The sequence below is a fragment of the Bos grunniens genome, chromosome 10 (assembly GCF_055505025.1).
Source record: "Bos grunniens cultivar Pamir isolate PY7600 chromosome 10, Bosgru_T2T1.0, whole genome shotgun sequence".
NCBI lineage: Eukaryota > Metazoa > Chordata > Mammalia > Artiodactyla > Bovidae > Bos > Bos grunniens.
In genome coordinates, this window is record NC_141174.1 from 90539680 (window position 1) to 90775801 (window position 236122).

Sequence of the window (236122 nt, forward strand, 5' to 3'; positions counted from 1 at the left end):
CCTGGAAAAATTACTGTAGGAAATGACTCTGGCCCTAGAGAGTTTCTAATTCATTATAATTTCCAGGATAAAACATTCACCTACAACTTTTAAATCCTCAGAGGGTTTAATCTACTTAAGCTAATGCAAGCAAACAGACTGGCAGAAAGGGACTATTACTCTAAAATAATTGTAACTATCTTTTCAGGAAGACCATGGGGCTTTGCACTCAACCCATCATTGATGTTTTAATTTTTCCCTTTCATTAAAATAGAAATATTTAAAGTTTACTTTTTCACTCTTAGAGGGGAAAATCACCTAATAAGCTTGTAACTTAAATCTATAACCTATGATCCAGAGTTCAAGCTCATTAGTTTAACATCAGTTTGTAGTACCTGGCTCCTGTTCCTCTCTGGCCTCCTGGACTCCGTTTCACCAAATACCTTTCTCTCTGTATGGAATTCCTTCTCTTGTTTCATGCACCAGTTGTATAATGAGCTGGCTTATGCTGAAATGACCTGGTGTGTGCAGCAGAAAAAATACCATGGACATCCTGTCATCACATGCTCTTTCATCTCCTTGGAAATTCCCTTAGCAACTTCTACTTATACTCAAAATTCAGCCCAAGTATCATCTCCCCTAGAAAGCTGTCTGGCCCTTAGCTTGTTTAGCTGCCCTGGATCCCCTGGGATTCCCTATCATCCTAGGCACCCCTCGGCCCTAGCACTCATAAGGCAACAGGCGAAAATGGTTTCCATATCTCCCGCACACACTGGATGCTAAGGTCGTTCAGGTAAAGGACAATGCCTGATTTCACTTTATATCCATAGTATTTGGCTTAGGGTCTGGCACTTATGGGCACCACAGATGGTTGAATGAATGAATAACGTGATCTAAAGATATGTTGCATGAAACTTCAGAATCAATTATGCCATGTGCAAGTGTTGCAATTACTGCATATTTTCTAATTTTTTGTGTAGCCAGCTTTTCTTTTTTTTAGGTGGGAGGAGGTGAACTCCACTTCTCTGATAAGCAAGTAGTCAGTCCAGTCACCTTGGATGATATTCCTTGTTCTTCAGAGAGTCATTTGAATGCTTCTTACTTGTTAAGCAAGTGTAAGCCAGGATCCTCTGGCTACAGAAAAGAGCACATGAAGTCCGCTCCCCCTGGGTAGGCAAAATTCAAGAAAGGGTGGACTTATTTGCATAAGGATATCTTATGCAGATAAGACTCTGAGAGGTCTTCCCAGTGGGCCAGAGTGACCCTCAACCATGCTCAGGAGCAGGGAAGATGGGAAGGAAGAGTCCCCAAAACAAACCTTTGAGGGTAGAAAGTTATGATAATTTTTGACTGAATGCATGACTGAACTGATAGAGAACAGCAACAAAGAGCCTGAGTCTCAAGAGATGGCAGATGTCAGAACTGCCTCAACCCTGCCTCAGGGGGCACTGGCACCCTGGGCAGGTAGCTATGTATGAACCAAGGGAGCTGGTCATTAAGAGATGCAACAACTGGGGGGATCCAGGCCTTCCCTGGAGAAGGCAATGGCACCCCACCCCAGTGTTCTTGCCTGGAGAATCCCAGGGACGGCGGAGCCTGGTGGGCTGTCTATGGGGTCGCACAGAGTCGGACACGACTGAAGCGACTTAGCAGCAGCCGCAGCAGGCCTTCCCTTGGCATGGAGCTTCTCATTGGAGAGCTTGTGAGTCATCTTCACTGCTATGACTCGGGTGTGTCTTCAGACCAGCACTAAGAAGAAAAAAAGCAGCAGACCAGTTATAATCCACCCCCTCATCTCCCACTTTTCCTCCTTGTGCCAGAGACTATGAGTTGGTTGCATTATTTTCCATTGCTGTTTCCCAATAAGAGATTGGGAAACCAAATACATGACTTACTTCCCAGCTCTTTTGTAGGTAGGAGTAGTTCTGGTCCAAGCATGATACACAAACAGAAGTCTCCCAGGACTTCTGATTACCCTTTTGGTTTTCCATATAAAATGGGGAAAGACCCATCTGGCACCACCCTCCCTCCTTTTTTACTGCCTTAAATACATTGCTGGACACTTGAGCCTCAGCAAGTGCCTTGCAGAGAAGGGGAAACAAGCCATTACAATATGGATGGCAAAGCAAAAAACAGAACCTAGTGCTACCATGGAACTGCTGTATCTGCAGACTTCTCATCAGGTGAAACAAAACCCTACATATTTAAGCTACTGTCAGGTTATCTGTTACGTGCAGTTAAAGCATTCTTAGTTGATATGACACTCACACCCCCAGTAGTATTCATCAGACACTAGCACAAGCGATACCTAGATATACGGGGGATGCTGCCCTTAACAGGACATCTGGATGTGTGCTACTCAGTTCAGAATGATGCTCTTAGGCCTTGTACTCTGGGATGCCTGGGGAGACACTGTAGGTATAATTATGCTAATTTTTAAAGTTTAGGTTGGAAGAGCAAACTCCAATTCTAAGGCAAATATGGAGTATATTTATGATCAAATGATTCTTCTACAACCTCTATTTCCAGACGTCTGTGTGAACACTAAATATAGATTTAACCAGAGAGTGAAAGAAACATTTTTCTAATGTTATATATGGAAAGGAAAAGTAAATTGAATGAGAAGCATGTTCCAACATAGGCATCTCAAACTCTAAAAATGAGAAGTGAAATATTTAGGTCAAATACAAACCAAATTATTAGTAGTGGTTAACACTTGGTTCTGTAATTAGAGTCAGAGAGAAGTGAGACAACTATTGTGCTTTTTTAGATTTCCTTATTCTTTGAATTTTTGTTACAAGAATGTATTACTTTGCTAATAGGAAAAAGTTTCTGATAAATAAAACCACCTCTAAGAAGGTTTTTATCAAATGCTCTCTATGCATTCTCCGATTTAATCCACAACACTATGTGATGAGCAGTATGTTCAATAAAGAAACTAAGACGTAAAAACTTCAAGTAACTTCACAACACCATACAGCTAGCTATTGAAAGAATAAGGACTTGAAGACTCTTCAGTCCAAATCAGCCCATACTCTAAGTACAGGGCAATACCGCCTCTCCCAGATGTTTCTGGATATGTAGATATTTTTAACTCTTTTTACCAAACCTGAATAAGAAACATGTTCTAACATAGGCATCTCAAAAACTAAAAATAAGAAGTGAAATATTTCGGTCAAATACAAAACAAATTGTTAGTAATAACAACTGAATGATGCTTTCCTTAGACTCTTTTTAAGGAAACTCTTCCAATAACTTCCTCCCCTCTCCCCTCTCTCCTTCCCTCGAGTACAATTATCTTTAGAAACAAGAATGATCCTATCTTGTTTCAGTGTCTCACTAGGAATTACTTACTATTCACACTTGTCAAGACCATGTAAAGCTGATGCATCCTTAGAGTTCCACTCTGGTAAGTTTGGGGAAGGGATTTAAATGCATTGGTTACTCTTAGTATAAGAAACCATGCACTCAGGAGGAGTTTCATGGCACAAAGAACTGGTAGCAGGTTGTGTTGTTTCTCTAGCCAGGAAATATGTTTAGGTGAGAGTAAAATTAGTTTTTCAGAAACAGACTTTGTAACTATTATAAACTATCTACGTAAGAAACAGAAAATTAGGACTGCGCCTAAGGTCAGAGGAAATGAGTACTTTATTTGGTTAAAAGGCTGACGTGAAATTTCACCTACTATAAGTCAGAACGGCTGTCTGGAGTATTTCGCAAGACTCCAGATTCTCATCTGTTTTTTTAATAGCTCTTGAGGTCTATACAAGAACTTGGCCCTGGCTTATCCAAACTAAGTCTTGGATGATCTTAGTTAAAAAAAAAAAAAAAAAAGGCGTATTTTAAAAGACTATGAAATTACAACCTACAACCATAAAGTGTGAGAACATGAAACAACTCTAAGTGGGAGAGATGTTCGAATTCTCTGCTTATTCAATAATCCAGCAATAGGCCATTTTAGTATTATTTTTACGTATTATATGTACTGACTTTTCAGTCCAAAAAGAAGTATTGCAGTATTTTTTCAGTGCAAAAAAAAAAAAAAAAAGACAGAAAAGCCTTTATATGGTATCATGCCACTAAATGAATATTAAAAAAGACTCAGATTTAACTCCAAGTCTTGCCATTAATAAACTGTATGACTCCCAGATTTTCATCTAAAGCTTAGACTTGCATACTCATCCCCTTAACTCTACATACCCTAGTTATCATTTGGTCTTTCTTTTCCCCCTAGATTAATTGCACTGGAGGGCATGTTCTGTATGATTTTAGTCCTTTAACAATTATTGAGACTTGCTTTATGGCTCAGCACATGTCAGTTTTTATAAATGTTCCATGTATGCACAAAAAGAATGAATATTCTGTGGTCAAGCAAAGTAAGATTATTAAATGAAACTCGATAATTTGTGAACTATTAACCTTGTGTCATATAGTTTAAAACTGCTATTCAGTTCAGTTCAGTCACTCAGTCGTGTCCGACTCTTTGCGACCCGATGGAATGGCAATAAACACTCCAGTGTTCTTGCCTGGAGAATCCCAGGGACCTGGAAGCCTGGTGGGCTGCCGTCTATAGGATCGCACAGAGTTGGACACGACTGAAGCGACTTAGCAGCAGCAGCAGGACTGCAGCACACTAGGCCTCCCTGCCCATCACCAACTCCTGAAGCTTGCTCAAACCCATGTCCATTGAGTCAGTGATGCCATCCAACCATCTCATCCTCTGTCATCCCCATCCCCTCTTGCCTTCAATCTTTCCCAGCATCAGGGTCTTTTCCAATGAGTCAGCTCTTCACATCAGGTGGCCAGAGTATTGGAGTTTCAGGTTCACCCTCAGTCTTTCCAATGAATATTCAGGACTTGCTTCCTTTAGGATGGACTGATTTGATCTCCTTGCAGTCCAAGGGACTCTTAAGAGTCTTTTCCAACACCGCAGTTCAAAAGCATCAATTCTTCGGCGCTCAGCTCTCACATCCATACATGACTACTGGAAAAACCATAGCTTTGACTAGATGGACCTTTGTTGGCAAAGTAATGTCTCTGTGTTTTAATATGCTGTCTAGCTTGGTCATAGCTTTTCTTCCAAGGAGCAAGGGTCTTTTAATTTCATGACTGCAGTCACCATCTGCAGTGATTTTGGAGCCCAAGAAAATAAAGTCTCTCACCGTTTCCTTTGTTTCCCCATCTATTTGCCATGAAGTGATGGGACCAGATGCCATGATCTTCGTTTTCTGAATGTTGAGTTTTAAGCCAACTTTTTCACTGTCCTCTTTCACTTTCATCAAGAGGCTCTTTAGTTCTTCTTTGCTTTCTGCCATAAAGTGTGTCATTCATGTATCTGAGGTTATTGATATTTCTCCCAGCAATCTTCCTTCCAGCTGTGCTTCATCCAGCCCGGCATTTCACATGATGTACTCTGCATATAAGTTAAATAAGCACGGTGACAATAGACAGCCTGCCATACTCCTTTCCTGATTTGGAACCAGTCTGTTGTTAGATGTCCAGTTCTATGCTTCCTGACCTGCATCCAGATTTCTCAGGAGGCAGGTCAGGTAGTCTGGTATTCCCATCTCTTTCAGAACTTTCCACAGTTTCTTGTGATCCACACAGTCAAAGGCTTTGGTGTAGTCAATAAACCCGGGAATCTGGCAAAGGGACTGAGAACCCCCAGGGAATTTGACTTTGGAGGCCAGTGGGAATTGATTACAGAACTTACACAGGCCTGGGGAAAGAGTTTTGGAAGGCACAAACAAAACCTTGTGCACACCAGGACCGAGGAGAAAGAAGCAGTGACCCCACAAGAGACTGACTCAGACTTGCCCGTGAGTGTCCAGGAGTCTCTGGTGGAGGCGTAGGTCGGCAGTGGCCTGCTACAGGGTCGGGGGCACTGATTGCAGCAATGGGTGCATGGGATCTTTTGAAGGAGGTCACCACTATCTTCATTACCTCCACCATAGTTTGGTCTCAGGTCAAACAAGAGGGAGAGAACACAGCCCTGCCCAACAACAGAAAATTGGATTAAAGATTTACTGAGCATGGCCCTGCCTATAAGAATAAGACCCAGTTTCCCTCACAGTCAGTCTCTCCTACCTGGAAGCTTCCATAAGCCTCTTATCCTTATTAGTCATTGGGCAGACAGAATGAAAACCATAGTCACAGAAAACTAATCAAACTGATCACATGGACCACAGTTTTGTCTAACTAAATGAAACTATGAGCCATGCCCTATAGGGTCACCCAAGATGGATGGGTCACATTGGAGAGTTCTGAAAAAACGTGGTCCACTGGAGAAGGCACTGGCAAACCACTTCCGTATTCTTGCCTTGAGAACCCCATGAACGGTATGAAAACTGTTATTAGGTGATCACGAATTTACAAGTGTTACAAATTGAACATTTTATTATTATGAAGTGATTCTTTATCTTCAATAATGCTTTTTGCCTTAATGTCTTTCTTATCTGATATTAAGGCTGTCTAATCTGACCAACTTTTTCTTACCTAGAAACTGAATGGCATTTCTTTTTCTGTCCTTTTACCTTTAACCTTTCTGTATATTTAACGTGTCTTTTATAAACTCTGTGTAGTTGACTTTTTGATCCCACCTGATGCTCTTTTAATTGGAATATTTGACCCATTTGCACTTGTTTACTAGCAGTTCTGTTTAAATTGCTGTCTTATTTTGTGCTATTTATCCCACCTGTTCTATGTTTCATTTATTTTCCTTTCTTGCTGTTGATTATTTTTGATACCTTCATTTTTTCCCTCTCACTGTGTGAAAGTTTTCTATCCTTTTAGTGGATACCCTAAAAATTACAAAATGCATACTTACTGCCTGTCATAAGCTAAGATTAATCAATAACCATCTCCATTTCCCAGGGAACTTAAGAGTACATTATCTCTATTGACTCCTTTCCCTACTTATACATTGTTGTTGTTAATATGTTAATTCCATCATGTTTTCTTTTAAGTTTTGCATTTATGAGTGTTTCATGCTCTCATTCAGATTCACCCATGTATTTATCACTTTGCTCCTTTATGTCTTTTGTCTTCTCTGCCCTCCCATCTGGGATCTCTTTCCTTCCACATGAAATAAATATCCGGAATCTCCTTATTTTTCTTGATGGCCACTCAGTTCTGAACTGTGTTTATCTTATCCTTTTTTCAAAAAAAAAAATTTCACTGGATATAAATTCTGGGTTAGAAAATATTTTTCTTGCAACCTTTTGAAAATATCCTGCCACAGCCTTTGATTCAGCTGTTGTCCAGCTTCCAATAGTATGGATGTAATTGGTCTTTTTCTTTGACATCTTTTAAGATTCTCTTTGCCTTCGATCTGTAGTTTCACTGTGTGTCTAGTGTGGATTTCTTTTTATTTAATCCACTTAGAAATTTATAAACTTCTGAATTTGTGAATTGGTATCTTTCATCATTCTGGAAAATCCTCAGTAATTGTCTCCATATTTGGTATCTCTGCCCCCATTCTCCCTCTTCTTGTGGAATACCTATTAGTTATTAACAGATGTTAATCTTTCTCTCTCCATCATCCTGGACTTTTAATCTCTTTTCTGTATGTTTCATCTTTTTATCTTTCTGTGGTATATTTTGGATAATTTTTATCATCTGTCTTCTAGTTATCGCTTTCTTTTCAGCTGTGTCTAATTTAAATTTTTAATCTTAGTTATTGCAATCTTATTTATAAAAGTTCTCTGTTGGTTCTTTTTCAAGTCCACTTTGGTGACTTTATTGTTGCCTGTTTTCTGCAGATATGCTCAAGTTTACCTTTTGTTTTTCCAGTAAATCCTTTAACACATTCATCATGTTAAAAGTCTCTGCCTCACAATTTCCAATATCTGGGTCATTTCTGAGTTTAGTTGTGTCATTTGTTTCATCTCTTGACTATGAATTGTTTTACTTTTTTTTTAAGTCTTAGAATTTTTGAATGCCACACATCTTGTGAAGAACAGTTGAGAAAGATAAATAATATTTATACATGGCCACTAGTGTGAGGGACTGAATGAATCAAGTCAGTGAAAACAGGCTTGGCTTTTATTATTTTTACCTTTGGTGTAATACAGTCTGTGTACCTTCAGGGATGGGCTGAAGTCATCTTGCACTTGGGTCAGACCTGGGTGCCAGAGGATCTGTTCTCCTTCTCCACCCTCAGCTTTGAGCCAGTCCTGCTTACCTGCATCACCCCACAGTCTCAAGCTCCCCCAGTGGTGAACTGCACTTCTCCCATAGAGAGCAGATCTCCGCTTGGTGTTGGTACAGTATCCTGGGCGCAAGAGGTTTTCTACCTCTCCCCAGGGGCCAAAGGTTTTTGCATTTACTCCTTCCCCAGAGGCAGTTGGTCTGTGCCTGGGCCCTGGAGGCAGGAAGTTATGCTCTCTCCAGCAGTGGTTAATGTTTTTCACTCAAAATAAAGAAAGTCTGAGGAAGTGGTCAGTTTCACTTCTGTCACCCGAGAACATCAGATCAACCACTAACTGCATGCCTGTTGTCTTTGAGGGATATCTTCTCACCACACTCCTGCCCCAATAGTTCTCATAGCACCCAGTAGAAGCTGGTGGAAAGGAGCTCCAAGGAGAATGTGAACTGTCGTGTCAAAGCTCCCACTTCAGTTCAGTCGCTCAGTTGTGTCCGACTCTTCACAACCCCATGGACCTCAGCACGCCAGGCCTCCCTGTCCATCACCAACTCCCAGGGCTTGCTCAAGCTCATCTCCATTGAGTCGGTGATGCCATCTAACCATCTTATCCTCTGTTGTCCCCTTCTCCTCCTGCCTCCAATCTTTCCCAGCATCAGGGTCTTTTCCAATGAGTCAACTCTTCACATCAGGTGGCCAAAGTATTGGAGTTTCAGCCTCAACATCAGTTCTTCCAATGAACACTCAGGACTGATCTCCTTTAGGATGGACTGGTTGGATCTCCTTGCAGTCCAAGGGACTCTCAAGAGTCTTCTCCAACACCACAGTTCAAAAGCATCAATGCTTCAACGCTCAGCTTTCTTTATAGTCCAACTCTCACATCCATACATGACTGCTGGAAAAACCATAGCCTTGACTAGACAGACCTTTGTTGGCAAAGTAATGTCTCTGCTTTTTAATATGCCTCTAGGTTGGTCATAACTTTCCTTCCAGGGAGTAAGAATCTCTTAATTTCATGGCTTCAGTCACCATCTGCAGTAATCCTGGAGCCCCCAAAAATAAAGTCTGTCACTGTTTCCATTGTTTCCCCATCCATTTGCCATGAAGTGATGCGACGGGATGCCCATGATCTTAGTTTTCTGAATGTCGAGCTTTAAGCCAACTTTTTCACTCTCCCCTTTCACTTTCATCAAGAGGCTCTTTAGTTCTTCTTCACTTTTTGCCATAAGGGTGGTGTCATCTGCATATCTGAGGTTATTGATATTTCTCCCAGCAATCTTGATTTCAGGTTGCGCTTCCTCCAGCCCAGTGTTTCTCATGATGTACTCTGTATATAAGTTAAATAAGCAGGGTGACAATATACAGCCTTGACATACTCCTTTTCCTATTTGGAACCAGTCTGTTGTTCCATGTCCAGTTCTAACTGTTGCTTCCTGACCTGCATACAGGTTTCTCAAGAGGCAGGTCAGGTGGTCTCATATTCCCACCTCTTTCAGAATTTTCCACAGTTTATTGTGATCCACACAAAGGCTTTGGCATATAATAAATAAATAGTCTATATATATATATAAATATATATATATATATAAATATAAATATATAGTCTCTCTCTCTCTCTCTCTCTATATATATATATGTATATATACATATAGAGTCAATAAAGCAGAAATAGATGTTTTTCTGGAACTCTCTTGCTTTTTTGATGATCCAGCAGATGTTGGCAATTTGATCTCTGGTTCCTCTGCCTTTTCTAAATCCAGCTTGAACATCTGGAAGTTCACAGCTCACATATTTATTGCTGAAGCCTGGCTTAGAGAATTTTCAGCATTACTTTACTAGCATGTGAGATGAGTACAATTGTGCGGTAGTTTGAACATTCTTTGGCATTGCCTTTCTTTGGGATTGGAATGAAAACTGACTTCTCCCACTCCTGTGGCCACTGCTGAGTTTTCCAATTTGCTGGCATATTGAGTGCAGCACTTTCACAGCATTATCTTTTAGGATTTGAAATAGCTCAACTGGAATTCCATCACCTCCACTAACTTTGTTTGTAGTGATGCTTCCTAAGGCCCACTTGACTTCACATTCCAGGATGTCTGGCTCTAGGTAAGTTATCATACCTTGATTATCTTGGTCATGAAGATCTTTTTTGTATAGTTCTTCTGTGTATTCTTGCCACCTCTTCTTAATATCTTCTGCTTCTGTTAGGTCCATACCATTTTTGTCTTTTATCGAGCCCATCTTTGCATGATGTTCCCTTGGTATCTGTAATTTCTTGAAGAGATCTCTAGTCTTTCCCATTCTATTGTTTTCCTCTATTTCTTTGCAGTGATCACTGAGGAAGGCTTTCTTATCCCCAAGAAAAAGAAATGCAAAAAAAGCAAAATGGCTGTCTGAGGAGGCCTTAAAAATAGCTGTGAACAGAAGAGAAGTGGAAAGCAAAGGAGAAAAGGAAAGATATAAGCATCTGAATGCAGAGTTCCAAAGAATAGCAAGGGGAGATAAGCTCCCACTTACTCTAAGCTAATATTCAGTCCATACTTGCCCCTAAATTCTTCAAAAGTTTAGCTGATTTTTGTTGGGAGATACTTTTTCATGGGTCTCTCATGTTTGTGCATGATCTATGGAGAGGCACTGACTGCCTCTGTTCTGTCTCAACCACCTTCTCAGCTGGAGTAAAAAGAGATAGCATCTTCCTTGGGAAGAGACACATTTGATTACTGTCTACTGTAATGAAGATGTCTCCCTCCAGAGCAAAGGACCAGCATGCTTAACAGTCATTATAAAATATTTAGGTTCCTGGAGCTCAGAGTACCTCCCTGAAATGCAACCCACTGCATGTATAGGTGTCACCTGGCCCTTTTCTCATTGCCCTATGGGACTGGGGATCAGGGAACCAGCACAGATACTGACACTGATTGACACTACTAGGTTCAGTAATGAAGTCCCTTGTCTCTGATACAAGAAACTGTGGCAAGCTAACTTATAAGTTGCAGGCAGGGACACATCTTAGATCTTTCCAAGTGTCTTTACTGGCAGCCTCCTATTCTCTGCCAAAGGTGAAACAGTTCGTGTATTCTAAGAGGCCTGTCATTCTGGAATTCAGTTCCTTTGGCTGCCTTCTCTGATGTGTAATAGAAAAGTTTTCATTTTTGTTTTCTTATTAAGATGGGAGGAACATTCTCTTGCAGCTTTCGACATCTTAAATGGAAGCACAACTCCCAAGGTATACCTATTTGATTATTTTCTATTACCAATGATAGACACTTACAGATCTTTGAATATAATGTTCTGCCTAGGCATGTTTAGTTAGTTTTTAAAAGAAGCATAAGTTTGGGTAATGAACTCCAGGAAATGTGAAATGAATGAAATATTTCATCATAAGGGCTGGACCAAGGATGTTTCTTCCAGCATAGGTGAGTCAGGAGACGGTAAAATAATTTGATTCATGAGGAATGAAATGTTTCTCAGAAAGTACATATGCACTGGCCAACTCTTACAGAGATTCAGGGAGACACATAGGAAAACTTCAACACTTGAAGGTAGAGAGAGAACGTCTGAAACTCTTACAGATCGACAGGAGGCTGTGACAGAAACTCCTGAAAAGAATAAAAGGCTAGGTAGGAGCACAGCAAGTGGTGTTTTGAGGATTCACAGATTTTCTCTTTGCTGTTTTTTTTTTTCCCTCTCCACACCCACGCTCCCTTTTCTTAGCAAACAGAATCTAGATTTCTTCTGTAAGGCTCACCTCTTCTGTATTGTGGAAATCTGGTTAGGGCTGCCAGTTAGTCTTCCCCTAACCAACATTCCCAGGAGTCCCTGAGACATGAAAGACAGAAAAACAGCTGGAGAGAAAGACAGAAAAATTACTGAGCTGGTTGGTTCCTGCTATACAAATCCCCAAACAGCTTTTGTTTGTATTTTTTCAAAGCATAGCTTAACTCTATGAATTACCAATATTCTTACTTTGCTTAAGTTAATCAAAGCTAAATTTCTGTTGCTTGCAACCAAAGAAATGCTACTGATACAGGGAAAGTGGTCCAACAGACAGCATGACAGAGGCCACAGGAAGCTTTTAAAGGTAGCCTGAAATCCAGATACTTTATTTAAAATTATTTTAAAAACACATATTAATAACTGTCAAAATTTCTGGCTATGGTACAATGACTAATTGATTTCAAGTTTTTATGTGCTTGCAGTTAATGGTTAGGCTGGTGACATTTTACTATACAAGCTATATTTGGAGTTCACTCTCATATCTCCCATGTAAGAAATAAAAAACAAATGAGAATGAACTGAAATAATACAGATTACATGTCATAACAAAAACATCTAGGAAAGGTGCTGGGAGGAGCAAATGATCTATGTTACAATGAAATATACAGTTGACCCTTGAATAATGTGGGGTTTAGGGGAGCCAACCCCCAAACAAACAGCAATTTTACAGTTAGCCCTCCATATCCATGGTTCCACATCTGCAGAGTCAATCAACCACGGACGCGATAGTACTGTAGAAAGTATTCAGTGAAGGAAATCTACATGTAAGTAGAATGGTGCAGTTCACATCTGGGTTGGTCTAAGGGGCAACTGTATATATATGAGAATTATATATATATTATATGTAATATATATTATTATATATAAGAGAATCATTATATAACATATATAACATAATATATATTATATATATCTTACTCTGCATTCTTTTTAGGGTTATTTCATTACTTTAAAAATATAAGGGAATTTAACAGTTTGCCCAGATTAGTTTAACTCAAACTTGGGATTATTGACAATTAGGCAGGATAATTCTTTGTTTGGGGCGGGAGGAGCTGTCCAATGTGTTGTAAGATGCTTATTAGCATCCCTGGCTTCTACTTAGCCCCACTATACACCAGTAATGCCCCTAGTAATGATGATCAAAAATGCCTCTTGACATTATCAAATGCCCCCTCTGGGGGCAAAACTCTCCCCTGATTAAGAAACACTGGTTTTATAGAAAGAGACTCACAGACTTAGAGAATGAACTTATGGTTGTTAGGGAGTTTGGGATGGACATGTACACATTGCTATGTTTAAAATAAATAACCAAGAAAGACCAACTGTATAGCACAAGGAACTCTGCTCCATATTGTGTGGCAGACTGGATGGGAGTGGAGTTTACATGAATATGTATGGCTTCACTTGTGTCACCAGACATATGTGGCTACTGAGCACTTGAAACGTAGCTACTCTGAAGTGAGATGTGTAGTAAGCGTAAAATATGCACTGGATTTTGAAGACTTGATACAAAAAAAGAATGTAAAATAACTCACAATTTTTATGTTAACTGAACTATTTTGGGGTGGTATACTTAAATTGGGTGAAATAAAATTAATTACACCTGCTCAGTTTTATATTAATGTGGCTACAGAAAATTCTAAATTACATATATTGCACATTATATTTCATTGAACAGCCCTGATCTAGAAACTTGAAATGATTCAGTATTACTTTTTAGTGAAATAAATTCTCAAGTCTATCAAACGAGCCAAAAAGACTTTGGGAAGCTTTTCACAGCCCCATAAAATTAGCTCACTTTTGAGTATCATAATTCTTGATTATCATGCCTGAGCGGTTTTTTGATTTCTTCAAGCCAACTACTTCTGCTCGAATGCTTCATTTTCGATGTTCCAATCGATTCCTCTGTGATGGCAGATTTATCGTCAGGCTGTTCTTTATCACTTTCATGCATGTCAGTTTCTTTTATACACTCGGGAACTTTCCTAGCAAGATGCTCAGATGCTGCCGCATCCATCATACTTAGAAAATCATAAGCAGGCAGAGGAGGTTTCCATTCCTGAGCAGGTAAAACTTCTGCAAGGAAGGTAGAATCAAGGATTAAAGAGGAACAGATATAAAATCCCATCACATGAATATACTAGAAAATGTTTTCTTTTGAAAAATATATTTACAGGAGTGAAGGCCTTATTGGTTTTCTTTATCTATGGGAAAGCTACATTTTATTATCATCGTCTAAGAAACTTGATACATTTGTCAGTACCAGACATTTTCATTTATAGGCTGTGCTATTTTAAATAAAGACAGGTATTAATAGGCAAAAAACATAAAGGTTCATAATCTCGCTGCCTGTTAACCCTTACTGAGGGTTAAAAAATAGCAATATGTGTAATGAGATTACATACAGCCAGGGACAAGTTAAAATGAAGAAGTCTCTTGCTTCCCTCCTTCCTCCTGTCTTTATCCCCAAAGTACTGTAACTACAAATCATTCCAGATAAAAATTTTGGACTATATATATATATATATATTTTATATACATTGAAATTTAGAAAAGCTTTGGACCACATATATATATATAATTTAGAAAAATATCTTATATTTTAAAGCATTTTCTGTTTTGGAAGATTGCTATGGAATCAACTGTACTATAAACAGGCAGTGATTAGAAGCACTTAGGAGGGCTTCATGGCAGTGAGTCTTAACATTATTTTAAAATATTGGTCATTAAAAGAAGAAAAAGGATTTAAGCTGATAACATATATATGGGATAAATAGACTAGCTTTACTCCATTTAGTAAACAGATTTCACACAATTTCAGAGTTTAGATGCCTATTCAAAATACTACTTGAGAAATTACATAAGGAAAGGTGCAAACTAAACATTTAAAAATTAAATTCCAATGAAAGAATCTATATACTGTTATATGAAAAGAAAGTAAAGCTCATAAAGTAAAAACTCAAGCATCTCTCATAAATCAAATAAAAGCTTAGGACATTCATACAAACTCTAATTTGGGATTAAAACACAAACAAAAACCTGCATCAGTACATATGTATGTCTATACTCATTGATATGATTTCTTCACTCAGGCTCAAGAATATGAAATCCGTGGTACATCAGCAAGGTACTACATTTAAGTTACCCCTGTAACTGATGTTTCAAATTACAGTGTTGCCCAGATAACAGACTCAAATATAGTCTGCTGTCAGTGTCAACAGTGACAAATGGATAAAATAGTTTCTTGAATATAATGAATAGGTAAGAAGTAAAATAACTGTACTGTGCAATATGCAGATGAAGTATCTTTAAGAGAAGTCCAATTTAAAGCACAGCAAAGATTTAGCAATGTTTATTTTCATGGTAAGCACTGCAGCCTAGTCGGAGAAGGCAATGGCACCCCACTCCAGTACTTCTGCCTGGAAAATCCCATGGATGGAGGAGCCTGGTGGGCTGCAGTCCATGGGGTTGCTAGAGTCAGACACGACTGAGCGACTTCCCTTTCACTTTTCTCTTTCATGCATTGGAGAAGGAAATGGCAACCCACCCCAGTGTTCTTGCCTGGAGAATCCCAGGGATGGCGGAGCCGGTGGGCTGCCGTCTATGGGGTTGCACAGAGTCGGACACGACTGAAGCGACTTAGCAGCAGCAGCCTAGTGGTCTGAGACAATGACAAAATGCCTGAAACTGGACATTCTAATTCTGCTCAATATTTCCTCAGGAATGCCACAAAGATCTTAAATAAAACTGTACTCTCCTCACATATGGACAAGAAAGACGCTATTATCAAATTAATAATGATAATAATAATAATGACTAACACTGACTGAGGCTTTACTATGTATCAGGAATTATGTATTCAATCCTTACAACCTCATGAGGTAAGTACAATTATTATCCCAACTTTATATATGAGAAAACCAAGTCCTAGAAAGGTCAGAGAACTTGACCAAAATTAAGTATAAATGTCAAATAAGAACAGCCAGTGGTCACAATTTCACAGAAATTAAGATGTGCAGCAAGCAAGGTGAGGCGGAGACCAGTGGCACCGTGTTACAGACGCGGGCTTTCCTAAGGGTAGCTACAACATTCGTGTCTCAGATCTGCCTCCCAGGATGTAGTGAGAGCAGGTCCTGGCAGCACGGAGGACGGGCCGCCAGACAGAAAGGTCCTGTGTGGACCTTGGCTTCTTCCCTGCTGCAGAGGCTGCAGGAATAACTTAAGATCAGGAGCAGTGATACAAAGAAATAATGGAAACCAGAGACATCACCATCATTGCAATGGAAGAAATACTAATCTCTCAGGAAACTCAGATAATTCTGATCCTTGGTAATGGTTTGAGTTGAGAAATCAAAGCCCCTAAGGAGGCCCCTTGTAGGAAAGGATCTTTATACAAAGAATAATAAATACTGTAGGTTTTACACTTTAAACGTATGTCTTTGCACACTTAATTTTAATTTTTGAAATAACTGTAACATAGAGTAGGGACTATCGGGAGGAAATAAGGGGAAAAAAAAACACAGTTAGTAGTCAAGGAAGCTGGGTCAGAAGTTCAGGTTTATCTCTAAACATCACATGACCTTTTTAAAAACTGTTCAGTGGAGAGGTACTCTGGCCTGACTTACATATCCTGTCTGATGTAGTCAGAGTCCATAAGGCCTCTGTGTCACAGCAACTGCAAAATGACAGCACTCAGATGCTTCTAAAAAAAGCAATGCGGACAGAGAATGCAGCCTATCTGAAGAGTTCAAGAGCTGTGCCTGAAAGGACCCCTCTGCTGTGTGGTTAGAATGAAGAGGCCATCAGTGAGTGATGACAACCACAGAGAGGCTTCTTTCAGATTATGACAAACCAAATAGTCAATTTAGTTACTTTTTTACATTTCTAAATGCTAAAACTAATACACTGTCTCAGAAAACTAAGACTTAAAAATACCATTCAAGAGGACCCAGAATAGCCAAAATAATCTTGCATACAAAGAACAAGGTTGGAGGATTCAAATTTCCCAATTTGAAAACCTATTTCAAAGATGTTGTATTCAAGACAGTGGGATAACTGGCATAAGACATCTGTACAGTTAATAGAAAAACATGTACATGAATGTTCATAGCAGCATTACTTATAATAGCAAGAAATGGAGGCAGTATAAATGTACATCAGCTGATAATGGGATATATCCATTCAATGGAATATCCATAAAAAGGAATGAACCACTGATTCATGCTACAACACTGATGATCCTTAAAAACCTACACAAGAAGCCAGACACAAAAAGCCACATGTTGTATGACTCCTTTTATATAAAATGGACAATGTGGAAGAAATGGACAAATTCTTAGAAAAGTGCAACTTTCCAAAACTGAACCAGGAAGAAATAGAAATCTTAACAGACCCATCACAAGCACAGAATTGAAACTGTAATCAGAAATCTTCCAGCAAACAAAAGCCCAGGTCCAGACGGCTTCACAGCTGAATTCTACCAAAAATTTAGAGAAGAGCTAACACCTATCCTACTCAAACTCTTCCAGAAAATTGCAGAGGAAGGTAAACTTCCAAACTCATTCTATGAGGCCACCATCACCCTAATACCAAAACCTGACAAAGATCCCACAAAAAAAGAAAATCACAGGCCAATGTCACTGATGAACATAGATGCAAAAATCCTTAACAAAATTCTAGCAATCAGAATCCAACAACACATAAAAAGATCATTCACCATGACCAAGTGGGCTTTATTCCAGGGATGCAAGGATTCCTCAATATCTGCAAATCAATCAATGTAATACACCACATTAACAAATTGAAAAATAAAAGCCATATGATTATCTTAATAGATGCGGAGAAAGCCTTTGACAAAATGCAACATCCATTTATGATAAAAACTCTCCAGAAAGCAGGAATAGAAGGAACATACCTCAACATAATAAAAGCTACATATGACAAACCCACAGCAAACATTATCCTAAATGGTGAAAAACTGAAAGCATTTCCCCTAAAGTCAGGAACAAGACAAAGATGCCCACTTTCACCATTACTATTCAATGTAGTTTTGGAAGTTTTGGCCACAGCAATCAGAGCAGAAAAAGAAATAAAAGGAATCCAAATTGGAAAAGAAGAAGTAAAACTCTCACTGTTTGCAGATGACATGATCCTCTACATAGAAAACCCTAAAGACTCCACCAGAAAATTACTAGAGCTAATCAATGAATATAGTAAAGTTGCAGGATATAAAATCAACACACAGAAATCCCTTGCATTCCTATACACTAATAATGAGAAAATAGAAAGAGAAATTACAGAAACAATTCCATTCACCATTGCAACGAAAAGAATAAAATACCTAGGAATATATCTACCTAAAGAAACTGAAGACCTATATATAGAAAACTGTAAAACACTGGTGAAAGAAATCAAAGAGGACACTAATAGATGGAGAAATATACCATGTTCATGTATCAGAAGAATCAATATAGTGAAAATGAGTATACTACCCAAAGCAATCTATAGATTCAATGCAATCCCTATCAAGCTACCAACGGTATTTTTCACAGAGCTAGAACAAATAATTTCACAATTTGTATGGAAATACAAAAAACCTCGAATAGCCAAAGCAATCTTGAGAAAGAAGAATGGAACTGGAGGAATCAACCTGCCTGACTTCAGGCTCTACTACAAAGCCACAGTCATCAAGACAGTATGGTACTCGCACAAAGACAGAAATATAGATCAATGGAACAAAATAGAAAGCCCAGAGATAAATCCACGCACATATGGACACCTTATCTTTGACAAAGGAGGAAAGAATATACAATGGATTAAAGACAATCTCTTTAACAAGTGGTGCTGGGAAAACTGGTCAACCACTTATAAAAGAATGAAACTAGAACACTTTCTAACACTATTCACAAAAATAAACTCAAAATGGATTAAAGATCTAAATGTAAGACCAGAAACTATAAAACTCCTAGAGGAGAACATAGGCAAAACACTCTCCGACATACATCACAGCAGGATCCTCTATGACCCACCTCCCAGAATATTGGAAATAAAAGCAAAAATAAACAAATGGGACCTAATTAAACTTAAAAGCTTCTGCACAACAAAGGAAACTATAAGCAAGGTGAAAAGACAGCCTTCAGAATGGGAGAAAATAATAGCAAATGAAGCAACTGACAAACAACTAATCTCAAAAATATACAATCAACTCCTACAGCTCAATTCCAGAAAAATAAATGACCCAATCAAAAAATGGGCCAAAGAACTAAATAGACATTTCTCCAAAGAGGACATACAGATGGCTAACAAACACATGAAAAGATGCTCAACATCACACATTATCAGAGAAAAGCAAATCAAAACCACAATGAGGTACCATTTCATGCCAGTCAGAATGGCTGCGATCCAAAAGTCTACAAGCAATAAATGCTGGAGAGGGTGTGGAGAAAAGGGAACTCTCTTACACTGTTGGTGGGAATGCAAACTAGTACAGCCACTATGGAGAACAGTGTGGAGATTCCTTAAAAAATTGGAAATAGAACTGCCTTATGACCCAGCAATCCCACTGCTGGGCATACACACCAAGGAAATCAGAATTGAAAGAGACACGTGTACCCCAATGTTCATCGCAGCACTGTTTATAATAGCCAGGACATTGAAGCAACCTAGATGTCCATCAGCAGATGAATAGATAAGAAAGCTGTGGTACATATACACAATGGAGTATTACTCAGCCATTAAAATAATACATTTGAATCAGTTCTAATGAGGTGGATGAAACTGGAGCCTATTATACAGACTGAAGTTAAGCCAGAATGAAAAACACCAATACAGTATACTAATGCATATATATGGAATTTAGAAAGATGGCAACAATAACCCTGTATATGAGACAGCAAAAGAGACACAGATGTATAGAATAGTCTTTTGGACTCTGTGGGAGAGGGAGAGGGTAGGATGATTTGGGAGAATGGCATTGAAACATGTACAATATCATATATGAAACGAATCGCCAGTCTAGGTTCAATGCAGAATACAGGATGCTTGGGGCTGGTGCACTGGGACGACCCAGAGGGATGGTATGGGGAGGGAGGAGGGAGGGGGGTTCGGGATTGGGAACACATGTACACCTGTGGCGGATTCATGTTGAAGTATGGCAAAACCAATACAATATTGTAAAGTAATTAACCTCCAATTAAAATAAATAAATTTATATTAAAAAAAAAAAGATATGTCTAGACTAGACAAATCCAGAAAGACAGAAGATAAATCAGGGGTTAGGGAATGAAAAGAGGGGATAATGGAGAGTGACTGTGAATGGGTACAGAGTTTCTTTAGGCGGTGATGAAAATATTTTAAAATTCAGTAGTGGTAATGGTTGTGAATGGTACAATCTTGCGAATATAACAACAACAACAACAAAAACCCCAAAACACATTGAATAGTACACTTTAAAAGAGTGTACTTTATGGTATGTGAATTGTATTTCAATATCTAAATATCTATAGACTATTTAGACATAAGAATTTAGTTAAAACTGCCTAATTTAACAAAAATGAAATGGATAGACCTCCTGGGAAGAAAAAGAATGTTGCAACCATTGACACTTAAATAAATTCAAGAATATGATTAAATATGCATAAACATACATAGTGATAGATTCACAAAATGCAAGCTGAGAGACAGAGAAACACTGAATTGGAGTTTATACACCAGAATTGTGTGTGTGCATGTACACATATATTCACATGTGTTCACATACACACATACACAAACTTATTGCAGAACTCAGTCATGAACAGCATTATATGTTATTATAAAATAGTTCATTTGCTTTCCAATAACAAAACCTTTACAAGTGCCTTAGGAAACTTCATAACATCACTATTTCCTCAACAGACTAATGATGTAGGTTATTACATGTTAATTAAATTATAGCAACAGGCTTGTTGCCACAACTGTACATAAACTAACAAACACATCTATGCCACAAGTACAAACCCACAGTGGTTTTAGAAAAATAGCAACTATGGCATGTCATGTCTTGGGCTTCCCTTGTGGCTCGGACGGTAAAAAATCTGCCTGCAATGCAAGAGACCCAGGTTTGATCTCTGGGTCGGGAAGATCCCCTGGAGAAGAAAATGGCAATCCACTCCAGTATTCTTGCCTAGAGAATTCCATAGACAGAGGATCCTGGTGGGCTACAGTCCATGGGGTTGCAAAGAGTTGGATACCACTGAACAACTACACTTTCACTTTCATGGCATGTCATAAAACCAGCATTGTGAATTCTGGGCCAAGATCTATTTTCTTGTGGTTCAAAATTCTGGCTCTGGAGTACAACAGAGCCATGTTGAAATCCAAGTTTCCTCATTTACTGGTTAATTATATGACTTTGAACTAGTTATTTAGCTCTTCTACAGGTATGTCCTATGACTCCTGTGAGAATAAACGAGATAATACATGTGAAGCATGTAACTTTGTGCATGATACCTACTGAGCATTCAATAAATGTTTAGCTATTATTAAGTTTAATATAACAGCACTCACTTTCTGTGGGTAAGAATATCCACCATAGAGCAGACTGTATGGACAATGCTATCAGCATATTAATACTTAGAATATTTACAAACATTACAATTCAATTAATTCTAGCATTCATCAGCTATAATTCGAGTTTAAAAATCCATGAAACAAAATGTAAAATTGTACACATTAAAACAGGAAACTTACTGATAGGACTTTCTAGTCCTGCTTCTAATTTCTTCAGCCACAATAAAAGGTTCTGTTTAGTGACAGCCTGGTCTGAAGGAAATGCAAACACGTGGCCACCTGAATGCAGATTCACCACAACAAGAAGAGGAAGGGGAGGCAGGGTACCAAAATATGCCTGTAAGACTCCTCTCCCCACTGGCGTCTTCTTCCTAGAAAAGAGAGCAACTGAACATGTTAATGAATATTTCTTTCTATAGCAAAATAACAAGAACAACTGTTTGTAAAACATTCACCTTTAAATACAGCACCATACCAGGAAGTTTATTTTACGGAATAAGTCCTAAAAATCAAGAGGTCTATAACTACGTTACTAGTAATCAGAGTCGTAAAACGTTTCTTTTAACATGAGGTATGTACTGTATATCTCTTAGGAGAAAAATGGCAGCATGAGAGTTTTAATAAAAAAACAGACACAGTCCACAGGATCATCAATTTTGTCCCGATATAATCAATATATACTTATTTCAAAGTATAGTCAAGTATCTGATCATGTCAGCTCAAAATTAAATGGCTGTCAGTTCAGTTCAGTCACTCAGTTGTGTCCGACTCTTTGCAACCCCATGAATCACAGCACGCCAGGCCTCCCTGTCCATCACCAACTCCTGGAGTTCACTCAGACTCACGTCCATCAAGTCGGTGATGCAATCCAGCCATCTCATCCTCTGTCGTCCCCTTCTCCTCCTGCCCCCAATCCCTCCCAGCATCAGAGTCTTTTCCAATGAGTCAACTCTTCGCCTGAGGTGGCCAAAGTATTGGAGTTTCAGCTTTAGCATCAACCCTTCCAAAGAACACCCAGGACTGATCTCCTTCAGAATGGACTGGTTGGATCTCCTTGCAGTCCAAGGGACTCTCAAGAGTTTCACAGTTCAAAAGCATCAATTCTTTGGCGCTCAGCTTTCTTCACAGTCCAACTCTCACATCCATACATGACCACTGGAAAAACCATAGCCTTGACTAGACAGACCTTTGTTGGCAAAGTAATATCTTTGCTTTTTAATGTACTATCTAGGTTGGTCATAACTTTCCTTCCAAGGAGTAAGCGTCTTTTAATTTCATGGCTGCAGTCACCATCTGCAGTGATTTTGGAGCCCCCCAAAATAAAGTTTGACACTGTTTCCCCATCTATTTGCCATGAAGTCATGGGACTGGATGCCATGATCTTAGTTTCTGAATGTTGAGTTTTAAGTCAACTTTTTCACTCTCCTCTTTGACTTTCATCAAGAGGCTTTTTAGCTCCTCTTCACTTTCTGCCACAGGGGTGGTGTCATCTGCATATCTGAGGTTATTGATATTTCTCCTGGCAATCTTGATTCCAGCTTGTGCTTCTTCCAGCCCAGCGTTGGGCTGGGAGTTCTCATGATATACTCTGCATAGAAGTTAAATAAGCAGGGTGACAATATACAGCCTTGATGTACTCCTTTTCCTATCTGGAACCAGTTTGTTGTTCCATGTCCAGTTCTAACTGTTGCTTCCTGACCTGCATACAGATTTCTCAAGAGGCAGGTCAGGTGGTCTGGTATTCCCATCTCTTTCAGAATTTTCCACAGTTTCTTGTGATCCACACACTCAAAGGCTTTGGCATAGTCAATAAAGCAGAAGTAGATGTTTTTCTGGAACTCTCTTGCTTTTTCCATGATCCAGCAGATGTTGGCAATTTGATCTCTGGTTCCTCTGCCTTTTCTAAAACCAGCTTGAACATCAGGAAGTTCACAGTTCACGTATTGCTGAAGGCTGGCTTGGAGAATTTTGAGCATTACTTTACTAGCATGTGAGATGAGTGCAATTTTGCGGTAGTTTGAGCATTCTTTGGCATTGCCTTTCTTTGGGATTGGAATGAAAACTGACCTTTTCCAGTCCTGTGGCCACTGCTGAGTTTTCCAAATTTGCTGGCATATTGAGTGCAGCACTTTCACAGCATCATCTTTCAGGATTTGGAATAGCTCAACTGGAATTCCATCACCTCCACTAACTTTGTTTGTAGTGATGCTTTCTAAGGCCCACTTGACTTCACATTCCAGGATGTCTGGCTCTAGGTCAGTGATCACACCATCGTGATTATCTTGGTCATGAAGATCTTTTTTGTAGAGTTCTTCTGTGTATTCTTGCACCTCTTCTTAATATCTTCTGCTTCTGTTAGGTCCATCCCATTTCTGTCCTTTATCGAGCCCATCTTTGCATGAAATGTTCCCTTGGTATCTCTAATTTTCTTGAAGAGATCTCTAGTCTTTCTCATTCTGTTGTTTTCCTCTATTTCTTTGCAATGATTGCTGAGGAAGACTTTCTTATCTTTCCTTGCTATTCTTTGGAACTCTGCATTCAGATGTGTGTATCCTTCCTTTTCTCCTTTGCTTTTTGCTTCTCTTCTTTTCACAGCTATTTGTAAGGCCTCCTCAGACAGCCATTTTGCTTTTGTGCATTTCTTTTCTATGGGGATGGTCTTGATCCCTGTCTCCTGTACAATGTCACGAACCTCATTCCATAGTTCATCAGGCACTCTACAAACTATAAATGGCTACAAACTATAAAATAAGAAGATACTTAAAGAGACAGACAGAGAAAGACAAATGCTACACAGCAGTAACACTAATATGTGGAATCCTAAAAAAAAAAGTCAAACTCAGAAACAGAATAGAAAAGTTGCCAGGGACTGCAGGGTGGGGTAAAGAAGGTGAGACTGGTAAAAGGAAACAGACTTCTCAGTTGCAAGATGAATAAGATCTAAGGATTTAATGTATAACACAGTGACTATAGTTGATAATACTGTGCTGTATCATTGAAATTTGCTACATGAGTAGAACTTAAATGTTCTCACTCCACCCCATCCCAAAATTTACATTTATAAAACAAATATATGAGGTGATGGATGTGTTAATTAACTAGATGAAGAGTTTTTTCACAATGCATACATGTATGCATTGTGTTTAAATTATCTCAATGTGCATTTTAAATATCTTACAAATTTATTTGTCAGTTATGCTTGAATAAAGCTGAAAAAAAACTCACAGCAAAAAAAAAGAATTTATTGTAAAACAGAATTCAATCTAAAACAAGATCATCTCAGACCATCTGAGGCGGGTTAATTACTAAAATGATGACTTTTATATTGGTTTAATAACATTAACTCCAAAGGTAGTTTCATTCCCTAATGAAAACTTAATAATATTTATTACTTTCTTTACTTTTTACATATTAAAAAATAAAAATATACCTACAGATTTAACCAACAAGGGGTAACTGAATCCAAGTATTTCTTTCTTGCCAGCCTCAGTATTGTTTTTTCATGCTGAAGATCTATGCCACCATCACTAAATAAAATAAGTAATGGTTTCTGAAGTCGTAAGTAAGTGGGAAGATTTTCCACAGTGATCTCTGGCTGTTTAAAAACAAAACAAATCAAGAAAAAATGGGAAGTTATAATACATAAAATAGAAAATAATGTTCAAATCACTCATGCATGTTAGTTTTTAAAATGTATTTCAAACAAATTTTCATTTAAGTGGAGATTTTACTATATTGATTAACAAGTATGAATCTCAAGAGTGTTTTTTATTTAAACTCATCTTATTTCAATAATGAATTAGTTATTTCAAAATAAAACTACTAATAGAATTTGAAAATAAAGGAGCTCCTTGTTTTTTAAGCATGTAGCATTTCTAGTAATTTATGTTAAAATCTGGATCAAACTAGTCAACACACATATGACAAGTATTTTTCCTCTAGCATAAAATTTAAACAAATATATAAGCTAAGCTTTAAAGATATAATCTTTTAACATCTATGATTACTTAAAAATTAATAAGTCTTACTTTGTTTCAAAACTGAGTTTTTAGCATAATTAAAGTAATCCAATAATATGCTAAAACAAATTTTAAAGGATCTTATTTTGGGGTGGTTTAAAATAAAGAAAAAGTAGTAAGAATAAGAAATCTTACTCTTTTTATTAATTAAAAGAGAACATTTTTTAAAAATATATTTGTAGAAGACAATTTGTTTAGGCTGTTATTAACAAGAATTGGAAAGAGTAAGAAACAAAATTAAAAGACTTAGGATTAAAAACAGCAGTGACTTAAGAGTATTAAAGGCTTCTACCATTTTCCATTTTTAGTATCACATCTATTAATTCATCTTCTGGATATACTTGTGAGCTGGATTAAATCTTCCTACATCAGAAAACAAATCCCCAGCTGACAGATGAGGAAACCAAGGATGAGAAGTTGACTTGCTGAAGTCACACAGCTAAGTAGGAGGAAGAGTTAAATGAAACTAGCACCCAGGGGTTTTGTTTACCAGTATGCCATTTCACTGGATCACACTAGAAATCCAAATGAACAATTTTTTTATGGTGCCAATCACCTCCAATTCACCCTCAAACACCGAACTCTGGCACATACTTCTCCCTACTTAGTTCTCAAAGCCACTTTCCTCTGCCAGTTTTCATTTTTCTTTGAATTCTTTCCCTTTGACCACTCAAAATCCTCTTCTCACACCTTCCTCTTTCATGATTTAAATCTTAGATCCCCTTTTCTCCAAACTCCCCCATGTTGTCTTATGTTAACTATCGTCATTTCTCTTCTACATGAGTTATGTCCCCTTCCTAAAACTGACAGTTCTTATCAAACCAGCAGAACAGATTTGATGGATATGGTGTGATGGAGCCATCACAGCTCAATTCAAAAATTTATTGAGAATTTTAAGATCTTATGCTGGGTGGGTGCATGAGTGTGTGCTCAGTCTCTTGGTTGTTTCCGACTCTTTGTGACCCCATGGACCATAGCCTGTCAGGCTCCTCTGTCCATGGGATTTTCTGGGCAAGAATACTGGAGCAGACTGCCAGAGGGGATCTTCCTGACACAAGGATCAAATCCGTGTCTCCTATATCGACAGGCAGATTCTTTACCAGTGCACCACCTAGGAAGCCCCTTATGCTGAGTACTGAATCAAAAAGAAGTAAGATGCTTAATCTGCCCTCAAAGAGTTCATAGTTTAGAGGAGGAGACAAGTGTGCAAACTGCTGTGATCCAAGAAAAAATTTTAATGTACGACAATAAGAAGACCCCAGTGGTTCAGTGGTAAAGAATCAGCCTGAAATGCAGGAGACACAGTTTGATCCCTGGGTTGGGAAGTTCCCCCAAAGGAGGGCATGGCAACCCACTCCAGTATTCTTGCCTAGAAAATCCCATGGACAGAGGAGCCTGGTGGGCTACAGCCCATAGGGTTGTAAAGAGTCCAACATGACTGAAGTGACTGAGCATAAATAAGGAAGCCTATTGCCTCTAAATTAAAACTAAAAAACAAGGTAGGGGAGCTCATGGGTGATTTTAGGAAGTGATATTTGACCTGGGCCTTGGATAAGGAAAAAGACCTTTACAGACTGAAGTGTGTGCTAGAGTGGGGATTCCAGATACAGGGAACAGAGAGGTGAATGAGAGTGCAGACAGGTGTTAGGCATACAGAGTATCTGGGGAACAGTGATAGTGAAGTGTACCAGACTCAGGCAGGCAGAAGCAAATATGGCTGTGGGAAAATGACTAGAGAGCTTCTTTCTAGCTCCCAGAAATACTGAGAAGATTTTGTACCAAATAAGTCACACGGTCAGGCCTGTTTTAGATGACTAACTAGAGTATGAATTTGTGGAAAGACAGGCCAGTAGTGGCAGGCATTGCTCTTTCCTGTCAGGAAAGAAAGACTAAGAGTTATCCGAGTTTAGTTAAGATTAGAAACTCAAAAGTTAGGATTCATCAGCTGGTATAATGACCCATATAAGTTATGGGTATAGATACTAAGTCTCCCAAAGAATGAATGTAGCAAAAGAAGAAAAAATGGTTGAAGATGTAATTCTAGAGTGGCAAGACGGTTGAAGGTGTACCTGGAGAGGACGGAACTGCAAAAGCCAAAAAAAGAGAGAATCTTAAAAAGGAAAAGCACAATCAAGGGTTTTGATTGCTACTCAAGAGGCTACTCAGAGAAGAAAAGGTCATCAAATGTGGTTACTGGAAGATGAGTGTTGGCTATTTGAGTATATAAGAGACTATAATTATGTGTGTTCCCATATTCTTATTTATAATAAAAGCACAAAAATGAACTCAATGTATTTGAGAAAAATGCTAAACATATTACCCAACAAATAGTTCTAAGTGTGACAGCCTTAAATATACTATTGCTTAATTGGAATAACTACATAGTTAATTAGCATGTAATTAGCTATGATCTGGGGCTTCCCTGATGATTCTGATGATAAAGAATCTACCTTCAATACAGGAAACCCAGGTTCAATCCCTGGGTTGAGAAGATCCCCTGAAGAAAGGAATGGTTACCCACTCCAGTGTTCTTGCCTAGAGAGTTCCAATATTCTTGCCTGAAAAACTCTACAGAGGAGCCTGGCGGGGGGGTCATGAAGAGTCAGACACAACTGAGCGACTACCACTTTCACTTTCAAAGACATTCAAGACAAACTGTCAAGTAGACAACTGTATATAGGAGCCTGGAGAGCAGGCCCAAGGTCTGTGTTGGCCATATGAATTTGTGAGCCATTACATAGATGGTATACATGTCATTCTCCGGGCTTCCCAGGTGGCGCTAGTGGTAAAGAACCTGCCTGCCTATGCAGAAGACATAAGAGATGCAGGTTCAATCCCTGCAAGGGAATTGAATCCCAGGGAAGATCCCCTGGAGGAGGGCATGGCAATCCAGTCCAGTATTCTTGCCTGCAAAATTCCATGGACAGAGGAACCTGGTGGGCTACATACAATCCATGAGGTCATAAAGAGCTGGACAAGACTGAGCAACTAACATTTAACTAACTATGAGCATTATTTACCTGGACTAATTTGTCATCAGGTTCATTAAAATAAAAGTTTGATGTTATATAAAAAATGTTTACCATCTGGCCATCCACTGCTCTTTCCTATCCAGAGGGAGTCTTTCTAGTACCTAAGGGCAGGCCAGAAGATAGCTTACTCCTAGCTAGCTACTGTATACAGTCACTGATGCTCTCGACTTAAAAGCTCTAACACAAAGCAGCATTAGGAAATTTAACAACAGCACTCATGGAATTTTTTTAAGTTTGGGAAAATCTATCCCTAAATTTAAGCTTGGTTAAAGAAGTTATGATTTATTCTAATTTTCTTCTTTATAGTTTTCTGTATTATCTGGGGAAAAAAGCTAACATCTTATAAAAATTCCAAAAATATTAACACTATGGATGTGCTAAAGAGACAGTCATTTAATAAAGTCATTAAAAACAAAAATGTTACTTTAATAAATAATTTAGAAAACCGCATCCTAAAAATTTTAATGACTTGATTAATTATAAACCGTAACTTTAATTAGGGAAGGGGAGTTAGTGGGACTGAGGCCAAAAAATGACTTAACACATTCTTTAGCCTAAAATGTAATATTGTTTAGATCATCATGACAAAAGACAACAACAAGAGGATATTCATTCAGTATTTATAGTTGATAATACTGCTCCCATGTCACTTTAGAAATGTAGAAAAGTATCAATTTATAATAGTCTAGCTCTGTTTAATATTAATGCAAAACAATCAAAATCAAGAAATGCAGGTTACATCTGTTGTGCCTTTAAATCCACTATTATACAAAGTAGGCATCAGAAAAGGACTTTGATAAAACATATTTTTCTCTACAACAATGTAAGCAATACTAGCTAACATTTTCTGAGTGTTTACCAGGCTAAACACTGTACACAGAGCACTGAACACCCATTCTCATTTAGTCCTTACAATAACCATTTTACACATGTGGAGAGACGCTGACATACAGCCAGTAAGGAGGCAAGCAAGGATTGGAAGCCTAGCATGCCGCTCTCTGGAATCCAAACTTGCTTCTTGCCAAGTTTCAGCCCAGATGGAGTACTTCAACCAGCCATCAGCCACAAGCATCTCAGCAAGAAAAATAATCCAAAGACATGTAGACTTTTGGCAGTGGATTAAAGAAGCTATACGCATGATGGGTGAATAATAAAACCGAGCAACCCAATGAATCTAGAGCTCACCAAACATCAAGCCCTGTGCCAACAAAAGATGGAAAACCATGTATTAAAACACGCAAAGTTCTTTACACTACCTTTAACTGCTCTAGATTCTATTTCAAACATCCTTATTATATACTCACAAATGTTTCCAGTGATGCATTTGTTATTATTTGAACTATGTCGTGCACATGGACGTTAACTAATGGAATGCTCTCTATTTTGCCTTCTTTGTGTCTGGCAAGCAGCAGGGCTGGAAGAGTTACGGTATATTTACTTGACCTGTGGAGAAACGGAGTATTAAAATTCCCAACCAAAATACAGCAAGTCATCGAAAACATGAACAGTTAGGCAAAGAAGTCACAATGGAAGCAGCAAACGGGAAGCCCTACTAAGAAAAAAGAAAAAAAAAAAACGTTTCCAGGCAAACTTAGCTCTTATGTGAGGCTATCTGAGCAAGTTCAAGAGCCTTGACAACCTCGATTAGAAGAAAACAACAGATACTAATCTAGCCAGGTTTTTCTTTTCCTAGACAAGTTACTCATCAAGAAAATGTCTAAACAGGATTAGGAACACACTGAATGGTTCTTAACTTTATGGACTGCTCACCAAACTGCTGAGCAAGGAGATAGGCATTTATGAGAATAGGCCTGTATTTGCCAGGCACTATACCAGGTGCTTCTAGTTACATTTTTATTTAACCCTCAGAATGGCCCTATAATCCTCATTTTACAGATGATGAAAGAGTGATAAATAGCAGAGACAGAATTCACACTGAGGTATTCCAGATACAGAGTCTGAGCTCTCTCCATTGAAAGAGAACCTGAAATCCGCTTTCTCCTACCACTACTTTTGCTAACTAAACCTAAAAGAAAATCACTAAACAGGAAAAATGACTGTGTGAAATTACCAGTGATATGGTAACATTTATATCATGCAAAAACGTAATTCATGCTAAAAACAAAGTATAAATCTGAAGACTGGGCTTTCTACTGCCCAGTCTTCAGATTACCTGGAAGGTGCTCTTAGTTATAAACAAAACATACTCTGAAAACTACTGGTCTAGAAGACAGTGGGTGATTAGCCATGTGTCAGTTGAATAGCCATGTGTCAGTGAATAGCCATGTGTCATATTCCCTAAAAGTCTAGAGTTCGGTATTCACTTTTCAAAAGTCACTGATTTCTTGGATAGAACAGGAGCTCAATCATCAAATGCGTCACCAGTGTTCAGGATGAAAGATTTAATTAAGCTCAGAAATCACAATTGGAAATAATATAGTCAGAGGGTAAGAAACACAAACAACTCCACGTGCATCTGAAGATGAGTCGTTAGTGTAGAATGTGATGTGTATTAATAACGTCTAAATTTTCAGTTCATTCATTCTGCAGCAATTGAAACATTTGATAGTTTACAGGAGCCCCAAATTCTACAAATAAAGCAACTTAAGTGGCTATAAAAAGCACTGCTTACGTGTACGTCTGCAATAACAAAAGTAAGTAAAACTATCGGTTCATCACCTAAAACTCTGGGAGAAATATGTAAAAACTCTGATTTTTATGCATACCTTGATGGCAAATCAAAACCCAGACACTCAAGATGTAAAATTCCTCAAAAAACTATAACTGCAAAGAATTTAAACTGCAGGTAACAGAATCCAAAGAGGAAAAATTTTATAGGAAGATGAAGCGGTATGAATCCAATGTTGCCTCATGGAGGGCTCTAGCCTCAAGAAGAATTTTGAGTATGTAAAAATTCTAAATAGCCAGATAGTACTTTACAGATTTTCCCAGGATGAAATTAAAAATTTAGGTATGTTGCTGCCCTATTTTCCTTAAAAAGAATCATGTGAAGACAGGTAATACATTATTTTGCAAACTTCCTCCTCCCTAAAATTATAATACACTTACAGTCTCAAAACATCTTCTTCAGAATAAATTCCTGTGGTAACATATCCTTTTAGGTAGCTTCCTGCTTCAGTGAACTCTTCTTTGGCTATAAATATACAAACAAGATAAAAATCTGAAACCTTTAAAGTTATATGTGCTATTCAACTGATGAACAGATTTATAGATGATAGTGCTTTATTATTAATTATAAATATATTCCAGTATAGACCCTGGAGCTTCCCTGGTGGTTCAGTGGTAAAGAATCCACCTGCCAAAGCAGGAGAAGTGGGTTCAATTCCTGGGTCAGGAAGGTTCCCTGGAGAAGGAAATGGCAACCCATGGCAGTAGTCTTGCCTGGAGAAGTCCATGGACAGAGAAGCCTGGCGGGAAACAGTCCATGGGGTCACAAAGAGCTGGACATGACTGAGTGACTAAACAAGTGCAGACCTTACATACCTTGTTGGTTCTAAAATAAACCTGTGTTATCATGACATTTGATTATTATAAAAATGTACGTTAATATAATGCAACATAGATAATGTACATATCGTAATGTTCTGAAAATAAATGTACTCTAAATGTACAGTTGACCCTTGAACAACATTGAGTTTGAATTCACAAGTCCACTTAAACATGAATTTTTTTCAATAAATAGAGTACCTGTATTTTCATTTTATAGACATTTAAACTAGGTGTGAGGAAAGGTTTATGTTCTCCATAAACTCAGAGATGGGGAGTTCATAATGGGGAGATGGGGAGATCTCAATCAGAGATGACAAATATGTGGAACCAAAAGAAAGAGGCTTTGAGTCCTAATTCTACCCAAACTGAGCTTCCTGCCATTGGGTAGATCATTTATCAAACCAATTGTTTTTAAGGCAGAGACAGCAGAATGGAGATTTTTCACTGCACAGGGGGTCAGCAACCCAAACCCCTTCGTCTTCAAAGGGTCAACTGTAATTTATAAGATTTATAGGGTTCTGATCATACAAATTTGTTAAATAAATATTTGTTGCCTTTTAATCTACTCCTGCTGCTGCTGCTACGTTGCTTCAGTTGTGTCCGACTCTGTGCGACCCCACAGACGGCAGCCCACCAGGCTCCCCCATCCCTGGGATTCTCCAGGCAAGAACACTGGAGTGGGTTGCCATTGCCTTCTCCAATGCATGAAAGTGAAAAGTGAAAGTGCAGTCACTCAGTTGTGTCCAACTCTTAGTGACCCCATGGACTGTAGCCCACCAGGCTCCTCCGCCCATGGGATTTTCCAGGCAAGAGTACTGGAGTGGGGTGCCATTGCCTTCTCCGTAATCTACTCCTAAGGCAAGGTAAATGGAGACAGCTGTGCTATATGGAGCCTGGAAAGACAGCAGGTATGTGAAACGATGCACACCTTATACCACAAAACCTAAAAGGACCTATATGCATAGAAAAAGACAGAAGACTGGAAATTCTAGTCCTCTGACACTGTCTGTGTTAGGGTTCTACAATTACGAGGGATTTGCATCTTCTTTTTTCATTTCCTGTATTTTTCTGTAAGGTGTTTTCGTTACTTTTGAACTTTGATTACTTTGTGTATTAGTCTTGTCCCATTTGTTATGATATGCATATTCAAAACAAGAACTATTATCTCTAGGTTTTGTGAATACATTTTCATAAATAATAGCATATTCTGGATCTTACAACCCAGAAGCAAGTCTGAATTAAACAGCTATAGACTAATGAGCAAAGAGCAGAGATGGACTTTTGTAAATGATGTATTCTTGCCAACTGAAGGTCAGATGATACCTCGGCTGGCTGCATGAAAGGTTCACAGCAGTTCAAACAGAAACACAACGATGGAAGAGCCGAATCATAAAGCACCTAGAGGTCTGGGCGTGCTGAACCCAGAAGACCTGTCGCTTAGCAGTCAGTACTATGTCTGTGATGTGAGCACCAACACCATTAACACTGGGTAATCACCAGATTGTCTTTAAAAATGAGGCATGCTTTCCACAAGACTGAGAGACACTGTAGTAAAGCCACTTACTAGGGTGGCAAGATCCAGCTGCAAGCAGCACTGAGAGCTCATTTATGATCATCAAGTTAGTGAGACATGAGTAATCCATGAAAACATTTTCCTTAGCCTGTGCTATACCAAGCTAGAAAAGATACGTAAGAAAACAAGGCAACCAGAAGGAACTGAGTGCCTACACTCTCATTTCTAAGAGAAATTTCCCTAAATTCTGATCCATAATTGATGACTGTTACCTAAAGCAGTGACATAGTGGAATCTGTTTTAGCATCTTCTTTTTTAAATAAAAAACAGCAGGGAAAGACACTAACATTCCATATAATTTGCTCATTCATAAGATTCTAAACTCATGAATATGTTTCTTGGAAGGCTCTTCATGAGTCTACTTGTTCATAAATCCAAGAGTTCCTTGGGGAATGGGAGTATTTAAGACTGTAGACCTCAGATCTATATCCGTTTCCACTAAATCAAAGTGTAAATTCCCCTTTGAATGTTTGAAACCAGGCACATTCTCCTTTTTGGTGAAAACTGCCATGTATGTCAGAATATATGCCAACCCAAATATAAGGAAATGATCAGTTATCTAAATAAAAAGTTTTTTAACCACTATAAATATACTTGAAACGTAATATTAATAGTGACTTACAATATTTAGTTGTTTTAACTTTAAGCATATTTAACTGCATAAAATAAATATATTAATTTAACAATACTGCTTCTTTCCACTGTTACATTTTATTACATAGTTATATTTATACACACACATATGTAGATTCATCTGTATTTTAGCTCTGTTAGCAAGAGGCAAGAACACCCCAGTAATTAAAAGCATTCCTAACCCCTAGATCTCAGCTTTTAGATTCAATGTCTCACTAAAGGAAACTGGATTCCCTGGAGAACTAGCTGATTCTAGGAACGGGGCTGGGAACATTCTGTGGCAAAAGGACATTCAAAAAACAATGGAGACATATCAAAAGGTCACAGGTACCAGGGATGATGGGGAAAAAAGTATAATAGGATGAAAGGGATCCTAGGACAACCTGAGCAAATTAATGATAGCGGCTGATTATAATCCATTGAATAAAATAAGAACTCAGCTAACCATACTGATAAACAAACGAGTAGTATGCCAACTAATAAAGGTAGAAGGAATAATGGAATTGGAAAGTGCCCACTTGGCAACTATCATAGTAATGCCTCTTTCAGGCAGTGAGTGGATTCTAAAACCAGTATGCAAAGTAAGATGAGAAACAGGACATGTGCTACTGCTGCTGCTAAGTCGCTTCAGTCGTGTCGGACTCTGTGTGACCCCATAGACGGCAGCCCACCAGGCTCCCCCGTCCCTGGGATTCTCCAGGCAAGAACACTGGAGTGGGTTGCCATTGCCTTCTCCAATGCAGGAAAGTGAAAAGTGAAAGTGAAGTCGCTCAGTCATGTCCGACTCTTAGCGATTCCATGGACTACAGCCTACCAGGCTCCTCCATCCATGGGATTTTCCAGGCAAGAGTACTGGAGTGGGGTGCCATCGCCTTCTCCAAACAGGACATTTACAGAGTTTTAAATTATATTCCCACAAAGTATTTATTAACTATAAGGGGAAAAGTAGTAACTTTCTAGTGGAGGGGCCTGAAAAATAAACCAGCAGATAAAAGAGACATTTCAGCTTTCACGGGACTCACATTAGTCTTCAAACCATTAGAATCTACATGAATAACAATTAGTATCTCATACAAAAAGTGCTCAGCAAATGCTGGTAGTTAGCATTTGTGAATATAATCAAAATGAACATAAAAATTTTATGATTCATAAGAGCCCTTTATTGTTTTATGTTTTCTCATTCAGTAGACGCTGAAAGTCCAACAACTATCCCATGATAGTTTTTGCAAACAAAAACAAACAAAAAAGAAGAGGAACTAATACCTGACTTAAAAGGCTTAAAAGCAACCAAGCCAGTAAAAAAAAGCATCATACCCAGACTACACCATTCTGGTACACCAGAACCACCTTTATGTATCAATACTTCAGCATTATGCTTTTCAAGTATGTTGAGAGGTAATTATATGTAAATTTTATCATCATTTGTATAGAAATATGGTCAAGTACAGTGTTTCTGGGGGTCATGCAAGTGCCTAAGTGGTAAAGAATCTGCCTGACAATGCAGGAGATGTGGGTCCAATACCTGGGTCAGGAAGGTCCCCTGGAGAAGGAAATGGAAACCCACTCCAGTATTCTTGCCTGGGAAATCCCATGGACAGAGGAGGCTGGCAGGCTACGGTTTATGGGCTCACAGAAGAGTTGGATACAACTTGGCGACTAAACAACACACTGTTCCTATGTCGATCTCTAAATAAAATACATATGTATATACACACATATATGAAAAATTCCCCTCAGCATGTACAATTAGAGAAATATTTTCTCTATGGGTGACTCAGCACCCTAACTAGTATTTTGCCATTTATTATATAATGATGATAATTGGCAAAAATTTCATCTTTGTTTCTATTTGCTACCAGATTGCTCAGGGTTAAGTTTTACGATCACTGCATTGTTTCTAGGTATTCTACCTAATTATCTCCTACTTTTATTGCTTGACTCTTATCCTTGTTTTAATGATTTTATTGTATTTGTGCTTTTTATTATCTAAAGACTAATTCTTTTCAGAAGGAGGCCCAGTGTAAATAATAAACAAGAACTTCAGGACACCAGGCACCTGAGGTAGGCAGAAAACAAGGTCAATGTGGGTGAAAAAACATGAGAAAGGGAAAAAGGAGTAAAACATAGAGGCATTTACTTCATGATTTTTCATAGAATAGAAATTAAAAAGTTACGCCTTCTGGATTTTGCTTTCTAAGATGGTAAGCCACATGGCACACATTAACAGTCTTATTCTTCTTTCTAGTGAGTTCTTTTTTTTTTTTTAATTTTGAAGACAAAGTAGAAAGCAAAAATTACTAGACAGCAATTTTTAGAAAGCAAAATTTAATAAGAATCAATAGTTAATAGTATCACCTATATACAATTATAATGCTGGACATTGGGGATCTTCTTCCCATACAAACACTCTTAAAATATTTCATTCAGACTTTGAAATTCATCTTAAATAAAAGAAAAACGAAAGAGGAAGTTTGCTACATAAATGGAAACAGCATGAGAATGCCAACTAAACATTGTTACTTGCCATCTGCCTCTGTAAGGATAAGGCAACCAACCATTTTAGTTGTGTTCAGTTGAACACACCCTGAAAGGAGTTCAGGGTGGAAATCAGGAATGAGGCACTCTGCACTCTGGGCAAAACTGGCAGAACAAGCCTTCAGATAGATATTTTCAAAAGATTTTATGGACCCAATTTCTTATATCTTTTCGTATCTAGAAAAGCAGCACTAAAATCATTAACAGAGACATCTGCTCATTGTGACTAGCAGCAGTCTTCTATTAAAACGTGTGCTTGACCGCAGGTAATCCTCTTCACCACAATTACATATATATTGCCTCCCCGCTCAGCTCTTCAGAGCAGATCCCCAAAACTATCGGAGAGGTTGGCTCCAGGCTATAATCTTCATTTTGCCCCCCAATAAAACTTAACTCACAACTCTCACATTGTGCTTTTTTTTCCCTCAGTTGACATGATGAAAAAAACACTTTTTGCTACCCAGTCAAGAGGCCATCCATCTCCAAAGCCAAGAAAATAACATTCTAAGCAACACCATTGGTTGGAATAAATGTCCTGTGGACTCTCTCTTTAAAACTTATTGAAAGACACAGTCCTTTGAAGGACAAAAAAAGTAAAGAGAGGCAGTTTAAGTATAGAGAGGTTTTAATATTCAAAGAACACTATAGCCAACAGTGTAGAGAGAGTTCTAATTGCTCAGTTGTGTCCGACTCTTTGCGACCCCATGGACTATAACCTGCCAAGCTCCTCTATCCATGAATTCTCCTGGTAGGAATACTAGAGTGGGTATTCCACTCTCCAGGGAATCTTCCCAACCCAGGGATTGAACCCGGGGCTCCTGCCTTGCAGGCAGATTCTTTACCATCTCAGCCATCAGGGAAGCCCACTGGTAGGCTTATGATACTACGGAAAACCAATGATACTATGTAAAACAAACAAATTAAACTTCTTAGTATAAGCATTGTATCAAAGCTGAAGGCAAAAGCATTAATTTGAAATGCATCAAAAATAAGATGAATTAGTTTTCTTAGGTTAGTCTCCCAAGGAAATAGAAATAAAAGCAAAAATAAATATGACCTAATGAAGCTTACAAGCTTCTGTATAGAAAAGGAAACCAAAAATAAAACAAAAAAATAACCTATGAACTGGGAAAAAACATCTTCAAAGGATGCAACCAATAAAGGCTTAATTTCCAAAATATACAAACAGCTCACACAATTCAATAACAAAAAAACAAACAACCCAATTGAAAAAATGGGCAGAAGGTCTAAACAGACATTTCTTCAAAGAAGACATACAGGGGCCAACAGGCACATGAAAAGATGCTCATCATCATTAATTATTAGAGAAATGCAAATCAAAACTACAATGAGGTACCATCTCACACCAGTCAGAATGGCCATCATTAAAAAGTCTACAAATAATAAATGTTGGAAAGGGTGTGAAGAAAAAGGTACTCTGTTATACTGTTGGTGGGAATATAAAATGGTGCAGCCACTATAGGAAAACAGTATATGAAAGTTACTCAAAAACCCAAAAATAGAGTTGCCATATGATTCTGTAATTCCACTCCTAGGCATAAAACTAGACAAAACTAAAATTTGAAGGGTCGTAAGCACCCCTGTGTTCACAGAAGCACTATTCACAATAGCCAAGACACAAACAACTCAAATGTCCATCAACAGATAAACAGATAAAGAAGATGGGGTACATACATATATAATGGAATACTACTCAGCCATGAAAAAGAGTGAAATAATGCCATCTGCAGCAACATGGATGGACCTAGAGATTATCAGACAGTGAAGTAAGTCAGAAAGAGAAAGACAAATACCATATGACATCACTTATATGTGGAATCTAAAATACAACATAAATGAAATATCTATGAAACAGAAACAGCCTCACAAACCAGAACAGACTAGTGGTTGACAAGGAGGGAAGTGTGAGGGAAGGAAGAATTGGGAGTTTGGGATTAACATATACAAACTTTTATATATATATAAAAAGTTCTATATATATATAGAACAAGGTTCTACTGTATAGCACAGGGAAATATTACAGTATCCTATGATAAACCATAATGGAAAAGAATATTAAAAAAATATATGTGTATAACTGAGTCACTCAGAGGTACAGTTGAAATTAATACATTATAAATCAACTATCCTTCAGTAAATTAAAAAAAATAAAACAAAATTAAAAAAAAAAAAGAAATACCAAGGAAGCATAAAACAAGCAACAAAAATTTGAATAAGTTTAGACAATATGTGTAAATGGCTGAAGTTCACTTAGAAGAGTCAATAGGCAAAAAAGATAAGAAGTTGTCAAAAAGAAAAAGAGACAACCCAATCATATTCAACATGCTTTATAAAATAAATAGACTAAGTATCAATAGGTAAAGTGAATAAAATAGAAAACATTAAAAAAGATATGTGTATATACATTAGCTATTCAGAAAAAGACAAACACTACATGATCTGGCTTTCATGAGGTACTAGAGTAGTCAAATTCATAGAAATGGACAGGAAAATGGTGTTTGCCAAGCGCTAGGGAAACAGGGAAAGGGAGTTAGAGAAGGAAATGGCAGCCCACTCTAGTGTTCTTGCCTGGAGAATACCAGAGATGGGGGAGACTGGTGGGCTGCCGTCCATGGGGTCGCACAGAGTGGGACACGACTAAAGCGACTTAGCAGCAGCAGGGAAACAGGGAAAGGGAGTTGCTCTTTAACGTGTAAAGAGTTTCAATTTTGTAAGATGAAAAAGTTCTGGAAATCAGAATTTGCACACAATAGAAATACAGTTAACACTAGTTAACTATACACTTATAAATGATTAAGAGGCTAAGTTTCATGTTATCTATGTCTTATCACTCACAAATTTTAAAAAAGAATATTCAAAACAAGACAATATAGCATAAGAAAATATTATAAAGCAACAAGAAGAGACAGGTAACTATTAACTAATCAAAATGATAAGGATTTTCTATAGCTAAAGCAATAGAAGAAATCTCAAAATGAATAAATTTGAAAAAAATTTTAACTATTACATATAAAATTACTAGGCAAAGCTAAAAAGCAAACAACAAGCTGGGGGAAATAATTGGAATATTAATCAAATGACAAAAGCTTAATATCTTTAGTATATAATAATCTCATAGTAATTCCTTAGACAAATGCTAAAACCTTTTTAAAAAAAAAATGAATAACACATATACAGTTTACAGAAGACAAAGTTATTCACCTACTGGGAATCCATAGCTATTAAATAGTCTAAAACCTACACAAAGACTCATAAATAAAAATACTCTTTACAATACAAAGCAAAAAGGAAATAAAAGAAATTATTTGTTGGTAAACAGTTAAATAAATTATGGTATATTCATCCAATCAAATATTATACAGCCATGATGTTTTTGAAGAATATTAATCACATGGAAAAATGCACCCACTTAATGTTAATAAAAACAGCAGATACTAACCTAAATACACAGTACTAGCCCAATTACATTAAAATGTATATTAATATTTAAGACATAAGTTCACAAGAAAACAGGGAAGAAATTACCTTAAAATTTAACAACTCGAAAGATTTTTATTTTTCTTCAAACTTCTTTGTATTTTCAAAATTCTCTACAATTGAGTTCTCTTTAAAAGATATTAATTCTTTAAAAAGAAAACAAGTAAACAAGCCTTCAACTGTACATTATATAATTTAAATGTTCAGTTCCACTTACCTCTTGTCATGGTTGGACTAAACAGTCCCAGTACTGACATGCTAGAATAGGAAATTAGGTCTTTATATAATTCCCCATTTAAATATTCTTCTGCTTCTTGGACAGACATAATGTTCACTGGGCATGAAATCCTGTTGCTGGATGAATATTTATAGTCAAAATTAATTTTAAAAAATACTTCTCAGCTTATAAAATATATATATATATATATGTATACTGAACTTAGTATATTCCATAGGATAAACATCTGACAAAATAAAGACAACACTATTCAAAACAAAACAAAAAAAAATCAGTCTCATTAAATAAAATTTCTATCTCCCCAAAAGTGATAAAAAGTAATAGACAGGTTCTTCTCATCAGTGTTCATACTTCCTTAACCTATCCAAGGTGTGTCAAATAAGTAAGGGAATTAGGAGTTGAATAGATCTAAAACTTAAAAAATCTTAGGGTGAAGCTGAATACTTACAGTTGAATAAATTTTAAGAGATCTTCAGTTCCCAGCATACCAGTGTAAGATACCGGGTTCTGGCCTTCCTTGTACATCTTTACAACAGGAAATTCGGTAACATTTTGCTCGGTACACACATGAGACCAGTCTGCGCAGTTTACTCTAGCAAGCAGCATAGTGGATGTGCCTAAATAAAAAGAAAACGCACATTTTTATAAATGTTAATGCAGAAAACTCAGTTGTTGAGAACTGTTGATGTCTTTATATCCCGTTCTTATTTCAACTTCTCAGCAGCATGACGTACTCCTGGCGGACTCTCTCCCCTTGGTTCTTTGCAGCACCTCCTCCCATCGGCTCCAACCTCTCCCCAGCTGCCTCCTTTTGTTCCGTTTTGCAGGCTCTTTGGCCAGTGGAGTCGGGAGTCCCCTCAAGGCTCAGTTTAAGTTGCTTTCTCTTCTTTCTTCACTCTCTTTTAGACAATCTCAATAATCAACAACAACCTAATAAATCCTAAATTTATAGCTTTGGCCCAGGATCGTCAAAGTTCCAGATCCATGTATCCATACTGCCTTCTCTAGGTCCCTTTGAACAGAAACATCCTCAAACTCAAGACGTCTAAAACCAAACATGGTTTCTTTCCTCTGAACAGTAGTGAACGTTGCCATCCTGAGCAACTCTGAAAGCAAAGTATCACCTTTCACACCTCTTCATTCCTAAACTCCGCAGGTCTTACATTATCAATCCGCACGCCTTCCAATTTTACCACCTAAATTTTGAGTACCTCTTGCATCTGTCCCTTTCTCTTTACTGCCACCATTCTAGTCATCACTTCTAATTCATCTCCCAGAATTTAGTATGTCTCTACGCTGAAGCTAGAGATATCTTTTCAAAACTCAAATCTATTTTGGTATCAGCCCACCTCTACCAATTTTACCAGTCAGGTCTTTCTCACCCTTCAGATCTCTGCATGTGTGACCATTTCAGAGAAGCCTCCACTGACACCCTGATCTACATCTGATTCTTATACTCCTAAAGGACCATGCTCTTTTCCCTACCTCATCATGGAATTATGTACTCATTTGTGTTGTATGATTTGAGCTTCCTGAGAGCAGGGACTGTGTCTGGTTTCCTCATCACTGAGTTTCCAGAATCTAGAGCAGTCCTCGTACATGAAATACCTTAAATATGTGTGTGAATATACTATCTAGGGCCTCCATGATATTTACCTAGGGCTTCTCCGATAGCTCAGACTTCCCTAATGGCTCAGACGGTAAAGTGTCTGCCTACAACGTGGGAGACCTGGGTTCGATCCCTGGATAGGAAAGATCCCCTGGAGAAGGAAATGGCAACCCACTCCAGTACTCTTGCTTGGAAAATCCCATGGACAGAGGAGCCTGGTAGGCTACAGTCCACAGGGTTGCAAAGAGTTGGACATGACTGAGCAACTTCACTTCACTTCACTTCTCTTCTCTGATAGCTCAGTTGGTAAAGAATGTGCCTGCAATGCAGGAGACCCCAGTTTGATTCCTGGGTTGGGAAGATCCCCTGGAGAAGGGATAGGTTACCCACTCCAGTATTCTTGGGTTTCCCTTGTGGCTCAGCTGGTAAACAACCCGCCTGCAATGTGGGAGACCTGTGTTCTATCCCTGGGTTGGGAAGATCCTCTGGAGAAGGGAAAGGCTACCCACTCCAGTATTCTGGCCTGGAGAATTCCACAGACTGTATATTCCATGGGGTCACAAAGAGTCGGACACGACTGAGCGACTTTCACTTTTCACTTCCACATACCCAACCTGTCTCAACAGTATAATTTCATACATATTTACTTAATCTAAATAATTTCTTTTCAGCCTGAGAAAACACATAGCAGAACCTCAAAGAGAAATTCCTACTTGTTCTGTACTAATACAATTGACCCTTGGAAAGCATTGTGCAGTTCCACTTACAGATCTGTTTCAATAGTCAATGCTACAGTCCCACATGACCCAAGGTTGGATATATCCATGGATGTGGAAACTTGGATACAGAGCAGACGTGTATGCTGCTGCTGCTGCTAAGTCACTTCAGTTGTGTCCAACTCTATGTGACCCCACAGACAGCAGCCCACCAGGCTCCCCCGTCCCTGGGGTTCTCCAGGCAAGAACACTGGAGTGGGTTGCCATTTCCTTCTCCAATGCATGAAAGTGAAAAGTGAAAGTGAAGTCGCTCAGTCATGTCCGACTCTTCAGCGATCCCATGGACTGCAGCCTACCAGGCCTCTCTGTCCATGGGATTCTCCAGGCAAGAGTACTGGAGTGGGGTGCCATTGCCTTCTCCAGCAAACGTGTACACGGAGGGCCAAGCCTGTTATACTTGGATTTTCTCCTGCACGGAAAGTCAACGCCCCTAATCCCTGCATTGTCTAAGTCAACTGTATATGCAAAGTTCTCCAGTTCTCCAAAATATATAGTTAGGTGCAGAGATATCAAAAACCAAATAACAAAGTACCATAAAACTCAGCTAATGAAAGAGAGGAAGAAAATCTAATAAAAGGAAATTTTAATATAGTATTAGATCAAAGAAGGAATCTTTGTATATCAATTTAATCCTAAATTCTAAATTAGGATGTAACCTACCCATAAGACTAAAATTGCAAAATGCAATATTTTAATATTTTATCTTCAAAAGTTTTAATACTAAAAATCCATCTTTACATTATGATCCTAGATTCTATCTCACAGGGTCTAGTCTGTCTTATAAACCTGCTACCTAGAACAATGTCTATTACCTATTATGTATCCAGTAAAAATTTGTGAAATGTACCCTGATATTTCTTCATGAACAAATTTTCAGTGTTTACATTGAAGTATGTTAATACCTGAATATTATATGACATACAAAGATAAACCTTTATTCCTTCTAAGCTTGGATCTATAAAGTTCTCTTCTCCTTTATGTTAGTCATTTAGTCAGTAAATGTGTAGTGGTGCATGTGCTGGTGCTTGCTCAAATGGAGTATGATACTATGCACTGCCACCAAAGGATGGAACATGGTGTCATAATAAATGTAGTTCTCTCCCTTCAATAGGCATCCTCAGTGGGTCTAGCACTGTTTAAAATGTCCCAGCAGTCCAAGCTGAAAACTTTGATGTTATCTTTAAAACTGAAATAAAGAATATTGATATATATTATTAAAAAATGATAAGGCTACTTATACTGAAGTCATCACATTTTAATTTTCTTTGCTGTAAAATGGTTTCAATACTTAATCATGTTTCAAGTGGAATAGTCTAATGTTCTAAGATTACTGTAGTATTACACTCCACGTACTTTAACAACACAGCAATTTCAAATAAGGATCCTAATTTAAAAGAAAAACAAAAACAGACATTTGCTGCCACCTTGTGACTAAGTATAAAATATTCTTCATCCTCTTGGACTAAGATTAAATAAGTGGCTTTTTCCCAAAACAACATGAAAGATTATACAACCCCCAAAGTATTACAATATTGTCCTAGTTTATAAAATTATAGTATAGGCTTCACCACAGACATAAAACATTATTGTTACCTATAGTATGCATTTCTATATGAAGCCCCATGAACTTCCAAAATAATCCACCTGATATCTAATTACTAAAAGAATTGTTATTCATAAAGAACATACTAATTGAAAAAAGAAATCAAGTCTTTAGGTTGGTGGTTAATCTTCATTTTTTATTCTACAAACACATACAACTCAGAGTCCTTGCATTGAGGGGTCAGGTCTTTATGTGGTCATTAACAGAGAAGAAAGTAAGAGAACCTCCTTCCATTTTCATTTGGTATCTAGCCAAATGGGCTGGGGAGGGGGGATAATTCTAGTATTCAGGGACATTATCCAATTACTATTTTATTATGGTTTATATTTTCCTACTTTTATATATATATAAATGGTTATATTTTATTTATATTTATATTTTATATTTATATATATGGTTATTTTTTTATATTTTCCTACTTTTTCTTTCTTCTAGTAAGGCTGGAAAACCTAAGAGAAGAAACTTAAATCAGTCTATAGATTGCAATCATAAAGGAGAACTAGAGAGTGACAGGATTTGCTTTAAAAAAAATATTAGGGATCATATTATGTACAGACTTAATCATCCCTTCACTTGGGGAATGAAATAATCAAACGATAGATCAAATGTAGTTTGGAATTGAATGGAAGAGAAATGGATCAACAATGATTTTTTTATATCTCTGATGCTTTAATTATTATAGAACATATTGTATTTAGGGTTGACTTTCTGGAATCAACTTCTTGAATTCACAAAAGCCCCATATATATATATATATATATATATATATATATATATATATACACACACATATATATATACACACATATATATATACATACATACACACACACACACACGTTGTATACCAGTACACCTTTTCCACAAAATAAAATTTTGTGAGAATAAAATAAAATTTATGAAACTCTACTATATTGCTAATTTATTTACTCAACAATTATTAAACACAAGATATTCTGTAGTGTAAGACAATGCACCAAGTCCAATGAACTGAGTATAAGGCATACTTTCTTCCCATAAGGAACTTACTAAATAATAAAAGAGGCTGTAAGCCAATGTCCTAAAAAAACTAAATGGTAGATGCATTTCTGGAGTAGCCAAGAAAAAGCCCATTTAGCCATAACAGCTTTTATTAACAAGAAAAACAGAGTAAGAAGAAATAATATTAAAGATACAAAGCATGATATGGACTGTCTTATTCGAATGATTAAAAAGTATTATACTTACCTAATCCATTACTCTCTCTCTCTTACTAACACTAACAGGCCTCCCCACTCCTCCTTTTCTTTGCTGGGACAGTGGCATAGACATTTTGAGTTCATTGCTTGGATTACTGTTTGTCTACCACTGAATCAGGTTTCATAGAATAGTTAAAATAAAAAGATTCTGGCTATTAAGAAATTCCCTACCCATGAAAAGCTAACTGTATAGCTTCAAGAACACTGGGATCTTAGAGCCTTCATTAGACTGTGAGATATAGGTTTATCTATCAAATTTTTATTTAATAATATTTAGTATATATTTAATAATATTTAACAGTAACTGGCACATAGTAGGCACTCAATAAATGTTTGCTGAATGACTGAATTCAGTCAAAAAGTTTACTGGATTAAGTATAAAGCTATAAGACAGTTTAATGAAGAGAATCAAAGGGAATGCTCCTAACAGTTTTGAAACTCATGGTTCCTTAACTTATTAACTGTGGAGTATTAACTTATACTGAAGTTATCACTTTTTAATTTTCTTTGCTGTAAAATGGTTTCAATACTTAATCATGTTTCAAGTGGAATAGTCTAACGTTCAGTATTAACTTATGTTTGTTGTGGAGACACAAACGTAATAATCTGAAATTTTATGTGGTTTTCTACACCTTTAGCGAGACACAATTTTACAAATAGCTATAGCTCAGAACCAGGAAAATAAACATGCCTACAACAGTGTAATACCTTTCAGTTTAATTGCCACATCGATATAGGACTGCAGAAATGCCATGGATACTGCTTGCCCTACATTAAAAAAAAAAAAAAAAGATATTACAACATACATATTTCTAAAGCATCCATACTTATACATAACAAACATATAGATTAATGGGGTATCTTAAAATTATTTTATACTAAGAAATATTCTAATATGCAGCACTCAGTATTGTCCACACATTCAAGATAGTTCCAAATACAACTAATTTTCTACATTCATATGGCAAGGAGTATAGTTGAATGGCTATTGTTTGAAGATAAAAGCAATATAATGCCTATAAACCTCCAATAACTGTTAATCTATTAAAATCATTAGCTTGATTAACAACAATTTTCCAAATTAGTAAGCTTAACATCTAGTTTAATCATAATCTTCAATTTATAATCAACTATATAATCAGGGCTTCTCTGGTGGCTCACATGGTAAAGAATCTGCCTGCAATGCACGAGGCTCAGATCCCCTGGAGAAGGGAATGGCAACCCACTCCAGTATTCTTGCCTGGAGAATCCCACAGGCAGAAGTGCCTGGCGGGCTACAGTCTATGGGATTGCAAAGAGTCAGATATGACTGAGCAACTACCACTTAGACTATACTATATATAATCAGTTTTACAACCCTAGAAACAGCTTCGAAGTAAATTGTTTAAAAGTGTGGGACATATGAAAGCTATGTCATTTTACAATGTGTAATAACAGAATGCAAAAGTAAAATCTGCCTACTTTAAATGTCCTAATGTGCAGTACAGCAGTCACCTCTAAAGGTTCATAATACTCACAGCCAGCATAGAAAAGCACTATGCTGTCAGAAGCTATCACTGTCGCATGAAATGTCTCTTCCGTTAATTCCAGAGTGAGTTCCAAAGGTAACTGTCTCTTTCTGTCTCTGTAAACAGTTTCTTCCACTTCATCATCTTGAATTTCTGAAATGTTTGAAGAGAAATTAATGTAAACATAAATGTACAATTTAAAATATTTAAGCTCTTCTCCCAGGCAAGCATATGAAAATTTGGCACTTCATAGAAACTCATGAATTCATACTATCTTAATATTTTAAATGCATGATATTTAGAAAACTTTCCAGTTGTCTGGCTTCCTATCTTAAATGACTCTCAGATGCTTCCTGACCTAGAAATGATCAAGTTTTAGTTAATTCCAAAAGGAATTACTTACACTTGTCAAGAAATAATATAATAAATATAAATATAAAAATAATAAACTTGTCAACAAATAACATTCGTTTCTAATCAGTATATTAGTTTATAACCTAAAAAAGTCCTACCACACACGTTTGACAGTATTTCTTTTGCTTCTACTACACGGCAAGCACTGGGATGGACACTAAGGAAAGCAGTGAGCAAAGCAGACGTAGTCCCTGATCACACGGTTTCTATCTATGGAAAAATCAGTCGATAAACTCATCACTAAATAAATATGTAACTATAAACGTGATCAGTTTAAGAAGAAAGGCAAAAGATACACTGAGAGATTTTAACAGGGAGATTTAAATTGGGCAATCCAAAGTCTACCGGATAATCAAGAAAAGAACGTTTTAGACAAAGAGAACAACATAGCAAAGACTCGGAGACATAAAAGAGCTCAGCATACTCTAGGCACTGAGGGAAGGCACATTTGACTAAAGCGAAATAGACTGAAGGAATGACGTGAGAAAACTCTAGGGTTTCTAGATCATGTGTGGATCAGTCACTCAGTTGTGTTCAATTCTTTGCGACCCCATGGACTGTATGTATGTAGCCTGCCAGGCTCCTCTGTCTATGGGACTCTCCAGGCAAGAAAACAGGAGTGGGTTGCCATTTCCTCCTCCAGGGGATCTTCCGGATCTGGGATTGAACCTGCATCTCTTATGTCTCCTTCTCTTGCATTGGCAAGCAGCTTCTTTACCACTAGTACCACATGGAAAGCCATAAGAGGTCATATAAACCAAGAAACTTTTATTTTATTCTATGTGTATTAAGTCATGGGTAGATTCTGAATATGTAAAAATCGTTTCATTAACCACAATATACAGAAATATTGAATCATTATGGTATACAACTAAAACTAATATAATGTTACATATCAATTAAATCTAAAAAAAAACTTCAGTAAGACAGACAGACCCACCCACCCATTCATTCATTCATCTATCCATTCAAATATGTAGTAAACACACATACACACACATATTCTGAATTCACAAATGTCCTGTTGGAAGTCTGTACAGATCATATGGTAACATTGGAGGCACATCCAACTTGATTAGAGACAATTAAAGCTTCCTAGAAGTTGACACTAGCTGAACATTATTAAAAGAAAAATGAAACTTAAGGAGGCAGTAGAGGCATATGAGTAAAACGAACAGCATGTACAAAGCAACAGTGGCATGAAGAAGCATGATGAAGCTGGAAATCTGCATGTCGACTAAGCATCTGATATTAACAATTCTTAACCATGTAGATGAAATAATAGCATTATGTTAATTTTAAAAGAATCCTTACATGTCTGAAATACAGAGAAATATTTATGGATGAATTTATATGTTTGGAATTAGGTGCAAAATAATAAGTAAAGGGCTATGAATGTAACAGGATTAGCCACTGACTGATGGTAGTTGAGTGAGGCCAGGAAATGGTTATCTGGAGGTTTGTTCTATTATCCTATTTTATGATACATTTATAATTCTCTGTAATAACATATTAAAAAGAAAGGAAGTGAGAAAGACAATGCATTCAGAAAACTAAATTATTATTTTCCATATGATTTCCAATACCATAAAAGACTATATCTAGATTTTAGTATCACATCAGCAATTTTTAGCTGTGTGACTCTAGTAAATTACATAACTCTAGGAATTTCAGTGTTCAAACCTGTGAACCATAAGACTTACACTATTAATTTTAAGATACTTTAAAATATCACATTCTATGACACTAAAAGTTATGCCCTCAATATCAAAATTAATGAAGGCCAATTTTCTCATTTACAGTATTTTCTTATTATTCACATATTTTCATTTTCCTGCCAGTCCATTCTTATTTCCTAATCCATCCTTTCTTCTCTTACCTTGTTCTAACACCTTTCTGCTTTCCCATTCTCTTAATAAGCCACTTAAGTTTATAAATATATTCACTCCTCAGCTCTACATTTCACCTACTTATCAACATGTATATATATTCTTTTTAGTCACATAAGTGTTTTTCATACTCTTTTTGTAGAACCCAGTTCATTTAATTCTGACTCACTGTGTGTTCATTTCCTCTGAAGAGCATTTTTCTTTATATTTCACTTTTTCATGGTAACAAACTCTTTCCAAACCTCATCTATTTTTCCTAATTAATGAGAAGGAATGAAAATAAGAGGGCAATTGTGTATTTGGGCACAACATCATACTATATTACAAGTCAATATGGATTACAAACATAGGAAATTAAGACCAAACACCCCCACCCCCAAAACACAAGAACTGGGCTGAGGAGCAAAGACAGGAGAGAGAAAAAACGAGAAGGCAGCACCAGAGGGCAAGCTATCTTGAAGCCAGAGTCACTAAGTAAAACGAGACATGGCAACAAAATTTTGAAAAAGGCAACTTCCGCTGAGGACAGGAATCCTGTTAAAACTGACACCTGGATGGTTCCTGTAACTTTGAAAGTTTGAATATATGAACGATGATAGGAACAAAGCAAGGACCAAGAGACCAGAACACAGACCTGCCTGTATAATGATGATGCTATGGAGAAGAACTCCGGCTTAAATCATCAGCAGTTCTAACCTCTGTATACCAGAAAACTAGAGCAGTGCTCAAACCATGAGGCTGGTCATGTACCAGTTAAAGCTCAGAGGCCTTACTAAATTTATAATACAGATTTTGATCATCATAATAAACTGATCTCATGAAAAGAATATGCAAATTCCTTCCTTCCTGGGACTCATAACAACAGGACTACATAAAAAGTATTTACTCAACGGGACTCATGATAAAAATTCAATAATTTACTAAACGGGATGCATTTAGTAAATGCACAAGACATAATCCCTGCCTTAGAAGTTTATAATAGACCAGTACAGAAGGGAGAAAAGCAAATGAGCAATTTCAGAATAGGATATGTTATAAAGAAGTATCAGGAATGATAATGGTCACAAATGAAATTTCAAGTCAGAATGCTCCACATGCCATTTGTGACTTTGTGCAGATCATTTAACTCTGCCAAAACACAGATTTTTCATCTACAATGAAGGTGACCTCAACTAACTCAGAGGAAAACAATCAAAGTAAATAATGTGTGGGAAATAGCCTTGAAAACTATAGAATACTTCAAAACATAGGTGATAGAACAATAAAAAGAAAAACAAAATTGGCAAAATTCTGTTAAAATTAATTTAAATTATTTTGACATTATGGTAAAATTAATTTAACATTAAAATACTAATGTTAAATGTTTAAATGTTAAAACAATAATTATTTTTAACGTTATTAAAAATAACGTTAAAAATAAGTATAAAAGTGTTATCAAAGTTTACTCCTTTTACTGTTAACAACTGGATTCATTTACAACTACAAATATAACTATATTCATCAGAATTTCATACCCTAATAGGAATAACAAAAATAAATATCATATTGTGGCTCCTCGGTCCTTTTTAAACATGGAATAGACCAGTAGCACTGAAGGAACTGATCTGGAGGATAAAGGCACAGGTGGAAAGAGAGAAGCCTGATATATAACAATGAAAGGTATCACACTAAGCAAAATAGAGCATCCTTGTATCTTTTCACCTAATCAACTTGCTAAAATGTGATTCCAAATTTCTTCAGGTCTCTTCATATTCTTGAATGTGAAAGTTAATTCACTGAAATTTCACTGACCTTAAGGATGCTGGGCAGAAATGGGAGGGGAACATGAGCATCAAAAAACACATTACCTATGTTTAGCTCTGCCATGTCTTCATATTTGACCATTTCCTCAACGTTCATGGTACTTTCCAGATGGAATACTATTAAATCAATATGACTTAACGCCAAAAATTCCACTTGCGTGTCCTAGAAATACATTGATTTTAAAAGATATGACTAGAATATAATGAACCATTTTAATATATTTTACTTGTTTGACACTAAAATGAAACTAAACTTGTGAATTTCAATTTTAATATTTAAAAATAAAAATGGGAAATTAACTCCAAAATATTCAAAGTATCTAAGCATTACAGAAAGATAGTGCATACTACTAGAAAAGAAGGCAAAACATGGAACTGCAAAGCCTCATTTGCTTCTTGTCACAGTTACACTCTGCTGAAATCTGAAGTATTTTACATGTAACAGTAAGTCCTACCTCAATACAAGATACAAATATATGCAATTTTATTGCAAACAGCACCAAAATTCTTTTGATATTTTACATGACTTAGTGACCAAATCACTACCACCACTCAAAATAATACTTAATCTAAAATAAGTCCACTAGAGAGGCCCCTGGTGGCCTAGCAGTTAGGATTGGGGCTTTCACTGCCCTGGCCTGGGTTCAATCCCTGGTTGGGGAATTTAGATCTCACAAGTTGTGCGGCATGGCCAAAAAGAAGGGGGAAAAAGTAATTTAATATAAATAAATAAATAAATAATTCCACTATAAAGTTCAATTGACTGTTTAGCCATAAACATAAAAATAATACCTGGCTCCAGGTATTTTAACAATACCAAATTATATTCCATTGAAATTATTCTATTAAAATTTCTTACACTAAGGCTCAACCAAAACTTTTTTAAAACATGAAATTTTAGGCCACTAGATTATTTCAGTAATCATCCCTGCTGCAATCTCACAATCAAACTTGCACGGATGAGGAGTTGTTTCTTATGGATGAGCAAAGAAAATGGTTTCTGGAGATGGAATCTACTTCTGGTGAAGCAGTTCTAAAGATCATTGATATGAGAACAAAAGATTGAGAATCTTACAAAAACTTAGTTGATAGAGCAGCAGCAGAGTCTGAGGGGATTGACTCCAATTTTGAAAGAAGTTCTACTATGGGTAAAATTCTACCTAGTAGCATTGCATACTACAGAGAAATCATTTGTGAAAGGAAGAGTCAATCAATGTGGCAAGCTTCATTGTTATCTTATTTTAAGAAATTGCCACAGCTACCCCAACCTTCAGCAACTACTGCCTTGATCACTCAGCAGCCATCAGCATCAAGGCAGGGCCCTCCATGAGTAAAAAGATTACAACTCACTAGAGGCTCAGATGATGGTTAGCATTTTTTAGCAGTAACTATTTTTTAACTAAAGCTACATACATTGATTTTTCTAGACATAACGCTATTGCACACTTAACAGACTACAGTATAGTATAAACATAACTTTCATATGTACTGGGAAAATAGCATGAACTTTAATTCTTCTATAAAACCTTTTTCCCAATAACAAAGTAATGTCCTATTTTGGAATCCTTTATCTAATAGTAAAAAAAAAAAAAAAAAAATAGTTTCAGTAAGTATTCTTTCCATTACCTAGTCTAAAAGCAAAGCATAATGACCTCACAATACACATATTTGAACAATATTACAGTTCTCAAAGTATTTTCCTATTTGGTCTTATAAAATTTCTTATAAGTTAGAAGGAGAGGTTTTATAACTATTTCACAAATGAGAAAACTGAGCTGGAAGAAGTTAATTCAGTTATCTGGGCCCAGAACTAGCAGCAATGGAGTCAAGTCTTCTGACTTTTTAACTCAGTATTCATCAGTCACTTCAGTTCAGTTGTTCAGTCGTGTCCGACTCTTCGCAACCGCATGGACTGCAGCATGCCAGGCTTCCCTGTCCATCACCAACTCCCAGAGTTTACTCAAACTCATGTCCATCGAGTTGGTGATGCCATCCAACCATCTCATCCTCTGTTGTCCCCTTCTCCTCCTGCCTTCAATCTTTCCCAGCATCAGGGTCTTTTCCAATGAGTCAGTTCTTTGCATCAGGTGGCCAAATATTGGAGTTTCAGCTCAGCATCAGTCCTTCCAATGAATATTCAGGACTGATTTCCTTTAGGATTGACTGGTTGGATCTCCTTGCAGTCCAAGGGACTCAAGAGTCTTCTCCAACACCACAGTTCAAAAGCATCAATTCTTCGGCGCTCAGCTTTCTTTATAGTCCAACTCCCACATCCATACATGACTACTGGGAAAACCATAGCTTTGACTAGATGGACCTTTGTCAGCAAAGTAATGTCTCTGCTTTCTAATATGCTATCTAGGTTGGTCATAACTTTTCTTCCAAGGAGCAAGCGTCTTTTTATTTCATGGCTGCAGTCAGCATCTGCAGTGATTTTGGAGCCCCCCAAAATAAAGTCTCTCGCTGTTTCCATTGTTTCCCCATCTATTTGCCATGGAGTGATGGGACCAGATACCATGATCTTAGTTTTTTGAATGTTGAGTTTTAAGCCCACTTTTTCACTCTCCTCTTTCACTTTCATCAAGAGGCTCTTTTTTAGTTCCTCTTCACTTTCTGCCATAAGGGTGGTGTCATCTGCATATCTGAGGTCATTGATATTTCTCCCAGCAATCTTGATAACTGAATCCAGTAGTCATACCATAGACTTATGCAAGAGAATTTAAGTTTAAACTATCTGACCATTTGTAAACATATCAACAATTTTTTAGCATATGTTTAAAATATTTAGAAGATATTCCAAAGAGTTCTTAATTAAGAAAAATTTTGGGAAATTTTTAAGAATTTAAAAAATTCAAAAATTTAAGAAATTTACAAAGGAAATACAGGTGATCTCACTAGTCAAAGTTATCAAAGACATGCAAATTAATATGGAAAGTTTTTTTGTGTATAGAAATAATTTTTTTTAAAGATTACTACTCAGTACTGGCAAAGATATATAAAGAACAAGGAATTCTAAATCCTTCTGGTAAAATAATATTTCTGGAAGGAAATTTGACTGTGTATTTTAAAAGTCTTTAAAATTCCCATTAACATGTACACACTGCTATATTTAAAATAAAATGCCTTTCCATGGGAGAAAAGAAAGAAAAATCACATTCAGAAAAAAAAATATGAAAGTCAATTAACTTCACACATGAAAAGTAAATCAGTAGAATCCAAAGAAAACAAAAACCCTAATCTGAAAAGATACATGCACTCCAGGCTTCATAGTAGCATTATTTACAGTAGCCGATATGGAAGCAACCTAAGTGCCTATGAACAGACAAGTGGGTAAAGATGTGGCATACATATGCAATGAAATATCGCTCTGCCATAAAAAACGAATGAAATTTTGTCATTTCCAATAACATAGATGGACCTGGATGATATCATGCTCAACGAAATAAGTCAGGCAGAAAAAGACAAATGCTGTACGTTATCACTTATATGTGGAATTTAAACCATAAAACAAATTAATGAATATAACAAAACAGAAACAGACTCACAGACATAGAGTACAAACCAATGGTTACCAGTAGAAAGAGGGAATGGGGGAGGGGATTAAGAGGTAAAAACTATCATGAATAAAATAAATAATTCACAAGGATATATTGTACAGCATAAGGAATACAGCCAATAGTTTATAGTAAGTTTAAATGAAATATAATCTATAAAATTTTTAAATCACAAAAAAGATTAATTAAAGTGGTTAAGGCCCGAGCTCTGAAAAAAGAAAAATCTCATTTAACAAAATTTACTTCCAGAAATTTAGCAAAGGGAAATAAATCAGTGATGTCCAAAACAGTGTTTAAAGGCAGGCATCACAGCACAATACCAAGTAATGAAATACAACTGTATGTGAAAGGTGGGATGAATACAGCATGAACCTAAATTTCTTTTAAAATATGCATATGTGGATATACATATTGGAGAAGGCAATGGCACCCCACGCCAGTACTCTTGCCTGGCAAATCCCATGGACGGAGGAGCCTGGTGGGCTGCAGTCCATGGGGTTGCTAAGAGTCAGACACAACTGAGCGACTTCACTTTCACTTTTCACTTTCATGTATTGGAGAAGGAAACAGCAACACACTCCAGTGTTCTTGCCTGGAGAATCCCAGGATGGGGGAGCCTGGTGGGCTGCCATCTCTGGAGTCGCACAGAGTCAGACACGACTGAAGTGACTTAGCGCAGCAGCAGCATCAGATACACATATATTTATATAAATATACAAACACACACGGAAAAAGAGATTAACAAATGAAAATAACACACAACAGTTGAAAATGTTAACAGTTATCTCTGAATAGTGCCAATTCATAGAATTTTCCTGTAATAAGCATATGTTACTTTAGGACCATGTGTATTAACCTCTTTTAAATAAGCACACGTTATCGACCAATATAGAAAATGACCAACCTCTTCTGCTCTTCTGATGATAACATTAGTATCGTGAGGAATGTCCACTTCCAAAGAGTCCCTTTATCAAAATGGAAATAAATGTTATATGTTGCCAATCTCAGGAATAATATCCAGGAGGTCAATCTAAAATTGAACTGAAAATTTTATACTAAAAATGTTTATGAAAAAAGATTACAATTTAGTGAGTCTGAGAAATTTTTCATGTAAATACAGACCAGGTTTTCTATACTCTATCTTAATCTACAACTTCATTTAGTAAAGTTTAAAGGTCTAAATATTAATCAAGCTGATAATTAAAGACTTCAACTCAGCAACTGGCTCTAACTATATTAGAATCTATTAGAGATTTGAATTTATTTACCAGTGAACACATTACCAAGAAAAATACTAGTGTCCTGCTAAAGAGAGAACAGTTACTATTCCATGTTTAAAATACCTTAACAAAAGTAGAACTCCAGCTTTTCCCAGAAGACGCCAAGCAACCCATTCTGCAGTTGTTCTATCAGCTTCATAAGTAGCTTGTTGACCAACAATAAAAACCAGTGGTAATCCTAGTTGTAGATGAACAGTTGAAACTTGTGTAGGATCTCCAGCAACTTCAGTCTTCATTTAGAAAAAGAACAAAACGTCTTCACTATGTGATAATAACGTTCCAACATTTGGATTTAAACCCTGCTAATAATAAGTGAAAAAACAAGTCTGTGAAATAAATCCACAATTTACAAAAACGGTCTCATGGTTTTCTAAGTTTCATGCTCCCATGAACCTATATAATTTAAACTAACATATGAAACTAACAAATTCTACAAGTAGTTATACAGATATTTACAACCAAAAAGAATAAGGATATCATAGAGAAACCAAAAAAAGCAATAAATAAAACTGTGGTGCTGCTGAATAAAGAGAAAGAGATTTGAAACAAAAACGAAACACATAACAAATTCTTCCATATAAGAATTTAACATATATAATGACATCTTACAGAACAATGAGGAACATCTGAGCTGACAGCAGCTTGAACACACATCTAACTTCACTCCTTTCAGAAATCCCAGGACAACTTCAGCAGTAGGATTTTTCAAAACAGATGAACATACACACGTGAAGAAGGGAAAAGAGTAAAGGCAGCAAAGTCTTAGAAGCTAGAGAACAACAAAATCCTAAGCCGTGAGAGGAAAGGGTAAGAAACAATTTCACTTTAACTGCAGAATCCTAAAACTGCTCAGGAACTGTCAGTGCCTGGAGCCTCTGGAACAGGGAAAGAAGGAGCAGAAGGGGAATGATGGCAAGAAGGCTCTAGAGTAAGAAAGAACAGACAAAACCTTTGGAGAAGCAGCTAGATCTCTAGATCCTCTTCCCTCACTCCATGAGCTTAGGCAACTACCCCTGCATCACACCAGAAGAAATCTGGGGGGACTGCAGGAACAGCTGAGTGTGAATACCATGCTCAAAGCAGAGGGACTGAGCAACCAAATGCTGAGACTCATTCTGTCCCCTCCCCACTCAGTTTCTGGTAGCTAGAAGCTAGACTTCTGTATTTCAGCAGAAAACTGGAAGATCTTTCTCTGGGGATCTTGAACAACCACAAGTTAAAGCCTAAAGCTACTGACATTGTGGTTCACCAAAACGCTGCCCAGGTCCAACCACCCTATGGAGCCCAAAGTTAACAAGTCTGATCCATAGTCTCAGAATTTCCAGCCAACTTCTTTAGTTTCATATTCTAAATCACAAACAAGGAGTAATAAGCATTTGAGGAAAGCCTCCAACATGAAAGACCAGAACAAACAGAAAAACAAGTAACATGGAGGAAACAGATTATTCAGGAAGAAGAAAGGTTCAGAAAACCACCACCGATAAGCTCAAAAAGATGAGAAGATACTATATCCACAAAAAATGAAAACTAAAGTTGAATAAATCTGCCAGAAAGTATGGCAAAGACAGCTGGAAAATAGAAAAGATAATAAAATTGAGGGACTAGTTCAAGAGACTCAACATTCAAACAGGAGTCCCAGAAAGAGAGAAGGGAGAAAACAGAAGAGAATAAAACATCACTGAAATAAACACAGAAATTTCCCACAACTAAAGGAGCACAAGCTGCCAGATTGAAAGAGCCCACTGAGTAAAACCAGCATAGGGGATAAAAGCAGATACACAGAAAGATGCTTTCTTGCAAATTGTCTAATAATAGAAAATCATTTTTCTAATCTTTAAATTTTCCAGAGAGAAATCTGTATTTAGCTACGGTAGACATAATTCTAAAATGACTCCCAAAATTCCCGGTGTACACATTTTGTATAATCCTAATTCCTTGAGCCGGGGTGGTACTCACAGCATAGTCATTCCCTTGATTAGATTATACCATGTAAGACTGTCACAGCACAATGGAGCAAGATTGTCTGCTGGCTTTGAAGGAGAAACTTCCAATGTTTTTTGAGAGGGCCACGTGGCCAGAATCTGAGAACAGACCATAGGAGCTAAGAGCAACACCAGCCATAAGCTAGTGAGAAGGTAGAAACCTCAGCCTCACAACCACACAGAACTGAATTGTCAAGACCTGGATGGGTATAACAGCCTGAAGGAACAGAAAAGCCTGGTTTCTTCTTTGAGTATTTGGAGAACCATAAGCAATTCAATATTAAAAAGTAAAAACGGGAACAGACAAGTAAGGCTGGAGAATTGGCAAAGGACCAGATCATTAAAAACCATGTATATCCTCCTAAGAAAGTAGGCCTTCATTCTGTAAATAATTGAAGCCATTTAGGAACTGCAAAAATTACCAGAACAAGATCATATATGTGTGTTTAAAATATATTACTATGCAAGCAACAGGGAGTATGAACTTAAAGAGAGGGAAATATAGGAATATAGACCAGGTCAATTCTTATTACTAAAGTAGTACACAAGAGAGAGGAAGGTAATAAAATTGAGGGACTAGTTCAAGAGACTCAACATTCAAACCTGGATTGTTTGAACCTGGATTAAAGCACTGGCTGTTAGAATGAAGAATTCAAGAAGATATTTCAGATCTAAAATCAGATGCAGAGAGATGCAGGAATTGAGAATGATTTTCTAGGCTTCTGCCATGAGTGACTGGACAGTAAATTAACCAAGATAATGGAGCAAGAACAGATGATAAAAGACAACACGTTAATGTCAGACACATAGAGCTTAGGAGAGAGACATCTAATTAGTAGTTAAATATAAGGGACAGGAACTTCAAAGAAAAATCTGACCTGAAAATTCAGATTTAAAAATTAAGAGTAGTTAACGCCATAGAAACAGATTGAGGGTGTGTTCTGAGCCTCTATCATTGTGTATGTAGCAAAGCACCCCAAAACTTAATGGCTTAAAATAAAAGAATCATTTCTGTTGTCCGTATGTCTACAAACTCATCTCTGGCCCACGTTGCATTTGTGGGGCATTTTGACTGGGGGGTGAAGGTTCCACTTTAAAAATGGCTCATTTACTAGTTAGCAAGCTATTGTTGACCAGTATGAGCTCAGTCAGAGCTGTGGGCTGCTGCTGCTGCTGCTGCTAAGTCGCATCAGTCGTGTCCGACTCTGTGCGACCCCATAGACAGCAGCCCACCAGGCTCCCCCGTCCCTGGGATTCTCCAGGCAAGAACACTGGAGTGGGTTGCCATTTCCTTCTCCAATGCATGAAAGTGAAAAGTGAAAGTGAAGTCACTCAGTCGTGTCTGACTCTTAGCAACCCCATGGACCTAGCCCACCAGGCTCCTCCGTCCATGGGATTTTCCAGACAAGAGTACTGGAGTAGGGTGCCATCGCCTTCTCCGGAGCTGTGGGCTAGGGGCCTCAATTTCTTTTCACATGATTTATCCTCAGGCTTAATGTCACAGCCAAGTTGCTGGGTTTCGACAATGAGCCTGTCATGATAATAAGATGCAGCTGTGCTATGTATCTACAACAGTTAAATGTCCAGGAACCCTATCTGCTTAACACACAAACACAGATTCTCCAACCTGCATCTATTTTCATATGTTTAGAAGTGAAACAATGCATATAATTGCAATGATCATGCATCCGAAGTTTATCAAAAACTCTGAATCCCAGCTTCCATTTTTATTAATGTTTATAGATAACGTTGACTGGTGAGTAGACAAATCCTGAGAATTCTTAATATCCCAACACTGGAAGAAAAGGAAATGAGGATGGAGAGAAATGATGAAGAATTGTACAATGAACTTTTGAGGGCTTTGTGGGGAGGTGGAAGATCAAACCAAAATCAGAGGATCTTCTCCCAAAGGACCTAAGATAGATATTTCCCTCTCCCATGTGAACAGAAAGGAAAAAGACCTATATACTGTTTTGTTTTTTCTTAGTTGCTTGAAGTCAAAATCTAACCCAATAACAACTGACCAGAATAAAGAACTCAGGAATGAAGCCAGTAGAACTGGGACTGATGAGCTCTGAATCTATTTAAATATGAAAGCAGGGCTATAGAACACAATATAAATATTATAACCTTTACAATGTAAAATAACACAAAACAAAAATCTGGAGGGTAAAGAGAAACTGAGATGGAAATAAATATATGAAGTTAATATTCTCATCTTTTACACCGAGGAGTAAATCAATATTATCTAAAATGAAAACAAGCAGTTTTCTTAAAATAATAATTTTCACTTCTCAGTGTTTTCCATAATCGTTTCAACATTTAAGACAGTATTTCCTAAACAGCCTTCTAATGATGAAACAATTTCTCAAAAGTTCCATAATTCCTCTAGTTTCTTATCAGTTTCTTTTTCTTCTAGTAAATTCAAATAAGGTTAAATCTGATGCTTCTTACTATAAAGCGCCCATGAATCCATTCATCCCTCTGTCTGTGTGTATCTATGTGGATGCAGAGATGACTGGTTGCAGCTAACAGTTCATTTCTGAATGACGGGAATTGGTGGCTTTAAAATTTTTCATTTTTTATACTTTGCTGCACTGTTTGAATTATTTATAGCACATATGCACAACTTTTATGTAAAAAGGATATGATGAGTGAGAAGGCCTATTGAAGGTTTTACATATGCTCAGGACAACCCTTTAAACTTCCAGAGAGAAGTCAGTTGATCAGCTACTGAGTCTAAGAGTCTTTCAGTCTGACACTAAGGAAAGTGAGACACCAAAAATTCTATAATGCAAATATTTATAAACTTTTAAAACAGGAATCAAAACATTCACAAAAGAGGTCTTTTCTTAGCCCATGATGTAATCTTTGTGATCTTAGAATGGTCACAGTTCATTATAACTACCACAGAATAATTCCACAGTTTATTATAACTATCATTATAATTACACAATGCTATATTGGGTTGTTCAAAACAATAACACTTCAAGGCATTAAAATACCATTTTATGAATACACAGTTTATCCTCTAATCTACCTGTAATAAGGTACTACTCCTAAATCTGCCTACATGAAATAAATACGTTCAAGGGGAAAAGATATAGCTCATTTAAGTTAAATGCATATCTATGAATCAAAACAATAAATTTTACATACGAATTATCTAACGTATTTAAATAAGACACATACCAGCAGAGGTGCTTCCATTGTCTTAATAAATCGATGAATGTTCAGTGTAGTCAGTGACTGTTTCATCAGTATTCTCCTACATGGCTGGGTCAAGTCCAAGACTTGTTTACAGTAAAAAAAGTAGAGATGTGGATATTCTATATCCTCAGGGCTGCAAATTAAAAATGAGAGACAGACCAACTTGAAGTTCAATGTGTGATTCTTCTACTATGCAGAAAGACATAATAAATCTCTTTGTCCTAAGTCTCATGCTATTGGATTACTGTTTTGGTAAAAGCCTAAAACAGTATAACAAAATTAAGTGGACCAAAGCAAAAAAAGAGAATAAAAGGAATTTTTGAGATGTATAAACAATTTTTTTTCCTGAACTGTTTCATATGGTAACTTTTAAATTAGGTTAGAGACAGGTCTATACAATTATTTTTAAATAAAAGACTGTCACCTTGAGGACAATGAGATTACCTTAAAATATAGTTTCTTTTCTACAGCTATGCTAAATAAAGCTTTGTAACACAAATCTTCTAGGTTTAAACCCAAATCTGTTTTGAATAAACTTCAGCCAAAACATGCCTTAAGATAGACACCATGTGACACTTTCTGAGAGTTAGTGAGTTTGTGTCTGAAATATTAGAAAACCCAGCAAATGCGGCTTATAATTTGAGTTTTGGCATTCCCTTCAAAATGAAAATTCAAAGATAAACTTATAGTAAGTAAGGTTTGCCAAAATTAAAATAACATTTTATAAATCTCCATATGGCATTAGTACAGTCTGGCAAAATACTGCAAATTTTTATTTCTACAATGTTATTTTAATTATTGACACATGTTTCAACTGAGTGCCAAGATTCACTGACTTTAAATTTCATTACAAAGCAATATCTAATAGATTCAATGAATAAAGAAATGATCACTCAAAGATTACTTAATGCCTACTATGTTAGGCCCTGTGCTAAATATAAAAGACTAAGATGAATAAGATATTTCAAATCCTTGAGGGGCAAGGGCTAAAGGACATATATTTAGTTAAAAAAAAAAAAAAACGTGGTTCATAAGTACTATAATATACAGGGTGCTATGAGAAACAAAGAAACATTTCATTCTGCTCAAGCCAGGGAAGAGAAGGAAGCAAAGGGAAAGGAAGATCATCATAGAGATTAAAAACAGTAAGAGAATGACTTCTCCAAGAAGATAAGACTAAGGAGTATTTCAGACAACAGGAACAATATAGCCAAGGCCCCAATCAAAGTACATAACTTTTTGGAGGGAAACCATAAACAGTCACATATTACTGAATGGGAAGTGTTGAGAGCAAGATGACCCAGCTAGGCTGGACTACATACCATAATTTATGAAATAATAAAATTATGTTAGAAAGTTATCTAATCAGAGATCATCTGGTTGTAGGTAACAGAAACCAAAAAAGTGGGGGTAGGGGGAACTTACTAGTTTAGAAGGGTATCTCACAGAATACAAGGAAAATTCAAGTAATTAGATCAGAGAACAAATGCACAGATCTGAACAGCAAGAGTTCAGGGTCCTTCATTTTGCGTTAACACTTTTTAGCTCCCCACTCTTTCTGCTTTACTTCTACATGGGCAAAACATTCAGTAAGTGCCGGGAGCCGGCATATTGCATATTGAGTGCATATTGCATATTGAGTGCAGCACTTTCCACAGCATCATCTTTCAGGATCTGGAATAGCTCAACTGGAATTCTATCACTGCCGGGAGCCAGCGTGAGGAACTCTGCCCATGACAAAGGTCATGAGAAAGGAGGCTCGGCATACGCAAAGGCGGGATCGGATCGAGCCTCAGGAGTCCTCCATCTACCCCCAAAACCAGAGTCTGCCTACTTTCTGCTTTGTGCTTTCACCTACACCTCTGACTTTACAGGGGGCTGTCCCCCACTACCTCTTTGAAAAAAGAGTTAGCTTACAGCTCCAGTTAATAATTCCTGGGTGTGACAGTGTTTCAACCTACAAACTCCTTTAGAAATCCTCTAGCCTGCCTGAATAGGTTTTTCTAGCCACATGTGATTGTTCAGAGCCTCCCAACTGTGAGAGGCAGGAGATGTTCTAAACTGTCTAAACACAGATTCTTTTGAGTAGTTAAAAGATTGATTAGAAATTGTATTGGTGAAGGGATTTTCACTTGTTAGGCCAATGTTTGCTGCTAAGTTTCCATATCCCTTACCTGCTGTGTCCCTGGCAGTGTATTGATTAATATAATTGGTGTAAGTAGTAGCTTTAATGTTTGTAACCTGGGACCCTTGAGTTAATTCTTTTTCTTGTTATAGCCCACCACACCTTTGCTCTGTAAGAATGCAACTTTATCTAATGCTTTTTGGAGGCTGGCGCCTGACTTTAGAATAATCACCTTTAGAGAAAAATAAGTTTCTTAAAATGTTAACAGGCCTCTGGGCCAGAAGATGATGCAAATCACCTAAGCTTTTGCATATGATAAGTTTGCAGGAAGAAAGCCTGGCTTACTGCAGGACTCTACCCCTTCCCCCATTATCCTCTATGCATAACTTAAGGTATAAAAACTACTTTGGAAAATAAAGTGCGGGCCTTGTTCACTGAAACTTGGTCTCCCCATGTCGTTCTTTCTCTTACCTTCTGGCTGAATTATTCAGCCTCTTTTCTTCACTGAATTTTCCTACTGAGCTATCCTTATTTCAGCCTCTTTTCTTCACTGAATTTCTTCGCTGAGCTATCTTTATTTCTCCACTCTTTATATCCTTAATAAACGTTTAATTAAGCAGTTGTTTCCTGATCCTCGCCAACGCCGTCCCCGCTTCGAATTCCCTGGATCAGCCGGGGCTGGTCCCCGGCAAGTAAGCAAGACAGTTAAAGTGCTGTATAATCCAGTTTCTCCCATGTTCAATTCCAAGTTCCTAGAAGAAGACATCTCTTTTGCTCAGGTAAGCCCATGGATTGGTTGACTCTAGGTCAGGTGGCCACCTCTAACTTAACAGACTGTGATAAGTATGAAGTAGGGGTAACACCCTTCTTGGCCTATACACAGATACTTTAAGAAGGGAATATGGGGAGGTAGCAGAAAGTACATGTGTCTCTACAGAATGCTACCTCTTTTACTACCCATCATATATACCCTTTTCTTTTCTTACCATTAAAAAAAAATTGTTATTGGAGTTTTGTTGACTTACAATGTTGTGTTAGTTTCAGGTGTACAGCAAAGTGTATCAGTTATACATAAACATACATCCTCTTCTTTTCTCACATAGGTCATTCCAGAGCACACATACCCTTCTTAACCATTTCAAACATACTCAGGTCCAACATAACTATTAATATACAAGATTATCCAAAGTTATCACCCTGCAAGAAGAACAGTACCTAGAACATAGACAGCATTCAATAGATAATTGTTGAATGAGAGAATGAACAAAGCAAAGAAGAAATAAAAAAAACAGATGGAAGAAAACATACATTCATCTCTCCTCCATTAAGTGGTGGGGCTTCCCTGGTGGCTCAGATGGTAAAGAATCCGCCTGCAATGCAGGAGACCTAGGTTCGATCACTGGGTTGGGAAGATTCCTGGAGAAAGGAATGGTAACCTATTCCAGTATTCTTGTCTGGGAAAACCCATGGGCAGAGGAGCCAGCAGGCTACAGTCCATGGGTTCACAAAGATTTGGAAATGACTTAGTGACTAACACTTCTCCTCCATTAGGTGACAACTCAAAGTCAGTTAACTACTTCATCTAGAAGTGATGTCATATGCTTAGTTGCTCAGCCGTGTCCGAGTCTTTGTGAACCCATGGACTGTAGCCCACCAAGCTCCTCTGTTCATGAGGATTCTTCAGGCAAGAATACTGGAGTGGGTTGCCATGCTCTCCTCCAGAGGATCTTCCCAACCCAGGAATTGAACCAAGGTCTCCCGCATTGCAGGCAAATTCTTTACCATCTGAGCCACTGACTACATATTCTGAATCCACAGTCCTTCCTTACCACATCGGGGCCAAGTATGACTCCTCACCACTTTGTTAGCCATGAATAAACCTCTCCAATGTGTCATATACTAACAAATTTATGAAAAACAGAATAACTGTGTTTTTAATTCTCATTTTAAAAATGGAGACAAGCAAAAATCTTTCCAGAACACTACCATGTTTAGTCATTGATCATCATATAGTCTGGTCTTGCTGAACAGATTTGTAAGACAAATGAGAGGACCCATACCTTGCCAGTAAATATCCAACGCTCTATATTTGAAGCATGTCACTGTTATTAGCAATTATTCATTAGCAGAAAAATAAAGAAGATGATAACAGAAGAGAAAGTACAAACAATCCTCAGAGAAACTGTGGGGCTACCCCAGAATCACCATGGGACTGAGAACAGCCGGGTTCCCCCATCCCAAGATGGAAATCTGGCAGTCTACTCTGGCAGTAGCAAAGAGGCTGTCTAAACTACTGCTCATTGTATCTTGAGATGCAGTGACTACATATCATAGAGCTTTATACTGCCAGCATGTTTCTCAAATTGTTAAGAATATTAATTCTTATACAAATAGTAAACATGCATCGAAGTTTTCTTTAACTCAATGAGGGAACTAGCAGAATGGCAGTTGAATACAAAGAAGAGGGGAAAAGGAATGTTGGTTGATATTGTACAGAGCAATAAATTTTCTTTGCAAGTACTACATTCTTTGCCTATGCACTCCCAACAACCCCCCCCCAAAAAAATCATTTCACTTTATCAGTTTTCTATGCACTAACATCCAAATTTACCAAACTGTAAAATATCTGGGATTTAATTGTGTATAGTTTAACAAATAGTCACTATTTTCTGAGCGGTGAGCAAGAGGACTCATTAAAAACTCTTGCATGGTTTTAAAAGGGTCACACAATCACCCTTTTGCCTTGCTTTGGATTAATTTTCTTGAATAATATCTTGAAGCCGAACTTAAAAGTCATTCAAATGCACTGGTGTTCCTATATACTAAATGGAAGAAAAACTTTACCCCTAGGTTGCCCAGCCAAAAAGAGTCCAAAGAAGGTCTCTACCTACAACTATAAGCTAGAAACTAGACAAGAAAATTAAACATTTAGAAAACATCTGTTCAAAATTGTACTCAAATATATTTAAGATTTTTCTGGTATAGTAACTGATGGAACTCTCAAAGAATCTCTAGAGCTTAGTCATAAAAGCTGTTATTTGATCCCCTAGCTGATTACTGGGGTAGATATATTTCTAAACACATGACCACTCAAGGGATCACATCTGTGGCTTATCCATATTGTCTTGGTTCACCTTAGTTTAACATCACTTCTGTATCTTCAAGCTCATTTTAGTACAGCCCTTGTGGGTCAGCTGGTAAAGAAACTGCCTGCAATGCAGGAGACCTGGGTTCAATCCCTGGGTTGGGAAGATCCCCTGGAGAAGGGAAAGGCTACCCACTTCAGTATTCTGGCCTAGAGAAGTCCATGGACTGTATAGTCCATGGGGTCACAAAGTGTCGGACACAACTGAGAAACTTTCACTTTCACATGATAGTAATGAAGAAGATTTCAGGTTTCATTTATATATTCACATCTGCTTACGATTCCTGTCAGATTAGTCCACGCTGTGAGAGTACGACAGAAATGCTGAAAACGTAATGTGAAATAGGTGAAACTTAAAATAGTTTACTTATGTGTCTTATACATACCCAATACTTTCCAAAACGGCAATTTCCGTGGTTAAGACAAATTGGTATGTGGTCCCATATACAAAAGCAGCTTCCATGACAGCTCTGTGCTCTAAAAAAGAGAGGGGAGGTGAGAGGGAGGAGAGGTTAGTTTGTGTGATTCTATTTGAATACTTTCCTACACCCTTTTATGCTCTACTATGTTTAAAGAAAAATCTTTTGTAGGGATCCCAGTTGGGAAAATGCAGGCAGTTAAAGAAGTTATAAAAAGTCTGTTCTAGTCAAGTCAAGGTAAGAGCAGAACTAAGAGGGAGTTAAAAATGAGTTATACTTGAAGATATACAACAAATATGTGATATTTTTTTCCCAGTAGTAGGGCAGAGAGTATGAATTCACCACACAACTTTTATATGTTATATTTTATATATGAATATGTCTGTATGCTATTTATGGCTTATTTTTTTAATCAAACTTATTCTTATCTAAAAAGAGACAATTCTATAAGGTATATTTTTAAAATTAACAGTTCCTCTACCCTTGACCCCATTTCCAATTTCCAAGGGACAACTACTTCCAACTTTCTCACTCTTTCTTTAGGTATTTACCTCCAAATCCCTAAATGACACTCTTACACTCTTATTTCCTGTTTATTTGTGTGTGTTAGTATTATCTACTGACTTCCCACTATGAAAGATGATAAATAGCTCTCTTTTCTGAAACCTCATTCCACAAATGTACACAATTCTATCCCCTCAATTTGCCCAATATAGTTCTGGTTTTTATTAGATCAATAGTCAGTTTTCATATTGTTCAGTTCAGTTCAGTTGCTCAGTCGTGTCTGACTCTTTGTGACTCCATGGATTGCAGCACACCAGGCTTCCCTGTCCATCACCAACTCCTGGAGCTTGCTCAAAATCATGTCCCTCGAGTCGGTGATGCCATCCAACCATCTCATCCTCTGTCGTCCCCTTCTCCTCCTGCCTTCAATCTTTCCCAGCAGCAAGGTCTTTTCCAATGAGTTAGTTCTTCACATCAAGTGGCCAAAGTATTGGAGTTTCAGCTTCAGCATCAGTCCTTCCAATGAATATTCAGGACTGATTTCCTTTAGGATTGACTGGTTGGATTTCCTTGCAGACCAAGAGACTTGCAAGAGTCTTCTCCAACACCACAGTTCAAAAATATCAATTCTTTGGCACTCAGCTTTCTTTATAGTCCAACTCACATCCATACATGACTACTGGAAAAAACTATAGCTTTGACTAGATGGACCTTTGTCAGCAAAGTAACGCTTTCTAATATGCTATCTAGGTTGGTCATAGTTTTTCTTCCAAGGAGCAAGCGTCTTTGAATTTCATGGCTGCAGTCACCATCTGCAGTGATTTTGGAGCCCCAAAAAATAAAGTCTCTCACTGTTTCCACTGTTTCCCCATCTATTTGCAATGAAGTGGTGGGACCAGATGCCATGATCTTCATTTTTCAAATGTTCTCTCCTCTTTCACTTTCATCATGAGGCCCTTTAGTTCTTCCTCGCTTCTGCCATAAGGATGGTGTCATCTGCTGGGATTCAGTGAACCCTTGTAATTTGGAGGCTCAAATCCCTCAGTTCGGGGAAATTTTCTTAAAGCATTCCTTTGACAACTTCTTCATTTCCATATCTTATTTTCCCTTTTTTTTCTCACTGCCATTTCCAGGTAGTTATCTTCCCCTCCCTGACCTAATCTTCTATCACTGGAATCACATTTCATCAGATTATTCCACTCACCACTCTGCCTTGTTGTAGTCATCTACTACCCCACCCAGGGTTAATCCCCTCATCTCATGAAAAATTTAGCTTCTGTCACACTGTCAGGCTCTCCTTGCAAAATCCTAGCCTTTCAGTCCTTGGTCTTATCTGGAAACTCCAGTGATTTCTCTTCAGCCCTGCCTTAACCACTCAGAGCCACTGTCCCACTTCAGGCTTGTAATCATCAATCTGCAAATCCTCCAAATTTTCAATGTCTAGCACATCCCCCCAAAAATAAACACACACACACACACACACACCCTTCCATCTCTGGGTCACTCATCTAGTACATAACCTTAACCTTCCTGAATTTACAGTCTTACCATTTTCACTGTCCTTCACCCACCTCAGGTCCTCTCATCCCTCCTAGTCCAGCTTAAATTCCATGGTCAGTCTTTATAATCACTTACCCGCCTGTCTAGCCAAAACACAGTCCAAGTTAAATCAAACAATTTGCCCATTCTGCACTTACACCCATAAAAATGAATATGACTGGGGGAAGAAAACAAGAACCTGCCAGCATAACCACGCCCATGGTCTCACTTCAGATTACTGACATCAACTACCACTGCTGCGTAACAGCCATTCTTTGTTTTCAGGCCTTCTAAAACAACTGGTTCATCTCTTCTTTCCTCACACTATCTGATCACTTTATTTCTATTTTATTAAGAAAATGAATCAATTAAGTAAAACCAAAAGTTCCCAGCATCGTATGTATCTGCCCCCTTAACTAAATTGAAGCCAATATTCTGTCTTCTCTCCTAATACCATAGGTGAATTTTCCACTCTCCCAGCAAAGAGCCACCCCTTCCCCCATTCACTAGATTTCATCTACCCTAGTCTACTCAAAGATGTTGTTCCAATAATTTTTCCTTCCTTTTTCTCCATAATGTATTTTCCTTTTTCCACAAGATCTTTCGTGTCAACATACAAATACGCTTCTTAAAAAATTCATCACTCAACCCCACATACTGCTCCAGCCACTGCCTCGTATCCTCCTTCCCTTAATAGCAAAATCTTGTATGAGACTCCATAGTCACATTCTCCAGTTGCTCTCTGCCTATTCTCTTATACCCTAGTCAGGCATTTATCCCTACCACTCTACAAAAAATCATGTATATCAAGGGCATGGGTAACTTCATATTGCTAAGCATAATGGCCAACTGGTAGTTCTTATCCTAATTAATCTTTCAGCATCCTTTGATACAATTGCTACTATCTCTTCACTAAAACTCTATCTTCACTTCATTACACACAGGTCATTCCTTCCACCTCCTCCACTGACCTGTGAATGATGAAGTATCTAATGAGTTCAGTCTCTTTTCCATCTAGCCTCACTCCCTTCATGGTCTCCTCTGGTCTCACAACTTTATGTCATAAATGTATATCCCTAGTCTGTATTCCACCATCAAATGCAGACTAGTAATATCCAACTACAACTACCTTGTTGATATCTCTACTTGCCTGTCTAACAGGTATTTCACAAGTATGGTGTCCGAAAGTTGATTGCAGAGCTTTCTTCTCCAAACTATTTCCAGTATGCCCCACCTTAGTTATTAGCAATTTCACCATTCAGGGAGGGAACTCGGGCCAAAATCCTAGAGCCTTGTCTCTGCTATCTCTCTCAATCTATATCCAATATGTCAGAAAATTCAGTACCTCTTACAATTTTAGCAAACTACTGCTAAAATTCGAATGTATTTCCACTGCCACTGCTGCTGATACCCTGGTCCAAACCACCCACCACCATCTCCTGCCTGCATTATTGTGATAACTTCCTGATTTTCTCCCTTATTCTACTATTGCTCCTTCTACTCTATTCCAAACCCAGAAGTCAGACTGATCCTGTTAAAATATAAATCATGGATTTCTGGCTCCACTATGGCAGTGTAAGTCCCTGTATAGTTCATTCCTCTTACTGACTTTAATTACAGACTGTGGACAAAATACAATAACCTGAGGGGCCCTGAAAAGGAAACAATTAATAGGCTGATTGTGGGGTATTATTTTACATGTACATTAAGTTTAAACTATGTAGCCATCAAGCTTTATGTCTGTAAAAATAGAATTTTCCAATAAATGATTTTATTTCATAGAGCATATACAATTTTAAATGTTTTTAACAACATTTTATACTAACATGTCCAAGTTATAACCATTAACATAAAAATCATGAAAGCATAATTACTATTTGTTTATAAAACATTTATAAATTTCTTTATGACAAAATTACCTATTAAGGCTAAGGTGATGTCAAAACTTTTTAAAAGTCAAGAAAAATATGTCATAAACAGCAAACACCAAAATAAAAATGGAAGCCAAGTCAGTCAACAACATTTACCAAATACTATAAACTACTGAATACTAAATCAGGTACCATGAGGACTGTTAGGAAATAAAAACAGTAATAGCAGACACAGAGCACCTACTGTATGACAGCAACCTTTTTATTTTTTCAAATTCACTTGGTTCTCACAATAACACTAAGAAGTCGGCACAATTATTTTCACCATCTTAGTGACCAAGAAACAGGTTAAATAAATCAGTTGTCCAAGGTCATGTGCTTGCTTTGGCAGCTCAGACACTAAAATTAGAATGATACAGAGAAGATTAACATGGTCCCTGCACAAGGATGACACACAAATGTGTGAAGCATTCTGTATTTTTTGGGCTTCCCAGGTGGCGCTAATGGTAAGGAACCCGCCTGCCAATGCAAGAGACATGGAAGACATGGGTTCGATCCCTGGGTTGGGAAGATTCCCTGAAGGAGAGAATGGCAACCCACTCCAGTATTCTTGCCTGGAGAATTCCATGGACAGAGAAGCCTGGCGGCCTACAGTCCATGGGGTCACAAAGAGCTGGACATGATTGAAGCAACTGAGCATGCCAAGGTCATACTGTAAGTGGGTGGTGGAACAGGGAGTCTAACCTAGGTGTCTGGCTCCAGAGTTCTTATTCAATCACTATACTATGCTGCATACTTGAAGAAAGAAAATGTAATGGTAAAAGATCCTTTAAATTTATTTTAAAACATTAAGATGGTAGTTAAAATACATTGTGTTAAGTCCTTCAACATAGATGCACAGCAAAGATTAAAGCAAAAGTCGATGAATACCTGGTGTTCCAATGGCTCTGACATATGAGAATGCAATGTTTCTTTTCCCTTTTAGAGCATTTTCTATGTTCTGAAGGTCTCCCAGGGTGGTAATATATTTTACTTCATTAAAAAGAAGAGCACTAAAAAAAAAAAAAAGAAGAAGAGCACTGAAACAAACATATATAACTGGTAGAAAAATCTGATAGGCACTTAGTTATTTAATACATATTTTGAGTAAGTTAAAGAACCTAATCAAAAAAGAAATTTAATCTTCTGAACAAACTCTCAGTAGTAAGAACCTAAGAATTTCAATACTGAATTAAAATCACTCTCGAAATCATTATTCTGTCACTGAGAACATCAACCAGGGACAGTTATGAGAAATAACTGCTTATCCTCTATCACAACTACCTCAATATAAACTATACTTACTAACATTCTCTTCTGGCCAAATAATCCCTTACAAACCTCTCAGCCATAGACACGTTTGAGCTCTTCACACGTCTAAACTAAAGCCTTCTTTCCATTGCCTATAAGGCCCTGCATGGCCTACATCTTGCCTACTTCTCCAACATCATTTTGTTCTACCATTCCTCATGTCTACCCTACTTTCGGCAACACCTCAGGGTCTTTGCACACACCATTCTCTTTGCAGAAAGCTATTCCCTCTGCTCCTTCTCATATATACCGCCTCAGCTTAAAAATCATTGACTTAGAGAAGCCTCTCTTGTATAAGTAGGTCTGCATCATTTTCCTCTTCAATTTCATAATATTTGCTCCTTTGTAGTTCTTATCACAATTTATAATTATTCATATATATTTTTTTACTTGTTTATCCCTGCCTCTCTCATTAAACTGTTACCTTCTTGAGGCGAGGACTTTGTCTATTTTGTCAGTATTTCCATAAAAACTTAGAATAGAACCTGGCACATTTAATGTATAGATCAGAATAACTGATCACATTAGTTCATTGAAAAGAATCTCCTTTTAAAAACTTCTACTTCTATATAAATTATCTGTAACTAACAACAAATTCCACTTAATCTCTACATGCATATCTCTGTCTGTATGTGTATTTTTGTTAAGCTAGACTTTATGAATTTTGAAAGTTGTTCCGAGTCCACTTACTTAGTAAGCAAAAATGTTAGTCACTCAGTCATGTCCAACTCTTTGTGACCCCATGGACTACAGCCTGCCAGGTTCCTGTGTCCACGGAATTCTCTAGGCAAGAATATTGGAGTGGGTAGCCACTCCTTTCTTCAGGGGAGCTTCCCGTTGAGGGATTGAACCTCATTGCAGGTGGATTTTTTACTGTCTGAGCTACCAAGGAAGCCCAAGGTTCATTCCAATAAATTAGTCAATCATAGTTTCCTCTTATTGAAAAACATAGCACTTTCCATTAATATAACAATTCTCAAATTTTCTGGTCTCAGAATCTCTTTATACCCTTAAAAATTACTGAGCTCTTCAATGGGTTTGCATTTATGTAGGTTTCATCTATCAATAGTTGCCAAAACAGAAATTAAAACAGCAATTTAAAATGTTAATTCTTTAAAAAATAAAAATAAACACCATTGCACATTAACACTTTTTATTAAAAATAACTAAAATTTTCAAAATGAAAGAAAAGTCTAATAAAAAGAGTGGCATTACTTTACACTTTTGTAAATCTCTGTAACACTGAACTAAATAGAAGACAGGTAGATTCTCATATTTGCTTCTTTGTTCAGTCTGTTGTGACACCACACACACGTCATCTTTAGAAAGTGCATTCATAAAAAAATGAAAGTGAAAAAGGCAAACATCTCAATATTATAAAAATATCATAACTTCAGGGGCACCCTAAAATGGCTGCCCTAAGTTACACTGCTTAAATATTTACCTACACATTACAGATTTCTTCCACTTTTTAAAAGAAATGTGAAACTTAAATTTCTGTAATTCCCAGGGCTCTTGTTTTATTTTTAAAAGAAATATTTACTGAGAAGTACTCACTATTTCCTAGATATTTTCACACGTTTTCATTTAAATCTTCAGGTGGCACTAGTGGTAAAGAACCCACCTGCCAATGCAGAAGATGTCAGAAATGCAGGTTAGATCCCTGGGTGGGGAAGATCCCCTGGAGGAGGGCATGACAACCCACTCCAATATTCTTGCTTGGAGAATCCCATGGACAGAGGAACCTGGCAGGCTATGGTCCACAGGGTCACAAAGAGTCAGACATGACTGAAGTGACTTAGCACATTTCTTTTTATTTATTTATTTTTTTAATTTTATTTTATTTTTAAACTTTACATAATTGTATTAGTTTTGCCAAATATCAAAATGAATCCATCACAGGTGACTTAGCACATTTAAATTCTCAATAATATTCTTGGGAAATTTCTTATTACACAAACACACACACACACACAGAGGAACACATATACAGACACACAGAGGAAAGAATCTCAGAGGTTAAGTAACATGCTCCAAGACATACCAGGAGTCACTGGTAGAGATTTTCAAACCCAGGTTTTCTGACACTTTGCCTGTAACTTTCTAAACTGTTATTACTGACCCCTCATAAATGGTAGGACTTCCCTGGTGGCTCAGATGGTAAAGCGTCTGCCTACAATGAGGGAGACCCGGGTTCAATCCCTGGGCCGGGAAGATCTCCTGGAGAAGGAAATGGCAACCCACTCCAGTATTCTTGCCTGGAAAATCCCATGGATGGAGGAACCTGGTAGGTTACAGTCCAGGGGGTCGAAAAAAGTCAGACATGACTGAGAGACTTCACTTTCACTTTTCATAAATGGTAAGCCAGGTAAAAAGAGAGGCAATTAATAAATAGCAAGAAAGTCTCAGTGGCAATCTGGGTTACTGGCTGCTTATACATTTTGGCTAGCAAGACCAGAATTACCCTCAAGTTACTTCAAAATCACTGAGAGGCACCATCTAGTGAACGTAATCGGACTGCCATGTAAATTCTTCTTGGGAATTACATCCATCCATTTACCTTTACTGCTCTAGAAGCAATTTTTTTTTTTTTTTTTTGCTTCAAAAACCAAACCCAGGAGTAGAAATCTAACCTTTTCCTCAAAAACTGTAAAGTATAAATTAATAAAAGCCAGTGTTTGGGGGGACACTTCCCACATGTCAGGCATAGTACTAAGTATATTATAAGTAGTGGCAATTTATCAGTTTGGGACTGACTGACGCTCTTGCTTCAGAAATTCCCAGTTTTCTGTCTTCATGGTGAGCAAAGTCCAAGTCCCCTCATACAAGCTGATCATTTTGTAAATTTGCCTTTCCAGGTTCTCTGCTGCTAGGCTGTATGGCCCAGAATCACTTGTCTGACATCCTAAACTGGGAGCCAGTGATGTAAAGAATCAGGGACGGTGCAGAATTATTTCCAGAAGCAGTGGCAGCAAGAGTCAGCTTCAAAGGCAGGAATGACAACACTGCTAACGACAGCCGCAGTGCCAGCAATGCAAAGCTGTGGCATTTGATGGCCAGCAGAGATGTAGCAGTCCTCCCGAGACTAGCTCTGTGTCATGACCATGACTAATTCAAAGCCACATAAATCTGAGTCCAGCTCTCCAACCCTTCTAGTGAGACTGAGAATCCCTATATCCTCTCCAAATTCTTTTCTGCTTAAGCCAGTCAGACCCAGATTTGGGGGTTTATAACTAAGAACACCCAGGTACGCTCTTAGTCTTGCTTAATTTTCATGGCAACCATCTGAGATCAGTACTATCATTAACTCCATTATGTAGAAAAGGTCATGGGACTTAAAGAGGTCATCTTGTCTAAAGTCCCAAAGCTTATTATTATTAAAGAGTCATTATTCACAAGGTAGGAGGAGGAGAAAGGGAGGACAGAGGATGAGATGGTTGGATGGCATCACCAACTCTATGGACATGAGTAAGCTCTAGGAGTTGGTGATGGACAGGGAAGCCTAGTGTGCTGCAGTCCATCAGGTCACAAAGAGCAAGCGAGTGATCCACGAGGTAATAACAACCTAGTTTTGGTTATGACATTCATATTCTCATGATCTCTGGGATTATTCCCAATGGCTTCCTAACTTTAATATATTTTTAAATGTTAATTTCCAGAATATACGGACACTTAGGGATCTCTAGGATCCATTCCACGAGCCAGTGCTCCTTTACTCCAGTTCCAAGGAGGAGAAATGGGTTAAAGGAAAAATCTGTCTTAGGATTTTCCTGCTCCAAAGATGCGATAAAAACACGTGAGCCTGTTCTGACCTGGGGGCTCTTCCTGCCCCAGAAAGGCCTTCCTTTCCCTTGGCATACTCTTGCTGAGACTCTCCTAATACAACCACTAGGCACATAAAATATATGGTCAAGACTTCAGTGGGTGTCAGAAAAAAAAAGGCGTTGGTGGGGGCAGGGGGACTCAGGAGTCTACTCTACCCTGCTTTTAGAGCAGCAGGTTGCTTAGCCTTTTTTTCAGGAAAAAACCCCACTTTTTATTATGTTCTGTCACTATTCAAATTCTAAAAAAATTCAATAAAAAGGAACAGTTACCTTCTATTTTACCAAAACCCTTAGGGCAAAATGAAAAAGAGGGAGTAGGGAAAAGAGGGAAACAGCACGGGGAGACAGACAAATTACTTTATCTAAATTAATTACAGTTGGCCAGTGGGTTCTGCATTCACAGATTCAGCCAACTGTGAATGGAAAGTATTCCAAAAAAATAATTCCAGGAAGTTCTAAAAAGCAAAACTTGAATTTGCCATATAATAATACCTATTTACACAGCATTCACACTGTATTAGGCTAAGTAATCTAGAGATGATTTAAAGTTTACAGGAAGGTGTGCATAGGTTGTATGCTAATATGTAAGGGACTTGAGTATCTGAGGATGCTGGTATGGGGGAGAGGGGGTCAGAAAGGGAGGGGGGTTAGGGGGTGCTGAAACTAGTCCCCCTCAAATACTGAGGGATGACTGTATATTACACAAGGCAGATCCATGTATAAAATGAAATATCCCAAATACTTCAACATTTTCTAAATAATACAATTTAAAAAAAAACTGAAGCCAGTGAAACGTGAATTGAGAAAACAAGTAATAAAGTTCAAAAACATCAGGAAGGGAGCAGCCTGGCTCAGGAGTTTTAGAGGAAGATATTTCCAGTAGGATCTTTCTCCAAAGCATCAGTCTTGGTCTTTTTGTCATATGTTATACATTCTCCTCTCGGAGAAGGCAATGGCACCCCACTCCAGTGCTCTTGCCTGGAAAATCCCATGGATGGAGGAGCCTGGTAGGCTGCAGTCCATGGGGTCGCTAAGAGTCGGACACGACTGAGTGACTTACACTTTCACTTTTCATTTTCATGCATTGGAGGAGGAAATGGCAACCCACTCCAGTACTCTTGCCTGGAGAATCTCAGGGACGGCGGGGCCTGGTGGGCTACCATCTATGGGGTCGCACAGAGTCAGACACGACTGAAGCGACTTAGCAGCAGCAGCAGCAGCAGCAGCAGCAGCAGCATACATTCTCCTACTGGCTTACCACTTAAAAAATTCTTATCACCAGAAATAATCTTACAGGCTTGTAACATAAGATTTCTGCTCCTCTAATTTTTAACAACCAAAAAGTGAAGCTTCCCATTTCATTCTTCCACCAATCCGATATTTTCTGAACACATAACACATGTCACACACGATGCCATGCTCTGGTAGAAGGATTGTGTATAAGAGGGCACACTCTGAGGATACAACCATTACTACCAAAACAGGATGCTTGTGGTGATAGAGGTGGATGTGTGTTTATAATATTAGTTACTACCAAATTAACAAAGAGCTGTGAGGAATTCAAATCTAAGACAAGTAATTATTTTATTACAGTTTCTCCCAGTATGTCACTATCAAACAGGAACCCAGGTGACAATACTGGGTAGGAACAAATCTGATAGAGATAAAGGATTTAACAATAGCTCACAACCTATCAGAAGGGACCAGCCTGGGCACAGCTCAGGAGTTTTAGAGGAAGACACCTCCAGTAGGATCTTTCCCCAGAGGCTCTATAGCAACATCACCTAAAGTCGCAGTACCCAGGCTCTGCAGTAATGCATTAAAAATAAACTGTTAGCAGAAATTATGATAGTTGAAAATAATTCCCATAATATCTGTATGATTGTCAGGAATATATTAACCTTAAGAGGAAAGAAACCTTCCATTTGACTAAATATTGCCACAAGAATATCAATTAGCACACCTTAATAAAGAGTTAATGAGATTTAAGTGTTTCTCTGCAGCACTAGACAATCTTTCCTTTTTGGATCATTTGATAAATTTCTAGACATCAATAATGACTAGTAGGGGAAATGGCCTTTATTGGCATTTAGACTGTTTACCATCTGAGCCACCAGGGAAGCCCACCTTTGAGATTACAGTGCCTCAGTCTCCTATATCTCTATCTGACTTGCCTCAGGAGTGTTACATAAGGTTTTCTCAATCAACAAATAAAGATTAATTGTTACTTAGTGAAGTAACACTAAATATTATCTTTTTCTAAATATTACCTTTCTTAATGCCATCTTAAAGCTGGGAAGTGAAATTTTCCTTACAGTTACCAAACTTTTTGACTGTATATATTTTAGAAAATAGAGCTAAGAATTCTTAGACTCTAAACCTATAATCTTACCTCTATTTTAAATTTTATTTATTTTGCACATTTTAACACTTTGTAGGACTCAAAAAGTATCTGCAAAGTTGAAGAGTGAAAAGTCTACCTCCAATTCTCTCTTCCCATCCTAGCTTTCCCATTCCATTTCCATAAACCAATCATCAGTTTCTTGTGAAACTTTGAAATATTTATACTAAATACATACAAGAACTGAAGAGCCTCTTGATGAAAGTGAAAGAGGAGAGTGAAAAAGCTGGCTTAAAACTCAACATTCAAAAAATGAAGATCATGGCATTTGGTCCCACCACTTCATGGCAAATAGATGGGGAAACAATGGAAACAGTGAGAGACTTTATTTTCTTGGGCTCCAAAATCACTGCAGATGGTGACTGCAGCCGTGAAATAAAAAGACGCTTGCTTCTTGGAAGAAAAGCTATGACCAACTTAGACAGCATATTAAAAAGAAGAGACATTACATTGCCAACAAAGGTCCATCTAGTCAAAGCTATGGTTTTTCCAATAGTCATGTATGGATGTGAGAGCTGGACTATAAAGAAAGCTGAGTTCCAAAGAATTAATGCTTATGAACTGTAATGTTGAAGACTCTTGAGAGTCCCCTGGACTGCAAGGAGATCCAACCAGTCAATCCTAAAGGAAATCAGTCCTGAATATTCATTGGAAGGACTGATGCTGAAGCTGAAACTCCAATACTTTGGCCACCTGATGCAAAGAACTGACTCAGTGGAAAAGACCCTAATGCTGGCAAAGACTAAAGGCAGAAGGAGAAGGGGACGACAGAGGATGAGACAGCTGGATGGCATCACCGACTCAATGGACATGAGTTTGAGCAAGTTCCGGGAGTGGGTGATAGACAGGGAAGCCTGGCATGCTGCAGTCCATGGGGTCTCAAAGAGTCAGACACAACTGAGCAACTGAACTGAACTGAAATGCATACATGCTATAAATATATATTATATATGCCTCTGTTAGAAGACTATTTCTCCTAGATATCTCAGTGTTCCTGTACAGTCCAGCTCTCCTGAAGATGAAAACTGATAGGATACAAAGATGGAAAATGTCTCCTCTTAATCTTGTCTTCTTTTCTCTGGAGCCATCTGCTTCCATTCAAAGGTAATAAAATCTTTCTTATCTCCCCTGGAGCTACACTCTTATATTTAGGGACAGAAACCTTTATCTCCCACCCCAAGCTATTTACTTAAATTCCAGAGAAAAAGATAAGTGCTTTATCTCTAGAAGGAAAAAGTAGATATGCCAGCTCCTATATAAACTCAGAGATTCATAATTTAAGCTCTTCTCCAGACCTTGCTGTAAATACAGATGTTAAGAATACAGTGTTCACCTTGCAGCTCTGTGGAGAACTGGATAAAGCAATCCAGTACTATCACGTTACTCTGACTGCTGTTATTGCTGTGTGTGATCGCCGATTCCAAGACTTGGCATTTCTACATGTATATACGTAAGGAGGGTAACATCGAAGACCCTTCAGAGTTTTAGACTCTAACACTTCCTTTCTTATACACACAGAACTCTGCTATACTCTAAACACTTGGTTTATGTCATTAATATATCCTGAAAAATCAATGTGTGAAAAATCTTAATAGACCATTAAGTCAACATACTTTTAATCACTGATGTTTTAGGAATATTTTAAATGTCCTACCAAAAAAAAAAAACTCCATGATTTAACTGGCCATTATGGTTCAAAAATACGCAGTTCTATAACTATTTAGTGTAGGATTACCTTAGTTTACACTTTTTATTCTAAGATTTTACTAACTCAATTCTTTCTCTAATTTCTGAGACTAAGAAATTGTCTAAAACCTTAATCTTTTCTATTTCAAGTATAAATAACTGTAGATTACTAATCACATACAAATGTATCAGTATGTGTGTATTAGGGATAATGGAAGAAAAGAACCCATTTACAACAGGAATAGAAGACATAAAAAATGCCTAGTAATAAATTTTACTGTCCAAGCATACACAAAGAAAAAATTAAAACACTACTTAGAGGATACACAACTTGAATAAATGGAAAGACATCTGGTTATGGGATGGGAAGATTCATTCAAAGATGCCAAGTATCCCTAAAATAACTTATAAATTTAATGCCAGTAGGATTTAGTCAGGGAGAAGAAGAAATTGGACAATCCAATTTTAAATGTCACATGTAAATAGAATAAAAATGTAATTCTAGAAAAAGAAACATGAAGGGACCTGGATCTTTCGGATATGCTGTGTTGTGCTGTGCTTAGTTGCTCAGTCGTGTCCAGGATCTTTCAGACAGTATATTATAAAGCCTCAGTAATTAAGATAACAGTAAAAAAAGAAAAAAAAACAAGACAGATTAATGAAACAGAAAGTCCAAAGTAGGCCCAAATATGTATGAGCGTTTAGTATAAAAAATGGCATCTTGAAAACTGAGATTAATCTCAGTTCTGTTGGGATAACTATTTAACCACCTGATTACTATATAGCTAAGTTCATTGCTCATACCATTCACCTAAATTCCAAACAAAGCCAAGATTTAAATGTAAAAATGAACCAGTAAGACATTAAGAGAAGAAATACACCCACATAAATAGAATCTGATCTTTGACAAAGGAGCAAAAGCAATTTAGTGGAGAAAGGCTAGACTTCAAAAAAGGGTGCTAAAGCCACTGGATATCCACATGCCAATAAGTGCACCCAGACACTGACTATACACCTTTCACAAAAAATAACTCAAAATGGAGCAGAGACCTAAATGTTAAGACATGGAAGAAAATCTTGGTGACCTTGGATTTGGCAATGAAGTTTTAGATACAACCTAAAACATGATCCATTAAAAAAATTATAGAGTTGGATTTCATTACTATTAAAAATTTCTGCTCTACAAAAGACACTGTTAAGAGAATGACGAACAAGCCACAGACTGGAAGAAAATATTTGCAAAACATATATATCTGATAAAGGGCTTGTATCCAAAATATATAAAAGAACTCTTAAAGGGAGTGTATCCAAAATATATAAAAGAACTCTTAAACTCAACAATGAGAAAAAAAGAGAAAAAAAAACATTTACAATATGGGCAAAAGATCTGAGCAGATACCCCACCAAAGAAAATATACAGATGCCAAATAAGCATATTAAAAGATACTCAATATCATATGTCCTTAGGAAGTTGCAAATTAAAACGAAATACCACTACACACCTAACAGAATAGCTACAGTTAAAAAAAGAAAGAAGAAAATTAGCAATACCAAATGTTGGTGGGGATGTGTAGCAGCAGGAACTCATTCGACGTAGGTGGTAATGCAAAATGATACAGTTTGGAGACGGTTTGGCAGTTTTTTACAAACCGAATCAGTCTTAAAATATGATTGAGAAATCATACCCCGAAGATTTAACCCAAATGAGTTGAAAAACCACATCAATAGAGAAAACCTACACACGAGCTTTATAGCAACTTTAATGATAACTGCCAAAACTTGGAAGCAAGCAAGATGTCCTTCAACAGGTGAAGAGATAAACAGTGGTATATCCATACAATGGAATATTACTCAGCAATAAAAAAGAAATGAGCTACCAAGCCATGAAAAGACATGCAAGAATCTTAAAACATACTGCTAATTTTATGCAGCAGCCAATCTGAAAAGGGTACATGCTGTATGATTCTGAAACTGAGCCCCCTCTAAAATCAAGTCCCCCTGACAACTTTATGATTAACTTCTATATCCAAAACTGTATTCCCTTTCTTGTGCCCTCTGACCTCAACTCTGTGCTAACTGAACAGTAATCAACAGTCAGATGACTAAAGTTGCTGTTGCCTATAACACTGTTAACATACTAAAATTGCTGTCATGGATAACTTATCATTAACTTACAGACTCAGGTTTTTTCTCCAGGGCAGGATGAGCTATCAGACCTCCCCACCTCCCCAACACCACCTCCTGGGGTCATGGTCCACCCAACCAGATGTTAGTAAAATGTAGGTATCCTGACTTCTGAAACTACAAGTAAGAAATGTCACAGAAATGTCACTAGACAATGAATAACCCCAGCTTCTCTGTTCTTCTCCCCCAGCTCCTAACTCAGAGACCAAATTGGAGTGGACCTGAGGTTTGTCTCCCACTCACTTGCTCAGCAGCCTGCAATAAATCCTTACCTTGCTGCAGTCACTGTCAGAGCTTGGCTTTCTGTGAAACTCTGACACATGAGCCCTTTTTCTGGGTTACAGTTCTATCTATATGACCCTCAAAAAGGTAAAACTATACAGTAAAAAGATCAGAGGTTGGGGAGTGGCAGAGAAGGATAACTAAGAGGAGTGCAGGGGATTTTTAGGGCTGTGAAACTTTCTGTTTGATAAATAACGATGGATACATGTCATCATACATTTGTCAAAACTCATAGAACTACACAACAAAGAGTGAATCCTACTAAAAAGTATGCACTTTGGTTAATAATAATGTGCCAATATGAATTCATCAACTGTGACAAAGGTGCCACACCAATGTAATACGGTAACAGAGGACACTGAGTACAGAGGAGAAATGAGGAATTCTCTGCGTTGTCTGTTCAACTTTCTGTAATCCTAAACCTGCTCTAAAAAACATCTGTTAAGTTTTTAAGTGAATTCCTTTGTAACAAAAGCAAAAGGGAGACCTTGGTACAACTTAAAATCCAGAAGTTAAAAGAGAAAAGATAAATTTGACCTGATAATATTTTTTTTTTAAATAGGGAAATTCAAAAGATAAATCACAAACAGGAAAATGTACAGTTTCTATCTCCTTTATATACAGAAAGTACTTTGCAATTAATAAGAAAGTTCAAAATGTGATAGAAAAAAGGGCAAAAAATATCCAGCAACAAGTTCAGTTTCATTTCTATGAATAGTATGCAACTGAAAAGAGTACAAGAGAGAAACTGCTTGCCAGGAACTGGGTATTTCAAACTGATGCTCTTAGCACAAACAAGTAGGATGATGGCTTAAGAGGCATTCTCTTTCTTCGTGGAGGAAAAAAAAAGTACAGCTCTGATATTGCATACTATTTATTTAGCACAGTTCTTCAAGATCCTACATATCATTACTGAAAATTTTTGTAAATTACTGTATTCCACAAGTCATTTTTCTTATGCTTTAAACAAAAATGAGGACATTGCCTCTTTAGAATTCTACTTTCCTGATATTTCTTTTTTTTTCTGCCCAGTTTCTTCTTCCTCTATATGTTTGTACTGTCCTAGAATGCTCCCTAGATGACCTACATGTTGACAACACTCCTTAGGAATGCAAATTCCTACAACTGCCTACTGGAGACTCAGATAAGATGAGCATCTGACTTATTAAACTAGACTTATTTTTTCCTGTAACCTTGCCCTTCTTCCTTTGCCTATCTCAGATGGTGATCAGATCAGCATCTGATGGGGTAGAGTGAGGAGGGAAGGAAGGAAAAGAAGAGATCAGGGATTATTCAAATTAATCGCTACCAAATTCAGTTAATTTCACCTCTTAGAGGGCTTTTCTGAGAAGGCAATGGCAACTCACTCCAGTCCTCTTGCCTAGAAAATCCCATGGACCGAGGAGCCTGGTAGGCTACAGTCCATGGGGTCGCAAAGAGTCAGACACAAGCCACTTCACTTTCACTTTTCACTTTCATGCATTGGAGAAGGAAATGGCAACCCACTTCAGTGTTCTTGCCTGTAGAATCCCAGGGACGGGGGAGCCTGGTGGGCTGCTGTCTATGGGGTCGCACAGAGTTGGACATGACTGAAGCAACTTAGCAGCAGCAGCAGCAGAGGGCTTTCCTGGTGGCCTGGTGATTAAGAATTTGCCTCTCAATGCAGAGGACGTGGATTTGATCCCTCACTGGGGAACTAAGAGTCCCATAGGCCACGGGGCAACTAAGCCGATGGCCTCAAGCCCGCACACTCTGGAGCCTCTTTTCCACAACTAGAAAGTCTGTGCACCCCAACAAAAGATCCCACGGGACACAACAAAGACTCCTTGTGCCACAAGTAAGACCCAACACAACCAAAAAATAAGTATTTCTTAAAAATTTCACCTCCTCACCATTAAAAAGAAACCTCCTCTTTGCTATCTTTATTTCCCTAGATTCTACAATGGCCACACAATGGTGTCTACATGTGTGTGGATCCCATGGACTTGTCTCTCACCCACCAGAAGGAGCTCTTAAGTGCTAATCCGATCACATCTCTTACTGCCTACAACCTTCTGCTGAACAATCAGGTCAATTAGGACAAAGAGTAAAAGTCACAACCAAGCCTTTATTTACTCACTGCGACAGTGCTAGAGGCAAAAGGGGAGGAGAGACACCAACTCCACAAGCTCCATTCCCTTCCCCAACCACAGAACAGCTCCAGGCCAGAGCCACTGGGCACAGGAGTCATCTCATTCCAAGGAGCCCCAAAGAGCTGGCTCCTATCTCTGATGTGAGCGGGCACCTTCCCTCTATGAGGCCTGCCAGACAAAGCCTGCAGCTGCCTGTGGTTGGGCCTGGAAGATCCATAAGGACTGTGGCCCAGAGCCGGCCTCCTCACCCTTCACTGGCTACCCCAAAGCCTCAATTCCTTCTCATGGTAAACAAAGATCCCCTCCGCTGACCCCATGCCAAGTTCTCTGCTCTCACCTCCTGCTTTACATACATTTGAAACGCCAGTAAAAACTACCCTCTCCAAACTGTCTTGACCTCCCTGCCTGGGCTCATAGTTCCTTCTGCTTCTTCCACCTTTCATTTCTTCACTGAGCAAACCCCTATTTATCCCTTAAGACACACCCCAAATGCTACCTGCCTTCAGGAAGGCTTCTTACCAAATATCCACCCTCATTCTAGACCCAAGGAAATATTCTCTACCCTGTTGACACTTAAGCCCTTTTGAAGCTCTATTTCACTTACTATATAATATTTTCTGTTTATCATATCTGTCTTTGCAACAAAATGCTAAATTCTTAGAGGACAGAACTGTATCTTATTCTGTTTTGCATCTCCAATGCCTTACAAGTATCTGGTATATAGGAGGACCCTGGGGAATATTCTATTTGTGGTATTAGTGTTCTATAAATCAGCCTTTGTACAGCAAAGGAACAGGACACCACAGAAGGACTGAATGACATAAGCCCCACAGGCTACCCAGTTCAGGTATCAGGGTCTCCAGCTCGGGCAGCCTCTCTACATCTACTGCCCAATAGTTTCAAAACCACCTTTGTCATGGAGCTAGCGTGAACCTGCTGCTCCAGAATTTGCTGTCAAACTTGTCAAAGACAACCTTAGTATCCCCTCCCCCATCCCTTAAAGAACCTTTCTCTGATTCGTCACCCTTACTTCTGGGTCAAAGATAGTCAATGGGTGTCCACTGTAAAAAGAGCATAAATGAGTAAGCTTCTTGAGAACTAATATATCTATGACTCAAATTTTTTGCTAAGCTTTTTATCACTCCCACTATCAAGATAGCCATCCCTTCTTTATTCTGGGACAGCCCAGGAGCTCTTTAGAATTCCTTCTTCAAAAGACCATCTCTTATCACTTACAACTGGCTGTTCAGGCCACAGGCCTCAGGGTTCACGGTTAGCAGAGATTTCTAAAGACTATTCACTAATATTAGTACTGGAACATGTGATAACCACAACTTTTCACCTTTGAAGTTGAGAATGTCCTGTAACTTAAATTTCACCCAGGGCTTCCCTCATGGCTCAGCGGGTAAAGAATCTGCTTGCAGTGCAGGAGACACAGGAGATGTAAATTTGATTCCTGGGTTGGGAAGATCCCCTGGAGAAGGCAATGGCAACCCACTCCTGTATTCTTGCCTGGAAAATCCCATGGACAGCAGAGTTTGGTGGGCTACAGTCCATAGTGTCACAAAAAGTCAGACATGACTGAGTGACTAACACTAACTTTCACCCAAAGTCTCATTTTTGTGAGAATCAGGTAGAAGAGAAGGAAGATGGGAGCCACACAGAAAATAAGATACTCAATTTCAGAAAAGGTCTCAGTGGCAAAAGAACCACAGTAAATGTTAAATTGAAAAAGTCCATGCAAAGTCATGTCCTGAAAAGTTGTAGCTGTTAGCTCTGTCACCAAAGATATTACTGCTTCATTTGAGGAGGAATGGACTCCAGGTGAGTCTGAATCCCAGGCCTAATGATTCCGCGCTAGGAGAGTTAAATTAGATTCACTCCCTCAATAAACATTCAATATGTGCTGAGGATATCTGAAATGTTTCTGTACTTACTGAGCAGGCACAGAGCTACAGACTCCAGAAAAAAATCAGGCAGAGGTGAAAAGGAGGCTAGACACTTCAAAAACCCTAGTGGGAATAGCAAAAATGAGCTTCTGACCTGGTAAAATCCTCACTCCACAGACAGAATCAAAGGCAAGAGCAATAGTATGACCCAGGTGGCCATGTTGAACCACTTCCTACTTTTATGCAGAATATTTCCATGTTTCTGTATACTTTGCCATTCAAGAAATTATAGATACCCTACATGGAAAAACAGGCTTCCCTTGTGGCTCAGCTGGTAAAGAATCTGCCTGCAATGTGGGAGTCCTGGGCTTAATCCCTGGGTTGGGAAGATCCCCTGGAGAAGGGAAAGGCTACCAACTCCAGTATCCTTGCCTGGAGAATTCCATGGACTTTTTAGTCCATGGGGTCGCCAGGAGTCAGACAAGACTGAGCAACTTTCACTTCACTACGTGGGAAAACAGACAAGCAATATGTATAAAACTGATGCTTACAAATATAATGTTAAGGCCCTGAAGTATTACAATGGATTGCGATTGTCTAAAATGAAATCAATAGATAAATAACAAATGAGTAAGTAAACAAGTGCCCCCTGAACTTACAAGAGCACATGAGCAACGATAGCATCCACGTCAAACAAGGTATCCGTTGGGAATTCTCTCAGTGGTATGTTGCCCCTGTAAAGCATTACAGAAAGATTTCCTTAGCATTCAATTCACTTGTGGCTCTAACACACTGACTGGAAGTTCTTTGATGTTAGAACCTGTGTCTCATCCACTATCCGATGCACCTACCAGAGCACTGGTCATAACACACACTGAAATACTTACTATACACACCTCATAGACAGGCTCACTTTGAAAAGCTCTGTGGTTGGCAAAAAGACTGGGAAAAAACATGAGTCCCAACAGGGCTTCCTCCTGCCTCCCTTTCTCATAGCATACACAGATGCCCCAAACGGGCTGGGAAGGAGACAAGCAGAAGAGATAAAGAAGGGTCCTTAGCAGTAGGTCCCGGAGGATAAAGGACCTGTCCCTACTTCCTAGGCCAAATCCCAAGAGTTTGCTGACTCAGATTAGAAGACCCCAGTATGGAGAAATCTATAACCTGGAAACCTGTAGACCCCTCAAAAATAAAGTAGTAAGACATTTATTTCACACCTGACCTGACATACCTACTTAGAACATGACATATACTAAGTGCTTACTTACCAGGCATTTGCAGTCAAAGCTTACATAAGATTCTCATATAATATCCAAAACAACCCTGACAGTTAAGTATCATTCTCCTCAATCTATAGATTAGGAAGCCAAAGTGGAGGTAACAAATCTATTACTTAGACTTTTTTGCTAAGCTTCATATGATCCCCATTACACAGAGCTTCCTTCTGGCTTCGTGACATTTCGTATACTTGAATATTTTAGAGGCATAGCTTTATATTTATCCATCCCAGTGAAAAAAAAAAACTAGTTTACCTGAATAAATATGCTTTTATCAAATCCTTTTCACTTCCACAGTATCTCGATGTTTCTTCTGTGACACAATTAACCTTTAAAAGATTATATTTAACGCTTAAGAGTGTAGAGCAAATGGCAGAGTTTCTTGGTTAGGGAAACACAAAGGAAAGTTAAATAGTGCAGTGTATCTCCAGATCACATTTCTTATTTTACTTTTTTTCTGACTTATATGCTATAACTGCTCACTTATACCAAAGAGTTATATTTAATCACGCACAATTCAATTCAATCTTATGAAGGAAGTAGGAGATAATGACGTAGAAAAGGAAGGAAACAATAAAAGCAAGACAAAAAAATCATGGGCAAAAGCCAGGAAACAGAGAAGTGAATGGTAAGTTGGAACCACAGAAGCACCTCAGTAGCTGGAACACAGGTATGACAGATACTGCTGGTTCCCCACCCCAAATCCATCCCACTCTCTTTGCTTCACTAACAGAATGTCACTAATAGCAAGTTCCCCCATTAAAAGACTTTTCCAGACTCCCCCAAAAGCTAAGGATAGGTACATAATGTGCGGAGAAGTCACAGGTTTGGCATTCCTAGAAGGGTCTTAAAGGAGGTTGTCTGATACTCATGCTCTTCCCACTCCTTGATGACAAAGAAAAAAACCTAACAAGACAGGTAGGCACCAGCAGTCATCATGGGCCATAAGGCATCCTTAAAGGAGAAACCCTTGCTAAGGATGGTGCAAAAGAAAGAACGAGTCTGAGTCCCTGATGATTTTAGAGCAGCCACAACACTCTTGATAGTTTACAATGAAGACTCTGTGAAAAATATGAGGACGATCCTGGCAGCAACATGCAGATGAAATGGAAGGTATAGCACAAAGGCAAGGAAGCCAGATGACAGAATATCACATCAGTACAGGTCAAAGCTTCCCTCATAGCTCAGTTGGTAAAGAATCTGCCTGCAATGCAGGAGACCTGGGTTCGATTCCTGGTCAGGAAGATCCTCTGGAGAAGGAAATGGCAACCACTCCAGTATTCTTGCCTGGAGAATTCCACAGAGGAGCCTGGCGGGCTACAGTCCATGGGGTTGCAAGAGTCAAATATGACTTAGCAACTAAACCACCACCACCACAGGTCAAGAAGGGTTTCCCTGGTGACTCAGACTGTAAAGAATTCACCTGCAATGTGGGAGACTAGGTTGGATCCCTGGGTCAGGAAGATCCCCTAGAGGAGGGCATGGCAACCCACTCCAGTATTCATGTCTGCAGAATCCTATGGACAGAGGAGCCTGGCAGGCTCCAGTCTATAGGGTTGCAAGGAGTGGGACACCACTGAGCAACTAACACTTTCACTTTCACAGGTCAAGGCTGACAAGGGCCTGAAGTAAAGCAGAAAAGGACAGAAGAGATTCAAGAGACTTTTCACAAATACAGAAAGTAAAACTAAGAAGACTGAGCGTATAATATGCACCACGGGACATAGAGGGGAAGGAAAGAGAGAGAATGAAGAGGCTGTCAGACAGGGCAAGTGGGTTGCCTGAAACATAACTTACCAAAACTAAGATAGGAAGAACAGTTAGTATTTTGTTTTGGATTTTGTTAAATTTGCATTTGTTAATGGGTTTTTTTTGTTTTGTTTTTGGTTTTTGTTTTCAGGTTAACTTTAATGGAGTTTGAGGAAGCACAGTGACAAGTGGAAAAGCTACATTTGTTTTATTTTTCAAACAGCTACTAAAAGAGAACTGATACCCAGAAAGGTTATGAGGAATAGAGAACCAGAATTAAAAGTCAGAGTATAGTCATAACCAAAAGCCATGAATTTTACTATAATTAAAAAAAAAATTTTTTTTAAAGTCAGAGCATAGGGGATGGTTGATATTATGATAACAGATTTGTCCATTCATTCACTCAAAACACATTTGAACACCTATCGTATGTTAGTCACTATTCTCTTCACTGGGAGCACAGTTAGGTTCCAAATTAAAATCTTTCTCTTTAGAACTCATATTCTAAAAGCAGAGATAGACCATTTAAAAACTAAATAATATGTAATGTTAAGCACTATGAAGGAAAAAAAACTTACTATGGGGATAGTGTATGACAGGACATTTTAGGTAAGAAGGCTTACCTAAAGAAGGCTTATCTTCATCAAAGAAGGATTCTCTGAGGAGGTAACATGTGAACAAAGAACTGAAGTAACGGAATGATGCGTGCAAATATATAAATATGTGGAAGAGATGAGTGGGAAATACCTGCAAAGGCCCTATGGAAAATCTAGCAGGTTCAAGTAACACAAAGACAACTAGCAAGTGCCAGGAACAAACTGAGGAAGGTGGAGGAACAGAAAGTGAGATAAGAGGAAGGCAGTATCCAAAGAGGAGTTTCGATTTTAACACAACTCTAATGGGAAGCCTTTCTGAGATCTGATACATTTGCTTATGTGTGGAGAAGGGTTTGGTGAGACAAAAGTGAAAGGAAAAAGGCCAAATAGGCAGCTGTTGTGGTTTCCCAGAGGAGAAGTGAGGATGTTTGGACAAGATACTGGAAATGAAGATACCGGAAGTGGTCAAGTATGCATGGTTTTGATAGTAGAACCTGAGAGAAAGTGAAAGTCACTCAGTTGTGTCCAACTCTTTGCAACCCTATGGACTGTACAGTCCATGGAATTCTCCAGCCCTGAATACTGGAGTGGGCAGCCTTTCCCTTCTCCAGGGGATTTTCCCAACCCAGGGATTGAACCCAGGTCTCTCGCATTGCGGGCAGATTCTTTACCAGCTGAGCCACAAGGGAAGCCTAAGAATACAGGAGTGGATAGCCTATCCCTTGTCCAGCGGATCTTCCTGACCCAGGAATTGAACTGGGGTCTCCTGATTACAGGCGGATTCTTAACCAGTTGAGCTACCAGGGAAGTAGAACCTGAAGGACTTATTAATGGATTGGTTATGATAGAAAAAAGATGACCCAAAGGTTTTTTGCTTTTAAATCTACATTGATAAAGTAATATAGTCACACCAGCTTTCTTTTGGTTATTATTTGCATGATATATTATTTTTCCTTCATTTACTTTGAGAGTTTCTAAAGTCTTGAAGATGCATTTCTAAATATCTTACAACTGGATTTGGTTGATCATAGAAAAAGCAAGAGAGTTCCAGAAAAACATCTACTTCTGCTTTATTGACTATGCCAAAGCCTTTGACTGTGTGGATCACAATAAACTGCGGAAATTTTTGAAACAGATGGGAATACCAGACCTCCTGATCTGCCTCTTGAGAAATTTGTATGCAGGTCAGGAAGCAACAGTTAGAACTGGACATGGAACAGACTGGTTCCAAATAGGAAAAGGAGTTCATCAAGGCTGTATATTGTCACCCTGTTTATTTAACTTCTATGCAGAGTACATCATGAGAAACGCTGGACTGGAAGAAACACAAGCTGGAATCAAGATTGCCGGGAGAAATATCAATAACCTCAGATATGCGGATGACACCACCCTTATGGCAGAAAGTGAAGAGGAACTCAAAAGCCTCTTGATGAAAGTGAAAGTGGAGAGTGAAAAAGTTGGCTTAAAGCTCAACATTCAGAAAATGAAAATCATGGCATCTGGTCCCACCACTTCATGGGAAATAGATGGGGAAACAGTGGAAACAGTGTCAGACTTTATTTTTCTGGGCTCCAAAATCACTACAGATGGTGACTGCAGCCATGAAATTAGAAGACGCTTACTCCTTGGAAGGAAAGTTATGACCAACCTAGATAGCATATTCAAAAGCAAAGACATTACTTTGCCAACAAAGGTTCGTCTAGTCAAGGCTATGGTTTTTCCTTTGGTCATGTATGGATGTGAGAGTTGGACTGTGAAGAAGGCTGAGCGCCGAAGAATTGATGCTTTTGAACTGTGGTGTTGGAGAAGACTCTTGAGAGTCCCTTGGACTGCAAGGAGATCCAACCAGTCCATTCTAAAGGAGATCAGCCCTGGGATTTCTTTGGAAGGAATGATGCTAAAGCTGAAACTCCAGTACTTTGGCCACCTCATGCGAAGAGTTGACTCATTGGAAAAGACTCTGATGCTGGGAGGGATTGGGGGCAGGAGGAGAAGGGGACGACAGAGGATGGGATGGCTGGATGGCATCAGTGACTCGATGGACGTGAGTCTGAGTGAACTCCAGGAGTTGGTGATGGACAGGGAGGCCTGGCGTGCTGGGATTCATGGGGTCGCAGAGTCGGACACAACTGAGCGACTGATCTGATCTGATCTGATTGTTCCCAGCCTGACAATCGTTTTCTTACCTGGAATATTTAGTCCATTTATAATTTAATGTTTTCTTCATCTACATCTGCCTAAAGAAATCTTAACTTTTGAAGACAATCTCAAAATGCTACTTTTTGTGAAGTCTTTCCCAATACCATAATATGATGTCCACTTTGATAATCATGTAAGATTTCTTTCTTTTAAACCTCTATAGCATTATATTTGTACCTCTTATAATGACCAAGTTCTGCCAGTTATTATAATGGTCTGCAGGAATTCTCTGGCAGTACAGTGGTTGGGACTCCAAGCTTTCACTGCCAAGGGCCCAGATTCAATCCTTGGTCAGGGAGCTAAGATTCCCAAAGGTGTGCAGCGTAACCAAAAAAAAAAAAAAAAAAAAAAGGTCTGTGAATGTGTTTTGGATATCTACTCTCCAAAGAAAAGTCTGGGATCTTAGTTATTTTTCCGTCTTGAGAAATGGAGTATTTCCTGCCGTATCAGCAAACAAAGGATGTCACGGTGATCAGCTATTGCAGCCACCACGGAAGGTGAGCCCTGAGAAAACTCAGGATGTGAAAATACAGGATACTGGCACCAGATAGCTGAGGTACGTATCAAAGGAATGATTTCAGTGAGCCCGGATTCTTGCATATTCCCATACACAGAAAACCACTAAATTCCTTAACTTGCCATATCTGACTTTCCTTTAATTAACAGCAATCAATTTTGACATTCGGACTACCTGCCCTTTTTGGCAAAACTTCTACAAAATCCAGTTGCCCCTGTCAACTCCTCAGAGCTATTCTCTCAGGGTTACTTGAGGTGCTGGCTCCTGGGTTTTAAGTCCTAAAAATCCCCTCCTAAGAAAACATAACTCTCAACTTTTAGGTTGTGAATACTTTTTAAGTCTACAATCCAATAAGAGACTAAATAATCCTGAGCTCTTTTCAGCCTCCTAAGCAGTACTGAGCATCTACTATGCACCAGGGACTGAGCTAGGTACTCGAGGTCCAGGTCTGTCTCTTTCACCACGGTTTCCTTTCCACATAACTTCAAAGCCCTCACTGTAAAAGCTTTATGAACTGTTAGTTCATAAAGGTGATCTTTAGGCATGAACCTTCATATTCTACTCCAGTGAGCAAACACATAGTCACTAGTCATCAGTTTACTGACTGCTAGATAAACAGTATGATTATCCCTTTGGAGTGTCATACCAACCCAGTATTTTGTTTCTAAATCCCAATTTTTGTTCAAAGCTTGGGCGCCATTATCATTCTAGAGTATAAACTGGTTCACAATTAATCGAGACCCTGAGACCTCTATACAAAGAGAACTGACACTTTAAAAAAAAAAGATTTTTTTTTAAAGGTATATACATGCATGCTTAGTCGCTTAGTTGTGTCCAATTCTTTGTGATCTTTGGACCATAGCCCATCGGGCTCCTCTGTCCACAGGATTTTTCAGGCAAGAATACTCCAGTGGGGTGCCATTTCCTTCTCCAAGGAATATAACTATGATATAATAAGAAATATATATTTGGTCTCTACCCCTCGTTCCTGACACAGAGCTCCTGGTGGTGGTTATGGTGGTTAATTGCTAAGTCGTGTCTGACGCTTGCAAGCCCAGAGACTGTATCCCACCAGTCTCCTCTGTCCATGGGATTTCCCAGGCAAAAATACTGGTGTGGACTGCCATTTCCTCCTCCAGGGGATGTTCTTGACCCAGGGATCAAACCCAGGTCTCCTGCATTGTAGGCATATTCTTTACTGACTGAGCCACTAGGGAAGTACCTAAAACCCTGTAATTTCCTGAATGATGGAGTGGTAGGAGTATCTTTTGTTCTAATATTTGGTCCTTTAACCCCAAATATAAGAGTTTCTAAAACCCTTGGAATCTCTGGCAGTGATAAGAGTCTGTCTGTATGCAAATGAAATGACTGGCAGTTGGGGCCCTTAGATAGCTTCAGGAAGGGGGCTGGTTGCCAGCAAAAGGCAAGATTAGAGAGTGGTAACTTTCAGCCCCACTTCCCTTCCCTTCTCAAGCTCCTGCACTTGAGACTCTTCCAGATCTTGCCCATGTATTTCTTCCTGGCTGTTCCTGAGATATCCTTTGTAAGAAGCCAGTAACAGTTAAGTAAAGTCTTCCCCTGAGTTCTGTGAGTCACTGTAGCCAATTATGGACCCTGAGGATGGGGTTGTGAGAACCCCCATTTGTAGCCAAGTCGTAGGAAGCCTGGGGATCTTCTCACTCCCTGTGACTGGAATCTAAAGTGAGAGCAATCTCACAGGACTGTACCCTTCCCCTGAGGGGTCTGTGCTAATGCTGGGTTGTTGGTGTCAGACCTGCTTGGTGTGGAAAACACACACATTTGGTGTCAGAAGTGTTTTGTGGTGAAAGTGAAGAGTTTCCCTTTAAAAGTCACAGTCAGTTAACTTTTCTATGTTTCCTGCCCTGGGAACTCAAGCTGCAGGGATCAAGACAGACAGTAGCCATCTCTCAAAGGAGGAAGGTTAATGAACTAGAAAAGAATAAATGTACACAGAAAGTCAGGGAGACACTAATCTGAAGAATTTAATAATCACTGGGTAATTAATCATTCCACTTTCTGAGGTACAAATTCTAAGTTTAAACTAAATGAAAGGCTCATGAAGCTATTTAAACCATGATGCATCTGGAAATTTTCCATAATACTCCACAGCAAGTTTGAACACTTTTTGAGAAATTAAATATGTAATTTCAAATTAGGTCGTCTTAACATTTTTCTAAAAATAAATATGACAACCACAACATAAGCAATTATAAAGACAGAATATGAAAGAAAAAACAAAAACACACACTTCAATTACTTCAATTTTGATACCTCAGTTTGTGCTAATACAAATGTTTTAATAGTTATGAATATCTATTATGATATATTTCTTAGGCAAAATAAAGAGAGCCTATATACAAGACTGAAAAAATGACACTATAGCTCCAATAGAATGGTTTACAAAATAAAGCTCTAAGAATTCTAAATAGCTTTTTCCTCTGTATTTGTACTAACTTGTACAATAATTTGGAACCATCTATACTTCTGCTTATTCTTATGAAAAAAAAGATAGAAAAAATATTTTTCCAGTTTGAAAAAAGATGTGAAACAACATATTACTTTTAGATACTCACTCTTAGGTCACACAACTGTAGAATGTTTGTCACTAATAATTTATTAACATAAATATGTTTTTACCTTTGCTACTGAAATTCCATAGTCCTGGAGAGGTTTAGCAGCCTCATTCAGTTCTTCAAGAAACATAGAAGTTCTTGGAGACTCTAAAATAAGAAATGTTTTATGAATGTTTTATGACTTGCCCTTAGGAAAAATGAATTTTTAAAATTAAAGCCAAAAGCTGCAAACTGCAAAAGAAATATATTAGTTTGCTCAACTACTATGCAACAACAAATAAGTAACTAAACAAACCAATTACATATTTTTGTACCCTATTTCCTATTGCCTCATTATTCTTATTTCTAATATTTTTATCATGAAATATTTTCATTTTGTGACCTTAGAAGCTTTCTAGACATAAACTGGATAAATAAACATTTAATTTAAATGGAACAGTTGTCATTATTTTTCCAAGTTTAATACTATACACAAACATACATGTACAAAAATTTCAAAATGATTTTAACATACCATTTTCAAATCCTAATTATAATAAAGTGTTAGTCACTCAGTCGTGCCTGACTCTTTGTGACCCTATGGACTGTAGCCCGCCAGGCTCCTCTGACAATGGAATTCTCTAGGCAAGAACACTGGAGTGGGTTGCCATTCCCTTCTCCAAGAGATCTTCCCAAACCAGGGTTCGAACCCAGGTCTCCTGCATTGGAGGCAAACTCTTTACCTTCTAAGACACCAAAGAACCCCTATAAGGGAGCCAACAAATATGTGAATTCACTTACTAATTCCAAGAATAGTATTTTTTAAGGCCTGAGAAATTTTAATAGAACCGTGACAGTGATCAGTTATGTTCAATAGCTGTATTAATTAATTCAGTATAATCAACAGTATGGTTAAAGCAGAGTATTAAACTTAAGCATCAGTATTACTATATTTAAAGTTTTAAAACACTTTAAAAATATTTACATGCTAAAAATATCAAAATGTTTACTTTTAGAAATGATAATGAAATGATATTACTCATAGCTAATTCTCACCTAGTATTTACTATGGATTAGGGACATGAGCTAAGTCACTTAATCGTCACAACAAATTTATAAAGCACACACTACTTCCTCATTATGGATGACAAAAAAGACACACAGAGAGATTAAGTGACTTGACCCACGTCACACAACAGGTGAAGAAGCAAAGTCAGGATTCAAACCCAGGTAGGCATATCATAGTAGCAGCTTTAAAGCACATTTTATTAATCCTGACAATAAGTTCTCCCTGAGCATAATGATTAAACACCAATAGAAACATCACAAAAATCATATTAAAATATAAAAAACTTACCAGCTTGACAAAAATAAACTAAGGTGGCTTTTCCTGGTTGCAATGTACTGAAGAATGTCTGAGGACTCAGCTCTGGAGAGTCTACTGCTGATGTATAAAATATGCACATCATGACAAAAGAGATGCCAGCTCTAAACACGCTGAAACTGGAAGGCATCATCAGCTGCGGCTGCGTACGGACAGGAGAATCTACTCTTTTCACTGCTGTCTTCTGTTGCCCAGGACAATACCTGGTAAGAGTAGGTGTGCGACAAAGTTGTGCCCCAGGAATTTGTTAAATGAATGAATGAAGTAAAATCTGTAAAAAGAATAATATAAGAAATTAGTCTCAGGTTTGATTTTGCTAATACTTTACTATTTCCTTCTAGTACAAATGTGAGAGGGGATGATATATAATGACATTGATTTTATAATACTATTAATTTTTGATACAAAGATATCAAGGATATCTGGAAAACACAATACTAAGTATATTATGTTTAATAGCTATTTACTGGTGTGTGTGTGTTCTTAGTTGTGTCTGACTCTTTGTGAACCTTTGTGAACCACTATACAGTGGAACTGTATAGTCCACTAGGCTCCTCTATCCATGGGATTTTTCAGGCAAGAATACTGGAGTGGGGTGCCATTTCCTCCTCCAGGGGATCTTCCCAACTTCATTCAGGGATCAAATCTGAGTCTCCTGCATCTCCTGCATTGCAGGTGGATTTTTACCACTGAACCATCAGGGAAGCCCCACTTACTGGTGTGTGTTAAGCCGTCATTTCTAAGGATTCTAAAATTAATTCTCAAACATTATTCAATCCATTTTTTTTAAACAGGGCATTTAATCATTCTCTACCCAGAGTGGATTTACAATTAATACTCAAATAGCAATTAAAACCACTAACGTGAAAATGAGATCCAAAATATATGTCTACATTCTTTTTACTTTAAATCCTCTAGAACAGGGGTCCCCAATCTCTGGGATCTAATGCCTGATGATCTGAGGTGGAGCTGATATAATAATTATAGAAATAAAGTGCATAATAAATGTAATACATTTGAATCATCTTGAAACCACCCTTCTTGCTCCCTACCCCCATACATGGAAAACTTGTTTTCCACGAAACTGGTCCCTGGCACCAAAAAGGTTGGGGCCACCTACCCTAGAGGATATCTACTGAAACTATTTAAGAACATTCCTTCCAAATATACATTTAGTAACGTTTGATGGATTTAAACAGTTTAGAAAAGCAAATAGCTCCTTCAACTCATATTTTAATTCAGTTCTATCTTCTGAACGCAGATTTAGTCTATATACCATCTTCTCATCTTCTTTCATGCTGTACTTACTCCCATGCTGTTCTCTGTGTCCACTGTCAGTTCTCTTTTCTTATACTTTTGCTACTTTCAAATTTCTTTTGAACAATTTCTTCTTTCAGGAAGCTTTTCTACTGCTGATATACATTATCTACATTTAAAAGAACATAGTTTGGGGAAATTAGTTTTTATATTAAACATCATACTTTTAGAAAGTAAAGATACACCAACAGGTACAGGTGAGAATTTTAACTGTAATTTTATTTTATTTTATTTATTTATTTTTTAACTGTAATTTTAAATAGATTCCTTATCTTTTAAGCAAAAGATCACTATGTCAAAACAGGAGACAGGAAAAAAAAAAAGTAGCAAGAATTACTCATAAGGATAGGAGTGGAACTTTTCAGTAAAGAATGAAGAATGGAAAATTTAGGGAAAAAAAATCATACTAAATTAGACATTTATCATTTCAGTGGTCATGAAGACCATTTACTCTTCAATTTAACATTTCAGGGATAATGAGAAACAATTTAGTTCTCAATTTACAATAGAGCTGATAAACTGAAACCCCATATACCTTGCTTTTTCAACACTATAAGCACATAAGGTTGTCTCACACAACAGTTTAACAGCTACTGTGCAACGTGCCTGGCTTTCTTTTCTTCCGTCACAGTCACTGAAAACACTCAGATGGTGGCTGTGTGTCAGCATAGGTCCCAGATGGGGTGCAGCCCAGAGAACCCCCAGGTGGTATGCAATGAATATATGACATAGGAAGAAATAACATAGGTTTGTTGTCTTAAACCACTGAGCCTGGTGTGGCAGGGGGTGGATTACTGCAGCATAATCTAGTTTATCTTCACCAGTATATAAATCACAAGTGAGGTGCTGCCTTAACAAGAACCCCACACATAGGCTCAGGGGCCAAGCAGCAGGAAACTGTTCTGAGACTACTCATGGAAACTCTTTCTCTTCGAGGAAACACAGAGACAGGACCTCAACAAATGATTTGTGTTAAGGAATAACAAAACATTTGATATAACTGTCACTACAATAATTTGGAAATGAGAAGTACCTAATGAATTTATGAGCATGTAGTTAGGTTCATGTGGCTAAAGAACTTATTTATGGCTGCAAGACAGAAGATGAGTAGCATGTGATAGTTGCTGTTGATTACGTTTAACAAGGAAATAAAAGAAAGGTACTCAAAGAAGCACCACCATCTAAAAGTCTAGCTGTTCAAAACTTAAAACAATTCCTAAGTCCCCACCTTTGCAGGGTCAGGAAACACTAACAAAACTGCTCAGCCACAGAAAAAAAACCATATTCTCCAAAGTCCAACTTCAGATGTGGCCAAAGATGATAAAAATCAAAGGACCTCTTGCAAGCCAAAGCCAAGGACCATAAAGAACTATGCTCCAGGGCATGTGCTAGAATATTAACTGTTTGTCACTGGTCTACAGGAGAAGGCAATGGCACCCTACTCCAGTACTCTTGCCTGGAAAATCCCATGGACAGAGGAGCCTGATAGGCTGCAGTCCATGGGGTTGCGAAGAGTCAGACGCGACTGGGAGACTTCACTTTCACTTTTCACTTTTATGCACTGGAGAAGGAAATGGCAACCCACTCCAGTGTTCTTGCCTGGAGAATCCCAGGGATGGCGGAGCCTGGTGGGCTGCCGTCTATGGGGTCACACAGAGTCGGACACGACTGAAGCGACTTAGCAGCAGCAGCAGCAGCACTGGTCTACAATAATGAGAAAAACACAGAAATTGACTATAAATGTTTAGCAGCTTTTATAGCAATTTCACAAAGTAAATCTGTGGGCTAATCAAATGTTAACTAGTCATTTGATATGCTTTTTTATTTCATTTTTCTTATACTTTGAGCCCTAGCAATATCTGTCCAGCAAGGTTCCAAAACCACTACAGTTCAGTGTCTGGTTTATGTCTTCCATTCTTCTCTTCAAATATTATTAGTAAGAACACGTATTGTAGTTATATGTCCCTACAACTACTCTATGAATTCAACAGTGTAAGGGAAACGGATAACTTATGAAGTCCAGAGATCATGGCTACTAAGCATTACTCAGAGATCCCAGACTTTGAGCATGACACAGTGACTGAACGGGAGTTAGGGGTTATCTCCACATGGAAGAGCCAAGGATGAAGTACATATAGGAAGAAGAATATAGTTGTTGTTTAGTCACTAAGTCGTGCTTGACTCTTTGGGACCCCATAGACTGTAGCCTGCCAGGCTCCTCTATCCATGGGACTTCCTAGGAAAGAAGACTGGAGTAGGTTGCCACTTCCTTCTCCAGGGAATCTTCCTGACCCAGGGATTGAACCCACATCTCCTGCATTGGCAGGTGGATTCTTTGAAGTACATATAGGAAGGACAATATCTACTCACAAAAATGGTAGAGTGTCCAAATGTTTCTAGGTCTCTACACGTGTTAAAATTCCACTTCCCCACTTCCCTGAGTTACATATGGCCATGACTTGATTTGGCCAATGAAATGTGCAAAGTATCATATGTAACTTCCAAAAGCTTTTAAAAGTCAATGTGTATGTGTCATGATACACTTTATCTCTGCCACGATGATTGGAAACACTCAACTGTTAAACCAAGTCTCAGGAAGAGGGAGGGCAACATGGGACAAGGCTCCCAGCCTACTAGTGTTAACATAAAATAAACATCTTGTTTTAAACTTCTAAAGATTTAGGGTTGTTATTACACTATAACCCAACCTAGCCCTATTTGTTTTAGTGACAGCTAAGAAGAGAGTGACTTAAACATAAAAACATATCCTAGATCTTAAAGGAATATATTTCAAAGAATTCACAAGAAGTTGACCCAATTTCAAGTTAGGAAGATTTTAAAAGGGAAGATGACTCTACAATGCAACTGACTATTACCACAACCAGTGCCAATATGAAAAGAAAATGAACTCATACGCAAATATTTGCCAATACTACACACAGACACCTCCCCACTAAGTGCGACTCTTAGCCTTTGGATCTGGAAAGAGCCCTCAGTTCAACACGATGCTCCTGGATGAATAATCAGAGTTAGTATGTAAGATGTAACTTCTGCCTCATCCCTAAACTCTAAACAAGTATGCATGCACAGGTCATTTAAAAGTTGGGAAAAAGTATGTGACATTTAACCAAGGACAAATACAAGAGGCTGACAAACACTGTAAGAAAGGATGCATGAAGGTTTAGTACAAAAAGGGCTAAAGCTTGTAAATAAAATGTTAACGGCAACAAAAGTTTGTTTTGCTCAGCACCAGAATTCTGAGAAAGGAGGAGGAAGTACCTCAGGAGAAAAACACTGATACTCCTGTTAGTGAGAGGTGTAGACAAGGATTTGCCCTTCTGTGCAGATGGAGCAGCTGATGGCCCTTTTCAGTTGGAGCAATCTCATTGGGGAACTGGGTCCCATATATAACACTTGGCAAACAGTTCTGCTTTCAAAGACCACTGTGCTAATCTCCTCTCCCGAAACAACAGTATTCAACCATTGTGCATCAGGGACACATTCCATATTTTAGGTTTTCCAGGCACAAGCTTTTCTAGAAGACCCTTGGTTAGTTTCTTCTGTAAAAGCCTAAATTTCCCTTATCATTAAACATAAAACTAATGGTTTCCCCTTTTGAGAAAGAGGAAATCAGCAACTCTAAACATTAAACAAAGATCTGCAGGCATCATTCTCTGGGAAAAGCCACACTTCATATTCTGCAACAAATGGGGCATATAATAATACTTGCAAAGTTCCTGTAAGAACATCCTGTCAAAAATTAGCTTACTTACAGTTTAACACTGCTATTGGAGAACAGAACCTGTTCACTGAACCAGCCTCCAATAAAATGCTGATTAGATCTCATAAATGATAAATCTCACAGTTTATCATTTATGACCCAAAGGAGGCAATAAAAGGAGTCAACACATCTCCACTTACAGAGTTTCCCTGAGGGAGTGAGGCAAATCTTCTATCTACACCTCCCCATATACATGGCCCCAAAAAGGAAGGAGAAAAAGGTAACTATCCCGATTTCCTATGACTCTGAAATTAAAAAAAAAAACCCTCACAAGCAAAGATGTGAAACACGTGTGTGTGTGTGTTTACTCAGTTGTGTCCAACTCTTTGCAAAGCCATGGACTGTAGCCTGCCAGGCTTCTCTATCCAAGGAATTCTCCAGACAAGAATACTGGAGTGGGTTGCCATTCCCTTCTCCTGGGGATCTTCCTGACTCAGTGATCAAACTTGTGTCTCCTGTTTCTATAGCACTGGCAGGCAGACTCTCTACCACTGAGCCCCCTGGGAAGCCCATGTGTGGTTTACTCTCACTTTGAGTAGAGAATTTGGGGAAAAGAGAAAAACCCCTTCATGGAGAAAATCTATTCATGACCTGATTCATTGATTATAAAACATACAAAAATAAAACATGCCAGAAAATAAGTGGGTTTCCTGATTTTGGCAAGTGCCTAAAAGCACATAACTCTGAATCCATGCTTAATTGATGTGCAACAGACTGGTTCCAAATAGGAAAAGGAGTACGTCAAGGCTGTATATTGTCACCCTGCTTATTTAACTTATATGCAGAGAACATCATGAGAAACGCTGGGCTGGAAGAAACACAAGCTGGAATCAAGATTGCCGGGAGAAATATCAATAACCTCAGATATGCAGATGATACCACCCTTACGGCAGAAAGTGAAGAGGAACTCAAAAGCCTCTTGATGAAAGTGAAAGAGGAGAGTGAAAAAGTTGGCTTAAAGCTCAACATTCAGAAAATGAAGATCATGGCATCCGGTCCCATCACTTCATGGGAAATAGATGGGGAAACAGTGGAAACAGTATCAGACTTTATTTTTTTGGGCTCCAAAAGCACTGCAGATGGTGATTGCAGCCATGAAATTAAAAGACGCTTACTCCTTGGAAGGAAAGTTATGACTAATCTAGACAGCATATTCAAAAGCAGAGACATTACTCTGCCAACAAAGGTCTGTCTAGTCAGGGCTATGGTTTTTCCAGTGGTCATGTATGGATGTGAGAGTTGGACTGTGAAGAAAGCTGAGTGCCAAAGAATTGATGCTTTTGAACTGTGCTGTTGGAGAAGACTCTTGAGAGTCCCTTGGACTGCAAGGAGATCCAACCAGTCCATTCTGAAGGAGATCAGCCCTGGGTGTTCTTTGGAAGGACTGATGCTAAAGCTGAAACTCCAGTACTTTGGCCACTTCATGCGAAGAGTTGACTCATTGGAAAAGACTCTGATGCTGGGAGGGATTGGGGGCAGGAGGAGAAGGGGACGACAGAGGATGAGATGGCTGGATGGCATCACCGACTCGATGGATGTGAGTCTGAGTGAACTCCAGGAGTTGGTGATGGACAGGGAGGCCTGGCGTGCTGCAATTCATGGGGTCACAAAGAGTCGGACACGACTGAGGGACTGAACTGAACTGAAGCACATAACTGCAATCAGTTAGTTCACTGGGGCGAGGAGCTCTCTGAACCCTTTCAAATCAGTGTACTGGCCTAACCACATTCTTTATGAATACATGAGGCAAATGCCTTAAGCTGCAAACAAACAAACAAATCAAGATCCTTCTGTAGAGCACTGATGTTGGATTAGGCCTGTGAACTTCTCGCTCCAAGTTTGCCCTACTGTAGGCTGGCTGCACGGCACAACCTGCTCAGCTGAGTGTTTCATCTGAGGGATCTTCACAGAACAGTACCAGACCTCAACATCCATCAGTTTGTCAGCACACCCTATACAGAACCCAGAACACACCAACATGTGGTGCCTGGTTAAACTACTGTCCCACAATCTGGAGACTTTAACCTTCTCTGTGAATCTCTTAGCTAGGAAAGAAGGCAGCAACACGCTTCTTAGGATGGTGAGTTAGGAAAGGCCGAGTCTTAGCTACACAAATAAATGTAGCAGTGTCTTTCACAGGGATACTTAAATAACAATGCGCCACCCATCCTAAGGGGAACACAAATGATTCTCTCATCATTTTGCACTACTTTGCTCATTTTGTTACCAAATAACTCCCCTCCCCCCAAGTCAAAACATATGTCAGTCCACTATATGTGGGAAGATCTATTTACTCCTCATTTATTTACAGCATTAAGTAACATAATATAGCATTTTGTTTCCTTATGTCTGAGCCCTAGATACAGCGCAACTATCCACCCACACACAGGTCCGGTCTTTGAAGGAATATATCTGGAATTTAAAAAGCACAGACTATTCCCCTTTTCCTCTCCAGACATCCATCAAATACTTAAAATTCTGATTCTCTCGTTTTGCCTAACGCTCACAGCATCTTTCCAAATTCTAAGTTTTAAATGCCCACTTTCTCCCTACTCAGAGACGGCTTCCATACCCATCCCATTCTCTTTCCACTCTCTTTCCTATCCCATTCCACTCTCTTCTGGAACATGTCCTGAGGGAGGGAAAGATCTCTTAGACCTTCCGTTCAGCCTTCGCCTCATTCCTCCCCACAAAAGGCTCACTTTTTATGGGCGCTCACGCTAGGGAAAAAGAAGAAAACTAAACAGAAGCATCCAGGTGAGACCCTATTTAAGCCAAACTCCACAGCCGGGTGGTGCGGTCGTTGCTGAGGTAGACCCACCAGGTCCGAATGCCGGCAAGCATCCCTGCTTGCAGATACCATAGCCCTGGTCTCCAGTACCCGCGCTGCCACCTACGTACCCGAGACCTGAAGACAAGACTTGCCGGCTGGGATCTGGACTGCGGACCGACAGTTCCCTCCACGTGAAGGATGAGACCCAGAAGGCGGGGCCGTGCTTTGCCTGCCCAGTAACCGCGAACCGCTCCCCCTACCTGCGAGCTCACTCTCCTCCCGCCTCCGCAGCAGCAGCCTGCACCGCTCATCTGAGTCGGACGGCTGGGCAAAAAACAACCCACGAGGCTCCTCCTTGTCCTCGTGGGCCTTACGTGCGGCCTTTCCAGCCAATGGTAAGCGCAGGGGGCGGGCAAGAGCCACCCCAGTGACAGGCGACGTCTAGTCCGCCCGCCAGCGCGAGTAGGCCGTACAGTAGTTGGGCCAATCGGCAGCGTGGTTAGGGAATGAAGGGGAGGGAGCAGGCGGGGAAAGCGAGCGGCCAATGAGATCGTGGGGTCCCTGAGCGACGGGTCCTGTGGCCTGTGGTCTTCCGAGCGCGGCGCCCAGGGGGCGTGCCCTCCTGGGCCAATCGGCTGGAGCCCAAGGTGCGGAGCGAGCGCCTCAAATGCTCGGGTTTCTCAGCTGATTGTCTCCAGCCGAGAGTTGTTTTTTGCATCTACCGAGCCGAGCCGGAGCAGGAGGAGCCGAGACCCCCGGGGGTGGGGGGCCGGGGAGAGGAGGCGGGGTCCGAGGAGCCGCGGCTGTTCTCCGCGGGGCTCTGGGTCCTGTCACGGCGCTTCCTGGGGTTGGAGGTTGGGGTGGGTGGGGGGTCAGAGGGACATCCTTCTCCCCCTCGACGGCGGCTCCGAGTCCGGCCCCTTCCTTCCCGCGCTCTTTCGCCCGCCCCCCAGCCCCCTCATGAGGGTGTCCGTGCCGGGTCCCGCGGCCGGCCGCGAGCCCTCGACGCCCGGCGGGGGCGGCGGAGACGCAGTCGCTGCCGCCTCAGGCGCCGCGGTGCCTGGCTCGGTGCAGTTGGCGCTGAGCATCCTGCACGCCCTGCTCTACGCCGCGCTCTTCGCCTTTGCCTACCTGCAGCTGTGGCGGCTGCTCCTGTACCGCGAGCGGCGGCTGAGTTACCAGAGCCTCTGTCTCTTCCTCTGTCTCCTGTGGGCAGCGCTCAGGACCACCCTCTTCTCAGCCGCCTTCTCGCTCAGCGGCTCCTTGCCCCTGCTCCGGCCGCCCGCTCACCTGCACTTCTTCCCCCACTGGCTGCTCTACTGCTTCCCCTCCTGTCTCCAGTTCTCCACGCTCTGTCTCCTCAACCTCTACCTGGCGGAGGTAAGGCGGGAGGACCGGCACGCGGGGCCGGGCGGGAGAGTGGGGCCGCCGCGTTTCACTCGGGCTGAGGATCGGTGGCGGGTTGGGGGGTGGGGTGCGGACCGGGAGAAGCGAATCCGAGAGCAGCCCGGGGAAACTGAGGCACGCCTGGAGTGTGCGCCAGGTTTCTGGCCCTAAACTTAAGCAGCCGATTGACTCGACTACTGAGGGGCTTGGGGAGTCGGCGAGGGGAGGGCTGGTGGTGAGTGAGAGTGTATGTTCAGACAACTTGAAACAGCAGGACCAGCCTTTGTTTGGCGTCCTGGCCCTTGTACGCGAAGGTGTCGGTGGCACCGACAAAGTGGCATCGCAAGAAGTAGCAGCCGGGGTAGCTCTGCCGAAGCTGGACTCTGTTGAGAGAGGTTGGATGCTGAGGTAGCAGCAGCTCTGCTGAAGCTGGACTGCTGCCAGCCATTACGTCACCAGGCAGAGCTGTTCCTCTGCTATTGTTACTGCGTTTCTTTTATTAGAAGCTTATATTCCCTCCTGCATCTCCTTACCCGGCGCTCGATAAGCCTCACACAGATTTCGTTCGATAGTTCCCCGGCGGGGTTAATAATCACTAACCAATCCCGAGGGTCAGTATAAAGACCTCCGTAAAGCCCCGAGTGTGTTTGCCCCAGTGGCTTCATGCCTCGACTATTTATTCTACCTCCTAAAGCCTAGTCTTTTTTATTTTTTCCAGCTAATTAAGAGAAAATACTAGTTCAACCTGCGCCTATTGCAGAAACAAACCACCAAACTGTTTTTGCAATAACTTGCTTAATAGCTGGCACCTAATCACACCCCCTTTCTCTTTTATGAGGAATTGCTGGTTGGTTTGCATTGTTCTGCAGCACTTAGGTATTTGACCCATTTCAAACAGGTTTGAGAGTGTAAGTTTATCAATCATGTGTGCCAGCTAGTGGTATTTAAGCCACGGAATTTTGAAAATTACCACACACACACACACACACAAAAAACCCCACTCCCCTCCCCCCCCCGCAAAAAAAAAAAAAAAAAAAAAGCTTAAGGAGGGGAGGAAACAAGGTGACATCATATGCTTAATACTGACTAATATAGAACAATATTGGTCTATGCAGCTAATCCTCTCAAAGGCTTTTGGAGGTGATGAGAATTTACATGGTTCTGAGCAAAAGTAAAAATCATTTGAGGCAGATTGTGTGTTTGTATTTCCTGCGTAAACCAACTCTTCTCCAGTAATAGCTATGAAGTTGAATGCATAATTTTAAAAGCACAATCATAAATTCACCTTTTTACCACACTAAAAACAACAGTTTAGAATATGTAACAGAATTCCCAATCATTTGGAAATACAAACAATACAGTGACAAAAACCCAAACAGTAAGCAGAAATAAAAAGTATGGGTTAATAAATCAAATAAACATGCCATAGTCACATCATTTATTTGCAGATGTTCTGATCTTCTGGTTGTTGCTTAAACTGTTACAGTACTTCAGTCCTTTATAGTTAAGCTGATACACTGTATTCTTCCTGGCAATTTCTGATATACTACCAGCACATCTCATCACTAAAACTTTGCTCTAGCTTCAGATATAGTTTGCCTAAGCGTGATTAGCAGTCCTTAAGCCATGCATATCAGATAATTTGTTTTTTCCTTATACCACTGAGGATGAGATGGCTGGATGGGATCACTGACTTGATGGACGTGAGTCTCAGTGAACTCCGGGAGTTGGTGATGGACAGGGAGGCCTGGCGTGCTGCGATTCATGGGGTCGCAAAGAGTCAGACACGACTGAGCGACTGATCTGATCTGATCTGATCTGATACCATTTTGACTAACAAAGTCATATTAATGAGGCATTGTAAAACAGTTGGGCATTTCATAAGTAGCTAAACACCCTTTTTACTTTTTCTTGAAATATAACATATATCATAAAGTACATAAAGTACACAGGTACATGAAATTTTACATATGCACACACTCATGTTACCACCACCCAGAATAAGATATGCATCATTTTCAGTGCCCTGGAGGTCCCCTTGTGCCTTTTCCCAGTCATACCTCTCACCCTAAGGTAAACACAAATTGACTAAACATTATCACCATAGGGAAAAAGCATCTATATTTAAGCTTGAAATTCTGAAATATACTTCTACAGTGTAAACTACACAATATCCAGATTGGATTTTCAGACTTTTGATTGCTGTTATTCCAAGCTAGTGAGGAAGATATTTAAATGTCTAAAAGTCTTCCTATTAAATGGATATCTTATTTGTGTCATGTACTTTTTAAAACACAGTAAGGTTCTATTATCCTAGAAAACATAATTTGGAAAGAAGCTGGGCTAAAGTTTTTTTCCTTTTGGAGTGTCTCCTAGAAAGAGTGTAAATTATTTGTCTATCCTAGTCTTTTTATAAAACGAACGATTTTAAGACACATAACTATACTTAAAAGAACATATTTTTACCTGTTTAAAAAGAGACATTTTTAACCAGAAATCATTTCTATATTCAATAGAAAAAATACAAAGGAATCTGTTTAAAACAGTTCAGTTCAGTCACTCAGTTGTGTCTGACTCTTTGAGACCCCATGGACTGCAGCACACCAGGCTTCCCTGTCCATCACCAACTCCCAGAGCTTGCTCAAACTCATGTCCATCGAGTCAGTGATGCCATCCAACCATTTCATCCTCTGTCATTCCCTTCTCCTCTTCTCCAATCTTTCCCAGCATCAGGGTCTTTTCCAGTGTGTCAGCTCTTCGCATCAGGTGGCCAAAGTATTGGAACTTCAGCTTGAGTCCTTCCAGTGAATATTCAGGACTGACTTCCTTTAGGATTGACAATTTTGATCTTTTTGCAGTCCAAGGGACTCTCAAGAGTCTTCTCCAACACCACAGTTCAAAAGCATCAATTCTTCAGCACTCAGCTTTCTTTATAGTATAGCTCTCACATCCATACATGACTACTGGAAAAACCATAGCTTTGACTAGACAACGTTTGTCGGTAAAGTAATGTCTCTGTTTTTTAATATGCTGTCTAGGTTTGTCATAGCTTTTCTTCCAAGGAGTAAGCGTCTTTTAATTTCATGGCTGCAGTCACCATCTGCAGTGATTTTGGAGCTCCCCACAATAAAGTCTCTCACTGTTTCCATTGTTTCCCCATCTATTTCCCATGAAGTGATGGGACCAGATGCCATGATCTTCGTTTTTTGAATGTTGAGTTTTAAGCCCACTTTTTCACTCTCCTCTTTCACTTTCATCAAGAGGCTCTTTAGTAGTTCTTCACTTTCTGCCATAAGGGTGGTGTCATCTGCATATCTAAGGTTATTGATATTTCTCCCTGCAATCTGGATTCCAGCTTGTGCTTCTCCAGCCCAGCATTTCGCATAATGTACTCTGCATATAAGTTCAATAAGCAAGGTGACAGTATACCACACTGGAGTATTCCTTTCCCAATTTGGAATCAGTCCGTTGTTCCACGTCCAGTTTTTTTGTTTTTTTTTTTTTACATACAAGCAATTTACATGTTCAGTTTTTTAATTCAAATTTTTATATCAATTCCAAGTAATTGGAAGAACTATTGATCACTCTGAACGAATAAGGCTTTCCCAATGAGTTCTTTGTATTACAGCTGAGTGGTAGGGAAAATCTACATGGTGACAAATATAAAACTTAACATTTGACTTTTTTTTTTAACCAAGAGACCCTTATATCTGTTTTAAATAGTTGTGCTTCTTGATTACCCAGGCTGTCTATTAAATGCCAGTTTCATTTTACTTTTGACTTCTTTTAAGTATTTGTTGTATCCACTTCTCACTAATTAAAAACATATAGTAGTAGTTTAAAATTAAATTCTAACTTAAAGACTTAGTTACAAAGAACCATAGAGCAGTATAAAAATAAGGTTTGTAAAACAACCATTACTACTTCGAATACATTGTGGTAATTATTCTAAAAATAAGTTTTCAAAAAGTTAAGACTGCCTAAACCACTCTTTCTTTTCTTTACCATACTTGAATGGAATTCAGGTAGGGGGAGGTAGCCCTTTCTGAAATCATTAGATTTACATACTTACCTCCTAGAACAAATAGTTGGAAAAAAATAATAAACCTATGCACTAAGTTTAAAGCACCTATTGAACTTTTTCCAGCATGATTAATAAAATATGTACTTTACCAAAGAAAAGTTCACACTCCTATGCTTTTACCAGAGAAGGGTTCAGTCTTTAAAACAAATTATTCTATTAAACATGCTACCTACCATTGGAACAAGTAAAAGGACTTAAAATGAGAGTTGATAGTATCTTTGCAGTGTTGTTGATGCATGCCAAAATCAATGAGTTCACCTCCATGACCCATATTGACATTTTTTCTTGCAGTTTTGTAACATGAGTGCCAGTTGCTTAATCACAATAAAATGCAGTTACTAAATCACAATGCCAGTACAGCTAGGAAAATTAAATTCAGAATCTTAACTCTTACATACATGGCTGCTGTCATTGTCCCTGACATTCGATATATTCTTCCAAATATTGATGGAATGTCAGAGAACATGATGGAGTTCAACTTAACAGGTACTTTCATTTTGTTATAATGGTCTATGATTTCTCACAAAAGTACTTTTATCACCTAAAATAGAAACTCCCTAAGGATAAGAAGTTACTTTATCATATTTTAAACTCATAGAACAATAGTGAATATATTTTTGGATGACAATCTTGAAAAGACCAAAATCTTGAAAATATTTAACCATCTAAAATTTGAGAGTTAATTTTGATGAATATATGAGGTAAATTATTTGTGTACTTTCTGGGATCTTTATATTTTGTGCCTAAAACATTGCCTATGATATGAATGCTAAGATTCTCTTAGATTTTCTTGGTTCAATTAGTTACTTCTGATTACTACAGGTAAAATCTTACTGATGAAGTTGCTTTAATATATTAGAGTTTTACTTAGCAAAACTATTTTTATAGCATGGCAAATGGCCCATAATAATTAGGGCTTTGCTAATTTGGTTTCAACAAATTCTATTAAACAGAAAAGCCTGCAAAACAAATTAAGTCTCACCTCATGAGTCAGTTACTATCTACTGGAAACTATACTTTTCTCAGTGTTAGATTTTTATCCATAACTGTGATTATAAACTGTTTTTATGCAAATCTACTAAACTGTTCTATCCATTAACTTGATTCTATCCTTCTTGAGATCATCTGTAAAGCAAGAGTTTGAGATACATTTCTATGGCAAAAACATGATTACAATGTCTTACGTTCTATGTGATTTAGTGTTTTCAAAGCATGTCACATCTTCACAATCCCTATGAAATAGGTAGGTATAAACAGTGGGATTTGTCCAAGGTTTTACGTCTAATATGTATTAGAAATGAGACTACTGTATAGCCCATGATCTATAAAGTCTTGTCAAGTGGTCTCCTGCCTATGAACTTTTCTGAATACCATTTATACTGCTTATTATTTAGTGTTCACTGTTTGTCTTGCTTTCCCATTTCCCACCATTTCAAACCTTTTCCACTCTTCAGCAAACTTTTTTCCTCCTCCTTACTCAGCTTATGACCCTCACCTCCTAGTTTATAGAAGTAGAAACCAGGCCCATCTGGCTGAACAAAGACTCAGAGAAATGTCTTAAAATGCTGCAGAGAGTATTTAATCCCTTTCAGTGAATGATTGAGTTTGTAAGTGAGGAAGTTCTTCAGAGACAAGAAGCCACAAAGAAAGAAGTGAATATGAAATTGTAAAGTACCACACAGATGTTTGTCTTGGGTTTTGGGGGTGGTTGCTTGCTGCTTCCTGCTAACCTAAATCCTGAATTTCAATGTCTTGGGGTGACAACACCTTGGTATGAAGAGGTGACATTGGAGGCAATACCTTGTGGTGAGATCTAATCAGAGCACTCATCCCCTCCAGTTTAATGCCAGAGTTCTTGAAATACACATCTTAAGTAAATGAATTAGGGAGAAAGAAAGGTTCTTAGAGGTTGGTGGTGGAATTTGTGCCTGTCTCTGCCATGGCTCTGGGTGAAGGAGATACAAATTGAGGAAAAATGTCTTCTCTGAAAATGCATAGCAAGCTTATTCTCACACAGGTTTGAAGCCTGAAATCACACTTCTTTGATTTTAGAGGAGGAAAAAGCTCAACTGGAAAAATGTAGTTTAATGTTACCATGACTTGGTGGTAACCTCAAGCACCTGGAGGGAGCAAATCCAAATAATCTGTTGAGAAGTATACTATAAACTGAGAATTCTGACAAAATTCAAAGGAACATGAGCTCAAAATGAAAAATCACTCTGAGGACTCTTCCTTTCAGAGATTGAAGATGTCAGAATTATCAAACAGATAGTATAAAATGTCTATTTATTTGATTTAATAAAGTAACACTATTGATACATGATAAATAAATAATGTAAATTAACTAGGCACATTTGGGAAATCATTTTTTAATGAAAAAAATTTAAAATTACAAACTGAAATGAACTGAACAAATTAAAAAGCTAAAAAGAAATCATTAAACTGAAAGATATGAGGAATAAATCACCCAAAATATATCTCAGAGAAATAAAAGATGGAAAATAAGAACAGAGATTAAAGAATTAATATATAATGAACAGGTACAATGTATTGGAATTTTAGAGAAATTACTTTAAAAAATAATGACTTAGAATTTGCCCAAATTTATGAAAGATGCTAAATTTTAAATTCAGAGAGCCAAAAAAATCCTAAGACAGATTAAAGGAAAATGAACAAAGAGTAATATCTCAAAATACCAAAGACAAACTGTGTTTAAAACAACTCGATACAGATATTACAAAAAAAAGAATGAAAATTAGTTTGTTTTGGTGTTTCATTAACAACTAAGGAATCCAGAAGATGGTGAAACATCTTAAAATTGCTGAGAGAAAATAACCGCTAACCTAAAATTCTGCTCACAGTAACACTGTCAACAACAGGAAAAAATAGAAGCCATGTTGGGATGACATCAGCAAGATAGTGATGGACCCTCCAGCTCCCTACAAACATACCAATTCAGCAACAATTCACAAATTGCCTGTGTGAGAAATCCAGAAACTAATCGAAAGTCTCCTGTATAGCAGGTGAACACAAAACAAAAATCATCAAAACCAGTAAGGAGGTTTGGGACAGACTCACATTAGAGTCCCTGACCCCAGCACAGTGCCATACAATTGGGACGAGACCTCCCAGCTCTGAGCTTCTCCCAAAGGAAGGGGTTAGGTCATATGTCGAGCACCCCAGTGTTTTGTAGGGTGCTCTCCAGAGGTGAGACCTTCTATCTTACCAGTCTTGGAAGTCTGAGGTGTCCAATACAGTTTAACTGCCTGGAGGAGAATGGGGACAGCACCTTCAACTGGCAAACAGCGTAGCTCCCCTACTTCTCAGCAGAGAGTGAAGAAACCTGGGCAACAACTTCCTGCTACTCCCTGAGGAGGGAAAGAGTTGGTCGAGGCCCCCAGAGTCTCTGAAAAAGTTGGTTGATGACAGTATTCTGCTGTTCATGGCCAGTCCGTGAAGATTGGGGGAGATACCTATTTTGTATAATGCACAGACACTAATGTAGAGAGTTGAGGCTGAGGAAAATGAATCAAAGATGTTTCAAACAAAATAAATATCCAGAAACCCCAATGAAACAGAGCTATATAATTTGCCTGACAGAAAATTCAAAATGACTGTCATAAAGATGCTAACCACAGGCGACAGACCAAAGCATGAACAATCTCAACAAAGCAGAATTTCAAAAGAGATAGAAAATATTAAGGCAATTTCTGATCATCCAGTTATAGGACTTCACACTTCCACTGCAAGGGGCACAAGTTCAATCACTGGTCAGGGAACTATAATTCCACAATCCACGCAGTGTGAACAAAAATGTATATATATGTATATATTAAAAAGTACAAAATATAAATCCTGGAGCTGAAAACATGAAAACTAAAGTGAAAAATTCAGTGGTTCGTCAACAGATTGGATAATAAAACAAGAGAAAGGATCAATGAATCTGAAGACAAATCGTTGGAAATAATTCAGTCAGAAAAAGAAAAAGGAATAAACAAAGCTAAAGGGACTTACTGGTACAGCATTAAACCAATATACACATTGAATCCCAGACAGAAAAGAAAATACTAGAAAGGTTATTCAGTAGTAATGATGACTGAAAACTTCCCAAAAGTGGAGGAGAAAATAGACATCCAGATTCAAGAAGTCAAAAGAATATAAAGAAATGCACACACTTCAAGACATGTTATAATCAAATTATCAGAAGTCAAAGACCTTTGAATTTGGAAAGCAGAGAAGGAAAAAACTTGTCACATACAAGGGAACCCCTATAAGGCTATGAGAGATTTTTCAGCAGAAATTTCACAGGTCAGAAAACAAGCAGGATAGGGATAAAAGGGGGTGGCAGACACGGGACTGCCAAGCAAGAATAACATACTCTGCAAAATTATCCTTCAAAAAAATGGAGAATGATTTTCCCAGATAAGCAAAAGCTAAAAGAGTTCACTACTAGACTTGTCTTATAGGAAATGCTAAAGCAAACTCTTCAGGTTGAAAATGATGCTAAAAAGTAACACAATAGCATAAGTATGAAACTCATTGATAAAGACAAATATACAGACAGGTACAGAAATTGTATTACTATAATGGTGGTGGGTAAATAATTCTGGTATAAAAGGTAAGAAAAATATAAAAATAAAGACTATTAAAGATATTAAAAGATACACAAGATAAACAGATATAAATGATGACACTAAAAGGTTGGAGTGTGGGCAGAAGTTTAAGTATAGAGTTTGTATGCAATTGAATTTAAGTTATCAGCTTTAAATAGACTTTTATGTAGGATATTTTTGTAAGCCTTAAGGTAAGCACTCACACATATGCTATAGAAGTTACACAAAATTAAAAGGGAAAAGAAAACAACATGTATTAATACCAAAAATGAACAAAACAGGAAGACAGCAAGAGAGAAATAACAGACCAAAGAGGTATAAGACTAATAGGAAAACATCAACAAAATGGCAATATAAATAATTTTTTTTAATAGTACTTTAAACGTAAATTAAACTCTGAAGTCAAAGGACATAAGAGTTGCTGAATGAACTAAGAAAATGAAAGACCCAACAATATGCTATATGTAAGAAATTCACTTTCAACTTAAGGACACACATAGAGTGAAAGTAAAAGGATGGAAAAAGAAACTATAAAAATAATAACCAAAGAATGTAGGTGTTACTTTAGTTAGACAAAATAGGCTTCAAGTCAAAAACTGAAGAAGGACATTATATTATGCTAAAAGGGTGAATCCACCAGGAACATGTAACAGTTATGAATGAGTATGCATCCAACACCAGAGAACCTAAACATATAAAACATATATTGATAAAATTGAAAGGAGAAATAAGACACTAATATCATAACTGTAAGAAACTTCAATGCTCTACATTCTATAATGGATAAAGCATCCAGACAAAAGATCAATAAAGAAAGCAAGCATTTGAACCATCAGTTCAGTTCAGTTCAGTCGCTCAGTTGTGTCTGACTCTTTGCGACCCCATGAATCCCAGCACACCAGGCCTCCCTGTCCATCACCAACTCACTCACTCAGACTCACGTCCATCGAGTCAGTGATGCCATCCAGCCATTTCATCCTCTGTCGTCCCCTTTTCCTCCTGCCCCCAATCCCTCCCAGCATCAGGGTCTTTTCCAGTGAGTCAACTCTTCGCATGAAGTGGCCAAAGTACTGGAGTTTCAGCTTCAGCATCATTCCCTCCAAAGAAATCCCAGGGCTGATGTCCTTCAGAAAGGACTGGTTGGATCTCCTTGCAGTCCAAGGGACTCTCAAGAGTCTTCTCCAACACCATAGTTCAAAAGCATCAATTCTTCGGCGCTCAGCTTTCTTCACAGTCCAACTCTCACATCCATACATGACCACTGGAAAAACCATAGCCTTGACTAGACGAACCTTTGTTGGCAAAGTAATGTCTCTGCTTTTCAATATGCTATCTAGGTTGGTCATAACTTTTCTTCCAAGGAGCAAGCGTCTTTTAATTTCATGGCTGCAGTCACCATCTGCAGTAGTTTTGGAGTCCCCAAAAATAGAGTCTGACACTGTTTCCACTGTTTCCCCATCTATTTCCCATGAAGTGATGGGACCAGATGCCATGATCTTAGTTTTCTGAATGTTGAGTTTTAAGCCAACTTTTTCACTCTCCTCTTTCACCTTCATCAAGAGGCTTTTGAGTTCCTCTTCACTTTCTGCTATAAGGGTGGTGTCATCTGCATATCTGAGGTTATTGATATTTCTCCCGGCAATCTTGATTCCAGCTTGTGCTTCTTCCAGCCCAGCATTTCTCATGATGTACTCTGCATGTAAGTTAAATAAGCAGGGTGACAATATACAGCCTTGACATACTCCTTTTCCTATTTGGAACCAGTCTGTTGTTACCATGTCCATTTCTAACTGTTGCTTCCTGACCTGCATACAAATTTCTCAAGAGGCAGGTCAGGTGGTCTGGTATTCCCATCTCTTTCAAAATTTTCCACAGTTTCTTGTGATCCACACAGTCAAAGGCTTTGGCGTAGTCAATAAAGCAGAAGTAGATGTTTTTCTGGAACTCTCTTGCTTTTTCGATGATCCAGCAGATGTTGGCAATTTGGTCTCTGGTTCCTCTGCCTTTTCTAAAGCCAGCTTGAACAACTGGAAGTTCACGGTTCACGTATTGCTGAAGCCTGGCTTGGAGAATTTTGAGCATGACTTTACTAGTGTGTGAGATGCATGCAATTGTGCGGTAGTTTGAGCATTCTTTGGCATTGCCTTTCTTTGGGATTGGAATGAAAACTGACCTTTTCCAGTCCTGTGGCTACTGCTGAGTTTTCCAAATTGCTCACATATTGAGTGCAGCACTTTCACAGCATCATCCTTCAGGATTTGAAAGAGCTCAACTGGAATTCCATCACCTCCACTAACTTTGTTCATAGTGATGCTTTCTAAGGCCCACTTGACTTCACATTCCAGGATGTCTGGCTCTAGGTCAGTGATCACACCATCATGATTGTCTTGGTCGTGAAGATCTTTTTTGTACAGTTCTGTGTATTCCTGCCACCTCTTCTTAATATCTTCTGCTTCTGTTAGGTCCATAATATACTATGGACCAAATGGCACTAGCAGACATATATAGAACATTCTGCACAACAGCAACAAAATAGACATTCTTTTCAAGCCTTAGCATATTTTAGAAGATTAAAATCATGCATAGTATCTTTTCTGACCACACTGGAATGAAACTAGAACTCAGTAGCAGAAGTAAAACTAGAAAATTTACAACTGTATGGAAATTCATATACTCTTGAACAACCACTGGGTCAGAGAAGAAATCAAAAAGGAAATTAGAAAATAAGTTATGACAAAAGAAAACACAGCAAAAAAGCAGTATTAAGAGAGATTTCTAAACTAATAAGCATCTGTATTTAAAAAGAAGAAAGATCTCAGATGAACAGCCTAACTTCATATATCTAAGAGCTGGGGGAAAAAAGAACCAACTAAATCCAAAATTAGCAGATGGAAGGAGATAAGGAAGGCTAGAGCAGAAATAAAATAGAATTTAAAAATAATATAAAAATTGATGAAACTAAGTTTTTTGAAAAGCTAAACAATTGACAGATTCTTAGCTAGACAATTAATAAAGAAGACAAGTAAAAGTAGAATGAAAGATGAGAGATTACAACTGATGCCACAGAAATAAACAGGATCATAAGACTACTACAATCATTTATGTACCAAAACTTGAGTAACCCAGAATAAATGGATAAACTCCCAGAGACACACCAAGACTGAATCATGAAGAAAGTATGAACAAACCTATAACTAACATGGAGAGTGAATCAATAATCAAAAACTTCCCAATAAAGAAAACTCCAGACACGTGGCTTCATTGGACCATTCAACCAAATATTTAAAGAATTAATGTCAGTTCTCAAATATTTCCAAAAAATTGAAGAGGAGAGAATACTTCCTAACAAGTTCAGTGAGACAATCATCACCTTGGTACTAAAGTCAAAGATAACCACCTGAAAAGAAAACTACAGGTCAGTATTTCTAATGAACATAGATTCAAAAGTTCTCAACAAAATATTAGCAAACTGAATCCAGCAGCACATTAAAAATATCCAACAGTACACTATGACCAAGTGGGAATTACCCCTCAGATGTAAGAATGGTTCAATATAGGAAAATCAACCAATGTGATACACCATATTAACAGAATAAAAGATTGCACATGTTTTCAATAGATTGCAGAAAAGGTATTTGACAAAATTTAACCTCAGATATGCAGATGACACCACCCTTATGGCAGAAAGCAAAGAGGAACTAAAGAGCCTCTTGATGAAAGTGAAAGAGGAGAGTGAAAAAGTGGGCTTAAAACTCAACATTCAGAAAACTAAGATCATGGCATCCGGTCCCATCACTTCATGGCAAATAGTTGAGGAAACGAAACCATGAGAGACTTTATTTTGGGGAGCTCCAAAATCACTGCAGATGGTGACTGCAGTCATGAAATTAAAAGATGCTTGCTCCCTGGAAGAAAAGCTATGACCAACCTAGATAGCATATTCAAAAGCAGAGACATTACTTGGACAACAAAGGTCCATCCAGTCAAAGCTATGGTTTTTCCAGTAGTCATGTGTGGATGTGAGAGCTGGACTATAAAGAAAGCTGATTGTTGAAGAACTGATGCTTTCGAACTGGAGTGTTGGAGAAAACTCTTGAGAATCCCTCGGACTTCAAGGAGATCAAACTAGTCCATCCTAAAGGAAATTGGTCCTGAATATTCATTGGAAGGACTGAGGCTGAAGCTGAAACTCCCATACTCTGGCCACCTGTTGTGAAGAACTGACTCAATGGAAAAGACCCTGATGCTGGGAAAGATTGAAGGTGGAAGGAGAAGGGGACAACAGAAGATGAGATGGTTGGATGGCGTCACCAACTCGATGGACATGAGTTTGAGCAAGCCTGGGGAGTTGGTGATGGGCAGGGAAGCCTGGCATGCTGCAGTCCATGTGGTTGCTAAGGGTCAGACATGACTGAGCAACTGAAATGAACTGAACACCATTTTATGGTAAAAACTCAACAAACTAAGAATAGGAAAAAAATTACTTCAGTGTAACAAAGCTACATCATTTTATGTCTTGAGATATTTTCTAATTTCTCTCTTTCTAATTTTCCTTAGCAATAAGAAAATCCAAAGTATATGGGCAAAATATTTTGAAAGACACTTGATAAAAGAATACATATGCATGGCCAAAAAAAAAAAAACACATGAAACATGCTCAAGATTACTCATCAGGAAAACGAAAATTTCCACAATGAGATACCATTAAATATTGACTGGAAAGACAAATTAAAAAGATTATACCAAGTATTGGCAAAGATGTGAATTAATAAGAAAGTATACCCTGATGTTAGGAATGTAAAATTTTATAACCACTTTGAAAAACAGTTGGACAGTTTTTAAAAAGTGAAACACATCATAAAACAAGGAAAGCATATGTCTCTGCAAAAACTTGAGTGTGAATGTTTGAAGTAGATTTACTCACAATGGCCAAAACTGAAATTGACCCAGACAGCCATAAAATGCAAAGGGATAAAAAAATATGATATAAAGTATACAAAGGAGTATACTTGGCAATAAGATAGGAACATGCTAGTGATAAGCACAACAAGGATGGATCTAAAATTAAGTAGGTCAGATGAAAAAAAATAAGCTCAGCTCATACTATATCACTACATTTATTTTAAATTTTAGAAAACCCAGACACAAAAAGTAGATCACCAATTGCTTAGATCCTGAGCCAGAAGGGAAGGATATATACAACAAAGAAGCAGGATAAAGTTTAGAGGGTGTGGAAATACTCTGTTTTTGACAGAAATAGTGGTTTCTTAGGTTGTTGAAGTATGACAAAATTCATCAAATTGTACAGCTGCATACATATATTATACCTCAATGAAATGGATCCTTCCTGAAAAAGGTGCAAAGTTTTGTTTGAAATTTAATGAGAGTAAGACCTAAAGTGTCCAACAAAGGTCCTTATTGTCAAAGCTATGGTTTTTCCAGTAGTCATATATGGAGGTGAGAGTTGGACCATAAGAAAGGCTGAGTGCCGAAGAATTGATGATTTTGAATTAAAGTGCTAGAGAAGACTCTTGAGAGTCCCTTGGACAGCAAGGACATCAAACCAGACAATCCTAAAGGAAATCAAATCCTGAGTATTCATTGGAAGGACTGATGCTGAAGCTGAAGCTCCAATACTTTGTCCACCTGATGTGAAGAGCTGACTCATTGGGAAAGACCTTGATGCTGGAAAAGACTGAGGGCAGGAGGAGAAGGGGATGGCAGAGAATGAGATGGTTAGATAGCATCACCGACCCAATGTACATGAATGTGAGCAAACTCCAGGAGATAGTGAAGTACAGGCAAGCCTGACATGCAATCCTTGGGTCACAAAGAATCAGACATGACTTAGTGACTGAACAACATTAGTTAAAATGAACTCTGAATAATTTACACCTTATGGGAAGTTGATTTTGTTCTAAGTTTGAACAAGTATAAAGAAAGTACCATACATCCCATGATACACCAGCAATGTCTGCTATACTGTCCATTGCTTTAGGTTAGTCACTATTGTATATTTGTTTTGAAGGAAGTTTTGCATGCTCTTCAGCACCTAGCACTGTTACATATGTAGATCAGTGCTTAATGATTTGGATGGTAGAGCAAATTCATGGTAAGGTAAAGGAATTTAAAAGAAATTCTTTTCATCTGCACAGATACAATCAGAATCTCTAGCTTTAGCAAGTTGAACTTTGCATCTAATTTGTTTTAAATAAAGACAAACTTTTATGAATTAAGTATCCTTGTTATCTTTTTGTTATAACTTTAAGGGATCTGTTTAAAGTATAATTTCATCAATTCTGAAAGTCTGAGTTCTACTCCGAATTCTGTTTTACTTGGCTAATTGATATTTTCCAAATCACTAGTTTTCTGAGCCAATTGTTTAATTTGTAAAATGGTTAGTCTCACTGATATCTAAGATGTGTAGTTGTCATTATCTGACAGTGATAAAGCATCTAGAATTTGAGGGTTTCTTAAAAAATAATCTCTTCTTACTGTGTGACCTAGTTCCGAAATCTAATACAGTGTCTGTATTAGATTAAAATACAGTGTCTGTATTAGATTAGATTTAACTTACTGTGAATTTTAAGTTACACATATCATGTTAAAATCAATCAAAGTTTAGTTTGTTTAGGACACAAATATTTAAATATTTAGAATCATCTGCTTTATATGATAAAATATAACTGTATTTTGAATATGTATATTCTAACTTTTAACAAAAATTCAATTACAGCTGCCATTTTCCGTTAGCATATTGATCATGTGCTACAATTTTTTTCAGCTTTAGTCTCTCAGTAGAAAAATGATTGTGGGGGGACAAATCGAGAGAGAGTAGCATTAAAACATATACATTACCATATGTCAACTTAGATAGCAGTGGAAATTTGCTATATGATGCAGTGAGCTTAAATCTGGTGCTCTGTGACAACCTAGAGGGCTAGAAAGTGGGAGGCAGGTTCAAGAGGGAGGGGACATTATACCCATGGCTGATTCATATTGATGTATGGCAGAAGCCAACACAATATTGTAAAGCAATTATCCTCCAATTAAAAATGAATTTTTCAAAAAAATGCTTAGGGCTTCCCAAGGGGCACAGTGGTAAAGAATCCACCTGCCAACGCAGGAGACCCAGGGGTGCAGCCATTCAAGTCCTGGGTAGAGAAGATCCCCTGAAATGGGAAATGGCAACCCACTCCAGTATTCTTGCCAGGAAATGGACAGAGGAGCTTGGTGGGCCACAGTTCATGAGGTCACAAATAGTCGAACACAACTGAGCACACACACACACATAAAAATGCTAAGTAGTATTTTCTTAACCTTTTGTGTTCTTTCTACAGCTATCGTTTAGAACTTTGCCCAGTTGCTGATCAAGCCACCTGGGCTGGTTGGAGGTGTTCCTGTGTACTCTCGAACTTTTCTGTCATACCATGGAGTTAGCAGGTTTTAAGCTAATGTGAATGATCACCATCACTGATGATGGTCAAACTGTTACTGTCCTTAAGATATCTAGATGGAAAGAAAATAATCAGTGTTCTTTCTGCTTCTTTCTCCCCTGGGATATTCTATTACTTCTGATACATTCTGCCTCTTTTTATGACGACCATTATCAGTTAGAACGATATTGTCCAATGAATTTGGCTCTCTGTCTCTTTCTTTACAGAAAGCAATTCTGCTATCTTCCTAGTTTGAAAAGCATGAAAGGTTTTATGAAAAATCAGTAATATATAATGAGGAATTTTATATGGAAAAACTTTGTAAAGGGTACCACAGTTTCATCACAAATTCAGTTTAGATTCCAAAGAAGTTTAAATCTATAATGTATGAAATTCTTAGTTCAGAAATAAATTATGTTTATTCCTTAATATAAGGTATATTAAATTTTCAATAAGAGAGCTATGCATGGTAAACTAATGAGTAACCCATAGTAACCTGTTATATTTTGGGATGATTTTCAATAATGACAGCTTACAAATTTTCCTCCTTAAAAAATTAATACTTCCTTCCTGAAATAGTTATTTATGCTTTTTAAAAAATCTACTTCTAGTTAAGTAAAGGATATAGTAAAGGTACTTTATAGTCTGCAAAAGAGCACAAAATAAAGATGTTAAACTGCTTCTAGGTCATTATATTTTACTAAACAGATTATTTGGTTTCTGAGTATATTTTTCTTGAGCATGTTAATTCTGCAGATCTTGAACAATGAACAAGTAGTTGCAGTGACATATGTATGACACTATTATTAATAAAGCAGTATTTGTCTCCTTGGAAATTAAGGAATTGAACTCTGTACCATCAAAGATCTAAATGTATAGATGTATCAGAGAAAACCAGGATCCCTATGAGCCTTGAATTAGGAGTCAGGACACCTAGGTTTTAATCCTTTTAATTTCTCATGTGTTCTTAGACAGTCCACTTCATCTCTAAAGCATAGCTTTATTTATAAAATTAAGTTATTGAATTAAATCTCTAAGGTTTCTTTTTGTCCAGGAGAAACCAGGATACATTTCCAGTTGTCCTTTCCCAGTATTCTTATAGACAGTGCTTATTCTCTTAGCAACAACATGTGACAACACCTATAAAGTATTGCCAGCCAGGAGAACTCACCTAAGACATGGTGTCCAGGGTTTTTTTATTGGGAATCGGTCAAATAGGCATGGTCTCCCTGGTGGATTTTAATTACTCAGTCTCCCACCTCTTCAAAGGTCAAACTCATATTAAATGGTTTAGGTCATATAAATCATATATTAGCATAAATTATTATGGTGGTCACATGGCCACCATAAATCACATTGTTAGCATAAATTATTTGGTATGGCCCAAGTCCCCAGGTAAACAAAGGTATTCTTATCAGGCAGGATACTCCAAGGATTCAGAAATACTTCCCAAGTGCTAGGCAAGAACCAGATCTTTCTGTGTAATGTGCAGAGTTTATACAACTCAGGCCTGCTGAGTTAATCCCTTATTGCATACCTTTCAGTGAAGTAATTCTCTAGAACCTTTTTGAGAAAGTGTGCTTGAAAAGCAATTTTGGGGGGCTTTTCATGTCAAATATTTTTGTTCTACTGTTATATTTTATTGATAGTTTAAGCAGCTATAGAATTCTAAGTTGGAGATAATTTTCCCTAAAGATTTTTAAGGTGTTGCTCCACTTTGAATGTTGTGATTGAAGCTTGAAAGCCATTCTGTTTCTTGATCCTTTACATGTGAATTGTTTTTATTTTCTTGAAACCTATTAGATTTTTCTTTGACCCTAGAGTTCCAAAATGATCTCTCTTCGTGTTTTCTATACATTTTGCTGACATTGAACATGCCCTTTCAGTTTAGCCGTATGTATGCTTTGGTTTGGAGAAACATTTCTTCAATTTTTCATTGATTTTTCTCCCCTCCTTTGTTTCTGTTCTCTCTTTCTGGAACCCCTAACATTTGGATGTTGGACTTCCAAGACAGATCTTTTTCTTACCTCTTCTCTATTTTTCAATAAGTCTTTATTCTCTAGGTTTTTTGGGAAAGATTTCTAGCCCCTCTCTTGACATTTTCATTTCCATTAGCTTGTTTAATTTCTAAGAGCTCTTTTTTGTTCTCTGAATTTTTTTATTAATAGCATCTTGTTTTTGTTTCTTGAGTGCAGTAGATTTTCTTATCTCTCCAACTCTACTAATGATGGGCTGTTTGTCTAGTTTTTTGTTTGTACTTTTCTTTTTCTATTAGTTTGTTGGGATCACCATCCTTCATTGAAAACTTTTGAGTTATCAAGTTATCCTTGGCTGTCTTTTCATAATTAAAAGTGGAAGCTCTCAGCATATGGGTGAGGCATGTACACAGTAGACAGACTGGCTAGACAATTTGTTAGGGAACCCCTGATACTGGAATTGTTATATTTGTGTCTTTCCTTTTGGACTAATCAGATTTCTCAGGAGGAAAAATCCTTCAGAGAATAAAGCTGTGGTTTACAACACTTTGTGAATCTAGTCATGGAAGAGAGTTTGGGCATGGGAGACTCCCTTTAATTGATATTTATCACTAGTCTCCTTGTTTTTGGAATTGTACCAAACTATCAACTGTGCCTGCCATCTAACTTATATTCTAGGTCAGAGTAACCTCTACAGAGAATAAACACCCAGGTATCTGCCAGAATGAATAAGTGGCATTTCAGGGCATGGACTAGGGAAAGAGATTTAGGGACTTCAGTTCAGTCGCTGAGTCCTGTCCGATTGTTTGCAATCCCATGGACTGCAGCACACCAGGCCTCCCTGTCCATCACCAACTCCCAGAGTTTACTCAAACTCATGTCCATCGAGTCGGTGATGCCATCCAGCCATCTCATCTTCTGTTGTCCCCTTCTCCTCCTGCCTTCAACCTTTCCCAGCATCAGGGTCTTTTCCAATGGGTCAGTTCTTCACGTCAGGTGGCCAAAGTATTGGAGCTTCAGCCTCAGTCCTATCAATGAATATTCAGGAGTGATTTCCTTTAGGATGGACTGGTTTGATCTCCTTGCAGTTCAAGGGGCTCTCAAGAGTTTTTTCCAACAGCACAGTTCAGAAGTATCAATTCTTTGGCGTTCAGCTTGCTTTATAGTTCAACTCTCACATCCATACATGACTACTGGAAAAACCATAGCTTTGACTAGACGGACCTTTGTTGGCAAAGTAATGTCTCTGCTTTTTAATACGCTGTCTAGGTTGGTCATGACTTTTCTTCCAAGGAGCAAGCATCTTTTAATTTCATGGCTGCATTCACCATCTGCAGTGATTCTGGAGCCCCCAAAAATAAAGTCTGTCACTGTTTCCACTGTTTCCTCATCTATTTGCCATGAAGTGATGGGACCAGATGCTATGATCTTAGTTTTCTGAATGTCGAGTTTTAAGCCAACTTTTTCACTCTCCTCTTTCACTTTCATCAAGAGGCTCTTTAGTTCTTTAGCTCTTTACTTCTTTCTTCGCACTTAGGGACTTAACTGCTCATAAACAGCTCTTATCAATCTCTGTTTCAGTCACTTCCACTTCTCAGTTCCAGGGGTACTTGGTTCTGTTGGTTCCTAAACCTTTTGAAGATTCTGAAATATTTATCAAGTTGGTTCTCAGTCCTCCTCACTACTAGCTTGGGACTCATCACATTGTGTTGATGATCCCTAAGACCACCCTCAGCCTCAGTGATTTGCTAATAGGACTTATATACCATGGTTACATTTTGTTGCAAGGATAGGACAAAATCAGTAAAGGTTTCAAGATATATGGCATAAGGTTCAGAGGAAACCAGGCACAAGCTTCCAAGAATTCTGAGGAGAGTCAGAGGATATGCTTAATTCCTTCCTTGATGAGTTGTGACAACACATGTGAAATGTTATTTACCAGGGAAGCTCTTGAGAAACTTAGTGCCAAAGTTTTTTTATTGGGGCTTAGTTATATAAACACTCTTTGCCCAACCCCCAAATTCCAGACTTCCATAGGGAAAGCAAGTGTTGAGTATAAACCATATTGTTTGTACAAATAGCCTGGGCACAATGAAATACCTTTCTCATTTGGGGAATGTTGAAAATCTTCCCCAAAATCCCAAGTTCCCAATGCCAGCCAAGTACCAGCCTTACAAGTGGGTAAGGATAACAGTCTCAGGAATACTATGTTAACTCTTTTCTGCACACAGTATCCATATGCTTTCTAGCTTCTAACACTTTATTTATCATTTCCCATTCTACTCACATTTATAGGTTTATCTATTTTAAGAAAATCCCTTTACTATTGTCTTAGCGGAGTTTCAGGTGAGAACAAAATTAGATATATATCTTCAGTATTAATTTGGAACTTATTGAATTATAAATCAAAACACCTCAATTTAATTGTATAAAATCATTTTTAAGCAACTTGAAAAAAAATCAGACTAAGCAAAGAAATCTAAAAAGGTGCTAGTATCCTAAGAAACTGACAGACAGATATTATATTCTATGTATCCTAGAAATAAGTTTCTATAAAGAAAAAAATATTTAGAAGATTAGAAGGAGTTTTTAAAACATGAAATGTAAAATAGGCACTGAAAGAGAATATGTGAGGAAAGTCTTTTATATTTTATATGTATATATTATATATATATTATTATATAATTATAATTATATAATTAAATATAATATATATTATAATAATAATATAAATAAATAATATAACTATAAATAATATAAAAATATTATATTTATAGCTAAGGTAACTAAAAGTCTAATTTTTAAAATCTGCAACAGTAGCAATGGCAAACTTGGGAATGGTGCACTGTGCTCCACAGGAACTTAAACTGAGATGGAAACTGAGGAAAATGTTTCTCTGAAAGAAAGCTACCTAGTTGGAAATACATGTCTTTCTGTTTACCATGGGCTTCCCTTGTGGCTCAGCTGGTAAAGAATCCACCTGCAATGAGGGAGACCTGGTTTCAATCCCTGGGTTGGGAAGATGCCCTGGAGAAGGGAAAGGCTACCCACTCCAGTATTCTGGCCTGGAGAATTCCATGAACTGTATAGTCCATGGGGTCACAAGGAGTCAGACACGACTGAGCAACTTCAGTTTCAGTTTCTATTTACCATGGGAAAGAGAGTATATTCACCACAATTTATTTTTGCATCAATTTCAAAGTTTATATAGGTATGTCCTCCAGTAAACTTTCTATTTCAAATCAACAAATGAAGGAAAATTGACAAAAAGAAATTCTATAGAAAAGCACACGTTCTATAGGTATTTCAATATCTACTATTTCTAAGCACCATTATTCTACATGCTCTGGGAGACAGTAAATGATACACATTTCCACTGTAACTCTTCCTCAAATATTGAGATACCTGTGTTAAGTAAACTCATTAATGCTCCCTGACTTTAGACTATACTACAAAGCTACAGTCATAAAAACAGTGTAGTAGTGGCGCAAAAACAGGGTCATAGATCAATGGAACAGAATAGAGAGCCCAGAAATAAACCCACACTGTTATGGTGATTAATCTAGGACAAAAGAGACAAGAACATACAATGGGAAAAAGACAGACTCTTCAATAAGTGGTGTGGGAAACATGTAGAAGAATGAAATTAGAATGTGTACAAAAATACATATACAAAAACAAACTCAAAATTAAAGATCAGAAGCCATAATCTTCTAGAGGAAAACATAGGCAGAATGTATCATAGTAATATTTGAGATGTATCATAGTAATATTTTTTTGGATCTGTCTCCTAAGGCAAAGGAAGCAAAAGCCACAACAAACAGATGGAACCCAATCAAACATAAAAGCTTTTGCATAGCAAAGGAAAACATCAACAAAACAAAAAAAGTATTGAATGACAAAATGTTTGCAGATACAACTAATAAGGAGTTAATATCCAGAACATATAAACAGCTTGTTCAATGCAACATCAAAATAACAAACAACTTGATTTTAAAAATGAGCTGAAGACCTGAGTAGACATTTTTTTCCAAGAGAGATATATAGATGGCTAACAGGCACATGAAAATGTACTCACCATCACTAATCAGAGAAATACAAAACCAAAACCACATTGAATATTACCTCACACTTGTCAGCATGGCTATCATCAATCAAAAAGGGTACAACTAACCTGTTGGTGAGGATGTGGAGAAAAGAGAGCTCCTGTATAGTGTTTGTGGGAATGTAAATTGGTACAACTGCTGTAGGAAACAATGGAGGTTTCTCAAAAACCTAAAGGTAGAGCTATACCCTATGATGCAGCAATTCCACTAATGGGAATATATCTGAAGAAAGAGAACAGACTAATTCAAAGAGATACATGCACCCCAGTGTTCATAGCAACATCATTTATAATAGCCAAAATATGGAAATAACTTAAATGTCCACAAACAGATAAATGAAGATGTATACATACAAATGGAATACTATTCAGCCATGAAAAATGAACTTTTTCCATTTATAGCAACATGAATGGACTTGGAGGGTGTTCAGTTCAGTTCAGTCACTCAGTCATGTCCGACTCTTTGTGACCCCATGAATTACAGCACACCAGGCCTCCCTGTCCATCACCAACTCCCGGAGTTCACTCAAACTCACATCCATCGAGTCGGTGATGCCATCCAGACATCTCATCTTCTGTCGTCCCCTTCTCCTCCTGCCCCCAATCCCTCCCAGCATCAGAGTCTTTTCCAATGAGTCAACTCTTTGCATGAAGTGGCCAAAGTATTGGAGTTTTAGCTTTAGCATCAGTCCTTCAAAAGAACACCCAGGACTGATCTCCTTTAGAATGGACTGATTGAATCTGCTCAAGGGACTCTCAAGAGTCTTCTCCAACAGCACAGTTCAAAAGCATCAATTCTTTGGCACTCAGCTTTCTTCATAGTCCAACTCTCACATCAATACATGACCACTGAAAAAACCATAGCCTTGACTAGACGGACCTTTGTTGGCAAAATAATGTCCCTGCTTTTGAATATGCTATCTAGGTTGGTCATAACTGTCCTTCCAAGGAGTAAGCGTCTTTTAATTTCATGGCTGCAGTCACCATCTGCAGTGCTTTTGGAGCCCCAAAAAATGAAGTCTGTTTCCACTGTTTGCCCATCTATTTGCCATGAAGTGATGGGACCAGATGCCATGATCTTAGTTTTCTGAATGTTGAACTTTAAGCCAACTTTTTCACTCTCCTCTTTCACTTTCATCAAGAGGCTTTTGAGTTCCTCTTCACTTTCTGCCATAAGGGTGGTGTCATCTGCATATCTTAGGTTATTGATATTTCTCCCAACAATCTTGATTCCAGCTTGTGTGAAAGTGCTGCACACCCAATATGCCAGCAAATTTGGAAAACTCAGCAGTGGCCACAGGACTGGAAAAGGTCAGTTTTCATTCCAATCCCAAAGAAAGGCAATGCCAAAGAATGCTCAAACTACTGCACAATTGCACTCATCTCACACACTAGTAAAGTAATGCTCAAAATTCTCCAAGCCAGGCTTCAACAATACGTGAACTGTGAACTTCCAGATGTTCAAGCTGGTTTTAGAAAAGGCAGAGGAACCAGAGATCAAATGGCAACATCTGCTGGATCATGGAAAAAGGAAGAGAGTTCCCCAAAAACGTCTATTTCTGCTTTATTGTCTATGCCAAAACCTGACTGTGTGGATCACAATAAACTGTGGAAAATTCTGAAAGAGATGGGAATACCAGACCACCTGACCTTCCTCTTGAGAAACCTATATGCAGGTCAGGAAGCTACAGTTAGAACTGGACATGGAACAACAGACTGGTTCCAAATAGGAAAAAGAGTACATCAAGGCTGTATATTGTCACCCTGCTTGGAGGGTATTACACATAGTAAAATAAGTCAAAGCCAACTACTGTGTATTATCACTTATATATGGAATCTGAAAAATAAATGAATGACTATAACAAAACAAAAACAAACTCACAGATATAGAGAACAAGCTAGCAGTTACCAGGGAGAAAGAGAAGATGAGAGGGGCAAGATAGGGATAGAAGTACAAACTACTATATATACAGTATGTAAACTAGAGGGATATACTATATAACACAAGGACTATAGCAAATACTTTATAATAGCTTTAAATGGAGTATAATCTACTAAAAAATTTTAAATTTCTATGTTGTACACCTAAAACTGATATAATATTATAAATCAGGGCTTCCCAGGTGGCAGGTTAAGAATCTGCCTGCCAATACAGGAGACCCAGGAAACTGGGTTTGATCCCTGGGTCAGGAAGATCCCCTGGAGGAGGAAATGGCAACCTACTCCAATATTCTTGCCTGGAGAATTCCATGGACAGAGGAGTCTGGTGGGCTATAGTCCATGGGGTCGCAAAGAGTCAGACACAACTGATTATAAATCGACTATACTTCAATTTCCTAATGTTTGATTAAAAAATAAAATGGCCCATTTATTCAGTTTTTCTGATATTAAGAAAGACCTGAAAAGATATGGCCCCTCTGACCATAAATTGTCATTGGTGAATTACGTAGCTATATGTTATTTACCATCAAAAACTTTTGGAACTTCTGGAAATCTACATCAAGTAAATGTTTACTGTGTTTCATGGACTATCCTTCACTGTCTTAACATCTTAGTAAATCATAATTGCTTGACATTTTATGATATTAATTTTTTGCCTAGCGTCATGTCTTGTTAGCTATATTCTATAAAATACTTGGAATCTACTGTCAGGTCATCATTTTTAATCTTATTATAATCTAAATGTGATCAAAGCAACTAGTTGTGTTTATATGATGCATTGTAACATATTGCAAATCTGGGAGGACTGCTGACCTCTAATTTTTTTCCTTATTCTGCTCCACTCCCTTTCATACCCATTATTTATCCCATTCCATGACCTTTTGAATTACACTTTCTACTCTGTCCCTATTCTCTTCTTCATTTGAACCTTTTAGATGCCTTCACTGAAATCTAGCTTTTTGCAGACTTGTGGGAAGAATAATCGGCCTATTTTATGTTTCCCAATACTCCTTACTAATGTTACACCATCACCATTGCTCTTAAACACATGCCATCTGACTAGATCATCATTGGCTATCATAATAACTTCCACTTACATGGATGAATCATTACTTTCCTTCTCCTAGCCTGGTCTCTTGTTATATAGATCTTTTTCAAAGCCCATATTGATAACCCATCCAATGTCTCTCACTTCAGTGGTTTCTCAAAGCTGTAAAGCCCTCCATTTCTATTTGAGCTGCTCAGTAGCATGATCATGCCTTGGATCAGTTCTTGAAAATTAAGCAATTCTTTTCAACCAGTTTTTTCTCTTCCCCTTATACATTTGCATTCATCCCTTTATTTGTTTTTCACCCTCGTCCTAACCTTTACTCACTTTACCCTTTCTGTTTTCCCCACTCCATTAGCTTCTGTCTGGTGTGATTTGCATTTAGTACCTGGCCTGTCTAGTATTTCTCTTCTCTTGACTATGTTGTGCCATTGTGGTTCACTCACCCACTCTTTCTTTCTCTACAGTAGTTCCACATGTCACAGTTCTAAATTATTACTTGAAAAGTACAATGTAGTTATCCTAACTTTTTTTTTTAATGGGAAGTTTTATTTTTATTTTTTTAAATTTTATTTTATTTAACTTTACAATATTGTATTGGTTTTGCCATATATCAAAATGAATCTGTCACAGGTATACATGTGCTCCCCATCCTGAACCCTCCTCCCTCCTCCCTCCCCATACCATCCGTCTGGGTAGTCCCAGTGCACCAGCCCCAAGCATCCAGTATCGTGCATCGAACCTGGACTGGCGACTCGTTTCATATATGATATTATACATATTTCAATGCCATTCTCCCAAATCATCCCACCCTCTCCCTCTCCCACAGAGTCCAAAAGACTGTTCTATACATCAGTGTCTCTTTTGCTGTCTCATATACAGGGTTATTGTTACCATCTTTCTAAATTCCATATATATGCATTAGTATACTGTATTGGTGTTTTTCTTTCTGCCTTACTTCACTCTGTATAATAGGCTCCAGTTTCATCCACCTCATTAGAACTGATTCAAATGTATTCTTTTTAATGGCTGAGTAATACTCCATTGTGTATATGTACCACAGCTTTCTTATCCATTCATCTGCTGATGGACATCTAGGTTGCTTCCATATCCTGGCTATTATAAACAGTGCTGCGATGAACATTGGGGTACACGTGTCTCTTTCAATTCTGGTTTCCTTGGTGTGTATGCCCAGCAGTGGGATTGCTGGGTCATAAGGCAGTTCTATTTCCAGTTTTTTAAGGAATCTCCACACTGTTCTCCATAGTGGCTGTACTAGTTTGCATTCCCACCAACAGTGTAAGAGGGTTCCCTTTTCTCCACACCCTCTCCAGCATTTATTGCTTATAGACTTTTGGATCGCAGCCATTCTGACTGGTGTGAAATGGTACCTCATAGTGGTTTTGCTTTGCATTTCTCTGATAATGAGTGATGTTGAGCATCTTTTCATGTGTTTGTTAGCCATCTGTATGTCCTCTTTGGAGAAATGTCTATTTAGTTCTTTGGCCCATTTTTTGATTGGGTCATTTATTTTTCTGGAATTGAGCTGTAGGAGTTGCTTGTATATTTTTGAGATTAGTTGTTTGTCTGTTGCTTCATTTGCTATTATTTTCTCCCATTCTGAAGGCTGTCTTTTCACCTTGCTTATAGTTTCCTTTGTTGTGTCCCATTTGTTTATTTTTGCTTTTATTTCCAATATTCTGGGAGGTGCAAAGCAACTAGAAAAGGAAGAAGTGAAGAACCCCAGGGTTAGTAGAAGGAAAGAAATCTTAAAAATTAGGGCAGAAATAAATGCAAAAGAAACAAAAGAGACCATAGCAAAAATCAACAAAGCCAAAAGCTGGTTCTTTGAAAGGATAAATAAAATTGACAAACCATTAGCCAGACTCATCAAGAAACAAAGGGAGAAAAATCAAATCAATAAAATTAGAAATGAAAATGGAGAGATCACAACAGACAACACAGAAATACAAAGGATCATAAGAGACTACTATCAGCAATTATATGGCAATAAAATGGACAATGTGGAAGAAATGGACAAATTCTTAGAAAAGTACAACTTTCCAAAACTGGACCTGGAAGAAATAGAGAATCTTAACAGACCCATCACAAGCACGGAAATTGAAACTGTAATCAGAAATCTTCCAGCAAACAAAAGCCCAGGTCCAGACGGCTTCACAGCTGAATTCTACCAAAAATTTAGAGAAGAGCTAACGCCTATCCTACTCAAACTCTTCCAGAAAATTGCAGAGGAAGGTAAACTTCCAAACTCATTCTATGAGGCAACCATCACCCTAATACCAAAACCTGACAAAGATGCCACAAAAAAAGAAAACTACAGGCCAATATCACTGATGAACATAGATGCAAAAATCCTTAACAAAATTCTAGCAATCAGAATCCCAACCACACATTAAAAAGATCATACACCATGACCAAGTGGGCTTTATCCCAGGGATGCAAGGATTCTTCAATATTCGCAAATCAATCAATGTAATACACCACATTAACAAATTGAAAAATAAAAACCATATGATTATCTCAATAGATGCAGAGAAAGCCTTTGACAAAATGCAACATCCATTTATGATAAAAAAAAAAAAACTCTCCAGAAAGCAGGAATAGAAGGAACATACCTCAACATAATAAAAGCTATATATAACAAACCCACAGCAAACATTATCCTCAATGGTGAAAAATTGAAAGCATTTCCTCTAAAGTCAGGAACAAGACAAGGGTGCCCACTTTCACCATTACTATTCAACATAGTTTTGGAAGTTTTGGCCACAGCAATCAGAGCAGAAAAAGAAATAAAAGGAATCCAAATTGGAAAAGAAGAAGTAAAACTCTCACTGTTTGCAGATGACATGATCCTCTACATAGAAAAGCCTAAAGACTCCACCAGAAAATTACTAGAACTAATCAATGACTATAGTAAAGTTGCAGGATATAAAATCAACACACAGAAATCCCTTGCATTCCTATGCACTAATAATGAGAAAATAGAAAGAGAAATTAAGGAAACAATTCCATTTACCATTGCAATGAAAAGAATAAAATACCTAGGAATATATCTACCTAAAGAAACTGAAGACCTATATATAGAAAACTGTAAAACACTGGTGAAAGAAATCAAAGAGGACACTAATAGATGGAGAAATATACCATGTTCATGGATTGGAAGAATCAGTACAGTGAAAATGAGTATACTACCCAAAGCAATTTATAGATTCAATGCAATCCCTATCAAGCTACCAACGGTGTTCTTCACAGAGCTAGAATAAATAATTTCACAATTTGTATGGAAATACAAAAAACCTCGAATAGTCAAAGCTATCTTGAAAAAGAAGAATGGAACTGGAGGAATCAACCTGCCTGACTTCAGGCTCTACTACAAAGCCACAGTCATCAAGACAGTAAGGTACTGGCACAAAGACAGAAATATAGATCAATGGAACAAAATAGAAAGCCCAGAGATAAATCCACGTACATATGGACACCTTATCTTTGACAAAGGAGGCAAGAATATACAATGGATTAAAGACAGTCTCTTTAACAAGTGGTGCTGGGAAAACTGGTCAACCACTTATAAAAGAATGAAACTAGAGCACTTTCTAACACCATACACAAAAATAAACTCAAAATGGATTAAAGATCTAAACGTAAGACCAGAAACTATAAAACTCCTAGAGGAGAACATAGGCAAAACACTCTCCGACATATCCTAACTTTTTAATGGCATCCATTTTTTCCCTGTTAGGTTGTTTCAATTTTAAAATTAGGAACCCTTGCTGACACATCCACTGTCAACTGCCTGACTTTAACTGGACCTCTCTGTTTCTGGAAATAATCTTTTATAGCCCTCTATCCATGTGTTCCAAATGTTTCCCATATTCCAAGTGCTTAAATCTAACATCCCTTCTCAGGATATGACCTTGCCTCCTACTTTACTTAACAACAAAAAAAAATAGAATCCATCTGCCAAATTCCCTCATCCATTTTCTCTATATCAAAATTGCTACATCCAAATTTCTTATTTTAACAAAGTGGTTTGTAGATTATTTTACATTTTCTGTACAGATCTCCAAGTTTTTATTCAGCTATCTTTTCCTCTCTCTTATCTCAAAAGTATGTGTTTTCCTTTTCAGGGCTGACCTGCCTCACCTAGAGCCTTCTTTAACAATTGAGCTCTCCTTTCCTTTCTCCCACTCTCCTCCATGTACCATTTCACCCTCTCTAGTTCATTTCGGATCAACAGATCATTAAATCAGAAATTGTGAATGTCTGAGATTTTATTCTATTTGAAAGCTGATAGGTTAGCCTCCCACAGTTTTATAGACATATACCAAAAGAAAGCAGAAGACCCATAGGTCAGAGAAAAAGGCCATTTATTGCTCATGGGAAAAAACAAGAATCAACCAAAGTAGTGTTTTGAACCAGTTCCCCAAGCCCAGTTCCTATAAGGCAACCAGTGAGGGTCACATGTTGACTGTGTGTGCAGCAAGGTTTGTTACAGGAGAGATAATCCCAAATAAATAAGACAGGCAGACCTTGTCTTTATTCTGAAATGTAAGCAAATCTTCACCAGGGAGGGAGATGAAAATTTTACTCCCCTGGAATGTCTTCAGGGAGAGAGATGTTCTCTCTGTTATACCAGTCAAGAGACAGATCTTCCCTCTGCCACTGGGATAGACACCATTTCTAGTTTTCAAGGGTGTTCACTGTGTAAATCCCTTGCATAGCAGAAACCCTGGACCATGCAAAAACATGCAATATTCCAATACATGATTTCCAGTCAAAAAAATACGCAGGTTTCTCTTATCTCCTATCTTTAAAAATATCTCATATAGTCTGTGCTCACTGCCTTTGTTGTCTTACTTCCTTGCTTTTTCTTCTGCAATTCCACTGAAAACTATTCTCTTCAAGTTATCCCAGTCAAAAGTTCATTTCTTAATTATTCTTGACTTTTTGCAGAATTGAACAAAGGCTATACTTTCTTCCTTTTACCTCTAAACTACTCCACTGCTTCCTATGACTAGTCTGATTCTTAAGGCTCTCTCCCTTGCTCATCTCTCTTTTCTTCACCTTTTGGGCTTTTTCACTTTTACTGTAAAATGTGAACATATCACAGGTTGATTTCTCATTCTACATTTGTTTTCCCAAGTACCTTCTACTTTGAGTTGCAGCTATCACCTCTCTAGGTGATTATGATTTATTTCTTATATTCCAAAACTCACCTGTTATCTCTATTTCTGCCTATATGTAATAAATTTTAAAACTAAAAATCAATTACATGACCTGACTTTAAAAATTTTGTCAGTAGGACTTTGATTCTAATAGTTCTTTAGATTCAAAACTTGAGAATGAGGAAAAGTAGACTCCCTTCCTGGTGACTCATACGGTTAAGAATCTGGCTGCAGTGCAGGAGATTCAGGTTCGATCCCTGGGTTAAGAAGATCCCCTGGAGAAGGAAATGGCATCCCACTCCAGTATTCTTGCCATGAGAATCCCATGGACAGAGGAGCCTGGACTGAGTTACTAACACTGTCGATTTGCTCAAATGCAACAGCCTTAACTCAAATTCTTTTTGGCATTCTGATCCATTGTCTATACTGACACCTAATAAATTACTCAAGCATAAAAACTATTATACAGTTTGTGAGAATTAAGGTCTAATATTTTTACAGTTTTACACAAGTCTTCCATTATTGGACGACTGCTTTTCCCTTCAGTTTCTACTTGTGCCATATTTCCTATACTCACTTACACCACAACAACATACCAAAGTACTTGCTTTGACCTAAATTCACTGCTCACTTATTCAAACAGTTTCTGCTATGAACCAAGCATTATGCTGGGCACTGGGACTATAAATATGAGTAAGTTACAGTCTCTCTTAAGAGGGGGATAAAAATGTGAATAAATGCCATAGAGTGTGATTTGTAATGCAAGGATACAGAATGGTTTCCTTCTTCCTGAGGCACTTATGGTGAAACAAAGATCAACACTTGAATAAGGTGTTGAAGGATAAATTAGAATTTGTTATGTGACCATGAAATCATATTTCAGGTAAAGTAAAAACATGTACAAAGGCATGGAGATGTAAAATGAAACCCCTTATCTGAAAGTTGTAAGTAACTCAGAATAAGCAGACTGTAAGACTGAAGACAGGGATAAAAGGATACAATGATGGGAAGGTGGAGCTAGGTGGTAAAAGGCCTTGCTGTATCAAAGGCGTGTGGGCTTTTTCCTGGAATAGTATGATCAGATTCATTTTTTTAGATACTAAAACTAGTGTATGAAAGTTTGAAGAATAAAAGATATTTACTAGAAGTTAAATATCTCAGAAAGCTACTGTATAACACAGGGAGTCCAGCCTAGTACTCTGTGATAACCTAGAGTGGCAGGATGAGGGGGAGAGAAGAGAGACTCAAGAGGGGGCAAATATATATATAATTATGACTGATTCCCGTTGTTGTACTACAGAAACCAACACAACATTGTAAAGCAATTTTCCTCCAATTAAAAATAAACATAATAAAAAAAGAATCTAAATATCTCTCCACATGATATTCATTACAGTGGGGAAAACAGTGTCTTAAACCTGGAGAAACCTGGTGGATACCATCTGATCAAACCAATGATCCAAGTTAACATCACAGTAATGGGGCAAATCAGCATCTTGAGCTTCATAATATAATGCACTAGAAGAATGCAGTGCGATCATTTCTGTGGTTTTCCTATCAAAATACATATTCTGAATCTAACATGAGGAACTATCTGATAAACCCAGTGAGAAGCATTCTACAGAATCACTGGTCTGAACTCTTTAAAACTGAATATCATAAAAGACAAAGGGAAAAAATACCAATTAAGGAATTAAGTATACAATAAACCTATGCACAATGTATAATCTTGGATTCCCTCCCCCACCCTGTGAATGGCACTTTGGGGAGCAAATGGCAAAATCTGAATAAGGTCTGCAGACTAGATAATGATACTTTATCAATATCAATTTTATTATTTTTATAATTATACAGGTTATATAAGATAATTTCCTTTATAAAGGAAGTATTATATACATTTAAATATTTAAAGGTAAAGGAGCATTGCATATGCAACTTACTCTTGAATGATTTAAGTCATATATAGTATGGATGTGAGAGTTGGACCATGAAGAAGGCTGAGCACTGAAGAACTGATACTTTCGAATTGTGGTGCTAGAGAAGACTCTTGAGATTCCCTTGGACAGCAAGGAGATCAAACCAGTCAATCCTAAAGGAAATCATATTTTGAATATTGATTGGAAGGACTGATGCTGAAGCTGAAGCTCCAATACTTTGGTCATCTGGTGCAAAGAAACAACTCACTGGAAAAGACCCTGCCTGATGCTGGGAAAGATTGAGGGCAGGAGGAGAAGTAGGCAACAGAGAATGAGATGATTAGATGGCATCACTGAATCAATGGACTTGAGTTTGAACAAACTCTGAGAGATAGTGAAGGACAGGGAAGCCTGGCGTGCTACAGCTCATGGGGTCACAAAGATTTGAACACGACTTAGCGAATGAGTAACAAAAAAACATATTCATGTATAGAATTATTCACAGTATCCAAGCAGTATTATCCACAGTACCCACAGCAGCATTATTCACAGCATCCAAGAGGCAGAAGCTACTCAGGTGTCCATCAGGGGGTGAATATAAAACAAAATATAGTATATGCATAAGTGGAATATTATTCAGGCTTAAAATGGAAGATAATTCTGACACATGCTCATGTGTGATGTACATGGATAAACCTTGAAGACATTATGCTGAGTGAAATAAGCCAATCACAAGAAGAAAAATATTGTATAATTTCTTTTATATGAGGTACCTGGAGTAGCCAAATTCATAGAGACAGAGATTGGAATGGTGATTGCCAAAGACTAGAGGGGAGAGGAACAGGGAGATATTGTTAGATGAATACAGAGTTTCAATTCAGGAGGATGAAGAAATCCCAGAGGTGGGTGTTGATGGTGATGGTTGCATAACAATGTGAAGGTACTCAATGCAACTGAACTGTACATTTGAAAATGGTTAAGTTGTAGTTTTATGTTATATATATTTTAGTACAATTTTGAATAAAAATAAAACATGTAGAGAAGTGAGAATAAAGGGAAAATGGCAAAATGCCCAGTTATGTTCTAAAGATATAGATGGAGTTAAGAATGGAAGCAGAGAGACCAATTAAAAGGCTCTAGTAATAATTCAGTATAGTATTAGTGACAAAGAAAGATACATCTGAGAATGATTTAGTGGTACTATTTAGAGATTAATATGGTGATATTTTAGAATCCTTTATCACATCTAGCTTCTGGTAGATGGTGGCACTGTTAACCAAAATGTAATAGACACAAGTAAACTCACAAGCTGCTATCTTTGCCTGAGCATTTACCTAATACTCATTTCTCCACCATAACTTGACTCAAATGTAGCTTCCAAAGCCCTCCCTGGGCTTTGGAAAACCACTCTTTTTTTTTTTTCTTTTTTTTTTTTTATTCTTCCAATTTTATTTTATTTTTAAACTTTACATAATTATATTAGTTTTGCCAAATATCAAAATGAATCCGCCACAGGTATACATGTGTTCCCCATCCCGAACTCTCCTCCCTCCTCCCTCCCCATACCATCCCTCTGGGCCGTCCCAGTGCACCAGCCCCAAGCATCCAGCATCATGCATCGAACCTGGACTGGCAACTCGTTTCCTACATGATATTTTACATGTTTCATTGCCATTCTCCCAAATCTTCCCACCCTCTCCCTCTCCCACAGAGTCCATAAGACTGTTGTATACATCAGTGTCTCTTTTGCTGTCTCGTACACTGGGTTATTGTTACCATCTTTCTAAATTCCATATATGTGCGTTAGTATACTGTATTTATGTTTTTCCTTCTGGCTTACTTCACTCTGTATAATAGGCTCCAGTTTCATCCACCTCATTAGAACTGATTCAAATGTATTCTTTTTAATGGCTGAGTAATACTCCATTGTGTATATGTACCACAGCTTTCTTATCCATTCATCTGCTGATGGACATCTAGGTTGCTTCCATGTCTTGGCTATTATAAACAGTGCTGCGATGAACATTGGGGTACACGTGTCTCTTTCCCTTCTGGTTTCCTCAGTGTGTATGCCCAGCAGTGGGGTTGCTGGATCATAAGGCAGTTCTATTTCCAGTTTTTTAAGGAATCTCCACACTGTTCTCCATAGTGGCTGTACTAGTTTGCATTCCCAGCAACAGTGTAAGAGGGTTCCCTTTTCTCCACACCCTCTCCAGCATTTATTATTTGTAGACTTTTGGATCGCAGCCATTCTGACTGGTGTGAAATCCATTCACCATTGCAACGGAAAGAATAAAATACTTAGGAATATATCTACCTAAAGAAACTAAAGACCTATATATAGAAAACTATAAAACACTGGTGAAAGAAATCAAAGAGGACACTAATAGATGGAGAAATATACCATGTTCATGGATTGGAAGAATCAATATAGTGAAAATGAGTATACTACCCAAAGCAATTTATAGATTCAACGCAATCCCTATCAAGCTACCAACAGTATTCTTTACAGAGCTAGAACAAATAATTTCACAATTTGTATGGAAATACAAAAAACCTCGAATAGCCAAAGCGATCTTGAGAAAGAAGAATGGAACTGGAGGAATCAACCTACCTGACTTCAGGCTCTACTACAAAGCCACAGTTATCAAGACAGTATGGTACTGGCACAAAGACAGAAATATTGATCAATGGAATAAAATAGAAAGCCCAGAGATAAATCCACGCACATATGGACACCTTATCTTCGACAAAGGAGGCAAGAATATACAATGGATTAAAGACAATCTCTTTAACAAGTGGTGCTGGGAAATCTGGTCAACCACTTGTAAAAGAATGAAACTGGACCACTTTCTAACACCATACACAAAAATAAACTCAAAATGGATTAAAGATCTAAACGTAAGACCAGAAACTATAAAACTCCTAGAGGAGAACATAGGCAAAACACTCTCCGACATACATCACAGCAGGATCCTCTATGACCCACCTCCCAGAATATTGGAAATAAAAGCAAAAATAAACAAATGGGACCTAATTAACCTTAAAAGCTTCTGCACATCAAAGGAAACTATTAGCAAGGTGAAAAGACAGCCTTCAGAATGGGAGAAAATAATAGCAAATGAAGCAACCGACAAACAACTAATCTCAAAAATATACAAGCAACTCCTACAGCTCAACTCCAGAAAAATAAACGACCCAATCAAAAAATGGGCCAAAGAACTAAATAGACATTTCTCCAAAAAAGACATACAGATGGCTAACAAACACATGAAAAGATGCTCAACATCACTCATTACCAGAGAAATGCAAATCAAAACCACTATGAGGAAAACCACTCTTTACAGGCTTTCCTGATAGCTCAGTTGGTAAAGAATCCACCTGCAATGCAGGAGACCTGGGTTCGATTCCTGGGTTGGGAAGATCCGCTGGAGAAGGGATATGCTACCCACTCCAATATTCTTGGGCTTCCCTTGTGGCTCAGCTGGTAAAGAATCTGCCTGCAACACAGGAGACCTGGGTTCTATCCCTGGGTTGGGAAGATCCCCTGGAGAAAGGAAAGGCTACCCACTCCATTATTCTGGCCTGGAGAATTGCATGGACTGTATAGTCCATAGGGTCGCAAAGAGTTGGACTCCGCTGAGTGATTTTCACTTTCACTGACTCTAGACAATCTCTCCTCTTTCACCTTGCTGCTGCTGCTGCTAAGTCGCTTCAGTCATGTCCAACTCTGTGCGTCCCCATAGACGGCAACCCACCAGGCTCTGCTGTCCCTGGGATTCTCCAGGCAAGAACACTGGAGTGGGTTGCCATTTCCTTCTCCAATGCATTCCTAGACTGAATTAGTCTTTCTGCCTTCTTAGATGTTGTGACAGTATCTTTTGCATTGATATCACCATGTTTCAAAATAGTTGGTTTATCTCTGTCTTTCATACACTGAGCTCCTTGAGGGCAGAAACAGTTACTAGGTTTATGAATCCATGGTACCTTTCATAGTGTGTGCTCAGTAGTTGTTTGAATGAAATCAATAAGTTATTAAAAGACTAACATTAGGTTTCTTTATAACCTTCTGTACTTGCCTCTTTCTAGACTCCCCCACCCCAACCCCACTCCCACCCCCACTCAAAGTTCTTATCTATTTCAATAGTCTTGTAGCTAGTCTTTCTACGTTTATTTATTTTGGCTGAGCCTCATATGGACATATGCGATCTTAGTTCCCCAAGCAGGGATTAAACCTGTGCCCCCTGCAGTTGTGCAGAGTCTTAACTGCTGGACTGCCAAGGAAGTCCCTAGTCTTTCTACTTTTAGCCTAGTTTCTTTGTGGTTGCCTGTACATTGATGCCAGATTAATGAAGTATTTTGGAGTGCTTACATGAAAACCTTCATTATCTTCCCACTATATAAAAAGTAAAATCCAAATTAACCAGTCAGGAATTTAGACCTTCCACCCATGTTCTCAGAAGTTACCATGTTTATTTCAAATTCACCTTATCTACGCTTAATCTTGATTCATCAAGTATTTGAGGACCTGCCTTTTGCAAGACTTTATGAAAGAAGTAAGTTTACTAAATATATGTTCATCATCTTTGTGTTCATTTTTTGGTCCTTTGTTTCCTTTAATGACTTCATTTCATCTTAAGGGGAAATAATATTTGGAGAACACTCAGCCATATTCATATTTAAGTAAGTTGTTCCATCTTAAGATACATTTAAAATAGGTTACAAGCCATCCAGCACAATGTTTGGCTCAAAATAAAAGTTCAATAAATGTATATTTATTTCAGTTTAAAATATTACATATTGAAACTGAATTATTTCAGTTTAAAGATTTTAATTTTAAAATTTAAAGATAGAAATTCAAGTTTAAAATTATACCAAAGAAAGTTATTAATTTATTATATTAAGCTTTTGAAAACCTGCCTATTTTTGCTTCAATGGTTGAACTGTTAACATTTGAGGTTTACTTGCTATTATTACTTGTTGTATCACTTTGAAACACATATTCAAAGCAAATTTAAAAATACTATATTACACATGTTTTCAAAACCTTTTTTCTATACTCTCTTTATAGGTTATATGTAAAGTCAGATGTGCAACTGAACTTGACAAACACAAGTAAGTTTCATGAGTAGCATATGTAAATTTTGTTTACAGTATACTTCTCAAGGTAGAAGGCTTGGTAGTTGAAGGCTTTAGCAGTTTTGTAGAAGATCATGCATTTAGATTAGTTCACAGAAAGTGAACTGAGTAATCTGGCCTTCCCCCCTCAGCAGTATTGCTGCAGCATACCTGTTTTGGTGCTCTGCCACTGTCCCACTTCAGATGTCAAATGTAGTTTCATAGGGTCCACAAATTCTCAAGATCGACTATACTCTCATAATCAGATTATGCTGTTTGGAGTGAGAATGTATAGTGTCATTCCATGAAATATTTAATGTTTCTGTACTGATTCACCTCAAAAATGAGATTGCTAAACTGGGGAGTCAGGAGCCTTGGGTTTCAGACCAGTTCTTCTATAAACTTGCCAGCAGTGCTCCTCGTCTAACCTCTTGATGCTTTTTTTCTTAAACCACTATAATTCCCTGGATGTATGGATAATTTCAAGGTTCATTTTAGGTTTCAAGCTATATAATTATTATTTTTATTATTTAACCTGAGAGAATATTAAGATCTAAACTTCTCAAACTAGAATCCTTGTATTTTGCATGTATACTTAATAAAGATTGATTGTTACAGATTACACATTGCCTTCCATTTTCCTTGTGTAAATTACTTACAAAGGCAAACAATGTTTTATGATTCCCACTAGTAAAAGTAATCCAAAGTAGAGGCTACTAGAATGGCAAATAAATTTCTTGATCGTGTTAATTTGGAGTATAAATGTATTTGAATTGAGTTACTTTCGTATAGATAGCTGTTCCAGCTACTTGATACAGAGAGCCACACCTTACCTGAAGAGTTTTTATGAAGTGGTCTAATTTTTCTTAAGGGGAAGTAGTTTAGCATTCTACTTTGGGAGTAGTTCTGTATGCATAATAAATATGCCACTTTAGAAGAAGATGAGATATTGATGGGTATATGAAACTCTACATATATTGTCCCTATGTTCCTCTTTAGTCTTGTTTGAAGTAAATGTTTGCTATAATCAGATGTTCATAAAGGGGAGAATTGTTTAAAACACATTTCCCTTACCTTCTAAAGTTAATATTAGTGATCAATTTAAATTTATATATGGTATATTAATTTTCCAAGCAAATTTTAGAAGCCTGCTAATTCTTAGAATGGAAAGGTCAATGAAAATATGCTCAGCAGTTACAAAATGAAAAATTCAGGATTACTTTAATTAGTTAAGATAATCCTATATTACTCTTCCTGATAGAGGCAACTGAATTCAAGTCCACATGAGATTATTTTTAAACTCATGGTTTAAAATCTGATGCCATTTTTAAATGGCTTAGTTACTAATATCATAATTGCAAAAACATCTTAAGTAACTCTGTGTAATTATTAAATTTGTATTTAATGAAATTATAAACAGTTTAAACTGAAGGAATTATTGTACTTAAAGTAACACACTAATTCAGTATTAAATTTAGCTTCTCATTAGTTTTATAAAAATCTAATAAATTCATTTTTTCTTTCAGAATTCTGTTGCATTTGGGCTTTATATTGGCAAGCCTTCTCTTTTTAGTGGTGAACTTGACTTGCGCGATGTTAGTCCATGGAGATGTCCCAGAAAATCAGTTGAAATGGACTGTGTTTGTTCGAGCATTAATTAATGATAGCCTGTTTATTCTTTGTGCCATCTCTTTAGTTAGTTACATATGCAAAATTACAAAAATGTCATCAGCAAATGTCTACCTCGAATCAAAGGTAAGTGTGTTTTTTAAATTTATACTTGACAAATCCTCATCATTAAATTTATGCTTGACAAATTTATACTTCAAATCCTCATCTTATGAACCATATTTTAATGGAAATTTTATATTTCTTTAAAAAGCATTCTGAATGTCAGGTACATTTCTGAGCATGAAAGAATGGTCACAAGAAATTAAAAAGTATTCAAAAATTGGTGCTCACTAAACCATGGTTTTTTTAAACAAAGACACTTATCTTGAACATATTGTATTTTCTATGATATATCCTCTGCATTGGAGGCTATAATTAAACTACATAAGCCAGAATGTATACAAATGTATCACAAATAGTCTGATATTCAACTAACTAAGTTGCCATACTAACAACTTAGGTTTCATCAGTAAGGGTGGCAGTATTGCCATTTAACAGATTTACCACTTTATGTCTATATATATTTGGGTTAGCAATGTCAAGATGTCATACTGGTATAGTGTTGTTTATTTGTATAAAGTTTTAGAAAATGTTACTTCACTGCATAATATGAAGTCCCTATGGTATTTGAAACAGCTAGTCGTGTAACTGAATTTATAAATGCCTTGCTTCTCCCTTTCCGGATACTTTTGGGTCAGGAAACAAAAGCCAATGTTAACCTGTTAACAGAGAACCATGAATGTTTCTGCTGTTGCTGATTGACAGTATGGATGAGTGATGAATCGGTATCACAGTGTATATGTGGCATTGGGTGTGGGGTATATGCGTATGGATATTGGGGTGGGGGGTTATATGTACATATGAGGTTGCTTTAATTTGGCATCATTGCCTATTCACTGACAATAAGCAAGATAGTTTCTTAAACAGTTCTCTGAAATATTTTTTAGACTTCTGTATTATTATTACCCTTAATATAATCCTACTAAAGCATGAAAATCAACTTGTCCTTAAGTTTAGGTGAAGATTTTAATTTTATTTTTTAAACTTATATCAATAGAAATATAAATATAGAAACAAAAATAGAAATAGAGGAGAGAAAGAGAGAGAGAGACATAGACTTACTTTCAAACCCATTAATCTTGCCTGGAAATTTTTTAATTCAACTTCTAACAGTTTACTTCCTAAAAGTCAAATATTTTAGTTAATTCTGGCTTCCATATAAGTGTTAAGAAGAATACAACCACCGTTGTTGTGGTGCATAATCTTTTGATGTAGCAACAGCATCTTTTCATAGTGTGACAACATCAGGATAAATTCCTTACCTCTTTGGTCTAGTGACAAAACATAAATAAATGAGGCTGAATTTGAAGGCTTGTTTTCTGAATACTTAGAAACTTCTTAAGTTTGGTTTTGCTCACTGTGATATACAGAATTCTCTGGATGTAGTTAAGTTACCAATGTGAGGAGGGAAGTTAATCTGATAATTCCTCCAGAATTAAATACCTTCCCATCACTATCATATGAAAGATATTCACTTAAATTTAAAAGTGCATGTATTCAGAATTCTCTCGGAACACTACAGAGAAACATGTTCAAATACATACCTATAAAGGTAAATATAATATGAGATAGTAAATTATTTGTATTATACTGTTCTGTAGTTCTTGGTTTTCCTAATTAGGTTTATTCAAATAGTACATCATCTTGCTTTCACATTTTCTTTGTAAAATCTCTAGACTCATTTTTGTTTTTTGACTTCTATAACAATATATAATAATGGCCATTTCTTTTATTCAATTAGCAAATGTTTGTTGAGCATCTGTCTCCTCCACTTTCAAACTGACCTTGTTTCTTGCTATCCCTAAGAGAGTTTCCTTAAAGTTCAGACTTTGGTCTTCTGTTTTTCTCTTTATTCTGCCTTCCTTCTTCTACATAATCAGGATAATGAGATCCTCCATGATTTATCTCAGTCTTACCAACCTTATTTCTAAGTAGTACAGGTATGCTTCTCTGTCTCTATACCCTTAGGCTGTTTCATCTTCCCAAAATGTCTTTCCACTCCCAGTGCTTTATTCCGTGGTTTGTCCTTATCTTACCCAACTTTAAGGCATAACTTTAATGTTTCTCCTTTTTATGACCTTAATTTTGTCCCTTCTTCTTCATCTCCAAAATAAAATTTAGAAATAATTTTCTGTTTGAATTCTCTTAATTTTATTCTTTTAGCTACTAGATCAGTGCTGTGACTTGGTTCTTTTTCAAAGTAGCAACTCTGACTTGCTTTTTAAATATTCATTATTATGATTTTGAATAGTTAATTTCTTCTCTTTCAGTTTCTGATTTTCTTACATATGTAAGGTTGTTACTTTGTTCCATATCTATGTTCTTATATAGATACTTAATTTATTATTTTAAATTAAACTAATAAAGGCATTTAGAGCAATGTGTTTTCTCAAGTACTGCCTTGGCAACTTTCCATAATATCATTACTGTATATTATAGCAACATCCTTTGGATTTCAGCCATGTCTTAAATACTACATATTTACACATTGGTGTGAATTAGATATTATCTCTACACATAGATAGATACTATTCTACTTTCACTTTGGTGAAAAGTCTAATATTCAGATATATGTTCTCTTTGGGCCCCCTAACTTCCACAGAAGTTATCAGTTTTACCCTCTGCATGATTGTCCATGCATATGACTCTGGCCTCCTGAACAATGTAGAATTTCTGTACTCCAGGTTCTTGTTGGAGAAAATATTAGTTTTTAAACTCAAAAGCTTAATTGCCAGAAACATTACCTGAAGGATATACAATCTATCCATAATCCCATCTATTCCATATATATCCTCTGCTCAATCCAGTTCATTATAGAGTTGTATTCTGAGACTGCATTATACCCTGGATAGAATTGTCTTTCCTGACATATACTGGCACATCATGCTTTGGTCTATGTCAGGAAATGTGTAAGAAATTTCTTGTGAGAAACGTTTGTCTTAAAGTCTTATCGTATTATGTTGTTGTTCCCTAGAAAAGATCTTTTTCTCCAGTTGAGTACCAAGAAAAATATTAAAGTTCTTTTCCCTGGCTACTGTGTTGTGCAGCGGCAAATCTGTGGCTCATCTTTATATCAATCACAGGTGATCTTATCATACCCAGGTTTGTTCCGGGTCTACCTCTCATTTCATTTCACATTCTTACCCCATCCCCACATTTTACCCCATCCTTTTTCATATATATTGATTTTTTAATTAATTTGAAATGACCTTAGTGAGAGACAGTGTATCATAGTGATTAAGAGCTAAAAAAAAAAAAAAAAAAAAAACCCAAACCCTGGGATCAGAGAGATAAGGATATAAATGGATCCTATCTCTCTTGTTCATTGGTTGTATGACCAATTGAGCAAAAGGACAAGTAATGAAACTGTGCAGATTGTTCAGATTGGGATTTGAACCCATGGTCTTGATATCACACACCTGGTCTCAGCCCTTAATGAAACTCAGATTCTTGATGTTTCACTGAAGAAAGAATTCAGTGAGAGACAAAGTGATAGGTAAGAAGTGGATTTATTTAGAGAGAAACACATCTACAGATGGAGTGTGGGCCATCTCAGAAGGCAAGAGGCCCTGAAATACAGGGTGGTTAGTTTTTATGTATTGGGTAATTTCATAGGCTAATGAGTGGAAGGATTATTCCAAATATTTTGAGGCAGGGACAGAGATTTCCAGGAATTGGACTATTGTCAACCTTTTGGTTTTGACAGTCCAGCTTGAAATTGTCATGGCACTGGTGGGTGTGTCACTTAGCTTTTGCTAATGTGTTATGATGGGCATATAACGAGGTCCACTGGAAGTCAGATCTTCTGCCACATTGGACCTAGTTGGTTCTAACTAGTTTTTGTCATGTCCTATGACTATATCATTCTTTTAAAAGTTGTTCCTTGCCACCTTCCCTCCTGTTTCAGTAACAGCATCTCTAATGGTCACTCTCCTGGTCTGTAAAATGAAAATAATGATAATGTTGATCTCATAGGTTGTTTGAGGATAAGAGTAGTACCTACCTTATAATGTTGTTATAAAAATTATATTAAAATGCATATAAAGTGTTTAGTATAATTCCTAGCACTTAGGACGGCCTTATAAATGTTAGCTATTATGATCCTAATGTATACAAAAGAATGGTAATGTAGCTTCAAAAAGTTCTTGAATACCCAAAATTGTTGGCAAAATGTGTCTGGAGACAGATCCTCTATATATCAAATTCTCCAAAGGAACAGTGAAAAAGATAAGAATTACTGGAGAATAGGATTTCTCTTTTAAATAGTTTAATTTTGACTCTTTATATTCCATTCTGCACAGATTTTGTAAGGGTTGAAGTCTCCGACATTTCATATAATAATTGAGTCATTTTTCTTAGAAATTTTTGGAACATGTATTGTTGAAAGTATATAATGACCTTTTTTATTTGTTTTTTAATTTTTTTCTTAATATTATTTTTAAACTTTTTGTATATTGCTAACGTTTCAACTGTGTCTCATTAACTTTAGATAAAATGTTTCTTTTTTACAAACTCTTTATAGGGTAAACAAATATATTATATTTATTAATATGATCATTTGTCAGTATTAGTCCTTTTCTCCAATTAAGTTTTTTTTTTTTCGTTTTCTTTCTTTTTTTTTTTTAATTTTATTTTATTTTTAAACTTTACATAATTGTATTAGTTTTGCCAAATATCAAAATGAATCCGCCACAGGTATACATGTGTTCCCCATCCTGAACCCTCCTCCCTCCTCCCTCCCCATACCATCCCTCTGGGTCGTCCCAGTGCACCAGCCCCAAGCAATTAAGTTTTTTAAACTGCTCTTTGCTTTGCCTTTCTTTGTTTGTTTTCTGTGGTATATTTGAATTTATTTACTTTTAATCAGAATTATAATATAACTTTTAACATTAAAATACATACAATAAAATTATTTTTATTCTAATATTAATTTCCATTTTAGGAAAAATAAGCATATTTATAAGAATATAGGAGACATGTTATTTTTAATGGATAAAATAGTGGCACAAAAAAGGTTTCAAATTAGTTAATTTAATTTGAGTGGTCTTTCATGCAGATAACCCCAACTTGCCATTATAGGAGCCAAAATAATGGCAAGTTGGGATTATCTGTATGAAAGGCCACTCAAAGTTAGGGTGAGTACAAAAGTTGAGCTTTTAGCCTTACATCTCTGATTAAGGACATGTACAATTTTATATCTGGATAAGAGTGTAAAACAAATCATTGTCTGACTCAAGGTTAGTTTGTCTCCCTGCCTAGTTAGCTGTTTGCAAATAATGCATTTTCTGTCTGTCTTTCCTGAATGTCTAACAGTTTTAATTACTATGCAAACCTTTCTGACCCATGTTCTCTTAACTCTTGATCCATATTAATTACTATATTGGGATGGAAGGCATCATCAGCATCTTGCAGAGACACAGTAACTTTTCAACTAAACTATATTTTTGACCATTCATGGAGACCAGCTGATCCTATAAGACTAAAGAAATAGTTTATGATTACTTGCTGCTGCTAAGTCGCTTCAGTCGTGTCCGACTCTGTGCAACCCCATAGACGGCAGCCCACCAGGCTCCCCTGTCCCTGGGATTCTCCAGGCAAGAACACTGGAGTGGGTTGCTATTTCCTTCTCCAATGCATGAAAGAGAAAAGTGAAAGTGAAGTCTCTCAGTCATGTCTGACTCTTAGCGACCCCATGGACTGCAGCCTACCAGGCTCCTCCGTCCATGGATTTTCCAGACAAGAGTACTGGAGTGGGGTGCCATTGCTTTCTCCAAAGTAATAGGCTAAAATACCATTAATGTCTGTCATCCACCACCCTGAAATATGACTTTGCCAGAATTTGTTGAGGATGATGGTTAAAAAAAACCCAAAAAACCAGAGCCTGCATCATCCTCTATAATAGATATGATTGCTACCTTCCCAGTATTCTGATTTCTCTCTTGAGTCACTGGAATTTTTTTCATTCATTTTAAGCTGTGGTGCTTCTTTAATTTACTGCCTTCATTATTCCAGTTCTTATACTGCAAGTCTTATTTCCTATTCTGTTGCTGAACCAATCTACCACACACTTGTCCCTTTTGAAAAATCCCTGCTTACAACACTGGGTTTATATCTGTTATCTCTTCCTAAGCTCAAGTACCTTTCCTTTATACTTCTAAATTCTTCTACTAGACCAGCCAGCATTTTCAGAATTTTTAAATTTTTCCATGGACATAAAGTTCATCAACTTAAAGCCATCTTATCTGTAACAGTAGAGTCATTAAAGCCAGAGATCTAATTTCACTATGTCTTAGCACCATGAAACTATTTTTAAAACTGTTTAGGCCTTATAATTATCAAAATACATTTTAAATTTACTAATTGAGATTACTTTGTTTTCTTATTTTTGATGCTTAGTTTGGCATTCTAATTTCAAAATGGAAATAGCATTTGTGAGATGGATTCAGAAACATGTGCAGGGTTCTACTTCTGCTATTGGCCAAGTAGCTTCTATTGGACTCAACCTTCTGCAGAAAGCAAAGATAAATCCTGGAAAAAATATAAAAAGCACTGACAACACTGGAGAGCAGCCTCTTAGAAGAAGGAACTGACACTGCGTGAGTTTCCTGTTTTTTACAGCTTCTAGCCTGAGGAAAAGTCCCGTCCATGGGGCAGCCAAAACTTGAAGAGAAACCTGCTGTTTTACTTGCTTGAAGAATCACAGGGCAAAATTCAAGAAACTATTCCAGATGAAAAGTCAGTGGAAAATCTCAGGAAGAAGACAGCCAAGTAGAGGAAGGTCCAAATTCTGATTTAAACTCTGCCAAATTTTTATCTGATACCTGAACTAGACGTGTTCAGGATATACTCTAAGCAGCAGCACAGTGAAGGTTAAAGAAATTGAACTGAGAGTTCAGCTGCTATTCATACATGAGAGACAGTTTGAGATTTGAGTCTAGCCAGCTTAATCATTTGCTAAAAATAAAAAAATTTTAAGGGAAAAGAAAAAAAATCAATATATTTTAGAAAACTATAACAGCATCCAAACTCTAAAACATGGCACTCACAATGTCCAGAACAGAATCCAAGGTCACTAGGTATATGAAGAAACAGGAAAACTATAACTCATACTCAAGAGCAGAAAGAAAAACTCAAAAAGCAATCATTGGTGGCAGTCCCAGATGTTGACCCAGATGTTGAATTTATTAATGATTTATAATATGCTCAAGGATGTGAAGTAAATATACATTAATACTTGAATGAATGAATAAATAAGAACTCTTAAGAGAAATAGAAACTATTTTTTAAAACTATCAGAAAGTTTAGAATTTAAAAATACAGTATTTAAAATTAAATAGTCACTACTTGGGCTTAGCAGCAGATTGGAGATGAAAGAAGAGTCAGTGAACTTAAATCAATCAGAAATTATCCAATTTGAAGACCAGAGTATGCTGGGGGACAGGGAGGGGAGATGACAATGAAATGAACAGAGTCTCAGGGTCAGATTATGTAGAATTGGAATTCCCAAAGGAAAAGAGGAAGAAAATGAAATTTGGAAAAAAAACGTGTGAAGACATATGACCTAAATTTTCCAATTTTGATGACAGACATATATTTGCAATTTCGTGAACCTCAGCAATCCCAATCAGGATAACTAGAAAGAAAATCTCACCTAGGTTCATTGTAGTCAAGGTGCTTAAAGTGAGAGTGAAAGTGTTATTTGCTCAGTCATGTCCAACTCTTTGTGACCCTTTGGATGTAGCCTGCCAGGATCCTCTGTCCATGGGATTTCCCGGGCAAGAATACTGGAGTGGGTTACCATTTCCTCCTCCAGGGAATCTTCCTGACCCAGGAATCGAACCCACGTCTCCTGTGTCTCCTACATTGCAGGCGAATTCTTTACCCACTAAGCCATCAGGGAAGCTCTGAAGTGCTTAAAACCTAAAAAAAAAAAAATTTTGCAAATAGAGAAGAATGACACATACATAAGGGAACATTGATTCAAAGGATCAATCACTTCTCATCAGATGTAATAGAGCCTGAAGACATGGAAACAATATCTTTGAAATGCTAAAAGAAAAATATTGTCAATTCTAAAATCTATATCATGCAAAAATATTCTTTAAGAATCATGAAGAAGTAAAAACATCTTCAGATAAAAGAAAAAGAAAGCAAAGAAGATTCACTACCAACAGACCTACACTATAAGAAATGCTAAGAAAATTTTACAGACTGAAGAAGAATAAAATTGGCTTGAATTTTAGCCCTTCAGGAAGGAATGAAGAACACAAGAAATAAAAAATATGTGGGTAAATATAATTTCTTAATTTCTTTAAAATAAATATGACTGTGCAAAGCAAAATTGATAATGTGAGGCTTAGGTGTGTAGATATAATACTTAATTCTCAGTATAGTATATAGAACAACTACAGCACTGTAGCATAAAGGATAGGGCCTATATTGTTGCAGTTCTTATATTTTACACCAGGTGGTATAATATTAACAATTATTTGGACTATGAAAAGTTAAGGATATATTTTATAATCCCTAGAGCAGTGATTCTCAAACGTTTTGGTATTGAGATCCCATTACAATACTAAGAATTACTGAGGACCCCAAAGAGATTTTGTTTATATAACTTATATATACCTATATATACATTTTAGAAAAAATGATAAATTAAAAATATTCATTTATTCATTAAAATATCAATAACAAATCTATTCTATGTTAACATGAATAAAATGTTTTTATGCTAAATAATTATATTTTCCAAAACAAAAGTAAGTTAGTGAAAAGATTGACACTGTTATACATTTTGCAAATCTCTTTAATGTCTGACTTAATAGAAGACATCTGGATTTTCATGTCTGCTTCTGCATTCAATCTGTTGTGATATGTTGTTTAGGTTGAAGTATATGAAGAAAATCCATCCTCACACATATATGTAGTTGGAAAATGGAGGAGAATTTAAATAGCCTTTTCAGATAATTGTGGATATTCTTCTTTAATACTACACCAAAACTCTGAAGTGGAGGTTTCTTAAAGGTTAGTTGCCATATAGAATCTAAAGCCATATTAGTGAACTTTCTGTACTCTCCATTGGTCTGTCTTACACTTTGAATGAGTTATAACATCATGCATTGATCATAGGAAAAGTGGTCACAGATCTTCAAAATGTTGATACATTTCATTAGACAATATCCAGAATCACTTTTGTTAATACCACCACCAACCTCATCAAAGAAAGTATTTAAGTTTGGGAAACTGCCAGTCTTACAGTGGATACAGGTACTTACAGGTTTTCAAAAATTCTAATTTTCACTTGAAAGTTCATATTTCATCATTGGCAATAAATATTATTAGATGTTTTCTTTGACATGACAGGCTCATTTCATTTATTTTTGCAAAAAGAAGTATGCTTATTAACCAAGTCTGAATGATAGCTTGATAGTCATAGCTGTCTGTCAAGTAGAAAATGGGATTTCATGAAAAAAGTGGCTCACAAATTCAGCTCACAGGTCAAACCACCACCATATAAGTGCTTCTCCTCAAGACATCTACTGTGCTTCAGTATACAGAAGAATTACTTCAGTGCATATCTTATCTAATCACACAGAATAGTAAATAGATAGGTACTGGGGGGTCAATACTTAATAAATATTTTCACTGTTTCATCAGGGATATTCTTAAATGAACTTTCTTTTTTAACTGGGAGTACATAGTAGTAAAGAACACAATACTGTTTGGTACCACTGCATTGCTTTGTGCTACAGCCCACAGTTTTACCCTCGACTGTTTCTGTACCATTAGTGAGATTATCAGCGCAATTGGCCCAGGATAAATGGTCAGAAGAATTTTCAACACTTTGAATATTTCAGTAGTACTTCTCAGGCATTCCAGAAGAGTATCTTCTTGTATGATTAGTTGGTGCTGACACCGGATGAATACAAACAAAATTAGTCCTGCTCTATCAGATTTATTTATTTTTAAGGCAAAAATAGTAACACATCTATTGATAAGACATTAAATCACTATGTTTTTAGTTAAATCTTTGAATCAGTGAATTTCTATCTTGGAAAATGGTAATGCATGTTTCATCCAGGAGGCATTCAGCAATGTTAACTTTTCAAGGCTTTACTAGTCTCTCAGCTATTGTGACTGGTTTGCCACCCAATGCAGTATAACAACTTCGCCTATAAAATGCCTGAATGGTTTCTTAATTTCTAGTTTGGAAAGTTATAAAAACAATTTGTGGAATTTAAATGCTCACCACACCTGCATTTACAATTACAGTTGTTTTGCTTTAATCTCTGAATGATTGATCTCAAAATGATGCTGCAGCTTAACTTGGACAAAATGTTCTGTCGCAAAAGACAATAAGGTAAATTATTAACACTTATAAAACTTATTGAAAGGTAGTTTTCATTGCATTTCATTTGATAAAACAGGAAATCAGTTTCACCTAGTTACTTTATATAGATTTCTTTCTTCACTGAGTCAGAGAATTCTAACACTTTCAACTTTCTCAGTATCTTAGAAGTAAACAGAGAAGCTGTGTGTAGAGAAAAATATTTGTTATTCTAATGAATATACATAACATAAAATTTACCATTTTAACCATTTTTAAATGTACAGTTCATGGACATAAAGTACATTTACATTGTTGTGTAACCATCACCACTGTCCATCTCCAGATCATCTTCATCATCCCATACTGAAACTTTGTACCAATAAAAAGATAAGTCCCCATTCCTAAGCCAATAATCTATTTTTTAAATTTTTATTTTATTTTTAAACTTTACAATATTGTATTAGTTTTGCCAAACATCAAAATGAATCCGCCACAGGTATACCCGTGCTCCCCATCCTGAACCCTCCTCCCTCCTCCCTCCTCATACCATCCCTCTGGGTCGTCCCAGTGCACCAGCCCCAAGCATCCAGTATCGTGCATCGAACCAGGACTGGCAACTCATTTCATACATGATATTATACATGTTTCAATGCCATTCTCCCAAATCTCCCCACCCTCTCCCTCTCCCACAGAGTCCATAAGACTGATCTATACATCAGTGTCTCTTTTGCTGTCTCGTACACAGGGTTATTGTTACCATCTTTCTAAATTCCATATATATGTGTTAGTATACTATATTGGTGTTTTTCTTTCTGGCTTACTTCACTCTGTATAATAGGTTCCAGTTTCATCCACCTCATTAGAACTGATTCAAATGTATTCTTTTTAATGGCTGAGTAATACTCCATTCTGTATATGTACCACAGCTTTCTTATCCATTCATCTGCTGATGGGCATCTAGGTTGCTTCCATGTCCTGGCTATTATAAACAGTGCTGCGATGAACATTGGGGTACACATGTCTCTTGAATAATCCATTTTTAAATATGAAAAGAATTATAATTTTTCATTTTAGAGTAAAATGTGATTAATTAGTTAATTAATTAATTAATTAAAATGTAATTAATTTAGAGTAAAATGAGTTTAATGTTAAATTTAATATTTTAAGTTTTTATTTAAATGCTTAAATATTATGAAACAAACATATTAATTGTACCTATTCTTGTTGTGCTGCCATGTAGATACAAGGAAAAATTTAGGATTTCATTTTTTTTTCTTTTGGCTATACGCTGTGGCTTGCTGGATCTTAGTTCCCCTACCTGAGATTGAACCCAGGCCACAGCAGTGAAAACATCAAGTCCTAACCACTGGATTACCATGGAAATCCCCTTTTCCCTTCTTTTCTTCTAGGATTTCAGAATAACTACTTGTTTGGGGATTTCCCTGATGGTCTGGTGGTTAAAACTCCGTGCTTCCACTGCAGGGGTATGGGTTTCATCCCTGGTTGGGAACTAGGAACCCACATGCCATGTTATGGGCATTGCCAAAAAAGAAAATAAACCTAATAATTTGATAATAATGAGGTTTTAGCTGCTATATCAGGTATAACTAAAGAAAATTAACAAGAACCCAATAAAGATACAGAGAACAAGCTGACTTAATCTCTGAAAATGAATGTATTTATACCCTAAGTCTATTATATCAGGAATCTGTTAATAGAAAACACAAGAACACACATGCATACAGAGTGTTGATACCATCACATATCATAAAGCCTCTAGAAAACTCTGCTGTATCTACAAAAGAGAATGAAAATATATTAGGCAAATAACATCTTAGTACTCTTGTTTTTAATCATCTTGATTTTGATTTTTAAGATCCCAGGACCACACTTTAAGGACTGCTACCCTAGAGCAACCACTTAAGGCAAAAAGAAAACAACAAGGAATATAAAAGTATAGTTAAAAGTTCAGTAGATAAATTAAAATGGAGTTCTAAAAGATATTCAATTAACCAAAAGATGCAGAAAATAATGGATAGAGGAACAACAAATAAATATGCAAATAGTAAAATGTAAGACCTAAATTTAAACATATCACTAATTATATTAAATGTTAATGGACTAAACACTCCTGTTAAAAGGTAGAGACTGTCAAAATGAATTAAAAAAAAAAAAAACAAGACCCATCTATACTCTGACTTCCAGAAGGCACTTTAAATAGATATAAGTTGAACAAGGAAGCTAATATACTATTCATTCAATAAGTGTAAGAAGACACTTTGCTGCTGCTGCTGCTAAGTCGCTTCAGTCGTGTCCAACTCCGTGTGACCCCATAGACGGCAGCCCACCAGACGCCCCCGTCCCTGGGATTCTCCAGGCAAGACCACTGGAGTGGGTTGCCATTTCCTTCTCCAATGCATGAAAGTGAAAAGTGAAAGTGAACTCACTCAGTCATGTCCGACTCTTAGCGACCCCATGGACCGCAGCCTACCAGGCTCCTCCATCCATGGGATTTTCCAGGCAAGAGTACTGGAGTGGGGTGCCATTGCCTTCTCTGAGGAAAGCACTTTAATATTAAGCAAAAGAACTGTTAAGACAAAGGGTATTACCAGATATAAAAGTTAAGCAAAGAATATTATGAAATATAAAGAGGTGTTCATCAAACACATAAAAATAATAGATGTGTATATGAAGCCAAATAGTAGGAATAAAGAGGAGGAACTTACCAGGTAGTAAGAAACAAAGGGATAAAAATCCCCACAATCATAGTTGGAGCTTTTAGCGCCCTATGCTCAGTCCCAATTCATGAGCTTCAGGAGATGTAGGTTCAATCCCTGGGTTAGGAAGATCCCCTGGAAGAGGGCATGGCAACCCACTGTAATATTCATGCCAGGATAACCCCATGGATAGAGGAGCCTGGAAGGCTGCAATCTATAGGGTCACACAGAGTTGGACATGACTGAAGTGATTGAGCACACACACATAATCTCTTGTACTTAGAGATACAGAATCTAGCAACATTGGTTTAACATTTGAAAATCAGTCAGTCAATGTAATTCACTACATTGAGAGAACAAAGGAGAAAAGATAAATAATCATTTGAATAGATGTAGCAAAAACATCTGACAAAATTCAGCACCCTTCATGATTTAAAAATAACCGCAATGAAACGTTAAGCTAATAGGGAACAGAAGGAATATTCCTCAGTCTGATAAAAGACATCTCTAAAAACCCTGCAATCTGTGTCACACTGAAAGTATTGGATGTTTTACCCTTAAGGTTGGGAACAAAGCAAGGAAGTCCGTTCTCACCATTTCTATTCAATAGTCCAATAAAACAAAAACAGAAGGTATAAAATTAGAAATTAAGAAGTAAAACTGTTTTTTCCATCTGTGACTCCTTTGCTGCCCTGCATATAGGATCTTCGGTACCATCTTTCTAAATTCCATATATATGCATGCATTAATATGCAGTATTTGACTTTCTCTTTCTGACTTAATTCACTCTGTATAATAGGACAACCCAGAGGGATAGGGTGGGGAGGGAGGCAGGAAGGGGATTCAGGATGGGGGGACACATGTATACCTGTGGCCAATTCATGTTGATGTATGGCAAAAACCATCACAATATTGTAAACTAATTATACTCCAATTAAAATAAGTTAATATTTTTTAAAAACCACCTAGCCCATCAAAAAAAAGAAAAGAAAACTGTTTCTAATTGCAGATAACATGGTTGTTTAAGTAGAGCATCCCGAGGAATCATGAATATAGCAAGTACTCAGGATACAAAGTCAAAATGCAAAATTACATGATTTTCATACATATACAAGGTATAATCAGTTTGAAAATTAAATTCAAAAAGCAATTCTATAGCATAAAAAACCCAAAATACTTAGGAATCAATTTTGCAAAAAATAAGCAGTACCTCTATACTGAAAACTACTACATATTGCTGAGAGAAATTAAAGATCTAAATCATTGAAGACCATTATTTATGGATTAGAAGATACAGTATTTTTAAGATGACAGTTTTCCACACAAAAGATGAATAAAATGCAATCCCAATTATAATTGTACCTTGAGGCTTTAAAAAACAGAAATTGACAAATTTATTCTAAAATTTATATGGATATACAAAGGACCTAAAATACTTTAAAAAGTAGTGCTTTCCAATAGAACTTTCTGTGATGATGAAAATATTCTGTATCTGTACTAGCCAATATGTAACTATTGAGCACTTGAAAGAGGGCTAGTGCTACAAAGGAACTGATCTTTTCATTTAACGTGTTTAAATGTGATTATGTAAATACATGTGGCTAACGGTTATTGTAGCGAACAATGCAGAAGGTAATTCTGAAAAAGAAGAGTTAGACCACATGACTTTGAAACTTGGTGTGCCGCTGCTGCTGCTGCTGCTAAGTCGCTTCAGTCGTGTCCGACTCTGTGCGACCCCATAGACGGCAGCCCACCAGGCTCCTCCGTCCATGGGATTTTCCAGGCAAGAGTACTGGAGTGGGGTGCCATTGCCTTCTCCGGAAACTTAGTGTAAAACCATAGTAATTAAAACAAAGACAAACATAATAGAGAGCCTGGAAACAATCTTGATTTTTGACAAAGGTGCTAAAACAATTCAAAAGGAAAGCTAATGGTGCTGGAACAACTGGATATCCACATGAAATAAAATGAACCTCTAGCTGCATCTCATATACACACAAAAATTCAAAATGGGTCACAAATTTAAATATAATTCAAAAAGTCTAAAGCTTTTAAAACTAAACATAAGAGATTATCTTTGCAATTTGGATACAGGCAAAGATCTCTTCAGTTCAGTTCAGTCACTCAGTCATGTCTGACTGTCTGTGACCTCGTGGACTGCAGCACTCTGGGCTATCCTGTCCATCCCCAACTCCTGGAGCTTGCTCAAACTCATGTCCATTGAGTCAGTGATACCATCCAACCATCTCATCCCCTATCATCCCCTTCTCCTCCTGCCTTCACTCTTTCCCAGCATCAAGGTCTTTTCCAATAAGTCAGTTTTCGCATCAGGTGGCCAAAGTATTGGAGTTTCAACTTCAGCATCAGTCCTTCCAATGAATATTCAGGACTAATTTCCTTTAGAAGATCTCTTAAGCAGGTCATTGAAAGTAATCACAAAAGAATAATAATAAATTAGACTTAATCAAAATTAAATTTTCCCATCAAAAGGCAAGACTAAGAATATGCTAAGGCAAACCACAGACTTTAAGAAAATATTTGCAATGCATACATCTGACAAGGAATCATTTCCAGTATATGCAGGGACTGTCTACAACTCAATAATTTTTAAGAAGACAGCCCAATTTAAAAATGGTCAAAGATATAAACAGACTTTTCACAAAAGATGTACAAATGGCCAATAAACACAGTATCGTTAGTCATCTGAGGAAATGCAAATTAAAACCAAAATATCCACAGCATGGTTAAAATTAAAGAGATTGACAACTCCAAATGTTATCTAGGAATTGGAACAACTGGAACTCTCATGTTTTGTTGGAAATATAAAATTGTACATCCATTTTGGAGAAAGATCTGGCAGTTTCTTATACAGCTGAACTTAAACCTATCACGTGACCCAGCAATTCCATCCTGAGGTATTTACCCAAGAAAAGCGAAAGAATATGTCCACAAAAAGATTTGAGTAAGAACATTCACAGAAACAGTCCATCAACAGAAAAAGTGAATAAACAAATTCTCGTATAAACAAATTCATGTAATTAATTATACAGTGGAATTAGTGGGGTTAACTGTCCTGGTTTGCCAGGGACTCAAAGGATTTCTGGAATATGTGACTTTCAGTGCTAAAACTAGGAATGTTTTTTTAACTAGGAAACTTTTGAGCAAACCAGGAGTTGGTCACCGTAATTGTCCACCTCAGCAGCGCAAAGACCTAACTCCTGGTACATCCAACAGCATGGATGAACCTCAAAACGTTACGCTGAGTGCGTGATACCTACGTAAGAGTTCATATTCTATAATTCCATTTATGTGAAGTTCTAGACTACGCCAAACTAAGTTGTAGTGAAAACAGAAGCAGGGGAATATTTGTGTCTGAGGGGTTGGCTGGTGGGGAACGGATGTCAGAGAACATTTGAGAGTGATGGTAATGTTTTTTATTTGTATACACCAGTTGTCAAAACCAATGAATGGTAAGCTGAGGTATCGACATATCTGTGTCCTAAAAGTACCTATAAACAAATACTGAACTCTAGTTAATGGTAAGCATACCGGAGTGAGATCTAACTCTTCTTTACTTGTCAAGTGTGGAATTCCTAAAACAGTGGTATGTAAATGTCTGAGGTAGAGGAAGGGAGAATCATTCTTTGAGGATTGCTCCTGAGTGGAATTGTTTGTCATGACTATTCGATTTAGAAAAATTTTCTGTAACTTTCCATGTGGCTGATATCTTTTATGACCCTATATTTTGTGGGAAAAATCTTAATTTGTTTTCTAAATTGGTGGACTTCTTTCTCTATTATAAGTATGTAATTTGGCTGCAATTTTGCTTTGTTAATTGCTCTGATACTATTCTTTGCTCACACTTCTTTGCAGTTTTTTATAATATTTACAAGTGTAAGTAGAGAAACTCCGTATTATAAGATGTTATTACTTTTAGCAGTCATAGTATTTCTTAAAGCAGTGACTATAAATTTACTTATGGTTATATTAAAGGATGATAATGCTTATAGCATTCTAACTTGTTACTTTTCTGTAATAATATAGTACTTTTAAAATGGAAATTGGATTGCTTTTAGATTAGCTTTTTATTAGCAACATTTTTTGATTCATAATAAATATGCACAGTAAAAATGCACATTGTAGAAAAGCTTAGTCTTGATTAAAAACTTTAATCTTGCTAGGATTTTATTTTCACACATACTTTTTGCTGTAATAGTGAGTTAGATCAGAGAAGATATGCTGTTGCTATCCCAAAATCTTTCAAGATATATTTCATCTTTAAGTTTGCTTTCTTCTCATTCACCTCTAAAAATGTGTTGTTCTTACGAGGATGTCAGTTATAATAATATTTTTCAATCCTATCAAACCCATTGAAACCTTCTCATAAATTTTAATCACCTATTTCTATGCTGAAATTAATAGATTGTTTAACATACATACACACATAACTTCAAAAATTCAGTGCAATTGCCCTAATTGTAATATAATGAGAAAATAAAAGGAAAGTAATTAATAAATATTTGAATGTGTAGATTTGAGGGTATGCTACAGTGGTCGGATGCTTGTATCTACACATAGAAACTGTGGATGAGACTATAAATGCAGACTGTTCCAGGTGTGTTGCTTTTGCACTGTACACCACAAGCAGTATTGCTATCACTTTCATACCTTTCTGAAATATTTGACTGTTGTTGATAAAGGTCTGAACAAAAAACAAAGGACAAATTTCCCTCGATTTACATGTTATGTGTGTTTCTGGATGTGTTGGCATCTGTTTAAAACTGTGTAAGCACAAACTCTGTTTATATTTCAAACAGATTTAGGTTCTGGCTCAGATCATTATGGATAAGTTTTTCATCTTCATAAATGTCCAAGAGGACATGGGGACATTATGAAGGTCAGATAATTCTCTTACGTGGAGAACTCTCCTGTAAATTGTCAATCATCCAGCAGCCCTGGCCCTTGTGTGGTGAACGCCATCATTTCCGCTTAATCATTGTGACACTAAAACACAAACTTCCAAAACACCATATTAGGTGTTTTTCACAATATATGTTTGGCAATTGTGTCACTTTTCAGAATAATGTCTTTAAGATAAATAGGATTACAAAGGAAACCAACTGTATTCAAATATTTCAGGTTAAGAATCTCTGCAAAAGTGGATACCACACCCTTCTCCAATATACACACTCCAGCTGACAACCACTGTTATAACCACTGTTATGTAAGGCTTTCTTTCTATATTTCAGGAAATGGTGAAAGCTTTAGTATTAAAATATTTTGGATTTGAAAGTGCATTTGGGTGCCTGCATCATTTTGTCATCAACATAACAATATCAACAGAGGATTAACATCAACTCTAATAGAACAAAGCAAATAGTACAGGAATTGTGTTTCTATTCTAATTTTGCTTCTTATTGGAAATTAAATGTATCAAATGGACTAATGTTTCTATCTCCCATTCTTTTCTCATTGTGCCTAAACTACCTCTCTGATTAACATCAATCATTTGCCAACTTGTTTATTCATATATTACTTAAAGGAGTAAGGTTAACCTTGGCCGAACAAAATCTTCCTCCAGCTGCTGCTGGGAAAGTTGACAAAGAACTTATATGTATTAACAGGGTAGTTGAAACACAAGTGGTTCTAAAAATAGGAATTGTAAAGCATGATAATCAAGAGTTGATTTCAACTGGCACTCACTCAGTGTTTTCTAGGGGTGCATTGCAAGAGGTGACTATATTGTACATGGACAATGTATATCATGATAAATGTGCAGACTGTTGTGATGATGACTTTTATTTCTTTTAGGGTATGTCTCTATGCCAGACTGTTGTCGTAGGCTCTGTGGTCATTCTTCTGTACTCTTCAAGAGCATGTTATAATTTGGTGGTGATCACCATATCTCAGGATACATTAGAAAGTCCATTTAATTATGGCTGGGATAATCTTTCAGATAAGGTAAGAACCTAACATGTATTGCAAATCTAAGTGTATGATAATGAAGTTAGCCTGACTAGGAGAATGTTTTGAGTGTTTGACTTACAAACACTTTTATGGAATCTCTAGCCACTATCAGTAATCATACTTCAAAGTTCTATGTTTAAAAATTCTCATTCATATGTAGCAGTTGAAATCATTCTTCAGAGAGAACTTCTCCCAAAATAGTATTTTATTTTCTTTTTGTGAATAATATTAACAGTGTATTAAATCTATTGGTCATAAATCTATTTTCAGTTCAGTTCAGTCGCTCAGTCGTGTCCGACTCTTTGTGACCCCATGAATCACAGCACGCCAGGCCTCCCTGTCCATCACAAACTCCCGGAGTTCACTCAGACTCATGTCCATCGAGTCGGTGATGCCATCCAGCCATCTCATCCTCTGTTGTCCCCTTCTCCTCCTGCCCCCAATCCCTCCCAGCATCAGAGTCTTTTCCAGTGAGTCAACTCTTCGCATGAGGTGGCCAAAGTACTGGAGTTTCAGCTTCAGCATCATTCCCTCCAAAGAAATCCCAGGGCTGATCTCCTTCAGAATGGACTGGTTGGATCTCCTTGCAGGCCAAGGGACTCTCAAGAGTCTTCTCCAGCACCACAGTTCAAAAGCATCAATTCTTCGGTGCTTAGCCTTCTTCACAGTCCAACTCTCACATCCATACATGACCACTGGAAAGACCATAGCCTTGACTAGACGGACCTTTGTTGGCAAAGTAGTGTCTCTGCTTTACTAATTTGTAAAGGATAGTGTTTAAGTATCTCTTTATAAGTTGATATTCTGTCATTAGCTAGTAAATATGGTTATGTCTTTAATTTGCTAGGATGAAATTAATTCTCTCTTACCCAAGAACTATATATAACCTAAATATTTGGTTTAGTTTTAGATGTATACTTTTATGAAAATTTGGCATTATCAGTCTTGAAAATGGGAGCGCATTCATAGTTCCTTGGGTGTCTAGGTGTTTTCTGTAGTGACTCCTGGCACGCTTGCTGTGCATATCTGACCTCCCAGCATTTTCCATCCTTCTGCTAGAAGTAGCCTGACCTAGGTGCATGTCATGTCTTTATTTATATTAATTTAGCTTCGTACTGAATTTAAGCATCCTGGAATGCTGTTTTATCAGGATTTTAATTATCTTTCAAAGAAGGAATTTTCACATTTGGTTCCGTGTGGCAGATTCCCTTCACTCCTTTTCCCATTTCTCTTTCCCCACATTTATTAGAATAGAAACAAATTCAACATGGAATTTAAGCCCAAAAGCATGTTTTTAAATAGCAACAGAGCTGAGTGACTTGCATGTTACATTTCTCTACAGGTGTAACTCAGGGTAAGTGCAATTATTTTGCCTTTGGAGCAGCTGGAACCTGTAGTCTCATTTATAACCCTCCTCAGACTACAGGACCTAAACCACCCACACCACTACCCATGTGTTAAAAATATTTTCATAAATTGATGTGTTGAAAAAGTTAATACCTCTTTATTCTACTTAACATCAAAGCATTTTATGATCTTTAAAGGATAAATATCATTACATGAGAAGCCATAAAATATGGAAAATTAATTTAGAGTTCTATGTGCTTGTAAGTTGATCTTTTAAGTTACCCTACCTGGAGCAAGTTGTTTGTGGAGGGTGATTCCTTACATGTAAGACTGATTTTAAAACTGCTCGACCATATTCTATTCACAGGCTCATGTAAAAGACATAAGTGGAGAAGAGTATATTGTATTTGGAATGGTCCTCTTTCTGTGGGAACATGTGCCAGCATGGTCAGTGGTACTGTTTTTCCGGGCACAGAGATTAAACCAGAATTTGGTATGATATCATAACATTACCTAATGCCTGTTCTCCTTATTTTTAAAAATAATAGAACATTTATATTGATTTTCTATTTTTGGCAAAGACTAAAAAGGATTATAGATCTCAGCCTCCTTTCTTAGTTGAAAAGTAAATCTTCATATTCTATCTACTACATTGTTCACAGGCACCTGCTGGCATGATAAACAGTCACAGTTACAGTTCCAGAGCATACTTCTTCGACAATCCGAGGCGATATGATAGTGATGATGACTTGCCAAGACTGGGAAGTTCAAGAGAAGGAAGGTAGTTGCACTGAATTGGTACCAACATAGATTTTTTTTTGAAAAAGCTTTAACCCAAATATTAAAAGGGTGATTTGCTGATATATGTCAATAAATAAGATCATTTAACATTGGCACGTAGAACAGTAGATGTTAAACCCATGATGAGACCTGTACTATAAAGAATTATCATCTGCTTCTAAGTCCACATATTACCTTTATTTGAGAAATGCCTTTGGGGGTAAAATGGCACCCTTTCATTTCAGGATCCCTTGTTAGTTCAAAGCTGATGGGGGTTGGTGAGCAGAGAAGAAATACTATTATATATGTTTCCATATCTACTATGCTGTTCAAATTGCACAGAGAAACTCTAAATAAAACTCTTGGGAAGCTTAGCTGCTATAAGAAATCTTCAGTGCCCTCCTTGTTCCAAAATCATTACAAGTCCATCCCATTAGCTTTGGTATCAGTGCCGAGGAAGCCTTAATGCACACTAAATAATGCTTTGAATTTAATGCAGCATTTTCTATAACCCTCACTTCATCTGGACAAGTTACTTAACCTCAATTTTTTGTCTGTTTTTCATCTGTAAAATAGGGATAATAATAGAACCTATCTGATAGGATTGTTGTGAAGGCTGAGTGCATGTGTGTGTAAACATACATATGTATGTCCTAGAATAAAGCCCAGCACATAATAAGCACTATGTTACTATTATTATTATCTGATAATCAAGTTCTACTAATGTTGAATGGTATTTATTCATTCTTTTCTAATATGTGATATAGAATCAAGGATATTAGATATAAGTTATTGAATTTTGTAGAAAGCCATTATTTGGTGAAGAACATAATTCATTCAAAACTAGAAGTGCCAGCATGAGTTATTATATCCTGATCACAGTCCTTTTTTGCCCCTTTTTTGCAGTTTATCAAATTCACAAGGTTTGGGCTGGTACGGCACCATGACTGGTTGTGGCAGCAGCAGTTACACAGTCTCTCCCCACCTGAATGGACCTCTGACGGACACTGCTCCTTTGCTCTTTACTTGTAGTAACTTAGATATGAACAGTCACCATAGCTTATACGTAACACCACAAAACTGATGGCATCATCAAGTTGTGATTCTTCAATCATTTTTCATGAATGTGTATATTCAGTGTGTTTAAATTCCATCTGCATAAACATTCCATTATCCGTTACAACTGAAAACAAAGCCTGGAAATGTGGCTGAGTCCAGTGGAGGACACAGCTGTTACTTTTGACCTCGTCCTGGTAAAATGAAGTACAATGGAAAATTTGGAGCCAGAGAAAAGAAGGATTAGATCTTAAGGGACTCGATGGCCTCCGTACATCCTGACTTTGGAATATCGAACGCATATTTGCACTTTTATCTTTGTTCTGAAAGAGTACACTGCAGTCCCCAAAGTCATACCCAGTGTTCACACTGGGATGTTATGTTGTACATCAAATCAGGAGGCAGATTCCTTACAAAAATCAAAGCCTGTATATTCAGCAGTGTACTCCATGTGGAATTCTTACCCAATAAAGTTTATAGTGTGAACAGTGCACAGAATGAAGGCATAAAAACGTATCATTCTTTTGAAAGATCTATTGAAAATAGGTAATCATTGAAGATAGTTCTTTTAAGCATGATTGTACAGTACTAACTGAAATTATTCAATCATTTTAAAGAAATGATACTAGTAATCCTTTACAGTGAGGACCAGCAGTGTTCTTTGGAAAGTCACAGTCATTTCTTCAAGAGCAAAGTATACTAATCAAAATTATGTGGCTACTTTGAGTAGAATTGGTCAAGTGATTATTCTGTATGGTTAAGACAATACAGTAGTTTAAGCATGATTCTTCAAGAAAACAACAGCAATTTTTGTGTAGGGAGATATTGATAGAAACTTCTTAGGACTAAAGTTTACAGATGCATTTAAGAATTATTCAGAAAATATACAATTCTAAGTTAAAACATGAATACATTTTCAAAGGCATTCAATTAGCTGAAATAAAATATAGCAAATCTTACCCATTATTCCTATGAATCAGGATTAACCTCAGGTAAATTAAATCATGATATGTTATTGCAGTGAGCTCAAGTGCAATACTTTGTAATACATATAATTTTTCCTTTAGTTTTCATTTTTATATCTTGCATATGGGCAAAGCCAAATTAATTCAAATTAATCCCAGCACTAGACTAAATGAACAACTTATGTGAAGGTACTAACTAGGTAAGTATAAAAACCAGTGGTTAACAATATTGGAGTACTTTTAGAATTACATTAAAACTGTCTTGAACGTCCTTAGATCTAAAAAAAAAAAAAAAAATATATATATATATATGGTAGGCTAAAGTGATAGAGAATTTTAAAATGCACTTTCTACTAGTGTCTATATGGAAAAAAGTAGATGCTAAATACCTCAAGAGCCCAAGGTAACAGGCAACATTGGGAAGTTGTCACAACATGCTTAAAGATGACTAAATACGGTTATTTGCTAATCTATTTCTTCAGAACTGGAACTAATACAACTGTCTTTTTCTGTCTTTACTTTGATTAGAAAGTTCTTTTTCTGCTCTTACATAAAACATCTTTCAACTTTTTGATTGATTCAGTAACTTCACAGAAGTATAACAGTAAGTGAAACCCCAAGAAAAAAATGAAATTTTTAATGCTTTTGATCTCTTGGGAAGCTGGTACACAGACAAAGAAATTTAATCTTTTTATAGTACAAAAAAAATTCTGAACTTAGTCCAAATCATAAACTTATACATGTCACTTTGGATTTATAAAATTTATAGTATAGAATTTATAGATCGTAACAGGACAACATACCATGCACTTACCTGAGTGTATTTTTACTGCAACTTCAGTTACTGGGTTTCTTTTCAGAATGCCGACTATTTATTGTCTTAATAATGTTAGGTATTTAATTATCTAGAGCTATCTAAGAAGATGTGTTGCCTTTGTTAATCCTTGGGGTTCAAAGTGATACATTTTTTCTAGGAAAGCTTCCCCAGACTTCCCTACATAATGCTCCTATTTGACCAGATAAGTGAGGATTACTCTTTTAAAAATATTTCAGATAAAATAACGTGGTTTTTTCAGTTGCATTAGTTGATTCTTCCAAATCTGAGATTTGTAAATTTCTTATCCCTGACCAGGGAACCTGAATTCTTGCATTTGTCTCCTTAAAGACATCTCCCACAATAAATCACCAAAGACAAAGAAAGATAAGCTTCTGGCCCAGTTTTTGCTTAAAAATTTCAAAGCACTAGGAGCACTTTAAGTCTGGTCTTGAAAGAAGGAGTTGTTTATCAAATCAAAGGGCTGTCGATCCCCTGTTCATCCTGCACTGAAGCACATGATGACAATTTCAAACCTTCTTTTTGGTTCACTAACTAGAAAAGAGAATTTCATTGCTTAAGTGTGTAATTCTACAGTGATTAGCAGTACTTGTTTTTATTGTTTCATTTGGACGGTCATTAATTTTGAAACTCTTGCCACTCATTATAGCTGGTAGTAGTTTTATGAAAGATGTAATTTATAGCTAAAGTGGCTTTTTTTAAGCATAGCTGCCTTTTTTATTGTTTAAGTGTTTCTCAGCTATAAAATCAGTGTCAAACTGGTTATAAAAGTATAGCTGTGGCCAATGAATGTATTTATTTGTTTCACTAAATTGTAACAAAACACTACTGTTAAAAATAAAAGTGTTTGTGCTTTTATTTGGAGGTTGGGTTTTCTTAATCTCTTTTAACAGACTACACCCGTTGAGATTCTGTCATGTAAGGATAAGAAGCCTACCATAGGAAAGAGAAAAATACGTAGAGTTACAAATGACAGTTTACTTTAAGTGAGCTTGTCATTACAGATATTCCTTGGCTTGTCCTAAGTGAAAATGCATTGAATACAGCTGGCCTAGAACATTACAGCTTAGACTAGCCTTCCCTAAACATGCTCAAAACACTTATATTAAACTGCAGTTGGGCACAACCATCTAACACGAAACCTGTTTTGTAACAGAGTGTTGAATATCATGTAGAGTTTATTGAACACTGTACTGAAAGTGAGAAATGAAATGGTTGTGTTCGGTACAGAATGGTTGGGTATGGGTTGTGTTCCCTTGTGACTGTGTGGCTGAGCGGGTGCTGTGGTGCTGCCACTGCCCCAAATCATGAGAGGTCCGTACCGCATATCACTAGCCTGGGGGGAGAAACCAAAATTCAAAAGTGGAAGTACAGTTTCTATCAAATGTGTATTGCTTTTGCACTGTTGTCAAGTTGAAAAATCTAAAGTCGAACTATTATTGTACACATGGATAACTGTACGTACTGAACACTGAGATAACCATGTACGACATTAGCTGTACACTAATTAGTATTACACACTAATTTGATATGAAATGCCATACTTTAAAATACCAATGTTATTAGATAGTACGTGCGTAAGTGCTAAGTTGCTTCAGTTATGTCTGACTCTGCGACCCTGTGGACTACAGCCTGCCAGTCTCCTCTGTCCATGGGGTTCTCCAGGCAAGAATACTGGAGTAGGTTGCTGTGCCCTCCTCTAGGGGATCTTCCTGAGCCAGGGATTGAACCTGAGTCTCTTACATCTACCTGCATTGGCAGGTGGGTTCTTTACCACTAGCACCACCTGGGAAGACCATATTAGATAGTACATGTTTATTGAAACATTAAGCTAAGAAAAATCCTTGTGTGAAAGAACTTACAACACCTCTCTCCTTCCCCTTAGATTCTTAAACAGGTAGAAATTTATCTAGCTCATAATCCTGGGCAGCTTTTCTTTGATTATTCAAGAAATTCTTCAGTAACGCTTTCCCCTGAAAAAAGAGTTCTTACCATTTTTTCCATAATAGGCCCCTTTCATAACTTGCCAAAACCACACCAAATTTCTAATATAATTTCAGAAGCTATATTGATCACCTAAAGTCCAGAAATCCTTGGGCGCCTATTGACTTACTGTGAAGAATATTTGGAGTGAAGGTATGATCACTAGCAATAATAAAGTTGTCATTTTAAAAGCAGTTTATTCAACATTTATTAAGTGTTCATATGCCAAAAACTATGCCGTGGAGATGCAAACATGGATAAAGTTTCTTTTCCTGCTCTTAAGGAGCTCACATTCTAGTAAAGGAAACTTTAAAAAACAAAAACAATACAGTACAATAAGTGACGCAGTAGAGGTAGGTTGTAATTACAGTGGTGACACAAAAGAAGAACTTAGATGATCCTCCTTGGATGGAGCAAGGGCGAATTCACAGAAGCGATCGCTATGCTGGGCCTGCAAGGATACATAGAAATTTCCCAGGTGGGGAAGGATGGCTAGGGCACTTGATAGAGAACAGCAGGCACCAAGGTGTGGAGGCCTGACGATGCTGCATCTGAAGAATTCTAAGTCTGTTTTAGCAGAACATGAGGTTGGGGGAAACAGAAAGACCCCTATCAGAGTACTTTGTTCACCAAGGAAAGAGGTCTGGTTTCCTCCTAAAGGTTCATGAATTCACTGTGTGTTAAGCAGGGAGTAACATTGTGAGAGTGCTTCTAGAAAGCCCACTTTGGTAACACTGTGAAGCAAAAGAGAGGAGACAGGTTGGGTACAAGGAAAAAGGTTTGTACTTTAGGGAAGAGCAATGAAAATGGAAAGACAGTGATATATCAGAGATATGGAAATAAAATCCATAGAGATTAGACACTGGCTGGACAGGGGAGTGGAAGGGTTAGCCTAGAGATGATGTAGATGGTGATGGTTCTAAAATTAACCAAAGGAAGGAGCATAGGCATAAGAATAGGTTTGGGGCAGAATAACTTTTTAAGATACACACAGCTGTCTGTGGGACAACCAAGTGAAGATGCGTAGAATGAAGATGGTCTGAGAAATTTGGGCTAAAGTACGGATTTAAGAGATCACTGAATTGGAAGGACTCAAGAGTGAGAAGTGGTAGTGCTGAAGACAGCAGGAATAAAAGCCTAAGGAATAACTTAAAGAATACATGAAAAGAGGCACTCAGAAGTGAGGGAAATACAAGAAACCTAGTGGAAAACAGATTTTTAAAGAAGGAGCTGTCAACAGTGTCAAATGCAGAAAAAAAGTAAGAAACGGCTTGTGAACCAAACCATAGATTTAAAATTGGGATTTAGACTTCAAAAGACAAGATTGTTAGCTACTAAGGAAAAAAGCCAAATTTCAGTTAAGGGAGCAAGTGGAGGGGGACAAAGTGAAGACAGGAATATTCTTTCCAAAAGTTTGGCTGTTAAAAAAAGAGAGAGAGTAGGGGCATAAGATGAGAGAGAGTCACACAGGCAAAATAATTTTAAAATAAATTTAAACCCCTCTACCAAATTTTCAGAGTACCACAAATGTCCTTACACTTCTATATTTGGTGCTCATTTCATAGTCTTTTGAGTCTCTAAGAATACTGACTTCATAGTAGGTTAATATCTTTCTTTTCCTGCCCTATTCAAATTAGGGGGGAAAGGAAATAGGACATATATTATTAAACTTAGTTCTGTGATAATTAATTTAAATATATTGAATACATTTTCATACATTCACTCAAAAAATATTTATTGGACACCTACTATGTGCTTGACACTGTATCAGGCCGTAGGGACATAAAGAAGAAAAAGTATACAGTAGTGTTAAGTAGCATTTCTAAGCCATTATGTAAATAAACCCTGCTTTATGAATAATGTTACATCTCAACCTGATATACCTGCTAAGACATACAGAAAGAACCCATAACTTTGAGGTATATACTTCCTTTTTTCCTACAATTACCATGTGCTATAAATTCCTAAACCCCTTCAAATATTTTTATCACTGAAGATCTTCCCTTAATGAAGACTTCTAAAAATTACAGTTTAGTTATGGGGAGAAGGAAGAAAGAAATATCACGTGCAAAACCCCAAAATTTTATGCCTATAACTATACAGCATAAAAAGGGTAACAAAATTAAAAAAAGAATTTTAGATTGGAACTCAAAATGATTCCTTATTCTAAGGCTTATAGTAGTATATAGTTGCAGATATTTTTCCTGGAAAAAAAAATCATTGAAACATTATTCATATTACACATGGTTCAAAGGACATGATGCCTATAACTGACTCTTCAAGAGAAAAAAATAGTATATGTGTGTATATATACAGAGATAGCATGAGCAAGAAAGCAAATATGAACAATTAAGGAATCTGGTAAAAGAGTTCTTTGTATTGATACTATCCTGGAAACATTTCTATAAATTTGAAATTATATAAAAATAAAAAGTTTCCCGAAATTTTTATTCAGAATCAGGGAAAGTACTATGAGAATAAATATATAAATCTATTCAACTTTTCACACTGTTTAGAAATCCCTTACACCCTTGAATTATCATTGTATCTTTCTACACACCAAAATAAGCCAATCAAAATAGCAAAATAATTCTAAAAGTGATTTGTTTCATACCAATGTATTGTAGGGTTGCCAAATAAAACACAGGACTCCCAGGTAAATCTGAATTTGAAAGGAGGAATAATTTTTTGGTATATGTTTGTCCCATATTACATGCAACATACTTATATAAAAAAACTGTTGTATATCTGAAATTCAAATTTAACTAGGCATTCTGTATTTTTTTTTTTTGACTTCCCTGGTGGCTCAGACGGTAAAGCGTTTGCCTACAGTGCGGGAGATCTGGGTTCGATCCCTGGGTCAGGGAGATCCTCTGGAGAAGGAAATGGCAACCCACTCCAGTACTCTTGCCTGGAAAATGTCATGGACGGAGGAGCATAGTAGGCTACAGTCCATGGGGTCGCAAAGAGTCGGACATGACCGAGTGACTTCACTTCACTTCACTTCTGTATTTTTATTTACTAAATCTGTTCACCCTAAATGTTGAACATTTAGGCTATTAATAATGGGTCATAACATTCTCTTATAAACACTTTTCACATTGGCCATAGTTTAATTTATATTATGTCTTCTTACACAAAATTCTAGTTTGAGAGACTTAAAACATCATTTACTTAGATTTACCATATGTGAATTTGATAATCCTGATGATTTTACTTAATATTAAACATTAAAGGTATACCACATTATCAAAGTTTTACTCACAATAATATTACACATAGATTTAACACAATTTAAAAAATTGTTATTTAAAACAACATAATTCCCTTTTACAAAAGCAGCTTTATATAAAACATTTGACTTAAGACTGTCATTGCTATTTATGCCTTTGAATGAAATTCCATTCTTTGGCCTCCACTGTCCAGAAACAGGCACTTTTCAGCTTGCTTTCTTTAATGAATATTTTGTAACAAGTTCCTGAAGTTTTCTAATTCTTTCACACTTGTTGAAATTCTGTAAACAAAATAAATTTCACTCAGAAACTATTTTAGATAACTTTTCTCTACAAGTTATTCACATTGCATTTTCAGAACACAGAAAAAAAATGTTAATTTATTTCAGCAAACATAAAGGTGCATAAAACATTTAATCTGTTTTGATGCACTTGTGTTCTTAATTTGACATATTAAAACTAAGATAACATTCCCCAGAAATCAGTTATTTTTAATTAGTCACAACTAAGTATTAAAGTTTCAAAGTACAAAATTATAAAGTGCTTAAGTATTGTATTTTTAAGTATTCATAAGTATATTCACATGCTTATTATTTAAAGTATATAAGTATATACTTTATACCTAGATATAAAGTATAGGTATATACTTTATAAAGTACATAGCATTAAAATATGTATTCTAAGTATGCATAAGTATATGAACACTTAAACTAATCAATTTACCATATTTATTAAATATACAAAGAATCAAAGCTTTCGGACTACAAAGAGTGAGAACAGTAAACGTGTGACCAAATTGTTTTCACAAACTTATAAAAAGTTTGTTATTTTAAGTATACTTTAGCTCTGTTCTCCACCATGAAAAAAGTAGCAAAATACTCAAATATAACTGTCAAGCTTCTGTGTACTAAAGAATAATTTTGAAGGTCAATTATTAAATCAATTTTTTAAGTGAAATATAGTCCTTAGAAAGTGTTAGGTTTTTTTTTTTATAAATCTCTGCATTCTTTAGATATGATAGGCCAGGAGGAAATGCATCTGTACTTAAATTTTAAAATGTAAGTTCCTAATTTTAAGCTTATTTTCTGATCATTTTGATGAAAATTATTTTTAAAAGCATGATTAGCCTTTTTACACAATGGCAAATTCACAAATTTTATATGTATACCTACATTACACAACATGATTTTTTCTAGGACCTTCAAAAAAACATTTGGATAGCACATAGATTAGAAAAAGTTTACAAATTCTGTAAGATGAATATTCAAGCACTCAGTGAATTAATAATGATTACAAGAGTCAAGAGGTGACAATAAAGAATATCATCTAATGATTGCATGTCTACAAAGTTAAAGTATTTCATAAGATCACAGAATTCTGTAGTGAGATAATTTCACTAAACAGGATATTTCTTACCCAGTTTTATCTGAGAGTATATGTGTTGCATTAGGCTTACTTGGCTAGCAAAAAAAATTTTGGTGCAAACTAACCTTCCAAATGCATTAAATAATGATACTATTTCTTGTCTGGTTAGATGGAATTCATAACTGGGTCCACTTTCTGGCATATTTGCAATCAATTTCTCAGAAAACAAGATCTTCAGAGCAGTGCCCAAACCCTGAGTCTATAATAGAAATAAGAAAAAAAGAAAAATCAGAAAATTCCTTGTGCAGAGAAAGAAAACAGGATTGAGCTTGATATGCTTACCTGAAGCTTTCCCCACAGTCGACATTTCAAACAACCAACACAATCCATGATTCTTGAAATATTTCTAAAATGCAGTCGAAAATCCTCCTAAAAATAATTTAAAATTTTATTAAGATGTAGTATATGGTCAAATACTAAGTATCTCTGAGTGCCTTCTATGTGCCTCACTGTATGCAAAGCACTGGAGAGCACCAAAGAAGGGAAGAAAACTGAAGTCAGTGTACACGGAACACCTCCTACACACCAGAATCTTTACACATACAATTGTATTTCACCTTCACCACAAATGCAAAAGTAAAAGTCACTCAGTCGTGTCCGACTCTTTGCAACGCCATTGACTATACAGTGCATGGAATTCTCCAGGCCAGAATACTGGAATGGGTAGCCTTTCCCTTTTCCAGGGGATCCTTCCAACCCAGGGATCGAACCCAGGTCTCCCGCGTTGCAGGCAGATTCTTTACCAGCTAAGCCACCAGGGAAGCCCAAGGTATTATTATAATCTACAGCTAATGAATTAAAAACATAAGGTCCAGAGAAGCTAGGTAACTTGCCCAAATTCCCATATCTAGTAAATAGCAAATCTAAACCCCAGGACTGCCTGCCTCCAAAACTAGACTATCTGTAAATATAAACAAAGTAAATGAGTTGAGATGTTCTATTGTATGTGATTATTAACCACATGTCAGTATCAGGAGAGGGGGCAGAGGTTGTATGACATCATTTACCAAAAAAGAAAAAAAGGAAGGGAGAAAGGAATAAATAATGGAAGGAGCAACAAGTAAAAACCTTTGGTTTCATAATAGTTAAATGAAAGCCCTTCTCTCTGGTATAAGGAAAAACAACCAGATCTTTTACCATTTATTATTATCATTCATACTTTATTATCATACAGAAATCTACAGAACAGAGTGAAATCCACGTACCCTCCACCAAGTTTCAGAGAGAAACTCATTAAACTCATCCAAAAACAGTATATGTCTTTAAGGGGTAAGGAAGAAAGACAGGAAGCCAAGAACATATCCTTCTTTCACACCAGTGGAAATTATTAATTAATTCTCCAATGACTCCCCTGTCCTGAATTTATAGTGGAATCCCAGGCTTACAGTACTTGAAGCAGGAAATCTGACATACATTTCAGATGAAACATTCATTATATCAAATGGCCTATAATTTGGTAATAATTTTGTTTGCTTGTTTTTATTGTGCTAAACCACACACTGAGCTCAATCAGAAGAGAACATAAGCAAAGATCTAAAAGTGGGAATAAATCAGCAAAGACTGGAACCTACTATGCAAAGCAGACCTCAGTTCACTCTGGAGACATCTTTCCCCAGATGCATCATTCAGCCTGAGACTGAAACAGTCAACAGCTGTACCATGTAAAGGATTTATAATAAGGTCCCAGGTCTTATATCTTATTAATTTAATACAAAGCCCAAATTATTAATATTAAACGTTACCATATGTTAGCAATATTCTATATCGTGTATTTCTATACCCTTTAGAATAAGTAAGAAGTAATTCTAATTTTCAACTTTTAAAAAATATTTACCCAGCAATATTACTCTAAGTAGATTTTTGGTGATTTGAAGTTTCCTTTAAACTTGTATTTCAACTTCAAATTAAAGAAAACTCACACTTTTAACAAGAAAAACAGAAACAGAGCACTAAAATTACTCTGAAGTTGATGTTCCCATCCTATGAGGTGCTGACCTCTGGAGGATTAATAGTTGGTATAAAAGTCTATAAAATCCCTGAGTAGACAAGTATTTGTATATAGACAGAACAAATAGCTCACATGTACACACTATAAAATGGATATAAATATTATGGTCAATAAAACACAGCTTTTACTTTACAAGTGTCAATAAATGCACGGTGGATTTTGGCAGTTATATTTTCACTAATAAAACACTATTATCATGTGGAAAGGCGTGAAAGCTCTTGACTTAGGCTTACACTTTTAAAGCTTGGAAGCCTCTAAACAATGGGCATGCTTTTGTACAGTGTCTAAACTCAGTATCTGAATCTATGTTCACTAATTCAAATACTTGAATGTGGCAGCTCTTGAGTCTTTGTATGACATATATGAAGAATAAACGTGGTTGCTTAACAAGAGTCAAAGTAACATTGTAAAATTAAAACCAAGCACAAATGCTTAAATGAATGTAATATAAAAGACCCAAATTAATAAGCTAGAAATTTACTAGACCAGAACAAAGAGAAAATCCTTATGACTTCCACAAATAACAATCCATGTCCAATAACCTGAGTATATTCTAAAATTAACTCAGATTAGAAAAATGTATTATCCTTAAAATAAACAGACCCTAAGTCACTTACAAATTCTCCTTGTTAATACACATAGTTTTAAGATCAATACTAAAAATTACAGTCAGTGAGGAGAATGATCAAACATTCTGTGGTTAAACACTGTGATCTATATTCAGTGAAACCAATTGGCTAAAACACAATTCTCACCCAATTCTCAGATGTTTTATAAGCCTTCAAGTGAGATCCTATTCTGTGTTGAAGTGAACACTGAACACTTCTCTTTCATACAAGTCCTCTACTTATAACCATACACTGATAGAGTGTAAAGGAGACAAGAGATATTAAAATAAGCTTATGACTGTTCAAATCCGTGATGTTCACTATAAACTACAATTTCAAAAAAAAGTTAATACCAATATCAACAAGTTTCCTTGGTGTTTTATTCTTCTCTTGTAAAAGGACTCAGAAAAATTATGTGTTAAATTTCATAGGATATCAAAGCTGAGTATTTCGGAGTTTCGATAAAACAATGTGAGAAGTATTTCTAATCTGCACAATATAAAACAAGTAGATGTCAAAACATTCTCTCCATAAACCAGCAAGTGTACTAAAAATAAGACAGATAGCAAAAATAGTAGGGGAAAAAAAGTCATTACAGCATCTTCCCCCTCACTTCTAAGTTCCTGGAAGCTGTTTGGGAGGTTATATAAGCACTGAGGTATGTATTTCTAGCAAGAATGCTTTAAGTAGGAGGTAGATAGGCAGTCAAAAATAACTATTATCTAACAGCAAAAAAAACAAGAATGCAAAAAGTATTTTGTTTGCAAGCTATAAAAAATAAGGTTCTTTCAATATCGAAAGAAACAAAAAATTAGAAACGAAGGTAGACTGTCATAAATATTCTGATGACACCAGATCAAGCCCACTTCTACTGAGGACCACCTGCTTTACTTACCTATACCTTTATAATTGAGAACAATAATATAATTTTACTTAAGTCTTCAAAGTGAAAGTGAAAGTCACTCAGTCATGTCCAACCTTTTGCAACCCCATGGACTGTATAGTCCATGGAATTCTCCAGGCCAGAAGACTAGAGTGGGTAGCCTTTCCCTTCTCCAAGGGATCTTCCCAAGCCAGGGATCAAACCCAGGTCTCCCACATTGCAGGCAGATTTTTTACCAGCTGAGCCACAAGGTCTTCAAGAAGACTTAGAAATCCCTTGAGGATGGAAGCCATCTCTCCCTTTAATGACAAAAATCACACTCTACACACAATGAGCATTTAATAAATCTTTTCAATGAAATTTCTTATTTGTTGTATTTTGAGGCAAACAGGCACAAAGATGGTCTTGCCTGGAGTCATACCTCCATTAAGAGGCAAGACAAAGACCAGAACCCATCCTGTGCGATCTCAGGTCTTCTGTTCTTTCCAGGACTGCATGCTGACGGACCTGAATGCCTTTGTGTGTGCAGTCACTCACTGTGTCCGACTCGTCGTGACCCCATGGACTGTAGCCCACCAGGCTCCTCTGTCCATGGAATTTTCCAGGCAAGAATACTGGAGTGGGTTGCCATTTCCTTCTCTAGGGGATCTTCCCAACCCAGGAATCAAACCCGTGTCTCCTGAATTGTCAGGCAGATTCTTTACCACTGAGCCACCTAAGAAGGCCTAGATGCCTTTAGTTCCCAGGGAATGATATGAATGACAAAGCAACACTACGCCCGCTCCCCCTAAAGAGCATCGTATAATTTAGCCAAAACTATTTTCAGAATTCTCTCCAGCAGAAGACAGTTTCTGCTTCTCCAGCCCTAGATCCCTTTCCTTTCATTCGTAAGCTCTATTTACTACACGAGAATCAGTGTGAAATGAAACCCTTCTGTAAAGAGTACATTCACACACACATTTCCGTTGTTATGTTGAAAACAACACAGACTAAATCTTAAGTTGGACCTGCTTTTGGACTTCCTCTTTTTCTTGAGGAAAAGAAAGATTATGACTCTGATTTTTTCTTATAATTTCAAGAAGTATATTCGGATTTACTGTTAAGAATAAAAACATGGCCTTATAGTCATATCTGCATGTGAGTTCACATTTAAAAATTAAATTAAAAGTATAAAATTATTACCTTTAGTTTGTTTGCTTCTTTTTTATTCCCAGCAAAAAATGAATTCTCATCAAAATGCAAAGGAAATGACCTGCATTAAATAAAACATATTCTCTGAATAAAACAAAAAAAAAATCATTTTCATGTATTATAAAATATTAAAAGTCCTGCTAATACAACATTTCGCTGGTCAGTGATGAATAATACAAGTACAACAGAATAGAACATATAGTAAAAATCAAAATTCTGATGCCCCCAACAAATTCTTATCCTCAATATACAAGCTAACTGTATAACATAGTAGAATTAGGGCCCAAACCCAACCTGTTCAACTAAATATAAAAATAATGCCAAGTATCAAATACCAAAAGAACGGTTCTTAAAACTAAAAATATGCACCTCTTAGTACAAAATCAAAATGAAAATAAAACCAAAACTCAATTTTAAAAGACCTATGAGCAAAATTAGCTTTTAATTATTTTTTAGATAATTTTAAGTTGATTCCTTAAGAATTTAATTTTGGATATCACTTGTCACTCTTCTTATTAATATATAAGTTGTATGAGTTGTAATACACAATTTACTTGATTTCATGAAGTATTTCCAGAAGTAACATTTTGTTTTCTGCATCCTGATCTTTATTTCCAGTGAAGAGTTGAAAATCTGGGCGCTCAAAGAATGGAACCACTTTAGATAAAGCCCTTAATTCTATTAAGTAGAGAAAATACAAGTTCTTAAGCCTTCGTGGACCTTCTCCTTCAGTTAATATTCCATCAAATCGCTGTTGAAATTCTGTAATGTTGTGTCCCCATTTTTTTTCCAACCACGTATCTGAGAAGAAAGAATTAAATATTAAAAAGCGAATTTTAAAATTAAGTTTCATTGTACTTATATTAGGTTATTTATGCTTGCAGAAGCTAATTTTATTTTATATTTTAAAATGTATAATCAATACAACCATGAAAACTGCTTTACATAATTGAGCCTTTAACAGTTTCATATTAATATTTTATCTTCTAGAGCCCATACTTAAAAGGAAAATAAACTCAATTACTTTACTGAGAAACCAGGACTAATCTAATCAAATTTCTGAATATAAATATATTCATAAAACCAAGATACAGAAGTCAAAGATGACTATCTGAAATTACTAATGAGTTTGAAGTCCTAATTAAAGTTATATGATTTTGTTTCTAAGAAGTAAGAGATACTTTAATTCTAGAATAAACATGTTACTGATGAAAATCCAACATGCTCTCATTTTTCAACAGCCTTGTAAAGCATGAAGAGCAGCAAAAAAAAAAAAAAAAAACGCTTTTACCCATTAAACTGCAGGCCTGAAGCTGACATGCAAACATAAGGATTCAGATACAGTAGTGTCTAATGAAAACAACTTTGCTCTTAGAAGCTATTTCAATTCCCACAACAAAACAAAAGAACATTTCCAAAGTGATGTGTATGATTTTGAGCAGCTTCCTAAAAGAAAGTGAAGACTGCTAAGAACAGGCTGAACTTTTCCTGATAATGTTCACAGTTCCCACATTCCTGATTACTGCCACTTAGGAATTAATTTTTCCTGCCTAATATTTAACAGGGCCAATCTTTTCCCATCCAGGTAAACACCAAGAAGATTTTAAGAATACCTGAAATTAAGTGTGGTAAAGTGAATAAAAGTGACTATTATATACCTTGTAGAAGATACCGTGCACTCAAGTGCACATTAATGCTTGCATGGAGGCCAGATATAAGTCTGTAGAATGCTCTTTTCTCTACACAGAGACCTACAAAAGGTAATTTGGAAATAGAAATTTCATATGTGAAACTTGTAAGATATAAAATTAATTTTATGTGTATTTTAAAATGAAAAAAAAATTAAATTTGTTTAAAAGTGTCCAATTACCTTCTAGCCAACTGTAAAAAGTATTCTCTGAAATTAAAAGAAAAATAAGTCACAAGATTGTAAAACTGCCAAAATATACATTTTTCAAAAGTTTTAAAATATTATAGCAAATTTGTGCCAAACAGCAATTTAAAGGTCCCAGTCTTGTTTGCAAAGGAGAAATGTTCTTGGTATGGATTCACTTTAAGCGCCACTCAGTTGCTCAGTCTTTAGAAGGCTTTAGCATTGCCTTAGGTGGCCCTAGCCTTATAACTTTCTGGATAAAGTGTTTTATATGAGGTCAAAACACAGAAATTAAATAGTAAACCTATACATGGAAAAATACTTAGCCTTAATAACAATTCATGTTATAAAAGTTAAGAACACACTATACACTTTTTAAAACGAGAGAAGTCAAAATTATAAAATTCGAAGTATATTATTAGTCTATAGCTGATAGTATTTTATGCCATGCAGTATTTCAAAAGAACAATTTAAGGAAATGTAACAAAAACCAAATATCACTTATGTTCTATGATCTACAGCAATCACTGTTCATATACTTAGACCTGATCATTGCTCTTAGAATTATGCTCTAAAGAAATAACTCAAAATGGAGGTGGCGGGATAATACGTAGAAAGATGATTATGTTCTACAGAATTTTTAAAACCTGAAATAACTAAAATGCACAGCAAGGCCTGAGCTAACATGATAGAATACCAGTTACCAGGACTGAATAATATAAAACTTAAAATGCCAAGCGTGTGGAACACAGACAATGCATGAAAAGGTTTGTTTGAAATAACATGTAAAAAGGCATAAGAAACATTATACCTATGTGAACATTCTATGTCTAATCTACTAGAGAAGGCAGACACTGTACTATATGGTCCTTTTCACCAGAGTTGTTTACAGTAATATTAATAATGAACCAAACAAGCATAGAAGTAATGGAAGAAATGACAAACAGAATAAACATGCATTTATATATTTACAGATTACATAAAAACTTAAAACATTTGTGTCAGAAAACTTTACAAACATCAGCAAAATGCAAACAAACTGAGTAAAATGTATGTTGCAAATGCAACAAAGGATAATATCTTAAGTGTATAAAAAGTTCATACACCAAATAAAAATGCCAAAGCACCCAGTAAAAAGGGCGAGTAATATGAACAGAGAATCCATAAAGGAAAAACACAAATGGTAATAACAGATAAAAATTGTTCTGTCACACTAATAATAAAAATGCAAATTAAGCATATCTTGTACAACACAGGGAACAAAGCAAATATTTTTAAATAACTATAACTAGAATATAACCTTGAAAAATCCTGACTCACTATGTTGTACACCTGAAACATATAACATTATACATCAACTATACCTTCATGAAAAAATAAATTAAAATGCAAATTAAAACTGTAAAGATAGAACTTTAAAGAGTAAAGAAGAAATATGGTACTTAATTTCGACAAGAGTCAGGTAAAACTAGGTGGCACAATGACTGAAAGGGGTGTAAATTATTAGCACACCCTTTCAATGACAAAAAGGATCTTCTGGTCATATGTATCAAGAGCCTAAAATGTCCTTATCCTTTGATCCAGTAAATCCATTTCTAGAAATCTAAGTTGTTATGGATGAATGTTTGTGTCCCCCCCTAAAATTCATATGTAGAAGCCCTAAACTTCCCCTTCCTCCCCCCACCATATGATGGTATTTGGAAGTGGGTCTTTGGGAGATAACTAGGCTAAGATGAGGTCATGAGGGTAGGATCACCATGATGGAATCAGTATCTTTACAGCTATCTGTAAGCCTGGAAGAGGTCCCTCCCCAAGAACCAAATCTGCTGGCACCTTGACCGTGGACTTCCCAGCCCCCAGAACTCTGGGAAAATCAATGTCTTTTATTTTAGCCACCTAGCTTATAGTATTTTGTTAGAGCAGCCTGAGCTGATGAGGACACAGGCTGAGGAAGCAAGCTGACATGCTAATAATAATATATAAAATTATAATTTATATATTACAAAAATATTGGTATAAACATGAAAATAATAATAATTATCAAAATGTTAGCAGAGAAGCAGTATGAAGTAGTTAAAAGCATAGACCCTGAACCAAACTGCCTGATTTGAATCCCAAACTCTGCTACTTACAAATCATATGGTTTTAGCTGAGTTGCTAAAACTTTCTGGGATTCATTTTCTGTCTATAAAAATGGAAATTAAAAAAAAAAAAAAAATGGAAATAAAAATCCTAACAAAATGTCCTGGAATTGTTGGAAGGATTAAATAAACTCATATTTGCAAATTACTTTGAAAAGTACTGGCATGTCTTCTTAGCCATTATTAATGTCAATTATTTTGGGGTTGTGGGATTACAAGTAATTTGTTTCCTTATTGGGAACCTCTATGTTTTGGGTTTTGTTTTTTTTTTTAAGTTAGGACCTAGTCTTCCAAAGGAATTTTCATTCAGTTTTATAGTCCTGAAGTAGATTGTCTGTGAATATGATCCAGTTAGATAATCGCCTAATATGTCAGCTTTCATATTTTACCAAAATGAACACTTAAAATTACACTCATAAATAAGATGTTTTCTCTAAGGATAGCCTCTACAGGTTAACCATCTTTACTTTCATAATGAGACAGGTTAAGATCTTGAAATGGTATTAAAAAACTGAAATAGCTTCTTTTTTTTATTTTAAAATGTTTATTTTATTAAATTTTTAAAATAAACCCTTGTGTTGAGGGCTGACTTTCAGTAGATAGCAGTGAGGCAGCTGCTCTGCTACATACGAAACCCTGACCCAGAAGCAGGTCGTCTACCAATGGTTCAGCGCCAGGTTCCCCACCAATGTGTGGTGCATGATGGGTGAGGGGGCGGCCACCTTTCTGGCCATGCCCCACGGCCCAGGAGGAAGGGCGCTCTGCACTGGTGAAATAGCTTCTTTTAATGTAGCCAGAATATAGCATAGAACTGGGAACACCCAAGGTGGAATAAAGTTATTCATAACTGGAAATTATAGGATCACCACTAACAGTAACAAAATATGAGACACCTTTGCAAAAATAATCATACACTAAAGAATTTCTCTTCCAAATAGTATAGTTATGATTCAGTATTTTATTTAGCTACTACCATTACTATAAAATAAAGTATATTTTATTTAGCTGCTACCATTACTATAAAATAAAATATAATAATAAAAAAACAAAGTTATAAGACTTTAGGATTCTGTTATCTAAAGCAACCTGTAAAAATAATGCTCAGAAGACAGATAATATGGTGGGCTTCCCTGGCTCAATGGTAAAGAACCCACCTGCCAATGCAGGAGACATGGGTTGGATCCCTGGTAGGGAAAGATCCCACATGCCACAGAGCAACTAAGCCCGTGCGCCAAACTACTGAACCCACGTTCTAGAGCCCAGGAGCCACAACTACTGAGCCCAAGTGCCACAAGAGAAGCCACAGCAATGAGAAGCCCATGCACCACAATTAGAGAGTCGGCCCTGCTTCCTGCAACTTGAGAAAAGCCTGCATGGCAACAAAGATCCAGCACAGCCAAAAATAAATAAATAAAAAATTTTTTTTAAAAAGAAGAGAATTTAGAGTGAGAGAAAAGTGATCCTTTACATTTTAACAATCCCATCTAGCTAGAGTAAAGCTACGTACTGCTGAGTCTTCTCATATTGCTAAACACGTGGCCTTAAGGAATAACAAAAATCATTTCAATCTTATTCATAAAGCAAAAATCTTCTCAAAAAGACACAGTAAATCTAAAATATGTTAAAACTTGGGGCATTACAATAACTGAAAGTGCTGGCAATGATATCTACACCCAAGAATCAGCACAGGCTTAGAAGCCAGTAGATCAACGCTCTGATCATGCCTCAGTTCAGTTCCGTTCAGTCGCTCAGTCGTGTCCGACTCTTTGCAACCCCATGGACTGCAGCACACCAGGCCTCCCTGTCCATCACCAATTCCTGGAGTTTACCCAAACTCATGTCCATTGAGTTGGTGATACCATCCAACCATCTCATCCTCTGTTGTCCCCTTCTCCTCCTGCCTTCAATCTTTCCCAGCATCAGGGTCTTTTCAAAGGAGTCAACTCCACATCAGGTGGCCAAAGTATTGGAGTTTCAGCTTCAACATCAGTCCTTCCAATGAACACTCAGGACTGTTCTCCTTTAGGATGGACTGGTTGGATCTCCTTGCAGTCCAAGGGACTCTCAAGAGTCTTCTCCAACACCACAGTTCAAAAGCATCAATTCTTCAGCACTCAGCTTTCTTCACAGTCCAACTCTCACATCCATACATGACCACTGGAAAAACCACAGCCTTGACTAGATGGACCTTTGTTGGCAAAGTAATGTCTCTGCTTTTTAATATGCTGTCTAGGTTGGTCATAACTTTCCTTCCAAGGAGTAAATGTCTTTTAATTTCATGGCTACAGTCACCATCTGCAGTGATTTTGGAGGCCAAAAAATAAAATCAGCCACTGTTTCCACTGTTTCCCCATCTATTTGCCATGAAGTGATGGGATCATAAGCCATGATCTTAGTTTTTTGAATGTTGAGCTTTAAGTCAACTTTTTCACTCTCCTCTTTCACTTTCATCAAGAGGCTCTTTAGTTCTTCTACACTTTCGCCATAAGGGTGGTGTCATCTGCATTAATGAGGTTACTGATATTTCTCCCGACAATCTTCATTCCAGCTGGTGCTTCATGCAGCCCAGCGTTTCTCATGATGTACTCTGCATAGAAGTTAAATAAGCAGGGTGACAATATACAGCCTTGACATACTCCTTTTCCTATTTTGAACTAGTCTGTTGTTCCATGTCCAGTTCTAACTGTTGCTTCCTGACCTGCATACAGATTTCTCAAGAGGCAGGTCAGGTGGTCTGGTATTCCTGTCTCTTGAAGAATTTTTGCACAATTTATTGAGATCCAAACAGTCAAAGGCTTTGGCATAGTCAATAAAGCAGAAATAGATGCTTTTCTGGAACTCTCTTGCTTTTTTCATGATCCAGCGGATGTTGGCAATTTGATCTCTGGTTCCTATGCCTTTTCTAAAACCAGCTTGAACATCTGGAATTTCACGGTTCACGTATTGCTGAAGCCTGGCTTGGAGAATTTTGAGCTATACTTTACTAGCGTGTGAGATGAGTGCAATTGTGCAGTAGTTTGAGCATTCTTTGGCATTGCCTTTCTTTGGGATTGGAATGAAAACTGACCTTTTCCAGTCCTGTGGCCACTGCTGAGTTTTCCAAATTTGCTGGCATATTGAGTGCAGCACTTTCACAGCATCACCTTTTAGGATTTGGAATAGCTCAACTGGAATTCCATCACCTCCACTAGCTTTGTTCGTAGTGATGCTTCCTAAGGCCCACTTGACTTCACATTCCAGGATGTCTTGCTCTAGGTGAGTAATCACACCATCATGATTATCTGGGTCGTGAAGGTCTTTTTTGTACAGTTCTTCTGTGTATTCTTGCCACCTCTTCTTAATATCTTCTTCTGCTGTTAGGTCCATACCATTTCTGTCCTTTATTGAGCCCATCTTTGCATGAAATGTTCCCTTGGTATCTCTCATTTTCTTGAAGAGATCTCTAGTCTTTCCCATTCTATTGTTTCCTCAGTGATCATGCCTAGAACCTTCCTATGGGTGACCCAGCAGATCCCAGATTCAGTCAATAAAGAAGAAATTTTCCCTGACAGAGGCCAGGAAATGCCTCACTTTCACACACACAAAATGTATGAGTGAATTATCAGAGTCTGAGGCAGCCTGTCTCTGCTGTCTGATCCCAGGCACAAAGAGTCATTTTTCCTTTAACCTATGCTGTCCCTGTCAGCATCTTAGATAAACAAATAAAAAGTAACTTCTCAAGTCTCATGTGTGGGAAGAAAAAACAAGTTTGCCCACAAACCTGTGAATATAAGCAAATTCATATCAGTCATGTATGATAAAGAAATTATACTTACCTTCACTTTTACCTGAAAAAAGAAAACAAAAGTTATATTATTGAAAACTGCTTCCAGGTGCCCCTTTTAAAATGCTACACTTCCATTACTTTTAGTCCATCAGTTCACCCACATAGATACCATCTGAGAGTGATATGCTTGTGAATGCAACTCTTCCTGGTCATAAAAGGAATTATGCCTAATTTAACTAAATGGCCTCATTTCCAAGAGCCTGGATAAAGAGTAGTTTCAGCTTGTTCAAGATTTAATGTGGGCTGACAGGAAAGAGAAATGTAATCTATCATCTAAGAGTACTCTTAAATATCTCAAGGACTCACAGTTATTTGGCTGTAGAGCCTTTTTACTTATTTATTTATCCTACGGCTATAAGACAGTGTCTGCTAAGGATCTGTGTTTTTGCTTCAAAACTCGCAGAACTGACATTATAAAAATTTACCTTATTCAGCAATATTTTTAAAGAGTATGTGTAAGATCCAAATATGCACAGTCCAGCAGTTTGTATGCAGCTGCTCATTAAGTGCTGAAAAACTGCCTTCATTTTGCCAGTTTTATTTAATGCCATCATTTATTAAAGTACCAGATGCTCATTGAAAATATATATTATAAAGATAAGACAAAGACAAAATAAAAAATATCATTCATAACTCCCTGTGCCCAAAGATAAATACCATTTGTATTTTGGTGTCTTTTTTCTTTGTGCACAGGATAGTGAGATATTTTACTAATTATGTTTTTATAAAAAAATATATTAATACATAGTCTAATACCTGCTTCGTCTCCTAAATGTGCTATTGATCACCACTGATATAAATGAATACAAAATTTTCAGCAACATTAAGAATGGCTATATTCCACTATATAAAAATACCATAACTCATTTAACCGGTTCCCTGATGATAAACACTGACGTTGTTCCCATTTATCTAAAATAAGCAAAGGTGGTTAATTAACTTATCAGATCATAATGTGACTGACTTCACTTAAGAGTGAAGATCATCTCTTGCCTAGGAATTTCCATCTCATCTGATATTAAATCAATAGTTTCTACTGAGTACCATATGTGACTTCATAAGCCGTGTTTAAAGACATTCTTTCATTTCTAACCTAAGAATGACTAGTCTGCCAACATTTATGGAATGATGCAATCTCACTGCTTTCCAGAAGTAAATTTCTGTTTGTTGACTCTATAAGATCAGCAGTTTTTCAAATAAATTTTAAAAATGAAAACCATTCCACATTTGCTAAAAGTACATCAAAGAATTCATCAGTAAGCATATATTCAGAAAACATGGATATGTATTTCCTAGGGAGAAAGCCTGAAATGATACACTTAAAATGATTTATTCAACAAATTGTTCTGCCTATTATAGACTGGAAAGGTTTGTGACTTTCAATTTTACATCCCCTCTGCACCTATCCAGTGCCTGCTGCTGCTGCTGCTAAGTCGCTTCAGTCGTGTCCAACTCTATGCGACCCCATAGACGGCAGCCCACCAGGCTCCCCCATCCCTGGGATTTTCCAGGCAAGAACACTGGAGTGGGTTGCCATTTCCTTCTCCAATGCATGAAAGTGAAAAGTGAAAGTGAAGTCGCTCAGTCGTGTCCGACTCTTAGTGACCCCATGGACTGCAGCCCACCAGGCTCCTCCATCCATGGGATTTTCCAGGCAAGAGTACTGGAGTGGGGTGCCATGCCTTCTCCAGTGCCTAACACATAGTAAATAGTGGATAATCATTTGTTGAAGGAACAAGTGATTTTCACTACTGGAGACAAGACCATTAAATGAGGAGGGCGATTTTCATTGATCATTTAACTAACTATTCCATCTATTAGTTTCAGGCTCTTTACTAAGGGATGAAACCTAGAAATGCTACTCATATGTCCAAAGTACTAGGGTAGATTAACAGATACGTGGTGATGGTGGTGGTGGTTTAGTCACTCAGTCGTGTCTGACTCTTTGCGACCCCATGGACTGCAGCCCACCAGGTTCCTCTGTCCATTGGATTTCCCAGGCAAGAATACTGGAGTGGGCAGCCATTTCCTTCCCCAAGGGATCTTTCAACCCAGGGACTGAACCCAAGTCTCCTGCTTGGCAGGCAGATTCTTTACCACTGAACCAGCTGGGAAGCCAATAGATACATAAATAGTAGTAAAATAATGCTAGCAAGTGGAAAGAGCTGAAAGAGGAACAAAATAATACATAAGATCATTTTATGAGGGGAGAAAGATTACTGCCAGTTAGGGGAGAGCAGAGAAATTGATGGGGTGGGCAAGGAAGCATTTAAGCCAGACCCTGAGAATAAGCAGAAAATGAAAAATGTTAATGAGATATAAAGTCAACTGAATTTGAAATCAGACTCCCAAGATATACAATAATTTCAAGTTTTAGGAAGAAGTGAGGCAGAAGTTTTTTGGATATTCATTGAACTAAAAGATGAGTAAAAATAACTGAAAGCCTGAACGCACACATTCTGCAAAAATATATAAAAAATGTATAATTTAAACTTCATCCTATGATAGTCTACATTCATTACGAAAATATTCCTTACTAAAGTGTAAATATTTTCAACAGCAATTTCTCTGCAAGAATGAGTCATAACTTCTGTGACAACAGGAATATATGATCTCAAATGCTCCTGCCAATCCTTCTCTTGCCTCCTCCTTCCTTCTAACCAAAGTTCACTAGCCAATAAATAACAGGGCAAATAAATAACTTACCTTGACCAGAAGCCAAAGGATTTAAAGGTCTTTTAATTGTCTGTGGCCTAGAAACAAAAAATTAAAGTATAAAATATAAATATGTTACCCATCATGCTATAATTAGTCAAGTAAAAGTGAAATTACCTCAGAAAGTTTTTTACTAATTATGTGTGTGCACGTGTGCTCAGTCACTTCCGTCGTGTCTGAATCTTTGCAACCTCAGGGACAGGCTCCTCTGCCCATGGGATTCTCCAGGCAAGAATATTGGAGTGGGTTGCCATGTCCTCCTCCAGGGGATCTTCCTGTCCCAGGAATTGAACCGCATCTCTTATGTCTCTTGCATTGGTTAATAACTATATCTAAAATCAAGCTGTTTTACTGATTTTATAAAATATTTCTTTTTTCTAACTGCTATAAGGGAGGATGGTTATTTGTTTTAGTGATAAAGTTTCTGATCTTTTCCCACTGTAGCAGCCAAAAAGTCATTTCATAATCATTTCTTCAAACAAAGGAAGATAAAAAACACCAGTCAAGCTCTTCTCCTAGTTACTAACATATTTTTATATATGTTATATACATGTGTATGTCATAAAATATACTCGTTTCAAAGACAAGCAGGAAAAAGAGGCAAATACTCAACACAAGCACTAAAATAAAAAGGGATAAAAACAGTGTGGTTAGATTATTTTCCACTTTGGTAATTTTAAGTCTATCAATTTGCTCTGTGGCCTCAAGTTTGTTATAATTTCAATAAAGATGGTTTTTAATAAGTTGTAATAAGTTTAAAATAAGTTTTTATAAGTATTTAATAAGAAAAAAAGAGAGTAATGTCACTAAAATGTTTTTAAATCCCAAATTAAATCTAGTATCACTACTAGAGTATAGGGATCATTTTAATGTACTGTATTTATTTTACAATCGCACAACTTGAGACACTTTGAGAACAGAACACGTAAGCTATGTTTTAACATAGTCAATTTTAGTGCCTCCTACATTGTATTTTAGAAATATTATGCGGACAATGATATAAATCAATTAGGAAACAATAACTAACTAATAACTAATACAAAATCTAACAAATGCTTTAGTTGGGCTCTATTTTAGTTTATATAAAAAAATTAGGAAAAAACCTCTAAAGTAAGTCAATAAATTCTATAAATCAAACATTCCTAATAAGAGTGAAGAGAATTTAAATGTTAACACATGGCAGAAATGAGTAAATAATGAAAACTCTCCACTTTCTAAATTGCAGAAATTCTGCAAGTCAAAAAAAGAAACTGCTGATCTCAAATGCTTATATTTGACACGAAAAGTAAAAAGTATTTTTGCCATACTTGGAAACTCCAGAAATTTTCCCAGAATTATCCCCACCTCTGAGATAGCATAACATCCATGTGCACACACACGTCCCTACCAAAACCCAATAAGTACCCTGTTTACAGCCTAGAGGCTTACAAGTGGGAAAACTTGAAGCATGTCTCAGTCTCCCACTGTTCAAACTGACAGCTTCCACTGTAGCCAGTAGGAGGACAAAGAGGGTTCTTCCACTTACTATGTCTTTGACACTAGACAAATCAGTTAACCTTTCCAAGTGTCAGTTTCTCCATGTGTAAACAGTGATGACTACAGCACAGGGTTGTTACAAGGACTAAGGAGGAAATGTTTATAACATATTTAACACAACAACTGGCACATCATGAGTGCTCAAATATTACTTATTTATAATAAGTAATATTTTTCTCTGAAAAGAACTTAACTTTAATTTGAAAGCAGGTAAAATAACCACAGCAACAAAAAAAGAGGAGTATAGAGCACCGAAAAGAATATGCAGCTATACACCCTAATTTATTCCCTGCACTAACTATATCATCTCTCTGGCTCTAGGTTAGCTCATCTGAGATTCTATAACCCACTTAAGGAACATTTGAGAAATGCCTACAACACTCCCATAAAAGTCTAATATTATTCTAAGTCTTTTAAAAAAGAAGTATTTGTTGACATGCATGTCTACATGTTTCCCCAGAGGGAAACTGGATTAATGAATGAATATGTTACTATGTCCAAATACATCCTTTAATAAAGTGAATTTGATTTGTAATTTTAAGTCATTATGATTCTGTTTGTTTATAAAGAGAAATGAGCACATCTTTCAGGAATTTTGAAAGGAAAATGACACATACTTAAAACAGTTTTCTTCATAGATGACATTCCATATCTTCCAAGCATCTGGTCCTTTGTAACCCGTGTAGCGCTCGGGATTAAGGAGCAAATCGACATACTCAGCATCAGGAGACTGTATATCTGTAAAACAACATGTTTTATAATAATCTTTCTTTTTTTTCAGTTACCTTAAAAAGCTAGTATGACAGACTGTATTGCATTGATTCTAAGGCACTACAAATGTTAACAATGCATTTGGGACTTAAAAACACCTTTTAAGGAGAAAAATACAAGGGAAAAGAAGAAGGAACAAAAACATCCACATTAAATTACACACCAGTGGCAAAAGCATCCTGGTTTTACAAAGGTAAAAAAAAAAAAAGGGAGTATGTGAATTACAGAATTGAAGGAACATAGTAATTCGATTCCAGTAAGCTATCCAGGCAAAGAATATATGTACATTTCCCATCACATTAACCACAAGCAGTTCATAAGTAACTGAGGTAAGTGAAGACGTATTAGTACCACTTCCTTTTTACATGACCACTACACAGCTGTCCCAAAGGTATAATCCTAAATATGCAAAAAATTATAAGCAGGATGATATCTGTATCAGTATTATTTATAAAAGGGAAAATTAGAAGCATCCTAAATGTCCAACAGAGCAAAGCACAGGCTCTGGAGCCAGAGTACCTGGATGAGATGACTGGATGGCATCATTGACCCAATGGACATGAGTTTGGGCAAACTCTAGGAGCCAGGGACAGGCAAGTTTGGCATGATGTAGTCCATGGGGTTGCAAAGAGTTGGACACAACTGAGTGGCAAAACAACAAACAACCTACTACTTATTGACTTTGAAACCCTGAGCAAGTCATGTAAATTCTCTTTTGTAAAATGGGGATAATACTCATAGTGTTACTGTGAGACTTAAAGAAGTTTAAAGATGCAGAGTGCTGAGAACAATAATAAGAGTAAAATAAATATTAACTAGTGGTATTAGAAGATCCTCTGGAGAAGGAAATGGCAACCCACTCCAGTATTCTTGCCTGGAGAATTACAGAGACAGAGGAGCCTGGTGGGCTATAGTCCACAGGGTCACAAATAGTTGGACACAACTGAGCAACTAACACTTCCATTTCCACTTCCACTGGTATTATGATATATAATAGACCACTTTACAATCAAGAGAACTATTAAGTACAAAGGCAACCTAATAAAATGAAAAGATAAGCACTATAGAAAAGATAATTATAGATATATATGAAAACCACACCAAAATTGGTGGGATATTGGTTTCTTATATGTTCTATAAATTTGTATAATGTATTAAAACTTTAAAATGAAACCAAAAAAATATGACCCCTAGTCCTCCAGTTGCCTTATGGAATTAGTTAATAATACAGTAATAACTAATCTATAAAGCTTAACAGCATGAACTAACAAAGAATGAGGAAGGGAGTGAAAATGGCCTCAAAGCAACCAAAGTGGATGACAAAAATCTGAGCCAAAAGGTGCTTACATGACAGTCCATCAAGCTCTCTACAGTATCTACTTCTCATTTAAAAAATTAAGATAAACTAAGCTTGGTTATTTTTAACCCAATTCGCAGTTCATTAGAGTCATAAATTAGAAGGGAATTTGCTTCTGGAAACAGCACAGTGATAGCACCTAGAAATAACTGAGAGTTCAAGGTAAAAGTAGCAATTAAAATAACTAGAAATAAAAATAAAAACTTTAAAAACAAATCTGTATGGAATCACCTAGTTTAGGAACAGATAACTCTGTTCATCTCAATTATTAATAGTACTATAGAGATTGCTTCAGTATAGCAAATTATAATAAATTTATAAAAAATAACACTGGCTTTCAAAATAAATAAATAATACTCAGCATTTAGTATTTTAAGACAGAAAACAAACCACGAAAGAATGACTAAATTTTTAATGTTCTGCCTCATTAGAGATAAACATTAGCTGACTCATAATTTTACTTATGACATACTTCATCTCTCTCCAACTTCATTTTATAAAGTTATTATAACCATATTTTGCCAGATGACAAAAGCTCAAATTTCTAATTAAGATTAGATGTCAACTACAGGAAAAAAACTATTAAAAATACAAACACATGGAGGCTAAACAACATGCTTCTGAATAACCAACAAATCACAGAATAAATAAAAAAAGAAATCAAAATATGCAAAGAAACGAATGAAAATGAAAACACAACAACCCAAAACCTATGGGACTCAGTAAAAGCAGTGCTAAGGGGAAGGTTCATGATAATACAAGCTTACCTCAAAAAACAAGAGAAAAATCAAATAAATAACCTAACTCAACACCTAAAGCAACTAGAAAAAGAAGACATGAAGAACCCCAGGGTTAGTAGAAGGAAAGAAATCATAAAAATTAGGGCAGAAATAAATGAAAAAGAAACAAAGGAGACCACAGCAAAAATCAACAAAGCTAAAAGCTGGTTCTTTGAGAAGATAAATAAAATAGACAAACCATTAGCCAGACTCATCAAGGAAAAAAAGGGAGAAGAATCAAATCAACAAAATTAGAAATGAAAATGGAGATATCACAACAGACAATACAGAAATACAAAGGATCATAACAGACTACTGTCAGCAACTACATGCCAATAAAATGGACAACTTGGAAGAAATGGACAAATTCTTAGAAAAGTACAACTTCCCAAAACTGAACCAGGAAGAAATAGAAAATCTTAACAGACCCATCACAAGCACAGATATCGAAACTGTAATCAGAAATCTTCCAGCAAACAAAAGCCCAGGACCAGATGGGTTCACATCTGAATTCTACCAAAAATTTAGAGAAGAGTTAACACGTATCCTACTCAAACTCTTTCAGAAAATTGCAGAGGAAGGTAAACTTCCAAACTCATTCTATGAGGCCACCATCACCCTAATACCAAAACCAGACAAAGATGCCACAAAAAAAGGAAACTACAGGCCAATATCACTGACGAACATAGATGCAAAAATCCTTAACAAAATTCTAGCAAACAGAATTCAACAACATATTAAAAGATCATACATCATGACCAAGTGGACTTTATCCCAGGGATGCAAGGTTTCTTTAATATCTGCAGATCAATCAATGTGATATACCACGTTAACAAATTGAAAGATGAAAACCATATCTCAATAGGTGCAGAGAAAGCCTGACAAAATTCAACATCCATTTATGATAAAAACTCTCCAGAAAGCAGGAATAGAAGGAATATACCTCAATATAATAAAAGCCATATATGATAAACCCACAGCAAACATTATCCTCAATGGTGAAAAATTGAAAGGATTTCCCCTAAAGTCAAGAACAAGACAAGGGTGCCCACTCTCACCACTACTATTCAACATAGTTTTGGAAATTCTAGCCACAGCAATCAGAGCAGAAAAAGAAATAAAAGGAATCCAGACTGGAAAAGAAGTAAAACTCTCACTGTTTGCAGATGACATGATCCTCTACATAGAAAACCCTAAAGATGCCACCAGAAAATTACTAGAGCTAATTAGTGAATATAGTAAAGTTTCAGGATATAAAATTAACACACAGAAATCCCTTGCATTCCTATACACGAACAATGAGAAACCAGAAAGAGAAATTAAGGAAACAATTCCATTCACCATTGCAATGAAAAGAATAAAATACTTAGGAATAAATCTACCTAAAGAAACAAAAGACCTATATATAGAAAAATATAAAACACTGATGAAAGAAATTAAAGATGACACAAATAGATGGAGAAAAATACCATGTTCATGAATTGGAAGAATCAAGAATCAATCTTGATTCATGAATCAAGAATCAATCAATATAGTGAAAATGAGTATACTACCCAAAGCAATCTATAGATTCAATGCAATCTATCAAGCTACCAATGGTATTTTTCAGAGAACTAGAACAAATAATTTCACAATTTGTATGGAAATACAAAAAACCTCAAATAGCCAAAGCAATCTTCAGAAAGAAGAATGGAACTAGAGGAATCAACCTGCCTGACTTCAGACTATACTACAAAGACAGTACTATCAAGTCAGTATGGTACTGGCACAAAGACAGAAATTTAGATCGATGGAACAAAACAGAAAGCCCAGAGATAAATCCATGCACCTATGAACAACTTATCTTTGACAAAGGAGGAAAGAATATACAATGAAGAAAAGACAATCTCTTTAACAAGTGGTGCTGGGAAAACTGGTCAACCACTTGTAAAAGAATGAAACTAGAACACTTTATAATGCCATACACAAAAATAAACTCAAAATGGATTAAATATCTAAATGTAAGAAGAAACTATAAAACTCCTAGAGGAAAACATAGGCAAAACATTCTCTGACATAAATCACAGCAGGATCCTCTATGACCCACCTCCCAGAGTAATGGAAATAAAAGCAAAAATAAACAAATGGGACCTAATTAAACTTAAAAGCTTTTGCACAACGAAGGAAACTATAGGCAAGGTGAAAAGACAGCCTTCAGAATGGGAGAAAATAATAGCAAACAAAGCAACTGACAAAGAATTAATCTCAAAAATATACAAGCAGCTCCTGCAGCTCAATTCCAGAAAAATAAATGACCCAATCAAAAAATGGGCCAAAGAACTAAACAGACATTTCTCTAAAGAAGACATACAGATGGCTAACGAACAGACATTTCTCTAAAGAAGACATACAGATGGCTAACGAACACATGAAAAAGATGTTCAACATCACTCATTATCAGAGAAATGCAAACTAAAACCACACTGAGGTACCATCTCATGCCAGTCAGAATGGCTGCTATCAAAAAGTCTACAAACAATAAATGCTGGAGAGGGTAGAGAGAAAAGGGAACCCTCTTACACTGTTGGTGGGAATGCAAACTAGTACAGCCACTATGGAGAACAGTGTGGAGATTCTTAAAAAACTGGAAATAGAACTGCCATACAACCCAGCAATCCCACTGCTGGGCATACACACTGAGGAAACCAGAGTTAAAAGAGACACGTGTACCCCAGTGTTCATCGCAGCACTGTTTACAATAGCCAGGACATGGACGCAACCTAGATGTCCATCAGCAGATGAATGGATAAGAAAGCTGTGGTACATATACACAATGGAATATTACTCAGCCATTAAAAAGAATGCATTTGAATCAGTAAAATGAGGTGGATGAAACTGGAGCCTATTATACAGAGTGAAGTAAGTCAGAAAGAAAAACACCAATACAGTATACTAACGCATATATATGGAATTCAGAAAGATGGTAACAATGACCCTATATGCGAGATAGCAAAAGAGACACAGATGTATAGAACAGTCTTTTGGACTCTGTGGGAGAAGGTGAGGGTGGGATGATTTGAGAGAACAGCATTGAAACATGTATATTATTATATGTGAAACCGATTGCCAGTCCAGGTTCAATGCATGAGACAGGGTGCTCAGGGCTGGTGTACTGGGATGACTCTGAGGGATAGGATGGGGAGAGTGGTGGGAGGGGGATTTGGGATGGGGAACACATGTACACCCATGGCTTATTCATGTCAATGTATGGCAAAAATTACTACAATATTGTAAAGTAATTAGCCTCCAATTAAAATAATTAATTTAAAAAAATACTGAAAGGCTATAAACAACAACAAAAAAAACCAAGTCCTAAGTAAGACAAATGCTTACCTTATAGACTTGTTATAAGAAAAATAAAAATAATATATGAAAAAAAAAGATTTACAAAATACCTATCCTCTACCTACCATTACATACATTATTTATTTCTTATAAAGCTGTCCTTTTTAAAAAAATATATTCACCTTCCTGTAAGAGAAGAAACAAAAATATGTGGACAAGTTATTCAGCCAAGATAACAGAACTCCATCATATACAGAGTGAATTACTGATTTGTGACACAAAAGTAAGCATGTAGCTTTAAAAGGACGCTTTGGTAAAGGTATTCCCATTCTTTCTCTAATACTGCAGGCCTAATAAAAATATAAGTTGCCATGTTACAAGGTGAATTTTATCTCACATAGCAATGTTTAGGCCAAAGAATCCTTGCAGAAAAGATGGCAAAATTAGCGTTGGGAGAGCATTTTATCATCCTTTCCTTATTGGCCTAACACTAGGTATAAGTCCACAGTTCTTTACCCAACACCCTCAGGCCCAAATGTGATTTGAAATTCAGAACTTTTCAGATTTTAGAACAGTAATATAGTACATGCAACATATGCTGAATATTATTCCAGCAGAGATTGGGGCAGCAACCTTTAAACAAACACATAAATATTTCTGTAGTAAAAAAACATGAATATTCATACTGAGTGAATCTGCACTAAATTTAAGGAGAAAAACAGTCATTTTTTAAAGTTTCAGATTTGGGAATTAGAAACAATGGATTACACATATGTATCTGCTAAAATGTGGTCATGGTTTTCATTAAGTAAAGTTTATGTACTTTTTTTCCCCAAAATAAAGCCACGAATTAAATACGAGTACTTTCCCTTTTTCTTTTCCCTTTTTTGGGGAGGGGGGTGTTTCAGATTCATCTTTTGCTTACATTTAAAATGATCTATATCATTCTTTTCACTGATTTTTTTAAAAAAATCATTAGTCTGTTCCAAAAGAAACAAAGAAGGATACAAAAACTCAACTCAGTTTAATTTTGTTTAGCCAATTAAAATGCTAACAAGTAAACTTACAAAAAAGGAGATACTAAAAAAAAATGGAAGACTGGGAGAATCTATAAATCTAACTTAAAAATCCATAAATCAAATGGTTCTAATGCATTCTAGGACTCCAGATTTTAATCATACCAGAGCTCTGGCTTGGTTTTATTTAAATGTCACAGACATAACTCATGGTTCATTATTTTCTTTCCAAAAAACAACACAAATCATCATTAAGGAAAATATTTAACAATCCAAGGTCAGTATAACAAAGCAGGTTATACAAGTACCTGAATATATTACAAAAGTTAAATATATATATTACTAAGTACACAGAACTGCAAACTCAGGAGGTGATTTTTTTTTTTTCCAGAAACTGGGTTATCTTTTTAAATTGTTTTATTGTGGTAAAATATACACAACATGAAATTTGTCATTTTAACCATGTTTAAGACTACAATTCAGTGGCATTAATTATATTCACAGTGTTGTGCAACCATCATCACTGTTTCCAAACTTTCCGATGATTTCAAACAGAGACTGAAACCGTTAAGCAATAACTCCCACTCTCCTTCCTGCTAACTCCTGGTAACTTAAAACCACTTCCTGCCTGTATCAGTTTGCCTATTCTAGGTATATCATGTAAGTGGGGTCATAGGACACTTGTCCTTTTGCACCTTGCTTATTTCATTTAGCCTAATGTTTTCAGTGTTATCCATATTGCAGCATGTATCAGAACTTCCTTTCTTTTTATGGCTAAATAGCATTCCATTGCGGAGAAGGCAATGGCACCCCACTTCAGTACTCTTGCCTGGAGAATCTCAGGGACGGGGGAGCCTGGTGGGCTGCCGTCTATGGGGTCGCACAGAGACGGACACGACTGAAGCGCCTTAGCAGCAGCAGCAGCAGCAGCACTCCACTGTACGTGTACACGACACTGTGTTTATACAGTCATCTGCTGATGGGTACTTTGGCTGTTGCAAATAAGGCTGCTGTGAACAGGTTGTACAAGTATCTGCTTTACTGTTTTCAATCTTTTGGGGGTAAATGCTAAGGAGTTGACCGTTAAGTCACATGGTAATTCTGTGTTTAGCTTTTTGAGGAACTCCCAAACTGTTAGAAACTGAGGATTTTTTTCTTTAAATTATTTCAAAAGAATATTTTTCCTTAGGTACAATCTTAACATGCATAGTATAAAAAATGTTATACCATCAACTTCACAGAAGTTGTCTGAGGAATCATCATGCTTGGTCCACTGAAGAACAGCCTTCTGTGTTTCCTCACTTTAAACAAAGAAAATGGAGTTACTCTTCTTCTTAAGTTAACATTTCACCTGAAAAAGCACAAAATACTACTGCAAATAAAACACCAAACCTCAGAGATTCATCCACAGCTCCAAGTCGTTCAGCTTGCTCACATTCTTCAATGAGATTATTGGCTTCTTCAGAATACTAAAACAAAAGGGAAAGAAATAGAATTCAATTAATTGTATTTAAAAATTTTTTAAGAAGACTGTCTAAGGAATTTGAGGTTCTTTTAGAGCTAGCATCATCCCCTTGGTTTCAAAACTTTACAAGAAAAAAAAAAAAAAATAAGCCTCACATTCCTCCTGAAGCTAAACTATAAGTAAAAGGCTTTGCTCTTTGTTTTGTTGGAGAACACAATTTACTATTATGTTTACAAAATAAAGAATAATTTATAGTCCAACAACTATCAAAATGTCCACTAAGAAAATCTTAGAGGTTAAAGAAATCAGTTGGCAAGGAGTCATGGCGCAGTGTTCCACTTTTCTAATGACCTAATTGTGAGCATCAGTTTTCTTTTCCATAAAATAAGTGGTTGGGCTAGATCATGTGCGTCTACGATCTATTTCAACTCTAAATACCATGATTCTAAAAATGCCCTGGAGGCTACCAAGTCTTATAAAAAGTACTCCAATATCTTTAGGTGCTTAAAATACATTGTTTAACAACTGTATTTCTTTGCAAAGTCAAAGTCACGATATGTATTCTGCTTGCTGTGTACAAGGGAAGTAATATGGATCATGAGACTTCACAACACACCAGGCATCACTACCATACAGCTAAAAGATGACACTGGAAGCAGGAGACCACAAATTCAATCACTCAACAAATATAAACTGAGTGCCTATTATGTCCTTATTGTAAGGATGATCGTACAAATGACTGTCCAGACAAGGACTCTTTTGAGGATAAAAGTGAACACTGAAATAACTGAAATGACATAACTGTTTGAAATGATTTGTTTCATCACACTGGTTGACCTAAAGACAATTCAACTCAAATACTACTTTCAAAAATAAAATTATTTTTATACATAATTAGGACTTCTCTGGTGGCTCAGTGGTAAAGCATCTGCCTGCAATGCAGGAGACATGGGTTCGATCCCTGGGTTGGGAAGATCCCCTGGAGAAGGAAATGGCAACCCACTCCAGTATTCTTGCCCAGGCAATATCATGGACAGAGGAGTCTGGAGGGATGCAATCCTTGGTGTTGCAGTCAGACACAACTGAGCATGTGCTCACACATACATAATTAAGTATAAACGGGTAAAGGCATATGATGTATAACTCTTAAATGGTTTAAAAAACTTTATGTATTTAAGCATGCTAAGACAGTTGAGGCAAAATATTAAAAATTAGTGAATGTTTATAAAAAATGTACAAATGCCTTTATATTAATCTTGCAACTTTTCAATAAGTTAAAAATTATTTCAAAATAAAAAAGTTAAAAGTACTTAGCAAAAAGTAAACAAAATTTGTTCAAAAGATAACATACACTTATGTATTTTAATATACCTATCTATATTTAAGCAAAAGTTGTTTATTATTGATTACCTGAATATTAAAATGTAAGTTAAAGAAAATAACTATTCCTAGCTCCTATTTAATAACTTAGTTAGCTTTGTAAGTCACATCTGTCTCAAAACTATGTCAGTGGCATTTTTTCTGGAGAAAAATAATTTTTCTAAGATGCTTATTATTTTCAATGTTTTACAAAATTGCCCACAATCTTCTTCAAAGTTAATTTTAAGGTTAATTTGAAATCATCCCTACTTTCAACTGACTCTTCTCTGAAGATACAGTTTTTAATTGAGAAGACTTCCCTCCTGGCTCAGCTGGTGAGGAGTCTGCCTGCAGTGCAGGAGACCCAGGTTCCATCCTTAAGTTGGGAAGATACCCTGGAGAAGGAAATGGCAACCCACTCCAGTATTCTTGCCTGGAAAATCCCCATGGACAGAGGAGCCTGGTAGGCTGCAGTTCATGGGGTTGCAAAGAGTTGGACATGACTGAGCCACTTCCACTTTAACTGAGAAAAATATTACTTCTACAGGTAAATATATGAAAATATTTTAGCCCACATATTTTCACAGTTCTAGTCTTTGCCTCTAAGTACATCTCTTTAATAAATAAGATAAAAATCATCAAATAAATTATCTTCAAAGTAGAAATGAAATTGTAAGCTTTCTTAATTTAAATCCATTTCAGGTCAGAATTTGGGCCTCCCTCATAGCTCAGAATATAAATTTATCCAGTTAAAAGCAAGAGTTCATCAAGAGGAGACTCTTCCCACAAGGGGAGAGTCTCCAAAACACAATTGTAAAATTTCAGAATTTAATCTAGTATACCATTTAAGCTTTCTTCACTTAATATGTAAAGTTCTTTCCTACTTTTCATATCAATGAATATCCAGGTCTTTGTTTACAAGCTTTGTTATAATAAGTACAACTTGCTAAAGCTTCAAAAGCTGAAATTTGTTTTGTTCTTTTCTTTAAGCAGTCCACCAATAGATACTTTGAATAATGATTCTCTACTGATTTTGAAAATGCAACCAACATTTAGAGGGCTCCTTTATTTAAAAATGATCAATATCAATGAAGCATTCTTGGACTATTAATAGTTCTTCAAAGGCTCAAACATTTATAAAGTTGGATTGATGATGGAGAGCAAAGAAAGTCCACTACCATGCTGAAGTAATATTTTATTCAGTATAAGCTTCATCCCCAAAACTTCAGTCATTACTTAGTGTATATATAAATACAAAATCTTATTTTGTTTTTCAGCTGCTCAGTCATGTCCAACTCTGTGACCCCATGTACTGCAGCACTCTAGGCTTCCCTGTCCTTCAGCATCTCCTATATATTTTGACAAATATATATATTTTGACAATAGTAATCGTCAAATAGATAGAAGTAGTAACTTCTATCTTAAGTAATAACATATCACAGCATGTCAGGATACAATTATGTATGTACCTCAACCAATTACAATTCTGATTTAGTTAAGATTTCTCGATTTAGTAAGGACATTTCTTGATTTACCAGGACATCGTTTCTTTTTCCTTAATATTTTATTATCTGGCTGTGCCAGGTCTTAGTTGTGACGTGTGGGATCTTTAGTTGGCTTGCAACTCTTAGTTGCAGGGTGTGGGATCTAGTTCCCTGACTAGGGATCGAACCCAGGCCCCCTGCATTGGGAGCATGGAGTCTTAGCCACTGGACTGCCAGGGAAGCAGGACACTGTTTCATCAAAATTTAATATGTGTATCATCCCCACAAAACAAACACTTCATCTTCAACTTTGAACTTTAAATGAATTTATACTAACATTCAGTGACAAATGCTTTTCTTCAACAGAATGAACTTCTGAAAATTTTACTTTGAGCATCAACTGAATGAAAAAAATCAAACAATTTCTGGGACTTCCCTGGTGGCGCATTGGATAAGAATCCACCTGCCAATGCAGAGGACACAGGTTGAATCTCTCATCTGGGAAGATCACAAATGCCTCAGAGCAACTAAAGCCTGTATTCCACAACTGCTGAGCCTGCACTCTAGAGAAGCCCATGCAAAGCAACAAAGACCCAGCACAACCAAAATTAAATAATTTTTTTTTAAATTCTGGTATTAAAATGATTATTTGAAACAGCTGATGACGGCATCATTTAATTACATGCAAAGCTCTGCACTAGAGCCAACACATTAATAGCTATGACTTCATTCTTTGTGTATGAATAAAAAAATGCAGAATCAAAAATGATCAAAATTAGTTTAAATCTAACACAGAAAAAGTGCAGAACAGCCATTGCCTCTGGGGAAGGCGTATGGATTGACTGGGATGGGGTAGGAAACAACTTTCTAGGGTAACAGCAATGCTCTGTATTGAAACAGAAGCCTAAGTTACAAAGGTGTATGCATTTAACAAATGCACATTTAAGATGTGTGCACTTCATTGTATATCAATTTTATTATATGTACATGTAAGCAAATATTAAACTCTACTCAATGATATACTTCTAATTATATATATATTTAGTTAATGACATATAGTGAGGGCAATGTATACTGATGCTTACAACCTGTTTGAAATACATGCAAAAAATAAAATGGTTTGATGGACGGCTAAAAGGATGAACAGATAGATATGTAGTAAAGTGAGCTTATGAAAATGTTAATAGTAGAATCTAGGTGATTAGTATGATTAGTATGATCCAGTGTTCACAGGAAAATTCCTTCAACTTGGCTGTATGTATGAAAATTTTCATAATAAAATATCAGAAAATTTTAATTTAGAACAGTTATTTAGTCTAAATGGAAAATCACACATCCCAAAATGATATGTAAATGTATCGTCTGCAGCTGCACATGTTAAGCTGTCTTAGACACACTCTTCTTAAAACAACCACTAACTTACAAAGTAGATGCTCAGGCTTTGTCAGCAGATCTGTGTGTTTTGATTTTCATATGATCAGTGATACTTCCATGGTTCTTATGGATGGTATACAATAACACTTGTGTGAGTTATATATCGTCATCAACTGCTGTGAGAAGTGGAAATTCAGTACTTCATTTTTCATTAAACATGTACTTTCTTTTTCCTCTTTTAGTTCTTTCAGCCAAAAGGATTCACTGTAAAATTTTAAAAGTACTAAATAGTAATAAGTGGTTGATTTGCACCATGCAATGAAGGATAAAGCCACTATAAAATAGGACTACTCTCTCTATGCAGGACTACTCATCCTCTGCTTCTCATACATATTTCTCATAAACTTAATCTATAATTTCCCAGGTTTTTCACTGACCAGTCAAATAGCACCTTAGGAGCTTAGGACATATAACAGGTATGATGCATACAAAGTGAAATGTGTGGAATATGTGTGAATCCTATTTGAAATTGACTATTAAGAGCTTCCAGGTGTCTCAGTGGGTTAAGAATCTGCCTGCAATGCAGGAGACGCAGGATATGCAGGTTTGATCCCTGGGTCAGGAAGATCCCCTGGAAGAGGGCACAGCAAACCACGCCAGAAAATCCAATGGACAGGGGAGCCTAGCAGGCTACAGCCCATAGGGTCGCAGAGTTGGACTGAAGCGACTGGGCTCGCATGCACATACATTAAGGTATTTACGAAACAACGAGAGAGACTGGAACCCTGACTTTGGTTATGTGGGGTTTTTAAAGTATCATCTGTCTTAAAGATGCATACAAAGTATTTGTAAACAAAATGATTTATCTCAGACTGGCTTTAAAATAATTGGGAGAATGGAGTGGAAGGGATAGATGAAACAAGATTGACCGTATATACTGGTAATGCCTTAAGCTGGGTGACGCGTACACAATTTGGGGTTCCCCCCTACTTTTTTTTTAAGCTTTAATTTAAAAAAAAAAAAGGTAAAGAAAATGGAGGAAAAAAGAATTAGAGCCGCTGAATACACATAACTTTCAAGGAGTATCACTGTACAGGGGAGCAGAGAAGTGAGGTTTTAGTTGGTAGGGGAAGTAAGTTTTTTTAGTTTTGTCCAATACTAGACACATTAATAAGTATATATACAAACCTTGTAGCTTGCAGACTTAATTCCATCAGGAACTTCATCCTGAAAAAAATTTTAAAATGCTTTAGATGACAGTTATTCTATCTTCTGAAAAAAATATTTTATAGTTCTATGATTTATAAGAAGAATTCACAGAACAAATGACTGAAGTTAACAGGCTCATATTTAACTGAGAACAGTTAGGCAGTCTTTATATTATTTCTTAAAAATAAACAAAAAATTCAGTAAGTCATGCTGTGGATTGATTACACATATTAGAACATGGAAATATAAAAACAGAATCTTGGCCATTACTCTTCTTAATGCTCAAACTGTCCCACATTTGACCACTAGGAGACTAAGGGCTGGCCTGTGTCTTTTCTATGTGGCCTGTGTCTTCAGCTGCACTGGTGTCTTTTATATGTTTCCCCAGTAATCTTTTTTAAAAAAAAATTTCTATTTATTTGGCTGTGCCAGATGTTAGTTGCTGGCATGCTGGATCTTTGTTTCAGCATGCAGGAACCTTAGTTGCCACATGCAGGATCCAGTTCCCCAACCAGGGAACCAAACCTGGGTCACCTGCATTGGGAGCAAGAAATCTCAGCCACCGGACCACAGGGAAGTCCCTACCCCAGTAATCTTTAACAGCACTTTTTGTTTCTGTTATGAAAAGACACTCCAGGCTCCTATATATTTCTTGTTCCAGTCTAGGAATCAACCATTTTTTAAGGAACTCTAGTTCTTTTCAGAAGAAAATGGTACTAGTTTTTAGTTCTGTGTTGACCACTGCATAACACAGGATCTATCTGCCTATTCTCAAAGTGATGCTGTTAGTAGAGATAATGACATATGTGAGAGAGTGCTGTAAGTTGCAGGGTCCTATTCCAATGCTAAATATATTCAGTGCAGTCCTGAAATAGATTCCAAAGGGAAAGACCCACACAGAGATGAACACTTTATTGAGTACTCATCTAGACTTTGAACTAGATCAATGTATAGTCTTTTTCTATGACCAGATATTTAGATGGTTTCTAATTTTTTTATATAATAAACCAGGTCAAATTTATAGGTTGATTTCAGCAGAACTGACATTTTTACAATATTCAGTACTGCTTTATGGTCATCTTTGGACATCTATCCAATTATAAGTGAAAATCTTTGTAGAATTGCTAGGTCAAAGGATATGTACTATTTTTATTGGCTACATCTTTCTAATTAATCTCCAAAAGACTTATCCACCAGAGTGTTCATTTCTTACTCCTGGACTAACGCTGAATATTGTTTTTCTTTTTCACATTGGCCAATTAATAATGGAAGTGAAAGAACATTGTTCTGATTAACTGTAAAGGTAATAAATAACTCTCAGAGAGAGTCCAGCCTCCATGGGCACACAATCTGCCTCATTCAAATATTCTCTGGAATCAGGGGTGCAAATCAAAAGATGTGCATTTTAAAGCCCCATTGTTGTGTTGCATTAGTCACTCAGTCATGTCCAACTCTCTGCAACCCCAAGGTCTGTCCATGGAATTCTCTAGGCAAGAATATTGGAATGGGTTGCCATTGCCTTCTCCATTGAAGCCCCGTATGAAGAACAGAATTTCAATTTTTTATTATTTTTCTATCTCCACTGTGTCCCAACGTATAACCTGAACCAAGTATATACATGAACTGAAAAAAGAAATCAAAGTGTTGACAAAAAGAAGCTGGTCTTAGTTCCTCATTTAGCTCAAAAAGGTATTAACAAAACATCAGCAGACCTTATGCAGTAGTGAGTTAACTGTGTTTCACCTTGTACATGTATTGCACATGTGATAATTGCACTGTACTCATGATGCAGTGTCCTTTTTTTTTCTTCTTTTGGCCACACCATGTGGCTTGTGGGATGTTAGTTACCCAACCTGGGATTGAACCCGGGCCCTTAGCAGTGAAAGTATGGAGTCCTAACCATTGGACAGCCAGGGAATTCCTGCAATGTCTTTTTAAGATACACAATGAAGAATATAATAGTGAGATGTCAAGATTTCAGTAATGTACAATATAAAATGCTAGATGGGACAGCTGATTATTTAGGCTGAAGCAAGTATTTCAAAGTATTTGAAATTATTTCTAATCACTCTTTAGTTGTGATAGACTGCCCTACTCAGGAACTATTAGAACTGAGACCAGGCTTGTCCTAAGAGGAATTAAAATGGCTCATTCCCTTGTTGTCATTTGGAGTGGAGCTCCTTGGTGTCTCTCTCCTCTACCCTCCCTTTCCTCTGCTCCTTGTGTGTACACCTTCGGCATATCTATTATTGGCTTATCCTAGATGTATTGAAATGATCACTTAGTGTTTCTCTTCCAGTACTTCGTCATGACAAGTGCTCATCTTACTTGCCCAGGTCCAGGTACATAGTAGAGTCTCAAAAATATTCATTATTGAATAAAATTACATTCAATTGCTAATTGCTAGTCCTTCACCAGTCTCCACTCCATCTCATCTTTCGCTCCCTACTCTCCACAATACTACCAATAATCTTTCTGAGTCTTCGGTCTAATTATGGCACTCCTCTGCTACACTAAAATATAAGAATATTTATGGAGTGAATAAATATTTTCTGTTGTTGTTGTTGTTTAGTTGCTAAGTCATATCCAACTCTTTTGCTATTCCATGGACTGTAGCCCACCAGGCTTCTCTGTCCATGGGATTTCCCAGGCAAGAATACTGGAGTGGGTTGCCATTTCCTTCTCAAGGGGAACTTCCCAAGCCAGGGATAGAACCTACATCTCCTGCATTGGCAGGCAGACTCTACCACTGTACCACCAAGGAAGCCCAAATATCTTTAAAAAAAAAAAAAAAAAAAAGACTTCTCTCCATCAAGAACCCAGGTCAAGAAAAAAAAGAGGGGGGAGGGTATTGGCATGAAAGGCACTTGACTCCAGTTCTACAGAAGGTGAAATAAGTAGGTTCTCTCAGTCTCTCAGCACAAATTGGTAGCTTTCACCGAATTATTTTATTTTAGTATTTCTGTGGGCTCAAGTCAGATAATAAACATCTTAAGGTTTAGCTTCTTAAATGCTACACTTGGCTGTTTTCTCTAGGATTTACAGTGAAATGGATTTCATCTGTCAGTCTGTCAACCTGGGAATCAATAAGCTATTCCTTTATACGACGTGTCTCTCAGGCTGTCCTGCCCTCTCCAATCTTCTTCTGAAGGTGGCAACCCCTAGTTCTACACTGTGTTAAAATAATTACAAGTAACGCTGTTGCAAGATGAGATTCAAATTTGCAATAATTGCCAAACTGCTTGTTCTGACTAATGTTAATAATAGCCCATTTAATGTGCAAGTGCAATTAAATGTCTTTAATAAGAATCCACCATAGTTTTAGCATTTTAAAAAGCCATATAAAAAAAGTACTTGGTAAATGTGAATTTCCTCAAATACTTTTCCTATTACTAAATATAAATACCTAGAATTAGTGAAATAAAATGAAATATTTAAATTGATATCATTTTAATGATATGCTCATGTTTAAAATAACTAAAAACTTGCTTTTCGTTCAGCTAATGATAAAATACTCATAAATAACACTTTACACTTGCCTTATTCCTCATACTAGACACGTATATGTAGCAATATTTACATGTATACAAATAAGCTGCTCAAACAACACTATCACTTTACACCCATTAGGATGGCTATTATCAAAAAAAACCCCAAAAAACAAACAAACAAACAAAAAAACACAGAAAACAGCAAGTGTTAGCAATTTTAGTGAAGTCATTCAGTCATGTCTGACTCTTTGCGACCCCATGGACTATAGCCTGCCAGGCTCTTCCATTCATGGCATTTTCCAGGCAAGAATACTGGAGTGGGTTGCCATTTCCTTCTCCAGGAGATCTTCCCGACCCAGGGATCAAACCTGGGTCTCCTGCACTGCAGGCAGACTCTTTAATGTCTGAGCCATCAGGGAAACCCCTGTGTTAGCAAAGATGTGGAGAAACTGGAACCCTTGTACACTGCAAGTGAGAAAGTAAAATGGTACAGTCAGTGTAGAAGACAGCATCAGTTCAGTCCAGTCGCTTAGTAGTGTCCAACTCTTTGCGATCCCTAGACTAAAGCACACCAGGCCTCCTTGTCCATCACCAACTCCCAGAGCCCACTCAAACTCATGTCCAACATGTTGGTGATGCCATCCAACCATCTCATCCTCTGTCGATCCCTTCTCCTCCTGCCTTCAATCTTTCCCAGCATCAGGGTCTTTTCCAATGAGTCGGTTCTTTGCATCAGGTGGCCAAAGTATTGGCGTTTCAGCTTCAGCATCAGTCCTTCTAATGAATATTCAGGACTGATTTCCTTTAGGATTGACTGGTTGGATCTCCTTGCATTCCAAAGGACTCTCAAGAGTCTTATCCAACACCACAGTTCAAAAGCATCAATTCTTCAGCTCTCAGCTTTCTTTACAGTCCAACTCTCACATCCATATGTAACTACCAGGAAAACCATAGCTTTGACTAGACGGACCTTTGTTATATCTACTACTGTGGGCAAGAATCCCTTAGAAGAAATGGAGTAGCCCTCAGTCAACAAGAGTCCGAAATGCAGTACTTGGATGCAATCTCAAAAGAGACAGAATGATCTCTGTTTGTTTTCAAGGCAAATCATTCAATATCACAGTAATCCAAGTCTCTGCCCCAACCAGTAATGCTGAAGAAGCTGAAGTTGACAGTTCTATGAAGACCTATAAGACCTTCTAGAACTAACACCCAAGAAAGATGTCCTTTTTATTCTAGGGGACTGAAATGCAAAAGTAGGAAGTCAACAGATACCTGGAGTAACAGGCAAATTTGGCCTTGGAGTACAAAATGAAGCAGGGCAAAGGCTAACAGAGTTTTGCTAAGAGAACACACTGGTCATAGCAAACACCCTCTTCCAACAACACAAGAGAATACTCTAAATATGGACATCACCAGAGGGTCAATATCAAAATCAGATTGATTATATTCTTTGCAGCCAAAGATGGAGAAGTTCTATACAGTCAACAAAAACAAAACCAAGAACTGCCTGTGGCTCAGATCATGAACTCCTTATTGCCAAATTCAGAAGATAGCATGGTGTTGCTCAAATAATTGAACTAAGAATTACCAAATGATCCAGAAATTCTATTTCTAGGTATATACCCCAAAGAACTGAAAGTAGAGATTCAAACATAATTTGTACATCCATGTTCATAGCAGTATTATTCACAAGAGCCAGAAGGTGAAAATAACCCAAAAGTCAATCAACAGGTGAATGAATAAACCAAATGTAGTACACACATACAGTGGAATATTATTCAGTCTTTAAAAGAGATAAAAATCTAGTTCATGCTCCAATATAGATAACCTGGAAAATATGCTAAGTGAGATAAGCCAGACACAAAAGAACAATTATTATAAAGATTCCCCTTATATATGAAGTACCTAGAGTAGTCAAATCCATGGAGAAGGAAAGTAAAATAGTGACTTCCCATGGCTGAAGGGAGGGAGGAATAGGAATTTATTGTTTAATGAGCATGAAGTTTCAGTTTAGAAAGATGAAAAAGTTCTAGAGATGGATGGTGGTGATGGCTGTATAACAGGGTGAGTGTATTTAATGCCAATGAACTGTGCACTTAGAAATGGCTAAAATAAAATGGTAAATTTTATGTTATATATATTTTATCTCAATAAAAGAAAGTAAAATAAAAATATGTACTTTTAAAGGAAAAAAAATGCTTTCATTGAAAAGGATAAAATTCTCTGCTTTCAGAGTAGAATATTTCAAATTTTAATGCTCTCAGAACTCCTAAGCAAAGCCAGTGGTTTTGTTCAAATCCCTGCCAAGGAGGAAAATGAATACATCCTCAGAAAAGGGGAAAGACTGCATTTGTACCTCAATAAATTTCACTTTTTTAATACTACATACATAACTTTAGTTAAGACATAAGAAAAACAAATAATAAACCAAAAGGGACTTCCCTGGTGGTCCACTGGTTAAGAATCTACCTGCTAACACAGGAGACAGGGGTTCGATTCTTGGTCTGGGAAGATCCCACAGGCCATGGAGCAGCTAACCTGTGCACTCCAACTACTGAGTTATAGAGCCCACGAGCCCCAACTACTGAGCCTGAGTTCTGCAACTACGGAACTAGCGCGCCGAGAGCCTGTGCTCCACAACGGGAAGCCACCACCACGAGAGGACTGTGTGCCGCAGTGAAAGGAGCCTCCACTTGCTGCAACGAGAGAAAGTCTGCACAGCAACCAAGGCCCAGTACAGCCAATAAAAAATAAATAAAAATATCACACCAAAGAGCAATAGCTTTTACTACTCTCAGTAATAAATCAAGAGATTGTATTACCCATAAAATCTAAATTCTACTATTGTGAAGACAGAACAATTCAAAATAGGCTTTATAGTCATAAGTTTAGAGTTTTAGTACGTTGATTTTAAACAACGTTATATGGTGACTGCAGCCATGAAATTAAAAGATGCTTACTCCTTGGAAGGAAAGTTATGACCAACCTAGACAGCATATTGAAAAGCAGAGACATTACTTTGCCAACAAAGGTCCGTCTAGTCAAGGCTATGGTTTTTCCAGTGGTCATGTATGGATGTGAGAGTTGGACTGTGAAGAAAGCTGAGAGCTGAAGAATTGATGGTTTTGAACTGTGGTGTTGGAGAAGACTCTTGAGAGTCCCTTGGACGGCAAGGAGATCCAACCAGTCCATTCTAAAGGAGATCAGTCCTGGGTGTTCATTGGAGGACTGATGCTAAAGCTGAAACTCCAATACTTTGGCCACCTCATGCGAAGAGCTGACTCATTGGAAAAGACTCTGATGCTGGGAGGGACTGGGGGCAGGAGGAGAAGGGGATGACAGAGGAAGAGATGGCTGGATGGCATCACTGACTCGATGGACGTGAGTCTGAGTGAACTCCAGGAGTTGGTGATGGACAGGGAGGCCTGGCGTGCTGCAATTCATGGGGTCGCAAAGAGTCAGACACGACTGAGTGAACTGAACTGAACTGATATTTAACCTAAGGATTCAAATATTATTTTAGTTATATTGGACCCTTTCAAAAATTGCAATTATTCCAAAAACGTGACAGTTCTTAAATGTATAGACTGTTCTTACTGAGTGACAAGGCTTGACGGCACAATCCCTTCTTCCACACTGGTTGATATCATTCCAGAAAGGACATGGCCTTTTCAGGTTTACCTGCAAAATAAAATTAGAGAAAAGTTATAAAAATAAGAATCTCAAGATTGTAACAGACAGATGTTGAATTATGATACTATAACCTGGTCATGTTATCAGTTGCAATTATTCTACTTCATCCATTTACCAGTTGTCAAGTTTCAGTGATGGTATAAACACATAGCTGGTCTAAGCAAATTGGTAGACTTGGTCATAAAGACAAAATATGCTACTAAACAGTTCCTGAACAGATGGCAACTGGGAGCCAAAGTACTTCATGTCATCACTGCTCAACTTAGTCTTTTTTTTTTTTTTCAACTCGAAGCCTTTCAATGAAAGTAATAGCTAACAGACAATTGTGAACACAGAGTGTACTGCAGAGTCCAATGATCAGGTTTTCTATACTCTTTCAACAGATATCTCAAGATAAAACATCACAAGTTACTTGTTAAAATAATACTGGTCAGAATAAAGTCATGCTTCTTAAAAATACTTCTTTTTTTAAATTAATTGGAGCAAATCTGATGTTTTGGAATGTTATGAACAACTCATGACTTCGATAACAATATAATAGTTTCTGTTCAGACTTCAATTTAACCAGCTAGATTCCAACACTAGAGTTCAAAACTCAGTTTTTGAAATTAAAAGTATTCAATGGGTCATTTCAGAACCATATGGTTCATTCTTATGAACTGTGTTTTCCTAATATAGCCTTGCTCAATTTTAAATAATAAACACAATTTTGAAGGTCAGTGATTCCTAAGAAAATGTAATTATCCATTTAAGCTTTAAGTATTCCTATACCACCCCACAAATTTTTAAATACCTTGTAATATCTAAAGTAGTCACTTTCCAGGAGTTTTTGAAGTCTTGGGAAAAGCCTGTAGTTATTAAATTTATCAATGGTTTCAACATCACAGGTACAATCATCCAAGTAACCACTAACCTGTTACAAAGAAAATGGAGTATTATATCAAAATATCATAGACACAACAGAGTTTTTTCCTCACATGGTTATGATAAAAGAGCCCTTTACTCAACCAGCCCCTAGCCTCTTGCCTCCATATAATTTTCTGAGCTGGGAGATGGCCATAATTGAGTAATGCTATTGCTCTTACTATATACCTATAGGAATGCAGTGGATACCATTTGTAGGGAGGGTGTACTGAGCTCAAAATGATACACATATTCCCAAAGAGTTGGTTCCCTGCAGCCACTCAGTATCCCCACCCCACCCTCCAGACTGACCGGGGGTGGGCTTCTAATCCAAAACGAGTCATTGTCTCCACTCCAGGACCCTGGAATTGAGGCTAAGAAGGAGCGATGTCTCCCCATGTCACTAAAGAAGTAAACTCAGACCATGTTCCATCACGTGAACTGAGGAACACATAAGCCAGCTAGCTGGCAGAGAGAGGAGAGATTCTACAGAAGAATCAGAAGAAGCAGAAGTAGAAGATGGAGAACATATGCTAGCTGAATTCCCTAGAGGTTGCCTGCTCCCACTTCTACCATCTTTCCTGAAGGCATTACCACCCTTGAATTCTTTGAGACCCAGTATTCCTATAATTCAGTTGTCTCTGTCTTTCCTTTTAGTTTCCAACAGGATGTGTAGGTCACAGACAAGGTTGGTGAATGTAAGAAGTGATACTGAATTTATAAGTGAAACAATAATTTGTTTTAAGGATATAACAACCCTCAAATATTGGCCTTGATAAATTTTATAGATTTGAAATAATGCTAAAAATTACTTATCATCAGCAACACTGAGATGGCAAATTAACCCACAAAGCCAATCCTGATCTTCAAATGTTTAAAACCAATGTCCTAATTGTATTTAAGAAATCAAATTATTAAATCATATTATAATCATATGCAGTGGGAAAACATATTATAATCAGACAATGTTATCAATTGTGAAGGTAAAATTCTGAGATATTTATTTGGGATTAGGCAAATGTCTAACAGAATTAATTAAGCATTGCCTTAAATAAGTAAAAAACACATTATGGCTTTTTAAGTAACTTAAAAATTTTTTTTAATATACAGCATGCTGCAGAAAAGAGATCCTTAGACTTTGGCCTGAATATCTGCATTATAAACTACTTTGGATTATATTTCTGGGAGATGTATTGCCAATAAAATAATAACTTAAAAGTCTATTGGTAAGGAAGCAAATAAAGAATAATTCATTGAAATACTGAATTTAGGTGTTCTCCTTTTGGAATATGTAAAATCCGACACTATCTTTTAATTTTAAAACATCACAAAACAGTAAGGGAAATTTTCACCTAAGAAATAAGAATACTGGGAATGATGACAGCAATATTCAAGAGATAAGTTGTTTGTTTGTTTGTTTTTTATCCAATTTGCCTAGTCTTATTTGTTTTGGACTAAAGAATTCAGTTTCTAGAAATCTGAGCTGCATATTTTGTCACTGTAATAACTATTTTCATTTCATATGCAAATGTGTCCTTGTTTCCTGCTAAAAATTTTCTCAGTATACAATAATCTTACAATAATCTTAGAGTCCTAATTCTGGGTACCAACAAAACAAAAGTGCTTCTGTGCGTGTGTGTCTAAGTTGCTCAGTCGTGTCCAACTCTTTGTAGCTCCATGGACTGTAGACTGCCAGGCTCCTCTATCCATGGAATTCTCCAGGCAAGAATACTGGAGTGGGTTGCCATTCCCTTCTCCAGAGGATCTTCCGGACCCAGGGATTGAACCTGGGTCTCCTGCATTGCAGGCAGATTTTTTACCACCATGAAGGAAGCCCAAAGTGCTTCTAACATAGATGATTTGATTTTTCATGCCTCTTTCTTTTTGTGCTTTCAAGGCAAAACTTCTAAGAACATAAAATAAGCTACTGTTTCTCCCCTTGGATACAAATTATTACACAAAGAATAATAGGCCCAAAGGCTGCAAAGGCCAAAGGGACAGGGGACAGAGAGTCACATTAAATCACAGAAGAAAAAACACAAACAGACTGAAGAAGAAGGGTTTGAGGCAATCCATTTCTCCCCCTGAGGAATTCATTTTTAAGGCAAAAAACTATCCTCCTCTCTTTTGGGAAGCTCCCCTAAGGTACCACTCACCCCGAGCTGGGTTAACTGTCTCTCCCAAGAGCTCCCACCACACTCCACATACTCCTACACAAGAATGACCTCACTGTACTGAATGTATCTATATTTCACTCCCTCTCACTAGAGTTAAGAACCCTGAGAGCAAATTCATGTTTGTTCATTTTTGTATGCCTGGGACTGAGCACTGTACTTCTAGAAAGCACACAGTAGATGCTCAACGATTTTTTTTGGTTTGGATTGGTGAATAAATGAATGAAAGCTGTCCACTGTCACTGATTCACTGGAGCCCAGCACCGCGCTGCCTAATTGTAAGTAGGCACTTTCATGTCACCTATACTGGAGGTGAGTGCCCCAGGCCATGCCAGGTCAAAGGACAGAAAGGCACGCACGGGAGAATGAAAGCAAGCACCAAAGAAACAAATCTCTGGGTCCAATATTCTGCTGATCACATCCTAATTACAAAGAAAGTGATAAGAAGCTCCAAACCAGAAAGAAATACATGATACCTCCAAAGCAGAGGTGGATTATAGCCTAGAGGCCACTGAGAAGAGAAAGCAGGACAATGGTCGATTCAGAAATCTTCTGCCCCTTACCTTAGATATTAAGTGGGAGGTATTATCAACTACAATTCAGCTCGAAGGGCAGCTAAGGAGGTGGAACAGGGGTGACAGGAGCTTCACTGGATGGAAGAGTCCAGCAAAGGAGAGGCAGGAAGATACTTGGAAATCCAAACCATCTGACTGTTCGGAGAAGCTTGCCAACAGGCAGCAGAACCTGATCCCTGGAAGGAAGTCTAGCAGGTATGATACCAGACCCAGTTCTAGAAATTAAAGAACCATGTATGTTACCAGAACAGTCTCAGGAAAAGTCTAAGGTAGAATTCCAGTTAATGGACCCAGAGCAGAACCTTGAAAATGAAGCAGAGTCCTATTACCTAAACTAAGACCAAAAGATGGGTGCTGATATATAAGAAGGATGGCTTGGTGCTGTCCTTCAGAATGTGCTATGGGGGCATAAGTAACCACTATCATATCTCCCAAAGTGAAACAGAACTGTGGCCCTACCATAAGAATTTGAATTTTTAAAAAAATGCACTCCCCTACCTGCTCCCACAACACACACAAGTGACTGATGAATGCCAAAGTGTGCAGCTTGCTGCTCTGGGCTTCAGGTAATAATCAGCCTTGGCGGGGCAGGAGGCCAAATGAATAGGAAGCAATGGAAAGGCCCTTGCTGAGGGGTGGTAGCTATATGGACCGAAGTAGGCCTAACACTATTCAATCCTGGTCTTTTAAGAGTAGGGAAGCCTTTGAAGGCCTTACATTGCTTTCTTCCAAGCAACCCAGCAATCCCCTTCTCCCACCCTCGAGGGGAGGCAGTGTGTAACAACAGGGTTAGCAGGCGGGCTCTGGAGTTAGGCCTTCTAGGGTTGAGTCTCATCCCTGATACTTCTTAGTTGTTGACATTCCCCATGCTTTTCAACCTAATGGCTCAGCAGTAAAGAGTTCACCTGCAATGCAGGATACTCAGGACACCAGGGTTTGATTCCCGGGTCAGGAAGATCCGCTGAAGGAGGAAATGGCAACCCATTCCAATTTTCTTGCCAGGACAATCCCATGGACAGAGGAGCCTGGCGAACTACAGTCCATGGGGTAGCAAAGAGTCGGACACAACTGAGTGACTAACACTTTCAATTTCCTATCTGAGTACAAAAATACTGAGGCAGTCAAAAAGTTTGTTGGAATTTTTCCATAAGAAACTATGGAAAAACCTGAATGAACTTTTTGGCGAACCCAACAGAATAGTAGCTCTCATCTCAAAGAGTTCATATCAGGATAAAATGACCTAGAGTAAAGCCCAGTAAATGCTGATCATTATTATTACCCTCAGTTCAGTTCAGTCACTCAGTCGTGTCCGACTCTTTGCGACCCTGTGAATCCCAGCATGCCAGGCCTCCCTGTCCATCACCAACTCCTGGAGTTCACTCAGACTCACGTCCATCAAGTCAGTGATGCCATCCAGCCATCTCTTCCTCTGTCGTCCCCTTTTCCTCCTGCCCCCAGTCCCTCCCAGCATCAGAGTCTTTTCCAATGAGTCAACTCTTCGCATGAGGTGGCCAAAGTACTGGAGTTTCAGCTTTAGCATCATTCCTTCCAAAGAACACCCAGGGCTGATCTCCTTCAGAATCAGACTGGTTGGATCTCCTTGCAGTCCAAGGGACTCTCAAGCGTCTTCTCCAACACCACAGTTCAAAAGCTTCAATTCTTCAGCACTCAGCCTTCTTCACAGTCCAACTCTCACATCCATACATGACCACTGGAAAAACCATAGCCTTGACTAGACGAACCTTTGTTGGCAAAGTAATGTCTCTGCTTTTGAATACGCTATCTAGGTTGGTCATAACTTTTCTTCCAAGGAGTAAGCGTCTTTTAATTTCATGGCTGCAATCGCCATCTGCAGTGATTTTGGAGCCCCAAAAAATAAAGTCTGACACTGTTTCCACTGTTTCCCCATCTATTTCCCATGAAGTGATGGGACCGGATGCCATGATCTTCGTTTTCTGAATGTTGAGCTTTAAGCCAACTTTTTCACTCTCCACTTTCACTTTCATCAAGAGGCTTTTGAGTTCCTCTTCACTTTCTGCCGTAAGGGTGGTGTCATCTGCATATCTGAGTTTATTGATATTTCTCCCAGCAATCTTGATTCCAGCTTGTGTTTCCTCCAGCCCAGCGTTTCTCATGATGTACTCTGCATATAAGTTAAATAAGCAGGGTGACAATATACAGCCTTGACGTACTCCTTTTCCTATTTGGAACCAGTCTGTTGTTCCATGTCCAGTTCTAACTGTTGCTTCCTGACCTGCATACAGATTTCTCAAGAGGCAGGTCAGGTGGTCTGGTATTCCCATCTCTTTCAGAATTTTCCACAGTTTATTGCTCTACCACTGCTTAAGTGTTTCCAGTGATAGGGATCTTAACTATTCCCCTAAAGCACCCTACAACATTGTTTTTTTAATGAACAAGATTTAAAAAAAAAAAAAAAGCCAAGTTTGCAGTTAAAATTCTCCAAAAATTTTACATCTGTAGCCCACAGAACCGACAATCAAAAGTTAACTCCACTACTTTCTCCATTGACTCTGATTGGTTTGAACCAAATTCCAAAATATAAAAGGCAAGGGAAACGAAAATAACACTGGTCTGCTTGTTCTCAAGTTTTTGGATACAGGTATCCTTTACTTTGCAACAAAAGACAAAATAAAAAACACTATCAAAATAGTTTTTTTTCCTAAAGAGTTTTCTTGTGTCCTAAAAACTTCCAGTCCTACCATAGACTATTATTTTTTTTTGCAAAGCACTGTAAGAGTATACTCCTCATACTTGAATGAAACAGCTTTTAAAGTGCTCAAAATGTGCTTTACTTGGCAAAGAACTTTAGTTGCACTTAATGTTACTGAGTTTTGTGACCATTAAAACATACACACAAACACACACACATTCATTCGTTGACAGAGCAGACTGGAACAACTCTGTCAAAAGAAAGCGTAGACGCACCAAAAAGACTCTATCCTGGGTAGTAGGCAATTTTCTAAGGACATAAAACACTAAGAGCAATTTCTGCTTTAAAGTCTTGGTCTTGCTATAACTAGAATCATTGTTAAATGACCCAAAGCATAGCAACCAACATGAAACACACTTTGCCACATGCTTTGTTCAGAAAACGCTGGAATGCAGGTGGCATTCGGAGCCAATGACATCTCTCCAATATAACCTGTTTCAAAGATCCCTCTGATTAACTTTTAATCCTGGGCTTATTTCCACCCACCACCCAACATATTTTCAAGTGTCTTTTCCATTGTCCTGCCACTCTGACTAACACAAACTTTTTTAAATTGACCTGAACAAGACACCCAGACAGGTAAAATACATATACATAGAGTCTATCCACAATGCGTCCCAAGCAAGAAATAATCCACTTCTGACGTAGCCATTTTGGATTATCCAAACTATTCCCCTTTCATTAGGCTGATGGAGATTTACTGAATTCAAAGAAGTGGACCTGAGTGTTTATTAGCACCAACTATATTGAGTGACAAAACATTCTGAGTATAAAAGTTTACAAACACATTTCTAATTAATTTCACTGAAAAAGGTGTCCATACTGCCTCCATACCTGGCTTCAATATCTCTTCTTGAGATGATTTCTTTAAAATGCATCCTGGGATTCTATGAATTGGGACTAATGTTCAGTTATATTCATTCTCTCTAATGGTGCATAATGAGAAAATAATTGTCGAAAAGAAATAAACTCTGAAAAATCTTCACTTACTTCAAGCCCATACCTGCTACAATACTATTTTAATTTAAAGGAAGGGTGAGTCCTGATTTACAGGATTTTTACACGAAACTGTTCATGTGTTAGACTTCACTGACTTGTATACCAAAAGGTTTAAAAAAAAGCCAATTTTCTGTGTAAGAAAAAATTTTTTTAACATTTTTTAACATAATGATACGAGTGGCAGTTACGAGGGGATGAGGAATGTACAAGGGAGACTCATAACTTCCAGACAACTGGTCACTAATTGTGGGCAACTAAACTGAAGCACTATTCTCAAAAGAACTTATAACATACAGTGAAAATGGTTTTACTAGGATGTGATATCAACTAACAGGCATATGCAATAACTAAGTTTAAAGATTCACTGGGGGGGGGGGAAATGCATTGGGAGCTATCAACCCATTTTTAATTAAGAATATACTTCAGCTAGTGTAGCATTCACATATTTGCTAAGCACCAATTATGCACCTCATGCGAAGAGTTGACTCATTGGAAAAGACCCTGATGCTGGGAGGGATTGGGGGCAGGAGGAGAAGGGGACGACAGAGGATGAGATGGCTGAATGGCATCACCGACTCGATGGACATGAGTTTGAGTGAACTCCGAGAGTTGGCGATGGACAAGGAGGCCTGGCGTGCTGCAATTCATGGGGTTGCAAAGACTCAGACACAACTGAAGGACTGAACTGAATTGAACTGAATTATGTATCAGTCTGTGTATTCTGGAGTGGCAAGAATTGATACTAAATTGTAATTTTCTAATTAACTTTTGATCTCTCAAAGTCTGTTCACATTAGGCCTCAATAAATGCCTGTTGAATTCAGTCCAATTATTTGTAGAGCTTTGCACATACTTCATTGGCTTTCTGAGGTCCAATAACTACATGCTGCTGCTAAGTTGCTTTAGTGTGTCCGATTCTCTGCAACCCTATGATTGTAGCCCGCCAGGCTCCTTCATCCACAGGATTCTCCAGGCAAGAATACTAGAGTGGGTGGCCATGCCCTCCTCCAGGGGATCTTCAACCCAGGGATCACCTGTGTCTCCTGCATTGCAGGAGGATTCTTTCACCCCTGAGCTACCACAGAAGCCCTAAATACATGCTGCCCTGGGTCAAATCAGAACCCTCATGTACAACAAGCCAGGCGCCCACGCAGCAGTGGTGAGGAGTGATGGTGTGGTAACTCAAGGCAGAAGTGGTAAGGACAGGCAACAGGAAGGAAGATAGGGCTACAACTAGCAACAAAAAAAAGAATCAAAAGGACTCTGTGGCCAATGCTAATAGAACCAGAGAAGATTTGAACTTTTATTGCCAAACCTTAGGTGAAAATTGGCTTTTTTAGTTTCCAGCATGGACAGAGGAGCCTGGTGGGCTGCAGTCCATGGGGTCGCAAAGGTCGGACAGGACTGAGCGACTTCACTTTCCCTTTTCACTTTCATGCATTGGAGAAGGAAATGGCAACCCCCTCCAGTGTATTGCCTGGAGAATCCCAGGGACGGCGGAGCCTGGTGGGCTGCCGTCTATGGGGTCACACAGAGTCGGACACGACTGAAGCGACTTAACAGCAGCAGCAATATTTATTAACTAAAACAAAAAAAGAATACTGAGGATCCCCGCCTCTCCTCAAGCCCCGAAGAACATGATTTACTAAACTGTGAGCTCTTCAGGGTGAGAATTATGCCACTGTATTTCTGTATCACAAATTCTCAGATCAATTTACGTTGTGTTTATAAATGTTTGCTGAATGGATCATTTGCACCTTCCCTTTTCTTTCTCCACTTTTAAAATGTTATCTCTCCTTCTGATTTGGTCGATACATAGATGTCGATATGTTTGTCTCCATTTTTCTCTTCATGTTTATTTGTTACCATCCTCTTCCTCCTCTTCTCACCCCCATCCCTTCCATTACGGAAGGTTCCATAACCATAACGGAACTAAGTAAGTTAACAGTAAAATCTACTTAAAAGGAACAATTTGGATACCCATCCCTCAATGTTGTATAAAATGTCGTTTTTATCAACAGAAATCAACCAAAAGGTGACTTTTAATGACATTAAAATATCACATCTCGTGGATGCCAAAAACCTGTACGTTTCTTTAAATATTTTGCTCAAGGAATCCACATGTCTTACTAACCGAAGGAAATAATTATAATAAGCTTGTAATCAAACTTGTACACTGAGGACCGGTCTCCCAATTGGGACCAGCAATACGGATGCCGCGGTTAAAGAGTTCCACTACACTCAGGAAAAGGAAAGGACACAGAGCAACCGCGGCCCCAAAGACACCAGGCAGTTGAGCTTAAGACACTGAAAAGCCACACGAAGCCATCTGAGGGCAGCCCCCTTCAAAAGTCTGTCCTGACCAGAAAGGGTGGAGAAGGGACCCAGCAGAAGCACAGCCCACGCTGTTCCAAGCCAAATTGGAAGTTAAAAAGACCCAGGTTCTGTGAAAATAACAAACAGTGTGTGTGTGTGTGTGTGTGTGTGTGTGTGTGTGTTCTGTGAAAATAATAAATAGTGTGTGCACAAACCAACTAGGTAGAAACAGACAACGGTGTACCCATACCTCTCGCCCCAAGCCTGATCAGAAGCGCGGGAGGGCGTCCTGACATCGGTTCAGGGTCTTCGGGTGGGGGACCTGCTCACACCAACCCAGGAGAGCTGCAGAGGACCCAGCCCCGGCCAGGGAGCAAAAGCACAGGGGGCTTCTCCCGGAAGGGTGGAGAAATAAAGACACACTTCCCGCGCCCCACCTGCCCGGGCGCGCGGGGCGCAGCGCAAGGCGCAGCCAGGGGTCCCGGGACCTGCAGCCCCGCCGCGCATACCCCTTACCTGGCAGAAGCACCTCTGCGCCGCCGTCTCTGAGGGCTGCTGCTCGCCGTGGCCCAAGCCCAGCAACCCCACGGCGACCAAGAAGCCGATCAGGAAGCCCCAGCGGCGGCCCATAGCCGCTCCAGCCGCTTGTCGTGCCGCGCCTCGGAATCCCCAGCGCTCGCGAGCAGGCCGTGCGTCCGCAGATGAAGCCCGCGCGGGCCAGCCCCCGGCCGCGCCCCACCTCCCGGCCGCCTCCCAGGCCCGCCCTCGTCTCTCCTTCCTCTCAGAAGCCGCCACCTCTCGCTGCAGCCTGCGGACGTGCCGGGGCGCCCGCGCGGGCCGCCCGGGACCTGAGGCCCGCTTCCTCCCCGCGCGTGTGGCTGACGCACCAACCCTCTTCCCGACTCCGCCTAGCCCGGAGAGCCGCGCCCGCCCCCGCCTAGAGTCCCCTGAACGCCCCGGGCTTGTGTACTCGACCAGGCTGCCGCCACCACCTCCGCGCGGGAGTCGGGATCCTCCCAGCTCCGCGAGCCCGAGCCGAAGCCGGAGGGGTTTGTGTCTCCCGGCAGGGCCCCGCCCTAGCCTCCTCATTCCTGGCCAATCCTTCCGTATCTCAATGCGAGGAAATCAAACCGTGAATTACGTGTCCAAGGTGGCCCTGGCTGAGTCATAAAGCTGAAAAGGATACTTGTGATCATCAATACCAGGGCTACGTATGTTGATTTTCTAGTAGTCACATCAAAAGAGCAAAAAGAAGCAGGTGAAATTAATTTTAATAATAGATTTATTGAAACCAATATATGCAAAATATTTCAAAAAAAACTCAATATTCAACGATTCATAATATATTTTACATTTTTAACTTTGAAATCTGTCATGTATTTTATACAAACTAGCCACATTTCATAGTCAAGTGTGGACCGAGGTGGGAGATCACTCTATTTTATAGGAGGAAACAGGCCCAGAGAGGTGAGGGGATATGACCTAGGCCTGGCAGCTGGCGTGAGACAGCCAGGTCTTCTGAGATCAGCCCCGGGACTGGTCCGTCAGCTTTTTTTGTTTGTTTCTTAAAGGATATACTTTTCAAGGTGAAACTGGAAAGCTCTCCAATGTCTTACACATTGCATTAAAAGTTAAAATATTTCCGTTTATTTTTTGGTAAACCATTTTTTGTTTTTTCTTAAGAAGTCATCACTTATTGACTTAACTCTAGAATATGGTAGACCTAAAATAGGTTTTATACTCCTATTTTTCTAACTGAGAAAAATAGGCATAAAATTTATATACATTACTAAAAAGCACTTAGTGTGATAGAGGTGAGACTCATGCCCTCTGCTCTGTCCATCGATGCCAGTGAACATGTAATTAAAAAGTCACCAGTCATCTGATACCCTGGTGGACCGGAGTAGCTCTGATCCTAGTATTTATAACATGCTGCTGCTAAGTCGCTTCAGTCGTGTCCGACTCTGTGCGACCCCATAGATGGCAGCCCACCAGGCTCCCCCGTCCCTGGGATTCTCCAGGCAAGAACACTGGAGCGGGTTGCCATTTCCTTCTCCAATGCATGAAAGTGAAAAGTGAAAGTGAAGTCGCTCAGTCGTGTCCGACTCTTCGAGACCCCATGGACTGCAGCCTACCAGGCTCCACCGTCCATGGGATTTTCCAGGCAAGAGTACTGGAGTGGGGGTGCCATTTCCTTCTCTTCTACAACATGCGTGTTAATACAATCACTCTCTTTTTACCTGGAAAGTTGTCTTTTCATTATACTGTGTATGGGTTCTCATATCCCTCTAGGGACAGACCTAACTCATTAGATCCCTTATTATGGATCTTCCTGGTTTCCTTTTCACCTGGTTCCAATGTCTAAATTAATTTCAATTCAATAAACTTACACTCTGCCAGAATGAGCCTGACATCAGAGATACAGAGATGTATGAAAACCAGTCCCTGCACGTGGATGGACACTCCATGGACTTTAGCATGTCATCTTTTATGACAGTTTTACTTTATGTCTCTATTACTGAATTGTGATCTCTTTTAACTCCCTAAACAGGGATTATGCCTGTGACTCCCGAAAATATTTGCATGCACTTGTAAAAATGAATGAATATATTTCATATGGCTAGAGTATTAACAGGCTTCCCCGGTGGCTCAGACAGTAAAGAATCTGCCTGCAATGCAAGAGACCCGGGTTCGATCTCTGGGTCAGGAAGATCCTCTGGAGAAGGGAATGGCAACCCACTCCAATATTCTTGCCTGGAGAATTCCATGGACAAAGGAGCCTGGCAGCCTACAGTCCATGGGGTTGAAAGGAGTTACACACGATTGAGCGACTTTCACTTTCAGAGCATTAATGTCTGAAGATTAAGCTATCAAAATGAGAGACACCATATGAAAAAGGAGAAACTAAATAAACCCTAAAATTTCAGAAAGAAGCAATCTCAACATGAATCAGCTCTGAATTTCATGCTGATGTAATAGCCCGAAATTTGGAAGAGTTTAAAAACATCAATATTCCCATGAAAAAGGCTCTATTCCATGACTTAAAACTCTTGCCCAGAACAGATTTCTAGCAAACATATCAGAAGCAATCACCATTTAAGATAATCTTTTTTACTTTATTGTCTGCCCCCGGCCTGCCTTATTGAAGTATAATTGACAAATAAAATTGTAAGATAATTAAAGAGTATATCTTGGTGATTTGACATACATAGACATTGTGAAAGGATTTCCGCCATCAAGTTAACACATTTATCATCTTACGTATTTATCCTTCTTCCCTCCCTTGGTGAGAGTATTTAAGTTCAACTCTCAGAAAATATCAGTGATACATTACAGTGTTATCGACTATGGCTGCCGTGTTACACAGTAGATCCCCTGACTTCATCTTATAGCTAAAAGAATGAACCCTTTTACCAACCTCTTCCTGCTTTCCCCACCCTCTTGTCCCTGCCAACCACTTTTATACTCTCTGTTTCTATGAGTTTGACCTATTATTATTCTACATATGAGTGATGCCATGCGGTACTTGTCTTTGTCTAGTTATTTCACTTAACACAAAACTCTCAAGGCCCATGCATGTTGCAGCAAATGGCAGGATTTCCTTTCTCATGCGAAATAATAGTCTGCTGTATATGTATACCACATCTTCTTTATTCATTTATCCATTGGCAGACACTTAGGTTGTTTCCATACTTTGGCAATTGTGAATAATGCTGGGTGAATGTGGAAGTACAAATATCCAGGGAATCCCCTACTTGCCCAGTGGTTAAGACACTGTGCTTCCAATGCAGGGGGCACGGGTTTGAGTCCTGATTGGGAAAGTAAGATCCTACATGCTGTGTGGTGTCAAAAACAAACAAAAAGAAGTATAGATATCCAGGTATAAACCCAGAAGTGAGATTGCTGGATCTTACTTTATTGTCTTGATAATTATAATTATTCCTTCCACATTTGTAAGGGATTTTAGATTGTATAAAGGTTTTTACATATTTGAATGTTTTATACATATTACAACTATTACTGACATTTCCCTGGGAATTCTTCGGGTTGGTCCTTTGTGTGAGCTCACTTCTTCAACTCTGCCTGCTCTGGCATCATCTCGTCTACGTTAAGGCCCATGAAATAATCGATTCGTCATCAAATAACTATTTAAGGAGCATCCACAGGGTACATAGTTCAACCTTGGATTTCTGAAAGTCCAGCCTCTCATTTATTATAACTTCACTAAACAGTATCCAACGTTTTAGAGATGAACAAGGTCACCACCTTGTTATTCTAATACTAGCAATCATAACAATAACATGACTTAGATTTAATGTACACAGCATTTCTTGATGGAATTCTGATTACTCTGCAAATAACAGCTATTATTATTTTTTTAATGACCAAAGCAGGAAATGGCTTGAGGCCAGTTTCTCAAAATGGGACATGGAGATTTTTGTGAGAAGCTTCTAGCTACATAAAATAATTTCTGACATTGAATAGACCAGAAGGAAATGATTAAGGGAAAAAATGTGGTCAAGGAAAAAGATTGTGATGACACACAAGAGGAAGAAAGGCTAAGTAAACACCTAAAAGGTTTGTGCTGATATTTGGTTAGATCTATTTATGTAATATTTACTGAATGTGTGTGCACATGCCTTATCAGTAGACTTTCTGTTGAGCTGCTTGAGATCATCTGAGTTGGAGAGTTGTTTTGCTCAGTTGCTAAGTCACATCTCTTTGTCACCCCATGGACTGTGGCCTGCCAGGCTCCTCTGTTCATGGGACTTCTCAGACAAGAATACTGGAGTGGCTTGCCATTTCCTTCTTCAGAGGATCTTCCTGACCTAGTGATCAAATCTGCATTGGCAGGCAGATTCTTTACCACTGAGCCACCAGGGAAGCCCAGTTTGGGGAGAGCTGCCATCTAAGTTCTGTCATCATCTTCTTTACCTTGGGTTTCTGAAAGAGCAAACTATATATAGTAACTGACTTCACTTCTTAATTTCCCATTCACACTTTTGCCCATTGTGTGCCAGCTCCACCTTCCTACTCCTCTTTACCTGACTTTCTTATCACCAAATCCAATTACCATTTTTCATTGAAATCATAACAGCTTCATTGCTTTGACAAAGCTGATTCCTTCTTCCTTAGATTCAAATTTCTATGTGGTAAACACTCCAGATCCTCCTTATAGTCGTCTGATGTTATGCAACTGTCTCCTTCATGGGCTGTCCCTGAGCCCTGCTTTAAGATGTGAGTCTTCCCCAGGAATCTATCCTTTCTTCAGTGCTTTTGTTTATCTATACTCTACCTTGGAGAAACTTGCCCAATCTCATGATTTTAAATATTTCCTTTATGCTAATAACTCCCAAATCTGTTTTTCCAGTTCAGATCTCTCCCTTAAGCTTCTATGGAACACAGCCATCTGGTTTTCTCACATTTGTTTACATTACCACGTACATATATAGACAGCAAGAAATCAGGAATCAGTCTCAGTTTCCCCCTCTCTTTCATCTCCCATGATCTACTGATCAATCAAATCCCACCAGTTCTGTCATCAGTTTATTCCCTCCTCACCATCCTTATGACCTAGGACTAGTTTCAGCCCTGACTGTTGCTCACCTGATTTATTACAATATTTCCTTAACTGATCACCCAGCTTCTAGGCTTGTACTCTCAAAAAACAGTCTTCCCTGCTAACCTGATTTCTCAAAAATGTAAATTACATCTCTGTCCAAAATCTGCATGCTCTTGATCTCGTGCTTCTGAAGAATTAAATTCAAGATTCGCAGCACAACATTTAAGGTCCCCACTATTTCTCCAGCTTCATCTCCAACACCTCTCTGCCTTATAGCTAGTGAACTGCTATTATCCCCATAGAGACCTTGCTGGGCTTCCCAGGTGGTGCTGGTGGTAAAGAATCTGCCTGCCAATGCAGGAGACATAAAGCATTGGGTTTGAGCCCTGGGTTGGGAAGATCTCCTGGAGGAGGAAGTGGCAACCCACTCCAATATTCTTGCCTGGAGAATAGACAGAGGAGACTGGTGGGCTACAGTCCATAGGGTTGCAATGAGTCAGACATAACTGAAGAGACTTAGCACGCATGCACAGAGAGCTTGTATCCAGATGCCACATCTTTGCTCCCCCTATTTCCACCCCTGAAATGTTTTCTCCCCTGTCCCAACACCCATCAACTTAATACACCTGGCTAATTCCTTTAAGGGGCTTCCCTTGTGGCTCAGCTGGTAAAGAATCTGCCTGGAATGCGGGAGACCTGGGTTTGATCCCTGGGTTGGGAAGATTCCCTGGAGAAGGGAAAGGCTACCCACTCCAGTATTCTGGCCTGGAGAAATCCATGGACTATACAGTCGGGCACGACTGAGCAACTTTCACTTTCACTTTCAACTGCTTTAAGATTCAGCTCAGGCAGCTGCTACCTCCAGGAAATCCCCCCAACCCCTCGTTTATGGTTGTATAGATTCCTCTTCTTTGGTCTCATAAGAGCATATAATTGTGCCTACCACATGGAATTAAATATAACTTATGTATAGGTTTTCCACATTCAACAGGCAAACAGGGAACTTGCCTTTGGTAGTCTCAGTTTTTCCAGCACTCAGCATTATGTTTGTGCTTCACAAGATGACCTCTGAGTGAGTTAGTCAACTTACAAACAAATTAACTAACGAACGTAAAAAGATACGAGCAGCATGAGATGTCACAGGGCAGTGTATGATTACAATCCAAACAACCACTTAGAAACTTAGAAACAAATCGATCATTTTGGGCAGAAGTAATTTTGGATCAGGGAGAGGACAGAGCAGAATTGGAATTGACAATAGAAAATTAACAAAAGGTATGGATGTGGGAAAACTGATGACAGTAGAATCTCAACTACTAATTGATTCATTAGAAAAAATAAAAGAACGTTATCTAAAATTCATTTAGAAAACATTTCAAGATCAGGACTCTCCAGTCAAGAAACAAGGGTGGCTACAAACCCAGGGACTGTAGACTCAGCATGATTCCAAACACAGAGGAAATTCTAAAATGAAAAAGTGTAGATTAAGTGAAATCCCTCCATGCTGAATGTTAAAACTCCTCCCCCACCTTCAGCAGACCACCTGTAATGCTCAGTTTCAAAACTGCAGACCTTATACACTTCTTTCCACTCACCTCATCACTCCTGATCCTTTTCTCTTCCATTCTAGAAGGCGACTGGAGTCCCTGGTGGTCCAGTGATTAAGAATCTGTCTTCCAAAGCATGGGATCAAAGCATAGGGTTTGATCCCTAGTAGGGTAACTAGCAGGCTGAGACAAACAGCTTGTGTACCCCAGTGAAGACCCAGAACAGCCTAAAAAAAGAAAAAGAAAAGGGGATTGGAGAATTTTCTAGGAATAAACAATGGCATCAAAAACAACAAAACAGCTGGTCCCCTCCACTCACACTACTGTTTTTTTTTTACTTTAGTGCCTCACTCATTCTATGATCAGAAAATTAAAGCTCACCAGATTAAAGAACGCCTCCAAAGTAAAATAGACCAAAATAAATAGGAAAAAGGGAACTTTGAAGAAACACAGACAGAAGAAAGGAAGACAATCAAAAAGCTATACCAGAATCATCAAAGTCATAAGAACGGGATTACATTAAAAAGAACAAGCAGGGAACAAGGAAGAGTTCTTGGAAACCAAATATATGGTAGCTAAAATAAGAAGTTTCGATAGAAACACCAGAAGAAATGTTGATGAAATCTTCTAGATAGTGAAATAAAAAGACAAAGATGTAGAAATAGATAAGAAGAGATGGGGGAAAAATAGAGAATTCGTTCAAGGAGAAGAGTCTGACTAATAAGAGTACCATGAAGGGAGAACATACAAACAGAGGAGATAATCTTAGAAGTAATTCAATAAAATAACCAAAATGGAAGAATGGCTATCTAGATTCACTGGACACACTGAATACCCAGTGGATAGAAAATTCTCCTAACAGAGACAAAAAGTTCAGAAAGAAAAAAGAAATCCTGGTTTCTGACAAAAGACTGAGACTCAGCAAGGCACTGCAGAAGCCCTGGAAGATACAGGACAACGGAGCAAGGCCTTCAACATTCTGAGAATTTTATAGCCAGTTACAATGTTAATTAAGTAGCAGAGCAGAATTAAGATATTGTTAGAGAGGAAGGATAATGTACATTTTTACTCCTTTGTCATAAAATCACTGAGAGGATATGATCCAACCAAAAAAAGGAAAAAGCCAAAAATGAGGAGACCTGGGTATCAGGAAAGAGAAGATAGTACACAAGAGAGGGGTTAGGGAAGTTCTAGAAGAGAGTTATGCAGCATCCCTACAGAGCCCAGATTAGAGCAAGAAGACAGTGGCCTCCAGGAGGGGTTTCTCCAGGAAAATCAGGACAGGAGGGATACTTGATGTGCCTTTCTGAAAAACACTAGAGAAAAAGTGATTAACCCCCCCCCCAAAAAAAAACAACCCAACTAAACACTTTTTAAAATGAGGCAGCTTTTAATCACAGGAAGTTCAAAACAGTTTTACAATAAACCTAATATAACTATAGCATATTGTTTGTCCTGGGTGGCCTCACAATAAGACAAATACTGGATAGCAATTTAACCAAAACTTGTGTATATTGTATATGAGAGGTGGAGGTAGGGAAAGAGGGAATCTGGAATAATACAAAGGTGCTGAGTCTTTACCTTATTAGGAAGTCAAAAGATAAATCCTAAAATTGATCTAACAAGAAATAACAGCATAAGCATATTACTTAAAAATGTGGTGGTAACCCACCTCCCCCCTCAAAAAAAGGAATTAAAGGATGGATCTCAGGGGTAGAAAAGGATGGGGGAATGGACTCTTTTTCAATCTAAGCCTCATAATACTTAAAAATTTTTTATGTATTCAGTTCAGTTCAGTTCAGTTCAGTCGCTCAGTCGTGTCTGACTCTTCGTGACCCCATGAATCGCAGCACGCCAGGCCTCCCTGTCCATCACCATCTCCCGGAGTTCACTCAGACTCACGTCCATCGAGTCAGTGATGCCATCCAGCCATCTCATCCTCTGTCGTCCCCTTCTCCTCCTGCCCCCAATCCCCTCCCAGCATCAGAGTGTTTTCCAATGAGTCAACTCTTCGCATGAGGTGACCAAAGTACTGGAGTTTCAGCTTCAGCATCATTCCCTCCAAAGAAATCCCAGGGCTGATCTCCTTCAGAATGGACTGGTTGGATTACCTTGATCAAAAAGGGTATTTCCCACAAGTCTAGGAATTCAAACTTCTTGTTCTACCTCAACATTTTACTGGTCAACCATAGATGCATTCAATTAAGTGCATTCTGATAAGTATTTCAGGGTAGATACTTGAAGTGGCAAATTTCTAAAAATTCTAGTGTTGTAGCTGGTGTGTGAACAAGAAAAAGTAGTTGCCACCTGCCTATCTGGTACTGTTTCCCGATTTCTCTCTAGAAAAATATTAGTTCTTATTGTATTAGTTATCCTTCACCGTGTTAACAAATGATCACAAAACTTTAGTGGCTTAAAACAACAAACATTTATTATCTTCAGTTTTTGTAGGCACTGTTACTTGCCCATCTGGTACTGTTTCCCAATTTCTCTCTAGAAAAATATTAGTTTTTATCATGTTAGTTGTCCATCACCATGTAACAAATGATCACAAAACTTAGTGGCTTAAACACAACAAACACATTATCTTCAGTTTTTTGGGTCAGCAGTTTAGGAACAGCTGAACTGGGGTGCATGACTTATTTCTCATGATGTTGCAATCAAGCCGAGAGCTTCAGTCATCTGAAGGCTTGCCTAGGCCTGGAGGCTCTGCTTCCAAGATGGCTAACTCACATGGCTATTGGCAGAAGGTCTCAGTTCCTTGATGGCTGTTCCTTTCCATGTGAGTCTCTCCACAGGTCTGCTGATGTGTCTTCTTAGCATGATGGATGGCTTCCCTCAGAGGGAGTGATTCAAGTCAGAGTACGGAGGAAGCCCGAATGCCTTTTAAGGCCTAGCCTCAATGGCTGTGTACCATCACTTTCACTTCATTCAATTTGTCCGAAACATGTTGCTAGACCCAGGGGAAGGAAATTAGGCTCCACTTCTTGAAGTGGGAAGTATCAAAGCATTTGTGTACATATTTTAAAACCACAACACCTATCAATGCTACATTAGGTTAGGAGACTATCTGTAAATGATTTATTGAGGATCTAAATACAGCTCATCACTGTTCATTATGAAATCACTTTTAATGATCCTTTCCTCAATAACTAAGATATGGCCTAACTTCTCACCTCACTTCTTCTCTGCTCTGCAGTATTTTAAGTGCCTTGAGAACTGATGACATTTCTTAGTGTTTTTGTATCCCTGTATATCTATCACAGTGTTTAACATATTCACAAATTTATTCAATAGTATATATATGTATGTACGTGTGTATAGGTGCTTTCAAATTGTGGTGCTGGAAAAGTCTCTTGAGACTGCAAGGAGATTAAACCAGTCAATCCTAAAGGAAATCAACCCTAAATATTCATCTGAAGGACTTATGCTAAAGCTGAGGCTTCAATACTTTGGCCACCAGATGTGAAGACCTGACTCATTGGGAAACACCCTGATGCTGGGAAATAGTAAAGGCAAAAGGAGAAGGGTGTGACAGAGGATGAGATGGTTAGATAGCATCACCAACTCAATGGATATCAATCTGAGCAAACTCTGGGAGATAGTGGAAGACAAAGGATACACAGTCCCTATGCACGTGTGTGTGTGTGTGTGTGTGTGTGTGTGTGTGTATAAAACCATCTTCTGAGGATACAATAATGAACAAGAAATAGTCATAGTTCTTGTTCTCTTAGAATTTATAGTCTCCTTGGGGAAAAGACACATTTAATTGCATTTAAATATTTGAGCACACTTATGAATGTACACTTACCAATTAAGTTACATTTTCTGATGGACAGGGATACAGTCTTAGAGGTGTATATAAAAAAGGAACAGGACTGTTCTGTTGTAGGCATAGAGAAAATAGATAGGAAGTTCAGCTGAAGGGGAATTTTGCCAGACGGGTGAACAAGAGTCAAAGGAGTGTAAAATATTGGTGTATGTTGAACTAACACACCAGTACTTATAAATATTTATTGAATTGAATCAAACTGAGGTGCCTTTTTTCTTCTTTGCCTCTTCTTCTCTTCTTTACTTCTTGATGTCAGAGGTGAAATGGATATGGATATGGATAGGCTAGTTAGACCAGAATAATTGCACCTGAGTGGGAGAAGGGACTAACCCTGCTCAGTCCACCTTCCTTGTTTATTGTCTAACTGCAATTTCCAGTTATATTTGGAAAAAAACAGAATAGAATATTCACACAATGTCCGTAAAATTTTTTCCCAGGAAATTCGAAGACATCTTTTATATTTTCTAATATTTTAATTTCCTAACAAAATTTTTGGTAGTTAAATTTACTTAAATTTGAACTTCATATGCATACATAGGATATACCTATTGAAATTCAAACATCAGAGCTGCTGGATGAGATGACAGCAAATGGAGTCGGGAATGCGACTGATTCTGTTGAAACAACTACAAATTCTCTCCAGGAATAATGCTGAGAAGAGGTACAGCAATGTGGATCTGTACCACAAAATTTGAGGTCATTACTACTCTTAAATAATTTAAAATAACACTATTGAATACTTGGGGCTTCCCTGGTGGCTCAGTGGTAAAGATTCTGCCTGCTAGTGCAGGAGATGCAAGAGACATGGGTTTGATCCCAGAGTTTGGAAAAGCCCCTGGAGGAGGAAATGGAAACCCATACAGTATTCTTGCCAGAGTAAGATACGATTGAGCATGCACACATGTATTAATAGCTTAGAGGCACACTGTTATTTAATACTCATGACATCCCTATGAGATAGGTAAAACATTATACTCATTTTACCGAGATTTTTGAAAGATTCATTTGTCCAAAAGCACAGAAATCTTATAGACAGTTCTATCAGGTTTCACATTCCTTACTCAGTCTACTTCATCACCTTTATCTTGTGCCCCTCATCTCCACAACCCATCCCTTCCGGTCTCATTGGCCTTCTCTCTGTTCCAAGAAATGAGCCAAGCCCCTTTCACCTCCAAAATCACTGCAGATGGTGACTGCAGCCATGAAATTAAAAGACACTTACTCCTTGGAAGGAAAGTTATGACCAACCTAGATAGCATATTGAAAAGCAGAGACATTACTTTGCCAACAAAGGTCCGTCTAGTCAAGGCTATGGTTTTTCCAGTGGT

The 236122-nt window shown here is 37.5% G+C and overlaps 3 protein-coding genes and 1 non-coding gene across 12 annotated transcripts; 2 read left to right on the forward strand and 2 right to left on the reverse strand.

The window, feature by feature from the left end:
* Positions 1–12195: 12195 nt before the first annotated feature.
* On the reverse strand, positions 12196–105353 carry TXNDC16 (thioredoxin domain containing 16). 7 transcript variants are annotated; one of them, XM_086323050.1, is made up of 22 exons: positions 105129–105353; positions 99914–100018; positions 98306–98423; positions 96971–97268; positions 95699–95781; positions 88235–88308; positions 87362–87436; positions 71885–72006; positions 67008–67098; positions 61334–61484; positions 56223–56389; positions 55784–55844; positions 51371–51488; positions 47230–47373; positions 46421–46480; positions 40935–41103; positions 40466–40602; positions 31569–31653; positions 29804–29942; positions 24883–25043; positions 21629–21819; positions 12196–13975 (listed from the first exon to the last, which is right to left on the reverse strand). In XM_086323050.1, exons 4-22 carry the CDS (start codon positions 97128–97130, stop codon positions 13707–13709), a joined length of 2457 nt encoding a protein of 818 aa, XP_086179176.1. In that variant the 5' UTR covers positions 97131–97268; positions 98306–98423; positions 99914–100018; positions 105129–105353; the 3' UTR covers positions 12196–13706. The 7 variants fall into 7 exon arrangements, with proteins under 7 accessions (XP_086179176.1, XP_086179175.1, XP_086179178.1 ...); XM_086323049.1 differs by having other exon boundaries at positions 104997–105304; XM_086323052.1 differs by lacking the exon at positions 99914–100018 and having other exon boundaries at positions 105129–105348.
* Positions 71330–71436, forward strand: LOC147365359 (U6 spliceosomal RNA). Its single transcript, XR_015135656.1, has one exon. It is a non-coding gene; the product is annotated as a U6 spliceosomal RNA (small nuclear RNA).
* Positions 105354–105507: 154 nt separating the features above from the next.
* On the forward strand, positions 105508–170266 carry GPR137C (G protein-coupled receptor 137C). 2 transcript variants are annotated; one of them, XM_086323058.1, is made up of 7 exons: positions 105508–106248; positions 143631–143674; positions 145204–145432; positions 164270–164419; positions 166140–166265; positions 166435–166553; positions 167459–170266. In XM_086323058.1, the coding sequence occupies exons 1-7, from the start codon at positions 105829–105831 to the stop codon at positions 167634–167636; spliced, it is 1266 nt and encodes a 421-aa protein (XP_086179184.1). In that variant the 5' UTR covers positions 105508–105828; the 3' UTR covers positions 167637–170266. The 2 variants fall into 2 exon arrangements, with proteins under 2 accessions (XP_086179184.1, XP_086179185.1); XM_086323059.1 differs by lacking the exons at positions 164270–164419; positions 166140–166265; positions 166435–166553; positions 167459–170266 and adding an exon at positions 151805–153558 and having other exon boundaries at positions 105543–106248.
* Positions 170267–171568: 1302 nt separating this feature from the next.
* ERO1A (endoplasmic reticulum oxidoreductase 1 alpha) lies at positions 171569–224529 on the reverse strand. 2 transcript variants are annotated; one of them, XM_086323056.1, is made up of 16 exons: positions 224369–224529; positions 214949–215068; positions 214060–214143; positions 206948–206986; positions 201470–201546; positions 201305–201378; positions 193448–193568; positions 191286–191332; positions 188569–188580; positions 182610–182636; positions 182398–182490; positions 181294–181540; positions 180731–180800; positions 176332–176418; positions 176115–176248; positions 171569–174905 (listed from the first exon to the last, which is right to left on the reverse strand). In XM_086323056.1, the coding sequence occupies exons 1-16, from the start codon at positions 224480–224482 to the stop codon at positions 174845–174847; spliced, it is 1407 nt and encodes a 468-aa protein (XP_086179182.1). In that variant the 5' UTR covers positions 224483–224529; the 3' UTR covers positions 171569–174844. The 2 variants fall into 2 exon arrangements, with proteins under 2 accessions (XP_086179182.1, XP_086179183.1); XM_086323057.1 differs by lacking the exon at positions 188569–188580.
* Between the last annotated feature and the right edge of the window lie 11593 nt (positions 224530–236122).

Excerpts from the sequence above, each read along its gene's own strand:
- TXNDC16 (XM_086323050.1), bottom strand. The coding sequence starts at position 97,130 with ATGATGCCTTCCAGTTTCAGCGTGTTTAGAGCTGGCATCTCTTTTGTC. Across the intron at positions 88,309-95,698 it reads ATGGAATTTCAGTAGCAAAG|GTTAATTGTGTCACAGAAGA; the intron begins GTAAAAACATAT and ends AATCTTTTAAAG. Across the intron at positions 72,007-87,361 it reads ATCGTTGCTCATGTGCTCTT|TGCTCTTCTTTTTAATGAAG; the intron begins GTAAGTTCAGGG and ends TTTTTTTTTTAG.
- GPR137C (XM_086323058.1), top strand. The coding sequence starts at position 105,829 with ATGAGGGTGTCCGTGCCGGGTCCCGCGGCCGGCCGCGAGCCCTCGACG. Across the intron at positions 106,249-143,630 it reads TCAACCTCTACCTGGCGGAG|GTTATATGTAAAGTCAGATG; the intron begins GTAAGGCGGGAG and ends CTCTCTTTATAG. Across the intron at positions 145,433-164,269 it reads ATGTCTACCTCGAATCAAAG|GGTATGTCTCTATGCCAGAC; the intron begins GTAAGTGTGTTT and ends TATTTCTTTTAG.
- ERO1A (XM_086323056.1), bottom strand. The coding sequence starts at position 224,482 with ATGGGCCGCCGCTGGGGCTTCCTGATCGGCTTCTTGGTCGCCGTGGGG. Across the intron at positions 206,987-214,059 it reads CCGTCAAGCCTTGTCACTCA|GATGAAGTTCCTGATGGAAT; the intron begins GTAAGAACAGTC and ends AATTTTTTTCAG. Across the intron at positions 181,541-182,397 it reads TGCACGGTATCTTCTACAAG|ATACGTGGTTGGAAAAAAAA; the intron begins GTATATAATAGT and ends CTTTCTTCTCAG.